This window comes from Ornithorhynchus anatinus, chromosome 4 (genome assembly GCF_004115215.2).
Source record: "Ornithorhynchus anatinus isolate Pmale09 chromosome 4, mOrnAna1.pri.v4, whole genome shotgun sequence".
Taxonomy (NCBI): Eukaryota; Metazoa; Chordata; class Mammalia; order Monotremata; family Ornithorhynchidae; genus Ornithorhynchus; species Ornithorhynchus anatinus.
Window position 1 is genome coordinate 24,188,356 of NC_041731.1, and position 228,741 is coordinate 24,417,096.

At 56.6% G+C, this 228,741-nt stretch overlaps 7 protein-coding genes and 1 non-coding gene across 18 annotated transcripts; 6 read left to right on the plus strand and 2 right to left on the minus strand.

The window, feature by feature from the left end:
- The first annotated feature begins 14,713 nt into the window (after positions 1-14,713).
- LOC103168963 (epiplakin) lies at positions 14,714-26,404 on the plus strand. The gene has a single exon (XM_029063742.2). The coding sequence runs from the start codon at positions 14,776-14,778 to the stop codon at positions 26,167-26,169; it is 11,394 nt and encodes a 3,797-aa protein (XP_028919575.1). The 5' UTR covers positions 14,714-14,775; the 3' UTR covers positions 26,170-26,404.
- A 32,017-nt stretch (positions 26,405-58,421) lies between these two features.
- On the plus strand, positions 58,422-75,270 carry NRBP2 (nuclear receptor binding protein 2). 2 transcript variants are annotated; one of them, XM_029063443.2, is made up of 18 exons: positions 58,422-58,559; positions 65,538-65,660; positions 67,185-67,286; positions 67,489-67,578; positions 69,259-69,299; positions 69,972-70,066; positions 70,266-70,289; positions 70,398-70,481; positions 71,177-71,232; positions 71,344-71,439; positions 71,801-71,933; positions 72,241-72,343; positions 72,608-72,658; positions 72,917-73,052; positions 73,739-73,792; positions 73,900-73,963; positions 74,226-74,281; positions 74,461-75,270. In XM_029063443.2, the coding sequence occupies exons 1-18, from the start codon at positions 58,446-58,448 to the stop codon at positions 74,527-74,529; spliced, it is 1,491 nt and encodes a 496-aa protein (XP_028919276.1). In that variant the 5' UTR covers positions 58,422-58,445; the 3' UTR covers positions 74,530-75,270. The 2 variants fall into 2 exon arrangements, with proteins under 2 accessions (XP_028919276.1, XP_028919277.1); XM_029063444.1 differs by lacking the exon at positions 58,422-58,559 and adding an exon at positions 60,675-60,749.
- Positions 75,271-79,266: 3,996 nt separating this feature from the next.
- PUF60 (poly(U) binding splicing factor 60) lies at positions 79,267-104,335 on the plus strand. Its single transcript, XM_029063891.1, is given in 21 exon segments — positions 79,267-79,351; positions 93,463-93,558; positions 94,066-94,155; positions 95,496-95,543; positions 98,633-98,671; positions 98,674-98,804; positions 99,547-99,595; positions 99,598-99,642; positions 100,847-100,939; positions 100,941-100,984; positions 100,986-101,059; positions 101,368-101,558; positions 101,866-101,907; positions 101,909-101,945; positions 101,948-102,001; positions 103,343-103,402; positions 103,405-103,565; positions 103,567-103,584; positions 103,867-103,995; positions 103,997-104,027; positions 104,030-104,335. Coding segments are annotated over 21 exon segments (1,593 nt in total). The 5' UTR covers positions 79,267-79,327; the 3' UTR covers positions 104,167-104,335.
- Positions 104,336-110,415: 6,080 nt separating this feature from the next.
- Positions 110,416-153,351, plus strand: SCRIB (scribble planar cell polarity protein). The gene is given in 60 exon segments (XM_039911967.1): positions 110,416-110,587; positions 111,998-112,007; positions 112,010-112,114; positions 112,328-112,347; positions 112,349-112,406; positions 112,562-112,652; positions 112,886-112,901; positions 112,903-112,946; positions 113,623-113,692; positions 113,822-113,844; positions 113,846-113,882; positions 113,884-113,895; positions 114,218-114,238; positions 114,240-114,363; positions 114,466-114,591; positions 114,863-114,909; positions 114,911-115,015; positions 115,017-115,057; positions 115,354-115,445; positions 115,448-115,474; positions 115,477-115,541; positions 115,674-115,771; positions 115,867-115,998; positions 116,765-116,921; positions 116,924-117,013; positions 117,751-118,181; positions 118,184-118,217; positions 123,101-123,163; positions 130,537-130,626; positions 131,018-131,095; positions 131,450-131,764; positions 132,407-132,487; positions 132,861-133,051; positions 134,409-134,458; positions 134,461-134,516; positions 134,518-134,585; positions 134,685-134,728; positions 134,731-134,771; positions 134,773-134,802; positions 134,933-134,983; positions 134,985-135,002; positions 135,004-135,128; positions 135,392-135,430; positions 135,432-135,503; positions 135,592-135,643; positions 136,334-136,390; positions 138,991-139,074; positions 144,898-145,402; positions 145,657-145,710; positions 146,926-147,062; positions 147,641-147,682; positions 148,195-148,314; positions 148,656-148,815; positions 148,917-149,088; positions 149,356-149,538; positions 150,917-151,056; positions 151,201-151,238; positions 152,231-152,305; positions 152,700-152,751; positions 152,949-153,351. Coding segments are annotated over 60 exon segments (5,655 nt in total). The 5' UTR covers positions 110,416-110,422; the 3' UTR covers positions 153,080-153,351.
- A 720-nt stretch (positions 153,352-154,071) lies between these two features.
- IQANK1 (IQ motif and ankyrin repeat containing 1) lies at positions 154,072-178,123 on the minus strand. 7 transcript variants are annotated; one of them, XM_039911737.1, is made up of 13 exons: positions 177,848-178,122; positions 162,676-162,794; positions 160,010-160,174; positions 159,667-159,843; positions 158,828-158,953; positions 158,558-158,697; positions 158,311-158,365; positions 157,975-158,046; positions 157,717-157,864; positions 157,180-157,276; positions 155,043-155,177; positions 154,700-154,828; positions 154,072-154,576 (listed from the first exon to the last, which is right to left on the minus strand). In XM_039911737.1, the coding sequence occupies exons 1-13, from the start codon at positions 178,071-178,073 to the stop codon at positions 154,384-154,386; spliced, it is 1,782 nt and encodes a 593-aa protein (XP_039767671.1). In that variant the 5' UTR covers positions 178,074-178,122; the 3' UTR covers positions 154,072-154,383. The 7 variants fall into 7 exon arrangements, with proteins under 7 accessions (XP_039767671.1, XP_039767669.1, XP_039767668.1 ...); XM_039911735.1 differs by having other exon boundaries at positions 157,180-157,273; positions 157,975-158,100; XM_039911734.1 differs by having other exon boundaries at positions 157,975-158,100.
- Positions 172,661-172,797, plus strand: LOC114811660. Its single transcript, XR_003759356.1, has one exon. It is a non-coding gene; the product is annotated as a small nucleolar RNA SNORA7 (small nucleolar RNA).
- Positions 178,124-178,210: 87 nt separating the features above from the next.
- On the plus strand, positions 178,211-189,252 carry FAM83H (family with sequence similarity 83 member H). 2 transcript variants are annotated; one of them, XM_029063463.1, is made up of 5 exons: positions 178,211-178,249; positions 184,360-184,839; positions 184,946-185,110; positions 185,296-185,420; positions 185,674-189,252. In XM_029063463.1, exons 2-5 carry the CDS (start codon positions 184,378-184,380, stop codon positions 188,339-188,341), a joined length of 3,420 nt encoding a protein of 1,139 aa, XP_028919296.1. In that variant the 5' UTR covers positions 178,211-178,249; positions 184,360-184,377; the 3' UTR covers positions 188,342-189,252. The 2 variants fall into 2 exon arrangements, with proteins under 2 accessions (XP_028919296.1, XP_028919295.1); XM_029063462.1 differs by lacking the exon at positions 178,211-178,249 and adding an exon at positions 179,192-179,426.
- Positions 189,253-192,590: 3,338 nt separating this feature from the next.
- MAPK15 (mitogen-activated protein kinase 15) lies at positions 192,591-213,727 on the minus strand. Of its 3 annotated transcripts, XM_029064196.2 has the most exons (15): positions 213,589-213,727; positions 212,135-212,233; positions 210,544-210,573; positions 209,713-209,803; positions 208,519-208,649; positions 206,945-207,108; positions 205,466-205,605; positions 198,859-198,916; positions 198,398-198,535; positions 198,173-198,278; positions 197,728-198,019; positions 196,448-196,614; positions 195,404-195,422; positions 193,615-193,767; positions 193,264-193,380 (listed from the first exon to the last, which is right to left on the minus strand). In XM_029064196.2, exons 1-15 carry the CDS (start codon positions 213,655-213,657, stop codon positions 193,355-193,357), a joined length of 1,683 nt encoding a protein of 560 aa, XP_028920029.1. In that variant the 5' UTR covers positions 213,658-213,727; the 3' UTR covers positions 193,264-193,354. The 3 variants fall into 3 exon arrangements, with proteins under 3 accessions (XP_028920027.1, XP_028920028.1, XP_028920029.1); XM_029064194.2 differs by lacking the exon at positions 195,404-195,422 and having other exon boundaries at positions 192,591-193,380; positions 213,589-213,726; XM_029064195.2 differs by lacking the exons at positions 195,404-195,422; positions 198,398-198,535 and having other exon boundaries at positions 192,591-193,380; positions 213,589-213,726.
- Between the last annotated feature and the right edge of the window lie 15,014 nt (positions 213,728-228,741).

The following is a 228,741-nucleotide window of genomic DNA, read 5'->3' on the forward strand; positions in this document are numbered from 1 at the left end:
ACATTATTATTATTTATTGAGCGCTTACTCTGGGCAGAGCACTGTACTGAGCGCTTGGGGGAGAGGACAGTACAACGGGGTGAGCCGACACCTACCCTGCCCAAGTAGTAAAAACATTCGTTCAAGCTCTTGTGGGCAGGGAATGTGTCTGGTATATTGGTTTATTGTACTCTCCCTGGCTCTTAGTTTGATGCTCTGCATAGCATAAGTGCTCAATAAATACGATTGAATGATTGATTATTCAGCCCCTACTGTGGGTGCTAAGCACTGGGAAAATCCTCACAGGAGAGAATTAGACCAGGTCCTTAGCCCTCCATGGGGAGCCGCAGACTAAAAATAAGGGCTAGGAGTGGATTGGTGACATACAAAAGGAAAGATGAAACGACTCCTTCTGGGAGGCAGAAAGACCTCGGTTCTAATCTTGGCTCTGCCACTTGTCTGCTGTGTGACCTTGGGCAAGTCACCACATTTCTCTGTGCCTCGTTATCTCATCTGTAAAATGGGGATTAAAACTGTGAACTCCCTGTGAAACATGAACTGGCTCCAAACTGATAAGCTTGTATCTGCAGAGAAGCAGAGGAAAGAGCATGCTTCTGGGAGTCAGAGACCCTGGGTTCTAATCCTGGCTCTGCCACATGTCCATTTTGTGACCTTGGGTGAGTCACTTAACTTCCTTATGCCTCAGTTACCCCATCTGTAAAATGAGGATTAAATCCTACTCCTTTTTACTGAGATTGTGAGCCCCCAGTGGGACAGGGGTTGTCTGACCTGATTAACTTGTATCGCCCCCAGTGCTTAGAAGAGTGCTTGGCATATAGTTCAAGCGCTTAACAGGTACCATAATTATTGTTACTATTATCTACCCCAGTGCTTAGTTCAGTGCCTGGCATACAGTCAGTGCTCAACAAGTACCATTAAAAAAAAAACAACCAACCACCACCACCCCTCCCACTGCCCTCCGAAAAACAAGATTAAATACCAGGGGCCACGGAGAAGTCCCATGAGAAGAAGTGCGCCCCGGGTCTGGGGGAGCAGGTGTCATCGGGCTCCTTGCAGTTTGAAGTCCCCCAGGTCTGGTGATGGGGGGCCAGGTGTGCGGCAGGGGGTTCTTGTGGCACCACCATCAGACGAGTCCAAAGTCCAGCCACCCCCTGCAAGCCTTCCTAAATGAGCAACATCCTAAAATGAGCAGAGGCTCCTCCCACTGCCTCCGCCCGAGTCCCCCATGGCCCCCTGGCACCAGGTTGGTCAGGACCTGGGACTCGGGCTGGGTGGCACTCCCTGGTGGAGGGCGCGGGGTCCCCTCTGATCTCACCCTGGGGGTCCGGTTGGGGGAGAAGGCCGCAGGAACGTTGCTGCGGCCTGAATCTCTCACCTCCTAATGGCAGGGCTGCCCGGCGGTGTCAAGGGGCTGCAGCTCACGGGTAGTTTGCAACCGGGGGTGGAAGTTTTACCCTGAAACCGGGGCACTCTTGAAAGCTGGGTCCAGGAAATCAGTCCCTGCCCTGCCAGGCATCCGGGGGGCGTCGGCTAGTCAATCCGTCCATCCTATTGATTGAGCGCCTACTGTGTGCCAGACACTGTACTAAGCACTGGGGTAGATACAAGGTATAATCAAGTTGGTCACAGTCCATGTCCCACATGGGGCTCAGGGTCTCAATCCCCATTGTACAGTGGAGGGAACCTAGGCCCAGAGAAGCAAAGTGACTTGTTTAAGGTCACACCGCAGACAAGTGGTGTGGTGGAGCCAGGATTAGAACCCAGGTCCTTTTGACTCCCAGGCCCGTGCTCTTTCTACTAGGCCACGCTGCTTGACAAACTGTAAGTGCCTCACCTTTAAAGCACTCAGTCACCTTGCCGCCTCTTACTCTGTCTCCCTGTTTTTCTATTACAAGCCAGCCCACCCACTTGACTACTCTAAAATCAACCTACTCATTGGGCCTCGATCTCTTCTACCTTGCTACCGACCTTTCTCCCATGTCCTACCTCTCCTGGAATGCCCTCCCTCTTCATATCTGACAGACGATCACTCTCCCCACCCTCAAAGCTCATTCCCGTCAAAAGGCCTTCCCAATCTAAGCGCTCATTTCCTCTTCTCCCTCGCCCTCCTGCCCATGTCCTTGCACTTGGATCTGCACCCTTTATTCACTCTTCCCTCAGCCCCAAAGCACTTCTGTCCATATCTGTGACTGACTTCATTTTTCTGGGCCCCAGCAACCTCATCTGGAAATGGGGGATGAGGACTGTGAGCCCCATGTGAGACATGGACCATGTCCAACCTCATTATCTTGGACCTACCCCAGGGCTCAGTACAACCCCTGGAACATAGTAAGCACTTAAATACCATGAAAAACAAAAGCAAAAAACGGATAATCAATCGTGTTTATTGAGTAATTACTGTGCGCAGAGCATGGTACTAAACGTTTGGTACTGTACAGTGTAACAGCCCACAACGGGCTTACAGTCTAGAGTGAGTTGGAAGGCACATTCCCTGCCCACAAGGAGTTTACATCTAGTGGACGAGACAAACATAAAGGTAGGAGAAATGGTAGAATATAAGGATGGGTACTTAAGTGCTATGGGGCTAAGAGCTGGGTGAGTATCAAAGGGTTTAAAGGGAAAAGACTCAAGTGCATAGGCAATGGCAGAAAGGATGGCAGACAGAGTGGAGAAATGAGAAGTAGGTCCGGGAAGGCCTCGAAGAGGAGACGTGATTTTAGGAGGGCTTCGAAGATGGGGAGAGCGGCGGTCTGTCGGTTTCGGAGGGAAAGGGTGTTGCGGGTCAGAGTGTGGACGTGAGGGGAGGGGATCAATAGAGAGAGAGATGAGATCGAGGTAGGGTGAGGAGGTTGGCATTAAAACTCAGTGGAAAGAGCATGGGCTTTGGAGTCAGAGGTCATGGGTTCAAATCCCAGCTCTGCCACTTGTCAGCTGTGTGACTGTGGGCAAGTCACTCAACTTCTCTGTGCCTCAGTTACCTCATCTGTAAAATGGGGATTAAGACTGTGAGCCCTATGTGGGACAACCTGATTCCCCTGTGTCTACCCCAGCGCTTAGAACAGTGCTCTGCACATAGTAAGCACTTAACAAATACCAACATTATTATTAAAAGAGCAAAATGTGCAGGCCGAGTCGTAGCGGGATGGGAGCAAGATTAGGTGGCCGGAGGAGAACTGAAACCAAATTGAGTTGCAGGGCTGGGGCTCAGAATTGGGTCAGCAGCTGGAAGAGGAGAGGGGTGTAGATACTGGGGTGTGGTTTTGAGGTATAAGAGTGCGCCCATGTTGATCTTTTACTGGGTGTTGATGTGAGAGTGTTAGAATGCGTGAAATGATGTGCTTGTATTAGTGTGTATCAGTGTGTAGCCCCGGGTGAATCACTGCTTGTGCATGTTAGAGCGTGTGTCTGAATGTGCAAGTGTACATTGATGTACCAATGAATGTGTGAAATAGTACGAGAATGTGTTAAATGTCAATATCAGTGTGCCAGTATAGATGTAAATAAGTGTCAGTGGACCCATATGTGTGTCAGTGTTCTTGTTTGCCGGCCACTGTGTGCATGCTTGTGGCTGTGGGGTGTGTATGTGTGTGGGTGTGGGTGTGTGTGTTCATCCCTGACTGGGCAAGTGTTCCTCAACTCTGGGCTCAGTCTCCCACAGCTCAGCCATGAGGACAGGAATGTCCAGGGCTGCACAACCTAGACTTTTTTTTTAAAGCCATTTGTTAATAAGCACTTACTATGTGCCAGGCACTGTACTAAGCGCTGGGGAGGATACAAGCAAATTGGGTTGGACACAGTCCCTGTCCCATATGGGGCTCACAGACTTAATCCCCATTTTACAGATGAGGGAACTGAGGCACAGAGAAGTGGAGTGACTTGCCTAACTTTGCCTAGTGGGCAAGTGGCAGAGCCGGGATTAGAGCCCAGGTTTTCTGACTCCCAGGCCTGGGGTTCTTTCCACTAGGCCACTTTGATTTTCACTAGAGGGGAGAGGGGGTTAACTTGATTGGGGGGTGGTGGAGGAGGGGACAAGGGCTTTCTCCATTCTCCACCCTGCTCCCCACTTCCAGGAAGCTCAGAGACCTTCTTCAGGGAAGGGGGGCAAGTCCTGCACCCCAGCCATCACCCAGGACTTTTGGCATCCAGTTTGCAAGGGAAATGAGGGCAGAGCTCGTTTGACTCCCGTAGTCCATGAAAGCTTCCCTTAGTTACTCAGGATTCTGCCCTCCCCTCCGCGCCTCCTCCCCCCTCCCGCCCCAATCCCGGCACTACCCGCAAACATGCAACATTTATAAACATGGACAGATGAACACACATTCCTTTCCAGGCCGTGCCCCACGCCACCCAGGGATTGACTGTAGCCTGGGGCCAGGGCTGGGGGAACAGGGGTCAGCAAGATGGGATATCGTTTGGTAGAGGGGGAGGGGGGGAGCGGGAGGGGGTGTTCCAGCTGTGGGATCAGTGGAGGGGTGTGTGAGTAGGGGGAGAGAGAGGAGGGGGGAGAAGAAAGAGAAAGGAGGAAGAAAGAGAAAGGAGAAAGAGAGGGAAAAAGAAACAGAAAGGTGAAGAAGGAAGGAGAAAGAAAAAGGAGAAAGAGGCAAAAGTAAAGCGAAAGGTGAAAGAATGAGAAAGAGAAATAGGGAGAGCTTGGAGGGCGCCAGTGGGTGGGTGTAGGGTTCCAGCTCTACGGGCAGGCGGCCCCCGACGTGCTGGGTTCCCTCTCCCTGCCTTCCCGGCCCCCTCCCTCCCTCCCTCCCGCCGGCCTCCTACCTGTCCGGCCTTGTCTCTCCCCATCCCCGGCTGCAGGGCAGGGCAGGGGCAGGGGGCAGGGGCAGGGCAGGGAGGGGGCGGGGGGCAGAGGCAGGGTCCGGGTCCGGGTCCGCAGGGGCACGGGGCTCGTCCCTCCGGGAAGCCGGGGCCGGGCGGGGCCGGGCCGGGTCGGGCTGCCGGCGCGGGGGGGACGGGAGCAGGAGGAGCAGGAGGAGGAGCAGCGAGGGGCGGGGGCCGGGGCCAGGTTTAAAGGTGAGCAGCCCGGGAGTCCGGGACATCGATCCCTGCTGCCGCTGCCGCTGGTGCTCCGCCTCATCGTCCTGCTCCTGCCCCTACTGCTGGTCTTCCGCCTGCCCCTGCCCCTGCTGGTCCTCGTCCTGTCCCTGCTGGACCTGCCCCTGCCCCAGCTGCTGGTCCTGCCCCTGCCCCAGCTGCTGGTCCTGCCCCTGCCCCAGCTGCTGGTCCTGCCCCTGCCCCAGCTGCTGGTCCTGCCCCTGCCCCAGCTGCTGGTCCTGCCCCTGCCCCAGCTGCTGGTCCTGCCCCTGCCCCAGCTGCTGGTCCTGCCCCTGCCCCAGCTGCTGGTCCTGCCCTTGCCCCAGCTGCTGGTCCTCCTGCTGCTGGCCCTGCCCCTGCTGGCCATTCCCCTGCTGGCCTTCCTCCTGCCCCTGCTGCTGGTCCTGTCGCCGGCTCCCAGGACAGGCAGGTGAGCAGCGCGAGGTGGCGGGGGCCGGGGGACCGGGGGACCGGAGGGGAGGGGAGAGGGACGCGCCTCTGCCTCTCCAGACATGCTCCACTTGTCCCCGGGACCGACCCCGTGGACTGACAGACAGGCGACACACAGTCGGCCGGCCGGGACCCTACCCGGACTGTGTCCCGCCCTGGGCCGGGTCCCGGGGGTTAAAGCGGGAGGAGGGGACGGAAACTCCGAGGAGGCTGGGGCGATGGGACCCCCGCAGCCCCCCGCAGTCCCCCGCAGCCCCCGGCCGGGCCCGCCGCACGATCCCCTTCTCTGCCGGGAGCCTGGGGGGACGGAGGGGCCCAGGGCTCTCGTCTGCTCCGTGACCTTGGGCAACTCACTTCACTTCTCCGGGCCTCAGTTTCCTCATCTGTCAAATGGGGAGAGGGACTGTGTCTGCCCCCATTTAGTTGGACCCACCCTAGCGCCTACTACAGTGCCCGGGGCAGAGGAAGCGCTTAACGAAGGACACGGTGATTATTAAGATTCTCCTAGGACGAACCCCCCGACCCCCGCTCTAAACCCCCGCTGGCCAAACAACCTCATCCGCCCCCAACACACACACACACACATACATACACACATATATACATACAGACACACACAGACAGACGCACATATACAAATACACACATACAGGCAGACACACACATACATACACACACACACAAATACAGAGACACCCACAGACATATACAGGCTTCTACAGACAGAGACAGAGTCACCGAGACACCGAGACAGGCCTGGTTGGGCGGGCGGCTGCCTCCAGCTTCCCGCTCCCGCCGGGGCAGGGAGAAGGGATCAGAGAGACGGGCCGGGCCCCGTGCTAAGCGCCGGGGTGGCTAGAAGCCAATCGGGTTGGACCCAATCCCCGTCCCTGTCCCTGTGCCTGTCGCCCATGTGGGGGTCCCCCTAGAAGGACGAGGGGAGCCGAGGCCCAGAGAAGTGAAGCCAGGGGGCCAGGGGATGGCCCTGAGCCCGCCCACCCCCCGGAGAGCCCGACCCCGACCCCCTCCGTCCTGACCGTCCCCCTCCCCCCTGGCCGGCCGACCCCACCCGGCCCCCGGCCCCTGACCCCTGACCCCCGACCTCCGGCCCCGAGCCGCTCACCCCCGAACGGAGGAGCCTTCGGGGCAGGGGCCGGGGTCGGGGGTCCAGTCCCGGGGATCTGGGCAGCCAGGGGTCCCGCCAGGGGTCCGGCCTGGAGCCCCGCAGTCCCCCGCGGGCCTATCTGCCCGTGGATCTCTGCTCGCCCCGCCCCGCGCTAATTGCCCTGGCAAGGGCCCAGCCCGCCTCCCCCTCCCCCACTCCAGCTCCAGCTCCCCACCCCCGGACCCCGACCCGGTCCCCTCCCTCCCACCTCCCTCTGTCCCTCTGTCCCCCGTCCGTCCCTCCATCGGTCGGTCCGTCCGTCCCTCCAGAAGAGGGAATGGGAAGGGCGGCCCGCAGCGGGGCCCCTGCCCGAGGCTTCCCAGAAACCTGCGGCTCTCCGGGAGGGGAGAGGGTGTGCCTCCGCGGGACACCCCTCCTCACCCCCACCCCCCAGCCCAACCCATGCCAGCCGGGCCCGGCCCATCCCAGCCAGGCCCATCCCGGGCCGGCCCAGCCCAACCCGGCCCATCCCGGCCCAGCCTGGCCCATCCCAGCCCGGCCCAGCCCCACCCGGCCCGACCCGGCCCAGCCGGCTGCACACTGCGGGGATTTCCCAGGGCCACAGAGATTCGTGCCATCCGACGGGCCACGACCAACACACTGAAGGACAGATGGACCGACAGATGGGTGGGAGGGGGTCCTGCGGCCACGGACACACGGCGTGGGGGGTGGGGGCCGCGCGGACATCATCGGCCACCGGTTTCCTTTCCCTGAACGAATCTACCCAACCTTGGCTTCACGGACTCTGTCCTCTCCTGATTCTCTTCTGATCCCTCTGGCCGCTCATTCTCAGTCTCTTTCGAGGGGCTCCTCCTCTGCCTCCCACCCCCTAACTGTCCCTCAAGGCCCAGTTTCGGGTCCCCTTCTATTCTCCATCTACACCCCCTCCCTCGGAGAACTCTTTCACTCTCGTGACTTCGACAACCACTTTTATGCAGATGATACCCAAATCTACATCTCCAGACCTGATCTCTCCCTCTCCTTCTCTCCAGTCTCACATCTCCTATCTTCAAGACATCTCTACTTGGATGTCCTCTCCTCACCTCAAACTTGCCATGTCTAAAACAGAACTTCTCATCTTCCCACTCAGAGCCTTTCCCATCATCTTGGATGGCATCACCATCCTTCCTGTCTCACAAGACCATCACCTTGACTTTACCCTTGACTCCTCTCTCTCATTCAACTCACATATTCAATCCGTCACCAAACCCTGTCAGTCCCACCTTCACAACATCACTAAAATCCACACTTTCCTCTCCATCCATACCGCTAGCCTGTTAATACAATCACTTGTTATTACAATCATTTATCTTCTCCCACCTGGAATACTGCATCAGCCTCGTTGCTGACCTCCTAGCCTCCTGTCTCTCCCCACTCCAGTCCATACTTCACTCTGCCGCCTGGATCATCTTTCTACAAAAACATTCAGGTCATCCCACTCCTCAAAAAACTCCAGTGGTTGCACATCCACCCCCGTATCACACAAACACTCCTCTCCATTGGCTTTAAAACGCTCCATCACCTTGGCCCCTCCTACCTCACCTCGCTGCTCTCCTACAATCCAGCCCGCCCACTTGGCTCCTCTGGTGCTAACCTCACTGGGCCTCGATCTCGCCTGTCTCACTGCCAAACCCAAGCCCACGTCCTGCCTCTGGCCTGGAAAGTGTTCCCCTCCTAAACCGACAGACAACGCCTCTCCCCCCCTTCAAAGCCTTCTCCAAGAAGACTTCCCAGACTATCTCCCACTTTTCCTCATCTCCCACTACCTTCTGCGTCACTCTGATTTGCTCCCTTTTCTCTTCCCCCACATCCCAGTCCCAAAGCATTTATATACAGATATGTAACTTTACTTCTATTGATGTCTGTCTCCCTCCCTCTAGACTGTGAGCTCACTGTGGAAAGGGAATGCCATTTTTTATTGTTGTGTTGTACTTTTCCAAGAGCTTAGTACAGTGCTCTGCACACAGTAAGCACTTGACAAATTAGATTGAATGAATCAATGAATCAATCAATCCATCAATGGTATTTATTGAGCATTTACTGGGTGCAGAGCACTGGACAATATTCACTTGGGAAAGGACAACACAGAGTTGGTAGACCCGTTCTCTGCCCACACAAGCTTACAGTCTAGAGAGGGGGAAAGACATTAATATAATAAACAATGGTGTATAATAGATCTATAGATTATGTTCATGTGTAAATACATTTATGACATAATTTTTTATTTATGATTTATTATCAATAAATAAATGTCTTTCTGAGAGTCAGAAAAGCCCAGATTCTAACCCCGGCTCCGCCACTTGTCTACTGTTTGACTTTGGGCAAGTCACTTAATTTCTCTATGCCCCAGTTATCTCCTCTGTAAAATAGGGATTAATACTGTGAGCTCCATGTGAGAGCACTTAGAACATAGTAAGCACTTAAATACCATCATTATTATTATTATTATAGGGACTGGGTCCTTCTCTCCTTCTCTCTGCCCACTCTGATCCTGGGAGACTTCAACATCCATATGGATGTACCTGATGACTCCTCTGCCGCCCGCCTGCTATCCCTCCTCGACTCTGCCGACCTCCTCCTCCACCATACCGCGCCCACTCACCGACTCGGTCACACCCTCGATCTCATCATCTCCTACCGCTGCACTATCTCCTCCCTCACCGACTCTGAAATCCCTCTCTCTGACCATAACCTTCTCACCTGCCTCATCTCTCACACTCCCTCCCCCTGCAAATCTTCGCTACTGCCCCACAGAGACCTCCGCTCTCTCGATCCCATCCGTCTTTCCAAAATCATCTCTCCTCACCTTGCCGCCCTGTCCTCACTTCCCACTCTCGATGATCAGGTCTCCGCTCTCATCTCCACCCTCTCTACTCATCTCGACTCTCTCGCCCCCCTTTCCCTCCACCGCTCTCGCTCCACTAACCCACAGCCCTGGATCACCTCCTCTGTCCGCCTCCTACACTCCTATGCTTGAGCTGCCGAGCGCTGCTGGCGGAAGTCCAAGCACCAAGCCTACCTCACACACTTCAAATTTATCCTTTCCTGCCTTAACTCTGCCCTCTCCTCCGCCAGGCAAAACTTCTTCTCCTCCCTCATCGACACCCATGCCCGTCACCCCCGCCGATTGTTCCGGACCTTTAACTCTCTCCTTAGGCCCCCTGTTCCTCCCCCTCCCCCATCTCTCACCCCCAATGATCTGGCCACCTATTTCCTCACGAAAATCAACACGATCAGGTCTGAGCTCCCCAAAGTCACCCCTCCGCCTCTCCCCTCCCCCCCACCAACCCTCTCCCCTACTTTCCCATCCTTCCCTGCAGTATCCTCAGAGGAGATCTCCTCCCTCCTCGCAAGTGCCACCCCCTCCACCTGCGCCTCGGACCCCATTCCCTCTCACCTTATTAAAACCATCGCCCCTGCCCTCCTCCCTTCCTTAACTTCTATTTTTAACCACTCAATCTCCAATGGCTCCTTCCCCTCTGCCTTCAAACATACCCACGTCTCCCCCATCCTAAAAAAACCCACTCTTGACCCCACTTCCCCCTCCAGTTATCGCCCTATCTCCCTACTACCCTTCCTTTCCAAAATCCTAGAATGAGTCGTCTACAATCGATGCTTAGAATTCCTTAACTCCCATTCTCTCCTAGACCCCCTCCAATCTGGCTTCCGTCCCCTCCACTCTACCGAGACTGCTCTCTCTAAGGTCACCCATGACCTCCTTCTTGCCAAATCCAATGGCTCCTACTCCATTCTAATCCTCCTTGACCTCTCTGCTGCCTTTGACACTGTCGACCATCCCCTCCTCCTCCATACCTTATCTCACCTTGGCTTCACGGACTCTGTCCTCTCCTGGTTCTCCTCTTACCTCTCTGGCCGATCATTCTCGGTCTTCTTCGCTGGAGCCTCCTCCCCCTCCCATCCTTTAACTGTTGGAGTTCCTCAAGGGTCAGTTCTTGGCCCTCTTCTGTTCTCCATTTACACTCACTCCCTCGGTGAACTTATTCGCTCTCACGGCTTTGACTACCATCTCTATGCAGATGGCATGCAGATCTACATCTCCGTCCCTGTCCTCTCCCCCTCCCTTCAGGCTCGCATCTCCTCCTGTCTCCAGGATGTCTCCACCTGGATGTCGGCCCGCCACCTAAAACTCAACATGAGCAAGACTGAGCTCCTCATCTTCCCTCCCAAACCCAGTCCTCTCCCAGACTTCTCTATCACCGTGGATGGCACGACCATCCTTCCCGTCTCTCAGGCCCGCAATCTCGGTGACATCCTTGACTCGTCTCTCTCGTTCACCCCACACATCCTATCTGTTACCAAGACCTGCCGGTTTCACCTTTACAATATCGCCAAGATCCGCCCTTTCCTCTCCACCCAAACGGCTACTTTACTGCTACGGGCTCTCGTTATATCCCGGCTAGACTACTGTGTCAGCCTTCTCTCTGATCTCCCTTCCTCCTCGCTCGCCCTGCTCCAGTCTATTCTTCACTCCGCTGCCCGGCTCATCTTTCTGCAGAAACGATCTGGGCGTGTCACTCCCCTTCTTAAACAACTCCAGTGGTTGCCTATCAACCTCCGCTCCAAACAAAAACTCCTCACTCTAGGCTTCAAGGCTCTCCATCACCTTGCCCCTTCCTACCTCTCCTCCCTTCTCTCTTTCTACCGCCCACCCCGCACACTCCGCTCCTCTGCCGCCCACCTCCTCACCGTCCCTCGGTCTCGCCTATCCCGCCATCGACCCCTGGGCCACGTCCTCCCGCGGTCCCGGATCGCCCTCCCTCCTCACCTCCGCCAAACTGATTCTCTTCCCCTCTTCAAAACCCTACTTAAAACTCACCTCCTCCAAGAGGCCTTCCCAAACTGAGCTCCTCTTCTCCCTCTACTCCCTCTACCACCCCCCCTTCACCTCTCCGCAGCTTAACCCTCTTTTCCCCCATTTCCCTCCGCTCCTCCCCCTCTCCCTTCCCATCCCCTCAGCATTGTACTCGTCTGCTCAACTGTATATATTTATTACCCTATTTATTTTGTTAATGAAATGTACATCGCCTTGATTCTATTTAGTTGCCATTGTTTTTACGAGATGTTCTTCCCCTTGACTCTATTTATTGCCATTGTTCTTGTCTGTCCGTCTCCCCCGATTAGACTGTAAGCCCGTCAAATGGCAGGGACTGTCTCTATCTGTTGCCGACTTGTTCATTCCAAGTGCTTAGTACAGTGCTCTGCACATAGTAAGCGCTCAATAAATACTATTGAATGAATGAATTAATTAATTAATTAGCTTTTATCTGCCTCAGTGCTTAGTACAGTGCCTGGCACATGGTAAGTGCTTAACAAATAAAAATAAAACATATAAAAATAAAATAATGTATAATGTGTAATTAACATTTAACATGTTATCTATGCTAATATTTAACATAATATAATGTTTACCATAAATAATATTGAAATAAGTGCTGGGGGCTGAGGGTGAGACAAATACCAAATACTCACAGGTTGCCAAGTGCATCAACGGTGTAGGGTTGATGCCCAGACCCACGCCCAAGCAGCAGTTTCAAGGGTCTCGGGTTGGAAGTTGCTTGGAAACTCAGGATCCTTTTTCAATCAATCCGTCCATCGATAGAATTTATTGAGCGCTTACTGCGTGTGCAGAACACTGGATTGAGCGCTTGGGAGAAGGCAGTACAACACAGAGACTGAGGGGCCAAAACTGGAAAGAGAAGTGTTTGCGTCTTGGCCTGGAAGGCAAAGGTTTGGGGGCCAAAAGTGGAACTAGAAGGGTCCATGACCATGCCTGGAAGGCAAAGGCTGGGGGGCCAAAACTGGAACGAGAATGGTTCAGGGCCAGCCCTGGAAGGCACAAGCTGGGTGGCCAGGCCTGGAAGGCAAAGGCTGGGGGTGGTCAAAACTGGAATGAGAAGGGTTCACGGCCAGGCCTGGAAGGCAAAGGCTGGGGGTGGTCAAAACTGGAATGAGAAGGGTTCACGGCCAGGCCTGGAAGGCAAAGGCTGGGGAACAGGCCTGGAAGGCAAAGGATGGGGGGCCAGAGCTGGAATGAGAGGGTTAGGTGCCAGGCCTGGAACCCAAAGGCTGGGGTGCCAGGCCTGGAACGAGAATGGGCAGACCTGTTCCCTGCCCACGGTGATCTTATAATCTCGAGGAGGAGGGGACCACTTCCTCCCCCTTTCCAGATTACACATTGCAGATTGCTGAGCTTTTTGGTAGCCTCGTGCCTGTCGGGCCACTCCGGGCCACTACTAGAGGGGCTGTGGGGACCAGTGTACTCTTCCTCTGAAGGCTGATGTATAACCTTAGGCACTGTTTTTTAAAAATCATATTTGTTAAGTGCTGACTCTGTGCCGGGCACTGTACTAGGCCCTGGGGTAGATACAAGCTAATCAGGTTGGACACAGTCCATGACCCCAAGGGGGTCACAGTCTTCATCCCCATTTTACAGATGAGGGAACTGAGGCCCAGAGAGTGAAGCAACTTGCCCAAGACTACACAGGAGGCAAGTGGTAGAGCTGGGATTAGAACCCAGGTTATTCTGACTCCCTGGGACCGTGTTCTACCAATTTAGGCCATTGACACTTGTCACCTGGGGATGGACCCAGGTTCACCTTGGCACAGCCATGCTGCTTCAACTGTGTTTACTTGGAAGGGCACAGAGCAGAAGACACAGTTCTTCCCCTTAAGGAGTTTACAGTCCAATGGCAGTGACAGGTGCAAAATAATGTACCAATAGCTGGGAAGTAAATGGAAAGATAGGAAAGAAGAAGAGTAAGCGTTTAAACAGTAGATGACGTAAATTGATATTTATAAATATGCTACGGGTAATGGTTAAGGGCAAAATGCTGAGGTGACAGTTGAAGGATGTGATCTCAGGAGAAGAGACTCTGGGAGAAGATGAGATTTCAGAAGGCCTTCAGAGCTGCTGATTGAAAGGAGAGGGGAGTTCCAGATGAATCAGTCGATGGTATGTGTTGATCGCTTACTAGGTGCCAAGCACTGTTCTAAGCGCTGGGATAGATACAAGGTAATCAGGTTGTCCCTCGTGGGGCTCACAGTCTTAATCCCCATCTTACAGATGAGGGAATTGAGACACAGAGAAGTTAAGTGACGTGTCCAAGGTCACACTGCAGACAGGTGGGATAAGAGCTGGGATTAGAACCCACATCCTCTGACTCCCAAACCCGTGTTCTTCCCACTAAGCCATGCTGCTTCTCTGCGTGCAGGGCACTGTACTTTGGGAGAGTAAAATACAATAGAGTCGGTTGACAAAGATTCCCGCCCACAAGAAGGTTAAAGTTTTGTGGGATAGGAGGAAGGGCATAAGGAAGAGTTTGGAGGTGGTGGAGTGATTTAAAGCCAATTCTGAGGAGTTTTTGTTTGATGCGGAGATGTACGGGCAATCACTAGAGTTTCTTGAGTAGTGGGGAAACATGTCCTGCACGTCTTTGTGGAAAAATGATCTGGGCAGCAGAGTCAAGTATGGACTGGAGTGAGCAGAGGTGGGAGACTGGAAGGTCAGCAAAGGGTGAGAGGTGGAGTGGTGCGGCTGGGTGATGAAATCGAACTACCTGGTGGGCTCACCTGTCCAATGGGGCCAACAGGAAGACAATTCACCACTGAGGCCTAGAGGGTGAAGTGTAAGTTGGATCAGCAGACATTCCGCTGTCACCCAGGTCTCCTGCTCTATGACATTTCCAAGGTTCTGGCTGGGACCTGCAGGGTGGGATGAAGACGTAGGACCTGAGGTCATCGATCGATCAATCAATCAGTAGTATTAATTTAATCAGTGGTATTCATTGAGTGCTTCCCGTGTACAGAGCACTATACTAAAAGTTTGGGCGGGTTGCTCATCTCCCACAAGATGACTGACTTTCACCCCGTGACTGTGTGACCACCTGCAGGAGGGGTTGCCCGAGGGAGGCCCCAATCCTTCCCTGCAACTAAGGGATGAGGAAAAGGGCAGGGAACACACCGGTCTGGGGCTCAGCAGGATGGGGGATGATGTGCAATTGAAATGCTTCACATTCTTCCCTGAAAAATAGGATAGAACCCAGTGAGGAGCCAGATAAGAAAGGAGAGAACTGTGGGTCCACATACGGCACTGCAAAATGAATGGCATTGTGAAAGCGGCAGTGAATGGCACGAGAATTGATGGAGATGCTGACAGTCCAGTCAACGACACAGTGGAGAACAAAACACTGAAGGTGGAAATGCAGAAGTCCCTACGGGCTGCCACCATGGAGGTTGCCGTGGGCCACTTGAAAGGGCAGCGGGTCTCGGTGTGGGATGTCCTCTCCTCCAGCTACCTGGTCGAGGCCAGGCGGCGGGAGCTTCTAGAGCAGTTTGGCTCAGGAGCTCTGACACTGTCGGCCCTGGTGGCCGCCCTGTCGGCCGCCGTCGAGGACACGGAGCAGAAGGCCGGCAGGGTCTCCTTCCGGGGCCTCCGGCGGCAGGTGTCGGCCTCGCAGCTGTGCAGTTCTAAGATCATCAGCATCGAGACCCTGCGGGACCTGGCCAAGGGAACCAAGACCATGAAGCAGGTCACTGAGATGGACTCGGTCAAGAGGTACCTGGAGGGGACCAGCTGCATCGCCGGGGTCCTGGTGCCCTCCCGGGAGGACCCGACCAAGCAGGAGAAGATGACCATCTACCAGGCCATGTGGAAGGGCATCCTGAGGCCCGGCACGGCCCTGGTGCTCCTGGAGGCCCAGGCGGCCACGGGCTTCGTCATCGACCCTCTGGGGAACCGGCGGCTCTCCGTGGAGGAGGCCGTGGCCGCGGACGTGGTGGGCGGGGAGCTCCGCGAGAAGCTGCTGTCGGCCGAGCGGGCCGTGACCGGCTACACGGACCCCTACACCGGCGAGCCCCTCTCCCTCTTCCAGGCCATGAAGAGGGACCTGATCGTCAAGGACCACGGCATCCGGCTGCTGGAGGCCCAGATCGCCACGGGCGGCGTGGTCGACCCCGTGCACAGCCACCGCGTCCCCGTGGAGGTGGCCTACCAGCGCGGCTACTTCGACGAAGAGATGAACCGGATCCTGTCCGACCCCTCGGACGACACCAAGGGCTTCTTCGACCCCAACACCCACGAGAACCTGACCTACCTGCAGCTGCTGCGCCGCTGCGTGCGCGACCCGGACACCGGGCTCTCCATGCTGCAGCTGGCCGCCCCGGGCTCCCCCGTCTTTCAGCTGAGCGAGCAGATGCGTGTGGCCCTGCAGAGCGCCCCGGCCGCCGGCAGCGCGGCCCTCTTCCAGGGCCAGACCGTCTCCGTGTGGGAGTTCCTCTTCTCCAGCTATGTGACAGAGGCCCGGCGGCAGGAGCTGCTGGGGGGCTACCGGGCGAGGACCCTGGGCCTGGAGGAGCTGGGTGCGACCCTCTCCGTCCTGGTGGCAGAGGCCACGGCCCGCCACGGACAGCGGGAGTGTGTGGGGGCCGGCGTCCCAGCTCGCCCAACGCCGGAGGAGGTCCTGGGAGCCGCCACCATGGAAGTCAGGCTCGGTCCCCTCCGGGGGCCAGAGGTCAGCGTATGGCGGGTCCTCAGCTCCGAGTATCTGAGGGAGAGTCAGAGGCAGGAGCTCCTGGACCAGTTTGGGTCCGGCACCCTGGCCCTGCCGGCCCTGACCCGCCGACTGTCCATTATCATCGAGGAGACCGAGCAGGGGCGGGCCGGCCTGGGACCCGACGTGGAGGCCGCCTTGCGAGCCGCCACCATGGAGGTTGCCGTGGGCCAGTTTAATGGGCAGCGGGTCTCGGTGTGGGACGTCCTCTCCTCCAGCTACCTGGTCGAGGCCAGGCGGCGGGATCTCCTGGAGAGATTTGGCTCGGGGGCCCTAACCATGACGGCCCTGGTGGACATCCTGACGTCCGCAGTCGAGGACACGGAACGGAAGGCCGGCAAGGTCTCCTTCCGGGGCCTCCGGCGGCAGGTGTCGGCCTCGCAGCTGTGCAGTTCTAAGATCATCAGCATCGAGACCCTGCGGGACCTGGCCGAGGGAACCAAGACCATGAAGCAGGTCACTGAGATGGACTCGGTCAAGAGGTACCTGGAGGGGACCAGCTGCATCGCCGGGGTCCTGGTGCCCTCCCGGGAGGACCCGACCAAGCAGGAGAAGATGACCATCTACCAGGCCATGTGGAAGGGCATCCTGAGGCCCGGCACGGCCCTGGTGCTCCTGGAGGCCCAGGCGGCCACGGGCTTCGTCATCGACCCTCTGGGGAACCGGCGGCTCTCCGTGGAGGAGGCCGTGGCCGCGGACGTGGTGGGTGGGGAGCTCCGCGAGAAGCTGCTGTCGGCCGAGCGGGCCGTGACCGGCTACACGGACCCCTACACCGGCGAGCCCCTCTCCCTCTTCCAGGCCATGAAGAGGGACCTGATCGTCAAGGACCACGGCATCCGGCTGCTGGAGGCCCAGATCGCCACGGGCGGCGTGGTCGACCCCGTGCACAGCCACCGCGTCCCCGTGGAGGTGGCCTACCAGCGCGGCTACTTCGACGAAGAGATGAACCGGATCCTGTCCGACCCCTCGGACGACACCAAGGGCTTCTTCGACCCCAACACCCACGAGAACCTGACCTACCTGCAGCTGCTGCGCCGCTGCGTGCGCGACCCGGACACCGGGCTCTCCATGCTGCAGCTGGCCGCCCCGGGATCCCCCGTCTTTCAGCTGAGCGAGCAGATGCGCGTGGCCCTGCAGAGCGCCCCGGCCGCCGGCAGCGCGGCCCTCTTCCAGGGCCAGACCGTCTCCGTGTGGGAGTTCCTCTTCTCCAGCTATGTGACAGAGGCCCGGCGGCAGGAGCTGCTGGGGGGCTACCGGGCGAGGACCCTGGGCCTGGAGGAGCTGGGTGCGACCCTCTCCGTCCTGGTGGCAGAGGCCACGGCCCGCCACGGACAGCGGGAGTGTGTGGGGGCCGGCGTCCCAGCTCGCCCAACGCCGGAGGAGGTCCTGGGAGCCGCCACCATGGAAGTCAGGCTCGGTCCCCTCCGGGGGCCGTCGGTCAGCGTATGGCGGGTCCTCAGCTCCGAGTATCTGAGGGAGAATCAGAGGCAGGAGCTCCTGGACCAGTTTGGGTCCGGCACCCTGGCCCTGCCGGCCCTGACCCGCCGACTGGCCGTTATCATCGAGGAGACCGAGCAGGGGCAGGCAGGCCCGGGACCCGACGTGGAAGCTGCCTTACGGGCTGCCACCATGAAAGTCACCATGGGCCAGTTTAACGGGCAGCCTGTCTCGGTGTGGGACGTCCTCTTCTCCAGCTACCTGGATGAAGCCGGTAGGCAGGATCTCCTGGAGAGATTTGGCTCGGGGGCCCTAACCATGAAGGCCCTGGTGGACATCCTGACGTCCGCAGTCGAGGACACGGAACGGAAGGCCGGCAAGGTCTCCTTCCGGGGCCTCCGGCGGCAGGTGTCGGCCTTGCAGCTTTGTGACTCTAAGATCATCAGCATCGAGACCCTGCGGCACCTTGCCGAGGGAACCAAGACCATTAAGCAAGTCACTGAGATGGACTCGGTCAAGAGGTACCTGGAGGGGACCAGCTGCATCGCCGGGGTCCTGGTGCCCTCCCGGGAGGACCCGACCAAACAGGAGAAGATGACCATCTACCAGGCCATGTGGAAGGGCATCCTGAGGCCCGGCACGGCCCTGGTGCTCCTGGAGGCCCAGGCGGCCACGGGCTTCGTCATCGACCCTCTGGGGAACCGGCGGCTCTCCGTGGAGGAGGCCGTGGCCGCGGGCGTGGTGGGCGGGGAGCTCCGCGAGAAGCTGCTGTCGGCCGAGCGGGCCGTGACCGGCTACACGGACCCCTACACCGGCGAGCCCCTCTCCCTCTTCCAGGCCATGAAGAGGGACCTGATCGTCAAGGACCACGGCATCCGGCTGCTGGAGGCCCAGATCGCCACGGGCGGCGTGGTCGACCCCGTGCACAGCCACCGCGTCCCCGTGGAGGTGGCCTACCAGCGCGGCTACTTCGACGAAGAGATGAACCGGATCCTGTCCGACCCCTCGGACGACACCAAGGGCTTCTTCGACCCCAACACCCACGAGAACCTGACCTACCTGCAGCTGCTGCGCCGCTGCGTGCGCGACCCGGACACCGGGCTCTCCATGCTGCAGCTGGCCGCCCCGGGCTCCCCCGTCTTTCAGCTGAGCGAGCAGATGCGTGTGGCCCTGCAGAGCGCCCCGGCCGCCGGCAGCGCGGCCCTCTTCCAGGGCCAGACCGTCTCCGTGTGGGAGTTCCTCTTCTCCAGCTATGTGACAGAGGCCCGGCGGCAGGAGCTGCTGGGGGGCTACCGGGCGAGGACCCTGGGCCTGGAGGAGCTGGGTGCGACCCTCTCCGTCCTGGTGGCAGAGGCCACGGCCCGCCACGGACAGCGGGAGTGTGTGGGGGCCGGCGTCCCAGCTCGCCCAACGCCGGAGGAGGTCCTGGGAGCCGCCACCATGGAAGTCAGGCTCGGTCCCCTCCGGGGGCCGGAGGTCAGCGTATGGCGGGTCCTCAGCTCCGAGTATCTGAGGGAGAGTCAGAGGCAGGAGCTCCTGGACCAGTTTGGGTCCGGCACCCTGGCCCTGCCGGCCCTGACCCGCCGACTGTCCATTATCATCGAGGAGACCGAGCAGGGGCGGGCCGGCCTGGGACCCGACGTGGAGGCCGCCTTGCGAGCCGCCACCATGGAGGTTGCCGTGGGCCAGTTTAATGGGCAGCGGGTCTCGGTGTGGGACGTCCTCTCCTCCAGCTACCTGGTCGAGGCCAGGCGGCGGGATCTCCTGGAGAGATTTGGCTCGGGGGCCCTAACCATGACGGCCCTGGTGGACATCCTGACGTCCGCAGTCGAGGACACGGAACGGAAGGCCGGCAAGGTCTCCTTCCGGGGCCTCCGGCGGCAGGTGTCGGCCTCGCAGCTGTGCAGTTCTAAGATCATCAGCATCGAGACCCTGCGGGACCTGGCCGAGGGAACCAAGACCATGAAGCAGGTCACTGAGATGGACTCGGTCAAGAGGTACCTGGAGGGGACCAGCTGCATCGCCGGGGTCCTGGTGCCCTCCCGGGAGGACCCGACCAAGCAGGAGAAGATGACCATCTACCAGGCCATGTGGAAGGGCATCCTGAGGCCCGGCACGGCCCTGGTGCTCCTGGAGGCCCAGGCGGCCACGGGCTTCGTCATCGACCCTCTGGGGAACCGGCGGCTCTCCGTGGAGGAGGCCGTGGCCGCGGGCGTGGTGGGCGGGGAGCTCCGCGAGAAGCTGCTGTCGGCCGAGCGGGCCGTGACCGGCTACACGGACCCCTACACCGGCGAGCCCCTCTCCCTCTTCCAGGCCATGAAGAGGGACCTGATCGTCAAGGACCACGGCATCCGGCTGCTGGAGGCCCAGATCGCCACGGGCGGCGTGGTCGACCCCGTGCACAGCCACCGCGTCCCCGTGGAGGTGGCCTACCAGCGCGGCTACTTCGACGAAGAGATGAACCGGATCCTGTCCGACCCCTCGGACGACACCAAGGGCTTCTTCGACCCCAACACCCACGAGAACCTGACCTACCTGCAGCTGCTGCGCCGCTGCGTGCGCGACCCGGACACCGGGCTCTCCATGCTGCAGCTGGCCGCCCCGGGATCCCCCGTCTTTCAGCTGAGCGAGCAGATGCGCGTGGCCCTGCAGAGCGCCCCGGCCGCCGGCAGCGCGGCCCTCTTCCAGGGCCAGACCGTCTCCGTGTGGGAGTTCCTCTTCTCCAGCTATGTGACAGAGGCCCGGCGGCAGGAGCTGCTGGGGGGCTACCGGGCGAGGACCCTGGGCCTGGAGGAGCTGGGTGCGACCCTCTCCGTCCTGGTGGCAGAGGCCAGGGCCCGCCACGGACAGCGGGAGGGAGTGGGACTCGGTGCCGCAGCTCGCCCTACGCTGCAGGAGGTCCTGGGAGCTGCCACCATGGAAGTCAGGTTCGGTCCCCTCCGGGGGCCGTCGGTCAGCGTATGGCGTGTCCTCAGCTCCGAGTACCTGAGGGAGAGTCAGAGGCAGGAGCTCCTGGACCAGTTTGGGTCCGGCACCCTGGCCCTGCCGGCCCTGACCCGCCGACTGGCCGTTATCATCGAGGAGACCGAGCAGGGGCAGGCAGGCCCGGGACCCGACGTGGAAGCTGCCTTACGGGCTGCCACCATGAAAGTCACCATGGGCCAGTTTAACGGGCAGCCTGTCTCGGTGTGGGACGTCCTCTTCTCCAGCTACCTGGATGAAGCCGGTAGGCAGGATCTCCTGGAGAGATTTGGCTCGGGGGCCCTAACCATGAAGGCCCTGGTGGACATCCTGACGTCCGCAGTCGAGGACACGGAACGGAAGGCCGGCAAGGTCTCCTTCCGGGGCCTCCGGCGGCAGGTGTCGGCCTTGCAGCTTTGTGACTCTAAGATCATCAGCATCGAGACCCTGCGGCACCTTGCCGAGGGAACCAAGACCATTAAGCAAGTCACTGAGATGGACTCGGTCAAGAGGTACCTGGAGGGGACCAGCTGCATCGCCGGGGTCCTGGTGCCCTCCCGGGAGGACCCGACCAAACAGGAGAAGATGACCATCTACCAGGCCATGTGGAAGGGCATCCTGAGGCCCGGCACGGCCCTGGTGCTCCTGGAGGCCCAGGCGGCCACGGGCTTCGTCATCGACCCTCTGGGGAACCGGCGGCTCTCCGTGGAGGAGGCCGTGGCCGCGGGCGTGGTGGGCGGGGAGCTCCGCGAGAAGCTGCTGTCGGCCGAGCGGGCCGTGACCGGCTACACGGACCCCTACACCGGCGAGCCCCTCTCCCTCTTCCAGGCCATGAAGAGGGACCTGATCGTCAAGGACCACGGCATCCGGCTGCTGGAGGCCCAGATCGCCACGGGCGGCGTGGTCGACCCCGTGCACAGCCACCGCGTCCCCGTGGAGGTGGCCTACCAGCGCGGCTACTTCGACGAAGAGATGAACCGGATCCTGTCCGACCCCTCGGACGACACCAAGGGCTTCTTCGACCCCAACACCCACGAGAACCTGACCTACCTGCAGCTGCTGCGCCGCTGCGTGCGCGACCCGGACACCGGGCTCTCCATGCTGCAGCTGGCCGCCCCGGGCTCCCCCGTCTTTCAGCTGAGCGAGCAGATGCGTGTGGCCCTGCAGAGCGCCCCGGCCGCCGGCAGCGCGGCCCTCTTCCAGGGCCAGACCGTCTCCGTGTGGGAGTTCCTCTTCTCCAGCTATGTGACAGAGGCCCGGCGGCAGGAGCTGCTGGGGGGCTACCGGGCGAGGACCCTGGGCCTGGAGGAGCTGGGTGCGACCCTCTCCGTCCTGGTGGCAGAGGCCACGGCCCGCCACGGACAGCGGGAGTGTGTGGGGGCCGGCGTCCCAGCTCGCCCAACGCCGGAGGAGGTCCTGGGAGCCGCCACCATGGAAGTCAGGCTCGGTCCCCTCCGGGGGCCAGAGGTCAGCGTATGGCGGGTCCTCAGCTCCGAGTATCTGAGGGAGAGTCAGAGGCAGGAGCTCCTGGACCAGTTTGGGTCCGGCACCCTGGCCCTGCCGGCCCTGACCCGCCGACTGTCCATTATCATCGAGGAGACCGAGCAGGGGCGGGCCGGCCCGGGACCCGACGTGGAGGCCGCCTTGCGAGCCGCCACCATGGAGGTTGCCGTGGGCCAGTTTAATGGGCAGCGGGTCTCGGTGTGGGACGTCCTCTCCTCCAGCTACCTGGTCGAGGCCAGGCGGCGGGATCTCCTGGAGAGATTTGGCTCGGGGGCCCTAACCATGACGGCCCTGGTGGACATCCTGACGTCCGCAGTCGAGGACACGGAACGGAAGGCCGGCAAGGTCTCCTTCCGGGGCCTCCGGCGGCAGGTGTCGGCCTCGCAGCTGTGCAGTTCTAAGATCATCAGCATCGAGACCCTGCGGGACCTGGCCGAGGGAACCAAGACCATGAAGCAGGTCACTGAGATGGACTCGGTCAAGAGGTACCTGGAGGGGACCAGCTGCATCGCCGGGGTCCTGGTGCCCTCCCGGGAGGACCCGACCAAGCAGGAGAAGATGACCATCTACCAGGCCATGTGGAAGGGCATCCTGAGGCCCGGCACGGCCCTGGTGCTCCTGGAGGCCCAGGCGGCCACGGGCTTCGTCATCGACCCTCTGGGGAACCGGCGGCTCTCCGTGGAGGAGGCCGTGGCCGCGGGCGTGGTGGGCGGGGAGCTCCGCGAGAAGCTGCTGTCGGCCGAGCGGGCCGTGACCGGCTACACGGACCCCTACACCGGCGAGCCCCTCTCCCTCTTCCAGGCCATGAAGAGGGACCTGATCGTCAAGGACCACGGCATCCGGCTGCTGGAGGCCCAGATCGCCACGGGCGGCGTGGTCGACCCCGTGCACAGCCACCGCGTCCCCGTGGAGGTGGCCTACCAGCGCGGCTACTTCGACGAAGAGATGAACCGGATCCTGTCCGACCCCTCGGATGACACCAAGGGCTTCTTCGACCCCAACACCCACGAGAACCTGACCTACCTGCAGCGGCTGCGCCGCTGCGTGCGCGACCCGGACACCGGGCTCTCCATGCTGCAGCTGGCCGCCCCGGGATCCCCCGTCTTTCAGCTGAGCGAGCAGATGCGCGTGGCCCTGCAGAGCGCCCCGGCCGCCGGCAGCGCGGCCCTCTTCCAGGGCCAGACCGTCTCCGTGTGGGAGTTCCTCTTCTCCAGCTATGTGACAGAGGCCCGGCGGCAGGAGCTGCTGGGGGGCTACCGGGCGAGGACCCTGGGCCTGGAGGAGCTGGGTGCGACCCTCTCCGTCCTGGTGGCAGAAGCCACGGCCCGCCACGGACAGCGGGAGTGTGTGGGGGCCGGCGTCCCAGCTCGCCCAACGCTGCAGGAGGTCCTGGGAGCCGCCACCATGGAAGTCAGGCTCGGTCCCCTCCGGGGGCCGGAGGTCAGCGTATGGCGGGTCCTCAGCTCCGAGTATCTGAGGGAGAGTCAGAGGCAGGAGCTCCTGGACCAGTTTGGGTCCGGCACCCTGGCCCTGCCGGCCCTGACCCGCCGACTGTCCATTATCATCGAGGAGACCGAGCAGGGGCGGGCCGGCCTGGGACCCGACGTGGAGGCCGCCTTGCGAGCCGCCACCATGGAGGTTGCCGTGGGCCAGTTTAATGGGCAGCGGGTCTCGGTGTGGGACGTCCTCTCCTCCAGCTACCTGGTCGAGGCCAGGCGGCGGGATCTCCTGGAGAGATTTGGCTCGGGGGCCCTAACCATGACGGCCCTGGTGGACATCCTGACGTCCGCAGTCGAGGACACGGAACGGAAGGCCGGCAAGGTCTCCTTCCGGGGCCTCCGGCGGCAGGTGTCGGCCTCGCAGCTGTGCAGTTCTAAGATCATCAGCATCGAGACCCTGCGGGACCTGGCCGAGGGAACCAAGACCATGAAGCAGGTCACTGAGATGGACTCGGTCAAGAGGTACCTGGAGGGGACCAGCTGCATCGCCGGGGTCCTGGTGCCCTCCCGGGAGGACCCGACCAAGCAGGAGAAGATGACCATCTACCAGGCCATGTGGAAGGGCATCCTGAGGCCCGGCACGGCCCTGGTGCTCCTGGAGGCCCAGGCGGCCACGGGCTTCGTCATCGACCCTCTGGGGAACCGGCGGCTCTCCGTGGAGGAGGCCGTGGCCGCGGACGTGGTGGGCGGGGAGCTCCGCGAGAAGCTGCTGTCGGCCGAGCGGGCCGTGACCGGCTACACGGACCCCTACACCGGCGAGCCCCTCTCCCTCTTCCAGGCCATGAAGAGGGACCTGATCGTCAAGGACCACGGCATCCGGCTGCTGGAGGCCCAGATCGCCACGGGCGGCGTGGTCGACCCCGTGCACAGCCACCGCGTCCCCGTGGAGGTGGCCTACCAGCGCGGCTACTTCGACGAAGAGATGAACCGGATCCTGTCCGACCCCTCGGACGACACCAAGGGCTTCTTCGACCCCAACACCCACGAGAACCTGACCTACCTGCAGCTGCTGCGCCGCTGCGTGCGCGACCCGGACACCGGGCTCTCCATGCTGCAGCTGGCCGCCCCGGGCTCCCCCGTCTTTCAGCTGAGCGAGCAGATGCGCGTGGCCCTGCAGAGCGCCCCGGCCGCCGGCAGCGCGGCCCTCTTCCAGGGCCAGACCGTCTCCGTGTGGGAGTTCCTCTTCTCCAGCTATGTGACAGAGGCCCGGCGGCAGGAGCTGCTGGGGGGCTACCGGGCGAGGACCCTGGGCCTGGAGGAGCTGGGTGCGACCCTCTCCGTCCTGGTGGCAGAGGCCACGGCCCGCCACGGACAGCGGGAGGGAGTGGGACTCGGTGTCGCAGCTCGCCCTACGCTGCAGGAGGTCCTGGGAGCCGCCACCATGAAAGTCAGGTTCGGTCCCCTCCGGGGGCCGTCGGTCAGCGTATGGCGTGTCCTCAGCTCCGAGTACCTGAGGGAGAGTCAGAGGCAGGAGCTCCTGGACCAGTTTGGGTCCGGCACCCTGGCCCTGCCGGCCCTGACCCGCCGACTGGCCGTTATCATCGAGGAGACCGAGCAGGGGCAGGCAGGCCCGGGACCCGACGTGGAAGCTGCCTTACGGGCTGCCACCATGAAAGTCACCATGGGCCAGTTTAACGGGCAGCCTGTCTCGGTGTGGGACGTCCTCTTCTCCAGCTACCTGGATGAAGCCGGTAGGCAGGATCTCCTGGAGAGATTTGGCTCGGGGGCCCTAACCATGAAGGCCCTGGTGGACATCCTGACGTCCGCAGTCGAGGACACGGAACGGAAGGCCGGCAAGGTCTCCTTCCAGGGCCTCCGGCGGCAGGTGTCGGCCTTGCAGCTTTGTGACTCTAAGATCATCAGCATCGAGACCCTGCGGCACCTTGCCGAGGGAACCAAGACCATTAAGCAAGTCACTGAGATGGACTCGGTCAAGAGGTACCTGGAGGGGACCAGCTGCATCGCCGGGGTCCTGGTGCCCTCCCGGGAGGACCCGACCAAACAGGAGAAGATGACCATCTACCAGGCCATGTGGAAGGGCATCCTGAGGCCCGGCACGGCCCTGGTGCTCCTGGAGGCCCAGGCGGCCACGGGCTTCGTCATCGACCCTCTGGGGAACCGGCGGCTCTCCGTGGAGGAGGCCGTGGCCGCGGACGTGGTGGGCGGGGAGCTCCGCGAGAAGCTGCTGTCGGCCGAGCGGGCCGTGACCGGCTACACGGACCCCTACACCGGCGAGCCCCTCTCCCTCTTCCAGGCCATGAAGAGGGACCTGATCGTCAAGGACCACGGCATCCGGCTGCTGGAGGCCCAGATCGCCACGGGCGGCGTGGTCGACCCCGTGCACAGCCACCGCGTCCCCGTGGAGGTGGCCTACCAGCGCGGCTACTTCGACGAAGAGATGAACCGGATCCTGTCCGACCCCTCGGATGACACCAAGGGCTTCTTCGACCCCAACACCCACGAGAACCTGACCTACTTGCAGCTTATGCGTCGGTGTGTGTGCCACCCCGACACTGGCCTTCTATTTCTGTCACTGAAGTGAGCAGGTGCGCTCCTCATGGCATCACAGTTTTGTTTACCTTCTTCACTTTTATTTTCGAATCTTTTATCACATTTCTTCCAGTTTTCAGTTGTTGTTTTGTGACCACAATTTTTTTTTCATTATGCCACAGTTAGAACACCTTGCTTTAGAGTCTGTATCTCTGTTTCTACTTTTTTCTTTTTTTACCAATTTTCTGTGTCTTTTCCTTGAATAAACACTCCATCGTTCAGTTGAATTTTCCATTGTATTTTACCATACCTTCCATAGACACTTAATTGCCTTGCCACCCCATCACAGTATTAGTTTCTGAGATGCCCGGTTTCCCGTTTGCATTTTGGATGAAATTTTGAAAGAGTATAAGCTGCACATTACATTACAACATTAGTTCCCCGTAGGCAGGGAAAATTTCTTGTGCTTTTATTGTAGTTCCCAAAAGCATAACTCATTCTGATCAAGGATTACTGCTACCCTCTCTTTTGCCTTTCACTCTCCCTAATGTTTAGTACAGTGCTCTGCACACACAGTAAGTGCTTGATAAATACCACTGATTGAGTCTTACAGTTCATTGCACTCAGTAAATCCCGTTACTTTTGTCTGCTGTGCCTTCTTCTTTAATTTTCCATTTCCTGTAGTGAGCCTGACATTCTATTCTGGGTCTAACCTTCCTTTAAATTCTATGCTCTTACCAACACTGGGCTAGATACAAGTCATCATTCCCACACAGTTTGTGCCCCAAAAGGAAGGGTTCTCAGTCTAAGAGGTAGAGACAGCAGGAAACTTATCCCCATGAAACAAAGTCATGGAGAGAGATGAAATGACATATCCCAGGTCAACCACCAGGCCTGTGTCAGTGCTGGGATTAGTACCTCAGTCCCGTGCTGTTTCCAGTAGACCACTGTGTCTCCCTGTGATAATAATTACAATAATAGTAATAACAAATAATTATGGGATTTATTACGTCTCATTATTTGTCGAGCACTGGGGTAGATGCAAGTTAATCAGATCAGATACAGTCCTTGTCCATATGGGGCTCACAATGTAATTAGAAGGGAGAATAAGTAATGAATCCCCATTTTACAGGACCTGAGGTTAACTGAGGCCCAGAGAAGTGATTTGCACAGGTTCAGCTGGCAGGGAAATGCTAGAGCTGGGATTAGAAGCCGTGTCTTCTGACTCCTTAGCCTATGCTCTTTCCACTAAGCCTGCTGCTTCCCCATCAATCAGTGTTATTTACTGAGTACTTACTGTGTGCCGAGCACCATAGCAAGTGTTTACGATCGAACAGATTTGGTAGAAATGTTACCTCTCCTCGAGGAGCTTACAGTTCTAGGAGCAGAATTACTGGAGAGGGAAGGTCATTTAGCTCCCCTTCCCTCACCCCTGGGCTGGGAAGGCCAACTTGCCCAGGGCCACAACCTTGGGTTTTTGCCTTGGGCAACAACCATGATCCTCCATTTAGATCTGGGTTTTCCTTCCATTTGCGTTTTAGGGTACTGCCTTCTTTCTTCTGCCAAGAAACCTAAATTTCAAACCACAGGGACCAAGATGCAGAATGACAGAGAGTTGGGTATAGAAACTTGGAGGAAATGGGGGAGACAGGCATGGTAGGAGGCAGCTAAATAAGGAGGGAGGAAAAGAGACACAGGGAGACTAGGAGATGGCCCACCTCCTTCTAGACTAAAAACACCTTATGGGCAGGGATTGCATCTAAAAACTCTATTGGATTGGCCGAAGCATTTAGTAGAGTGCATTGCACCCAGGAAATGCTCAATAAAAACCATTGGTAGATGGGGGGCTACAGGCATCTCCCTGGTACCTCTGTCACCTCCCTCCTGATCAATGGGGTCAAAAGCATGATTTCTGCAAGTCCCTCCAACTCCAGCCACCATTCCAGTGACCTGGTGGGAGATGGGAGGCAATCACCTCAATCAGTCATTCAATCAATCAATAAATCATTTGAACCAACACTCTGTTCCTCCAGGAGATGAGAGCCCAGCATCAAGGATGGCTTGTTGGAGGGTGGGGGGCATCCAGGACCATGTACTGTGTATGTGGGTCGCCCCAGGCCATAGTCCTCCCAGCCAATCCCCTTCTGGGAGCCACTTCTGGGAGCCAATCAGGAAGCGTGCTGCCAACAAACTAGACTGTGATAAGCTCCCTTTCTCTACTTCAGGTGTAGAATGTCAGCCTGTGTGTGTCTATTATTTGGGGTGCCTTTGTGATCAGGCCACCCTGTAGTTTACATGATGGTGAGCTTAGAGTGATTAGTCACAGTTCAGGAGAGAAATCTTGAGGCATTGTTGACCGCTCGGAAGGCGATAGAAAACAAAACTGAAAGTGTACTTTGGCCATAATGACAATAATTACAGTGGCATTTGCTAAGCGCTTGTTATGTACCAAGCACTGTACTAAGGCTGGGTTAAATACAACTTAATCAGACTGAACACAGTCCCTGTCCCATAAGGGGCTCACACTCTTCAGGTGGGCGGCAGGAGAGGGGGGAATATTACTATGGTAATTGCTAAGTGCTTACTATGAGACAAGCAGTGATCTAAGCACTGGGGTAGATAAAAGTTATTCAGGCTAGACGAAGTCCCTGTCCCACATGGGGCTCACGGTCTAAGTAAGGAAGGGGAACTTAATCGCCATTATGCAGAAGATGAAACTGATTTACCCAAAGTCACCCAGGAGGTAAGTAGAGGAGCCAGGACTAAAACCCAGGCTTCCTGACCCATAGCCCCATGCTCTTTCCATTAAGTAAGCACTGCAGGTGTTCGCATATGCTTCCACACTTCGGGGAAATTCCTCCAACTCAACAAACTGTGAGTATCATCCAAAATCCTAGACAGTCATTCAAGAATGCACATACCAACACCCTAGAGGCATACGCCCAAGAAGGTAGGCATGTAAGAAACTGCGTGGTCTAGTAGATAAAGAATAGGTCCAGTAGTCAGAAGGACCTGAGTTCTAATCCAGGCTCCAACACCTGTCTGCTGTATGATGTTGGGCAAAACACTTCACTTCTGTGTGCCTCAGTTCTGTTTCCATGAAACTTCTGTTTGAAAAGAATCCTCCTCTGCAGAGAGCCAGGCTGATGCATTCAGGGCAGGTGACTTCTCTATAAAATGGGGATTAAGAATGGGAGCCCCATGAGAGACAGGTACTTTGTCTAGCCTGATTAGCCTGTATCTACCTCAGTGCTTAGATCGGTGCCTGGCTCGAAAAAAGCACTTAACAAATACCATTAAAAACAGATTGTAAACTGCTTCCCCGAATCAGCCAGGCATTACAGTAATTTTATAAAAATCCTATAAGAATTCTATTAAAATAATTCCATTAAAATAATATGTCATAATTCTATAAATTATTTTACAATTCTATAACAATAGAATTCTAATTTTATAAAAGTAAAATTATAAGATAGTTCTATAAAATAATTGCATAGATTATTTTATGGTTCTAAAAATAATTCTATAAATAATTAATTTTCTATAAAATTATATTCTACAGTATAATTATATAATGTTAATTCTATAAAAAACAGAGGTGATGTATCTGCCCGAACCAGGGAAGCCACACGTACAACCAAAGTTTATACTGGCAACAAAGAGCTAAACACAGTCACCTGTTGCTTCACTGCTTATTATGCTGTCAAGATAACAGAATTTGGGGCCAAAGTCAAAAAATGGACTAGACTAAAGGTTTACAGAGCTGTTGCTCCATCCAGCATTCTTTATGACTGGTAGACTTGGACCCCTGCACAAGCTCTACCTTCAACTCCTTGAGCTCATTGAACTCATTGGTGTCAGTTAGGAGCCACAATCTACATCGAATGCCCAGGGAGGAGCTTCAGGGAGTTCTGAAGCAAAGCCTGCATCCTGCCACTGAGGTGATACTCACCTCAACAAGCGGCACTGGGTGGGGCACGTGAGGAGAAGAAACAACTGCAGGATACACCAAGGACTGCTGATCCATGAGCTGAAATTGGGAAACCTAAAGCAAGAAGGACTCGAGGAAACATTTTCAGGCTAAGCCTTTGATAATGCTGCATCGCAACTGAAAACTAGAAGTCAGCTGCCATGAATGCACCAGCTTGGCTCTCTGCAGAGGAGAGCTCTTTTAGAACAGAAGTTTCATAAGGATTGAGAGACAGTGATGCTGAAGTGAAGGATTAAGACTGTGGGCCCTACATGGGACATTCTGATTACCTTCTATCTACCCCAGTGCTTAAAACAACGCTTGGCACCATAATTATTATCATTTCTAAAGTGAAAACTCTTCCATCCACTGTAAACACCAAAAATGCCAGTGGAACGAGGGATAGCCTCTCTGTGTGTACAATGCAGCCAGCACCTTGGGCCTTCTTATTCCCCCTGGCCTTATTCACAAATGCCCTCATAGGTTAATTTCATCATCAGCGATTTCTTCTTTAGGAGCAAAAGACAATTAAATAAAAATAAATAAATTGTGGTGTTTGTTAAGCCCTTACTATGTGCAAAGCACTGTTCTAAACGCTAAGGGATACAAGGTGATCAGGTTGTACCACGTGGGGCTCACAGTTTTAATCCCCATTTGACAGATGAGGTAACTGAGGCACTGAGAAGTTGTGACTTGCCCAAGGTCACACAGCTGACTAGCAGCAGAGCTGAGATTAGAACCCGTGACCTCTGACTCCCAAGCCCACGCTTTTTCCACTGAGCCACGCTGCTTCTGCCAACTCTCTCACTTACCTGCCTCTTGAAGGTGGGCATGTCACTCGATTTCTCTGGGTCTCAGCTTCCCCATCTATACAGCGGGTTTTCATTACCTGTCCTCCCTCCCACTGAGAGTGTGAGCCCCATGTGGGACAGGGACAGTATCCAACCTCATTAAGTTGTATCTAACCCAGTTTTAGTACAGTGCTCGGTACTTAACAAGCACTTAACAAATGCCACTGTAATTGGTATTATTATTATTGTTATTATTATTATACAACTAGATAACTGAGTAGATCCATGGGGCCAGGTGTGGATAGCTGATTGGCATCTCGGCCAGTGGTTCGGTGGACAGAACACTACCTTGTGCAGGGAACGTGTCTAACAACTCTGTTGTCCTCTCCCAAGTACAGTGCTCTGCAAACAGTAAGCGCTCAGTAAACACAACTGATTGATTGACTAGGAACCCTCTTCTGTGTTGCCTGTGTACTGGATTTGTACCCTTTGGGCATTTGTGCACCCTCAGCCCCACAGCACTTATGTGCTTATTTACAATTTCTTTCTATTAACATCTGTCTCCCCTTCTCGACTGTAAGTTCGTTTTGGGCAGGGAATGTGTCTACTGTCTCTGCTGTACTGTGCTCTCCCAAGTGCTTACTACGGTGCTCTGCACACAGTAAGTGCTCATAAATAGCACTGACTGATTGATCTGGGAAGGAGGAGACCTGGGTTCTCACTCCGGTACCACATGTAGCTAGCTAATATGGGTAGCGGTTGCATCTGCATTTCACAGTGTGACACCTCCCCGCCCGCCTATTCCCTTGCAGCACTCTGTGCCCCTGCAGGTACCCAGCTGGCAGAGATGAGAGGGAGTGTGCGTGGGACTGCTTCACTCCCCAGCATTGCACTCAGGTCCCCTGGCCAAGTTCTTGGTCCTGAAGTCTCAGAGGCTTAAGTGCCTAGTACAGTGCTCTGCACACAAATAAGCACTCGAAAATACCATTGGGGAAGCAGCATGGCCTAGTGGATAGAACCTGGGCCCGGGAATCAGAAGGACCTGGGTTTTAATCCCAGCTCCGCCACTTTTCTACTGTGTGACTTTGGGCAAGTCTCTTCACTTCTCTAGACCTCAGTTCCCTCATCTGGAAAATGGGGATCGAGTCTCTGAGCCCCATGTGGGACAGGGACTGTGTTTAACCAGATTAGCTTGTGTCTACCCTAGCGCTTAGAACAGTGCTCGACACATAGTAAGTGCTTAACAAACACAATTATTTTTATTATTATTATTTGATTGATTGACCATGGCTCATCCACTGTTCCACCCGGAAGCCCCACCTCGGGCCTTCAAAATAGTTGTTCTGCCCTCCCTGCTTGCCGATGGCCCAGCAGCTGCTTAGATAACCAGTTGTCACCCACTGTCCTCCCATCCTACTCAGCCAACATGCGTTGCAATGCGTGTTGCCTCATTGCCGGTGAGCTGATTGTTTTCCAAGATTTTGTTGATGGTAACCCAGTCCTGGTAACTATGTAGTGCTGAATGTGACATTGAGGAAATTGCTTAGAGAAACCAGTTGAGATGTTGTGGATGGTCCGGGCCTCATGGCCCTAGAAAAGGTTGGTCCCAAGACTGCTCTGATAATCTTCAATGTGGTGTGAAGCAGGGCTGGATGGACTGAGAGCCCCATGTGGGATGGGGACTGTATTCCAGCTATCTTATATCCCTTGTTTATTTGGAGGGTTAAAATATGGACAAGGGATATCTCTCCTCTCTGTCCCTCTGTCCTTTCTCCTAGCTCCCCAGGCACCTCCCGTTCTCCTCTGAAACTTTCCCTCTGAAACGTGAATTCTTCCATTAACTCCCCATGAAGAGCAAATATTAACATACCTCAGTTCTGCCACAGAGTGTGTTTTTGCCACACGTTTTGGAGAGTATGCAAAACAGAATCAGTCAATGGTACATACTGCATGCTTATTGTGTGCAGAGCACTGTTTTAAGGACTTGGGAGAGTACAGTACAACAGAGTCGGTAGACATGATTCCAGTCCACAACGAGCTTACAGTCCGGAGGGGGAGTCAAACATCAATCTACCCAGTTACAGGACCACCCACTGTCCCAAGAAACAGTTGGGTATTGTGTTGGGCCCAGAATAAGTACCAAAATACAAGTTCTCCTTAATGCAGAGTTCTGAAAGAATGTAACTCCTGCGTTATTGAAGCCCTGGGTACAGTTGATATTTTATGAATGAAGAGTTTCAAACCACCTTAATTAGGCTTTCCAGGCTCTTTCTCACTCGTTATACTCAACCAATCGATGGTATCTGTTGTGTGTTACTGTATGCAGAGATACGAACTAAGCAATTTACTAATTCCAGGAGTGGAAAATGGAAAGGTGAAGTAATAAGCTGAAGGGAAATGTAATAGTAATAATTGCATTATTTAACTCTCCACTGGGTAAATGCACTGTCCTAAGCGGCTAGGAAGTTCTAAAGAACAAATGAGACATTCCCTGCCCACTGTGAGCTTACACTGTAATGGGGGAGGCAGACAGAATAGTATTAATGGTAACTAAATGTACGACTGAAAAAGCTCATATATGTAAGTGCTGAAGAATAGAGGAAGTACATAACCGAATGAGGGTACATAAAGGTGTCAGTGCCTAAGTGCTAAAGATGACTGTAGTTCATACAGTTCCTATCTCCATATCTCCGAATGGCTTAAAGGAGGGTGGGGGGCTACAGGTCAGTTGTTCTCCTTGTCCTCTGAGGACCGAACAAGAGGAAATGGACTGAGTTTGCACAAGGTGAGATAGTAGTACGACGTTAGCTTTTAAACTGAAGGGCAGGGATTGCATCTTTCATGTGCTCTGCGAGCAGTTAGTCTGCTCTGCTCTCGGTAGACCACGTGGGGGCAGAGCCTCCGGAACTGAAGAGCTGCAAGCCAGAAACAGAACATAGCCTAGAACTGCAGATCTCGGGGGCGGGGGGATCAGGGACCACACCTGGACATACCCTCTGCCCTGCCTAGGCCCACTGGGCAAAGAGTCGCATCCCCCAAGAGCGCTGCGAAGCTGCACACTGCGGCCGGTCGTCGCCGCTGCCCCGAGGACATCAAAATAATAAATAACGCGTTGGCAAGTGGTGTGGTCCGATGGAAAGGCCGCAGGCCTCGGAGTCAGAGGACCTGCTTCTAATCCTATTCCATCTCGTACCTGTGGTGAGACCTCAGGCAAGTCACTTAACTTCCCCGTGTCTCAGTTCTCTCATCTGCAAACTGGGGAATCGATTCATTCAATTCCTACTTAGACTTTGCTTTCCATATGGGCTAGGGACTGTGTCCAACCTGATTAACTTTTATTTACGCTGTGCTTAGGACAGTGTTTGACATGTAGTAAGTGTTTAACAAATAACATGAACAAAAAAACTGAAGAGGAGGAATGTATGAGTCAGAAGTTACTTTGGCCATTCCGCCACAGTAGAACTTCAGTCATCCAGTGGCTATTAAGGAAGGATTTTCTGGTCACCAGGGTGATTTTCCACACAACCTGGAGGTCTGGAGAGATGACAGGGTCTCAGTCTTTGGATATCTTGAAGAAAATCACAGCCACCCTTAGGTCCTGGATGGTTTCATTGATCACTTTCCTAGAGGCCGGGGGCTGGACCAATTGATCTTTCTGTGGTCCCTGCCAGACCTAAGATTCTGGAGTTTGCTCATTCGAGCCATCCAAGATCAACAGTGAGCTCCCCAGCTTGTAACGAGGAAAAGACAGTGACAGATGAATTTAGGTACAGTGGACCAGTTTGCATAGTTAAAAAAGGGGTTACGTTGCAAACCTAAAACTCCCAGTAAGAAATACCAGTGCAGACTAATGTCAAAAAACAAGTCGAAGACAAGGGAGGGGAGCTGCTGGAAAACCAGTCTACAGGCTGGCGCCAGCTCCCTCCATAGTTCAATGTGGCCCGTGGGATAGGTTTTTTTCACTTGTTTAGTAGTATTTGTTAAGGGCTTACAATGTACCACGGCTTAATGGATAGAGCATGGGCTTGGGAGTCAGAAGGCCCTGGTTCTAAACCCAGCTCTAGCACTTGTCCACTGTGTGACCTTGGGCAAGTCATTAACTTCTCTGTGCTTTAGTTCCCTCATCTGTAAAATGGGCATTAAGACTGTGAGCTCCAAGTAGGACATAAATTATGTCCAAACTGATTGGCTTGAATCTACCCCAGAGCTTAGTACAGTACAGTGGGTTCTAATCCCAGCTCTGCCACTTGTCAGCTGTGTGAATCTGGCTTCAGTTTTTCTGTGCCTCAGTTACCTCATCTGTAAAATGGGGATTAAGACTGTGAGCCCCATGTGGGATAACCTGATGACCTTGTATCTTCCCCAGCGCTTAGAACAGTGCTTGGAACATAGTAAGCACTTAATAAATACCATTATTATTATTATTATTATTATTATTACAGTGCCTGGCACACAGTAAGTGCTTAACAAATACCATAAAAGAATTTTTAAAAAAGCAGCTGGGACTCTCTATGCCCTACCTGGCTCCTGCTGCAGGCTGAAGGAGAGGATGGCTGCGGCTGTCCAAGCTTCCCCTTGTTCCCAGGATTCCAAGGGTCGCTCTGTCTGTCAACACTGCCTGTACCAGGAAAACCCGGAAGATCAATTAATCAATCGGTGCTATTTATTGAGCGCTTTCAGGGTGCAGAGCACTGTCCTAAACGTTCGGGAAAGTACAATATGATAGAGATGGTAGATGTGATCCCTGTCTACTGGAAGCTTGCATTCCTACAGGAAGAGAGAAACAGTCATCACCTTCAACCAAAGCATGGGGCTGAGCTGCTCCCCTGCACACATGCAGAAGGAGCTTTCTCCTGGCCTCTGACACCTCTCCCGGATACCACGCAAGGAGACGTAAGTAGCATCCCAAGCATTATACTGGGCATCTCGAGTAGCACAACAAAAAGAGAAGCAGCCGAGCCTCGTGGAAAGAGCATGGGCCTGGGATTCAGAGGACCTGGGTTCTAATCCCAGATCCGACGCATACCTTCTGTGTGACCTTGGGCAGGTCGCTTCACTTGTCTTTGTGCAAAATGGCGATCCCATACCTGTTCTCCCTTCTGCTTAGACTGTGAGCCCCCCCGTGGGACCTGATTCTCTTGTATTTACCCTGCACTTAATACAGTGCTCTGCAACAGTAAGTGCTCAATAAATATGATTGTTTGATTGATTTGGCATATTGTAAGCACTTAACAAATACCACAGCTACCATCAGTAGTGGTAGTAGTATTAATAACATCATAGATGTGTGGGTCGGAGATGACTCGACAGCATAAGACAAGACAAAATCACATGCTATTTTGCTAAGTACACCGAGGCCACCCTAGCCTAGAGCATTTCTCCGGGGCTTCTCTGGGACCCTCCCCAGTGGCTCTAGGGTCTTTTACCTTCCCCTTCCAGACCCCCCTCCCCACCCCCCAGCTTCCTCCCACTAACACAGATGCCACTTCCAGGCTGTGCTACTCGACAGAAGAGCTGAGGTGGGAGAGAGACTGGGCACTAAAAAGTAAAATATCGAAAATAAAGGTGTCTGGTGTTGAGGGGCAAATCAGTAGAAAAAAACAACTCTCCAGTTTAGAACCAGGCAATTGTCCCCCAGAACCGCTGTTTCTACTAGAGTGGCTTTGCTGAAGGGAAAATCACTTGGGGTGTGTGTGTGTGTGTGTGTGTGTGTGTGTATTGGGGAGCAAATTGTCTTTCATATGTGTCTCCCTCTATGCCCCTGCTTCTCTTGGTCTGTCTTTCCCTGTTTTGCTGCGCTCTTCTTTTCATGCCTTTTCCACGTACTTTTGTCTTTCTACTAGTACTCCAATCGAAACAAAATAAGAGAGATAGTCTCATTTTGTAACTGTTTGCTCTACTTAATAATAATGGGTGAAGTGATAAGTAACTGTACAAGGAAATGATTAATAATTTGATTTCTTTAAATCCAACTGCCGTCTGAATGCAGCGTGGCTCAGTGGAAAGAGCATGGGCTGGGGAGTCAGAGATCATGGGTTCAAATCCCGGCTCTGCCACTTGTCAGCTGTGTGACTTTGGGCAAGTCACTTGACTTCTCTGGGCCTCAGTTACCTCATCTATAAAATGGGGTTTAAGACTGTAAGCCCCACGTGGGATAACCTGCTCACTTTGTATCCTCCCCAGCGCTTAGAACAGTGCTTTGCACATAGTAAATGCTTAACAAATACCAACATTATTATTATTATTATAATCCAGAAGCGGCCCATTTGTAGGAACAAGTTCAATGCACCTGCTGGGCGAGGAGGGCTGGGTCAAGCCCCCATTGTCATCAGTTTCTTCATCTGAAAAATGGGGATTAAAAACCTGTTCTCCTGCCATCTTACCCATCAATCGATCAATAAGCTTGTTGTGGGCAGGAAACATGCCTACCGACTCTGTATTCTCCCAAGTGCTTAGTACAATGCTCTGCGCACAGTAAGCGCTCAATCAACATGATTGATGGAGCACTTAACTACCACCATGATTATCCTAATAATCATTATATGATTATAATAATAACTGTGGTATTTGTTAAGCACTTCGTGCCAGGCACTGTACTAAGTGCTGGGGTGGATTCAAGCAAATCGGGTTGAACACCGTCCCTGTCTGACATGGGATTCACAATCTTAACCCCGTATTTTACAGATGAGGTAGGTAACTGTGGCCCAGAGAAGTGAAGTGACTTGTCCAAGGTCATACAGCAGACAAGTGACAGAGCCGGGATCAGAACTCACGACCTTCTGACTCCCAGGCCAGTGCTCTATCCACTATCATGAATTCGGATGGGTGACAGGTGATGCCTCCGGGGTGAGGGGCCGGCATGGGAGTTGATTCAAGTCCTCAGGGGCTGGATCCCCTGGTCAAGTCATGTTCATGGCTCCCCCAGTGTTCTTCTGGGCTAGGCCCATCAAGGATCCCAGATCCTCCCATCAGCCCCTGCCCTTGGGATGCTATCATCTAAGGCCTGCCTTTGTTTGGAAAATCTGACATGGAAAATATATAGGGAGAGTTGTTTGAAATGCCTCGGAGACTGGAGAAGGTGATGGGGAGGTGGGCAGAGGGAAGGAGGGAGGAAAGAAGCCGAAGGCCAGCAGCATGACTCTGTGGGGAAAGTTGGACCCAATATTGGTAAATATTGGCTGCTGGGGCCTGCCCTTTGGCCCAGGGAAAGGCCCCTCCCCGTTCTGAGCCTTAGCTCATCTCTGAAGGAGATCACGTGGTAGATTCCTACCTCCAGAGGATCGAACCATAGGGGAAGAGCATCTAGCAGAGATTTACATGGGAGATTTAAACCAGGCTGTGTTGATTCAGAGCTGGGTTCCTGACAGCTGAGCTGTTCTTACCTGCCCGGTCTGGCTCCCTCCTCCTCTATTTCTCATTCTTGGGTGTCTCCTTTTCCATGAACTGGCTCTGCCTGGCCTTGGGGCAGCTGCTTCCCGAGGAGTGGGTGGGCTGGGCGAGGGTGCCCTGGTCTCCCTGGCCAAGGGCCGGGGACAATGTCGGGTGGGTGACGGCCCCTTTCTTGGTCTCAGTCTGAGCACTGTGTTGAGGGGATGCGGATCCTGGGCTTAAAACCCATTCCTTCAGTGCCAGCGGTATTGTCTGGGCTGATTTCTGATCTGAGTCCCAATGGGGAAGGCCAGAAAGGAGCAAGAGAAGGTGTTATGGCTTCCAGACCAAATCGAACACTGGGCAAGGGAGGGGAAGGGTCAATCAATCAGGTGCACTTATTGAGCACTTATACATTCAACTGTACTCATTGAGTGCTTATTCTGTGCAGTGCACTGTACTGAGCGCTTGGGAGAATACAATACAACAATAAGCAAACACATTCCCTGCCCAACAAGCTTATGATCTAGAGTGGAGGAGAGAGTACAGAGCACTGTACTAAGTGCTTGGGAGAGTACAACACAAAAGTTGGTAGGCGCGTTTCCCGCCCACAAGGAGCTTTTGGTCTTGAGCAGTGAAGCCTGAGGAAGATGGGTTGGAGTGGGGTAAGGGAGTAGGCAGACTCCTTAGCTCCTCTGACTGGAAGCCTTGGGATGAGGAAATGAGAGAAATGGAGGTAGCTGGTGGAGGGGCCGGTGGGTTGAAGACAGCCCTCAAATCTAGGAATGGGACCATTGGACCGCACTACACCGAAGGCTGGGCTGGGCAGGATGGCTTTAATGGCAGCAAGAGGGATTCATGTCCCACAGTTTTCTGACCATGAAAGGCTCAAGACAAAAATAGACATAAGCAAAGATGGTTGTGTTTTTCCGCTCTCTGGACATCTTCCACAACAAGGCGCTGGCAGAGTCCGGAGACCTGCCTGGGCTGGGAGAGGGCCACGGGCCAGGCGGCAGTGGTGGGAAGGAACCGCAGCCCAAGGAGGGCAGACCTGGAGGGATAAACAGCAGAATTGATATGGAGGGAGTTCTCCGAGTTGGGGGAGTAGAATAATTCCAGCCTACCCTACTTCCTCTGAGTTTCTGATTTTCCTTTCTTCCTTCCCCTTCCTCTTCCTCTCAAGATTCTATCCCCAAATCTCCCTCTTGAAGGGTGCATTCAAGGTTAAAAACAGGCCTCTGGCCTTGTCTCTCCACCTGCATTTAGGCCCACAGGACCCCGCTAGGGCATTGCGTGAGGATGGGTCAGTCAGGAATAGAGGGGAATGGGCCCAACTCTTATACCTGGAGCCGGGCTCCAGGGAGATCAACTCGATGACACGAGCCCACCCTCCCCAGCCGCTCTCCACCGCCCTGTCCTGCTCCACCCTGAGGGGCACTGCCTGCGCACGCCTTCTAACTCTGCCCAGTCACCAAGGAGACAGCTGGCCCTGTGAAAGGGCGACCAGTCCCACCCCTCTGCAGTCAGCGCCATCAGGCCTTGCCCCTGCCCCCCTCGACCCTCTCAGCCCCTTCAGCCTATACCGTCTGTTGCCATGACGACTGGGCTCCCTAAACTCCCTTATTGTATTTGCTGGGCCGTGTGCAACTGGATTCCCTCTGAAAGGAGAAGCTGGCAGTCTATGGGGATGGAGTGGGTCAGTGGTGGGGGTGGGTCTGAGGAAGGTGATGGGGGGTATATATGTGGGTATACATATATATATATGGGGCCTGTGTGTCCCAAGTAACATCTTCTGTGTCACCCTTGGAAGTGCCCTTTTTATTCAGCTCACCTTAGGCCCCAAAGCACTTGTGTACCTATCCACAATATATTAGCATGGGCTGGTGGAAACAGCACAGGTTTGGGAGTGAGAAAGACCTGGGTTCTAATCAAGGCTCCACCATTTGACTGCTGTGTCACTTCACTTCTCTGTCCCTGTGTAAAATGGGGATAAAGACTGTGAACCCTACGTGGGACAGGGACTGTGTCCAAGCCAATTATCTTGTATCTACCCCAGCGCTTAGAACTGTGCCTGACACATAGTAAGCACTTAACAAATACTGCAGTTATCCTGAGAAGCAGCGTGGTGGAGTGGATAGATCACAGGCCTATAGAGCTCAAGCACTAGGGTAGATACCAAGATAATCAGGTCAGACAGAGACCCTGTCCTACATGGGTCACACAGCCTAAGTAAAAGACAGAATAAGTATTGAATCCCCATTTTACACATAAGGAAACTGAGGCACAGAAAAGTTAAGTCACTTGCCCTAGGTCACACAGCAGACAAGTGGTGGAATCAAGGATAGAACTTACGTCTTCTGACTTCCAGGCTTGTGCTTTTTCCAATACTTCATGCTGCTTTTCTGAGTTATAACAGTAATAATTGTGGTTTTTGTTACACACTTACTATATGCCAAGTACTGTGCTAAGTGCAGGTGTAGAGACAGTCAGATTAGGTACGGTCCCTGAGGCTCTAAATCTAGAGGAGTGGGAAAAGAGTTATTCCCCATTTTAGAGTCAGTCAATAAATCAATCGTGTGTCTTGAGCCCTTTCTGTGTGCAGAGCACTGAACTAAATGCTTGGGAGAGTACAGTTTAACAGAGTTGGTAGACACATTCCCTGCCTACAATGAGCTTATGGTCCAGATGGGGTGACATTCATTAATAGAAATAAACAAATTACCCATAGGTACATAAGTGCTGTGGGACAGAGGGAGGAGTGAAAAAGGGGAGCAAATGCAAGTTCAGTTTATAGATGAGTGAACTGAGGCACAGACTAAACTCGGCGAATAGGGGTGTCCAGTGTTCTGGGAGAGTCATCAGTGAACACCCTAAGAGTTTCACTGGATGGTTCTATGGCTGAACCATCCATTCCCCTAGAAAATACCAGGTCATCTAGCACTGCATCTGCCCTGCAGGGTTTGGGTTGGTGTCCTCTGGATCCAACAGAGGGCTGGATCAAATGACCTTCTCGGGTCCCCTCTGGCCCGGACCATGATGATTTAATGATTAATGATTTAATTGACCATTTCAGCTGGCCAGGAGAGGGAAGCATCTGAGCAGGAGACAAATGAAGGGTGGAGAGCACAGTGAGGGGGTGGAGAAGGAGGAGGGCAGCAGCTGCCTCCGCTCCTCCTCCCCCCACACCAGTCCCCACATGACCTGTTTGCTCAGGAGGCAAAAGAGGAGGGAGCCAGCTGAAAGGGGAACAGACTGACCAATTTTATATGGAATAAGTTTGGGGAGCCCCAGCCCCCTCTAGATGATAAGCTCATTGTGGGCAGGGAACGTGTTTACCAAGTCTGTTGTATTATACTCGCCCAAGTGCTTAGTATTCATTCAATTGTATTTACTGAGTGCTTACTGTGCAGATCACTGTAGTAAGCACTTGGGAGAGTAAAATATAACAATAAACAGACCCATTTCCTGTCCACAGTGAGCTTGCAGTCTAGAGGCCTGTGCTCTGAACACAGTAAGTGCTCAGAAAATACCATTGATTGGTTGACTGATTAATTAATCGGAGACCTCAACCCTTTCTTACACTTCTGTACACCTGTGGCAGCCCCCAGGGTCCTGGCATTTGAAAACGTAGGCAGTCTTCTTGGGAGAGATGGGGGAACCCTGGAATGCTGGAAGTCCAGGGAGAAGATGGCAGGGAGAGGGTATCCTCAACTTTACCCTCTGGCACAGGGCAGAGATGGGGCTTATGGAGCTGAACTATACAAGGCTGAGCCCAGCCCCCTCGCCTGTCTACCCTCTTTCCATTTCATTTCCCAATCCCTCAACCTTCTCCCTTTCTGGAAATCAGACTGAGACTGAGCTTCCCCTTTTCCCCCTGTTCCCTCTGCTGCCTCTCTGCCCCCCCTTCACCTCCCCTCAGTAAGCCCCCTTTCCCTCTGCTCCTCCCCCTCTCCCTTCCCCTCCCCTCAGCACTGTGCTTATTTGCTCATTTGAATATATTTTTATTACCCTATTTATTTTGTTAATGAACTGTACATCCCTGGATTCTATTTATTGCTACTGTTTTTGTCTGTCTCCCCCGATTAGACTATAAGCCCGTCAGTGGGCAGGGACTGTCTCTATCTGTTGCTGAATTGTACATTCCAAGCGCTTAGTACAGTGCTCTGCACATAGTAAGCGCTCAATAAATACTATTGAATGAATGAATTAACCTTCATTCTCTTGCCTCTCCCCACTCATTTTTGGAATGGGGGATGAGGGCTTGCAGAACACTTAACCATGTACCAGGCATGAACTAAGCGCTGAGTGTGATGTAAGATAATCAGGTTAGATAGAGACCCTTTCCCACATGGGGCTCAAAGTTAAAGTCACACTCCTCTTTAAAGTCACACTCCTCTTTCCTGAACCCTGATTCTTCATCCCCTCCTCCCCACCCCATCTTCTTTTCCCTTTACCTTTGTCTTAGTCATCCCTTCTTCACTACACCCATCTTTGTCCCCCTTTAAGGTCACATCCTCCTCCAAGAGGCCTTCCCCTTCATTGGAAAATTTCCCTCTTTTCCCTGACTTCCTCTCCCTTCTGCATCATCTATGCACTTAAATCCATGACCTTCGGGCACTTGGGCCCCAAAGCACTTATGTACATATCTCTAACTTATTTATTTGCATTATTGTCTGTCTCTCCCTCTAGACTGTAAGCTCTTGTGACCAGGAAACACATCTACCAACTCTGCTGACTTGTACTCTCCTAAGCATTTAGTACAGTGCTCTGCACATGGTAAGTGCTCAATAATTGATTAATTGATTGATTCAGCCTGTTCTCCCTCTTCACCCTACCCCGACTCTCTTAATAATGATGGTATTTATTAAGTGCGTACTACGTGCCAAGCCCTGTTCTAAGCACTGGGGTAGATACAGGTGATCAGGTTGTCCTATGTGGGGCTCCCAGTCTTAATCCTCATTTTATAGATGAGGTAACTGAGGCCCAGAGAAGTGAAGTGACTTCCCCAAGGTCACACAGCAGACAAGTGGTGGAGCCAGGGTTAGAACCCATGCCCTCTGACTCCCAAGCCCGAGCTCTTTCCACTAAGCCATGCTGTTTCTCAACTAAGCCACACTTCTACTGCTCATTCTTGTCGCCATCCACTTCTTTCCCCAAAGCACTTTCCCTTTAATCCTCTCTTCCTCCCCATCCTTTATCAATCAATCAATCAATTAATCTTACTTACTGAGTGCTTACTGTGTACAGAGCCCTGTACTGAACACTTAGGAAAGTGCAATATAACAATACAACAGAGTGGGTAGACATGTTCCCTGTCACAAAGAACTTACAGTCTAGAGGGAGAGACAGAAAAGAATATAAGTAAATAAATTATGGCTATGTACATAAGTGCTGTGGGGCTGAGGGAGGCATGAAAAAGGGAGCAAACCAGGAAGACTAGCAGAAGGGAGTGGAAAAAGAGGAAATGAGGGCTTAGTGGGGGAAGGCCACTTGGAGGAGATGTGCCTTCAATAAGGTTTTGAAGTTAGGGAGAATGAGCATTCGTTGGATATGAAGAGGGAGGGTGTTCCAGGCCAGAGGCAGGACGTGGGTGAGGGGGTCGGCGGCCCACTAGAGGAGATGGTGGTTAAAAAAGTGCTTTTCTGTCTCCACTCCTCCCTCTGCTCCCCCTCCTTCCCCCTCTCTCCTCTCTTCCCAGCCTTTGAGTCCTGAGACCTGAAGCTGCAGCCAGAAAGGTATCGATCCATCAGGAGCCCTGCAAGCGGGAAACTGGCCTAGTTAATCTGCTGCCTCAGCTACTGCTGCAGGGAAAATCTTAGGGGTGGGGTGGGGAAGGAAGGGGGGTGGGGGAGGGACAAAGAGAGGAAGACCCCAGGGAGGCCTGCTCGACTCCCCCTCCTGCTTCCAGCATCTAGCTTCCAGAGACCCCTCTCCTCTCTACAGAGTCAACTGTGTGGTCCGTACCCCAACCCATCCACCTGGTGAGGGAGGCTCCTGTAGAAAAAACAGAGAAGTAGCATAGCACCGGGATCTTGTGGATACAGTACAGTCCTGGGAGTCAGAGGACCTGGGTTCTAATGCCACCTCTGTCACTTGTCTGCTGCATGATCTGGGGCGAGTCCATAACTTCTCTGTGCCTCAGTTACCTCAACTGAAAGATGGGGATCAAACTATGAGTCAGTCAGTCAATTGTATTTATTGAGAGCTTACTATGTGCAGAGCACTGTACTAAGTGCTTGGGAGAGTACATACAACAATAAACAGACACATTCCCTGCTCACAGTGAGCTGTTTGCAACCTGATTAGCTTATATCTACCACATTGCTTGATACATAGTAAGCACTAAATATGTACCATTATTATTATTACTATTACTACTATCATTATCATTACTATTATTATAAAAGACCAACCAGCCTCAATCCTGACACAGAATTCAAGACTTCCAACCCTCTTGAAAGAATCGATTGTAGTGGTAATGGTGTGTATAGCACCACTCTCACCCTTGCCAACGGGGTCCCCGCCGAGGCGGTGGGGTGGGACAAGCACGGAGGAGGAGGAGGGCAGGGGTGCGGCCCCCTGAGGAAGTGTGGGCAAAAGGAGTCTACGTCCAAAACCCGCAATCTCTGCCCTTATTCCCCAGTCTCATCACCAGGGGCCTGAACCCCCAGACCACAGCTCCAGGAGAGACAGGGACTAAAGGGGCATGAGGGATAATTGCTTAATTATCAGTCAGTCCAAGTATAAATTCATTCATTCGATCTTACATATTGAGTACTTACTGTGTGCAGAGTACTGTACTAAGCACTTGGGAGGGTACAATACAACAATAGACACATTGCCTGCCCACAACAAATTTACAGTCTAGAGGGCCAGAGACAGACATGAATACAAATAAATAAAATTACAGATGTACATAAGTGCTGTGGGGCTGGGGGAGGGGGCAAGAGCAAAGGAACAAATCAGGGCCACGCAGTAGGGAGTGGGAGATGAAGAAAGGTGGGGCTTAGTCTGGGAGGGCCTCTTGGAGGAGATGTGTCTTCAATAAGGCTTTGAAGACTGGGAGAGTAATTGTCTGCTGGATTTGAGGAGGGAGGGTGTGCCAGACCAGAGGCAGGATATGGGCTAGGGGTCGGCGGTGAGATAAATGAGAATGAGGTACAGTGAGAAGGTTAGCACTAGAGAGCAAAGTTTGCGGGCTGGGTTGTAGAAGGGGAGAAGCAAGGTGACGTAGGAGAGGGCAAGGTGGTGGAGAGCTTTAAAGCCACTGGTGAGGAGTTTCTGTTTGATACGGAGGTGGCGGGGCATTGGGCGCTTACTGCGTGCAGATCACTGTACTAAGTGCTTGGGAGAGGACAATACAACACAGAGAAACAGGGTGTTCTAGTGGATAGTGCACAGGCCTGGGAGTCAGAAGGACTGGGATTCTAATTCCAACTCCGCCATTTGTCTACTGTGTGACCTTGGGTAAGTCACTTCACTTCTCTGGGCCTCAGTCCCCTCATCTGTAAAATGATGATTAAGACTCTGAGCCCCATGTGGGACAGGGACTGTGTACAACTTAATTACACTGTAACTTCTCCAGCACTTAGAACTGTGCCTGACACAGAGTAAGTGCTTAACAAATACCATAAAAACAACAACAACAACAACAAAAACCCAACACAATTAATAGACATGATCCCCGCCCACAGGGAGCTTAATTCCCACCTGGATATTCTCTCCCAGCATTTAGTACAGTGCTATCCTCTCAGGAAGGGTTGAAAAAATACAATTGCAACTACTAACACAGCCCCCGGCACTGTGATCTCAGGCTGACATTCCTACTCTCTCAGGGCTGCCTTGGTCAGACTCCAATGCCCGCCATAGTCTCGTGGCCTCCTGTGGAACTTCATTACCAATTCATCCCACAGTCGCCTTGCCCCCCCCCTTCACCTCGCTACTCTCCCACTACAACCCAGACCACACACTTCGCTCCTTTAATGCCAATCTTCTCACTCTACCTCGATCTCGTCTGTCTCGACGCTGACCTCTGGCCCACATCCCGCCTCTGGCCTGGAATGCCCTCCCTCCTCATATCAGACAATGACTCTCCCCCTCTTCAAAGCCTCACTGAAGGCACATCCCCTCCAAGAGGCCTTCCCTGACTAAGCCCACCTTTCCTCTTCTCCCGCTCCCTCTGAGTCCCTCTGACTTGCTCAGTCCCTCTGACTTGCTCCCTTTATTCATTCCCCCTCCCAGCCCCATAGCACTTATGTCCATATCTGTCATTTATTTATTTCTATTAATGTCTGTCTCCCCCTCTAGCCTGCAAGCTCGCTGTAGGCTGGGAATGTGTCTGTTTGTTGTTATATTGTACTCTCCCGAGCTCTTAGTATAGTGCTCTGCACGCAGTAAGTGCACCGTAAATGCAGTTGACTGACTGACTGACCGACAGTTACCCAGACTACTGGGTCCGGTCCAGGCCTCCTCGTGTCTGTAACTACCCTCTCCCCCCATCTCCGGGGAGTAAGGCAGGCCCCAGCAGGGCTGGATGCAAAACCAAATCCAATAGGAGGAGCAGCCACTGAATTCTTCCGTTTGGGCCTGTTGGGGGCTGGCTCCCTGCCCCTGGCCTGGACAGACCTCAAGCCACCTCCTTAAGCAAATACAAAATACAAGACAAACAAGGCTCTCTTGCCTGTCCTTCCTGGAGCCTGGGGGAAAGGCATACCAGGAGGTCTGTTCCCATAATTCTCTCCGCTTGATCAATCAATCAGTGGTGTTTATTGAGCGGCAGAGCACGGGGCTAAGTGCTTGGGAGAGCACAATACCCCAGATGGTATTCCCTGCCCACAAGGAGCTTGTGGTCTAGAGGGAGGAGTTTGCAGCCTAGAAGACCTTAAGAACTAGGGGCTCCGTACTTATCCCTTAGGTCCCCACAGCAGATCCTTAACCCTTAACCATACAGTCCTCTTCTCCCACTTCCTCTGCCTCACCCTGACTTGCTACCATGGTTCATCGCCCCCTCCCAGCCCCATAGTACTTATCTACATATCTGTAATTCGTTTATTTATATTAATGTCTGCCTCCCCTTTAAGACTGTAAGCTCGTGAGTTCTGGAGCTCTGTTTATTGTTATATAGCACTTTCCCAAGCGCTTAGTACAGTGCTTTGCACACAGTAAGCACTCAAAAAATATGATTGAATGAGTGAATGAACCCCTCCGTTCCCCACCTGGTTGATGCCTCCCCCATCTTTTCCCCTTCTGCAGTCCTCAACTGCTGCCCCAGTTCCCCTTTACACTGCAAGTTCATTGTGGACAGGGAATGTGTCTACCAACTCTGTTATTTTGTACCCTTCCAAGTGCTTGTGTCTACCAACTCTGTTATTTTGTACCCTTCCAAGTGCTTAGTACAGTGCTCTGTACTGAGTGCTGTATAGTGCAGCGCTCAATAAATACGATTGATTGATTGATTGAGTCTGGCACCTGGCTTTCTGGAGGCCCTCACTTCTATCTCTGCCAGATCCTGTGAGACAAGAAAAGCCCAGTGGGTAGAGCTGTCTTCGCTGTAGCTACCTGGGCCAATGCCCAAGCTCATGGAACAGTTGTCATCCAGGAAACACACACACACACACACACACACACACACACACACAGCCCATCCCAGAAGAGACTGTCTACCTAACTCCTCCCTTGCTCATCAGCAAAGACCTGGGAGTCAGAAGACCTGGGTTCCAATCCTGATTCCACCACTTCCCTGCTGTGTGACCTTGGGCTAGTCATGACATCTCCATGCCTCAGTTTCCTCCTCTGTAAAACCTCTTCTCACTCCTAGTTTTACTGTGATGCCTGTGTGGAACAGGGACTGTGTCCAACCTGATTATCCTGTATCTACCCCAGTACTTAGTGTAGAGCTTGGCAAATAGTACAATGGTTGACAAAAAAAAATAGCTTTTAATTATTACATCACTTGGGGAGTCCCATTTTGTCCCACCAAAATGAGCCAGGAAGGAGAAATGGCATTTATAATGTTGGGAAGGTTGTATCGGGAGTGTCTGTTAAACTCTGACCTACCCTACCAGAGCAATAAAAAACAAGTTGGTCTTTGTTGGTCTTGTACTTTAGTTTTAATCGTTTTTACTAGTGTTCTAGTTATCTTATTGTGTTTGCCATTTTTATTGTTTCAGCCTTTCCTTGTGTGTTCCTCCTTCACTCTTACTCTGTTTGAGTTATCCTTGTAGGCCTCCAGTACTTAGTACACTGCTCTGCACCCAGTAAGTGCTCAAAATTACTATGGACTAAATGAATGAATGAATGAATCCATAGACTTCATTTTTTAGTGGTATTTGTTAGGTTTTTACTATGTGCCAGGTACTGCACTAAGCACTGGGGTAGGTACAAGGTTGTCAGATTGGACACAGTCCCAGGGCACATGGGGCTCACAGTCTTAACCCCCCATTTTGCAGAAGAGATAACTAAGGCCTAGAGAAGTGAAGTCAGTTGCTCAAGGCCGCACGGCCTTGAACTCAGGTCCTTCTGTCTCCCAGGCTCGGGCTTTTTCCACTAGGCCATGCAGCTGCCCCTTCATGTGCAGGAATCAATCAATCAGTAATTACATACAAACAATTGATTCATGGCTTAACCCATGTACAGCCCCAGTGACCGCAGCACAATGCTGCTGCTGGGCAGACGCACCATAATACAGCAGGCGGTCACTTTAGTAGCCGCTGTGGCTACTGCTGCCCACAGTGGCCAGCTATTCTCAGGATTCCTTCTAGTTCTGTCCTCCTTGCAGAAGGCCCTGGTGTTCCTCAGTCAGAAACCTTCACCACAGGATGGCATAGCCCCATCAGGTAGAACTGGATCAGAACTCTGATTCCTGGTTCTCAGACCAGTGCTCTTCCTTCTGGAACTGCCCCCCCCCACCTTCTCCCCACCCCAACCCCACCCACCACCAAAGCAGGGCCTCAGCAACAGAAGTGGAGGAATAGAATCCAAGACCTAAATGCGCAATTATGGACAGGATGGTATTGGCCGGAGACAAATGGAGATAACGATACAGAGATCCGCAGCCAGAAATACAAGAAAACAGAGATACTGAGACACGGAAACACAGTTATGATCTGGAAATCACAAAAATATGGACCCAGAGATTCAGAGATAGGGATCCCGAAAGGGAAAAAGATACAGATGCTTAAACCCAGAGATATAGATGAGATACATACCTAGAGATGCAGATTCAGACACAGAGGTATAAAGATACTGAGAGCTCACCTCCTCCAAGAGCCTTCCCAGACTGAGCCCCCCCTTTCCCTCTGCCCCCCCCCACTCTTCCCCCTTCCCCTCCTCACAGCACTGTGCATATTTGTATATATCATTTATTACTCTATTCATTTTGTTAATGAGGTGTATATATCTGATTCTATTTATCTTGGTGATATCTATGCCAGACTACTTGTTTTGTTTTGTTCTGTTTTGCTTTGCTGTCTATCTCCCCCATTTAGACTGTGAGCCTGTTATTGGGCAGGGATTGTGCCTATCTGTTGCCAAATTGTACATTCCAAGCGCTTAGTACAGTGCTTTGCACCTAGTTAGCGCTCAGTAAATACTACTGAATGAATGAAGATAGAGACCCAGCTTTGAAAAAATCAATCAATCAGTGGTATTTATTGAGCGCTTACTGTGTGCATTACTAAGCGCTTGGGAGATTACAACGCAACAAAGTTGGTAGACACGTTCCCTGTCCACAGTGAGCTTCCAGTCTAGAGGAGCATTTTTAATCAATAAATCAATCAAAGAAGTAGGTGCTACTTGGGTGCAGCCCGGGGGACCCTCTAGGGACTGGACAGGGGGTCACTCTCTGGAGCTTCCGGGCCATATGACCGGTGGTCCACGGGGTGGCTTCTCAGCCAGGACCTGCTGGTGGCAGTGGTGGCTGCGGCCTTGTGGGAGCCCCCCGCCCCCATGATGGTGACCTCAGATCCTGACGTGAAAGGCCAGAGCGCCAGGTTGGCCTTGCGGGGGCTGGCTGCCTTAGGCTGCCGGGATCCTGGAGCGCTGACTTTCACCCGACGGACACCTAGAAAATTCCCCGAGCTGCCTGGGCAGATCCGGTGGGGGCCAGGGAGGGTGAACGGCTCTTCAATTAATCAATCAATGGTAAGTATTGAGCACTTACTGTGTACAGATCACTGGACTAAATGCTTGGGAGGGGACAATGCGACAGAGTTGGCAGACATTTTCCCATTTTACAGGGTTTTTTAAAATGGTATTTGTTAAGCGCTTACTATGTGCCAGGTACTGTACTAAGCGCTGGGGTGGATATAAGCAAATCGGATTGGAGACCGTCCCTTGTCCCACGTGGGGCTCACAGTCTCAATTCCCATTTTACAAATGAGGGAACTGAGGCACCGAGAAGTTATGTACTAAGCGCTGGGGTGGATACAAGCAAATCGGATTAGAGACATTCCCTTGACCCACACGGGGCTCACGGTCTCAATTTCCATTTTACAGATGAGGGAACTGAGGCACACAGAAGTTAAGTGACTTGGTCAAAGTCACACAACAGATAAGTAGGGGAGTCGGAATTAGAACCTGTGACCTTCTGACTCCCAGGCCCATGCTCTAGCCACTATACCATGCTGCTTCTCTATGCCACGATGTTTCCCCTATCCTAAAAAACCCTCTTGACCTCATGGCTTCTTCCAGTTATCTCTCCATCTCCCTCCTTCCATTCTTCTCGGACCTCCTTGAGCGAGTTGTCTACACTTACTGTTTCAAGTTCCTCTCCTCCAATTCTCTCCTGGACCCGCTCCAATCTGGCTTCCATCCTCTTCATTCCACAGAAACCGTTGGTCTCTTTCTTGCCTAATCCAATGGCCTCTACTTCATCCTCATCCTCTTTGACCTCTCATCTGCCTTCGATACCATCAACCACCCCTTCCTCCTGGAAACTTTATCCAAACTCGACTTCTCTGTCACCGTCCTCTCTTGGTTCTCCTCCTATCTCTCTGGCCTCTCATTCTCGGTCCCTTTCATGGGCTTCTTCTCTGCCTCCCACCCCCTATCTGTGGGGGACCCTCAAGGTTCATTTCTGGGTCCCCTTCTATTTTCCGTCTATATCCACTCCCTTGGAGAACTCATTCTCTCCCATGGCTTCAACTACCACCTCTATGTGCCCAAATCTACATCTCCAGCCCTGATCTCTCTCCCTCTCTGCAGTCTCGCGTTTCCTCCTGCCTTCAAGACATCTCTTGATGTCCTCCTGTCACCTCAAAGTTAATATGTGTAAAACAGAACTTCTTATCTTCCCACCCAAACCCTGTCCCCCCAACCTCCGACTTTGCCATCACTGTAGACAGCACCACCATTCTTCCTGTCTCACAAACCCATCACCTTGGCATTATCCTCCCACATATTGAATTCACCACTAAATCCTATCTGGTTGACCTTCACAACATGGCTAAAATTCATTCAGTCGTATTTATTGAGCACTTAGTGTGCAGAGCACTTTCCTCTCCATCCAACTGCTGCCACATCAATCCAGTCACTATCCCACCTTTAATACTGTATCAGTCTCCTTGCTGACCTCCCTGCCTCCTGTCTCGCCCCACTCCAGTCCTTCCCTCACTCTTCTACCTGAATCATTTTTCTTCAACTGATCAGGCCATGTTCCGCCTCTTCTCAAGAACATCCAGTGGTTGCCCATTCAGCTTCGCATCAAACAGAAACTCCTCACCCTCCACTTTAAAGCACTCAATCACTTTGCCCCCTCCTACCTCACCTCACTACCCTCTTACTACAACCCAGCCCACAGACTTCCTTCTTCTAATGCCAACCTTCTCAATGTAACTTGATCTTATCTATCTCACTGCTGACCTTTCACCCACGTCCTGCCTCTGGCCTGAAATGCTCTCCCTCCTTATATCTGACAGATAATTACTCTCCTCGCCTTCAAAGCCTTATTGAAGGCACATCTCCTCCAAGAGGCCCTCCCTGACTTCCTTTCCTCTCCTCCCTCTCCCTTCTGCATCACCCTGGCTTGCTCCCTTTATTCATCCACCCTCCCAGCCCCACTGCACTTATGTACCTATCTGTAATTTATTTATTTATATTAATGTCTATCTCCCCCTGTAGACTGTAAGCTCGTTGGGGGCAGGGAATGTGTCTGGTTATTGTTATATCTCTCAAGCTCTTAGTATAGTGTTCTGCACACAGTAAGTGCTCAATAAATACGATTGACTGACTGACTTAATCTCCATTTTATGGATGAGGGAACCGAGGCAAAGAGAAATGAAGTGACTTGTCCAAGATCACACAACAGCAAGTGGCCGAGCTGGAATTAGAACCCAGGTCCTTCTGACTCCCAGGCCCGTGCTCTATCCATTAGGCCATGTTGCTTCTTGTGGGAGATCTCCCTCCCAGAGCTTCAGGGCAGGGAGCCCTAGTGTCCAGTAAGGGTCAGAAAGGGAGTAATAAAGAGTAATAGAGTAATACCCTGTAAGCTCATTGTGGACTTTTTGGAAGCCAACTGTCTACCAACTCTGATAGTCTGTACTCTCCGAAGCGTTCCCAAGCACACGATAAGCGTTCAATAAATACAATTGACTGATTAGAGTCCTTTCCCTCCTCTTCCTCCTCCTCCTCTTCGTCTTCCTCCTCTTTCCTTTCCCGCTCCTCCTCCTGCCGTCCTACTCCTTCCCTTGCTGTTAGGGCACAAATAGATGTGCCACCATCTTGACGCTCCTTTCCTCCTCCAAAAAGCTACCAGCTTCCAGAACCATGGGAGCGAGAGCTCCCGTGACCCTCCCCATAGAGTCAGAGCCTATGTATACATGCACACACACACACACACACACACACACACACACACACACACACACCCCAAGACCAGTGAGGTGGACACACCCAGAGACGTGTTGGGCTGGACAGGTGACATATCCACACACCCTGAGGTGGGGAAGGGGAAACATAGGAAATGCAGCCACGGCTAAGCGGCGAGCTCATCTGTCACTTGGAGCTGAGGACTTGGTGGGGTCTAGTGGATAGAGCCCAGGACTGGCAGTCAAAGGGCCTGGGTTCTAATCCCTACTCCACTACTTGTCTGCTTTGTGGCCTTGAGCAAGTCATTTAACTTCTCTTGCCTCCGATTTTTCATATGTAAAATGGGGACAAAGAATGTGAACCCTATGTGGGACATGAACTGTGTCCACCCTGATTAACTTGTATCTACCCCAGGGCTTAGTACTGTGCCTTGCACATAATAATAATAATAATATTTATGGTATTTGCTAAGTGGTTACTATGTGCCGAGCAGCGTTCCAAGCGCTGGGGTAGATACGGGGTAATCAGGTTGTCCCACAGGCGGCTCACAGTTTTAATCCCCATTTTACAGATGAGGTAACTGAGGCACAGAGAAGTTAAGCGGCTTGCCCGTAGTCACACAGCAGACAAGTGGCAGAGCCGGGGTTAGAACCCGTGTCCTCTGACTCCCAAGCCCATGCTTTTTCCACTAAGCCATGCTGCTTCCCATAATAAGCACTTAACAAATACCACATTTTTTTTTTAAAGGAGATGTGTTTGTCAGCAGACAAAATCTCATGGTGGTCCTGGGCCTCAGAGATGCATTTTCACTTTCATTGAGATTCATTCATTCATTCAATTGTATTTATTGAGTGCTTACTGTGTGCACAGCACTGTACTAAGTGCTTGGGAGAGTAACAATATAACAGTAAGCAGACACATTCCCTGCCCTTAATGACTTTACAGTCTAAAGGGGAAGACAGACATTAATATAAATAAATAAATTACAGATATGTACATACGTACTGAGAGCTGGGAGAGGAGATGAATAAAGGGAACAAGTCAGAGTGACCTAGAGGGAATGGGAGAAGAGGAAATGAGGATCTAGTCAAGGAAGGCCTCTTCGAGGGGATGTGCCTTCAAAAGGCTTTGACGGCGGGTGGGGGAGAGTAATTGTAGGATTCGAGGAGGAAGGGTGTTCTAAGCCAGAGACAGGATGTGAACGAGGGGTCGGCAGCGAGATAGACAAAATGGAGAAACCCTGAGAATCCATTTCATGGAGATGCCTGTTGTCAACAGACATACCTGCACAGTGAGAGTGATTCGGGGACACTAAGGCACCCAGATGCGCTGACTGGACAGGCTGTTGGACAGGCACACATTGGCGGGTGCCCCTCGTCTTTACAACCACTGTCTCGGGGGTTCACACTCGCACTCAACGATTTGCAAGCAGAGTCCCCTGGCACGCAGGTGAGAGGGCAATAAATACCACTGTTGGATCGATTGATGGGCACGGGCACAGGGACACATGTGGGCAGATATGTATACACATGGGCAGGCACTTGGACACACATGTGGGCAGATACATACATGCACATTAGTACGTGATCACTTACAGGCAGGTGCCAGTCACAAGGTGGCACACACACAGGTTCGTAGTTACATAGGGCATCCACATACATTCTCCAAACCTGAGCGCCCCTGAACCCTTCCTGCCCATTCCCTCTCCCATCATGGGCAGGACAGGGTGGGGCCAAACATTTCATTAATTCATTCATTCAATCGTATTTATTAAACGCTTACTGTGTGCAGAGCGCCGGACTAAGCGCTTGGGAAATTACAATACAACAGTAAAAAGTGACATTCGCTGCCCACAACGAGCTCACAGTCTGGGGGGGTAGTGGTGGGGGACAAGGGGGAGAGACAGGCATTATTAAAAATAGACATCAATATAAATAAAATTATAGATATATACATAAGTGCTGTGGGGTGGCAAGAGGGGGGAAGAGCAAAGGGAACTAGTCAGGGTGACGCAGAAGGGAGTGGGAGATGAGGAAAAGCAGAGCATAGTCTGGGAAGGCTTCTTGGAGGAGATGGGCCTTCAGTAAGCCTTTGCAGGGGAGCAAGTAATTTTCTGGCGGATCAGAGGAGGAAGGGCATTCCAGGCCAGAGGGAAGATGTGGGCCAGGGGTCTGCGGTGAGACAGGTGAGATGGAGGCCCAGTGAGAAGGTGAGCACCAGAGGAGCGCAGTGTGTGGGCTGGGCTGTGAAAGGAGACGAGTCAGATGAGGTAGGAGGGGGCGAAGTCAGTTATATTTATTGCAGGGCAGGGATCTGCCGGGCTGGCACTAGCCCTGGCACTAGCCCCGGCACAAGCGGCAGGGGCCGGAGAACGAGTCATCTACGCTCACTGCCTTGAATTCCTCAACTCCAACTCTCTCCTGCACCCCCTCCAATCTGACTTCTGTACCCTCCACTCCACCGAAACTGCCCTCTCAAAGGTCACCAATGACCTTCTTGCCAAATCCAATGGCTCCTACTCTATCCTAATCCTCCTCGACCTCTCTGCTGCCTTTGAAACTGTCGACCATCCCCTTCTCCTCCACACTTTATCTAATCTTGGTTTCAGGATTCTGTCCTCTCCTGGTTCTCCTCATCTCTCTGGCTGTTCATTTTAGGTCTCCTTCGCCGGTTCCTCCTCCCCCTCCCATCCCCTAAATGTAGGGTTTCCTTAAGGGTCAGTTCTTGGTCCCCTTCTCTTCTCCATCTATATCCACTCCCTTGGTGAACTCATTCACTCCCACGGCTTCAACTATCATCTCTCCGCAGAAGACACCCAAATCGACATCTCCTCCCCTGTTCTCTCTCCCTCTCTCCAGACTCATCTCTCTCCTGCCTTCAGGACGTCTCCACCTGGATGTCCACCTGCCACCTAAAACTCAGCATGTCCAAGACCGAGCTCCTTATCTTCCCTCCCAAACCCTGTCCTCTCCATGACTTTCCCGTCACTGTGGACGGCGCTACCATCCTTCCCATCTCACAAACCCACAACCTTGGTGTCATCCTTGACCCTGCTCTCTCATTCACCTCACACATCCAATCCGTCACCAACACCTGCCGGTCTCACCTTCACAACAACGCCAAGATCCGCCCCTTTCTCTCCTTCCAAACTGCTACCTTGCTGGTACAAGCTCTCATAATATCTCGACTCGATTATTGCATCAGCCTCCTCTCTGATCTCCCATCCTCCTGCCTCTCCCAGCTTCAGTCTATACTTCACTCTGCTGCCCAGATTATTTTTCTACAGAAACGCTGTGGGCATGTCACTCCCCTCCTCAAAAGCCTCCAGTGGTTGCCTACCAACCTTCGCACAAAACAAAAACTCCTCACTCTTGGCTTCAAAGCTCTCCATCCTCTGGCCCCCTCCTACCTCACCTCCCTCTCTCCTTCTCCGGCCCACCCTGTACACTCCGCTCCTCTGCCGCTGCTAACCGCCTCACAGTGCCTCGCTCTCGCCTGTCCTGCCATTGATCCTTGGCCCACATCCTTCCACTGACCCAGAATAATAATAATAATAATAATAATAATAATGTTGGTATTTGTTAAGCTCTTACTATGTGCAGATCACTGTTCTAAACACTGGGGTAGATACAGGATAATCAGGTTGTCCCACGTGAGGCTCACAGTTAATCCCCATTTTACAGATGAGGTAACTGAGGCACAGAGAAGTTAAGTAACTTGCCCACAGTCACCCAGCTGACAAGTGGCAGAGCCGGAATTCGAACCCATGACCTCTGACTCCCAAGTCCGGTACCTTTCCACTGAGCCACGCTGCTTCCCTCCTGGAATGCCCTCCCTCCTCACCCCCGCCAAACTAACTCTCTTCCCCTCTTCAAAGCCCTAAGAGCTCACCTCCTCCAGGAGGCCTTCCCAGACTGAGCCCCCCCTTTTCCTCTGCTCCCCATCCCCCCTACTCCCTCCCTCTGCTCTAACCCCTTGCCCTCGCCACAGCACTTGTGGATATTTGTATATATTTATTACTCTATTTTATTAATGATGTGTTTAGAGAGAAGCAGCGTGGCTCAGTGGAAAGAGCACGGGCTTTGGAATCAGAGGTCATGGGTTCAAATCCCGGCTCGGCTGTTTGTCAGCTGTGTGGCTTTGGGCAAGTCACTTGACTTCTCTTGTGCCTCAGTTCCCTCATCTGTAAAATGGGGATTAAGACTGTGAGCCCCACGTGGGACAACCTGATTCCCCTGTGTCTACCCCAGCGCTTAGAACAGTGCTCTGCACATAGTAAGCGTTTAACAAATACCAACATTATTATAATTCTATTTATCTATTTTGATGGTATTGATGCGTGTCTACTTGTTACGTTTTGCTGTCTCCCCCTTCTAGACTGTAAGCCCGTCGTTGGCCAAGGATTATCGCTATCTGTTAGCCGAATTGTACATTCCACGCGCTTAGTACAGTGCTCTGCACGGAATAAGCGCTCAATAAATACGATTGAATGAATGAATGCATGCATGCATGCATGAATGAATGAATGAATGTGAACCCCCTCGGGACTGGCCCTGGGCCGGGGTCTTGTTCCTGGGAGTGACGTGTCGGGCGGCGGCAGGATGCACGGGACTGCACGGGGGCAAGGAACGGGGGCGGGGCATTTCAGGGGGCGGGGCTTGTTCGGGGACGGAGCCAATCCAAGGGGCGGAGCCTATTTAGGGGGCGGAGCCAATCCAATGGGGCGGAGCCTGTTCGGGGTCGGAGCCAATCCAAGGGGCGGAGCCTGTTAGGGGCCGGAGCCACCCTAGGGAGCCGAGTCTAATTCAAGGGGCGGAGCCTGGCCTGGGGGCGGGGCTTGTAATGTCGGAGCCAATCGAATGAGCGGAGCCTGATGGGGGGCGGAGTCGAATCCAAGGGGCGGAGCCTGGTCTGGGGGCGGGGCTTGTAGGGGCGGGGCCAACCAAAGGGGCGGAGCTTGTTCTGGGGCGGAGCCAATCTAGGGGGCGGGACTTGTAGGGGCGGAGCCAATCGAAGGGAAGGATCTCGTTCTGGGGGCGGAGCCAATCCAGGGGGCGGGGCCTGAACGGGGGCGGAGTCGAGTCCAGGGGGCGGAGTCTGGTCCGGGGGCGGGGCTTGTATGGGCGGAGCTTGTTCTGGGGGCGGAGCCAATGCGGGGGGCGGGGCGTGTCGGGGGCCGCTCCGTCCTCCCTCCTGCCCTCCCCTGCCTTCCCCTCCCCTCCCCTCCCCTCCCCTGCCTTCCCTTCCCTCCCCTGCCTTCCCCTCCCCTCCCCTCCCCTCCCCTCCCCTCCTCCGGTCCCGAGCGTCCGGAGCGCGGCGCGGCGCCGACCCCAGCTCAGCCTCCCGCCGCCGGCCCCGACCCCCGGCCCCCGGGCCCCGAGCCCCGGCGCAGCCATGTCCGCCCCCGAGCCGGCGCAGCGGGGCCGGGAGCGGGAGGAGGAGAGCGAGGATGAGAGCGAGATCCTGGAGGAGAGTCCGTGCGGCCGCTGGCAGAAACGCCGGGAGCAGGTACCGGCGCGGGGGCCGACCCCGGGGGCCGCAGCGGGGGAGCGTAGGCGGACCCGGACGACGGACCGATGCCCCCCGACCCCTTCCCCTCCTCTTCCGCCCGCGCTATTTATTGAGCGCCTACGGCGCGCCCGGACACCCTACCAGCCTGCGATCGCCCACAATTCATTCATTCGGTGGCGGTGACTGAGCGCTTACTATGCGCAGAGCGCTGGACTGAGCGCCGGGAATGGACCATCTCCCAGGCCCGGCATTCAAGCCCCAGACCTGTATCATCCGCACCCCCCCCCCCCCCAGCTTTCCCGGTCCCCCCGGCATTCCGTCAGAGGGCAGGGATTGTCTCTATCTTAGTACAGTGGTCCGCACATAATAATAATAATAACGTTGGTGTCTGTTAAGCGCTTACTCTGTGCAGAGCCCTGTTCTAAGCGCCGGGGTAGACAGACACAGGGGAATCAGGTGGTCCCACGTGAGGCTCACAGCTAATCCCCATTTTACAGATGAGGGAACTGAGGCCCGGAGAAGTGAAGTGACTTGCCCACGGTCACACAGCTGATGAGTGGCGGAGCCGGGATTCGAACCCGTAACCTCTGGCTCCCAAGCCCGAGAATTTGCCACTGAGCCACGCTTCCCCACATAGTAAGCGCTCAGTAAATACTACTGAATGAATGAATCCCAGCTTTCCCCTCAAGCCCAAAAGCCTGAAGGTCCCAACCCCAGAGGGACCCCTTCCCTTTCCTTCCCCGTCCTCCCCCCTCCCCCCTTGCACCCTCTCCTTCCTGGTGGACAGTCACCATTTCCCCGTGGGAAAGGCTGGGCCACCATCCGTTGCCCCAGAGGCCCAGCAGGGCGGGCTGAGGCTGCCCCCGAAGGGCCCTCCTGACAACCCCGCCACTCGCTGCTTCCCCTTGGAAGCGGGGCCCCAGCCCCTCCACCCCACCCGACCCTCTGCCCCACGCTGGGGCCGCTCCCGCCCTCACCTTCGTTTGCGGGAGAGGGCAGAGATGGGCATCCCAGAGGCCCGACCGTCCCTGAGGGGTTTGGCCTTCCGTGGCGGGGCTCCCGGCTACTTAAGACCTGCACTCAGTGGGCACTCAGAATAGGCCTCCGCTCACCAAAGGCTCCCAGCTAAACCTTCTGCCCACAGGAGCTGCTCCCCCACCAAGCCCCGGCTAAACCTTCTGCCCGCAGGAGCCGCCACCACCAACCTCCGGCTAAACCTTCTGCCCGCGGGAGCTGCCCTCACCAACCCCCGGCTAAACCTTCTGCCCGCAGGAACTGCCCTCCCAACCCCCGGCTAAACCTTCTGCCTGCGGGAGCTGCCCCACCAACCACCAGCGAAACATTCTGCCCGCAGGAGCTGCCACCACCAACCCCCGGCTAAACCTTCTGCCCGCGGGAGCTGCCCCCACCAACCCCCGGCTAAACCTTCTGCCCGTGGGAACTGCCCTCCCCAACCCCCAGCTAAACCTTCTGCCCTCGGGAGCTGCCCCCACCAACCCCCGGCTAAACCTTCTGCTCTGGGGAGCTGCCCCCACCAACCCCCGGCTAAACCTTCTGCCCGCAGGAGCTGCCCCACCAACCACCAACTAAACCTTCTGCCCACAGGAGCTGCCCCCCCCAGCCCCTGGCTAAACCTTCTGCCCACAGGAGCTGCCCCCCTAAACCCTGGCTAAATCTTCAGCCCACGGAAAGTGCTCACTACGTACTGACGTTGATGGGGCTTTCAGATCGATGGGCGGATCCGCTCGTTCATTCAATAATATTTATTGAGCACTTAGTATGTGCAGAGCACTGTACTAAGCACATGGAGTATACAAAATATAATAATGTGCATATTTGTTAAGCGCGTACTCTGTGCCAAGCACAGTTCTAAGCGCTGGGATAGATACAAGGTAATCAGGTTGTCCCACGTAGGGCTCACAGCCTTCATCCCCATTTGACAGATGAGGTAACTGAGGCCCAGAGAAGTTGAGACTTGCCCATAGTCACACAGCAGACAAGTGTCAGAGCTGGGATTAGAACTCACAACCTCTGACTCCCAAGCCCATGCTCTTTCCACTAAGCCAAGCTGCTTCTCACATGCCGCCACCGTGATCTGGTCCACCTCTCAGGGCCCAGTCCCCCATCATGCTGATTCCCGGCTGGGCGGTGGCGGAGGAAATGGTTCCCAAGCTTGCCCAGTCCCAGGTATCCACACAGAAAAGTCGGACAGCTGAGGAATACTGCACAGACACAGAACCCAAATGAAAATTTAAAGAGTTTTTCTTTTTATAAATGGTATTCGTTAAGCGCTTGCTATATGCTAAGCGCTGGGGTGAGCACTGTGAGCCAGTTGTGGGCAGGGATGGTCTCTATTTGTTGCTGAATTGTACTTCCCGAGCGCTTAGTTCAGTGCTCTGCACACGGTAAGTGCTCAATAAATACGATCGAATGAAGGAATACAAGCAAATCGGGCTGGACGCAGTCCATGTCCCACATGGGCCTCTCAGTCTTCTTACCCTGCATTTTAGAGGTGAGGTAGCTGAGGCCTGGAGAAAGGAAGTGACTTGCCTAAAATCGGCCAGCAGACAAGCAGAAGAAGCGGAATTAGAACCCAGGTCCTTCTGACTCCCGGGCCTGGCTCTATCCACTAGGCCGCGCTGCTTCTTTACAATTTGAAAAGCCCCAGCGTGCGATAGATGGTAGGGAGGACTTGCTGCCCGAGGGGGTCACCCTCTGGGCCGGAGCTGCTCTGGGGCCACAGATCCAAGGCCAGAGATCCGCCGTCTTTCCCCCGTCTCTGCTCCCCGTGTCTTCCCGGCCCCAACCGCTGCCCTCCGAGCAGGGCTGCCCCCGGTCCTGGCACCCCCGGCAGCCCCCTCCAGCCCTGGCTTTGTGTCGGAGGGTGGTGCATCTCCGGGGTTCCTGCTGCCGGCCCAGAGTAGCACGTCCTCCCACACCTACCATCGCCACCGCAACCTGTGCTTTCACCGCAAGTTTTGGCAAGAACGTCATTAGGGAATTAGGGAGCTTTTGACCAACAGCAGGAGCCTGTTTGGAAGTGGGGCAGCATAAGAACAAGTGGTTTGTGTGCTCGTGTGTGGCACTGGAACGGGAGGAGAACCCCTCCAGCACGTTTTCTTTAACGCGAGGTTTTGCAAGAATGATATCCTTGCGTCAAGGGTATCGAGGCTGAGGAGCGGAGTGGAGCAGAGTCGCCCAGGGAGGCCAGGAGAAGCGGCGTGTTCTAGTGGATGGAGCAAGGGCCCGGGAGTCAGAGGAGCTGGTTTCTAATCCTGGTTCCACCCCTTGTCTGCTGGGTGACCTTGGGCAAGTCACCTCGTTACCTCATCTGTAAAATGGGGATTAAGACCATGAGCCCCATGTAGGGCAGAGACTGTGTCCAACCAGATCATCCTGTATCTCCCCCAGGGTTTAGTACAGTGCCTGGCACATAATAAGTGCTTAACGAATACCACTTAAAAAATTAAAAAGAGAAGGTCCTGGAGGAAGAACTGCAGAGGTAGCTTTGGGAGTTGACAGACAGTAACTGCCGTCTCCCCGACAGCTGTGGAATCCAGTTAATCAATCAGTGATATTTACTGAGTGCTATCTATGTGTATTAAGTCCTTGGAAGAGTTCAATATAACAGAGTTGGTAGATTCGGGCAGACGGGGAGAGTAAACGGTTCTGGGTTCCCTCTTAGCAGAGATATCTGGGAATGGACTGAGTCGGAGGGGATCGTGGGACCTACTGACTACCCCGATGCTTAGCACAGAGTTTGGCACCTAGTAGACGCCTCACCAAGGTCACCATTGGCCCGGTGGGATGGGAGGCTGGAAAGTGGGGCTGATGAGGAAGGTGGAGGCCATGGAGGGCTAGTGTCGGGACAGGGTTGCTGGGGGAGCTACCGAGGCTAGGAGGAGAGGGGAGAAATGAGAGTGGAGAGAGGTGAGCGGGAAGCGGTGCTGACCGGGTGGGAGCAGTGAGCGAGCCAGGCAGAGAGGGAGCCGAGGGGTTACCAATCAGTCAGTCAGTCGATCATATTTATTATTTTATTATTGTTGTATTATACTCTTCCAAGCGCTTAGTATTGTGCTCTGCTCACAGTAAGTACTCAATAAATATGTTTGAAAGGGTATTTATTGAGCGCTTACTACGTGCAGAGCACTGTACTAAGGGCTTGGGATAGTACGATACAGAGGAATTAACAGACACATTCCCTGCCCGTAACGAGCTTGAGGGACAGGTGAGGTGGCAGCAAAATCAGTAGACAGGCCACAGTGCCACTCTGGGCCTCAGTCTCCCTGCCCACCTGTCAACCTCCCACTGGGGAAGACTGGAGACTGGGGGGAAAAGGCTTTGGGCCCATAGGGGAATAGTGACCCTTGGGTGGTGTGGTCAGACGGGGGTCTCGCTTGGGCATTCTCTGGTTGCCAGCAGGAAGCCGAGGACAGCCCTAGGGGCTGATGCCACTCCACTGAGCCAGCGCCTGGGGTGGGAAGCCTCAGTGAGGGCAGGGAATGTGTCTGTTTTTTGTTATATTGTACTCTCCCAAGTGCTGAGTACAGTGCTTTGCACACAGTCAGTGCTCAATAAATACAATTGAGTGAGTGAATGAATGGTGCCTCAGTTGAGCACTTTTGTCCAGTCTCCGGGTGGGACTAGTGTCATTGTGGAGGGCTGTGGCCCAGGAAGCCCATTTAGTCAGTTGGTCAGTCGTATTATTGAGCGCTTGCCCCCTTAAATTAGGCCCCTCAGGCTGAAGCTGGCCCCCTCCCAGCCTGCCCAGGGACCTGCCTAGCCAAAGACAGTATGGTGGCGGGGGAGAAGAAAGCATGGGCTTGGTGGCTGGGGTCTGCCTGGGTCGGGGGGGAAACGGGCTTGGACTGCTGTTTGTCTGGTCGTTGGTTGATGTGGCTCTGCCTGGCTATTCGGGCAACTCACAAGTCAGCTGGATCAGTCCTCTGAGTTACTTTGTTTCCAGCATGTTCAGTGTGTTTAGCCCTTTTGCCTGTGTCCGACTGAGTGCGTTCTGAAGAGAGCTGGGCCCCGGCCACCGCGCATCTCGCGGCCCGCCACCGGCTCACTGCCAGCCCTCCTCCTGCTTCCTGCCCAGCCCGGCCAGACCCAGAGCTAAAACAGCCTAGCAGCTCCTCCTCCTTCTCCTCCTCCTCCTGCTCCTCCTCCTCCTCCAGCTGCCTGCTCTGCTCTCCACAGGGGGCCCAGCTCCAGCTCCCAGGCTTTCTGCCAACCTGAGCCGCTGCGGCCATCTCCAGCTCTTCTCTTTCCTGCTTCTTTCTGAGGCAGAGGCTGGGGGAGCCCCAACCGCTCCTCCACCCCCCACTCCAGGGCCTGGGACACTGGCCAGCCTCTCCCCTCCCAGCCCAGAACACCTCATGCTTCCTCGCTGGGCCCCAGGCCTGACTCTGCCTTCAGTCCCCTTCTCCGTGGAGAGCAGCCAGACTGGGGTGTGCTGCACGGGAGCACCAGAGGAGGAGGGAGAGGTAGAGCCGAGCAGAGCCTGCTCTGCCCGGCCGGGCTGTGAAGGGCCGTTGTGGGGGAGGAGGGGGAGAGTTGCAGCTTATCAGGCCTGTGGAGCTGGGGCTCCTTTCTTCTTATCTTGGCTGAGGGAATGCCACTCGAGGATTAGGTGGGTTGGCAATGGAGGGTGGAGCCCTTGGCTTCTGCCCAACTCCAGTTGCCACCCCTCCCAGTGGTACAAGGCCAGCTCTCTGCCCCCTTTCCTCCCGTCTCCCAGCACCCCTGTTCCTTCCAGGCACTCTTCCTGCCCTCTGCAGCCACCTCTGCTCCCTGGACAACTTTCCCACCTCCCCCTACCCCATCCCACCTCCTTCAGTCCCCTTCAGAGTCCACCCCCTGACCCTTCACTGACCCAACCCCAGGCTTCCTCCGGGCTCTCTTTCACCCATCCCTGGCTCCCAGTTCCTTTCCAGGCTGGTCCTCCCCCCGAGCCTGTTCTCGAGCTGGCCAGGGCATCAGATGGGTCTTTGTGTGAGAGGGACATGCAGGTGGGGGGAGGGAGGGCAGCACAGAACGTGGCCAGAACAATCCTGCAGTGTCTCCTGGCCTGGCCGGCTGGCCTCCCTGCCTTTGAGGCTCCTTGGGGAGCGAGGAGAGGGAGAGGGGAGCCCCGGGGTCGGAGGAGCAGAGAGGAGCAGAGCGGTCCTGCCCGCAGGGCAGGGTGTCTCGATCTCTGGGAGAGCGGATTGCCGCAGAGGGGAGGGGGGCATCCTGACCCTGTGCATAAGGGTAAGCTCACTTGCCTGGGACCTGAGGCAGGAGTCTGGCAACAGAAGAAGGGGAGCTGGGAGCCAGAGGCTGAGGCTTAGCTGGATTCGATGGGCTGGGGGCCAGAGGCTGGAGACAGGGAAGTGGGGGCTGAGGCTGAGGCTGGGGAGCTGGGCATGGCAGGCCGCGGGCCAAAGTCTGGAGACAGGGAGAGGAGGCTGAGGCTAGAGACTGAGGCTGGGAAACCAGATTCTCTGGGCCGGGGGCCAGAGACTGGAGACAAGGAGAAGGGGCTGAGGCCAGAGGCTGGGGAGCCAGACTCAGTGGGCTGGAGGCCAGAGGCTGGGGCCAAAGTCAGGGGCTGCGAGTGGGAAAGGGCAGGGACAGACTAGACTAGTCCTCTAGGCTGTAAGTTGTTTTTTGTTATATTGTACTCTCCCAAGCACTTAATACAGTGCTGTGCACACGGTAAGCACTCAATAAATACAACTAACCAAATGACTGACTGACCGGTCCCAGGGTCAGTGGGTCACTGGCCTGGTTGGGGCCAGCCATTTCTAGCTTCTTTGGGTCAGCAGGGTGCCCTTCGTCCCCCAAATTCCCTTCTTGTCATGGTTTTCCTCCAGACTGGGAAGCCCAGTCAGTGGTGCCTCATCCCCAGCGTCAGCCACTTCCATCCGGGACAGCCCAGCAGTGGGAACGTGTCTGATGGGCGTGGCCGGTGACCATGTGCTTCCCCGACAGGTGAACCAAGGAAACATGCCCGGGATCCAGAGCACGTTCTTGGCCATGGACACCGAAGAGGGTGTGGAGGTCGTCTGGAATGAGCTGCACTTCACCGACAGGAAGGCTTTCAAGGCTCATGAGGTTTTCCTTCCCCACTCCTCTCCACTCTCCCTGCCTAGAAACCCTCATAACTCCTCCCCACTCTCTCTGCCAGGAAACCCTGGGATTTCCTCCTTGTTCTCCCCACCAGGGCATCCTGGGATTTCCTCCTTGCTCTCCCCACCAGGACATCCTGGGACCGCCTTCCCGCTCTCACTGCCAGCACACCCTAGGATCTTCTATCTGCTCTCCCCGGCATGACACCCTGGGCTGTCCTTCCCACTCTCCTCAGCCAGGACATCCTGGGATCTCCTCCTCATACACCCCAGAAGGACATCCTGGGATCTCCTCCTCACTCTCCCTTCCAGCATACCCTGGGATCTCCTCCCTCCTCTTCCCAGCAAGACACCCTGGGATCTCCTTCCCACTCCCCCTGGCAGAACACCCTGGGATCTCTTCCCTCCTCTCCCTACCAGGACATCCTGAGATCTCCTCACTGCTTTCCCCACCAGCACACCCTGGGATCTCTTCCCTACTTTCCCCCTCAGCACATCCTGGCATTTCCTCCCCGCTCTTCCTGGCAAGACATCCTGGGATCTCTTCCCTGCTCTCCCTAGCCAGGACACCCTGGGATCTCCTCCCAGCTCTCCCCAGCCAAGACACCATAACATCTCCGCCCTGCTCTCTCTGCTAGGACATCCTGGGATCTCCAGCCAGGCCCTCCCACTAGGTTCCCCATGGACTTCCCTCCTCATCCCTGAGATCCCTTAGTCAGTGCTGTTCTCCCTCCTGTTCATTTCCTAAACCTGTCCCCCTTCTCTCTCCAGGCTCTTCCTAGCCAGGCCCTTCCTCAGGGCTGGGCTGGGTATGCTCAGTGTGGCTCTGAGCTGCTGGGAGTTGTATTTGAGGCAGGTACACACCCGCCTCCTCTTCTGTGAAAGTGACAACCAACTATTCCAGCTTGAGTCTGTCCTGATCTTGGCTGGGGTCCAGACCTGGATCTTGGTGTGGACCGGGGTCTTGATCTGGGCCCAGTCCTGGATCCAGACAAGTCTCCACCAAGGCCCCTAGAGTCTCTCCTGAGGCAGAAATGCCAGGTCAGTCCCGGCCTCAGTCTGTGCCACCCTGTACCACAGGCCAGAAATTAAGTCTGGCCTAGCTAGCCCTAGATTCTGTGGCTTCCTGTGGGTTTCCTCGAACCTGCTCAGGTTGACTTGTCAAGTCCAAGTTCAAACCTGCACCAAACAGAAAGAGCTCCTGGTTCACATTCTGGGAGCAGGAGCTGCCCTGTGTTCGTGGTTGGGCCAGAGACTGTTGGGAATTATAGTCCTAGCAGCCCAAGGACAACTATTCCTTTGCGGCCCCGTGCATTCAGGAGCGTCTGTGGCCTGCTGCCCTGCAGGGAGCTGCAGAGGCAAAGGAGGACCTGCCTGGGCCTGGCCCAGGTGTGACAGGAGGGGCTGCCCAGGCCTGGCTCAGGTCTGGTAGAAGGGGCTGTCTGGACCCGGCCCAGGTCTGGCTCATCAGTCCTCTGCCAGGCCCCAAACCCCTCCCTGTACTTCCCAGGAGAAGATCCAGACGATGTTTGAGCAGCTGGTGGTGGTGGATCACCCCAATATCGTCAAACTACACAAGTACTGGCTGGACACGCCTGAGAGCAAAGCCCGGGTGAGGGATGACCCTTGCTCCCACCTTCCTTGTCGCCCATCCCCTAAGAACAGGCCTGGATCAGAGCTGCCCCCAGCCCTGGAGAAGGGATCCTCCCAGATGGAGAACCTTCGCTTCCCTCACTAGACCCTCTGTGGGGTGGAGGGCCCGGGTAGACCTGCATTCCACTGCCGGTCCCCCTAAGTGTTTACTCCTTCTGCAGGTGATCTTCATTACCGAATATGTATCCTCAGGCAGCCTCAAGCAGTTCCTGAAGAAAACAAAAAAAAACCACAAGGCCATGAATGCCCGGGTACTGGGGGACTTAGTGGGAGGGATAACTGGGAACTGGGACAGCGTTGCATGATGAAGAGGGATATTTGAGAATGGGGGTTGTGGGGGAGAGCATGCATGGTGAGGAGGGATATGTGGGAATGGGGGCTGCTGGGAAGGACATCTGGGAATAGCGGTTTCTAGGAAGGACACCTAGGAATGAGGGAATTTGCTGGGAAGGACACCTGGAAATGGGGATTGCTGGGAAGGACACCTGGAAATGGGGATTGCTGGGAAGGACACCTGGGAATGGTGATTTGCTGATTAGGTTAGGGGAGAGAGCACTGGTTCCTGGGGATTGGGTCTGTGGGGCGAGCTTCTGAGGTTTCTGCTGCCCTCTCCTCTCTTTCTCTCTCTTATTCCTCTTATTTCCTTCTCTGTCCTTCCTCCCTCTTGTGGCAGTTGGAACTTTTCCTCCAAGCTTTCCTTCTGTCAACCCCTCCCAGGGCTCTCTGGGTGGAGCCAAGACTGCAGCAGAAAGTACATTCCCAACCCAAGTGGTGGGGATTTGTTGTAATCTCAGGGTTCCCCTCCCGCAACCCTCCCTGCTTCGGCCTCCCATGCTCCTGTGGGAATGTTTCCCAGCTGGAGCCCCTGAGATCAAACAGGCCAGTTACCCCATGAACCGTGACCTACAGTGGCAGCCCCCCAAGCTAGCGCAGAAGTTATCCCATAGGGGTTTCCCGGTTCCCAGCCCTTCCCTCACCACTGTGGGCCCCTTGTGACTAGGGGACTGCCCCAGGATACAAGACACACAGATTTGGCTGGGGATGTGGTAAGACATATTTTACTTAAGTGATTGGTAGTCTGAATATCCGGTTAAAAAAAAAATCCTAAAACAGCAGCAGCTGATACTGAACAAGTTTACAACAGACATTATTATAATTGTTATTATTATTACTACTACTAATAATAATAATAACTGTGGCAGGTTTGTACAGTAAAGAGTCCAGAGAACCCAAGTAAATCCAGCCCCCCAACCCAGCCTCCCCCAGTTCTGGCCTCCTCCCTGAGCCAGAATCCAGGGTCATGGCCCTTCCTGGAACTGAAAGCAAGCCAAAGCCCTAGCCGGGTCTCCTTCCTTGACCACTTGTCTTCCTTTCCTCGTGACTTCCTCTCAGCTCCTCAGCCGCTCAAGTGGACCTTGTTGGCTAAAGCCCTTCCTGGCCTGGGTCCTCCCTTCCGGCTCCCAAGACTTCTCTGGCCTCCCTGGTCTCCAGGCCCCCTCTCCATTTCCTTCCCTCGCTCCCCCCACCAACCCGACTCCACCTCAGCACCAGAGCTGGTCCGATTCCTGGTGCCGTAGCTGCCTCCCAAGGGTCCCGGCCTCTTGCCCCAGTGTGGGCGTCTTACCTTTCACTGGGGTCCTGGCCCCATCCCTTGATCTGTTGCCTGGAGCCCCAGGCCCCTAGAATTTGCTCAAGCCCGACCCTTGCCAGCCTGCAGATCATTGTCTCCTGGAGGATGCCAGCTGGTGTGCCAGCCTTGTCCCCATCTTCAGCTCACAGAATCGAAGGATATGGACAGGCAGATGGCACCTGGGCGGAAAGTCAGGCAGATAAGCGGGCAGACAGGCAGACGAACAAACTGGCAGATAGGTGGGCAGACGGGCCAGCCCGCCCGTTCCTTACCTCCCGCCGCCCCATTCCGTCCCTTCCAGGCATGGAAACGCTGGTGCACACAGATCCTCTCAGCTCTCAGGTGAGGGGCCCTCCCCAAGATCCCCGGCTGGCTCCCCGTCTTGTGTTTACCCTCCATGGCTCTTCTCCTGACCCCCTTTCTCCCCTCCTTTTTTTTTTATGGTATTTGTTAAACGGTCACTAGGTGCCAGACACTGTACTAAATTCTGCAGTTGATCCAAACTAGTCAGGTTGGATATAGTCCCTGTCCCCTGTGGAGCTTACAGTCCTATTCACTCGGGGCAGGGAACTTGTCTACCAACTCTGTTATATTGTACTCGCCCAAGCAACTGATTGATCCCCATTGTCATTCATTCATTCATTCAGTGGTATTTATTGAGCACTGTACTAAGCACTTGGGAGATCAACAGACACATTCCCTGCCCACAGATGAGGTAACTGAGGCATAGAGAAGTTAAGTGACTTGCCTAAGGTCACACAGCAGACATGTGGCCGAGCCAGGATTAGAACCCAGGTCCTGCTGACTCCAGACCCGGGCTCTCTCCACTAGGTCACGCTGCTTCCCGCCCTCCCTCTGGTTTCCCCTACCCCCCATATCCCCACCGTGCTCTCATGGTCCCTTCCCCATGCCCTCTTTGATTCCTCCTCTCTGTCCAGTCTATGTGGGGTGACTGCCCGCCCCAAACGGGGGTCAGTGCTCCCCACCACCTCCTCTATCCCATCCTCCCCGCAGCTTCCTGCACTCGTGTGATCCCCCAATCATCCACGGCAACCTGACCAGCGACACCATCTTCATCCAGCACAACGGCCTCATTAAGATCGGCTCTGGTGAGGGGCAGGGGCGGTCTCGGGGGCGAAGAGCAGGAGGCTCAAGGGAGGGGGGCCGGAGGAGGGTGATCTCCCATGAGGATCAAGGGCCAGGCCTGAGGAGGCCCTGATAGGGACCGACAGGGAGGTCGGGCAGTAGCGCCTGTTTCCAAGGGCCGGGTCCGTGGCTAACGCCAACTCTTCCTCCCCAACCTCACAGTGTGGCACCGAGTCTTCTCCAATGGTGAGTGCATGGAGAAGGAGGGCAGGGGGAGGGGAGCCGAAGTCTCGGGGGCTGGCGGTGTCGGATGTAGAGGTGGAATGGGGCTTCAGCCTTCTCACTCCCCCACAGCCATCCCGGACGATCTCCGCAGCCCCATCCGGATTGAGCGAGAGGAACAGAGAAATCTGCACTTCTTTCCCCCGGAGTACGGCCGTGAGTAGAGGCTCAAAGGCCATTCCCCCTGGCCCTGACACCCTCCCCTAAGAGTGAATCAGCGAAACCTGGGGGAAGAGCATGAGCCTGGACGTCAGAGGACCTGGGTTCTAGTCCTGCCTCTGCCACTTCCCCAAGGTGGGACATTGGCCAAGTCACTTATCTTCTCTGTGCCTCAGTTACCTTACCTGTAAAATGGGGATTAAATACCTGTTCTCGCTTCCACTTAGACGGTGAGCTCCATGAGGGACAGGGACTGTGTCTGACCTGAATTATCTTGTATTTATCTTGTATTTAGTAAAGTGCTTGGCACGGAGTAAGTGCTTAACGAATATCATCATTATTATCATCATTATTATTGCTACTATTTTTCATTAATATTATTATTATGAGCTGTCACCTCCTCCTCCTTCCTTTCCTCTGGCCCTTTCCTAGAACTCCTCTATGGACTAGGGCCTGCCCAGCCGGTTGCTCAACCAATGGGTTGGACCATTCCCAAGCCTATTCTGGCTCGGCCTGGCTCATATTCCCCCACGTCCCTGTGCCGCTTCTGGGGTTCCCCGGGGCAGGGCCGGCTGAGGCGAGCTCAGGCATCGTGCCCGGTTCAGCTTGGACCACCCAGGCCGGGGCCGGAAGCAAAGGCAGAGCCCGTCGGGGCTCTGCTCCCACATCCTTTTCCTTCCCCTCTGCTGCAGATGTGGCTGACGGCACAGCCGTGGATATCTTCTCATTCGGGATGTGCGCTCTGGAGGTATCTGTCTCCCCTGGGCCCCCTTCCCCAGTCCCAACCGCTCCCCCGCCCCGGGGGGCCCTTCATCCCCCTCTTCTGCCCCTAACCCCTGCGATGCCCCTCCTGCCGCAGATGGCTGTGCTGGAGATCCAGGCCAATGGAGACACCCGCGTCACGGAGGAGGCCATCGCCCGGGCCGGGCATTCCCTGGATGACGACAACATGCGGGTGCGATGCTCCAAGCACCTGACTTCCCGGGACCCGATTCTGGGTGGCCCATTCCAACCCAGTCCAATCCCTTAGGGCCCATGCTGAATGGGGATACGGTCCTAGGCAAGCCGGGCAGCCCACCAAGCTTGCACTGACCTCCGGGCCCCATTTCCCAGCTGGCCTTTGGCTGTGGAGGGTGGGGGGATGCCCCCTGAGGAGGGAGGAGGGAAATTTCCTGTCCAAGTGTGGGGGCTTCGGGCTTGGCATGACCTACTCTTTCCCATCCCCCCAAGGAGGGTAACTGACTGTTCTCCAAACCCCTCTGGCCCCTCCTCCGTCCTCTGCCCTCTGCCCCGTCTGAAACCTCCCACCCTCCCAGGAGTTCATCCTGTCCTGCTTGCTCCTGAACCCTGCCCGCCGCCCCTCTGCCCACAACCTGCTCTTCCATCGGGTGCTCTTTGAGGTCCATTCTCTCAAGCTCCTCGCTGCCCACTGCTTCATCCAGCATCAGTGTGAGCGGGGCCCTGGGCAAGGGGTGGGGACCACTGGGAGACAGATCCGGGGCCCCTGAGGGAGATGTGGGGCTATCGACGCAGGAGCAAGGGGATGGCCACTAAGGTCACTGTTTCCCAACCTCCGGCTCGGGCTCCCCGTCACCTCCGTCACCACCACACCAACCTGCCCCCGCCCGTTGTCCCCCAACTCCAGCCCTCCCCCCTCTCCCCTTCTTGTTCTCCTCACCCGCTCATGGCACCCCTTCCCTGGCCCTAAACTTCCCTCCCTCTTTCTCTCCTAATTTGCCCATCTCCTTCCCCCTAGACCTGATGCCAGAAAACGTGGTGGAGGAGAAGACCAAGATGATTGACCTCAACATGGTGATGGCGGAGATTCGCAGGACCGGCCGACCCGGGGTCCAGTGGAGGTGATGCCCACCCCCTGTACCTGTTGTCTCAGAGACTCCCACGCCCCGTCCTGCACCTTGTCCCCCAACCTCCCTCCCCACTCCACCCCTTGGCCCGGGAGTCCCTGTGGCTTGTTTTTGTCTGTCTGTCTCCCCTGACTAGGCTTGTAGGCCTAGGGCGGAACCCCACCCGACCCTTTTCCTGAGATGGTGGGCGGCAAGCAGAGATCAGTGCGGCTGAGGTTTCCTCTCCCTCCCCTGCCACTGCCCCTGCTCCCACCCCAGGTACTCAGAGGTCTCGTTCCTGGAGCTGGACAAGTTTCTGGAGGATGTCAGGTGAGGAGGCGGTTGGCCAGAAGGGCGGGCATGGAGCAGAGGGTTACGAGAAACCCTTGCAGTAGCCCGGCTCCCCTTTTCTCACTCCGCCGGCCTTGGGCAGCGGCTTCCCGGCAACCCCAGCTGTGCCGAGCTGAAGTCTGGGGCAGGAACAATCATGATTCCTTGCCGAGGCTGCTCCGGGGAGAGCCCCCGACCCCCCGACTCCACCTTACCCTACGCACTCCGTCACTGTCCTGCTCTCTGCCCCGCTGCCAGGAATGGGATCTACCCACTGATGAACTTCGCTGCGTCACGGCCCCTGGGACTACCCCGGGCTCTGACCCAACCCCCCGAGGATGCCCAGAAAGCCAAGACCCCCACCCCAGAGCCTTTTGACGTGGAGACCAGGAAGGTGAGGGGGCCAGAAAGGACCAGGGTGGGGAGGGGCAGCAGGCCACTGTCTGGACTGGAGCTGGTGGCCAATGAGCAATCCCTGCCCCCCACAGCGGAGGGCCACCTACCCAGCCCTGCCAGCAATCTGACCATGGGCCCCCCTCCCCTCATGGACCCCCCCAGGCTCCTGCGTGCCTGCTGGACTGCTGATGGGCAGAGGTCCCTGCAGTGGCAGGGGGGCGGCCCCCTGGTGCCCCATCCTGCCCTCATCCCCCTGAAGCAGAACGGGACTGGCAAGAAGTCGGAGGGCCGGTGGGGGGGGGGGGGCAGCGTGGGAGCGGCTATGGGGTGGGCATTAGTTACTGGGTTCCACAGTGGGGACCGATCCTGATCCCACTCTGACTCCATCCAAGCTGACTCGGTTGAGTCTGACCCCAGTTTTTCTGGGGGTCCCCACGGGTTGGGTTGGGTGATCGTGGGTGGATTCATTCAGTTCATTCAATAGTATTTATTGAGCGCTTACTATGTGCAGAGCACTGTACTAAGCACTTGGAATATACAAATCAGCAACAGATAGAGACAGTCCCTGCCCACTGACGGGCTGACAGTCTAATCGGAGGAGACAGACAGACAAAAACAAGATGCCTAGCCCCTCTGTTCCCCTCTTCCTCCTCCGCCGCCGTCTGCCTCCCCAACTCCCTGCAGGTGGTGCAAATGCAGTGTAACATGGAGATGAATGAAGACAAAGCACAGTGGCATGTAAGTCCGTTCTGCCCTGGGCCTGGCCCCAGGTCTGGGTCTCCCTGAGTCTCCCTGGCTTCTATGTCACGGGGTCTCTGACTGTCCGTATCCATCTCTGTCCCCAGCTCACTCTGCTGCTCACACTGGAGGACAGGCTTCACCGACAGCTCAGCTACGACCTGCTGCCGAGTAGGGGTCTCTGCCCTCCCCTCCCCCAAGATCTCTGCTCCCCACCAATTCTCCCAGGGGGTCTCTGCCCCTCTCTTTTTAAGATCTCTGCCCCCCTCTCTCTCTGAGATCTCTGTCCCCACCAGTTCTCCCCTGGGGTCTCTGTCTCCCTTCCTCCCTGGGGTCTCTGGCCCCCTCCCTTCCTTGAAGTTTCCACTTCCTTGGCCTCCCAGAGATCTGTGCCCCATTTCCCCCACTGACTGCTCGTTACCCTCCCCTGCAGCCGACAGCTCCCGGGACCTGGCCATGGAACTGGTTCATTATGGCTTCATCCATGAGGTGAGGTCTCGGGGAGAGAGAGGGGCTGGGCACAGTTGGAAGTAGGTGGGGTGGCCTACGCCCCTCGCTTCTGCCTTTTTCTTCCACACTGCCCCACCATCCTTACTCTCTCTCTCTGTCTCTGCCTTTCTCTCTCTGTCTCTCTCTCTCTCCCCTCCCCCTATTCCAATCCGGCCCAGGATGACTTTGAGAAGCTTGCTGCATTCCTGGAAAGCACCTTCCACAAGTACCGCTCAGGCCCTCCCTGACTCCTCCCGCCCCCTCCAGCCACACCCCAGCACACCAGTGGGGACTTGGGCCCAGCGAACCCCTGGCCGAAAATCATTCCCCACGATGGCCCTGGGCCCCTGGCCCCCAGTGGGATGGCTGGAGCTCTCCAGCCCGCTGTGGGTGGGGGAACATCCCTGGACCCGCCCGGGGCCCCACAGGACTGACTGATAGAGGCCAGGAGGGAGGGAAGGAGGAGGGAACGCGAGAGGAGCTGAGTAGGTGCGGGGCTTAGCTTGCTCCGCCAGCCGGACCAGCCCCCTGTGCCCCAGCACGCCGCCCCTGGGGTGGGGGACCTATAGTCACCTGCAACATGGGCATCTGCACCGTGAGCTTTAGGGCCCAGAACAGGCAGAGGCAGTTCCCTGGGGGGAGCTGGGGTCCTGGATGGCGGTAAGGAGAGCCCAGCCCTAGAATCCTAGGGTGAGGGAGTACTGGTGGGCCTCCCCTGGCTAGGCCAGTGCCTTATCATCCATGCCGCCCTGGGGGGAAAGGGGATGGGGGCTGAGAACTTGCTCCCCCTTTCCCCTGCCCCCACCCCACCTTCTTGGGTCCAGATAGATCTTTTTTCAAGCCCCTCTCCTCAGGCCTGGTGAGTCATCGGGGGGGACTTGCCCGAATCCCCCTCCCCTCACCCCCACACCCGAAGAAGCACACTGCCGCGGCTCTCGGTATGTTTTGTAATTTCCAGGAGAATGAATAAACCAAACTCCAAATGGGCACAGCCGCCTGGAGCTTCTGTGCGAGAGGGGATGGGGAGGGTAGGGGCACGGGCAAGTCGGGGACAGAGGCACAGGCAGGAATGGGGGCAGGGGCGGTGAGGATGAATGCCACCATCAGATTCTCTGCTTTACCTCCTCTTCTGGCTCTATGGCTGGGACCTGGAGGGTCTTGGGCACCAGTGGGAGGAGGAAACAGGTAAAACCTGGACCCCTTTTCCCCTCCCATCAAAAAGGCACAGTTGCCAACATTTCACATCCTCTATCATTCAATATCCAGCCTGTCACCAAATTCTCTCGGTTCATCCTTCACAACATGGCCGAAATTGTGTGCTTACTGTGTGCAGAGCACTATACCAAACACTTGGGAGAGTACAATACAACAGAGTAGGTAGATAAAACCTCTGCCCACAAAGAGCTTATGTTATATTATAGAGGTGATGCGGATTCATCCATCCACCCATTAATCAATCAGTCGTATTTATTGAACACTTACTTTGTGCAAAGCAGTTACCAAATGCTTGGAAGAGTACAATATGAAGAGTTGGTAGAAATGTTCCCTGCCCACAAGGACCTTACAGTCTAGAGGGGAGACATAAATTAGAGATATGTACAATAGTGCTGTGGGGCTGAGGGTGAGGTGAATCAAGCGTGCCAATCCAAGTGCAAGGGTAATGCAGAAGGGAGGGGAGAAGAGGGAATGAGGGCCTAGTCAGGGAAGGCCTCTTGGAGATGTGTTTTTAGTAGGGTTTTGAAGGTAGGGACAGTAAAGGTCTGTCGGCTACGAAGAGAGAGGATGTTTGGGCCAGAGGCAGGATAAGGGTGAGGGGTCAGTGTTGAGATAGACGAGATTGAGGTAGAGGCTCTTTTAGTAGCGGGGACATTAAGCAAGTTCAAAGGGACTGGAGAAGGAGCCCGAGGAGAGTGAGAGTTTGAGGCTAGCCATAAGAGGGGAGGAGAGAAGCAGCAGGGCCTAGTAGATAGAACACAGGCCTGGGAGTCAGAAGGACCCGGATTCTAATCCTGACTCAGTCACTTGTCATTCATTTATTCATTCAATCATATTTATTGAGCACTGACTGTGTGCAGAGCACTGTACTAAGCACTTGGAAAGTACAATTTGGCAACAGATAGGGACAATCCCTACCCAATGATGGGCTCACAGTCTAGAAGGGGGAGACACACAACAAAGCAAGTTGATAGCCATCAATACCATCAAAATAGATAAATAGAATCAATGATATATACACATCATTAATAAAATACTGTAATAAATATGTACAAATATACACAAGTGCTGTGGGGAGGGGAAGAAGGTAGAGCAGAGGGAGGGAGGAGGGGTGATGGAGAGGGGACAAGGAGCAGAGGGAAAGGGAGGGCTCAATCTGGAAAGGGGATGAGAGGGGAAGAGAGTTAATTTGGCAGATGTGAGGAGGGAGGGCATTCCAGGTCAGCGGCAGGACAGGCGAGAATGAGGCTCAGTGAGGAGGTAAGCGGTGGCAGAGGAGCGGAGTGTAGGGGTGGCCTGGAGAAGGAGAGAAGGGAGGTGAGGTAGGAAGGGGCCAGGGGATGGAGGGCTTTGAAGCCAAGAGTGAGGAGTTTTTGCTTCATGCGAAGGTGGATAGGCAACTACTGGAGATTTCTGAGGAGGGGTGACATGCCCCGAGTGTTTCTGTAGAAGGATAATCCAGGCAGCGGAGTGAAGTATAGACTGAAGCGGGGAGAGACTGAAGTGGGGTCTGTTGTGAGACCTTGGACAAGTCACTTCACTTCTCTGGGCCTCAGTTACCTCATCTGTAAAATGGAGATTAAGACTGTGAGCCCCTTGTGGGACAGGAACTGTGTCCAAGCTGATTAGCTGGTTATCTACTCCAGGACTTGGTACAGTGCTTGACACACAGTAAGCATTTAACAAATATACTGTAAAAAAAAAAAAGAAGTAAGTGATTTTGAGAGGATAAAGGGGGTGAGCTTGCAGCACAATGAAGGGGGGGAAACAAGTGGTATTTATGGGACCCATCCGCCTTCTCGGACACTGGAGTGATGATGTTTAATTAGTTTCTACTGAGTGAAGACCACTGATGCAAGAAGGATGAATGAGTGGATGTGGGGTAAAAGGGGAGGAAGTGAGGGGACATAGTTGAGATGGCAAGTTGGGAGCATCCGATTTGAAAGTGGGAATTCAGAGTTTTTTAATGGTATTTGTTAAGCGCTTACTGTGTCAGGCACTTTCCTAAGCACCAGGGTAGATACACGATAAGTTGGACACAGCCCATCTTCCCCATGCCCATCGGAGTCTTAACTTGACCCCCACTCCATCCATCCGAAAATCCCGACAGTCCTGGCCCCACCCCTATTTTACAGGTGAGGTAACTGAGGCCCAGAGAAGTGAAGTGACGAGAAGTGAAGTGACTTACCCAAGGTCATGCAGCACGACAAGAGGTTGCACATGGCATATTTATTTATATTAATATCTGTCTCCCCTTCTAGACTGTGAGCTCATTGTGGGCAGAAATGTGTCTGTTGTACTCTCCCAAGCACTTAGTACAGTGCTTTGCACACAGTAAGTGCTCAATAAATATCATTGAATTGAATGAATGAATGAATGATGTGTCTGAGTGGCATTAGAACTCAGATCCTCTGACTCCCAGGCCTATGCTCTAGCCACTAGGCCACTAGTGAGTAGATAGAGCATTATTGGATAGTGGATTGTTGGGTGGGGAAGGGAGTTGGGCCAGCATCCAGGAGAATGGGAATGATGATGATGATGACGATATTGCATTCAATTCATTCAATAGGATTTACTGAGCACTTACTGTGCACAGAGCACTGTACTAAGCGCTTGGGAAGGCACACTATAACTGTAAACAGACACCTTCCCGGCCCACCACGAGTTTACAGTCTGGCGTTTACTATGTGCCAAGCACTGCCCTAGATGCTGGGGTAGATGAGGATGGTATTTGTTAAACTCTTACAATAGGCCAAGGACTGTTCTAAGGTCATCAGGTTAGACACCGTCCCTGCCCCACATGGGCTCACAATCTTCACCCCCATTTTACAGATGAAGGAAATGAGGCTCAGAGAAGTGAAGTGACTTGCCAAAGTGACAGCAAGCACGTGGCAGAGGCAGGATTAGAACCTTTTGACTCTCGGTCCTGGGTTCTAGCCATTAGGCCACTCTTGGGGGCGAGGCGGGGGTGGGAGGGTCATGGCAGGCTGTGGGGATTGAACTTGGGGAAGGCCCGTGATGGCTCTCCCGCTACGGAAGGCCCACGGAAGGGACATGAGAAGCATTGCGCTTAGTGGAAGGAGCCTGGACTTGGGAGTCAGAGGTCGTGGGTTCTAATCCCACCTCTGTCACTCATCACTTCTCTGTACCCTCAGTTCCCTCCTCTGTCAAATGGGGATGAACGCTGCGAGCCCCACGTGGGACCACCTGACCTTGTATCTCCCCCGGCGCTTAAAACAGTTCGCTCAATTGTATATATTTTCATTTCCCTATTTATTTTGTTAATGAGATGTACATCACCTTGATTCTGTTTACTGCTCTTGTTTCAATGAGGTGTACATCCCCTTGATTCTATTTATTGCTCTTGTTTTTGTCTGTCTCCCCCGATTAGACTGTGAGCCCATCAATGGGCAGGGACTGTCCCTATCTGTTGCCGATCTGTCCATTCCAAGCGCTTAGTAGAGTGCTGTGCCCATAGTAAGCGCTCAATAAATACTATCGAATGAATGAATAAATGGTTGGCACGTAGTGAGCGCTTAGCAAACGTCCTCCCCCCGCGACGGCCTCAGGCCTAACTGTTGCTCGGCCCCATCGGCCCGAAACCCCCGACCTTCCTTGGCCCCGCCCCTTTCCTCAAATCACACCGCGCCTGCGCAGAGCCCCAGGGAGGCGGGCACGGCCTCTCCCCGCCCCCTCGGCCCCCACCGCCAACTCTCGCGAGAGTTTCCCCCGCGGTGCGGGGGGGAGCCCCTCCCATCTCTCGCCGGACATTACGCGAGAGCGGGCGAGGCGGGAGAGTGCGGCGCGCGCGGCGGCCGCGGCGAACGCAAGATGGCGGCAGCGACTATCGCTCTCGTAAGTGAGGCCCTCCCCCCCCCCCAAAAAACCCAACCACAGTCCCCCATAGCTCGGTGCGCGGCGTGGAAGGATGGACGCGTCTGTTGCGCGTCTCCAGGCGGTTCGTCCCCTTGCCCGCAGCTGCAGCGGGCAGGGTTGGCGGGCCGCCTCACGCCGGAGGGCCCCGGCGGGACTCCATCTCCCGGCAGGCTCGTGGGCGGCGCCCCAGTCTTCGGGGCGGTGTTTTTTCGCGGTGCATGCCGGGCTTTGTAGTTCTGGTGGCCTCGGGCGTCGCGGTGCACGCTGGGCCTCGGGGAGGAGGGAGGAAGGAGGGGGGAGGGGGGATTGTCCGCCCCCATGGCGGCCCGCCGGGAGGCCCGTCGGGGCTGCGGCTCGGGCTGAGGGAGGCCCGGTTGCTTCTCCGTGCCTCAGTTACCTCATCGCATTTACCTCATCACAATGGCAATTAAGTCTGTGAGCCTCACGTGGGACGACCTCATTACCTTTTTATCCACCCCTCAGCGCTCAGAACAGTGCTCGGCACATAGTAAGCGCTTGACCAATACCAACATTATGGAGGGCTAGCCTCCTCCAAGAAGCCTTCCCAGATTGAGCCCCCCCTTTCATTCGTTAAGTAGTATTTATGGAGCGCTTACTATGTGCAGAGCGCTGTACTAAGCGCTTGGAATGTGCAATTGGGCAACAGATAGAGACAGTCCCTGCCCAACGACGGGCTCACAGTCTAATCGGGGGAGACAGACGGGCAAAAACAAGACAATATAGTCACGATAAATCGAATCGAGGGGATGGACACCTCATTAAGCAGCGTGGCTCAGTGGAAAGAGCACGGGCTTGAGAGGCAGGGGTCATGGGTTCGAATCCCTGCTCTGCCACTTGTCAGCTGGGTGACTGGGGGCAAGTCACTTCACTTCTCTTGGCCTCAGTTCCCTCATCTGTAAAATGGGGATTAACTGTGAGCCTCAGGTGGGACCACCTGATGACCCTGTATCTCCCCCAGCGCTTAGAACAGTGCTCTGCACATAGTAAGCGCTTAAAAAATACCAACATCATTATTATTAACAAAATAAATAGGGTAATAAACATATACCCAAAGGAGCACAGTGCTGATGGGAGGGGAAGGGAGAGGGGGAGGAGCAGAGGGAAAGGGGGCTTAGCTGAGGGGAGGAGGAGGGGGCAGAGGGGAAGCTCAGTCTTGGAAGGCCTCTTGGAGGAGGTGAGCTCTCAGTAGGCCTTTGAAGAGGGGAAGAGACCTTTCCCTCTGCTCCCCTTTCCCCTTCCCCTCAACACTGTGCTCATTTGTATATGTTATTTATTACCCTATTTATTTTGTTAATGAGTTGTATATCTCCTAGATTTTATTTATCTCGATAACGTTATCTTGTTTTTGTTCTGTTCTGTTTTTGCTTTGCTGTCTGTCTCCCCCGTTTAGACTGTGAGCCCGTCATTGGGCAGAGATTGTCTCTATCTGTTGCTGAATTGTACATTCCAAGCGCTTAGTACGGTGCTCTGCACATAGTAAGCGCTTAATAAATACTATTGAATGAATGAAAGTACAATTCGGCCGCAGATGGAGACAATCCCTGCCCACAGCCGGCCCCCAGTCCGTTCTCCCACCTGCTTAGACTGTGAGCCTTGTGTAGGATCCGGATTGTGTCCCACGCGATGGACTCGGGTTTGTTGGTTTTTTTTTTTTTTTAACAAATGGTGTTTGTTAAGCACTTACTATGTGCCAGGCACTGTGCTAAGCGCTGGGGTGGATACAAGCTAAGTCAGGTTGGACACAGTCCGTGTCCCACATGGGGCTCAGTCTTATCCTCATTTTACAGATGAGGTGACGGGGGCGCCATGAAGTGACAGACCGACAGTCACAGCAGACAAGTGGCGGAATTGGGGTTAGAACCCAGGTCCTTCTGACTCTCTGGCCCTGGGCGCTATCTATTATTATTATTCTCTCTCTCCCTAAGTCACACAGTTTTTCAATTTTGTGTTTACCCCGATGCTTAGAACAGAGCTTGACACACAGTAAGGGCTTAAGAAATATAACAATATTTAAATATATTTAGATAAATATATTAATGTGCTATACTATAAAGTGGCTCCTTCAGAAATTGAGGCAGATGAAGGCTGATAGTTGTTTGAGGTCAGAGTGACATTTCCTGGGAATTCACCCTGGCAAGGGATGCGGTCCTGGGGAAACTGGGACTGGAGAGGGAGAAATCCCTCCAGTATTTCCAGCAGGTCTCATTCAGCCAGAATTCGCCCCGAGGATGGAGAAGGAGGCTCAGCTGGAGGCCCAGCCTGATGACCATCCAGGCTCTCCTTCTCCCCCTTCTCCCGAAGGCGGGGGTGGCATCAGGCTAGACCCGTCTCCTGTAAAGCCCTGCCACCAGTGCCCTCTTACGTGGGAATCACCCAGGTGGCATCTGACTCTGAAAAGAGTCAGTCATGTTTATTGAGAGATTACTTTGTGCAGAGCACTGTACTAAGGGCTTGGAAGAGTACAATATAACAATATAAAAGAGGAAGAGGGTGGCTGTTAACCTGGGCATTACCAGGCTCCCCTCTTGGCCTGCTCCCCCCCCCCCCCAGGCCACAAGCATCCTGAGAAAGCCCGGCGGGCTTGGAGTTGGGGGTGGGGGGTCTCTCAGCGAAGGCTCTTCAGCCCACCTGTGGATCCAGGATGGGGTTTCTTAAAACAAGGCTAGAGAGGGCATGGGCCATATTTCCTAGGCGGCGGGGCCTAGTACAGGGCAGGCCGGGGAGTCGGGTGGGCTGGGTTTTGATTCCGGCTGTGCCGCTTCCTACTGGTTGGCCTTGGGCAAGTCACTGCACTTCTGGGCCTCAGTTTTCTTGTCTGTAAAATGGGAATTAACAGTGCTCCCTCCTATTTAGACTGTGAGCCCTGTGGGCAGCGAACAGGCCTGCCACTCTGGTGTATTTTCCTCTCCCAAAGGCATAGTACAGTGCTCTGCTCAATCGATGCCAGAAGCAGCGGGCTTAGTGGCAAGAGCAGGGCCTAGGGAGTCTGAGGTCGTGAATTCTGATTCTGACCCAGCCACGTGTCAGTGTGAGACTCTGGGCAAGTCACTGAGCTTTTCTGTGCCTCAGTTACCTCATCTGTAAAATGGGGATTAAGGCTGTGAGCCCCTCGTGGGACAATCTGATTACCTTATATCTACCCCAGTGCTTAGAACAGTGCTTGGCCCATAGTAAGTGCTTAACAAATACCATTATTATTATTATTGATTGAGAAGTATGGAAGTGCCTCATGCTTAGTTAAGGACCTGACACTTGGTAAGCATTTATGGGCAGGGATTGTGTGTACAGGCCCTACTGCACTGCCCTCTCCCGAACATCTCCTGCAGTGGTCTGCATTCATTAAGCGCTCAATAAATACTATTGAATGAAATCGTTATCGTCCAGGCATACTTGCGCCCCCAGCATCGTTTCCGAAGCAAAGCAGTTTTATCCATTTTCACTTTACCCCTTCTCAGTGCCTTTCATGAGGAGGCAAGGTTGGCCAAAGTGGACGAATCCAAATGATAGCGAAGTGTCTTGGCCTAGTAGATAGAACCCAGGCCCGGGAATCAGAGCGACCTGGGTTCTAATTCTGGCCCCGCTGCTTGTGTGCTTTAACCTTGGACAAATCACTTCCCTTCTCTGTGCCTCACTTACCTTATCTGTAAAATGGGGATGAAGACCGTGCGCCCCATGTGGGACACGGCCTGTGTCCAGCCTGATTTCCCACCTCTACCCCGGGGCTTAGTACAGTGCTTGGCACATCGTAAGCACTTAACAAATAGAGAGCACAGCATCTCTGTCTCAGGGTGAAAGACTGAAACCGAGAGTGTTTTTTGGTCCCTGCCTTGGGTGAATGGGTAGCTCCAGGCAGGCGTTTTCTGAACCCTTTGCCCATCTGTTCCCCCTCTGGCTCGTAAAGGGGCCGGAGCCCAAGATGAGAAGCTGTGTGGCCAGGTGGAGAGAGCCTGGGCCTGGGAGACAGAGGACCCAGCTCTTCCACTTGTCTTATTCATAGTAATGTCTCTCTCCCCCTCTAGACTGTAAGCTCCTTATGGACAGAGAACGTGTATGTCAATTCCATTGTACTGTACCAAGTGCAATGGGAGACCAAGTGCTTAGTGCAGTGCTTTTCACATATTAAGTGATCACTGAGTACAAGTGATTGGTTGTCTGCTGTTGTGGTCTTCCCTGGGCCTCAGTGACCTCACCGGTAAAATGGATATTAAGACTGCGAGCCCTATGTGGGACAGGGACCGTGTCCAGCCTGATGAGTTTCTTATATCTCCTCAGCGCTTCATACAGTACTTGGCACATAGAAAGCTCTTAAATACCACAGTTATTATTATTAATATGACTGAAGAGTGTGAAGGTTGAGAATATAGCATCCCGGTGAGTCTGGCTCTCAGAGGGGGGCTTGCAGGATCCCGGGACGGCGGTCGGATTCACTCAGCCCAGCCAGTCCCCAGAGCTAGTCCAGGGGGCGGTGGGAGACACTGTAGTGACGCTTAGAAAGATCCTGGAGCCTGTTTGAGTCGGGGAGGGCTCCAGAGGGGCCCATCTCAGTGAAATAACTTGACTTCTCTAGGCCTCAGTTCTTTCATCTGTAAAGTGAGGATTGAGATTTTGAGCTCCCTGTGGTACAGGGACTGTGTCCAACCTGATTAGCTTGTATTTACTCCAGCGCTTAGTACGGTGCCTGGCACAGAGTAAATGTGTACATAATACCAATAAACATAAAAATAAAGCCTAGTTGTGAAGGGGCTCCCGGAGACTTTCTCAGCGGCCACCCCCTGCTCCCCCCGTGTTTCCTGAGGAGGGGAAGTGGAGCCTCGTAGTGGAAGATCACCCCTGCTCCCCCCGCTGCCTCTGAGTGGGCTTTATCAAGGTGCCCCCATACCCCTCTCCCGCTGATTCTTGTGCAGCTGGAAGAGGCCGTGTGCACCAGTAACATTGCGTGCAGTCGGAGGCTGCCCCTGGGGGGAAGAGCCTTGGTCTCTCCTAGCGACTGGCCTCCTCCGTTGGGCCTCTTGGCCCCGTGGGTCCCCCCCCCCCCCGCCGACCCCAGGCTCTGAGGTGCTGGTGACGCCCTTTGTATCAGGGCTCTGGCTGATTCCGAGGCCGTGAGCCGATGCCACGGGGTGGACCTGTTCGGGTGGCCCACGGCAAAGGTGAGCTGGAGGGGCATGTCGGGGCAGGGTGGGCCGGGGAACTGACGCCTGAAAGTCCTCCGGGCCGGGGGACGATTGAAGAGGTCCCCCCGGCCGTCGGGCTCGAGATCCACCAGAACGCTGAGCTAGCTCCCGCTGGATGGAAATGTTCTGGATTCCTGGGGATCCTGGGAATTGGACCGGCGAGCCTCACTTCTGCCCACCTAAGAGCAACCTGTGACTGACCATGGGGGAGATCAGGCCTCGCTAATCCTTTGGGGGTTTTTTGAGGACAATTAGCAGATGGATATGGAGGGGAAACAGTGGGCGTGATCATGGATTTAGACTTTTGAAAGGCCTTTGACGAGGCTTCATACCAAAGACTTTAAAAAAATGGATAATGAAACAAGAACGAGTGTTCTGGCATGGCATAGTGACTAGAGCACAGGCCTTGGAGTTAGCAGGACATGGGTTCTAATCCCTGCCACTACTCTTGTCTGCTGTGTGACCTTGGGCAAGTCACTTCACTTCTCTGGGCCTCGGTTATCTCATTTGTAAAATGGGGATTGAGACTGTGAGCCCCACATGGGACTGGGTCCGACCCGATTTCCCTGTATCCACCCCAGCACTTAGTACACTGCCTGGTGCACACAGTAAGCGCTTAACAAATATCACAATTATTATTCCGGCCCAGTCGGGCAGCCTCTACTCTTATCCTAATCCCTCTCGACCTCTCAGCTGCCTTCGACCCTGTCGACCATCCCCTTCTCCTGGAAACTCTGTCCAACCTTGGCTTCGCTGACACTGTCCTCTCTTGGCTCTCCTCTTTTCTCTCTGGTTGCTCCTTCTCAGTCTCTTTGATGAGCTTCTCCTCTGCCTCCCACCCTCTGACACTGGGGGTCCTCCAAGGCTCAGTTCTAGGTCCCCTTCTGTTCTTCACCTGCACCCACTCCTTTGGAGGACTTATTCTCCCCCACCTCTTTAACTACCACCTCTATGCAGGTGATTCCCAAATCTACATCTCCAGCCCTGATCTGTGTTCTACTCCGCAGTCTCGCGTTTTCTCCTGCCTTTTGGACGTCTCTATCTGGATGTTCCACCAACACCCCAGACTTAACATGTCCAAAACAGAACTCTGTCTTCCCACCCAAACCTGCCTTCCCTTGTCTTTCACAACACTGTAGGCAATACCACTACCCTCCATATCTCACAAGCCCGTCACCTTGGTGTTGTCCTCAACTCATCTCTCGTTCAACCCACATTCAGTCTGTCACCAAATCCTGTCGGTTCTATCTTCATCGCATTGCTAAAATCCTCCCTTCCCTCTGCATCCAAACTGCTACCGAGCTGATCCCAGCACTTAATCTTATCCCACCGTAACTACTGCATCAGCCTCCTAGCTGACCTCCTACCCTGTCTCTCCCCACTCCAGTCCGTACTTCACTCTGCTGTACGGATCATTTCTTGGAAGGAAAAAAAAGGTTCAGTCCGTGTCTTCCCACTCAAGAACCCCCAGTGATTGCCTACCAAGCTCTGCATCAAACAGAAACTCCTTACCTTCAGCTTTAAAGCCCTCAGTCAGCTCACCCTCTCCTACCTCACCTCACTGATATCCTACTACTGCCCAGCCCACCCGCTTTGCTCATCTAGCGCCAGCTTGCTCACTCTACTCTGATCTCCTCTATATCGCTGCCGACTCTTTTCCCACATCCCCTGCTAGCCTGAAACTCTCTCTCTCCCGCTCCATGTACACCAGACCACCACTCTTTCCACCTTTAAAGCCATATTAAGGTCACATCTTTTCCAAGAGGCCTTCCCCGATTAAACCCTCTTTTCCCCGGCTCCCTCTCCCTTATGTAAAATGTGTGCACTTGGATTTGTGACCTTTTAGCATTTGATATTTGCCCCACCCTCAACCCCTTAGCACTTATGTACATATATTTAAATTACTTACTATCAATTATTTACTAAGATCTGTCCCCCCCGCCCCCAGGCTGTAAACTTGTGGGCAACCACTTGTCTGCCAACTCTGTTGTATTGTACTCTCCAAAGCTCTTAGTACAGCGCTCTGTATGTAGTGACTGCTCAATAAATACCACTGATGATGATTTTGGTGAATGTCTGGTATCAGAGGTGTTAAACAGAGAAACCGCATAGCCTAGAGGAAAGAACATGAGCCCAGGAGTCAGAGGACCTGGGTTCTAATCCTGACTGTGCCAATTACTTGATGTGTGACCCTGGATAAGTCACTACACTGCTCTGTGCCTCAGTTTCCTCAAATGTAAAATGAGAGTAAATTCCTGTTCTCCCTTCTACTTAGACTCTGTGCTGCATGCAGGGCAGAGACTGTATTCAACCTGACTAACTTGTACCTACCCTAACGCTTAGAACAGTGTTTGACACATAGTAAGCACATAATGAAGACCATAAAAAAAAGTAAGCTATAGGTTTCCCCAAAGACGGGGTGGCGTTTCCACATGGATGAAACATGTTGGAGGTTTTTTCATGTTGCGTCCCAGCCTGTCTTTGATGGTCTACCACCTACCTTCACTAGCCTTGGGAGAAGTAGTGTGGTCTAGTGGCAAGACCCTGGGCCGAGTCAGAAGGACCTGAGCCCAGTGGTTTAGGAAAAGGCGCGGGGGCTGGGTTCGGTTCCGGGCTTGGAGCCGGTCCAGTGGTGTCCGAGGCCAAAGGGAGCTATGAGGCCTGAGGTTTCTGAGGGCGAGGATGGGGGGAGAGGTTGGGGAAGGGCTGGACCTGTGGCGGAGAGCATTTTTGGCAGCCTTGGGACCAGGGAAAGAAAACATCCAACGTGTTCCTCTCAAGAGTCGTTCTCCAGGCCATTGTGCACCGTCCCCGGGTCTGAGAGCGGGGAGACCCGTCTGGACAGACTCCAGTGGAGCCGTGGCGAGCTGGCCCGGGTCCGCGGGGGGCAGTGGGAAGGATGCTTTGGATGACCAGGTGACTTCCTGAGGCTGAGGGGGGCATCCGCTCCCCGGGGCTTCCTCCCCGCTGGCCTGTGGGAGCATTTCCGGTTGGGGAGCGGCAGGAGGTCGGCGTGGCCACAGGGCCGACGGAGGGCAGTGACCTCAGAGTGGGGACGGGGCTGGCGGAAGCTGGCGGCTGCTCTCAGACGGGCCGGCGGGAGGGCGGCGCCACGGGCCTCCCGACCATTTCCGAAAATCGAGATTGGTCTTCCGGGGCCGGGACGTTGACGGGCCATGCTGTCCCTTTGGCACCTTTGCAGGGAGAAGGGCCTCTTTGGGGCGTTTCTGGTTGCACAAGGAAGGCACCAGGCCCGTTTCCCCATCAGCTAATCATTTAGAACATTGTGCCCAGGGTGGGCAGGGTGAGGGTGGACCACTGACCATCCTAGGTTTCTTGTCTGGGCCCTCCGGCTGTAGATCCAGCCAGCAGGTCAGCAGGCCCAAACTTGGGGTTCTGAAAGATGACTGCTCCTCGTTTGTTGGCCAACACATGCGGTTAATACTACTACTACTACTACTACTACTAATTGTAGCATTTGTTAAGAGCTTACTGTGTGCCAAGCACTGTACCAAGCACCATGGCGGGTACAAGCAAATTGGGATGGACACAGTCCCCGTCCCACATGGAGCTCACAGTATTAGCCCCCATTTTACAGATGAGGTAACTGAGGCCCAGTGAAGTGACCTGCCCAAAGTCATAAGTACAGAAATGGCAGAGCTGGGATTAGAACCCAGGTCCTACTGACTCCCAGGTCGTGCTCTCTCCACTAGGCCAAGGTGGTTCTTCCTTACTGCGTACTTTGGCTCCGTGTTTTGGCCAGCATAAGTCATCCTTCCGAGTCCGTGCGCCTTGAGCCAGGAGCCGTAGGGAGGAATGGTTGGGATCACGGAGGCGGCGTCGGTCCAGGGCCGTGCTCTGGAATGGAAGTGTTCCTCGACGCGGGGTTTATTGAGAACGTGAAGACACAGGGTTTATCAAGAATGTGACGTCCCCAGTATCAAATGGAGATTCCCGGTGAGCCCTACATGGGACGGGGACTTTGTCCGATCCTGTTGTATCACATCGACTGAGAAGATTGACTGATAGGCAGTGTGGCAAAGTAGATAGAGCATGGGCCTGGGAGTCAGAAGGACCTGGGTTCTAATCCGGCTCTGCCACTTGTCTGCTGTGTGACCTCCGTGCTTCAGTTACCTCATCTGTAAAATGGGGATCGAGACCGAGAGCGCCACGTGGGACAGGGATTATGTCCAACCCGATTTGCTTGCATCCACCCCAGCCCTTACTACAGTACCCACCACATAGTAGGCACGTAAATACCTTTGGTATTATTGTGATTAGGGAAACTGAATGTTCTCACTGCTCAGATCTTCATAAGCACTCAGTAAATACGATTGATCGATTGATTGGTATGGCAGAGTTGGGAGGCCCACCGGGGCAAGCGATTGACCAAGCTCTCAAGAAACACGCATCTAATTTCCTACCGGGGTATGGGTTCTCTGCCTTGGATGCTTCTTGTGCCCCAGGCAGGGTTATGAGGGGATTTTGTGGTTGCAGGGAGGTGGTGAAAGAGGATGGGAAAATTTCCACCCTTGCATTCAGGGAGGGTTTTCTAGTCCTGTCCTAGGTAGGCCCTAGGTTTGAAGGAAGAGAACCAGGGTCCCTGATGATTTGGAGGGCAGTAATGAGGGAGGTGGGATGCTGTATTCCGTGGTCCAGACCGTCTTTGCAAATTAAGGAAGGAATGCTCAGCACCCCATTGTCGGCATTCCCATCAACGCCCTACCCCACCAAACTGAGCCGGGCTTCAGGCCCTGGAGATTTCCTGGGAGGGGAACACTGGGCCTCCTGCCGGCTAGTCTTCTACTGCTTCGGCCACTGCGGCCTCGGTGCCGGTCCCCGGGGGGACACGGGAGTAACCTCGGGTGAGGACCCACTTGTCCAACAGACCCTTTTGACCTCTAACTGTGCATTCGTCCTTCCATCCATCCAGTCATTCCCTCACTGCTGCTCTATCCCAGATAGTGCTCTCATTAGACTCCATGAAAATAGCATTTGAAGTAAGAGTACCTAATGAAGTAGAGTTCCCCACAGGAAAAAAAATGTCAAATGATAGAAGTTTGTTTTTTTAAAAAGTGATTTTTAAAAAGTACGATTAATATCACGGCACTGTCACCACTGAAAACGGGTTCCCCGATGAATTATTTTGCATTAATTTTTATATAGGTATGTACATTTAATAGCACATTTTCCAATCCTGGGCAACAAAAAGGTACCTTATGCTAGTAGACTGTAGATCTGCCAGTAGGCTGTGCTAAATAGATGTCATTGTCTAAAGCTAAATGGAAATGGGCTCTAATCTCAGTATTGGAGTCAGTGGGTGGGGAAGGGAAGTGTTTATGCCAAGGTAAACTTGGCAGGGAAGCGAGAGCCTGTAAGTAGTAGTGGCTTTAAAGTTCCTTAGCGGTATGACAAAAGAGCTCTAAAAGAAGCCTAAGGAGAGCTGGCTGTCCTATTTGAGTCCCTGCTGGCTACAGCGCTCTCTCTGCTAAGCACCGAGGAGAGCATCGGGCAGATAAAAGTCCCTGGGCCCTGCTCTTGAGGAGCTTACGGTCTAATGGGAGAGGCAGTCAGTCTGTCGATCAGTCAGTCATATTTCTTGAGTGCTCACTGTGTGCAGAGCGCTGTAGTCAGCATTTGAGAGACTACACTATACCAGACTCATGCCCTGCCCACAGCCAGCTAACAGTCTAGATTGGGAGGCAGACATTAAATAAGTAAAGTTATAGGCACAAATTGGATACGTGGAGTGGGAGCAGAAGGAAAAGTGTGTGTATCTGTGTGTACACGTCTCACACACAGCTGGAAAAGTGAAAGCCGCTGTGAAACCTGTGTGGTCCTGGTGGCTGTTGAGGTGACATGGGTCACGCTGGGAAGTAGCTCTTGGAGGAACTGGCTATTCCGGAGGGAGGAGTGTGAAAGGGGTCTTGTGTGGGCAACCCCTAGCTCACCTGAAACATCCCATTCAGAACAGGCCCCCCGCCCTTACAGAGGGTGCATCGAGGAGAGCTGCCATCCCCCTGCCTAGGAGGTCTTTGAGCTCTTTCCAGGAGAAGCCCCGAGTAGCCCAGACCGGTGGGCAGCGCCAGTGGAGCTCGGGGGAGGGAACGGCTGGGAAAATGTTGGCCTAGCATCTGGGGAGGAGGGGGACGTGAGGTGCACGTGGCCGCTGCCTCCTGAATGGAGAGGGAGGGAGGGAGGGAAGACCGCTGCTTACCCATTGGTGGGCTGGTATGGCCTTTGAGCCGGGAGGGGCTGAAGCCGAGGGGCTCCAGGGCCGAGAACCCGGATGGTGGACATTCAGGAAGTCCTTGAGGATCGGCTGTCCTGTGCTTTCACCAAGGCGTTCCCGGGAGGCTTGGCCTGGCCCCGTCCAGCCTGGTCCCATGGTTTGCCCTGGGCCCTTTCTCGGCTCAGGAAAAAGCCAGAAAGGACCTAGCGTACAGAGACAGACTCCGCCCCCCGAACCCCCTCAAGGGGCTGAGGCTATGGATGGAGATGGACGTGTGCTGCTTACTCTCACTGAGACCCCTCAGGACACGGGTTCTCGGGTGAAGCTCCTGGAGCCCCACATTGGTCACAGAAGGAACGGGTCTGTTCCTTGTAACTACCGTCAACTGCCAGACTAATGTCCCTCATTGGTAGGGTGGAAGCGGGGGGGCCCGCAGGGAGTGAAGGGGGAATCTGGTGTTCCCCGCCCTTTCCACCCCAGGGGTCTGGGCAGAAGGTATTCAATCTCTGAGGCCCCTTGTTGAAAAGGAAAGTGAGGTTTCTAATCCTCACAGCCGCATGAGGTCTGGGCAGTGGTTACCGTGGAGATGACTGAATGTCCTGCCCTCCCTCCCTCCCTCCCTCCCTCCCCACTTCCCTCCTCCCCATGCCTCTCCTGCAGGAGGGAACTCATGTTCCCGCCTGAAATGTTGAGCAGCCAGGGCTGAGGGGGCTCCGCCATCTTGCAGTCTGTTTGGAGCTTGGGCAGCCTAGGACGGGCTGCTCAAACTGATCCCGACCTCCGGTCATGGGGCCAAGGTCACGGTCGGATCATTCCCCAAGTGGAGAAATTTGTAGGGCTCTGTTGTGAGGCGTCTGGCTGCCGACAGCGGTCTGGGGAGGAAAGTGGGATGCAACCCCCCCACCCCCTTTAGGAAACCCCCACTCCGTAGGGCTGTCACTCACTGCCACCGAATGCCTGAGTGGCCACGGGCCTTGGTTTCGTAAGATGCTGTTGAATACACTCCCTCCCTGGGGACCTAAGTGCTGGCTCAGCCTCCCGCTTGTTTGGGAGAATGCAGGGACTGGAGGGGCTGCGGGGCCGGTCCAGACCGGGGCCAGCTGGGTCCATGTGTTTGAAAACTGAATTTCTGCCCCCCTGGATTTTCCCCAGGAGCCCAAATGACTTCTGCCCAGCGGCCCCAAACCGCCCAACCCTGTTTATCGCAACCTCTCCGCTGCTCATTTCCTCGAGAGGTCATGCTCTGCACTGAATAACATTAAGGCAAGCCAGCGGCGGCGGCTGCCGTTGCTATTCTATAAACCTTTTCCTGGACCTTGCTAATGCCAGTCTCCTGACCCAAAGCAGGTCTGCACCAGCTGAGCTCCCCTCGGGGAGCCCTGCCTCTGCCCGAGGACAGGCTCCCTGTGCCTTCTCCCAGAAGGATCTGCAGCCGCAGGCCTTTCTTCTGATGCCATTTAGTGATTGTGGAGGGGACTCCTGGCTTTCCCATCTCTCTGTTCTGGTCTTCCAATCCCTTCCACTGGCCAGCTCGCCCTGGCTCTGCGTGGGCCTGCCTTCCCTTTCCTCCTCTCTTCTCCCTTCCCCTCTCCTCTCCTCCCTTTCCTTTTCTCCCCACTCAGCCCCTGCGCTGAGACCTCTCTTTGTCCCAGAGTCATCAGAGGCGGGCCTCTCCTACTTGAAGCAAATGAACTGGCAGCTGGTTGCCATAGCTCGGGGAAGTCTTTGTGCGACTGAATGGTCTTGTTGAGGCCTCCGTGTCTTTCCTTGCCCTCGGCCTCCGGGCCTCCCCAGCTCTGAGGGCCGAGGGGGAGGGGAGGGCCGGGCTCCTGGAGCGGGTCTCGGCCTCGGCTCACAAGCCGGGTTGACTATGGTAGAGTTCTGGGGTAGTTCCTAAGTCTTGGGTGGGGGTAGACCCTAAGTTCCCAGGTGGGCCAGAGTTCCTGCCTCAGGGCATCCCCAGTGCCCTCCGCTCAGGAGAAGTCTCCTGCTTGCTTTCTTTCAAGAGGAGCATCTATCTCTCCAGGCCTCGTGGCCTCCGTATGCTCCTGAAACTGTAGAGTCCCCCGCCCTCTAGACCTCGCTCAGGCCCTGTGAGGGAATCTGCTTGGTCTGGAGGGCGCTTGGCTGGTATAGTCCTTCCCCGAGGAAGGGCTGGTCAGGCTTTCCAGGTCTGAGCCGTCCAGCCCTACTTAAGCACAGGTCCCCCTCTCCCCCTCCTGCAGGGAGCAGGTCGCCCGGCGGCAGCGGGGTGGATGCTCTCTGACTGACGCTGGCTTCCCCGTGCTGCCTCGTGGCACCTTAACCCTCCCAGCCCCCAGAAGGTCCTTAACACATCCCCCACTGCTGAGGATGAACCGTCCATCCGGTCGCGCGAGGTGGGGGTTCGGGGTCCGGAGGAGTGCAGTGACCTGACCCCCGGGCCCAGAGATTGACTGGGAAGGTGGGGCACAGGCCATGAGGGGCATGAGCCTCGGCTTCCAGGTGTTGGTTGCAGATGGCCGTTCCCGTTATGGGCGCCGGCCGGGGAGAAGAGGTCGCGGGGTCCCCAGTCCCAGGCGGCCTCCCGCTCTGTGGATGCCAAAGGTTCCGGGGACTGGAGCGCTGGCACCCTGGGAGAAGGGTTTGGGGCGGGCTGATCACGGCTACTGTTTGTCTTCTAGGGCACTGACTCCATAAAGATGGAAAATGGTCAGAGCACAGCTGCTAAACTGGGGCTCCCCCCACTCACCCCCGAGCAGCAGGAGGCCCTGCAGAAGGTGAGTTCTTCCCAGGCTGGGTCCCCCAGAGCGGGGCTTCTCACCTCCTCCGCGAGGTTGGCCAAGTCCCCACTCTTGCTCCCTTCGCCCCCATCCTGGAGGGTACCCAGGGCCCGGAGGAGGGGCAGGGGCTCACTCTGATTGGTCTCCCCTTCCTCCTGTCCCCTCTTCGTCTTCTTCAGGAGAGTGAGGACTGCGGCCATCTTTTGCCCTGCGGGAGTGGGATGTCGAGGGGGTGGGGCAACTGTGCTCCGCAGCTCTCCACGGATGGATGGGCTGGCAGGCACCCACTCTGTGTCTTCCTTCCCCCCTTTGAAGTCCTGGGACTGGCTCAGGGCCTCTTACCTTCCCAGTCTCCCCTAGCCCCCAGGGAGCTTTGGACTCCACTCATCCATCCTCGCTCAGCCCAGTTGGCCACGGGGCCGAATTTGCAGGCCACCCCGCTTCAGCCTTCGGCCCCCTACCCCTGCCCTGACCGCTCCCCCACCCCACCCCTTCTTCCCGCAGGCCAAGAAGTACGCCATGGAGCAAAGCATCAAGAGTGTGCTGGTGAAGCAACCATCGCCCCACCAGCAGCAGCAGCTCACCAACCTCCAGGTGAGTCCCCGGCACCCCCTTCCCCTGGCTCTGCCTCCCCTCAGAGGAGGAAGGGACCCTTTAGGCCGTTAGTGGCAGAGCCTGCCTGGTGGCAGGCCTGGAGCCTTGGATCTGTCAGTTTCTGTGGATTTCCCCAGGGAAACGGAAGTCTCCATACTCATCCCGGGACCCTCGAGCTGGGGAAGCGCAGCCTCCTTTTCCTCCTCCTCCTTCTCCTTCCCCTTTTCCTCTTCCTCCTCCTCTTTCTCCTTTTTCCTCTTCTTCCTCCTCCTCCTCCTCCAACTCCTCTCAGGCAAGAGGTTTTACCAAAAATAAAAAAATCTCTAGTCAGTCCAAAATGTCTGTTCTGTCACTGCCTTACCCCTCAAAGGAGGCTCCTGGGGCTAGGAGCAGTGTTGCTTAACCCCTCATTCTATCCCTGTGAGAAGTGGGGGTCGGGGATGAGGGGTGTCTCTTCCCCCCTCCAGTCACTAGCCCCTCTCCCACTTCCATATCGCTGCTTTGCATTCGCTGCCATCCCCCTCTTTCTTGCGGCCCAGCAATCCTCTCGTTGTCAGGCTGCCTTTCTCCTCGTCTGTGGGCCCGCTCCTCGCCCTCCCACCCCCCAACCTCCGTCTCTCTCTGCCTGCTGCTCCCGTCCACCTGTCAGTCGCCCCTCCGATGTGCGTCTGCATGGCTGGCAGTTCGGCAGACGCCTCCCCTGCCCACCCCCAACGTCCGCACAGTCGCCACACGGCTCGTGGAGCTTCCTCGGGTGTGGGGTGGCCTGGGCTCCAGCTAGCGCAGGAGGGTTCCGGGCTCCGGGCTGGACCTCCCAGCCGTAGTTTGTGCTTTTGATCGGTGGACCTGCTGTTACAGAGGGGCTGTGCTGGGTACCAGCCTCAGCAGTTCAGAGCTGCGGTCTGTGCCTCTTCGTCCGTGGCTGCTGGGGAGACCGAGGGTGGCGGGGGGCTCCCTGTCACGCCAGGTTGCAGCCCAACAGCTGTGGTGACAGAGGGTGCTGCCGCCTTGAGCCCCCCCCTTACCCTGCCCCTCGTGCCCGGTGTCCCAGCCCCTCCCCGGAGAGCACCCCAAAGGGGCGGCACCCGGGGCGGCAGCTCCCGCTCCCTTCCCGCCGTGTCGGAGAGAGGCCAAGGGAGGGCTGGGTTCTCAGGGTCCCCGCCGATCCCAGACCTGTCTGGACTCTGCCCTAGGGGCCCCCGTCCGAGGGGCGTTTTGACTGTGAGGGGACAGGGTCCCTCTCCTCCAGGCTCTCCGCGCCGCTGTCTGCTTGAGTTTTGAACAATGGCCGCAGTATGCTCAGCTCCAACAGTCTGAACTCTGTCTTTACTGTCTTTCAGATGGCAGCAGTGACAATGGGCTTTGGAGATCCTCTCTCACCTTTGGCAATCGGTCAATAGAAATGTTCACTTCTTCTGGGGCACTTTTCTCAGGCAGGGCCTAGCGGGGGGCAGGCCAGGCGGGGGAGGTGGGGAGGGGCGGGGCGGGGGAGGGCCCTGCGTTTAGACCCAGCTCCCTCAGACCCACCTGCTCTGGACACACCCTGCAAAGAGCCCGGGAGGCGCTGGCTCCCAGACGGGGGGCCGAGGTCGGGGCCGGGGCCTCCGTGACCGACCGCCGGCTGGGAAGCGGCCGGCCCGGAGAGTGAGTTTAGGGCCCGCTGTTTGCCAATACGCCCGCCCCGGGACCTGGTGGGGCGGCTGCCTTCCTAGGGATGCGACAGTTCTGAGGGCCCGGCTTTAAAATACCCGCCAAGGTAATGCCACAGTGGGCGCCAGTTTGACAGGGTGCCCCCCTGACCCCCCACCCAAACCCCCGACTGCCAGGCAGAGCCTCGGGCCTGAAGAAGGACCCACAGGGTCCAGGCCTCTGTTTCTTCTCCCCGCTCCCCCCCCCACCCCCCACAACCTCCCACTCCCCAGCTCTGCTCTAGCCCAGTCTGATGCCCGCTGGGCCTAGCCCTAGACCCCAGGCAAAAGTGAGGTGTCCCAGGGACAGCTGTCAGTCTTCCCCTCTCTTCAGCTCCCTAGCAGGGTTGGGGGGCTGTGCTCGGGCACATGGGCACAAGGCATGGAAGCCAGTCCGCTGGAGAGCAGCAGGGGCTTGGTGGGGTGGCCCAGTCCTTGGTAGGTGTCCATTTGAGGGCTTGGGGAAGGGGCACCATAGGGAGAGCGGCAGGCGGCATTCATGGGGTGGAAGGGGGAGTCTGCGGAACAGCAAGCAGCCACTCTCATGGAGCCCAGAGGCCCAGGCAGCCTTCCCCCAGTGGGCTCTTGCTTGGGAGTAGGACAGAATTTAGTCTCGGAGGCCAGGTGTGAAGAGTTCCCAGTCCCACCCCACCCCCCTCCCGAGCTGGGCAAGGACCTTGGAGCCAAGAGAGCCCAAAGCACAAAAGGTTTCATCAGTGTCGCGTTGGGCAGAGCGGCCCCATTTCGGCTGGCCTCGTGGCCTGCCAGCCTGCGTTGGCAGACTCCAGGGTGGGCTCAACTGGAGGGTTGGCAGAGCAGATAAGACCTAGAGTCTTGCCGGGCAGGACTAGGTGTCCCCACGTGCCTGCTCCCTCCACCCTCCGCCCCTTTTCTCCAGCCCTGATCACGAGGCGAGGGGGTGCTGAGGAAGTTTAGTTGAGTGGGCCAGGCCGGGACCGTCACCCTTCGTCCCCGCTTCCTCCTCCTTGGCTCCCCCAGGAGTTCTGAGGGTGGCCCTCCGATCCAGGAGCTGAAGAGAGTCCTGCTCCTCCTGGGAAGCCCGCCTGGCTGGGGGTGGCTGGCAGAATGCAGGACCCGCCCCTCATCCCCAGAGGGCCCGTCCCGCTCCAGATGAGGCACACTCCTCCTTTTCCTTACTGGCTGAATTCCCGCCTGGCCGCGCCCCGCTGAAGGAGGGAGGGAGAGAGGAGTTCCAGGCCCGAGAGGGGTCGCAGCTACGTCGCCCTCAGACCGTTCCCCGCCAGGGGCAAGGCTCCCCTCCCAGGAGGGTCCGTCCGGACCCTCCGGAAACGTCTTGGCCTCCAGGCCGGCTGGGAGGATCTGGCCCCCGGCCTGTCTGAGGCTCCGGGAGGGGTAGGGGAAGCCAAAACTTCCCCGTGGAAGCTGAGCTAGGGGCAGACGCAGACAGGGGCATCTGGCCTGGAATGTGGGAGTCTGGGTGAGAGGAGGTTGGATGTGTGTATGTGTGTGTGCGTGCATGCACTGGCGCGCCTCCGTGCTCGTGGGGAAAGGGAAGCTTGATCCGCCCACCTCCCCTCAGTCGGGCCCTTCCGGCCAGACCCTGCTAGAAAGTGTAGCATCCCTAGTGTGGACTGCCACTCCCGAAGCCTGGGAGCTCTGTCCCACCCTCCGAGCAGCAGCTGGGGACCTAGGGAGAGAGGGACGCTGGGGAGCCGCTGTGGGTGCTGCTTCTCTTGCCCCGTTAACTGCAGTCCTGTCTTCCTGTCTGCCCGCTCACCCTCCTCAGCCTGGGGTCTCTCTCCCCATTCCCCCACCCCTTGACAGCTTTGTGTTTGACCCTGCCAAGCTGACAGACAGAGAGACAGAGCTGGAGCAAGAGCCAGGGGAGGCAGGCGGAAGGAGTGCAGGACCCCGAGGGAAGGAGGGGGGCGGCGGCAAGGAACGGGGGTGGGAGAGGGGGGCGGAGGGAGGCGGGGGACCACTCGGCCTCAGGAGATCGGCCTCGACTCCATTGTCCACACCCACAACCCCCATGGCTGGACTAGGCCCCGTTTTTCCCAGCAAGAGACCCATGGGGGCAGCTTTGTCTTTTGGGTTGGGGCTAAAGGTCACAGGCTCCCCGGACCTCCCCGGCTCACCCGAGGCCAGGAACCAACGGATTCCCCGGGGGCCCGGCCCCTCCTGAGGGTCTCCTGTGGTCAGCGAGGGGCCTAGCCGGCCCTCCCCACCTAAAGCCGGATCTTTGAGTAAGGCCAGGGCATCGTCTGACTGGCCAGCCCCGTCCCCGGCTTACAGATCTTCCCCTCCGCCCCTGCTTCTCTCAGCTGCCCGGAGAAGGCCAGGGTTGGGAGGCGGGAGCCGGTTTCCATTTTCATTGACATTGCTTACTACCCACAGCCCGATTCCGTTCGGCCTGGTCTAATTTCCTTCGAGCCCCTGTCCCCTGCGTGGCTGTGGTGGGGGTTCCTAGTTGGGGTGAGCTGTGGAGGGGTCCCCGAGGTGGAGCGGGCCTTGCCTGGGATGGGTGGTCTCTCTAGTGCTCTGGCCAGGGTCCGGCTGCCTGGGAAGACCACTGGGCCTCCCAGAGGCTATCTGCCCTGCCCGCCCTCCCCTCCACAGGGCGGAGAGTCTGGGCAAGCGGGCAAACTGTGCTGTTGCCCCAGGCCCGGCCTTGGGGTGGGAAGGCTGGGGGAAGGAGAGAGAGCTGTCCCAGTGCCTTGCCCCCCTCCTCCCATCCATCCTGTCCATCCCTCCTCCCTCCCCTCCCCCCCCCCCAAGCTGACCAGGTTAGCTCTTCTCTCCCGTACAGATGGGCCGCACAGAGGCAGCGGGCTCTGGCGATCATGGGTGCCGAGTGTACGTGGGCTCCATCTACTACGAGCTGGGGGAGGACACCATCCGCCAGGCCTTTGCCCCCTTCGGCCCCATCAAGAGCATCGACATGTCCTGGGACTCGGTGACCATGAAGCACAAGGTGGGGCCCGAGCCCTGTGGCGGGAGCAGGGGGCGGGGCAGCGGGCCTCAGCCTGGGGGCGGGGAGAAACCCCAGCTCCCATAGCACCTGCACGGGTGGGCAGCAGGACGGTGCCCCAGTGTGATGGGCACGGCCCTTCCCTAGAGCCCAGCCTGGGGCCGGAGGCCCCCGATGGAGGGGGGAGCTGCTCTCCGCTCAGTCCTGCTTCCAGGCAACTAGCAGGGGCCGGGGCCTCCCCTGGCCGAGGGGAAGCTCACGGAGTTAGAGCACTGGGGCCGAGGGAGCGGGATCGGCGCCAACAGGACCGTGGAGGAGTTGGCCCTTCGGTCGTGGAGTTGTCGCTCCCCAAGCCCCACCGAAGCAGAGTGATGGAACGCATCTCTGCCCGGCGCTGGGCGAGCAAGCGCGTTCTGATCGGTGTCCCGCCAGAAATGCCAGCCCGCTTCCGGGGCGTTTAGATAGAACCCGGGCAAGCGGTCCAGGCTGGGTCTCTGGAGGGAGAGTCGGGGACAGAGAGGGGACAGTTAAGGATGTTGAATGATCCGTCCAAGCCCTCAGAGGGGCTGTCTAGGGGAGAGAGCCCCCCCCCGCACTTCTCCAAAGTGTCCCGGTGTCCCCCGCCGAGATGGTCCCGGCCTGGATGGACCGTGATGGGACCGGGCCAGGATGATGATTTTTGCCCCTCTCCCCTCCTCCTGGGCTGAGGAGGAGGAGGGAGGCAGGGTAACCCAGTCTCTCCACCCCCAGGGCTTTGGCTTTTGTGGAATATGAGGTGCCGGAGGCAGCCCAGGCTGGCCCTGGAACAGATGGAACTCGGTAATGCTTGGAGGAAGGAACATCAAGGTGAGTGTGAGCCCTCACCTGCTGGGGTGTTCCCTGGGGGAGGATCGAGGCAGGGTAGGTAAGGTGTACCACACTTCCCCCCACGTACACGTATACGCACGTGCACCCCTCCGAGGAGGTGTGGAAAAGTGTTTAGAGAGGGTGGGGGGTGACAGTCACCATGGGAAGAAGGGGGTCAGGGCATCGGGCAAGTGGCGTTTACCGAGCATGTCCGGTGGCACCCGATTGGGCTGGCGACGTTCTTCAAACTGGCTGGGCATCTGCCCCCTCAGTGTGAGCTGGACTGCAGCTGGGGGAAAGAGGAGAAGAGGGCTTCATTGTTCTAGTCCAACCCTGGGCCGAGTCCCTCCCAGGACTGGGCCGGTCGCCCTGCCCTGGGTCCCGGGGGAGATGAGATGCCCGGATCGACCAGAGCGTGCGGAGGCGCGGGCACAGAGGCGCACGTGTCGGAGAGCAGAAGCGGGCACCCGAGGAGACACGGGGCGGGAGGGGCGGGGGAGGTGCCTACACCAGGAGAGCCGAGCATTCGAGTGCCGCGACCCCCGCCCGGACATGCCTGCGGTTGTCCTCCCCGCAGTCCTGCAGTGCGGTCACAGGGAAGACTGCTGGCGCCTGAGTCCTTTCCACTTAGTATCCCCAAAATACGCGTGGTCTTCCCTGCTGCTCCTCTCCAGCACGGCACAGACATCACTCCCCTCCACTCCGCGGCCCTAAATGGTATTTGTGCCATCTTACTACATGCCAAGCCGCTGTACTAAGCGGAGGGGTAGATACAGAATGATCAGTTAGGACACGTTTCCCCGTCCCAAATGGGGCTCCCAGGTTTAATCCCCATATTACAGATGAGGTAACTGAGGCACAGAGAAGTGAAGTAAGTTGCCTAAGTCACACAGCAGACCAGTGGTGGAGGGGCATTGGAAGCCAACCTCTTTCAACCTCTTCCGACCCCTCACTCTTGCTGGGGCTCCAAGTTGAGCTGCTGCCTTTCGGGGGGTGGGGGTGGCCCGACCCGGGGGAGGCCCGCGAGGTCAGAGATGCTTCCTGGAGGCAGTCTGTGGAACCGTCAGGAAAGAGGAGGAGGAGGAGGAGCTGGATGGGTTCCGGGATGGCGGGGTGGAGCCTAACCCCACCACCTGGGGAACCGTAAGCCCCAGGCGGCGGGGAGGCGAGGGGATGACCGCCCCACTCCCTCCGCACCGCGCAGGTGGGTCGGCCCAGCAACATCGGACAGGCTCAGCCCATCATCGATCAGCTGGCCGAAGAGGCCCGCGCCTTCAACCGCATCTACGTGGCGTCCCGTGCACCAGGACCTGTCGGACGACGACATCAAGAGCGTCTTCGAGCTTTCGGGAGATCAAGTCGTGCACGCTGGCCCGGGACCCTACCACGGGCAAACACAAGGGCTACGGATTCATCGGTGAGCCGGCCGGTCCCCCGGCCGGAGCGGAGGTCACGGCTCGGGCGCCCCCCGGGGCCGCGGGGGGGGTGGATTCGAGGCCCGTGCTGGGGGGCAGCCTCCGTACGGTATGATAGGACGAGGGTAGCTCCTTCCCCCCTCCCGCCCAGAAGGGCTTCCTATGGGCCCCGAGGGGCCGGTCGGGGGCCCCTCTGTCGGACGGGGTGGGTCTGCCCGGACCCTCGTGGCCACGGGCCCACAGGTGGCCGAGGCAGCAGGAAGGACGGAGCTCATCCCGCCCCGCCCCGCCCTGCCTGTTGCTGTTGCAGAGTACGAGAAGGCCCAGTCTTCCCAGGACGCCGTCTCCTCCATGAACCTCTTTGACCTGGGGGGGCAGTATCTCCGGGTCGGCAAGGCCGTCACCCCCCCCATGCCTCTCCTCACTCCCGCCACCCCCGGAGGCCTGCCCCCTGCGGCCGCCGTAGCAGCAGCTGCAGCCACCGCCAAAATCACAGCTCAGGTGAGGGGGCCCCCCCCCGGGCACCAGTTGGGGATGGCGACGCGGTGATTGATGCCGGGGAAGGATGCGGACTGGGAGGTAATGAATGTGACCTGAGGGCGGGGAACGGGGCTGTGGGGGGAGGAGGCAGTCGGGGGCAAGGGGGCGCAGGTGGTCGGCCAGGCGGGGAGCGGAGCGAGCCAGGCCTCCGGCGGGGGTGCCGCAGACGGGGGCCCGGTGGGTCCCCGGGGCTGGGCGAGCGGGGACCCCGCGGCGGTGGGGCTGGGTGGGCGAGGCCAGGGGGAGGGTGACTGGGCTCTCGTTGCAGGAAGCTGTGGCTGGAGCGGCGGTGCTGGGCACCCTAGCCACCACCCGGGCTGGTGTCACCAGCACTGACACTCGCCCAGCCCTGGGGGCCTTGCCGCAGGCCGTCATGGCTGCCCAAGCGCCGGGAGTCATCACAGGTGAGTGCCGTCCAGCTGCGTCCCCGCCCCGCGCCCCCACTCCCCGGTCCCTCCGCCGTGTCCCGTCCCATTCTCCCCCCCACCACCCCGCCGCCCCCCACCCACCGACCCGCACCACGCCACCCCCGGCCGCCCCCCGCGTCCCCGGCCGGACCGGTCCCGTGAGGCGATAGAGGCTCTCGGGGCAGCGCGACAGGCCTGGTCTCCGCCAGGCTGCGCTGAGCGAGAGGGCCTGGCCCCTGCCCCCCTGCCCCTGCCAAGTCACACATTCGCGCCCCTCCCCCCCCCCAAACCCCGTGCCCCTCGCGCCCCACTCCCCCCCCTTGCTGAGGTCCCTGGCCCCGCTTCCCTGCCCCCCAAGTCTGGCCCTCCGCCCCAGCGGGCCCTAGAGTTGCTCTTCTCTGATTTCCCACCAGGCTGGTCCGTCGGTTGTGAGGCAGCGAGGCCCAGTGGGTAGAAGGCCGGCCTGCTGGGGTGCCGGGGCCGGGCTCTGGGGTGCTGGGTCCTGGCTGCTGGGGGCTGGGCTCCGGGAGGCTGGGGGCTCGGGGCTGGGGGCCGGGGGCCGGGAGGCGGGGGCCGGGAGGCGCGGGAGCTGGGGGCTGGGGCCTGGCCTGTGCTCGGAAACTTTTGCCTGAGGCTGCCCCAGCTGTGTGTGTGCCCGCCTCCGCTTGCCTGTCCTCCCCTCCTCCTTCCGCCCCCCGCCCCAACCACCCCTTCCCCCGCCCCGTCCAGCCCCCACCTCTGCCCGGCCCTACCCCACCCCGGTCCCCAGGGAGCGGAGCCCAGGCTGGGGCCGAGGACGCTGGCCAGAATCCTCACCCGTCGACGTCCTCTTCTGATGAGCCCTTTCCTGAGCCCCCTTGTGTTGGAGCGCCCGGCTGAGCCCCACCCATCTGCTACCCCGGCTCTTGCCCTCCCGGCTCCCGCCCCCTTCCTCCCTGGCAGCGAGGACCCACCTTGGCTCTGCCCTCCGAGCCGTCCTCCTTGGTCCCAGCTGGTCCCTTGGCTCCCTCGTCTTCCTCCTCTCCCCTCCCCACTCCCTGCTCCCCCTTCTCCCTAGCCCTTCCCGAGATTGCCCCCTCCATTTCCCTTCCCCTTCCTGTCTGGGCCGCTCTGGGCATTTTGGAAAGAGCAGTGTTCGGGGACCAGGACAGTCTAATTGTTGGGGGGGGTGGCTGGACTACTCCTTTCCCGGACCCCTCCCCCCCCTCACCCCACCCCTCACCCCCTGCTAGGGCTGGATTGGGCTGGGCTGGGCCGGGCCGGGTTGGGCCGGGGAGGCGGAGGCCAGGCCTCGGCCTGCTCTTTACCCCTTTTTGAAGCCCTTTTGCTCCGCTGCAGGTGTGACTCCTGCCCGCCCCCCTCTCCCCGTGGCCATTCCTCAGGTGGGGGTCGTGAACCCATCCTGGCCAGCCCTCCCACGCTGGGCCTGCTGGAGCCTAGGAAGGACAAGGAGAAGGAGGAGGAGGAGACGTTCCAGGAGGCCGAGAGGCCGGAGATGCTGAGCGAACAGGAGCACATGAGCATCTCCGGCAGCAGCGCCGCCACATGGTCATTGCAGAAGCTTGCTCCGGAAGCAGGAGGTGAGGGGTCTTTGGCCCCGGTCCCCCCCCGCCCCCCGACCCCGCCTAAGCCCTGACCGACTCCCCACTGCCCCCCTTGGCCCGCCCTGTCCTCGACAGCGACCGACCACCCCGTTGTTCGGGTGGTGGGGGGAGGGATTACGGGACGACCCCCGCTTTCCCGATCCGGGCCCGGCCCTGCGCCTGGACTGACAGCGGCCAGACTACCCCCCCGGGCCGGGCCCTGGCCGGCCGGCGCCCCACTGGGTTCCGGGCCCGCGGTCACTCTGTCCACCCCCCCAGTCGACGGTTATGGTCCTGCGCAACATGGTGGACCCCAAGGACATCGATGACGACTTGGAGGGCGAAGTGACGGAAGAGTGCGGCAAGTTTGGGGCCGTGAACCGCGTCATCATCTACCAGGAGAAGCAGGGGCGAGGAGGAGGACGCCGAGATCATCGTCAAGATTTCGTGGAGTTCTCCATGGCCTCGGAGACGCACAAGGCCATCCAGGCTCTGAACGGCCGCTGGTTCGCCGGACGCAAGGTGGTGGCCGAGGTATACGATCAGGAGCGGTTTGACAACAGCGACCTCTCGGCCTGAACTCTGCCACCCACGGACTCGGGCTATGGCCCATCCCTCCCCTTCCCTTTTTTTGTAGAAACACGAGGTGGGGTCGGGTTGGGGGTGGGGTGTCCTTTCCCATCCTTCCTCGCCTCCTCCCCGCCCCCCGCTGTGTGGGGGTTCGCTTGGATAAAGTATGGAGCCGGTATGGGTGTCTGCGTGGGTGTGCGCCAGTTGAGTGGTGGCGGGGTCGGGGGGTGGGGCTGTGGACCATCTCCCCTCTGCGCCCCTTCCTTGCCGCCCCCTCAGCTGGGGTGGCTGTGGGACCCTGGGCTAGGAGGGGCGGCACCTGCGCCTGCCGAGCGACGGGGTGTCGGGCTCCTTGGTTATCTCCGTGGGCTCTGATTACCCTGACCGCCCTGGCCCTGCCGGGCTCGGCCTACGTGGGCGGGGCGGTAGCCGCAGCTTCCCCCCGCCGGGCCCCGAGGGAGACGGGCTGAACCCCGCCGACGCTCTCGACACGAGCTGCCTGCTGCACCCCTCGCCGGTGCAACGGACAGAGACCCCGCTCGCCACCCTTCTGGCACAGAAGGGAGTTGGGCGGAGGGTGAGGGAGGCGGGTCCAGGAGGGCCCGGCAGCTGTCGTCACGTGAAGGCCTGGCTGGGGTCGGGCAGAGAGGAGCCGGAGGGCGACCGGGCTGCTGACAGAGACAGGGTCCAGAGGGAGAAAGGACAGACCGGAGCCCTCCGCGGGGCTGGACGGAGGGAGGGGGACGGGGCCGAAGGCCGAGAGGGAAAGCCGGAGGCGGCTCGTGGGGCGGGGCGGGGTCCGGACCTTGTCTGCCGGCGAGAAGGAGACCCAGTCCCCCTCCCCTTGGGTGTGCGCCCGGTATGGGGAGGAGAGGGGTCCGCTCTGTGTGGGTTGCAGTTGGTGGACCCTTAATGCAGCTGAAATTCGGGACGAGCCCCTCTGGGCCGGCATGGCGGGGTGAGCCCTGCCCCCATCAACCAACCCTGAATCTGAGATCTGGGTGGGGGAGGGGGGCCCAAGATGTTGAGGGACAGCTGTTGGTTTGCTCAGATCCCTGGCAGGGTTCAACTTGCGTATGGAGATCGGTCTTCCCTTTCCCAGCCCTCCCCCAGACTGTGACACAGGCCGGGGCTCCTACAGAACCTCGACCCCTGGCGTCACAGAGCGTAGGGAAACGGCGTGGCTTTAGTGGATAGGGCAGGGGCCTGAGAGTCAGAAGGACCTGGGTTCTAATTCCAGATCCACCCCGGGTCTGTTGTGTGACCTTGGGCCAGTCACTTATCTTCTGTGCCTCGGATACCTCACCTGTAAAATCGGGATGTCTGTGAGCCCCGTGTGGTATAGGGACCGTGTCCAACCCGATGAGCTTGTATCTACCCCAGTGCTTAGAACGATGCTTGGCACATAATGCTTAACCAGTATCGTGCGTGTTCTTTTCACTGGCCTAGCGGCGTGGAATCCTGGGCCGGGGAGTCACAAGGACCTGAGTTCTAATTCCAGCCCCGCCACTCTTGTCTACTGGGTGACCTTGGGGAAGTCGCCCCACTTCGCTGTGCCTCAGTTACCCCTCAACTGTAACAGGGGGATTAAGACCGAGCCCCACGTGGGACGGGAACTGTGTCCTAAGGCGATGTGCTTCCGCTGCCCCGGCGCTCAGAATAGTGCCCGCCACCTGGGTCAGCGCTTAGCAGACGCCACAATTATTATGGCTGCCTGTTGTCATCTCTGGGGAACCTTGACCTCGGAACCCTGTCGGGACGTGCCCCGGGCCGGCCGGTCAGTCCTGCCTCCCCCTTGAGCTGCAGCGAATAGGCAGTGTTCTCTGGAAGAACGGTGGTAGCTGGGGGCTCGGGGCAGTGCGGGTTCCGGCCTGTTAGGGCCGGGCAGAGGGAGGATGGGGGAGGAGGTAGACCTGGCTCCCTTGGGCATAACCCCTCTGCCCTCCCTGCTTCTCACACAGTCCTTCCCCACCCCGACCCTGCAAACCCTGACTCCCCTTCCCTGCTCTTGCCTCTGACCCTCCGTCCGTCCCCCCACCTCTTTTCTTCCTCCAGCATTTCCCGACTGTGCCATTCTGCCTGCTTCTCATTCTCGGATTCCTGACCCACAGAGGCGTGGGGTAGACCCTGGCCTTCCCGAGGGGTAGGGTGGGGATTCCTGGCCTTTGCCCGCGTTTCCCTCCTCTCCCTTTTCCCCTTCAGTCACTAGGACGGTGGCATGCTCCGTCCCCGGTATGAGATAGGGAGCACTTAAAGACACTCAAGAATTCTAGCAGACACGCACAGGATGGGACACAACAGGTGAAATCATCATTTGGTATAAACCAGAATTAAATGGGGCTTCGTATTATGGAGGTGTTTACTGTCGTATGGTACTTTTCCAAGCGCTTAGTACAGCCCTCTGCACACAGGAAGAGCTCGGTAAATATGAGGGAAGGCATAAAGGCCGAACTTAGCACCTTGCGGGGCTGGGAGAGAGACGGGGAGAAGACAAGGGTCTACTCCGGATCTCTGACGGTCCGACGGGCGACGCATGGCGTTGAGGTGCTGTGACAGAAGGCGTGGCCCTGGCCTCATGAGGGCGGCGGCCTGAAGGGTTACACCAACCTGCACGCACACTACCGGGTCTGTCTTATGCTGTCGAGTCGCTTCCGACCCATAGCAACTCCATGGACGCATCTCTCCCGGGAATGCCCCACCCCCATCCGCGAACGTCCCGGTAACGTATCCGTAGAGTTTCTTGGTAAAAAATACGAAAGCGGGTTTTACCGGGCCCTCCTTCAGCTCAGTAAATTTGAGTCCCCGCCCTCGACTCTCTCCCATGCTGCCACTGCCCAGCGTAGGTGAGTTTTGTCCTGTAGCAGATTGCCTTCCACTCACTAGCCACTGCCCAAGGTAGGAATGGAATGGAATATGCTTCTGCTTGACGTTCGTCGAGGGCTGATAGAGGACTGGAAACTCTCCAGGCGCGATCCTGAGAGGGGGGCATTAGTGGTTTGTTTTGTTGGTTTTTTTACGGTATGTGCCCGGCACTGTACCGAGCACTGGAGTAAATTCAAGGTAATCGCGTTGGACGCAGTCTTTGACCCGTATGGGGCTCAAGGTCTTAATCCCCATTTTACAGGTGAGGGAGTTGAGGGCCAGAGAAGTGAAGTGACTTGTCTGAGGTCATCCAGCAGAGAAGCGGCAGCGCGGGGATTAGAACCAGGTCGTCGTGGGGAATTTGGTTGGCAGGGGGCAGGCATGGAGTCAGTCACTGACCTCAAAGAAATGAACAGTTTAATGGGAGAAGACCGGAGTGAGGGCTACAGTAGGATCCCCAAATGTCAGGGTGGGTGGGCAGGGACCTTGCTGGAAACCTTCAGAACTGGGGGCTCTTTCAGTGGGAACGTAGGCTTGTCGGGGAGAGCAGGTGGGATTGAATTTAGGAAGGCTTCCTAGAGGCCAGGGTGGTTGTCAGGGGAGCTGGAGTGGCCAAGGCCATGGCGGGGGGGAAAATAATATTCATTCATTCAGTTGTATTTATTGAGCGCTTTCTGTGTGTAGAGCAGTGTCCTAAGCGATGGGCGAGTACAATACAACAGTAAACAGAGGCATTCCCTGTCCACAGAGTTTACAATCTATCGTGGTATTGGTTAAGGGCTATGTGCCAAGCACCGGAGTAGATATAAGATCATCTGATCCCACATGGGGCTCCCAGTAGGAGTAGGAGGGAGAACGGTGAATTCCCTTTTGCAGAGGAGGGAGCTGAGGCACAGAGAGGGGTGGCGATTTGCCCAAGGTCACCCTGGGGGGTAATTGGTGGAGGTGGAATTAGAACCCAGATCTTCTGGCTCCCAGGCTGGTGCCCTTTACACTGGGCCACGCCTAACGGGACTGTCTGTGTGGCTAATGGAAGGAGCACGGGCTGGGGAGTCAGAGGTGGTGGGTTCTAATCCCCGCTCCGCCACTTAGCAGCAGTGTGACTTGGGGCAAGCCGCTTCACTTCATTCGTTCAGTCATATTTATTGAGTGTCTACTGTGTGCAGAGCACTGTACTAAGCGCTTGGAAAGACCAGTTGGGCAACAGAGGGAGAGAATCCCTTCCCAACGGCGGGCTCGCGGTCTAGAAGGGGGAGGCGGGCGACAAAACAAGGCTGTGAGCCCCACGCGGGGCAACCTGCAGCCCTTGTATCTACCCCAGTGCTCCAGAACAGTACTGGGCCCATCCTAAGCGCTTAAGAAAAAGCATCAACCAGAAAGAGCCCGGGCTTGGGAGTCAGAGGTCATGGGTGCGAATGCTGCCTCTGCCGCTTGTCAGCTGTGTGACTGCGGGCAAGTCACTTCCCTTCTCTGGGCCTCAGTGACCTCATCTGGAAAATGGGGATGAAGACGGTGAGCCTCACGTGGGACCACCTGATGACCGCGTATCTCCCCCAGCGCTCGGAGCAGTGCTCTGCACAGAGTAAGCGCTTAAATACCAATAATTTTGTTATCATCTACCCCCAGCGCTAAAGAACAGTGGCTCTGCCCACAGTAAGGGGCTTAAACCAATACCAACATTATCGTTATCATCACCTATCCCCAGCGCTTAGAACAGTGTTCTGCGCATAGTCATGGGTTTGAAATCCCGGCTCTGGCCACGTGGCAGCTGTGTGACTGGGCAAGTCACTTCTCTAGGCCTCAGTTCCGTCATCTGTCAAATGGGATTAACTGTGAGCCTCACGTGGGACAACCTGATTACCCTGTATCTACCCCAGCGGCGTAGAACAGTGCTCTGCCACGTAGTAAGCGCTTAAATACCCACATTATTATTATAGTAAGCGCTTAACCAATACCAACATGATCGGTTATCATTATCATCTCCCCCAGCGCTTTAGAACAGTGTTCTGCACGTAGGCGCTTAACCAATAACCAACATGATCGTTATCACTGTCATCTCCCCGCAGCGCTTAGAACAGTGCTCTGCCCATAGTAAAGCGGCTTAACCAATGCCAACGTTATCGTTAATAATAATAACGTTGGTATTGGTTAAGCGCTTACTATGGGCCGAGCACTGTTCTAAAGCGCTTCGGGTAGACACAGGGGAATCCGGTTGTCCCACGTGGGCTCACAGTCTTAATCCTCATTTTACAGATGAGGTAACTGAGGCACCGAGAAGTTAAGTGACTTGCCCAAAGTCACACAGCTGACAAGTGGCTGAGCCGGGATTCGAACCCATGCCCTCTGACTCCAAAGCCCGTGCTCTTTCCATTGAGCCATGCTGCTTCTCTGTAGGCTTGCTATGGGCAGGGAACAGGTCTACCAATTCTTTTCTGTTGGACTCTCGCAAGTGCTCTTTCCACTGAGCCACGCTGCTTCTCATTATCATCTCCCCGCAGCGCTTAGAACAGTGTTCTGCACCTAGTAAAGCGCTTAACCAATACCAACATGATGCGTTACCATTATCATCTCCCCCGCAGCGGCTCAGAACAGTGCTCTGCACCTAGTAAAGCGGCTTAACCAATGCCAACATGACCGTTATCATTATCATCTCCCCCCAGCGCTCAGACCAGTGCTCTGCGCCTAGTAAAGCGCTTAACCCATATCGACGTTATTGTTGATCATATGCCATTACCGCCCCAGCGCTCAGAAAGCGCTCTGCGCCTACTAAGCGCTCGACCCCTCCCAACATCGCGGTCACCACGACCATTTTGATGGCGCCAGGTCGGGGGGGGGGAGCGGGCCTTCCGGGCGGCTTCCGGGGACTACATCTCCCGGCGTGCCGCGCGGGGGCCCGGGGACGTACAGCTCCGGCGGGCCGCCGCGCCCTACGGGTCCCGGGAGGTCGGGCCCTGCTCCCTCCGCGGGACTGCCGGGAGTCGGAGTTGAGGGGTCGGGGGCTCGGGCCGAGGCTCGGGCGGCCCAGGGACTCGCTTTCCCGCGGGCAGCGCGGCGGGCGGGGGGGGGGGGAGGAGTCAGAGGGAGGAGAGGTGTGTGGTGTGTGTGTGGTGTGTGTGTGTGTGTGTGAGAGTGTGGTCGGGGGGAGGGGGGGATCCGGCGCCGGTGCTCGCTCCTTCTTCCCCGCTCGGACGGCCGGAGCCGGAGGCCGGAGCCCATGTCCCCGGGCACGCCCCCCTGCCCCTGCCCCTGGTCCCTGGCCCTGCCCGCGGGGCCGCCCGCCGCCGCCGCCCGCCGTGGTGACCGAGCGGGCGGGCGGGCGGGCGGGCGAGGCGAGCGAGCGAGCGGGCGGGGGAGCGGACGGGACGCCCGGCCCGGCGGGCGGGGCGGCGGCGGCGGCGGCGCCATGCTCCGCTGCATGCCCCTGTGGGCGGCTGCAACCGGCAGGTGGAGGCGGTGGCACCGGCGGCACAGCTCGCTGCAGGCCGTGCCCGAGGGAGGTCTAGCCGCTACAGCCGCAGCCTGGCAGGAGCTGCTGCTCGACGCCAACCAGCTCCGGGAGCTGCCCAAGGTGGAGCCCGGGGGCGCCCCTCCCGCCCGCCCCGCCCCCGCGGGCCTGCCTCCTCCCTGCGCGCCCCTCCGTCCCCGTTAGAAGCCCCGGACTGCCCGGCTCCCTGGCGGGGAAGGGGGGCCCGCGCCGTCGCTCCTCTCCTTGCTTCTGTGTGCATCGAGCGGGCCGGCCCCAGCCCCTCTCCCTCCCTCCTCCCTTCCCTCCCTCCCTCCTTCCCCTCCCTCCCTCCCTCCCTCCCTCCCTCCTTTCCTCCCTCCCTCCCTCCCTCCCTCCTCCGCCTGCGGCCCTCGGCAGGCCCCGGAGCCCCCGCCGCCCCCCGTTAGGGGCAACCCCGAGCGGACCCGGCTCGTCTGCGGGCCCCGGGCCCGGCAGCCTCAACCTGCCTCCTCCCGACGAGGCGAGACGAGACGTCGGCGGAGTTGGCGCTCCCCGGGCGCTGAGCGCTGGGGTGGGACCCAGCCGCATCCCGGAGGACCGGCCCCCCATTCGGCAACGGAGGAATCCGGAGGGCTCAAGCGGCTTTGGCCCCAAGTCCGGGATCGGGCCGGCCCACCCGGGCCCGGGCGCACTTGGGTCCCCGGTGGTCTCGGCCGCCCGGCGTGCGGACGCGGGCCTCTCTGCCCGCCCGACCCTCCCCGGGGCCGCGACGGCTGGATGCCGGACCACAGCTCGCCCGGGCCGGCGTCCCCTCCTTCGGATGCCGGAATGCGGATTTCCGGACCCCACGGGCCGGGCTGGGGCCGTGGCCCAGATGTCGGCGCCTTCCCCCCGCTCCGGTGACCTCGCCGCCCTCGTTCCTCTAGGCTCGGTCAACCCATGCCTTCGCGGGAATGGACACGGCCACTCCCCCGCCCCGAACCCCCAATTGGGGATGGGGTCCTGGCGTGGGTCTGGCCGGATGAGAGGCAAGGGACACGGGCCCCTAGGGGGTCCCGCTTGGCTTGGGCTCCGGCCCCAGGGCCAGCGCCTGCCCATACGCTCGGGTGCCCCGGGGTCCCCGGCCCTGCCTCCCCCCGGGAGTCGCTGACCGAGGCTCCCCGACCCCCGAAGGCTTTGAGGTTTGGGGGGGAGGGGGAAGAGGAGGTGTGGCAGCGTGGGAGAACCTGTTGGGTGGCTGGCAGGGCAGGGGCAAGGACGCAGGTTCAGAACGCGGTTTCTCCAGGGAGCGCGTCGGGGAGCCGTCCCGGCGGCCCGGAGTCCCGCGGGCGGGGGCTGGGAGAGGACTTCGGGGTGGTGGGGGTTCCCTGTCAGCTGGGAAAGTGACAACCGCCCCCACCCCCAGCCCCGGCGTCCTCGGGTCCGACCCGCAATCCGTACTCTGTCCCGAGCCCCCCCAGACTCTTCCCCACCTCTTTTCCCCCCCTCCGCCTCCTACTTCACCTCTGACCGCGCTTCTCTCTTGTGCCCCAGCCCTTTTTCCGCCTCTGAACCTGCGCAAGCTGGGTCTGAGTGACAATGAGATCCAGCGGCTTCCGCCCGAGGTGGCCAACTTCATGCAGCTGGTGGAGCTGGACATTTCCCGCAACGGTGAGGGGACCGGGGGATCCCGTGACCCCATCCCACACCCTAGATGGGCTTGGTCGGGAGACGGGGTTGCCGTGCCCGCCTGGGGTGGGCTCTCGTTCTTTCCCCAGCCCCGGGCCGGACCCTGGCAGGGAGTGGTCAGGGGCGGGGGGTCCAAGTTGGAGGCTAATGGACTTGTACGCTCCCGTCTCCTCTTCCTCCTTCATCCCCACGCAGACATCCCAGAAATCCCAGAGAGGCATCAAAGTTCTGCAAGTCCTGGAGATCGCAGACTTCAGCGGGAACCCTCTGTCCCCGGTCAGAAGGCTGGGGACGCGCTGGGGTGCGGGGAGGGGTGCGGGGACGACGCTCTGCGCGTGGGGGCACTCGGGGGCTAGGAGAGAGGCGGAGGGCTACTCTGAGGGCTCCGCCGCGTGTCTCTTCCCCCCCTCCTCCACCCCACCCACCCAGGCTCGCCCGACGGCTTCACCCAACTGCGCAGCCTGGCCCATCTGGCACTGAATGATGTGTCATTACAGACCCTGCCGGGGGATGTGGGCAAGTGAGTGACCGGGACCCTGGAGGGGTGCGGGGCCCTCCGCCTCCGAGGCGGGGTTCAGTTTCCGGTCTGCACCGGGTTGACGCGCAGCGTCGACCCGGATTGACCCTGGCCCTGGCCCGGCCTGGACAGGATGGAGGAGCGGCGGGGACACCGGAGGGGAGGTCATCTCCCAGGACGTGGGAGCGTTGGGTCCCGAACCTCCGGGCCTGAACTCCAGCCTGTTTCTGTTTAAGTTTGGCCAACCTGGTGAACTCTGGAGCTGAGGGAGAACTTGCTCAAGACCTGCCCACGTGAGTGGATCGGTGGCGGTCCGTCTCGGGTCCGCTCTGCTCCCGGGATCATCTTCACTGCCTGTCCTCCACTACCCCCCACAGTCATTCTCATCCCGTCTAGGAGCCGGAGTCTCCGTCAGTGTGAACCGCCACCGGTCCCCGGCTGAAAGGGTCATTGAGAGGTCATCAGGGAAAGCCGCCCTGCTTTAGGCCAACCTGCCCTACCATCCCACCTTGCCCCAGCAGCTCCAGGGATGTCGTATTCATCTTTGATGGGGAGGCGGTGACGGATGCATTCCCTCTCCCGTTTGATCTCCCGAGGGCACTGGCCTTCACTTCCCAACCTCCCACTGGCCGTCCTCCCTCCCACTTACCGGCCGCACACGCCTCCTGTCTACGGGCCGCCCTGCCTCCCCCCGGTCCCACCGGTCCCGCCGCTAGCTGTTGGGAAAGGGGGATGCGACCCGGCGTAGGGGGCGCCTGCCAGCGGGCTGGGGGAAAGGGACCCCGCATGGAACGCGCACCCGTCAAGCGAGACCTGGCCTGCTTCCCGCGCCACATGGCTGCACCTGTCATCCTCAGGCCGCTCAGACCACTTGATCTAGGAGAGAGCTGGGGGTCCCGGCCTATGGATCCCCGGGGCCTCCTCGAGCACAGCGTGGTCTTGTGGCTCTAGTGTCCTGCTCTCCCCCCCGCAGCTCCCTCTCCTTCCTCGTCAAGCTGGAGCAGCTCGATCTGGGGGGCTTAAAAGACCTTGGAAGTGCCCTGGTGAGAAGTGGCTCGGGAAGTCCTACGGGGGTGAGGCGGCACGAAGTGGGTGAAGTGAGCAGGCAGCCGGGGGACTCCCGTGGGTGGGCCGGGTGGCGGGAATCAGGACCCGGTCTCTCCCTGGCACAGCCGGACACCTTGGTGCACTGCCCAACTGCGGGAGCTGTGGCTCGACAGGAACCAGCTGTCCCACTCTGCCCCCGGTGAGCGGGGTGGGGTGGGGAAGAGGCTGCGGTGGGGAGCTCGGGGGACGCGGGGGCCAGATGGGGTCACGGGGACTGCGCTGGGGCCAGGGGTCACGGGAGCTGCGCTGGGCCAGGGGTCACGGGGGCTGTGTTGGGCCAGGGGTCACGGGGGATGGGTTGGGGCCCAGGGGTCACCGGGGGCCGGGTCGGATCTGGGTCGTGGGGGCCGGGTTCAGGCCCGGGTCTAGTTGTCCTGCCCCCAAGGATTGAACTGTGGTGGCCTCTGCCCGGGTTGCGTCCGTCCGGGATCCGGGTCCCTCGGGCCGGTCTGCCCGCGCAGGAGCTGGGGAACCTGCGGCGGCCTGGTCTGCTTGGACGTGTCCGAGAACAAGCTGGAGCGCCTACCGGCGGAGGTCAGCGGCCTGGCCGTGCTCACGGACCTGCTGCTCTCCCAGAACCTGCTGGAGCGCATCCCCGACGGCATCGGTCAGTGGGGGCCCAGTCCGGGACGTGGCGGGGGGGCGGTGAGCAGCGGCGCCCCCCCCCCCCCCCGGAGCCCCACCACTTTGTTCCTCCTCCCCCCCGCAGGGCAGCTGAAGCAGCTGTCCATCTTGAAGGTGGACCAGAATCGCCTGGCGGAGGTGACCGAGGCCATCGGGGACTGTGAGAACCTGTCGGAGCTGATCCTCACCGAGAACCTACTCACGGTACGCCGCTGCCCCACCCCCCGCCCACCCCCACCTCCTCCACCTGGTCAGAGGCTACCTCGTGTGGGCTCCCGGGGGCATCTCGGGCATAGGCTGTCTTGACAGCTGGCAGAGTGGGAGGAAGCCCTGCCTCTGGGGGGTGGTCTTGGGGTACTGGCCCTGAGGGGCGGTTTTGGGGTGTAGTCCTGAGGGAGAGGGGCTGACCTCGGGGGCTGGCCTTGGTGGGGGGAGGTGGCCGCCGGAAGGTCGGCGAGCCTGTCTTCGTCCCCCAGGCACTGCCCGCTCCCTGGGGAAGCTGCACAAACTGACCAACCTGAACGTGGACGCGGAACCGGCTGGTGGCGCTGCCTGCCGAGGTGGGCGGCTGTGCCAGCCTGAACGTCCTGTCCCTGCGCGACAACCGGCTGACCGCCCTGCCCTCCGAGCTGGCCACAAGCGCCGGAGCTGCACGTGCTGGATGTGGCGGGAAACCGGTGAGGGGCAGTGGTCCTTCTTGCCTTGTTCGGGGATTGAGGGGGCGGGGGGGGTGGCGCGGCCGGGGGAAAGGCAAGACTTAGGAGGCGCTAGCCTGGGGAGGCTCCCTGCCCACTTCTCCCCCCCATGGCCCTCCATTCAGCTCTCCTCACCTCTCCCCAGGCCCAGCTTCCCCGGCCCCCCTCTGGCCCGCTCCCATTCCAGTTCCCCGAGTTCAGATGCTCGCCCCCGGCTCGGCTCTCCCCGGCCCAGTTTCCTCCCCACCCCCTGGCGTCCGGCCCAGCTTCCCCCGCAGCTCAACCCCGTGCTCCGCAGCCCTGCAGAACCTGCCCCTGGCATGACGACGCTGAACCTGAACAGCCCTGTGGCTGGCGGAGAACCAGTCGCAGCGATGCTCAAGTTCCAGACGGAAGAGGACGAGCCACGGGCCAGAAAGTGCTCACCTGCTACCTGCTGCCCCAGCAGCCCCTCGGCCAGCCTCGGGTGAGCCGGGGGGTCCCATGGGCCTGACCCCCAACGGGCGTCGCCCTGGCCCAGGCTGAGCTGATGACCCTCCCTCCCTCCGATATCCTTCCTCCTTTCTCTCTCTCTCCAGAAAACCTTCTTTCAGAGCAGCGTGATGACAGCTGGACAGACGCCAACCTCAATCGGGTCAGCGTAATCCAGTTCTTGAGGAACCTCAACGCGGCCGAGGACGAGGAGGGGGCCGAACGGCGGGTGAGGCCCTGGCCCGGCGGCCTGGGAGAGGGGGCGTTTGGGCCGGGGCTCCCGGAGCGGACTGACCCCCACCTCTACCCTTGCCCGGCAGGGCTTGCAAACGCAGATGCCACCCCTCACCCAGTGAACTGAAGGTCATTAAGAAAGTGATCGAGGTGCGGCGCCACGAGGCCTTCCCGCGCCCTCGTCCCCCGCGGACCCGCCGGACTCTCCCGCCGCACAGGTGAGGACCGCCCAATGGCCGGGAGCGTTTGCGGCCACATCCCGCCGTGTTTCCCCTCACCCCTGCTCCCCCTGCACGGGCCTTCTCCATGCCTGCGAACCTGCCGGACTCTTCCGCCGCCACACAGGTGAGGCCCGCCCTCCGCCTGGCAGCCTGGGGCCGCAGCCTCACCTACGGGCTTCCCCGTGTTCCCCCACTCTCCTCGCCCTGGCCCCCCCCCACAGCGAGGAGCCTTTCTTCTCTGAGCCTTTCCCCAGGCCTCCTCTCCCCCTCCCTCCCTTCCCGTTGTCCTCTCGGCTCTCTTCCTTCCCTAACTCCCCCTGTTCTCTTCCTCCCTTCCTTCCCAGCGCTTCCCTCGCCATCTTCCTCATTTCTCTCTTCCCTCCACGCTTTTGTTCTTTCTCTTTTCTTCCTCTCTCTCTCTCTCTCTCTCTCTATTTCTCTCTGTTTCCTTGTTTTCCTCTTTCCTTCTACTCTCTCTACCCCGCCTTTCCCCCGACTCCTCTCTTTCTCTTTCCTCGTTGCTCTCCCTGTCCCACTTTCCCGGTTGGAAGGGGCCAGGCGTGTCTCTCTAAAGATTCCCTGGGCGCTGTCATTTTCCCTCCAGGATCCCCCTTGGGGATGAGAGCAGACTTTCCTCCCCCACCCTGCTGCTGTGACTTGGCCAGCCCCCAGATTTGACGGGTGGTGGCCCCGCTTCCTCTCTGGTGGCCTGGACCACGCTGTCCCGGGGCGTCCCCCCGTGACTCCCACCCCTTTACCGCAGGGCAAGAGACTCAGTGCCGGCTCCCAGCCGAGCCAGGATTCCCCAGGGCTCTAGCACCAGCAACCGTCTCTGCGGGTGGCCCCGGGGAGCCCGAGGAGCAGAGGACGCAGGAAGCGGGGCCTCAACGGGAGCCCCACGCCAGCCGACAGCGCACAGCCGGAGGAGGCGAGCCCCGGCGCCCAGCGCGGAGCTGGACGAGGGTGCTGGCCGCCGGAGGAAGAGGAGGAGCAGGAGATGGAATACGACGAGGTGGGGCTGCTGGGGGCGAGGCCAGTGGAGGCCGTCAGTCTCTGGGTTCCCTAGCGGAGGCCCGGCCTCGCCTCGTGCTCAGGGTGGCCGGGGCCGGGACGGAGAGAGGGAGTGGAGGATGTATGCCACTGTGCTGTGCCCCCGCGGCTGCTACCGTTGGGACGTGGCAGCGTGGAGGTCGGACGGACCCGCCTCCCTACCCCACCCCCCGGCGTGAGGGTTCCCGCCGTCCCGGGAACCACCGGGGCCAGAGGATATCTGTCCGGGGTCCGGAGCCCCAGGGAGGGCTGCGGGGGCCGAGGTGGGGGCCGGGTCTCCCAGCCGCAGGCCGGTAGTGGAGCCCACAGCTTAGCCCCTTTCTGGCCCGGAGGGTAGGAGCGGCCTGGCTCCCGGCTGCCCCCGTCTCCCTCCCAGAATGCTGTGGGGGCCAGGCTAAGGTCTCGTCCTCCTCGGGCCCGTCCCGTGGGAACAAGGGCCTTCCCTCGTACCCCGGGGGAGGTCAGGGGAGATGCTCCCGTTTGTCCGTCGTTGGCCGCGGGAGACGGGGAGGGGAGGAATGCAGCTGCTCCGTTGGGTCCGGGGAACGAGGGGGACCTGCCGTGGGAAGCCTCACCGGACGAAGGGATCCGGAACGAGTCCCTGCCCCGGCTCCCCGCCCGTGCCCCTCTCCCGCCCCGCCTGCCGTCGGCAGCACGGGCTTGGGAAGAACGGCGCCCTCCGGCCCTGTCCCCTCCCAGCCCACAGTGCACTTTGCCGAGGACACACTGCTGCCCAGCGCCGAACCGGCGGGCGTGGCCGGAGAGCGGGAGCCGCACGAGCAAGAGGGAGGAGGGGGCGGAGCGCTGCTGGAGGCCGGCCAACGCCAGAGGCTCTTCCGCAAGGACACCCCGCACTACAAGAAGCATTTCCGGATCACCAAGCTGCCCAGGCCCGAGGCTGTGGCGCCCTGCTGCAGGGGCTGCGCCCCGACGGGACCCCCCAGGAGGGGGCCTTTCCCGTCGCCGGCGGGGGCCTGTGTAGCAACGGCCCCGCCCCCAGGACCAGCCGCCGGCCCCTGGGGCCTGCAGGGGGCCGAGGAGGAGGAGGAGCAAGAAGAGGAGGACCGGGATGAGGAGGACCGGGAGGAAGAGGAGGAGGAGATGGAAGAAGATGACGACGAAGACGAGGGGAGGAACGGGGCTCAGGCTGCCCAGCCACCACCAAGGTAAGGTCCGTTCGGTGGGGTCGGGGTAGTGGGAGCAGGGCGTCGCCTTGGCCACGGACCCTGGCCCTCTGCGGTCACCCCCTGGGTGGATTGGGTGAGGCCTGACCTGACGCGCCCCAAACCACGCCCCCTCCCCCACCTTCCTTACAGACTGCAGCCTCTGGAAGGGTGGTGGAGAGGGGCCTGGCTGGGCTCCTCCGCCCCCACGTTGGCAAGCAGCAGGAGGGGAAGGGTCAGCCTTGGTCCGTCCTGCACTCCCTCTGGCTCCAGGCTGACCGCTCTCACGAGGGGCATTCGGGAGAGAACCAGTGCTGTTGTTCCAGCACCAGGGTCACCGCCCCTTGCCCTCCGCCGGCTGTTGTTCTCCTCCTGGTCCGCCGGCCCTCTGCTCGGGTGCATTCCTCAGCTCCCAGGCTCTGGGCCCTGCCGGGTGCCATTAGCGGTCGTCCCCATCCATCCCTCCTCACCTCCCGATTACTCCTGCCTTCGCAGGTGGGACCGGGAGCCGGCGGGGAGGCTCCAGGTAGACCTGGGTACCGCCATGAAGCTTCCCGAGCAGGAGGCTAGGTTCTGTCCTGGCCTGGACCGGAGCAAGATCCCGCAGATCAACCACCTCCCCTCCTTGCTTGGGACTAGGGGAAGGAGGGCACTGCCCTACTGCCCCCTGGCTAGGGTCTGCCATGGCACAGCCACCACGTCAGTCGTGCTCAGACTGGGTGCCGCACGGTAGAGAGGGGAGGCCAGGTTGCGGGGGAGAGGGGAAGGTCGGACTGGGCACTTGGGCCCCGTCAGCCGTCACGGACTGGAGTGTCCGCTGCCCGGCAGACAGAGGGCCTCAAGGGGTTCGGCTCTGGGGGATGAGGATCCTCTCCATCCGGGTCGGGGCACCCGTCACTGCCCACGGGATCGCACTTCGGCTCTCTTCGGCAGCCATAGCTGGCCTTGTCCAGGTTTGGCGGGCCACAGTTCCTCCCCCAGGTTTCCTCCGCCCCGCTGGGCTCCGGCCGGCCTGGAAGCTCCTCTGCTCCCCGGGCCACCTGGACAACCCAGGCAGGTGCAGGGGTGGGGTGGGTGTCGAAGGATGGGGAGCCCCTCACGACACGGCAATCGGTATTCCTGCGCACAGCAGAGCCGGTTTTGCTTGGCTCCCGGCCACTGTGTCCCGTGTCCACTGCCTCCTTGGGCCGAGCTGTGGCATCAGCCGGCTCCCTCCAGCCGGGATGTAGCTCAGCCGGCTCTCCCTGGCCGGAGAAGGGCCTTTGCCGCTTGGCCGGTGCAGGGCGCCGGGAGCCAGCGTGCCACTGTCCACAGTCCTCACTCGTCTGGCCCTCTGCCTCCTCACCCTCCTGCCTCATCCTGGCCCCACTTCCTCAGGGCCCCAGCGAGGAGCCGCGGCTCCACCTGCACCGGGGGCTCTGGCCCTGCTTTGGGGAGATGCCTCGTGGCTCCAAGCGGGAGACCCCCCGGAGACCCGCCGGCCCCACTCCACATCGTGGCATTTCCTCTTTCCCAGCAGCCCCTGGGAGGATCTGACCTTTTCGGGTAATAGTCAAAATGAATTCTCCATTGTTCCAAAGCTGATCAGTCATCTGTGAGCATCCCCTGAAGGTGGGCGGAGGGAGCAGCATTGTGGCTAGTGGAAAGAGCCTGGCCCTGGGAGTCAAGAGGACCTGGGTTCTAAGTATGGTCTGCAAGCTACTTAACTTCTGTGCTTCAGTTACCCCATCTGTGAAACGGGGGATACAGCACCTGTTCTCCTTCCTACTTAAACTGAGACCCCATGTGGAACGTGATGATCTTCTGTCTATCTCAGTACAGTGCTTGGTGCAAAGTAAGCGCTTAACAGTGCTTAACAAGTAACATTAATTTTTTTAGTATTATAATTTATTAATTATTAATTATAAGTTAATTATAAATTATAAAAATTAATTAACATTAATTTTATAGACAAGCAGTGTGGCTCAGGGGAAAGAATACGGGCTTGGGAGTCAGAGGTCGTGGGTTCTAATCCGGCTCCGCTACTTGTCAGCTGTGTGACTGTGGCAAGTCACTTAACTTCTCTGTCCCTCAGTTCCCTCATCTGTAAAATGGGGATTAAGACTGTGAGCCTCAAGTGGGACACCTGATTTCCCTGTATCTCCCCAGCGCTTAGAACAGTGCTCTGCCACATAGTAAGCGCTTAACAAATACCAACATTATTATTAGTAGTAGTAATAAAATGGGGATCCAACACCTATTTTCCCTCCTCTAGACTGTGGGCTCCCTGTGGCCAGCGACCCTGTTTACCAATTCTGATCTATCATACTCTCCCAAGCACTTAATTACAGTGATCTCCACACCCTAAACGCTCCAGTAAATGCCACTGATTACTTGAACTGTGACCCCCTAGTGGGACAGGGACTGTGTCCGACTTGATTATCTTTTGTCTATCTCAGTGAATGGTACAGTGCTGGGACACATACTGGTGCTTAACAAACACTAGTGCTGTTATTAATAGGGGACTTCTGGCGCTCAGAAGCCATCCCCCCATGGACACCTTCCCTGTGATGCCCTTTTGCCCTCTGGGCTGGCTGTATGCCCTCTCCTCCCTCCCAACCAGCCAAGGGTGGGGGGGCTGCAGCATCGATTCTGCACCTAGAGCAGCTCCTAGGCTAACCTCCAACCTCCAGCCGGGGTCCGGGGCCCCCTCTGCCCTTTGAGGGAACCCATCGGAATTACTGCATCCTCTTGAGGCTCTCCTCTCTGGTCACTGTTGACCTTGCCATTGACCTCTCCTCTTCCCCGATCTGTCTGGCCATGCAGACACCCACCCCCCCAGGGTCCTCCGTCTCAGACACCTGGCTCCATGTGCCTCAACCCCCAGGGCCCTGTGTCCCAGGAGTCCCCTAGGTGGCTGTCTTGGTCCTGGATGTTTGTGCAGCCGTGGTGCTGGGTTGCTCTGGGCACTGGATGAAGGAGGAGACACAGGCTGGTTGGAGACTGGGAGCTCGGGGGTGGAATGCAGCACTCTTGGTCCCTCCGTGCCTTCTCCTCCCTGCCCCCACCCCTGGAAATCCTTCAAGGGATCAGAGTCACCGAGGCCAAATGTCCAGCCTTCTCTTGCCTGTCGAACCCGTTCCGTCTCTGGGCCGCCATTTCTGCCGCCCGTCAAAGGCAGGGACCCGTCTCCCCGATGGCCTGCGGTTCAGCTGGACTCACGGCCCGGCCCCCACCGCTTCCAGCCAAGACCGGCCGCTTGTGTCCGTGGAGGTTCCTGCTCCTCCGAGCCGGTTCTTCACTTCCCCTCCGCACAGCCCTCATGCTCTTCATCTCCCCAGAATAGCTCCAGGGGCATTTGGTTGGAAAGGAAGGAGGAGGAGAGGCACACTGGGCCAGCAGCACCAAACCAAACAAGCCAGGATTGCCAAGACCAAACCGTGGGCCAGTTTAGTGGGGCACACTGGATCCAAAATGGCAAGTCAGTACCCTCCCCTACCCCGGCCCATTCCTCCCGTGCCTCCTTAGCACGTTCTTCACTCCCTCACCCTTGCCCCTTCCTTTCCTTGTCCCTCTGTCTCCCCCATCCATTTCCCTTCCCCCTGCAGCTGGAAGTCCTCATCTATACCTGTCCCACACCCATCCTCTGCTCCCTGTTCCCCACCCGCTTTAACAACTTTCCGGGATGATGGTGAGGGTTTGTGTTCTGTCCCTTTCCTCTTCCGAGGCTGAGGGCTCCCTTCAAGCCTCCTCAGTTGGGTCCTCTTGAGGTCCGTCCCTGCCCCCTCCAGGCTGAGGCCTCCCTCAGGACCCCCACCAGTCAGCCTTCTTGACCCAGCTGCTGGCCTATTCCACCTTGGAAGGCTGGCCGGGGCCTCCTCAACTCCTTTATCTGTCCCGCTGGCGGCTCACGGCCGGGATCCTGAGCAACCCGTTTTGCGGCCCATTACCCAGAGACTTGTGACCTTCTGGGCCCCGCGCAGAACTGTCTACTCTGCTTTAGTCTGGGACGGGCCTCTGCTGGGAGGTCTCCTGAGTCCCCTTCTCATCCAGTGAAGTTCCCTAAAGTGGGAAACCTCTCTGGTGACTGATGTTGGGGACCCCCAGCTGGGGTCTGGCTGGGACACTTGTGGTTTCTAGCTAAGCACTGTTATGTGCCAAGCACTGAACTGAGCACTGGTGTGACTGCAAGCTAATCAGGTCACATACAGTCTCTGTCCCATATGGAGCTTGCAGTCCAAGTAGAGGGGAGAACAGGAATTTAAAGCCATTTTTACAGACGAGGAAACCCCGAGACCCAGAAAAGTGAAGTGACTTGCCCAGGGTCCCACAGAGACACGTGGCAGAGCTGGGCTTAGGACTCTTGTGGTCCTCTGACTTGTGGCCCGGGCTCTTACTCCTTCCACTAGGCCTCGGAGCTTCCTCTAGGCCTGGCAATGGCGGGGCTTCCTCACCCATTTCCTGCAGCTGCCAGAGGGCCCAGCTGGGCTCCGTGGGGTGAGCGACAGTCCTCGTCCCCACTGGCGGGTAGCGCCGGTGGCTGCAGAGCTGGATCCGGGGGCTCTGCGGGAACTGGTGCCGCTCACTGGGGCTCCGGGCCTCCCGCTCTCACCTGCTTCCCTCGCCTTCTCCGTCCGTCCGCCCCATCTCTCCCGGGGGAACGGGCGACGCGGCAGCCCCTTTGGCCGGGCTCGGCGCCGAGCGGGGCCGGCCCCCGGCGGGAGCCCGGGGCGGGCCCGCCCTCCCGACCCCCCGCGTCTCTCTCAAGGTGACCGGCGAGGACAGCGTCTGCGGCCCGGCGCCGACTCCAGACGTGGCAACTTGCGCGGCTGCGGGCTGGGCTGGTGGCGGTGGTGGCGGTCTGGCTCCACTAACCTGCATGCCTCTGCCGGTTCCTGTCCTAACAGGGGGTGTCGTTTGATCAAGCCAATAACCTGCTGATTGAACCTGCTCGAATTGAGGAGGAAGAGGTGTGTACGGGGTCCCTGTCGCCGTCTTTTCTCTGCACGCTTCCCTGCTGCCGCTTGCCGTCTCCACCCACCCCTCCTCCCCCAGCCCCCCGGCCTGCCCTCCCCTCTCTGCTCCATGCCCTCCCTTTGTCCGAAGCCAGTGGAGCTGAGGCCAGCGGCAGAGTTCGAGGGGGAGGGGAGACGGAGCCATATCTATGGAGCGAGGAGAAGGGTAGGGAGAGAGAGAGAGGGAGAGGGAGTGGAGAGTGGCGTTTGGTTGGGAAAACAGCTGCATCACCGTTCAGGGCTGGCCTTTGCTGGCCTGGGGCTGCCATGACTGGCTCAGGCCTAGGCCCCAGTACTAGCCTGAGGCTGCTGAGACTGTGGCTCACAGCGGTACCCTGGCACTGGTCTGGAACTGTTGTGGTGTGGGTCAGGGCTGGGCCCCCGCACTGACCTGGAATTTTTACGGCTGAAGTTCAGGGCTGGACCCTGGCATTGGTCTGAGACTGTTGTGGCTGTGGCTTAGGACTGGGTCTTGGCACTGACCTGGTACTTTTGTGATTCATGGCTGGGCCCTGGCCTGGAACTTCTGTGGCTGTGGTTCGTGGCTGGACCCTGGCACTGGCCTGGCATTTCTGAGGCTGTGGTTTGTGGCTGGGCCCTGGCACTGGCCTGCGACTGCGGTGGCTCGTGGCTGGGCCCTGGCGCTGGCCTGGAACTTCTGTGACTGTTGTTCATGGCCAGGTCCTGGCTCTGGCCTGGGTTTGTTGGCACTGTGCTTCATGGCTGGGCCCTGACACCGGCCTGGGTCTGTTGTGTCTTTGGCTCGGGGCTGGGCCCTGGCACTGGCCTGGGGCTGTGGTAGCTGTGTCTCAGGGCTGACCCCTGGCACTGGCCTGAATCTTCTGTGGCCGCGGTTCGTGGCTGGGGCCTGACACTGGTGAGGGACTGTCGTGGCTGTAGCTCCTGCCTGGGCCCCGGCACTGGCCTGGAACTATTTTGGATGTGGCTCAGGGCTGAAGCCCGGCTCTGGCCTAGGACTGCCAGAACTGAAGCTCAGGGCAAGACTTCAGTGTTTGGCTTGTGCTGAGAAGAACTTCTGCAGCAGATACTGTTAGGGGTGATCTCTGGGGAGGTGTGAGCATTGGAGCCTGGAGACTCGGGGGTCTTTGGGGAGAACCTCGAGAGCTGTCCTGCCGCCTGTGACCCCTCTGGACGTACCCAAAGGGAAGCCAAGATGCAGGAGGTCAGTTTAGGGCTTGTCCGTCCACCCGCCTGGACCCAACTGTCCCACCTTTGGTCCCCCCCTACGTCCACCCACGCTTCTGTGGGAGAGGGTGACCGTGGAGACCTGGCTGGGAGGGGGAAGAGGAAGGGGCTGCTTCTGGGCAGATAAGAGGGAGGGGAACCTGGGTCAGCCCAGTTGGGGGTGAAGGAATGGTAGGTCAGGAAATCTTGGAGGAAGGCAGTAATATTTTTATTGTCATTATTATTATATCGCTTAGGCGCTTACTCTGTGTCAAGCACCTTTCTAAGCGCTGGGGTAGATAGCAGTTAATCAGATCGGAAACAGTCCCCATCCCACCTGGGGCTCACAGTCCAAGTAGTCCCTTGCCCAAATCCCATCCAGTGTTGAATGGCACCGAGTGGAGGTTAGTCTGATCTGGATGGAACCAGGGAACGTGCTTACCAACTCTTTTGTATCACTGGGAAGCAGCATGGCCTATGGCCTACTGGAAAGAGCATGAGCCTGGGAGTCAAAGGACCTGGGTTCTATTCCCGCTCTGCCACTTGTCTGCTGTCTGACTTTGGACAAGTCACTTCACTTTTCTGTCCCTCAATTTCCTCATCTGTAAAATGGTGGCAATTAAGACTGTGAGCCCCCTGAGGGACAGGGACTGTGCCTAACCTGATTAGCTTGAATCTACCCCAGCACTTAAGTGCCTGGCACATAATAAGCACTTAACAAATACCACAATTATTACTCTCCCAAGTGCTTAGAACAGTGGTCTGCACACAATAAACCCTCAACAGTATACCACTAATAGATAAAAAAAGATACAATTAATTGACCAGCTCAGTGTTTGTTCCAGAGTGAACCAGTGTTCCTAGCGGATAGAGCACAGGCCTCCTGGTCCTAAGGACCTACCTTCTAATCCTGAATGTGCCACTTGTCTACTGTGAGACCTTGAACAAATCACTTAACTTTTCTGTCCCTCCGTTCCCTCAACTGTAAAATGGAGATTAAGACTGTGAGCCTTTTGTGGGACAGGGACTGTGTCCAACCTGATTATTTTGCAACTACCCCAGCACTTAGAACTTTGTGCCTGGCACATAGTAAGCGATTGACAAATACCACAATATATTATTATTATTATTAGTATTGTTAATTACCAGTTAGGCATGGACGGGGACTGGTCAGCTTATCGGAGTGGGGACAGCTCGGGCTCTCAGCAGGGTTTGGGAATGGAATCCCAAGAGTTTGGCAGCAGTCCACCACCCAGAAACCTGTAAGATTGTCTGCAAACCTGCAGGGTTTCCCTACATGCCCCCTCAATTTAGGTCGGATGCCCCCGGCCCCACCTCCCCTGCTGCCTTCCTGCAACTTTGATGGGAGTGTGGCTGGGGAGGGGACAGATGACCCCTGAGTGACAGAAGGAAATACCCAGATGAAGAGGGTCCACCCTCTCGGTGAGTCAATTAATGGTGTGTAATGAGCGCTTACCGTGTGCGGAGCACTGAACTGAGCACCCGAGAGAGTCCAATATAACAGCGTCAGTAGACACGTTCCCTGCCCACAATGAGCTTACAGTCTAGAGCTCAGAGCTGGATGGCTCTAGGTCAGTTGATCTAGGCCTGATGAGCAAACTGACTCTCCTTGAATCAGGGCCCCTCTCTCCTCCACCTCCTGGCCTGCCCCTACTTCCGGCTGGGTCGGTAGAACTGTCCACTGGGAGCAGGGGGACGACCTGGCCGAACCCCTACTCGGCCCGATCCCAGACAGTGACACTCCTCTCAGCGTCTGGGATGGGCTTCAGCTGGGCAGTCCAGAGGGGTCAGTCAAGCCCGGCCCATCAGACCCCCAAGCCCCGGAAGGTGAGTAGGTCAATGAAAAATGCCCTGCCAGTCAAAGCAGGATCTCCGCCCTCGGCCCCCCCTGCTCTGATTGACAGTGTGTGCTGAGACATCCTCCGACCCCACAACCGATGGGAGAGCCACTCCCATGGTGCCCCTCCCAGATCGGCTAGGTAACGTAGGAGACCCAGAGCTCTTCGTCGGGGAGCACGGCCTGACACGGGGCGAGATGCCCGCCCACGGAGATGGTCTCTCCCAGCTGAATGGCTATGTTGAAAATGGCAGAGGAGCCCCCCGGGGGAGCGAACGTGAGGTCGTGTTTGGTGGAACGGCGACCCCAATCACACCACCCGGTTGGCGGACTCGGAGCCGGGAGTCCCAGCTGAGGCGAGGCCTCGCAGTTGTCCCTCCCACCCGGGCTCCATCCGGAAGGGAAAACAAGGCTCAGAGTTGCCCTGGTGGAGAGTCAAGGGTAGGCCCAGACCTGGGACTCTGGGGGCGGTTGTGGCCACTGGGCCTCAGGAACGATGCAGCGGAGCTGGAGGCGGCTCAGGGAAGGACCACGGTGAGGGCCAGGGGGATGGACAGAGGATCATCTGAGGAGAAGCTGAAAAGATCAGCCCTCTGCAGCCTGGGGAAAGGATGGAGGGAGGGAGACCTACGCAACCGTGAAGGGTGTGGACGGGCGAATGCAAAATTGTTCCCCAAGATAAGGGGACCCTTACAGAGCCTTGAAGGTGACAGGTTCAAGTTAACTGATGGTCAGAAGCAGTTATCTCCAGACCCAGAATGTTAAAAGGAATGACCAAAACGAAGAAAGTGCCTAAAGCATGGGTCGAGGACGCTAGGGATGCTACATGCTAGAGCAGCCGTGTGGTTTAGTGGAAAGAACATGGGCTTGGGGGTCAGAGGTTGTGGGTTCTAATCCGGGATCCGCCACTTGTCAGCTGTGTGACTTTGGGCTAGTCAGTTAACTTCTCTGTGCCTCAGTTACCTCATCTGTAAAATGGGGATTAAGACTGTGAACCCCCACCTGGAACAACCTGATCGCCCTGTATCTACCCCAGCTCCTAGTACAGTGCTTGGCCCACAGTAAACGCTTAAATACTATCTATTATTATTATTATTATTATCATTAGATCTTTTTCCAGTACGAGGCAGAGATTGGTGTAGAGATGTCCAGATCCTTGGTTTCCAGAACGTTCCACAGTTTTCCAAGCAGCATAGGATGGTTAACAGGATAGAATCCACTTCTACAGGAAACTGGGCAGGAAAATAATGCCAGCAGATTAAAGAGGGGTTCAGATAGGGTTGTGCTCAAATGGTCCAAGGGGTTACAGGAGAGAGAGAGTGAGAGGTGTTGGATGATCCATCCATCCCTAGTCACCTGACCAGGGCCCAGGAGGGGCCGCTGCCCCTCTAGGCTAAGTAGCCCAGAGGCCAGAGAGGGAATATTAGGCCAGAGGGCATCGTTTAATGTTCTCTCCACGGTCCCATTGACCTTTTGATTTCCCCCACCACCACCAGCAGGCCTGAAGGCAAGGTAGTCTAACAAATGGGTGGGAATGGACAGTCATTCAGTTGTATTTCTTGAGTGCTTACTGTGTGCAGAACACTATAATAATAATAATGGTACATGTTAAAGTGCCTACTATGTGCCAGGCACTGTATTAAGTGCTGGGGTGGATACAAGCTGATCAGGTCGGACACAGTCCCTGTCCCATGTGGGGCTCACAGTCTCAATCCCCTTTTACGGGTGAGGTAACTGAGGCACAGAGAAGTGAAATGACTTGCCCAAGGTCACACAGAAGATAAGTGGCGGGGCCGGGATTGGAGCCCGTGACCTCTGACTCCTGGGAAAGTGCTCTATCCACCTCGCCACGCTTGGGAGAGTCCAATATAACAGGGTTGGTAGACGTATTCTCTGCCCACAAGCGTGCAGTCTAGAATGGACGTTAGGAAAGGGAACACTGAGCCAGGCTAGTCAGTGAGATGGAAGCTCCAAGCAGGGGTATTGGAGGACAGGTTGCACCACGACCCGAGCTCGGGATTCCTTAGGGATTAGGAAAGTGATGGTGGAAGTCATCATCATCCAGGTTGGGATTTGGTGAACACCTACTGAGAGCAGAGGGCTCTCCTAGGTAGGTGGAGGCAAACCCAGCACTTTGTACTGTGCCTGGCACATGGTAAGCGCTCAACAAATGCCCTAAAAAAAAAGGTCTGCGATACCGCCCCCACCCTCAAGGAGTGGGGAGACAGATACAAATTGCACAGTGGGAACAAGAGGGAAAACAAACAATGGGTAATACGAAAGTCAGCGAAAAAAAAAAAAGAGCACATACTTGGAATACATGAATGAGGTAGGACGCTAAGGATGAGAACAAAGAACAAGAGCAAGCTTGTGGGAATAACATCAGGAAAGCTCCCCCGTCACTTGCTGGAGAGGAAGGCCAGTCGAAGCTCCTTAATATTCTGCCACCCAAAGAGGGAGGGAAGGGCCCCGTTATCCTTTACTGATCATTCGGTTCATTAAGTTGTATTTATTGAGCGCTTAGGTGTGCAAAGCACGGTACTAAAGGCTTGGGACAGTACAATACAACAATAAACAGACACATTCCCTGCCCAGAATGAGCTCACAGTCTGGGGGGGAGACATATTAGCATACATATATACACAAATAAATAAGTAACATATACATTAGTGTTGTGGGGCTGGAAGAGGAGATGAATGAAGGGAGCAAGTCGGATTGATGCAGAAGGGAGTGGGAGAAGAAAAGAGGAGGGCTTAGGGAAGGCTTCTTGGAGGAGATGTGCCTTCAATAAGGCTTTAATGTGGGGAAGAGCAATTGTCTGTCTGAGATGAGGAGGGGGGGGCATTCCAGGCCAGAGGCAGGATGTGGGCGAGAGGTCGGCTGTGATGCGAGATAGACAAGATCAAGGTACGGGGAGGTTAGCTGTAGAGAAACGAAGAGTGTGGTCTGGGTTCTAAAAGGAGAGTAGCAGGTGAGGTAGAAGGGGCCAAGGTGATTGAGTGCTTTAAAGCCCATGGTGAGGAGTTTTTGTAAACAGCACCTCTCAGCAAGCCCTGAAATTATTAGATAGGCAAGGGAACAGTCATGGAGAAGTCCACCTTTGCGGTTTGTTTTTATAAATAGGGTTTTATGGGGAAAAAGTCCCCAACCGTCCAAAGCCTATGGCATGGCAAGATGCGTGAGTGGGAACCCTGTGCTAAGACCACAGCTTCCGGAATGGTCCAGTGCCTCCACTCTAGGTCAAGACTCCCCCTGCCAAGCCCCTGGGGTAGTTCTGTGTTTCCAGAGCTGCCCCGGGTCTTGGGGAATCTCAGCCCTGCCCCACAGGATGGTAATGAGGGACTCAGTCGCGCAGGGTGAAGCTAGGGAAAGACAGAGAGTTAGGTGGGCAAGTGGGAATTGGAGCTCATGCCACTTGGGGAAGCCCTGGGGTTGGGTCATGTGGTGAAGTGGAAGGGGAACAGGGCCAACTGGCCCTGGGAGGACTTGGGAGCCTGGAGAGGGGAGCCCACCCTTGTCCCCTGGGTCTGTGAGATGGGCCCGTCCTCCCTCCCCATACCTCAGAGGTAGGCCTGCCCCGCCCCCGATGGTTTGGAGGTGGGCCCACACCTGCCCCCGGGTCTTGAGATGGACCTGCTCCCCCGCCACCCTCGGTCTGGAGGTGGGCCTACTTCCATCTTCCTGGTCTGGAGGTGGGTCTGCACCCCATCCCCATGGTGTGGGAGGAATAGGAACAGTTTTTAACCACTGCAGCGGCCTCCAAGCCAGGCCCTCAGGGTCCTCTCACTTGCCCTGTGTTGCCTGCCATTGCTTTGCTTTGCCCTGTGCTGCCCTGTCCCAGCCCTCTTCTCCATGCCCCCACTCCTCTTCGTCTCTCTCTCCTCCCCGGCCCTGGGCCCAGGAGCCACCCACTGCACTCACCAAGAGGGATCAGTCTCTATAAACAGCCCCCGTGGGAGTTCTGGGCCAGCTGCCCAGCCCTCCCACCAAAGTGGCCAAAGAATTCCCGCATGCTGCTCCAGGGCGGGGGCCGGGGTTGGGGGCTGAGGGGAGGAGGGGCTGCGCCGGAGCCGTGGCGGGGGTCCCGCGGCTGTGTCCTCGCCCTGGCTGTCCGTCGCTGCCCGATCCCAAGGTGTCCGGAGGTTCCAGGTTGGGGAGGAGAAGGGGACCGGAGGACGCTTTCAACTCTGTGCATCCCGGGGGCTGGGCTGCGGAAGGGTGGTCCCGCCGTGCGTCCCACCCTTGCCTCGAGCCCCTGTGTAACCTGTTTCCGTTCTGCTTCCAGCTCACACTAACCATCCTGAGGCAGACAGGGGGTCTGGGCATCAGCATCGCAGGGGGGAAGGGGTCCACGCCCTACAAGGGAGATGATGAGGTAAGGGGTGGGTGGACCCTGCCTCCCTTCCCTCCCCTCCTTCCCTTCATGCCCCCATCCCCTCCCCAGGCAGGGCGTAGCCAGGCTCCGTAGGGAGGCAGTGAGGGGCTGTCGGGCCGGACTTGATAGGTCCGTGGTCACTGCCCAGTTCCCCTTGCTTGGGGGCCCGTGCCAGCCAGGCTGGGGCAGGAGGCTCAGGGCTCTGGACCGAACCAAAAGGGCTGCCTTGGCCTCACGCTATTGGGGGTGGGATCAGGGGGTGAAAACTAGGCCTGCTCCACTCCCACCCTCCCTCCCCTCCTCGCTCTTCCCACTGCCCCTGTCGCCATCCTCGTCCCCCTCTCCCCACAACATCCCTGGGTGCCTTCACCCTTCATCTCTCCTCCCCCAGGGCATATTCATCTCTCGAGTGTCCGAGGAAGGTCCCGCGGCCCGCGCTGGGGTCCGTGTGGGAGACAAGCTACTGGAGGTGAGAGCCCAGACGGGGAAGGGGTCTCTCAGCTCTGCTCTTGCCCTACCCCTGGCCCTGGCTGCTCAGCCACTGGAGGGGTAAAGGAGATGCATTTTTTTCCCACCTCAGTCTGGGAAGGCAGGGCCCCTGCCCATACGGGAAGACACACACGCACACAACCGCACTGTGCTGGGGAAGGAGAAGAGGGAGGAGGAAGCACAGAACTCCATCCTGGTTCTTGGCTGGGCCTGGGGTGGAGGCAACTGGGGGTCCAGGTTGGGCAGGGAGCTCTTCCAGAGGTCCAGTTTGGGAGCCACCTCTGCCCCCGTCCCCACACCATACACACACCCCCCACCCCCTCGGTGCCCCCAGGTCAATGGCGTAGCCCTGCGGGGCGCAGAGCACCAGCAGGCCGTGGAGGCACTGCGTGGGTCCGGCCCCGCGGTGGCCATGACTGTCCTGCGGGAGCGGATGGTGGAGCCGGAGAACGCCATCACCGTCACCCCGCTGCGACCCGAGGACGACTACAGCCCCCGAGGGGCCCGAGGCGGGCTACGCTTCCCCCTGCCTGCCTCGCCCGGCCCCGGCCGCCAGCGCTACACCGCCTGCCTCGTGCGCGACGAGAAGGGCTTGGGGTTCAGCATCGCCGGAGGAAAAGGCTCCACGCCCTACCGGGCCGGCGATGGGGTGAGAAGGAGCCCGTGCTGCCGGGGGATGGGACTCGGCCCACTGTATGTCCGGAGGCCGGGGCTGAGGCCGTGACCATCTGGAAGGGTCATTTGGAGGCCCCTAGGATGTTGGGGAAGTGGGGGCGGGCTGGGGACCGGAAACAAGGGAGAGATGGCCCGGCCAGGCGGACATCGGTGCCAACTGAGACGGTGGGTAGAGGAGTGGGCCTGGGGGTCTCCAGCTGAGTCTGAGCACTCCAAGACCTGTCCATCCGTCCTTCTCCTATCGGCCCAGCTGGCCGACCTGCTTGGGAGCCGGGAGGAAAGGCGTGTCGTTCCCTGAGCCGATGCCCCCGCCAGGCAGTGCACGCAGGCGGTGCCCGGAATAGTCAGACTTAAGGATATTGGATCCGGGCCCTCCCCCAGCCTGGCCCCTCGGGAGCATTTTGGCCTGGAGTCTGATTGGCCTCTTCAGAGGCCCAGGAGGGGGTCCGGGAGGGAAGTGCTGTGGTGGGGGAGGGTGGGCCAGGCCCGGCTGAGAAGCCTGGAGGGGTCCTTCTGGGCGAGGCAACTCTTGGGGAGGTGTTGGTCTCGCAGTGGGATGCCCACCGAGGCCTGAGGATTGGAGCCGGGGGCCTGACTCGCTGCCCAACTCCCCTAGGGCATCTTCATCTCCAGAATCGCAGAGGGCGGTGCTGCCCATCGGGCAGGGACGCTGCAGGTCGGGGACCGGGTCATCTCGGTGAGTGGCGCCCTTCTCGACTTTAAGCTTGGGTTTCGGGGGAGCTGGCTGTTTTGGGGTGAGGGGCTCGGAGGATGGGCTCCTGGGGGCCTTTAGGGGCCTTGTCCCACCGCTGACAGGGCTGGGCCCGGGGCAGGCAGTCCTGGGCTCCCCCCAGCGATAGTCTCTCCTTTTATGGGATCTGCCTCAGTAGGAGCCAGGGTGGGCCAAGGGGGACTTGGGATCCCCAAGCAAGTGTCCCTGCCTTGGGATGAGCCCTCTGCAAGATCTTGCGAGTGGGGTGGGGTGGGCTTGGGGGTAGTTTGCCCGAGGAGGGCGCCTAAGCCTAACTGACCAGTCCATGTGGTGGTTTGGGTCGTGGGTGTCATTCCAGATCAGCGGCGTGGATATGACAGAGGCCAGACACGATCAGGCAGTGTCCCTGCTGACCTCCTCGACGGCCACCGTGGCCCTGCTGCTGGAGCGGGAAGCTGATGGGGAGCCAGGGGCCCCCATCCGCCCCCGCTCCCCCTCCCCCTCCCGCTGGCTCCCCTCTGGTTGGGGAGGCGGGGGCACTGGGAGCTAGTCCGGTGCCCCGGAGCCACGACCCCCTGGCCCTGGAGGATGAGTACCCCATCGAGGTGAGCCCTTCCCACCAACGTGCGTGACAAATCGGCCCATCGGCTCATATGCCTGAAGCCGGGGCATGTCGGGACCGGTTTCTCAGCCCAGCGGCTGCGTGTCCTAGAGCAGTGAAAGGCTTGTCCCTGCCGACCCCCACTGGCTGTGTACTGGAGAAGTCCCCGGGACCAGGGTCCTTGTGCCCACTGACCCAGGGCCCAGCGGGGCCCTAAAGGGGAGGCTGAGGGAGGAGGGACTGGACCCCAAGGCATGAGAGAGGGATGCAGCTGGGAGGAACAGGGCCCTGCGAGTGACACAGGATAAAGATCCCCAGAAACCTCCGGAGAAGGAAGGGTTGTCAGCTGGCTCTCCCATGCCAGAGGATTGGGGAACAGATGTGGGGCGGCCACCCAGTGCAAGGATGGGGGATGTACTCCATCCCTGTCTCCCGTCCCCTGGCCCGGCCATTTCCAAGGTAGTAGCCCAGGTGGTCCCACGAGCCTAAGGCGTAACCCAGCCCCCAGGGGTTCCTTGGGCCAGGGAAGGGTTGAGCAGGGCGACCAGCTGCAGTCGGGGAGTGTAGGGTCCAGTGATTCTGGGGTTCCTTGGGCCGGGGGAGGGGTTGAGCAGGGAGCCCCAGTAGGGCAGGGGCAAGCAGGGTTCCCGTTGGTTTCCTGGCCGGGGCTCAGAAACTTCTGCCTCACCCCCCGTCATGCTCCTGAGCCTGCTCCTCCCATTCCAGACTGAGATCTTGGCAACCCCCCCCCCAACACACACACACAAATGTACGTACGCACACATGTGTGCATGCTTCAGTGGCCAGAGGAGAGACTTGAGTTAGGGATGAGCAGGGAGGTTCCCCGGGCATTTGGAGTGCCCTCCTTCAGCCCTGGTGCCGGGCCTCCAAAGGAGATCTGCCTGGTGAAGGCTGGAGGCCCCCTGGCCTCGAGCATCGTTTGGGCGCGGCTACCGGACCCACTCCAGCCACCCGTTGGCATCGAACGAGCCGGGTGTCTTCATTTTCCAAGGTAGCTGCCCGTGGTGAGGTCAGGGACTGTGAGGGCCAGAGGGTCCTCTCGCTGGGTTCAGCCATGACCCTGGGCCCCGAAGTCCACCCTGACACACACCCACCGCCCCGCCTCTCATACACACACATACACCAACACATGTGCACGCGTACCTGCGGGTCAGTACGGCAGAGTGTCTGATGGGGAGGGAGGAGACTGCCCATGGGCGGGGAGGGAGGGGGCCGAACCCCAGTTGGGACATTTCCCTCTGGGGTCCCTGGTATGATTGTGCCTGGGGCCCCACTCTCCACCAGTGCTTGCCGCGGGGGCCTGGCGCTGCGCAGCGGCCTGAGGGTTGGCGACCGCATCTGGCAGCCAACGGCACAGACCTGTGCCACGCCACGCACCAGGAGGCCGTCAGCGGCCCTGCTCGCCCCCACCCCTGAGCTGCGCCTGCTGGTCCGCCGGGATCCCCCGCCGCCGGCATGCAGGTAGGAACCGGGGAAGGTGTTGGTCAAGGGGGAGGACCACCATGGGGCCGGGCCTGACCCCGCTATCTGGGGACCCGTGCCCCGCCTCCCTCGGCCTCCAGGGCTCTCCATCGAGAAGGCCCCGGGCGAGAAGCTGGGCATCAGCATCGCGGAGGTGCCAAGGGCCATGCGGGAAACCCCCTCGACCCCCACTGACGAAGGCATCTTCATCTCCAAGGTGAGCGAGTCCCCTGCGTCCCCCTCCCCCTCCGGCCCCACGCCCCCGCCGGGAAGGGTCGGCCCCGTCTCCCTCCTGAGTTCCTTCCTGATCCAGCCCCTGGCCGATCCCCACCCTTTTCCCGCCCCAGGTCAGCACGACGGGTGCGCGGGGCCGGGACGGGCGCCTGCGGTGGGGGCTGGCGCCTGCTGGAGGTGAACGGGCCAGAGCCTGCTGGGACTGACACACCCGGAGGCCGTGCAGCTGCTCCGAGCCGTGGGAGACAGCGCTCTCACCGTACTCGTGTGTGACGGCTTTGACCCGCGCACCGCCGCTGTCGAGGTCAGGCCTGCCGGCTCGCCTCCACGAGGGTTAGGTCTGACCTGCTCCAGCCCCAGGCTCCGTGGGGCTGGATGAAGAAGATTGGACACCCTCTCACCCCCTTCCTCTTGCCAGGCACCCTGTGCCTCCCACCATGGCACAGCCTCCTCCGACACTCTCTAGAACCTCCCCAGATAGTTCCCACCCTCCCCGGCCCCCTGATTTATCCCCCACCCAGGCATTCTCCAGTCCTGAGAATCCTTTCTACCCCCACCCCCACCCAAGCTGTCCCCGGCGTCATCGCTAACCATGTGCTGTCGGGCTCGGGCGAGGGACAGCCTGGAGAGCGTCTCATCCATCGACCGGGACCTCAGCCCCGAGGGAGTTGACACGCTGCAAAAGTCAGCACACTGCCACTCCCTCTCCTTCCTGTTCCCCTCCTCCTTACCTTCACACCCCTCCTCATACCTTTTCTGCTCCTGATCTCAGTGTCCGGCCCCAGCCTGTGCCCTCCCTAAAACCATCCATCGCAGGCCGAGCGGTCAGGGCTGCCGAGGCCGAGTGCCTAGGCCTTCTCCTTCCATCGAGCTGGTCCTGGTCCCCGTTCCACCATTCCTGCTGACCGTCGGCAGGGCCACGTCGCCCCTGGCAGCTGGGGGCTCAGCTGTGCTTGCGGCCCGCTCCTGGCCCCTTCTCGCTCATCCTGCTGCTTGTGTCCATAGAGATTCCTGCTCTTCAGAGCCGGGCCTGGACCTGTACTGGGGCGTAACCCAGACCCCAACCTTTCTCCCCCTCCACCCAGCCCACACACTCTGGTTTCCCCAAAATCACTCCAGGGCATTTGACTGGAAAGATGACAGTCGGACCGCTGGACCGATCGGCTACCAGCGTTGACCGGCCCAGCCTATGATCCTATTTACCAGAGCACGCCAGATCCAAAATGGCAACCATTCCTGCCCCGGCCCCCACCACGGCCCATTCTTCCTGGGCTTCAGCAACTCACTCCCTTGCCCTCCACACCTCCCCGCTTCCCACTGGCCGCGTCCCCTGTGGCCCTTAGGACAGGGACTTCCCCGCCCGGTCCAGTACACCAGTGCTTTGGGACAGGAGTCCCACCTAGCTCAGGGACCCCTTCCCCCGGGCTCTGGCCCCGTCTGGTGACAGGAGACCTGTCACTGGTGGGGTTTAGAGTGCTCCCCAAGCCACACTGATTTGCCTCCCCAACCACCAGGAGTTGGATTTGAAGAAAGAGACGACCCAGTGGGAGAGGGAAGACAGGAACCAAGTGGTGAGTGGCTCTGAGTGGGGCTGCCCCTCTTCTCCCCGCCTGACCCACACCACTGCCCCCTTAATCCTGGAGTATGGCTGGCTTATTCTGAGCCTTCCCTGAGACCATAGCCTGGTCCAGGGCTATCATTCAATCCATCAATGGTATTTGAGCATTTACTATAGGTAGAGCACTGTACTAAGCACTTGGGAAAATACAGTGTAATGGAGCTGGTAGAGCCCCATTCCTGCACAAAAGGAACTTGCACCCTGCAGGGAAGGACAGGCCAACAAAATATATACCGAGGAGCAGCATGACCTAGTGGAAAGAGCATAGGTGTTGGAGTCAGAGTCCTGGGTTCTAATCCCAGCTCTGCCACCTACCTGCTGTGTGACCTTGGGCAAGTCACTTCACTTCACTAGGCTTTAGTTTCCTTATCAGTAAAATGTGGGTTCAATACCTATTCTCCATCGTGCTTAGATTGTGAACCTCATGTAGGATGGGGACCCTGTCCAATCTGATTGACTTGTAGTCTACCCTAGCACTTAGTACAGTGAATGGCCCATAGTAAGTGCTTAACCCAGTGCAATAATACTGATGAAAAAAGGGAAGAATGGAGGAGTACGGTGGATATGGACATAAGTACTGTAGACCTGGGGTGGGCCCTGCTTGCTGCACCGCTTGGATGGATCCCACCCCACTATTCATTCTTTCAGTCAGTCATTCAATTCATATTTATTGGGCGCTTATCGACCCTCCACCCTTCTAGCCCTGCTGACCCCCCTTTTTAAATGGCAGTATTAGAGTTCATATTCTCCCCACTCCTCCTCCTCCTCCCCCCACAAAACTGACCGCCTTGATCCCCTCCCAGCCCTGGTCCTGGTGCCCCGAGGGTTGTGGAGGAGAAGGAAGGTCAAGGAGCCTGGTGTTGTCCACCCAGTCCATAGCTGCTAATGCCTCTGTTCTTGCCCCACCCCTCGTCCTGACCGCTGGTCGGTGTCACGGGGAAGGGCAAGCAGCAGTTTCTGGAGAACTGACTCAGGGCCTTTGGCCAAGACTGCAGTCTAGGGTTCCATGGTCATCTTCCCTGACAGGACTGCCAAGGAGCAGCAGCACCGAGGGGGTGGGGAGACCCCAGTGCCCAGAGGAGCACTAGAAAAGATCGGAACCGGGTGGGACTTAAGGGATGGGGTAGCTTGAAGCACCAGACTGCCCCCCACTGAAGGTTGAACATAGGGACTCTGATTGTTAACAGAGAGAATGTGGGCAGCTGGAAGCACCAGTAAGCCCTAGGGGGTTGGACAGAACTGGGGTGAGCAGTTCCATGCTAGGGCCACAGGAGGGACAGTATGGGATGGAGAGGGGAGTCAGGGGTGTGGGGTGGCCCTTCCTGGTCACAGAGGGAGACTCAGGGATGGAGTGGGGAGAGTTGGGGGTGTGCGCTTGTCCATGCTGATCTCAGAGGAGGGAGTTGGGAGTGTGGGCTGGTCCATGCTAATCACCGAGGGGAGAGTTGGGGGTCTGTGCTGGGTCACTGGAGGGAGCCAGGGATGGAGAGGAGAGAGTTGGGGGTGTGGAATGGTCTGTGCTGGGTCACTAGATGGAGAGTCAGGGCTGGAGAGGGGCAATTCCGGGCTATGGGATGATCCATGCTGGTCATAGAGGGGAGAGTCAGGGATGGAGTACGGAGAATTGGGAGTGTGGAATGGTCTGTGCTGATCACAGAGGTGAAAGTTGAGGATGGAGAGGGGAGAGTCAGGGGTGTGGGATGGTCCGTGCTGGGTCACTGGAGGGAGAATCAGGGATGGAGAGGGGAGAATCAGGTGTGAGATGGTCCAACCCTAGTCTTGAGGGTGAGAGGGCAGCTCACACATGGTTCCTCCACATGTTTCTGTGCCCCTGTTGGTTCAGAGTCCCAGACTGGACAGGGCCTGGACCAGGGTGGAGCCGGGCTGAGCTGGGGCTCTATGTTCAGAGATTGCTGGGCTCTTGCCGCCTGTGCCACCCACCTCCACTGACCCTCTGGCCCCCCTAATTACCTGGGCCGGCCTGATTCTCCGGGGAAGGGAGTACGGAGTTAGCTGAGTCAGTTGTCAGCTGACCACGCCCGGGAGTGGGGGAACATCATCAGTAGCCCCATCTCCTCCTTCTCCCCAGAACACACTAGCAGTTTTATTCACCCCATCCATGGTCCCACAGCACTTAGGTATATATCCATAATTTATATTTAATGCCCGTCTCCCTCTCTAAAGTGTGGGCTCCTTATTGACAGAGACTTCATCTATCAACTCTGTTGTCTTGTACTCTTCCAAGCACTTATTCACACCATTCATTCATTCATTCAATAGTATTTATTGGGCGCTTACTGGGCGCAGAGCACTTTACTGAGCTCTTGGGAGAGTACAATATAACTATATAACAGGCACATTATCTGCCCACAACAAGCTCTGCACACAGTAGCACTCAATAAATACAATCGATGGATTGAGGGGGCTCTGGGTTGATTCAAGAGTCACGCCCTCACCCATTCATGCCACGGGGGTCCGGCCAGGCCGGTTGTCCTCATTCTGGGCCGGGCAACGGAGCCCCCTGCCATACGCTGACAGTCGGTTCCTTTCCAGCCCCCGCCCTCGGAGCCCCTGAAGCTGGATTACCGCACTCTGGCGGCCCTGCCAAGCACCAGCATCCAGCGGGTCAGCCCCCGGGTAAGCCTTCTCCCCCTTCTCTCCCCCACCAAACCCCTGGACCTGTCGTCACCATCTCCACCATCCTCCTTGGCCCGGCTGGAGCTCACCGGGCCCCAGAGTCAAAGCGGAGGTCCTGATGGCCGAGTCGTTGTGGGCTCGGGTGGTCTGGGGATCCCCTCGGGGGGACTGGACCAAGACAGTGGGTACCGGGATGGCAGAGGTGACTGTGGGGTGGTCCCTGGCTCCCCCAGGCTTGGCAGGGGTCTGGGAGATCCTGAGCCTTGGGGGGGTGGGGGAAGCAGCTGGCAATTGGGGAGAATTGGTGTCTCCTGCCCCCCTTCACTGTTTTCTTCCTCCACCCCCTATTCCCATGCCCCTTTACCTACCTGAGGTTGCAGAAATCTTGCTGGAGAAGTGGAACATGTAGGCAGTTTTGTGGGAGGAGGTGCTTTCTGTGGGTTTCTTAGTGAGTGACGCGTCCTGGGGTTCAGGGGTAGCCAGGTGTGAGTCTGGGGTGGGTTCAGGGAACTACTGGCCATCTCTGTGTCTGGATGTGTGTGTCGAGTGGGCTAAATCGGCTCAGTTGGTGGGGAGTAAAAGGTTAAATAGTTTTCCTATTAATATGCTCCTTGAGATCTGACCCCAAAGTGGATTTTTTTCTATGGTATTTGTTAAATGGTTACTATGTTCCAAATGTTGTTTTCAGCACTGGGATAGATAGATAGACATGAATTAGATTGGACACAGCCCCTGCCCTACATGGGATTCACAGTTGGTGTAGGAGGAACAACAGGAGGACTGAAGCACAGACAAGTTAAGTGACTTGCCCAAGGTCACACAGCAAGCATTTGGCAGAGCCAGGATTAGAACCCAAGACTCTTGCTCTCTCCACTAGGCCGTGCTGCTCTGTGACCTAATTCTAACTGATCTGTGGGCAGGGAGCACACCAAGCAGCGTGGCGCTTGGTGCTTGGCGCTTAGAGAAGCAGCGTGGCGCAGTGGAAAGAGCATGGGCTTTGGAGTCAGGGCTCATGAGTTCGAATCCCAGCTCTGCCACTTGTCAGCTGTGTGACTGTGGGCAAGTCACTAAACTTCTCTGTGCCTCAGTTCCCTCATCTGTAAAATGGGGATGAAGACTGTGAGCCCCACGTGGGACAACCTGATTCCCCTGTGTTTACCCCAGCGCTTAGAACAGTGCTCTGCACATAGTAAGCGCTTAACAAATACCAACATTATTATTATTATTATTACCAAACTGAGACTATAAAATCTCATTAATTCAAATCCCCCACCTGAATTTGGGTTTAGAGATCCTTTCCATGCTAAGATCTCCGTCAGTTTGCTCCCTTCCCCTCTCTCTCATTGCCTAAGCCTAAATGGGCAAGGTTTAGGATAAGTAACGAAGGCGGCGTTGATCTGTCTTGGGGAGTTTCCAAACCTCCCTTACCCAGGAGTAGGAGTAGGGGGAGGGGCTCTCTCAGTGGGGTGAAAACAGAGCACTTTTGTCAACCTGGCCACTCAAAGATAGATTGAAAATGTCAGCCCAAGACCCCAGGAAGATAAGGCATAGAGAGAGAGACACACACATCCGCTCACCCATCCTCCAAAGTACTGTAGTCCAAGGGTATTCAAACAGAGAACATACGCCATACCATTATTTTATTTTACCTTTTAATTGCATTTGTTATGTGCTTACTATGTACCAGGCACTCTACAAAGTCTTCTGACAGATTAAAGACAATCAGGTTGTCCCCCGTGGGGCTCACAATCATATGTGGAGGGAGGAAGATTTAATCCCTGTTTTCCAGATGAGGTAATTGAAGCACAAAAAAGTCAAGTGACTTGCCCAAGGTCCCACAGCAGGCAGGTGGCGGGGTCAGGATTAGAACCCAGGACCTGACTCCCCAGACCCGTCCTCTTTCCACTAGGCCACGCTGCTTCCCATTCCTAGGGCCGGTCTGTGATCCACCAGCCCGATATTCAGTTTCTGCCAGCAGGGACTGTTGGAGGATCTGCATGGTGGTCAATCCCTGGGACAGCCATTGGGGAGTGTTTTGGGGGTTCACCTGTTGAGTCACCTCCCAAAGCCAACCCTTAGTGCCACAAAACAAGCCACTCTGTCAGGATTTAGGAAGCAAGAAATCACTCCCCCGTTATGCACAGTCAATGAATGGTATTTATTGAACACTTACTGTGTGCAGAGCTGTGTACTGTGTACTGTGGGAAAGTACAACACCGTAGGTAGACACATTCCCTGCCTCCAACGAGCTTAGAGTCTAGAGCAGGAGACAGACGGTAATATAAAGAAGTAACTGAGGGATGCTGGGCAAAATCACTGACTCAGCCCTCATTCTCCTGGATTGCTCCAGTCCATCGATAACTGGGTTTTAGTAAGTTCCAACGGGGTGCAGAGCCCTGTACTGAGCACCCGAAAGTGGAGCCTCCCTCTGAGACCAACCGGTGAGGCTCGGGACTGAGACTCCGGAACTGAGAGCCCCCAGGGTGAAGGAATCGATGGTGGTGCCAGGGGTCCGCGGGCACTATTCTTGCCCTCCTGCCCCTGTCTGCCATGGCCCACTGGGGCAATGGGTGCCACGAGTGAGAAGGTGGGCAGGGCTGTGGTAGTTGGCGAAGCACCCAGAGGAGGTCTTTTTGCTGGCGTAGTTTGAGAGAGACGACAGTGACAGGCTCCCTGCATCCTCAAGAATCCTCAAGGGGTGGTGCAGGTGGGGAGAACAGATGGAAAGCTGGGTACGGTTAGAGGAGGAAGAGAACAGAAGTGTGAATGGGTCAATTAAGAGCATGGTGTATGACTGGATGGAGTGCCCGGGTGTTGAGGAAGGCTGAAGATGAGATGATAAATCGGGATCAGTCAGTGGTATTTATTGAGCCCATACTCTGTGCAGAGCACTGTACTAAGAACTTGGGAGAGTATAATGTAACAGAGTTGGTAGACCCATTCTCTGCCCGCAGAGAGTTTACAGTTAGGAGTGAGAGGATGTGATCTGAGAAGCAGAGCATTCATTAGGGAGGGTTTCCTGGAGATAATCCCAGCTCCACCACATGTCTGCAGTGTGACCTTGAGCAAGTCACTTCACTTCAGCGCTTAGAACAGTGCTTGGCACATAGTAAGCGCTTAATGAATACCATCATTATTATTTTCTGTACCTCAGTTAACTCATCTGGGGAGTTAAAATGGGGATTGAGACTGTGATGCCCATGTGTGACAGAAACTGTGTCCAACCCGATTTGCTTGTATCCGCCCCGGCGCTTAGTACAGTGCTTGACACGTAGTAAATGCTAATCAAATACTATTGTTGTCATTAGAAGTAGTCATATTAATGTGATGTCAGAAGGGCTTTGAAGATGAGAGATCTGAGGTCTGACAGATTTGAAGCAGGGAGATGAAGCCCCCCATCTGAATGAGGGTTAAAAGATAGTAAGAAATCCAAGAGGACACCAAGGTGGCAAGTTTCCGGAGCAGGGAGTATTGAGGGTGTTAGCGACAGAAAAGGGGAAAGTTAGGGGGTGGGCAGGGAGAGGAGATGTTCTGTTCCAGACATGCCAAGTTTAACGGGACGGAGGATCATCTAGGCGGAGATATCGAGGAGGCCAGAGAAAGTGATTGGGAGGAGAGAAGTTGGGGCTGGTGAGGTAGATTTGGGTCACCACAGGGAATTAGGAGCTGAAACCACCGAGTGAATGAGGGCAAAGCAGGAATCGATTGTTTGATCTATCATATTTATTGAGTGCTTACTGTGTGCGGAGCATTCATACATCCATTCAATCATAGTTATTGAGCGCTTACTGTCTCCAGAGCACTATACCAAGTGCTTGGGAGAGTGAAATATAAGGCTATAACAGATACATTCCCTGCCCACAGTGAGCTTAGAATCTAGAGAAGAGAAAGGGCCTCCGAACCGAGCCTTGTGAGACACCCCCTCCTCCCCCCACCCTGGCTTGGGGGGGTGAGGGGTAGAAGAGGAGCAAGAGGGAGAAGGTGAGAGATGACTCCTTCAGCCCAGACAAGGTTTCATTGTCATTGGTCTGGGCTCTGCAGACCAGTGGGAACTTTGACCACTGGAAGAGGTTGGGGGTAGAGGGAGAGTGGGGAGGATCCCTGCATGGCGTCGCTGGGGCACATTTGCCGGGGGGCAGGGGCATCCAGGGCGGTGCCTGTATGTCTTTCCCAGGGAAGGAAATAGGGAGGGGGTTGGGAGGTTTCTTGCTGCTGGTTTGGAATGTGAAGAAGCCCTGGGTGGGGAGGGTTGGCCATGGCTGCCCCCTCTGCCCCCACTCCCCCCATCTGCCCCTCCGTGCATCAGCTGCCTGGTGAGAGGTGACCAACAGCCTGGAGCCCCCTCTGAGATCTGCTGCTCCAGGTTATGGTCCTCATTGTCCCCAACTGCGTCCAGGAGCTTGCTTTTTTTTTTTTTAAATGACATTTGGTTAGCACTTATTATGTGCCAAGCACTGTTCTAAGCACTAGAGCAGATCCAAGTTAATGAGGTTAGACACAGTCCCTGTCCCACTTGGGACTCATAGTCCAAAGTGGAGGGAGAACTGTTTTGGATCCCCTTTTTCAGATGAGGGAATTGAGTCAGAAAGAAGTGAAGTGATTTGCCCAAGGTCACACAGCAGGCAGTTGGCTGAGCCAGGATTAGAACCCAGGTCCTCTTACTCCCAGACCTGTGCTCTTTCTACTAGGCCATGCTGCTTCTTAGATGGGGGCCCGCACATGGGGTGTGGTGGTGTAGTGGGGACTCTGACCGGGTCCAATTACATGATTGCCAGGGGTGGGGAGCTGAGGCAGACTCTCTCCCTCCCTCCAACCCCTAGGGCTTCTCTGACTCTCATCCCCTTCCCCTTTAGTCTCTTTTCCCTCTCTTCTTCCCATTCTTCCTCTCCCCCTCTTCTTCCCTGTCCATTCCCCTCCTCTTCCCCTCCCAGCCCCCACCGCCTTGGTCCCAGCCCCCAACGGGGATGCCTCTCCTGCCTGGTTCCCTGGAAGCCCAGCCCAGGGAGGGGGAGGGTCTGGAGGGGCCAGGCACATTGTTGCCGAGGGTTGTGTGGGTCCTCAGCTGCTGGGGCTGCCGCACACTCCTGCGGATGGGGCTATTTTTAGGGGCAGGCTGGGGGTGGGGTGGGGCCAAGCTCTGGGGAGCCAGTCAGGGCAGAACTCGAGCTGGTTTCTGAGCGGAGGAGGTAAGGCGTCCAGGGGTCTCTCCTGGCAGATTGGAGGTGGCAAGATTGTGGGGTTGACCGTGACACAGCTGCGAGAGGACTTGATCGTTTGTTGTGTGTGTGTCTGGTTGTGTGCGGTGTGTGGCTGAGTGAGGTGGCACAGATGTCGATGGGTTGTGTAGTCAGGACCTGGGGATGTGGGGAGGCACGAGCCCATGCTCACATGCTTGGTTCTGAGCTGGGAGAGACGTTGGTAGCCGGGAAGGGCCAGGTGGGAGATGGACGGAGAGAGGAGGAATGCCGTGTGTGTGGTGGGGACGGGGAGGAGACCAGGTGGGTGGGGTGCAGGATGAGGGTGAGAGACAGGTGGGTGGTCGGGGGGCACCAGGGAGAGGAGTTATTGGGAGCCCAGTGAGTATTGGAGGGTTGTGGAGTTGGGGGTGAATTGGGGAAGACTTCCTATAGGAGGCGGTCCTTTTAGCCCCTGGCTTTTCCTTTCTTCCCTCCTCCCTCCCAACTCTCCTCGCCATCCCCACTGCCTCTGCCTCCTCCTCCTCACCCCTCATTCAATTCTCTTTGTCTCTCTCTGTCTCTGTCTGTCTCTGTCTGGGCCCTGATGTTCTCCTTTCTCGGTCTCCCTCCCGGTCCGTGGGAAAAGGGAGGGATGGATAGGTCATGGGAGGTGCTAGGGGACCGTGACTCCAGTGTGGACCAGGCAACAGCCCCTAGCCCTGGCCCCGAGACCCCCTCCAGCCATGAGGCCGAATCAGCCCGTCCGGCCCCTGGACCACCGAAGACCCCGACCCCCGCCACGGAGGCGGAAGTGGAGGAGCGGCTGGTGGTGTCTGAGCCGATCCCGTTCGACGAAAACCCCTTCGTGCTGGCCAACCGGCGGGGGGTGGGGTGGGGCCCTGGGCGAGGCGGAGCGCGGTTGGGGGGGCCTCCGCTCGGCTACGGCCAGGGAGGGGTCCTGAAGACCCAGCTGGGTGTTCCTCAGGCAAGCCCACCCCCCCACCCCAGCCCAGGCCACATGGAATCTGCATGCAGTCACCCCACGGGGGCCTGGTGGGAGAAGGGCTGGTGGCACCCCGACCCTGGGTGGAGTTGCCGTGACCTTCCGAGTGATATGACCTCTAACCTTCTGAGTGACTTTGCCGTGCCGTGTGATCTCTAACGGTTTTATAAATTTTCCCCGCTCCTTCCTTCCTTTCCCGCTCCCCCAGCCCTCGCCTCTAATGCTGCCCGAACCTTTTTCCCCTCTCTGTCTTGTGTGTGCCTGTGGTTGTGCACACGATCTAGTTAGTGTGTGCGACCGTGTCTCTCTGGGTGGGGGAATGGGGGTGGCGCTCCGTGTGTCTCCCGCACTACCCACTCCTCTCCACCTCACTTTTGGTTTGCTCTTTGCTATTTCTTCCAGGCTGCTCCAGGGGGAGGCTTGCCCGGAGCTCGGCTCTCTCCCAGGGGCCAACAGGTAAGGGCTGTGGGGGGGTGAGGGAGAGGGGCGGGCTGGGCCAGTCTCGTGGGCTCCGTGTCCCGGAAACCCGGAGATCCCTAGACCCCAGACCGGGACCAGTGCCGTCCCGGGTCAGTCCCTCCCTGAGCGGCCCCATTTCTCAGGCGACTGTTCTGCACTCCTCCCCCTTTCCCTCCCCCCCTCACTGGGGGCAGAGTCCGGTTGGGCTGAGGTGTGAGGTTGGGGGATGAGGTGGACCAGGCAGCAGGAGACCATGAGCCACCAGCACTCTGGGCGATCCCCGGGGTCCATCCGGCCCAGGACTCTGGCCCCGACAGCAGGGCCCGGCGTTTGGGGAAGAGCTGTGGGTGGATTGCCCTCCTGGACGCCTGCCCTCTTGGCTGTGGAGTGGCCATCTGACCCACTCTCTCTACATCCCTGACTTCCCCTAGTGAGCCCCAGTATAACCTGCATGATCCACTGGTAATGGGGACGCAAGACCCCTGGGAATCAGCGTCGTCTAGTGGGTAGAGCCCGGGCCTGGGAGTTGGAAGGATCTGGATTCTAATCCCAGCTCTGCCACATGTCTGCTGTGGGACCTTGGGCAAGTCACTTCACTTCTGTCCCTCAGTGTTTCCTCATCTGTAAAATGGAGATTAAGACTGTGAGCCCTATGTGGGTCATGGACTATGTCCAACCTGATTAGCTTGTATCTACCCCAGTGCTTAGTACAGTGCTTGGCACATGGTATAAACACTTAACAAATATAATTTTAAAAAAGGCCCCCTCCTGTTCTGCATCCCCCACCACCACCACCCCAGGGAAAGTGCAGATGATACCTAGAGACTTGAGGGTGGGGGTGATCAGTCAAGAAAGGTGCCCTAGGGGAAGAGGCTTTGACTAGGGAGCTGGAGGAGCAGAGGGCTCCCGATTGGTAGGAGAGGGGAGGCAGCGGAATGACCCCCACCCATCTGGGCTGGGATGGAGGCAGGTAGTTAGGAGAAGTCTATGTGCCTGCCCACCGACCCCATCTCCCTTTTCTGTGCTGGAGTGAATTTAGGGTGACTGAAAACCCTCTCTCCTTCCTGCTTTCCCTCTCTGCCCTCTCCACCCCATTTGGCTTTAGCCCTGTCTCTCCTTGTCAACATTCTCTCCACTCCCCCGCCCCCGCCCCTGCCACACACACACTCCCACCCACCCATCTTCTCGGGAGTCAGCTAGTAGCGAGGGTCTGAGGCCTCGAGTGGCTACTGTGTTCTCTGATGTGTTCCTGTCTGCCACTATCCCTGTCCCTGTCTGTCTGTCCCCTGTGCCCACAGCCGGCTGCATCTCCCCGGCCCAGCCACCTGGCGGGTAGAGAGACTCGCTTTGTGAGTGTCTGTTGGTGTGGGGAAGAGGGCGCGTGAGGGCTGCTGCCCCTGCGTGGGCTTTTCCGCAAAGCCCTGGCATGGCACGGCCCGCTCCCACCCCTCCCTACCCTTCTCTAGTCATTTCCTCCCACTCCCTCTCAGTCTCACCCCTCCCTATTCACTCCCACCCCTCTCTTCCTCCCCCCTACCCAATCCTACTCATTCCCACCCACTTCTCCCTGTTTCCTTTTCCCACCTCTCCTGCCTCTGTCTGTCTCAGTATCTCTTTTCTGTCCTTTTCCTGCTCTGAGCCTCTGGATGTCTGTCTCGGACTCCGGGGTGATGAGGAGCCCCTTAGAATTTGGTGGATGTCTCCGCCCCCAGTTGTGGTGTGAGCGCTTGTGGGACGGGGCTGCTCCTTGCTCTGGGCAGTTTGGTTCATCAGCTCTGCTGACTACTGACTCCTGGCTATTGAAGGGGGGAGGCTCGGTGAGGGGGGAGGGGCAGGGTGTCGCTAGGGTTAGGGGGCACAGCCCTTCGAGTCCCCTGGCCTCCTTCCCATCACCCACTTCCCCCTCTGATTTTCTCCTCTCTTCCAGGCCTCCATCGGTTTCTTGCCCTGCCAGGAGCTTCCCAAATCTGTGAGTACATTCTCCCCTCTCCCTGCCCCTGCCCCCCTCATCTCTTCAGGAGGAGCAGAGCATCCATCTGGCTTCCGGGCATGGGGGTCTCGCCCAATTCCTGTTTCCTCTCTGCCGTTCCACGCACCCTCTCAGTGTGTGGGTGTCACAGGCGAGGTCGAGGGGAAGTAGTGCAGGGGAGAGGGGCTCTTTCTGAAGAGGAGCTGTGCCTCTTGCTCACAGCCCCCAGAATAGGGACGTCCCTCCCTACCCCCCCATCAATCAGTCCACCAATCAACCAACAAGTCAGGGGTATTTACTGAACACCTGCTGAGTGCAGAGCACTTAAGTGCTTGGAAGAGTGCAGTGGAGGTAGCGTGCACGGACTCACCCTTCACCACCCCCACAGTTCAGCCGCATCTCTGTTCCTCCTCCCCTCCCCAAGCTCAGCCCCTTGTTCCTGGTTTGAATTTCCCCGCTAACACCTCTCTCCCCAGGCACCCTCTCACCATCTCTGACTCCTCTTCCTCCAGGGAGGCCCCCCAGTTTTCTCCAACTCCTCGCTGCCCTCCCACGAGGTCCCAGGCAGCATCAAGCAGGTGGATAAAGAATCGGCTGCTGGGCCGGTGCCCCCTCCGCTGAGCAATCCAGAGGTAATGGCGTGGAGGGTCACGGGATTCAGCCACGGGGCAAAGCCATGTCCTGCCCCTAGGAGGCCCAGACTGCGTGTTCGTCTGTCCGTCTGCCCATCTGCCTGTCTGTCTGTCTGTCTCTCTTTGCTTCCTGAGGCCAGAGGAGGGGTGATCTCAGTGGCAACCCCTCATCCCTACTCAGGTGCTGCTCTCTGCTCACCTTATTCCGTTCCCCCAGGCTGCCTGGAGGGGCTTTGGCCCAGGGTGGGGTAGGAGGAAAAGAAGCCACAAGAACTCTGGTTTGGGGACGCAGGGAGCCCAGTGGCCCTGAGATTGCCTGACCTCCCTCCCCCCCCACCAAGGCGGGGTCTGCGGCTGCGCCCCCCGGCCCTGAGCGACTGTCGTTCCGTGAGCGGCAGAAATACTTTGAGATGGAGGGGAAGGCGCCAGCCACTGGAGGCCCCCCAAAGCGGGTGAACCTGGTAGGAGAGGATGACCTGAGGAAGATGAAGGAAGAAGAAGGTAGGGCTGGGGTTTGGTCTGGGAGTGGGGCCTAGGCGGGGCCATGCATGGGTCAGTCTCCAGCACAGTCCCCTCCCTCACCTACCCAACCACCCCCCAAGCCCGGAAGCTCCAACAGAAACGGGAGCAACTGCTGGAGGAGGAAGAGGAAGAGGAGGAAGAGGAGGCGGCCGAGAGGACCGATGGGCCCAGCCTGGGTAGCACAGCAATCGAGGGAATGGAGTTCCAGTTGGAGCCACTGGATGACCGGGAGCCCTCCGCCCAGGGCTCTGGGTGAGTAGGCTAGGAGGAGCCTCATGAGGGCCTCAGTCGGGGACGGCTCTATCCGTGAGCCTCAACGCCCCCCAGGACCCTCCAGCTGCCCAAGGGCCAGGACACAGCCAAGGGCAGACACAGCCAAGGGCAGACACACTCAGGCAGGAACCCCTGGAGGTTGGAGTCCAGGGGAGAAGGGTGGTCGGGCACGGAGGGATCCAGTCAGGTGGGCAAGCAGGCAGGTGGGCGTGGGCTGAGCAGGCCCCCTCGCTCTTGCCCCCGCAGGCTGAGCCCCGTGTCTCCAGCGGGCGCCCCAGTGAGGACGGCCAAGGCTGAGCGGCGGGCGCAGGAGCGTCTGCGGGTGCAGAGTCCGGAGCTGGTAGGGGCTGGGGCTGGGAACAAGGAGCTGTCTCCAGCCGAGCGCCGCGCTCTGGAAGCTGAGAAACGGGCGCTGTGGAGAGCGGCAAGGTGAGGCCAGGACAGACCGCCCCCGCCCTGGCCCCGGGGCATAACAGCCGGGTGTGGGGGTGGTGCAGTAGGAGAGCCCTGGCCTGTTTCCCTGGGCCCCGAGCTCGACCCCCAGCTGGCCAGGGGGTGGGCCGGCTGACACGGTCCTCGCCTTCACGGAGCTCCCCGGCCAGTTGGGAAACAGACGGCCCAGCGGCCACGGGAACCATCTGGCCCAGGATGGCCTCCCGATGTTTCTGCCGGAATTGTCCTGGGCTAGGGAGCCGCTCGTGGCTGGGCCTCATCTGACAGGCAGAGACCTGGCTAGGGCAAGGTCCAGAAAGGAGGAAGCAGCGAAGATGCCACGGAGGTGGTGGCGGTGGCCTTGACTTGCCATTTACATTTGGGGGCTGGTGGGGGCGGAGCAGTCTGTCAGCCCCAGGAGTCCTGGGGAGCCGAGCCAGGGGCTGGAGGGGAAATGAGGGAGGGGGCAGTACCCTGGCCATCCAGCTGCCACGTGGCGGCTGGGGCCAACTGGTAGGACAGTGCTCTGCACACAGTAAGTGCTCAATAAATACCATCGAATGAATGAGTATATGAATGAATGAGTGATGAGTGGGGAGGGGCTGTGGGGTGGTCTTGCTTGATTTTTCTGTGCTGGGTCCCTCTCCTCCCCCTCCCCACCCCACACCTCTCCCATCCTAACCGCATGTCTCCCTTTCCCACTCCCTTAAATCCTCACTCTGTTTCTCTCTCCCACCCCCTCGATTCCACTGTGGGACTGGTGACTGGGTCTTCTGTCTCCCCTCCCCACCCCTCTCCATTTCCTGTCCCCCTTCCCCCTAAACCATGCCCCTCCACCCCCCGCCCCCGCCGCAGACCCTCTGTCCTGGAGACCGGTGTTAAACTGGACAAGCAGGATCTGTCCAGAAAGCTGTACCGCTTCCGGCAGGGGCCAGTGTCCAGCCCCGGGGGACTGTCAGGGGCAGGAGGCCCCCCCAGGTGGGCCTGGCTCCTGTTCCGGCTCCGGCTCCCGGCTGCATGTCCCGGCTCCGGCCACTGGGGCGGGAGGGGGGTGGACAGGCAAGGGACCCGGGGGCAGCCCCAAGACCCCCCCCCCGGCCCGGCCGCTCGTGCAGCCCCCACAGCCTGGATCTGAGCCGGCCCCCACCCCTCCGAGATGTGCGATCCGTCCTGCGCCCCTGTCTGTCTGGCCTGCCGGAGGCGGGGCGGGAGGTGTCAGATGGGGGCTGATTTGTCTCTTCTTCCCTCGGCCAGAGCCAGGCCCCAGCCAGAGCAGTGGGTGCTGGATGGGGGCGGGGGCGGCCCCCAAGGGACCGGTCTCTGGGGCCAGGGAGGAGCTCGGCTGAACCCGGGGCCCCCTCTCTTTCCCCTCTAGAATGAAATCTCTGGAGCAGGACGCCCTCAAGGCCCAGATGGTCATCGCCAAATCCAAGGAAGGGAGGAAGCGAAGTCCCCTGGGCCAGCTGGCCGAGGCACCGTCTCCTGCCCCCACCCCTTCTCCAACACCTCTGGAAGGTGAGGGGAGCTTAGAGTGGCCGTGAGGAGGGGCTGGGGGGGGCGGAGAGGGAGGGGGAAAAGGGGGTGACCCCAGTCAGGGCAGCAGGGCCCAGCATCTCTCTGGTGGTTGATCCCTCTGCCTACCTCTGTCTCCCCTCCCAGATTTCAGCCCCAGGACAGTGACCTCGCCCGGCCGGCTGGTAAGTTGGGGGCTGTGGGCCTGCCCCACCTCAGCACCCCCAGTCCTCCTCAGCACCCTGCTCCTTCTGTTGCTTTGAGCTTCTCTTTCTCCCTTGGCCAGTCTGCCTGTCCCAGCTCCGGGCCCTTCCCGGTCACCAGAAACATGGCTCCGGGAGCCTTACGGAAGATGGCAGTAAACAGCTGCCTGGCCCTGGGTGGGGCCCGCGGGAATGTTGACTGACCGACTGACAGACTTAATCACATTCCCCCCAAGCCCTCCTTACGATGGTCCCTTCTCTCTAACACTCATCACACGCCCAGGCTCCACCTCCGTGTCTTCTCCAGCTGTCTCCTCAGGTCCCAAGACTCCTACCCACCCCGGGCAAGCTTACCCCACTTGACCCAGCTTAGAGACCACCTTGCACCTCCCCCCAGGTTCTGATCCCACACACACCATGGCCTCCAGCCTCCTGTTGTGCTCACGTGTGATTCTTCTCCCAGCCCATTCTTCCCTGAGCTGCTATGTCTTCTTGGCCCGCACTCTTCCCAGCTTGAAACCCTGGGCCCTCCTTCCTGGGCTTGGGCCTGTTCACCTGATCCTCACTATGGCCTTTTCTCCCCCCGACCCCAACCCCCGCCTCCTGGCTTGAAGACCCACCCCTGAGCTCTCCCCGATATCTCCAGTCCAACATCAGGCCCCATCCTTTTATTTCCCAGAAGACCCTGGGGCTGGGGCTAGCAGGGTCAAGCTGGGGCCCAGGTAATGAATCAGTCTGTCCTCCCCTGAGGCTCCCCCTTTCACTCCATCCAGGGGTCCTCCGCTCCCCGCTGCAGGCTGGTCCCCGTCCAGACTCCAAGCTGTGCTCTCTGCTCACTCTCTCTCTCTCTCTCTCTCCCCCCCACTCCCATCTCTCCTGTCACCTCCTGTCCTGTCCCTTCCTCCCCTGGTCTCCCCTCCACTCCCGCCCGCTGCTCCCACCCCTGGCTCTGACCCCCCTCGCCGCACCACCAGTCCCTGTCTGAGAAGAAGTTTGACTACAGAGCGTTTGCGGCTCTTCCCTCCTCCAAGCCCGTGTATGGGATCCAGGTACCGCCCCGCTCGGCCCTCCGGCCGGGTCCCCTGAGCCGGGCCTCTAGGGGGGTGTGGAGCCAGGGACCGGACGGGGACGGGGGCGGTTGGCCGCTCAGTGTGTCTATCCCGCTCCTCATTTCTGCCCGCTCATCTTCTTTCCGACCCTCAGGGTGGCAGGTGTCTTCGTTGCTGTGGCTGGAAATGGCCTAATGCACTATGAGGCCCCGCCCCCTGCCCGTCTGCCGTGGCGACTGCTGGCCCCGAAAGGGAAGGGCAGGGGGCAGGGCCTCTGCTCTGCCCACTTGACCAGTTCCAGGCCTCGCTGCCTCTCCCTCCGTTACTCCTCCCCACCCACCCCACTATCCCTCTGGGGAGGAGGTCGTCTCTGACAGTCTCTGTCTCCCCTCAGTCCCCAGACCTAGCTGAGCAGCTGCCTTTCCTGGACGACCCCGCCGGCTCTAGTGAGTTCCTCTGGGCTGGGGCCGAGGGTGGACTTGGATTGTGCTGTTCTGCTCCCTGATGGACCAGCCTTGAGTACCCCGGGTGGCTGAGCCCACTCCTCTCCCTCAGTCCCACCCAGCGCGGAGCACGGCGCGTGGTCAAGGCCTTTGGGCCGGCCACTTGCCGATCACCTCCCACTTGCGCCTCCCCCTCGCAGGCCGTCAGGAAGACGGGGAGGTGGAGCAGGTGTTGGGGGTGCAGGAGGCCACCCTCCCCAGACGGCCGACCCTGGAGGAGTCGGGCATGTACAGCCACCAGCACACACTGGACACCGCTGTCCCCACATAGGGCCACACAGCCCGGGACGCCACCACAACCCCCAGCCGGCCACCGCCCGCTCCGGGGCCACCCCACGGACCACGAGCAGCTGTGGCCCGCTCCCCTGGGCCCCGGCCTGGCTGGGCCGTGCCAGCCCCAGCCCCAGTCCCTCTCTGGAGCTCTGGCCGGTGGGGAGCTGAGGGAGAGGGCAGGGGGCCAGACCCGGCCCTCGCGTCGGTGCTGAGTGACTGGGTTCCCGGCCCCCCGAGGCCTGGGACGGGGAGGGGAGGGGCGAGCAGGTGTTGGGCGGGTGGGGGGGAGGGAAGTGGGGGAGGGAGGGAGGGAGGAAAGGGGCGGATGGGGAGGGGCAGAGGGAACGACGGAGCCCGAGAGGAGCAGCTGGACGGTGCAGACGAGCTGGGCGGTAGAGAGTCAGGGGGCCGGGGAAAGTGTCCTGGCTGGCAGGGCCCCGCCGTCGTCCAAGATCACAGAAGAGCGCAGCCCCGGGGCCGTAAGGACGGTTGGACGGATGGATGGACAGGCGGATGGGTGGATGGGCAGGCAGGCCCAAGGCTTCCTTCCTGATCGCTGGGTCTTTGTGAATGGATCAGTGTATTTGCTCTTACTTTTCTAGGATAGGAGGGCTGGAGGCTGGGACACCCCGCCTCCGCCTCTACCCCTGCCCTTTTTTAACCCGGTTTTAGTGTTTTGCCTTTTAACAGGAGTTTGGGGAGATGGTTCAGTCCTGGTAACTAACTGTGCGTGCGTGCGTGTGTGTTGTGTGTGTGTGTGTGTGCGTGCACGCTCGTGCATATGTACACTTGTGTGAGTGTGTTTGCATGGGAGTGTGTATGTGCATACCTGAGTGTGTGCATGGAAGAGTGTGGATGCACATGTGAGAGCATATATGTCTGTGTGTTTCCGAGAAGCTCTGTCTGACCCTCTGTCCCGCCTCACTAGACTCTGGGGGAAATTAGCATCAAGACTGTAACTAGTGAAATTTGTACAACCAAAGAAATCTATTTTGTGTTCAAGGAAAATAAAATTTACTTTACATTTTATCCTTCCTTTTGTCAGTCTCCCCCCACCCCGGAGCCTGGCTGCTCTCCCCCTGCCCCCCCAATGGGGGAGGTGGGGAGGGGCCTGCAGGAAGCAGAGTTGCCATCACACCAGATGAGGAGCTCCACGGGGATGGAGGTGAGGGGTTGGTAGGTGCCAGGGAGAGTCTGACTGGCGGGGCTTTGGTGCTGTGGGAGAGGGGGAATCGTTCCCCTCGCCTTCCCCCCTTCCCCCACCAGAATCCCCGGGTGGCGGCCGGTGGTCCGGTGGGCCGTTTACTGGCACTGTGGGGTGCTCCCGCGGGCCCCGGGGGGCAGGACCCACAGGGGCAGCAGGGCCCGCAGCTGCTCGTCTGGGGGCTGCCAAACCTGGGTCAAGAAGAACAGCTTGAAGCCACAGATCAGGGCAGCTTGGAACTTGGGGGGCTCATACTCCGGCCCGTCCTCCGGCCGCACCAGTGACAGGAACCTGCTGGGGAGGGACCATGGGAGAGAGGGGCCAAGGGAGGGGCGGAGCGGGGACCCCCGGCCTGGTGACTTGCCAGGAAGGGGGGGTTTCCCCCGCAGCGGCCCCTTCGAGCCGGGCCCCCACCTGTCCTGCTCCAGCAGGGCTTTGGTCAGCAGGGCATCAGCCAGGCCTGGCTCCACGGCCTCCAGCTGCCGCTTCACGGCCCCAAACATGTCCACTCGATGCATGTCCAGCACCAGGGGCTTTCCATACCTGCGGCCAGAGGAGGCTCAGGCTTGGGCTCTCCCCGCTCCCCCTGTTAGGGCCCTGCCCCGACCCAAGTTTCCCAAGAAGACCCCCCCCACCCCCCACAAGGGCTCCTGGCAGACTCCACTTCCGCCCGAGAGCTCACAGTAGGCCCCATGCCCACCTGAGGGCTTCCGGCAGGTCCCTCCCCTATGTGAGGCCCAGCAGGCCCTGCCCTCACCTGAGGGCCCCCAGCAGGCCCAGTCGCAGCGGCTCCAGCCCCAGTTGTGCAGGGTTCAGTGTGTCCAGGTAGTTTGTGTCTTGGTAGCGCAGAAAGATGGCAGCCTGGCCTGAGGGGTCGATGACCAGTGGCCACCTGAGAAGAAAGAGTGGCACTCTCACCAGTCAGCCTGGATCTCCTCACCAGGGTCTGTGGGAGCAGAGGGAGACCTGGAGGCAGGGAGATGAATCATTCAGTCAATGGTATTTATTGAACACTTACTGTGTGCAGAGCACTGGACTGAGCACTTGAGAAAGTAATAATTATGGTACTTGTTAAAAGCTTACTATGTGCCAAGCAATGTTTTAAGCGCTGGTGTAGATACAAATTCATCAGGTTGGACACAGTCCCTATCCCATGTGGCGCTTACATTCTTAATCCCCATTTTCAGATGAGGCAACTGAGACCCAGAGAAGTGAAGTGACTTGCCCAAGATCACACAGCAGATGTGTTGCTGAGCAGGGAAACTAATGTCCAAAACTGAACTCCTCATAGTAAAGACACCCAAACCCTGCCTTCCCTGTGTCTTCCCCATCACTTTAGATAATGCTATTGTCCTCCCTATCTCACAACCCTGTAACCTTGGCATTTTCCTAGACTCGCTCCTTTCATTCCACCCACATATCCAGTCTATCACCAAATTCCATTGGTTCTACCTTCATAACCATCACTGAAATGGAGTAATAGAGAAACAGCATGGCTTAGTGGAAAGAGCATGGGCTTGGGAGTCAGAGGTTGTGGGTTCTAATTCCTGCTCTGCCACTTAGCTGTGTGACTTCAGGCAAATCACCTAACTTTGCTGTGCCTCAGTTACCTCATCTTTCAAATGGGGATTAAGACTGTGAGCCCCACATGGGGCAACCTGATTACCTTGTATCTACCCCAGCTCTTAGTACAGTGCCTGGCACATAGCAAGTACTTAACAAATGCCATAATTATCATTATTATTATTAAAATTTACCCTTTCCTCTCCATCCAAACTGCTACTATGCTGATATGAGCACTTATCCCATCTTGACTAGTGCAGTGACCTTGCTGACCTCCCTGCCTCCTGTCTCTTCCCCCTCCAGTCCATATTTCACTCTGCTGCATGGATCATTTTTCAACAAAAACGGTCAGCCCATGCCTCCCCTCGCCTCAGGAACTTCCAGTGATTGCCCATCCACCTCCTCATCCAACAGAAATTCCTCACCATCAGCTCCCTCCTACCTCACCTCACTCACCTACTACAGCCTAGCTTGCATAGTCCGCTCATCTAGCACCAGCTCACTTACTGTGCCCTGATCTCATCTATCTCATTGCCGACCCCTTTCCCACATCCTCCCCCTAGCCTGAAACTCCCTCCCCCTCCATATACTCCAGACCACCACTCTCCCTACCTTCAAAGCCTTATTTAAATTACATCTCAAAAAGGCCTTTCCCAAATAAGCACTGTCCCTAGTCCCTGTCCCACGCCCCCTTTGGCTCCCTCTTCCTTCTACACTGTCTTTGCGCTTGGATCTGTGACCTTTGGACATCTGATATTCACCCCACTCCCAGCCCCACAGCACTTATGTACAATCTTTAAATTATGTTTTATCAATTATTTATATCGATTTTCTCCTTCTCTAGACTGTAAACTCATTATGGGCAGGGAACGTGTCCGCTAATTCTGTACTCTCCCAATCTCTTAGTACAGTGCTTGCACATAGCACTCAAATATTGATTGATTGATTGGTTAAATAAATTAGAGATATGGACATAGGTGCTGTGGGCTGAAGGTGGGGCGAATTTCAAGTGCTGAAAGGGTACGACAACCAAGTGTGTAGCGCCGCAGAAGGGGGAGGAAACCAGGGAAAAAAGGGCTTAATTGGAGAAGCTGTGGGAGAAGGGGTTGTGGGAACAGGGGGAGCACTGGCAGCAGGGAGAGTACTGGGAGCTGGGGAGCAATTAATGGTATTTATTGAGTGCTTACTGTGTGGAGAGTGCTGTACTGTGTTTGGGAGAGTCAAACACAACGGAGTTGTTAGATACGTTCCCAGCTCACAAGGAGCTTATAATCTAGAGGGGTGGTTGTACGGGATGGAGGGGCGGTTAGGGGAGAGCAGGGGCTGCTCACCGCCCCTCAGCCTGGATCCGGCCCCCCACGTCACGCAGCAGCACATCGTTCAGCTCCCGCACGGAGCAGTACAGTCGTGGTGGTTCACTACTCCCTGCTGAGAACAGAGACCCTCATGTCACGGAGACCCTGACCCCTGCCCGCCCCTCTTTATCGTCGTTATCATCATCACTATTATCGTTATTATTACTATATTTGTTAATTGCTTACCATGCTTACAAGCACTCTTCTAAGTACTGGGGTAGATACAAGTGAATCACATTGGATACAGTCCCTGTCCCACATGGGGCTCACGGTCTAAGCAGGAGGGAGTGTGTCTTAATTCCCATTTTACAGTTGGGGAAACTGAAGCCCAGATAAGTCAAGAGACTTGCCCAAGGTGCCACAGCAAGCAATTGGCAGAGCTGGGATTGGAACCCAGATCCTCTGACTCCCAGGCCTGGGCTCTGAATCCACTAGGCCATGCTGCTTCTCCTAGCTGAATTTGAAGACTGCTGGTCCCTGCCCCCACTCTCTTCCCTCCTCACTGCTGCTCACCGTCCTGCCCGTGCTCCTGCCCTTGCTCCTCCTGCCGGTGCTCCTGCCCCTGCTCCTCCAGCTGCCGCTGGGCCAGGCTCAGGTTTTCCTTCGTCTCGGCTGCCTCTAGGCACAGTCTGTCCAGTTGTTCTTCCACCTCTCTGACAGCCTGGGGACGGCAGCACACCCAGCCCGCACTGCTCACGGCAGGGACCCCCGCCACCCCATCCCCAGCGGTCAGCAGATGGGGGGCAGGGTGCTGGGGGTGCTGAAGCCCACCTGCAGGGTCACCTTCCCCATGGCTGTCGACTTCTGCTCTGCCGTGCTATGGGCTGCCATCCTCTGGTTCAGCTGTCGGTAAGCCTGCTGCAGCTGGAGGGGGCTGGGACTGTGGAGGCCCTGGGGCTGCGCTGGGGGGGAAGGTGAGGGGGCAGGGGGGCACGAGGGAGGGTGGGGGCACTGAGGGCTCACTGGATTAGGAGGTTCCCCTTCACCTGCCCCTCCACTGCCCCTTGGCCCCTCAGCCTATCTATGTCCTGTCCAGCCACTGGGCAGAGCTTAGCCCTGACTGGGCAGGGTTGAGAGGAGGAAAGGAGAGGGGAGGCGTCTGCTGACCTCCTGGTGGCAGCGTCTCTGTTCATCTTCCAGCTGCTGGACGGTCTCCCGCAACCTGCAGGAGGAAGAGACAGATGGATGGGATGAGGGGAGGGCGGTGCGGGAGCCAGGCTTCCTGGCTTGAGCTGAGGGATGAGGGCGGGGCCAGGATGACCACAGGAGGTTATAGGGGGATGGGAGAGGGGGATAGGAGGGCCTGGGTACTCGGGATCCGACCCCACCCCCCAAACCCTGGCCAGCCCCTCACTGCCGTATGTTGGCTTCTCTATGGCGTTGGTCCTCCTGGGCCTGGCGCTGGTGTTCCGCCTCTATCTTGGCCAACATGGCCTCTGTGAAGCTGATGTCCCAAGCCTGTAGCACGTCCACCATGCCGGCTGCACTGGCCACCTGAGTCAGACCCGCTCAGCAGGGTGGGGCCCGGGGGGAGGTGGGGTGCGGCGACCGGGGTGACCCGGGCCTTCCACCACCCCTGGACCGTCCCATCCAAGTCTCCCTTCCGCAAGTCCACCCACCTCACCTGCACCGGGGTGCTGCCGTCGGCAGCGAATAGCCGAGGGTCGGCCCCGAGCTGCAGCAAGGTCTCCATGGCGGCCAGGTGCCCCGCAAACGCGGCTCGGTACAGGGGCGTCCGCCCAAAAGCACCCTGGTCCCACAGCAGACTTCAGCTCCCACCCTAGGGTCGTCCCCATCCTCCCTCCCCGCTCCCCCCCAACACTGGTCCAACCCTACCCTGCGCCCCGCCACCCTCTGCCGCCAGCTGGGCAGAAGGGTTTGAGGGGAGACGGCCCCAGGATATTGGAGCCAGGGCTGGGGCCCAGCCCTAGGGCCACCTGCATTTCTGATAGTTTGGGGTGCTGGACGGCTGGACGGAGGGCCTGCCTGGCTCCTTTCCCAGCCCTTTCTCTTCCAGGATGAAGCCCATGTTTCCAGCTGGGCCAGGCTCACAGCTGGGAGGAGGGCTGGTGAGTGGAGGTGGGGTGTGTGGGGACAGGATGGGGGCATGAGGTAATCTGGGACCACCACAGGTTACATCAGCCCCCCCCCCAAGACCCTGCCCCTCCCCAGCTCACACAGGCTTCCTTTTCCCAGCCTCTCTTCCCCTGACCTCTCCCATGCCCTTCCCCTCCCCAACTCACACGGGATCCCTCTTTCCCTGCCCTTCTCCCCCAAACCCCTCCCATGCCCCTGCCCCTCCTTGACTCACAGGAGCTCCTCCTCTCCCCGGCCCCTCTCAGCCGCCCCCTTCCCATCTTTGGTCGTTTTCCCCCAGCCCGGCTCCTCCAGTCCGCCCTCCCTGCTGGGACCACGGGTCCACACCCCGGCTCCCGGTGATCACAGCCGCACGTAGTCCCTCACCCTGCAGTTGGGGTCGGCCCCTTGCTCGACGAGCAGGCGGATGGCGGGGGCGTGGCCGCCGCTCGCCGCCTCGGACAAGGGCGTGTTCCCGTGGATGTCGGTGCAGTTGACCAGGGCCAGGTGGTGCTGCAGGCCCCCGGCCGTCCCCACCCCGGCCCGCAGGTCCAGCTCCGCTACCTGGGTGGTCCGGAAGCCAAGGGGCAGATGGGAAGGCCGGCAGGGGGTCCCGGTTCCGCAGGGGCTGAGGTCCAGGGACAGGGCCGCAGCTCCAGCCTTCCCCAGCCCAGCCACTGTCCTGTGACCCCCGGCCCTCTGGGCTCTCCCGGACCCCTGGACTCCTCACCTCTCTCAGCACAGCTGTGATCTCGCTCACGTCTCCGTCAAATGCCGCCTCCAGTATCCGCTCTTTTCGTAACTGCTCCTCTCGCTGCTTTCTTTGCTTTTCTTCTTCCTCTTCCTGCGCCCGCCTGGCTTTCTGCCGTTCCCTCTTTACCACAGCAAGGAAGGCCTGGAGGGGCAGAAGGCAAATGGGTCAAAGGTCAGAAGCCCCTGCCGCCCTCCCCAACTTGGTGGCAAGATTACTCTTCCCCCAGAGGGGATTTCGTGGTGAATCAAGCATAATAGATGGGATCCTTTTTTTGTGGTATTTGTTAAGCGATAACTCTGTTTCGGGCACTGTACTAAGCACTGGGATAGATACAAGCTAATCAGGTTGAACACAGTCCCTGTCTCACATGGGACTCATAGTCTTAATCCTCCTTTTACAGATGAGACAAATGAGGCTCAGAGAAGTGAAGGCACTGGCCCAAGGTCACTCTGCAGACAAGTGGCGGACCCGGAATTAGACCCAGGTCCTTCTGACTCCCAGGCCTATGTTCTCTCCACTAGGCCATGCTGTGCCTACCGACCCGTGGTTAGGCATCGATCAGTCTGTCGGTGGTATTTATTGAACATTTTTTGTGTACTGAGCAGGGTGCTAAGTGCTTAGAAGAGGACACTAGAGTTGGTAGGCACGATCCCTGCCCTCAGGTGGCTTCCTGTGTAAATGGCATGATGTTACTTGTTGTTGTTATCTTATGCTGTCAAGTCTTATCCAACCCACAGCGGTGCCATGAACACATCTCTCCCAGAACACCCCACTTCCATCTGCAATCGTTCTGGTACTGTGTCTGTAGAGTTTTCTTGGTAAAAATACAGAAGTGGGTTTACCATTGCCTCCTCCCGTGCAGTAAACAAGTCTCTGCTCTCGACTATCTCCCATGCTGCTGCTGCTGCCCAGCACAGGTGAGTTTTGACTTGTAGCAGATTGCCTTCCACTCGCTAGCCGCTGCCCAAGCTAGGAATGGATTGGTAATGCCTCTGCTTGACTCTCCTTCCTGTAGTCGAGACTGGTAGAGGACTGGAAACTCACCAGGTGTGACCCCCAAGAGGGCTTGATGTTAGTAGGATACCAAAAGGGTTTCTCGGCAAATGCAAGAGGAGTATGACCAAGAGAAAATGGGTCTATGTTTTAGTAAATGACCATGGGACTCTGGATTCTACATTGACCTTTACACTCTCTCGCTCTCTTTCTCTCTCTCATACATACACGCATGCTCGCAACACACACACACACTCTCTCTCTCTCTCTCTCTGATGGGGAATCCTGCCGTTCATGGTTTAAGTCAAATATACATTTGCTACTATTCAAACTTTAAACACATGGATAAAGTGAGTGGCACTATTCCATTCAAATTGTACAGTTTGGTTAAACATAGTATTCCATCTGAGATTATGGTAGACAACAGGACACAATTTAGTGCTGAATTCAAGAAATGTTCTTTGGAATACAACTTGCTGTAGGTCTGGGCTACCCTCAGTTCATAGGGTGAGCGAAAACAAGGTTAAAATGGTCAAAGGATTATTTTCCACAGCAGTAGATTCCAACTGGGCCCCAACTTGGGGTCACTATATTATCACTCTGACACCCCCTCCCCAGCCCCCCCGCCTTTGGACTGGCTAACTCGGCAGAGCCCCGATTCTGGAAGCAAGTCCGAACGAGGCATCCAAATACACTGGGACAGAGACTGGACGGGAGGGCAGTGGTAGAGCAGGGTTACGGGAAAGCGTGGAGAAGACGCGGGTTGTGCCAGACACCGTCCTCCTCCTGGGTTGCCTGGATTACAGAAGGCGGAAACGGTGAGGAGGGAGGGGGGTGGCTGCAGAGAGGGGGTGGGGGGTGGGGGAGTTGGGCTGGAAGAGGCCTCAAGGCCTGTGGAGGTCAAGGACAGCCGGGGGTGGGGGGACCTACAGGGAGGGAGAGGAGTAAGGGCTCCAACTGAGACAGTGGTGGTGGAAAGACACTGTTTTGGAGAACGGGGCTGGGGATGAGATTGCCATTAACGCCTCCGGTGAACAGCCCCTGGGATTTGGGATTTGAGGAGTGGGGATGCTGGCCCAGGACTCCTGAATCTCTTCCTCCTGCCCTCTCTTGCGCTCACTTTTTTTTTTAGAAATGGCATTTGTTTTGGCTTAGTGGATAAAACATGGGCCTGGAAGTCAGAAATTCATGGTTCTAATTCCGACTCCACCCTTTGTCTGCTGTGTGATCTTGGGCAAATCATTTCGCTTCTCTGTGCCTCAGTTCTCTCATCTGCAAAATGGGGATAGAGTCTGTGAGCCCCATGTGGTGCAAGGGACTGTGTCCAATTTGCTTGTATCCACCCCAGTGCTAAGTACAATGCCTGGCACATAGTAAGTGCTTAACAAGTACCATAATTATTATAATTATTATTAAGCGCTTACTATGTGCCAGACACTGCACTAAGATACAAGTTAATCAGGTCAGACACAGTCCCTGTCCCACGTGGGGCTCACAGTCTTAATCCCCATTTTACAGATGAGATGACTGAGGCACAGAGAAGCAGAGTGACTTGTCCAAGGTGACACAAGTGGTGGAGGTGGGATTAGATTTGGGTTCTTCTAACTCCCAGGCCAGGGCTGTATGCACTAGGCCACACTGCTTCTCACCTCCTTCTGTAACTGGTCCATTGCCGCTCTGCAAGCTGCTTGCTCCTGCTCCTTCCGGGCCAGCGCCCTGCGGAAGGCACGCTGGAGAGTAAGGGCAGCCTGCTCTTCCCGGCTCCGTTCTATGGGGGGTAGAGGGGGAGATGGGGTCCGGAGAAAAAGAAAATGTGATTAGGTAGGACCAGGACTGCAAAGAACCTGCATGGCCTAGTGGATAGAGTACCAGCCTGAGAGTCCTTCTGACCTGGGTCCTAATCTCGGCTCTGCCACTTGTCTGCTGTGTGACCTGGGGGAAGTCACTTCACTTCCCTGTGCCTCAGTTCCCTCCTCTGTAAAATGAGGGTTAAGACTGTGAACTCCATTGTAGGACCAGGACTGTGTCTGACCCAATTTGCTTGTAACCATCCCAATGCTTAGTACAGTGCCTGGCACGTAATAAGCACTTCATAAATGCCACAATTATTATTAGAGAGACCCTCTCCCCTGACCTAGTGGGACCTGGCCCATAGAGGCCTGTCTAGCTGGAAGAGGGATCTCTCAGAAAGAGAGAGAGAGAGAGCGAGCGTCCTGTCTCCCGCACCAGATTCTGGTGGGATAGGTTCCTGGAGGGATAGGGATCATGCCTTCTTGGTTAAAATTAATATTGTTCTAGAATCTCTCTTGGGTATAAATGTTTTTGGGTTTTTTTTAGCTTACATGAACAGTTGAGATATCACGGGGAAGCAGGATGGTCTAGTGGAAAGAGCACGGGCCTAGGAGTCAGAGGACCTAGGTTCTAATTCCGACTCTGCCACTTATCTGCTCTGTGACCTCAGATACGTCACTCAGATTCTTTGAGCCTCAGTTCCCTCGTCTGTAAAGCGGGGATTAAATCCTATTCGTTCCTAGTTAGACTGTGAGTCCCGTGTAGGACAGGGACTCTGTCTGAACTGATTATTTTGTATTTACCTCAGTGCTTAGTGCAGTGCCTGGCATGTGGTAAGCACTTAACTAGGATCATAATAATAATTACCTATTAGGACTCAGGTCTAAACCCAGCTCCTCTGCATACCTGCTGTGTGACCTTGGGGAAGTCATTTAGCTTTTCTGTGCCTCAGTTCTCTCATCTGCAAAATGGGGATTCAATACCTGTTCTCCCTCATACTTAGACTGTGAGCCCCATCTAGGACCTGATTATCTTGTATCTCCTTCAGTGCTTAGTACAATGTTTGGCACGTAGTAAGCAGTTAACAAGTATCATAATAATAATTATTATCTATTAAGACCTGGGTTCTAATCCCTGCTCTGTCACGTACCTGCTGGATGACCTTGGGCAAGTCACTTAACTTCTCTGTGCCTCAATTCCCTCATCTGCAAAATGAGGACTCAGTCCCTGTTCTCCCTCCTCCTTAGACTGCAAGTCCCATGTGGGACTCGATTATCCCCTATCTACCGCAGTTCTCAGAAGAGTGTTTGGCACATGGTAAGTGCTTAATAAATACTATTTGCATTATTATCTAGGAGCTTTTTCCAGGGGTTAAGGCTAATTTCCAGACAAAGGGCTTGCCCAATCTGAAAGATGATTTGTGATTTCAAAGCCTATCCCCCTAAGAATTCTGCTCTTCTGACTTTTCCCCCACACCCCTCCAGGTCTGATCAATTAATCAATTATATTTATTGAGCACTTTCTATGTGCAGAGCATGTACTAAACACTTGCAAGAGTACAATATAACTGCTGGTAGGCACATTCCCTGCCCACATTGAGTCTTACAGTCAAGAGGGGAGGTTGGAGACATTAATGTAAATAAATTAATTATGGATATGTATGTATGTGCTGTGAGCTGAGGGAGGATGTGAATAAAGGATATGAATCCAAGTATAAGAGCGATACAGAAGGGAGAAGAGGAAATGAGGCCTTAATCACACAGTAAGCACTCACTAAATACACTGATTGATTGATTGTCAGGGAAGATCTTTAAGAAAAGGAAAGGAGGGGCTAGTCAGAGAAGGTCTCTAAGAAGAGGAAAGGAGGACCTAGACAGGGAAGACTTCTAAGAAGAGGAATTGAGGGCCTGGTTTGGGGAGGCCTCGAAGAGGAAATGAGGGCCTAGTCAGAGAAGACCGAATCCCCAGGAAGAGACATGCAGACTTGGGGATGCATTCAAGCACGTACAATGGAGGGTCCCAGGCCCCTACAATCCCACCTAGAAACACAGCCATGGTGGGAGACTTGGGTTCCCGCTGATCTACTGGGTGGGGCCGGGGAAGGGGCCGGAGCCCAGGGCCCGCTGAGCTCCCAGCTCTCCTTGGGCGCCCCTGCCACCGCTCCCATCCCGGAAACCCCAATGCCTGTCTCAGCCCAGCCGGCTGCTTCTTGCCCCCAGGGTGGATCTTGAGGCCAGTAGGGGTTCTGGGAGTGGGTCTAGTTCCTGGCTAGAGTGTGGAACGGCAAGGATGCTGATCTGCTCCTCTCTGCGGTTCTGAGCGTTCCAAGCTTCACGAGTGCTCCGAAGCTTCTGGCCAGGAGCGACGGGGCTGGGAGCGGGAGCAGTGGGGTCTCCCATTTCTCCGATAGAGGGCCAGTCCCCCTTCCCCCTGTCTTGGGGCAAGGGGTGGGGGCTCACTTCTTCTGAATCCAGTTTAACCAGTTCCTGCTGCCACCCACTGGCTGGACTGTGGATGGCTCCCTTAGCCCCCTCGCCACTTAGAGGAGAGGGTAGAACTCCAAGTGGAACTGCCCTGAGGGGGAGGAAGGTATTTGATAAGCGCTTACTATGTGCCAGGCACTGTACTAAGCGCTGGGGTGGATAGAAGCAAATTGGGTTGGACACAATCCCTGTCCCACTTGGGGCTCGCGGTCTCAATCCCCATTTTGAGACCCAGAGAAGGAAGTGACTTGCCCAAGTTCACCCAGCAGACAAGTGGCGGAGTTGGGATTAGAACCCATGACCTTGTGACTGCCAGGCCCGTGCTCTATCCACTACGTCATGCTGCATGAAGGGAGGGAGAGAAGCACAGTGATGGGGGGTGTAACTTGGAGCCAGGGCCTCCAGAATGCCAGAGTTCCAGGGCCTGCTGTCCCCTCCTCTCTGCCCAGCACCGCTCCGGAAGGCCCCAGTGGTTGGGCATTCCGACAGAGCATGCATGCTCGCCTGTCCCTCTAATTATCTGTTCCCAGGGATTTACAAGTGGACACAGCTACACGTTCTGACCTACCCTGCCCTGTTTGGGAGAAGGGTGGGCAGGAGCTGGAGGCCACAGGTGGCGGAGTGGGGAGCACAGGTCTGGGAATCAGAAGGTCATGAGTCTAATCCCGCCTTGGCCACTTATCTGCTGTGTGACCTTGGGCAAGTCACTTTATTTTGCTGCACCTCAGTTACCTCATCTGGAAAATGGGGGTTTAGTCCATGTCCCACATGGGGCTCACAGTCTGTGTCCAACCTAATTTTCTTGTATCCACCCCAGTGCTTAGTACAGTGCTTACTAGCACATAGCGCTTAACAAATACCACAGTTATTATTAGAGGGGCATCTGAGCTGTGCACAGACAGCTGAGAGGGGTTGGCGGCGGGCAGGGGGCTCTACGGGTCTGGGGACCTGATTTGGTGGACTTTCGCTCCATAGGTGGTGACCAGATGACTCTGGATCGGTCGATATCCTGAAGTGCCCACCCTCCCTTTCTTGACTGTGGAGGTAGGGGGAGAATCAGCCACAGTGCCTGGTGGGGGCGAGGGGGGGGATCAGCCATTCAGTGCCCTATCTTTTTCCAAGATGTGAAACACCTTTACGGGGTGAGGAAGCCTCTGGCAGGCCAGCACAGTGGAGCCTCACCAACAGAGCCCCTACCCAGATCCCACCTACCCCCCCGGGGGTTCCCTCCAACCCTGCTGGGACTTGCCTTCTCCTGGGGAGTCCCCCCCAAGCTCCCCCGGGGGACTACCATTTACTGGCTCGGTTTTATCCCTGAAGGCAGGGCCTATCTACCAGAGGTTCTCCCCACCGTCACCCCACCTTCAGCCGGCCAGGTTCAGGTCGAGGGCCAGGTTCCCTCCCCTCGGCCTGGAGTCAGGAAGCAGATGAGCGTAACAAGCCGGGGCAGCGGGGAAGCCGGCCGCGCTCTGCCGCCAAACCGGCTCGGCAGGAATCCCGACCGTCAGCCGTGTTTCTGGAGTCTCCATGACTCAGCGCTAGCCGGGGGGGGGGGGGGGGGGGGAGGGGGCTTGGGGGGGGTGCTTGGGGCAGGGGATACCCTCCTCTCCAGCTTTTCTGGTGGTCTGGGCTCCAGGGCCAGCTGAACACCACCACCAGGCAGACCGGCCCACCAGACTGCCGGATCTGCCTTGCCTGGCTGGGGGTCTTGGGGCCCCAAACCGCCCAGCCCAAGTTTAGCTAGGAGAAGACAATCTACAGAGGGATGGAAAAGCCGGCTTGGGCTGGGTGGGGGGAATGACGTCCTCCTCGTTGAGGGCCCAGGGGGGCACAGGGGTTGGAAGGACCAGGAAGAAGGACAAGCCAGGACCCATCCCCCCTCCCTCTTTCACTCCTTCCCATCCTGCCCATTCCCGCCCAGGCAGACAAGGCCTGTGAGGTTCCTGCCCGGCTAGCTGGGGCCACCAGACCTCACGGGCAGTCAGCACAACTCCCTCTGCCTGGCAGGCCAGCGGCCCCAGGACAGGACTCAGGGACCGGCGGGCCGTGGAGGGAGCAGCCCCCCACCCGGCGGGCTCGGTGGGCGGCCTGCCTGGGGACAGGTCCAGACACGTTGCCGTCGACAGTGAGAACCCGGCTTTGAGGGTTCCCTCCCCACCTCGCTCTCCCGGTCTAGGAGACGGAGCCACGGGCCCATAAAGTCCCCGCCGTGCCTGCTCGTTAGTCACCGGCCAGGGGCTGGGGCTCCCGCCGCCGGGCTGGCTTCCCATAAACCATCCGGCCCAATCCCCGGGCCGGCCCAGGGAGAGCCCGCCCGCCGGCCTCCGCCACTACAGGGTCAGGGGAGCGGCTGGAGGCTGCTCGGGGCAGAGGGAGGTGTGGGGCTCTCCCAATCGGCGTGTCCCTAGGAGGCGAGGCCGACCTCTGAGCCTCTCCCCGGCTGCCTCTCTTGGCGCTCTGGGGCCAGGCCGGGAGCTGCGCCTACTGTCTGGAAACTCCCGGGCCGGGCCTGGGCCTCTCCCCTCCGCTGCCGCCGGGTCTCTCAGGCCGGGCCTCAGGGAGCTCCCGCTGGCCTAGACCATTCCCGCTCTAGGAGGGACTTCCTCAGCAATCCCAAACCCCGGACCGGCGGATCGCCAGTCGCTCCCCGTCTCCATCCCGGGCATGAGCGGGGCCCACGGGGCCGGGGACAGCGGAGTCGAGTCCGTGCTGGGAGGCCGGCGGGCCAAGCACCAGGTTGGTCGGCGGGATCTGAGGGGCCGTTAGCAGACGGGTCAACAGGAAGCCATGTCCGGGAAGCGGGGCCGACCGCGCAAGTCCCACGCGAGGAAGCGCGGGGAGAGGACTGCCAGGGCCAAGGGGCCGAGCGAGGCCCAGAGAGAGGAGCCGGCGGCCAGCCGGAGCCGGGGCCGCGCCCAGGCCCCTCAGTCAGAAGGTGTCCCCGACCGGATGGAGGTCGAGGCCCCAGCCCGGGCCCAGGGCGGGCAGGAACGTGGGCCTGGGGATGGGGCCGACGGGAGAGACCATGTGACCCGGGAGATTACACCCTTGCTGGACCATCCCGGGGAGTCGGAGCCAGAGGTGGCGGGAGCAGGAGGCGGCGGAGCGCAGGAGTTGGTCCCAATGGCCACTGGAGCCCCCGAGGGACACAGCCAGGGGCCGCCTGGCTGCTTCGCGGGGCCCGAGCTGGAACAAGAGATGCTGAGGCTCCAGGAGGTGCAGCTGTGCTTGGAGCGGGAGCGGATCCTGCTGGAGGAGCGGAAGCAGCAGATCCAGATCCAGATCCAACTGGAGGAGATGCTCTGGCCAGGGCAACTGGCTCCAGTGGCTGAGGAGCAGTGGCTGCAGCAGCTGCATCAGCAGCAGGAGTGGATCCAGCTGGAAGGGTTGGAGCTGGCCCTGGAGCTGGAGCAGCTGAGGGGATATGACTTCGTGGAGGAGGTAACTGGCCGGCGGCGAGGGGCTGGGGGAGCGGGGAGGCAACAGGTGGTCGTCCGGCCCCGGGTCTCCCCAGTTTTGCTCAGCAGCAAGGCCGGCGATCCCTGGGGGAGGATGAGCATCATTCGGAGGCACACACTGGGCTGCCTGAGACACAGGGAACCCCTCTGGGGGAGGCTGCGGACACTTGGTCCCCAGAGGACTCACGGGGATGACTAGATGCCATTTGCCATGGGGAGCTCAGCTGTTCCCTTGGTTGGAGATAGGGCACTGGACCAGTTGACTTGCGTGCCCTTCTGGATCTAAATTCTACACACACACACACACACATGCTTAAATGGAGACACCCCCCCCCCCAAAAGGATGCCCACAGACCCCTCTGAGACAGAGCTAGGTCCTGTGAAGAGTGTCCAGATCACAGGTGGGTGGGTCAGGCCTAAGTGCCATCTTTGCAGATGAGGTGGGCACCTTCAAGGGGAAAAAGCCTGGAAGGGAAACTGGCCTTGAAAACTTATGCCAGAAAGCTGCCGTTCTGAGTCTTTTCAGCCCTGACTGGAAACACTCATATCCGGTCAGAGGCCGTGAGGCTCAGTGTCGGGATCAACAAGCCATGGACACCATGATCCCTGACCCTAGTGGAGTAAGGGATGGCCAGCTGAAGGACAGGGCCACTCGCCCCAACTGTCAGCCCACTCTGGAGAAGGCGGGGAGAGCCAGCTCAGGAGAAGCTGGGGGCTCTGCATGTGCTTGTGTGTGTGCTTGAGAGTGCATGCATGCTCAGGGGTCTTGAGTCCACATTGTTTACCTCAGTCTGTTGTTCTGCCACTCTCTCTGCCAGTGGTAGTCCCAGGAGCAGACCTGGATATGGGGAACAAGCCGGAGCCCTGGCTCCCTCTGACTGGCCCCCTCTGACCAACCCAGTAACGGCAGATTGTCCCCCGCCAAAGAGAGAACATTGCGGAGAGTTGAGGGCCAGGACCAGGAATTGCTCAGTTAGTGGTTGGAAGCTTAGAGCTTCACCCTAAGCCAAAGGATGGGGTTTGAGGGGTGACGGGGGACTCTGTGGCTCCTATATGGAGGAGGTGGGGCTAAGGACTCAGCTGAGGGGTCTGCAATCCCCCTGTGGGTTTGAGGAGATGGTGGTCGGGGGGTGGGGGGGGCGGTGTTCTCCCAGGCCCAGGGGGCATGACTCAGAGTCCAAACAGAAACAGTTTCTCGTTAAAATGTGGAAATGACAAGGAGAAAATGACCAGTCTCTTCTTCCGGCATCTTCTGGGGCCTCTTCCTGTAGGCCCTGAGCCTTGTTTACACTCCCCATATCTACCCTGGAGAAAGCACTGCCAGGTGAGTCCCAAAAGGGGCTGCTCAACAGTATCTACACTAGCCGGTATGGCCATAGCCACGGTCACGTCTACTCAGGCCGGAGCAAATTGGGTAGATAGCCAGAGACCCTGCTGACAGCCTGCCTCTCCAGCCCGGGTAGGCACTTCCTCTGGGTCCCATGGCCAGGTATCCCAGGCTTCCCCCCTCTCCTTGCTGGTGGTGAGAATCGGTCATGGGGTCTTAGATTCAGAGATGGAGACAGGAAGGGTGTCCAGAGGAGAAATTGACCCTTGACCTTTCCAGAGGCGTACCGTTTAAGCTAACCACTTCTTTTAAGTGGAAAGCCCCAGATATTCTTGGAATCTTCCAGATAGTAATGATAATAATGATGGCATTTGTTAAGCGCTTACTATGTGCCAAGTACTGTTCTAAGCACTAGGGTAGACACAAGGTAATGAGGTTGTCCCATGTGAGGTTCACAGTCTTAATCCCCATTTGGCAGATGAGGTAACTGAGGGCACAGAGCAGTCAAGTGACTTGCCCAAAGTCACACAGCTGATCAGTGGCGGAGTCAGGATTAGAACCCATGATGTCTGCCTCCCAAGCCTGTGTGGTATTTCCACTAAATCACACTGCTTCTCTGGGCATACCTCACACTTTCCACCTACTTGGAGGAGAGGCTAGGTTTGCCTGAAACCCTAACCTACTGACCCTTGCCTAAGGGAATCCAGTAGCATTTTGAGATGGGGGAGGATTGTGGCCTAGAGGAAAGAGCGTGGGCCTGGGAGTCAAGTGGGGGACCTTGGTCAAGGCACTTCTCTGTGCCTCAGTCCTCTCATCTGTAAAATGGGGATAAGATACCTACGCCAGTGAGCCCCATGTGGGACTGGGACTGTGTTTATCCATTGCCATTGCATCCCCCACAGTGCTGGGCACATAGTAAGCGCTAAGCCATGGTTGTTGTTCTTAGGTGAAGGAAGAGGGAGATGGAAATCAGAAACCCACCATCCTGTGCCCAGGCAGCTCAGATCCATCTGTCTCTGCACCAGCTTCCTCATGTGAGCAGGCAGTCCCCACCTCCCGGGCGTGGCCCGGCTAATTGAGATTGTGCGGCGGCGCTTGGAGATCTCTGAGGCACGCGGGCCTGTGCTCATTATCCTCATTATCATGGAGGCTCTGCTTCAGCTGTTTGTTTGGGTGACATTGGCTCTGCCCTTTAACCCATAGCCGCAAACTCTCCACACCCCACCTGCCCCACCCTGTCCCGTAGCCCCTGGCTACATCCTAGCCCCCCGTCCCGGAGAGGTGGGAGTCACAACCGTACCCCCTTTCACCTTTCAGCTTGGTCGGGGGGGGGCAGGAGGCGGGGGAGCACAGGGCAAATGAAGCCTCTACAGGTCACCTGAAGGAGGAATTCCAGAGCTTGGGGGGTAGTAGCCGAGATGAAGGTATTTATTGATCGCCGCTGAAGTCAATGCACTGTTTGTTCTAAGTGGAGGGGGAAGTAGCATGGCCCAGTGGAAAGAGCACAGGCCTGGGAATCAGGAGACCTGAATTCTAATCCTGGTTCTGCCAAATCCCGACTCTGCGGCTTGTCTGCTGGGTGACCTAGGGCAAGTCATGTAACACCTCTGTGCCTTGGTTCTTCATCAGTACCAGTTCTCTCCTTCCCTTAGAGTTTGAGCCCCATGTGGAGCGAGGATTGTGTCTGATTTAATTATCTAGTACTATCCCAGTGCTTAGTACAGTGCTTGGCACAGAGTAAGGGTTTAACAAATACCACAATTACTACTATTACTACAACAGAAGCATAAAACACATTCCCTGTCCATAAGGAGCTTACACTCTATCAATCAATCATATTTATTGAGCACTTATTTGTTTGCAGAACACTGTGTTAAGTGCTTGGGAGATAACAAGAAAATAACAAGAAAATAACAACGTAACAGAGAAATTCTTTGCTCACAACGAGCTTACCGTCTAGAGGGGGAAACAGACTTGTATATAAATAAATAAAGGATATGTACATGAGTGCTGTGGGATTGGGAGGGGGGATGAATAAAGGGAGCAAGTCAGGGTAATGCAGAAGGGAGTGGAAGAAAAGGAAAAGAGGGCTTAGTCAGGGAAGGCCTCTTGGAAGAGATTTGCCTTCAATAAGGCTTTGAAGAGCAGGAGAGTAATTGTCTGTAGGATATGAAGATGGAGGGCATCCCAGGTCAGAGGCGGGATGTGGCTGAGAGGTTAGTGGGGAGATAGATGAGATCGAGGTATGGAAAGAAGGCTGGCATTAGAGAAGCAAAGTGTGAGGGCTTAATAGTAATAGGAAGGCAAGGAGGGGATAAGGTGATTGAGTGCTTTAAAGCCGATGGTAAGGAGTTTTTGTTTGATGTGGAGATGGATGGGCAACCACCAGAGGTTCTTGAGGAGTGGGGATACATGGCCTGAACAGTTCTGTAGGAAAATGATGTGGGCAACAGAGTGAAGTGGACTGGAGTGGGGAGAGATCGGCGGCTGGGAGGTCAACAAGGAGGCTGATACAGTAATCAAGGTCGAATATGAAAAGAGCTTGGATTAAAGTGGTAGCTTTAATGAGAGATGGCTCCTCTCAGGGTGGCACTGGAGAGTTTCCAGTACTCTACCAGTCTTGGCTATGGGAAGAAGAGTCAAGCAGAGGCATATCCATTCCATTCCTAGCTTGGTCAGTGGCTAGCGAATGGAAGGCAATCTGCTACAAGTCAAAACTCACCCGTGCTGGGCAACAGTGGCATGGGAGAGAGTTGAGGGTGGAGACTCAGGTTTACTGCGCTGAGGGAGGCAATGGTAAACAGCTTCCGTATTTTTACCAAGAAAACTGTACGGATACACTTTCGGAACGATTGCAGATGGAGAGTGGGACGTTCTGGGGTAGATGTTTCTGTGGTGTCGCTATAGGTCGGAAATGACTCGACGGCATAAGACAAGCCAAGGTAAGTTTGGATGGAGAGGAAAGGACGGATTTTAGCAATGTTGTGAGGGTTGAACCGACAGGATTTAGTGATAGATTGAAAATAGGGGTTGAATGAGAGAGGAGTCGAGGATAAAGCCAAGGTTATGGGTTTGTGAGCAGGAAAGAATGGTGGTGCTGTCTACTGTGATGGGAAAGTCAGGGTTTGGGTGGGACAATAAGGAGTTCTGTTTTCAAAATGTTAAGTTTGAGGTGATGGCAGGACATCCAAGGAGAGATGTCTTGAAGGCAGGAAGAAATGTGAGAGATCAGGACTGGAGATGTAGATTTGGGAATCATCTGCCTAGAGGTGGTAATTGAAGCCATGGGAACGAATGAGTTCTCCAAGGAAGTGCATGTAGATGGAGAATAGAAGGGGATCCAGAACTGAACCTCGAGGGACACCCACAGTTTGGGGGTGGGAGGCAGAGGAGGAACAGACCAAAGAGACTGAGAATGAGCAGCGGGAGAGATAGGAGGAGAATCAGGAGAGGCTAGTGTCAGTGAGGCCGAGATTGGATAAGGTTTCCAGGAGAAGGGGGTAGTTGACAGTGTCAAAGGCAGCTGAGAGGTTGAGGAGGATTAGGATGGAGTAGAGGCTGTTGAATTTGGCAAGAGGGAGATCACTGGTGACTTTTGAGAGGGCACTTTCTGTGGAGTGAAGGGGTAGAAAGCCAGATTGGAGGGGGGTTGAGGAGAGAATTAGGGGTGTGGAACTTGAGATAACGGGTGTAGACAACTCGCTCAAGGAGTTTGGAAAGGAATGGTAAAAGGAAAATGAGGTGACAACTGGAAGGATCCATGGGGTTAAGGGAGGGTTATTTTAGGTTGGAGAGATGGGCACGTTTGAAAGCAGTGGGGAAGAAGCCATTGGAGAGCAAACATTTGCTGTTGGCGGTCAGGGAGGGAAGAAGAAAGGGGGCAAGTGTTTTGGTAAGGTGCAAAGGGATGGGGCTGGATGCGCAGGTGGAAGGGGTGGATTTTGAGAGAAGGCAGGAGATCTCCTCTTATGACAATGCTGGGAAAGATGGGGGATTTGGAGAAGGGGTGGGAGGAAAGAGGGACTGGGGAGGGGCAGGGAAGATTTGAGGGAGATCACACCTGATAGTTTCAATTTTCTCAATAAAGTAGGTGGCCAGGTCAATGGGGGCAAGAGATGGGGGTGGTGGGAGGGACAGTGAGTTTGAGGAGGGAGTTAGATGGGTGCAACAACTGACCAAGGCAATGGGCAGGGGTGTCTAAGGATGGAGAACCACTTTTGCTGGGCAGAGTTAAAGCACGCAAGGATAAACTTCAAGTGGATGAGGTCGGCCTAGATTTCCGCCAGCAGCATTCTGCGGCTTGTGCTCAGGAGCGAAGGAAGAAGACTGTGGAGGTGATCCAGGGCTGTGGGTTAGTGGCACAAGACTGACGAAAGGAGAGGGGAGGGCATATTCCCAACCCCCTTAGCTTTCCTCTAGGTTGAAACCTTGGAAATTTGGGAGTTTCTGGGAGAAAAGGGGAGTAGAGAGAGGCCACCCTCTACCCCTCTATCTGTAGAATCACTGTCCTGGAGCCCAACTCCGGAAGCCCACTCCTATCCCTGGGTCTCTGAGGCTGTATCCCACCAGATCCACAGAGATTGGTATTCCTCTGCTTCAGTAGTTGGGCCAGGCCTTACCCAGGGTAGACACGGGCTGTGGGCTGACCATGGAGGCTCAGCCCTGATGTGGGAGACAGCTAAAGCCCTGTTGTGTGTGAGAGGACAGATCCAGACCCCGGGGTGAAGATGTATGTGGACATGTGAGCCCAGAGGATGGGAGGAAGGGACAGACATGAGCATGATATGGGTCACAAAGACCTTGGATGACCTCCCTACTACAACCTTGGCAGGGCCATGCTGAGGGCTGTCTTCTTGGGGAGAAAGAGGAGGGAATGACACCATGTGGCCTGACCCTGGATGGCACGGATGGGGCTCGTGGGCCCAGCCAGAGCAGTGGGCTGACACGGATCGGGAGAGAAGGGGGCCGGCTGGAACAGTGGACTGTCATAGACTGGGCTGAAAGGGGCCAGGGCAGTGTGCTGACCCAGATGGGAGACAAGGAGACCAGCCAGAGCAGTGGAATGACACCGACGGGGGTGAAGGGGCCCGACCAGAGCAGAGGACTGGCCCGGACCAGGGTGAAAGGGGCTAGATGTAAGCAGAGGACTGACACAAATGGGGGTGGAGGGGGCCAGCTGGTGCAGCCGGCTGACTGAATGGGGGCTAGGGGGCTGACATGGATGGGGGTGAAGGAGGCTGGCTGGAGCAAAGGACTGACCTGGACTGGGGTAAAGGGGGCCGGAGCAGCAGACTGACACAGATGGAGTTAAGGGGGCTGGAGAATTGGACTGATGAGAATGGAGGTGGGGGGGCCAGAGCAGTGGGCTGACATGGATGGAGGTGTGGGGGACCGGCTGGAGCAGTGGGCTGACCCCGAGGGGGACGGAGGGGGCCGGTCAGAGCAGTGAGCTGACATAGATGGGGGAGAAAGGGGCCAGAACACCAGACTGACACACACAGAGAAGGGGGCTGGGCGGAGCAGAGGAGTGACACAGGCTGGGGTGGAGGGGGCCAGCCGGAGCAGTGGGTCGACAGGATGGGGTGAAGGGGGCCACACAGAGCAGTGGGCTAGTACAGAAGGGGGTGGAAGGGGCCAGAGCAATGGGCTGACACCGATGGGGTGAAGGAGGCTGGCTGGAGCAGTGGGCTGACACAGACGGGGGTGAATGGGGGTTGGTGGAGGAGAGGTTTGACATGGATCGGGGCGGAAGGGGCCAACCAGAACAGAGGACCGATCTGGATTGGGGAGAAGGGGGTCAGAGCAGCGGCCTGACATGGACGGGGTGAACGGGACTAGGTGAGAGCAGAGGACTGACAAAGACGGGAGTGGAGGTGGCCGGCCGGAGCAGCGGGCTGACAGAATGGGGGCAACGCGGCCTAAGTAGTGTGGGCTGACACGGATGGGGGTGAAGGGGCACAGCCGGAATAGAGGACCGACCTGGAGGGGAGTGAAGGGGGCTGGAGCAGCGGGCTGGCAAGGACAGGGCCGACAGGGCTGACCAGAGCAGTGGGCCGGTGATTTGGAGAACAGCATCAGGTTGTGATGTAAGCCAACCCCGAGGAAGTGTGTTAGAAAGGCAGAGGGGCAAGGGACGAGGGAAAATAAGCATTCATTCATTCAATAGTATTTATTGAGCGCTTACTATGTGCAGAGCACTATACTAAGTGCTTGGAATGTACAATTCGGCAAAAGATAGAGACAATCCCTACCCATTGACGGGCTTACAGTCTAACTGGGGGACAATAGCAATAAATAGAATCAAGGGGATGTACATCTCATTAACAAAATAAATAGGTAATAAAAATATATACAAATGAGCAGACAAGCACAGTGCTGAGGGGAAGGGAAGGCAGAGGGGGAGGAGCAGAAGGAAAAGGGGGGAAAAGGGGGCTTAGCTGAGGGGAGGTGAAGGGGGGGCAGAGGGAGCAGAGGGAAAGGGGAAGCTCAGTCTGGGAAGGCCTCCTGGAGGAGGTGAGCTCTCAGTAGGGCTTTGAAGAAGGGAAGACAGTTTGGCGGAGGTGAGGAGGGAGGGCATTCCAGGACAGCAGGAGGACGTGTCCCAGGGGTCGACGGCAGGATAGGCGAGAACAGGGGACGGTGAGGAGGTGGGCGGCAGAGGAGTGGAGCCTATGGGGTGGGCAGTAGAAAGAGAGAAGGGAGGAGAGGTAGGAGGGGGCAAGGGGTTGGAGAGCCTTGAAGCCTAGAGTGAGAAGTTTTAGTTTCGTGCGGAGGTTGATAGGCAACCACTGGAGGTTTTTAAGAAGGGGAGTGACATGCCCAGAGCGTTTCTGCAGGAAGATGAGCCGGGCAGCGGAATGAAGAATAGACTGGAGCGGGGAGAGACAGGAGGAAGGGAGATCAGAGAGAAGGCTGACAATAATCCAGCCAGGAAATTATGACAGCAAAGCGGACCTCGGGCACCGGTCCTTATTGCCCCTTGCCGAATCTATGTTATGCCTGCAGCCCATGTCTCGGGCCAGCGTGATCACGGTCGGTCTCATCCACCCTGCCTCGGGCTGGGTCACCCTGTCCACACTGCCACGGCCAGGCCTCGATGAGGCCTAACTCCCTCCAGACGAGGCCGTCCCATCCATGCTATCCTCCTGGATCATCCTGTCCACCCTGCCCTATTTAGATAGATCCATCTTTTCCAATCCCTGGACCTCACCCATCGAGCACAGGCTAGGTCCATCCTATACACAAAGCCCTGTCCACACCGCCCTGTCCGCCTCACCTCAGGCTAGGTGGGCCATCTTCTCCATACCTCAGTCCAGGCCCACCCTGTATACACCACTTCACCTCCAGCGGGGTACAACCCTGTCCACACAATCTCGTCCACCTCACCTCAGGCCAGACCTGCCTTGTCCACACCACCCCATCCACCTCCCCTCAAGCCAGACCGCCCGTCCACATCACCCCGACCACATCATCTCTGGTCAGGCCCACCCTGTCCACACCACCCTACCCACCTCGCCTAGGGCCAGGTCCGCCCTATCCACACTGACCCCAGATGGATCCATCCCCTGTGGATTCGAACCCCCGGCCCGGTCCACCCTGCAATCACCATCCGTCTACGCTGCCCTGGGTGGGGGTCCTAGGGGCTGGAGGTAGGGGTGGCGGGAGGCTGGACATCCCACAGAGGGTCCCTGGCAGCCAGGGGCGGGGAGTTTAGGGGTCGTGGGGGCTAAGGGTCAGGGTAGCCGCTGGCTGGACATCTCACCGGGGGTCCCGGGTGGGCGAGAGCGGGGACGGGGAGGCACAGCGGCTCTCGGGACTCCTTTCCTGCAGTCGCTCATCGTGCCCGGGGCCGGCCGGGCACCAGGTAGACGCCGGAGGGGACACCCACCTGGCCACAACGCCCCGCCCCGTCCGTTACCTAGCAACCGTGGCCCTCCCGGAAACGGCCAGAGCCACGGGGGGGGAGGCGGGGGCACCCCGGAAAGCATTGCCCTGCGCCCGCCCTGGCCCGGGCAGGGGAAGAGAAAGGGAAAGGGAGAGGAGAGGGAGAAAGGGGAGGGGAGACGAAAGACTAACTTCGTTGTGGGCAGGAATGTGGCCGTTTACTGTTATATTGAACTCTCCCAAGCGCTGAGTACGGTGCTCGGCAATCAGTGAGCGCTCAGTAAGTACGATTGAATGAACGAATGAACGGGAGAGAAAGGAGGGAAAAGGAAGGGGTGGGGGAGTCTCCCTGCCCCAACGTCGACACCCCCCCCCCCCAACCACACTCTCCCCGGCCGCGGCCAGGCCGGGGAGGGCAGCGGTGACGCCGGTCCCATGATCCGCGGACACTTCCAGAGCTCCCTCCCCCACCCCGTCCTACCTGCAAAGACACCCCCCCCCCCCGCCCAACCCCCGCCAGACCCTCAGTCCCATCTCACTCCCCCCGCACACAGCCCTGAACGCACGAACACATTCCCACGTGCCACAACTCCCCCGTCCCGTCCCTTCCCCCCCGCCCCCACATTCCCACATGCAACAATCCCCCCCGCCGCACACACACATTCCCACATTACAACACTTCCCCTCCACCGCACACACACATTCCCACATACAACAATCTCCCACTACGGCACACGCACATTCTCACAGGCCACAGGACGGGGAGACAGAGTCACACCCGGCACCCACAGACCGACAGACGGAGACAGACACTCTGCCTCCTGGCCGGCCTTCTCCTCCCCGGCAGGCCCCGGCAGTCAGGGCCAGGCCAGGCCAGGCCGGGCCAGAGTTCATCCCGCCCAGCTCCCTTGCCCCCGCCTCGGTGACAACTCCCAGTGCCCCCGCTGGGGTCGGGGGTCAGGGGTCAGGAGCCTGGGTCCCCAGGGGCGGGAGAAGAGGGCGGGTGGACGCCGTCCTCTCTGCGGGGAGAGGGGCGTCTGGGTCAGGGGTGAGGCCAGGGGCACCCCCCTGCCCCCGGGCCCGGTGGGAGCCCGAGGAAAAGTGTCCGGGCTTTCCGGCCGTGGTTGGTCGGTCCGTCCGTCCGTCCCCTCGGTCCGGTCCGGTGGGGTCCGGCCCCGTCCTCCCTGCCTGGCTCCCCTCCCCTGCGTCCCCTCCCCCGCCGCTGCGGGGCCTCGGTTACTCACCTCCCCGGGGTGGGGCCTGCCCAGGTGCGGCCGTGAATCAGGGCTCCGGCGGAGGGAGGAGCAGGACCAGGCGCAGCAGCAGGAGGAGGAGGAAGAGGAGGGAGGCAGGCAGCGGCCCGGCCGCGCCCAGGGACACAGCGGAGCCCCCGGGACCCCTCCCCCGGGACCCTCCCCCGGGACCCTCCCCGGGACTCCGCGGGCCTCCCCGGCACGGTAAGGGGGACCCTGGGGCCGGGCGGAAGGCCAGCGGACGGACGGACAGAGGCGGCCCGGGGCCCGTCCCGGCCTCCCTCCGCCGCCCCACGAAGGCCGGCCGGCCCAGGACCCTCAACGTCCGGGCGGGAGGTCCGGAGGCCGGCCGGAGGGGCCGGCCGGGGCCAAGGCAGCGTGGGAGGCCGGGCGAACCGGCCGGCGGTCGAATGGTCCAACGTGGGGGGCCCCCGGGCTTCGGCCGCCCCGTCCGTCCCGGGGCCGGGGGGTGATGCGGGGGCCGGCGGGGACCGGCCGGGGAGCGGGGCCTCCTCCGGGTCCCTGCCCGGGAGCCTCCGTGCACCCGCGCCGTCGGCCCTTGGGGCGAGGGCCAAGGGCCCAGGGCCCCGGCCGGGAAAGAGGGGGGAACGACGGGGCGGGGGGCGCTGATTCCGCCGCTGCGAGCCCCCTCCCTCCCCTCCGCCCCGGTAGGCCTTGCTGGGGAAGCCCATGTTTCCTCAGGTGGGGGAGGGCAAGGCAGCCCGTCCAGTTATCCCGGGCCTAGTTGCCGCCTCCACCCAGGCCAGCTCCTCTCCTGGCAGTGCCCCAGGCCCGGGCCCAACCCCGACGCCGGTCGGCCGCCTCGGCTCAGCTCGGCTCTGCTCGCAGGCCCGGGAGAGGGGCTCCACGGTTTGGCTGCGTCTGTAGCTCCGGGGTAAAGGTGGGCCGGGACAGGGCGAGGGCCGAAGGCCTGAATCCCTAAACCGTGGGGACCCCCCGCCAAGCCCAGCCTGGCCCCAGGACCTCAGCTGGACTGAGGACACAGGGCGTGGGAGCTGCAGTCATTCGTATTTACTGAGCACTCTCTGTGAGCGGAGCACTGTACCCAACTTTCGGGAAAGTACAGTATAACCATAAGCAGACACGTTCCCGGCCCGCAAGGAGTTTACAGTGTAGGCAGTCTAGAGCAGTGATCCCGGAAATCGGGGGGGGGGGGGGGGGGGCGAGAGAGAGAGAGAGTGTGTGTGTGTGTGTGTGTGTGTGTGTGTGTGTGTGTGGTAGGGGGCATGCAAGGAGCAGCTTGGGATGATAAGATTTCTCGGCTCAGAAAGGCCAGAGATCACCACTGCCCTGCCCTCTGCTACTCCATTCCCTGACTCCTAATTCTTCTCCTGCCCTGCCTGCCCCCTCCTCGGTGCCAGACGGGCAGCGTCAGGGAAAGTGGAAGTGTGGACGTGGACAGTGGCAACGGGGTGGGGGGCCGTTCCCTATCTTTGCTTCCCGGAGGTTTTGCTTTTTCAATGGAGGGGGATGTCCCCAGGAGAAAGGGCTGGCCGAAGGGTTGCGGGGTCAGAAGTCGGATGCCATGAGGCCACGTAACAGGAGCCAAGGGGCTTTAGGTCACCTGATGGGGCTCAGAAAGTGATCCTCTTGTCATACCAGTAGTGGTGTTTATTGCTCACTTATTGTGTGTGTGTGTGTGTGTGGCACACTGTGCCAAATCCTTGGTGGTAAAAGACACCCTGCCCTGTCCTTGAGGAATTTTAAATCCGGGTTTGGCCGGGCGGTGGGGGGCGGGGAGGGAGCAGAGCAGGCCCTATAATCCATTTCAGATTGGGGGAAGATTTAGGGAGCAGATGGGTTCCCATATTTGATAAGGTCCTGGACTACGGACCTATCCATCCCTGTTCCCACCTGTCTCCTCCTCCCCTGCCAGGGGTGGGAATGGGAAGGGGACAGGGTAGGAAGTACTTGGGAAGTTGTGCTCCTCTCCGTGTGGGTCAGTTTACCTGCAGGAAGCAGTAAACTGGACCACACCCGGAGGTCAAACTTCAGGGGTTCCCTCCCTGGTGGAGATAGTGGATAGGTCAGTCTCTCCTAGACTTTAAACCCGGTATGAGCAGGGAATATATCTGCACAGTAAGCGCTCAAATACCATGGATTGGATGGCGGCTGACCCCTAGGGTGTGTACATGACAAGGAGCGAGATTGGGTGGGGGGATCCCTCCCCCGTGCCTCAAACTCAGGACAGATAGTGGGAGGTCTGAGGGCCCCCATGTAGCTGAGCCCTGCCAGCTAAGCCCTTCCTAAGGAGGCTGTGGGAGCAGGGCTAACGGATGGGTGGTGGGAGGGGGCCCACTCCTGGGGGTGGAGATAGAGGATCTGAGGGGAGGGCTTGGGAAGGAGGTAGGGCAGCAGCCTTCATTCATTCACTGGCATTTATTAAGCGCTTACTCTGTGCAAAGAACTGTACTAAGCGTAAGTCTCATCACTCCTGTGCCTCGGTTTCCTCCTCCGTGAGCCCCTTGTGGGATAGGTACTGTGTCCAACCTGAGAAACTCCTATCTGTCCCACCGCATACCCCAGGGCCTGGCACGTGGTACGTGCTGAACAAGTACCCTAATAATAGTAAGAAAAAAGAAAAGTAGGAGAGACAGAGAAGGCAGAGGTTGGGGTGAAGGGGAGCGGGTTGGGAATGGGAGGAGAAAGAGAGTGTCTTGAGCAGCTTTCCCTGGGGGCAGGGCTGGTTTGCATGTGTGCGTGAGTGTTTTCCCAGGGAGCGCCTGCGTTCTGTGTGCTGCGTTAGCGCCCTGTCCGCTTCGAGGGCAGCCAGCCAGGGTCGGAGGGAGGGAAGGAGGGAGGGAGGGAGGGAAGGCTGGCCGGAGGAGGCAGGCTCTCTCCCGGGCGGGCCTGTCGGGGGTGGGCCCGGCGGCAGTTACTCTGGGCTGGGTGCCCTCTCTTTAACTTCCCGCGGACCTCCACCTTGCACGAACTTATTTCTCATTCATTCATTCATTCATTCATTCATTCAAGCGTACTTATTGAGCGCTTACTCTGTGCAGAGCACTGTGCCAAGCGCTTGGGAGGGTACACTGTAATCGAAATATCCCTGCCCCCGGGGCGGGGTCCGCCGTGGCGGGGGTGTGTATGTGAGGGGGACTCTGAAAGGCAGTCCTCTCCTGGGCTCCCAGGCTGTGCTCCGCGCTGGGAATCCGCTCCCGCTTTTGGCGAGTCCCCGAGGCCGGGCCCCCCCAGGTGAACGTGACCTGCGGCGGCGCCCCAGGCCCCGCCCCCTCGGCCCACTGCGGCCCCGCCCCCCCCCCAGCCGCGGGGGGAGAGGGAGCGGGGAGGGGGCGGGCCCTGGGCTTGTCCCAGTCAGGACCTACCCGGCGACACTCCTCATTCACATTCGTTCATTCATTCGTATTATTGAGCGCTTACTGTGTGCGGAGCACTGGACTCAGCGCTTGGAAAGTAGAATTCGACAATAGGAATTCATCCGTGGTATTTAGTGAGCGCTTGCTGTGTGCAGAGCACTGTACTGAGCACTTGGAAAGTACAATTCAGCAACAAATAGACACGATCTCTACCCAACAACGGGCTCACGTTATTAGAATAATAATGATGGTATTTGTTAAGCGCTTACTATGTGCCAAGCACTGTTCTAAGCGCTGGGGTAGGTACAAAGTAATCAGGTTGTCCCACGTGGGGCTCACAGTCCTAATCCCCATTTTACAGATGAGGTAACTGAGGCACAGAGAAGTGAAGTGACTTCCCCAAAATCACACAGCTAAGTGGCAGAGTTGGGATTGGAACCCATGACCTCTGACTCCCAAGCCCACGCTGGTTCCATTAAGCCACAAGCTCACAGTCTAGAAGGGGGTAGTCGTCACCCCATCTAGGTGATAGGGGTGTGAGGGTGGCTGGGGTTCTCCGGGCCTGTGCCCTTATGCCATAGGGGGCTGGGGTGGCCTGGGGCCCTGGTCCATGGGTGCTGGGTCTGGGCATCCTAGTTTGGATGAGCAGGAATTGGGCATCTGGCATGGAGGTCCGTGTTCAGGCGTGCTGGGTCTGGGCATCCAGGTTTGGGTGGGCAGAGATTGGGCATCTGGCATGGGGGACCTGGCTCAGACGTGCTGGGTATAGGTGTCCTAGATTGGGTGAGTATTCATTCATTCGTTCGTTTGTATTTATTGAGCGCATGCTGTGTGTGGAGTGGTGAACTAAGTGCTTGGGAGAGGATGATATAACAATACCAGACACATTCACTGCCCACAACGAGTTTAGAGTCTCGAAGGGGAGACAGACATCAATAGAAATAAGTACTTACAGATACGGATGTAAGTGCTGTGGGGCTGGGAAGGGGGGGATGAATAAAGGGAGCAAGTCAGGGTGACACAGAAGAGAGTGGGAATAGAGAAATGGAGGGCTTAGGGAAGGCCTCTTGGAGGAGATGTGCCTTCAATAAGGTTTTGAAATGAGGGAGTCGTTGGTATGAGGAGGGATTGAGCATCTGTCAGGGGGCCCCGGTTCAGGTGTGCTGGGTCTGGGGGTTCTGGTTTAGGTGAGCAGGGATTGGGCATCTGGCAGCGGCAAGCTGTCCCTGGGGGCCCTGGTCTAATTTTGCAGGGTCTGGGACTCTGGGTGGGAGGGGCGGAGTGGAGTGGTCCAGGTCTGAGTGAGGTCTGGAGACTGGGCCGGATCTGGGGATATGGATGTATGGGGGGTCTAGACCCCATTGGGTGAGGCTGGGGTGGGGGGCCTGGTGGGTGGGGTCTGGTGGCCCTGATGGGCAAGGACTGAGGGTGGATGGAGTCTGGGGGCCCAGGTGGGTGGAGCCCAGAAGTCTGAGCCCAGTTGTGCCTGGGGAGCGGTTCCTGGTCCAAGCTTGCTAGGACTGAGGACGTGGGGGGTTGGGATCCCCAGACATGAGGGATCTGTGGGGAGGGTGGTCCACGTGGGACCTGGGGAGAAGAGACAGGATCTGGGTGCGTGGGGCCTGGGGGTCTGGCCGTACAAAGCCTGGGGTGGAAACGTCCAGTCCCCGGAACGGGAACCGATCAGGGTCCGATGTCCCCGGGCTACGCGGGCGTTTTCGAGCGGTTGAACCTGCCGGGGCTCGGAGCAGCCCTGGCTGGCGCTGGGCACCGTAGCCACACTGTGCCCCCCTGTCTAGTCCCCAGGCCACGTCACCATGGCCCGCCGCTCCCAGAGTTCCTCCCAGGGAGACAACCCGCTGCACCCCGACTACCTGCCGCCCCACTACAAGGAATACTACCGCCTGGCGCTGGACGCCCTGGCCGAGGGTGGGGCCGAAGCCTATCGTCGCTTCCTGGCGGAGGAGGGGGTGCCGGGCTTCCTGAGCAACTCCGAGATGGAACACATCACCCGGCACCTGAAGCAGCCACAGTACGCCAACCGCGAGCCCAGCCCTCCCGACGCCGCACGGCCCCCGCCCGTCGACGTGGATATGGACGGCTCCTCGGGCACCTACTGGCCCATGAACTCTGACCTGGCCGTGCCCGAGCTCGACCTGGGCTGGCCCATGACCTACGGCTTCCAGGGCACGGAGGTCACCACGTTGGTGCAGCCGCCCCCGCCGGACAACCCCAGCATCAAAGAGCAGGCCCGGAGGATGATCCGGTCGGCCCAGCAGGTAGGGGAGGGGTGGCCGTGAGGTGGTGGACGGGGGACGGGAAAGACGATTTGGGGTGGCCAGCGTAGGGAGGCCTCTGCGTGACCCTCCTGCCCCTTTCCCCTAGGTGGTGGCCATTGTGATGGACGTGTTCACGGATGTGGACCTACTGAGCGAGGTGCTGGATGCCGCCTCCCGCCGGGTGCCGGTCTACATCCTGCTGGACGAGATGAATGCCCAGGAGTTCCTGGACACTGCCGAAAAGTGCCGCGTCAACCTCAACTACGTGGACGTAAGCGGGCCGGGGGCTGGGGGCTGGGGACTGGGAGAAGAGGCCGCATGAGCTGAGCTGGCCCGGGGGGTGCGGAATGGGCACCGAGCCACCTTCCCCCAGCAGGACCCCCCTGCACCCACCCCTCCGGTGGCAGGCCACTCTTTCTGCTCAGCAGAGTGACTTCTGATCCTTGTCCACCCCAGTTCCTCCGGGTCCGCACGGTGGCCGGGCCCACCTACTACTGCCGTACGGGCAAGTCCTTCAAGGGCCATGTGAAGGAGAAGTTCCTGCTGGTGGACTGCATGATGGTGCTGAGCGGCAGCTACAGGTAAGCCACCCACCCGACCCACCCTCCCTCTGCCCCATCCCGGCCCACCCTCCCTCCTCCCCTACCCGCCCCCGTCCCCTCCAGGTCCCAGCCCCGGCCCCACTCTCTGTCTTCCCTGACCCTGTGAGTCCTTCCACCCTGTCCCCGGGCCCGAGGGGGCAGAGGTCAGCCTGGCCACCCTGCCCCCTGCCCTGGAGGGTGACCGGTCTCTCCATGTCCTGTTCTCTCCTCCCTACTCCCCGCCCCCCGCCAGCTTCATGTGGTCCTTTGAGAAGATCCACCGCAGCATCGCGCACATCTTCCAAGGAGAGCTGGTGTCCAGCTTCGATGAGGAGTTCCGCATCCTCTTCGCCCAGTCGGAGCCACTTGTGCCTGCGGCCGGGGTGCTGCTCAGGTCGGACACAGCCTACGCCCTGGCGCCCTACGGTGGAGCGGGCCCCCTGATGGGTCCCCTGATGGGTCCCCTGGGAGGCACGGGAGGCTTCTACCCCAAACGACCTCACCTGCTGTTCCCGCCCCGCGAAGAGGGGCTGGGCTTCCCGCCCTTCATGGATCGTGTCGACCACGACCGCCACTTCCTCTCGCCCTTCCACCGGGACGAACTGGGGCGGCCCATGGGGGAGGGCCAGGGCCTGCGCCTGTTCTCCCGGAAGCAGACGGAGCTGGAGGCCGGGCACGCTGGGGACCCCGGCCGTGCCTTCCTGCGGGCCAAGCAGCTGGAGCTCGACGCTTTCAAGCGGCACAGCTTCGCCGAGGGGACGGTGGAGAACTTCGCGTCGACCAAGCAGTTCTCCCGCCAGTTGTTCCTCAACCACGGGGCAGGCGCCGATGACTTCCGCTTCCAGACCAGCCACTTCCAGAAGGATCACTTCTACCAGTACCAGTTTGAGCCACCGGCGGGCCCGAGTCGGCCACACGGGCTCTTCGAGAAGATCCGGGCTGGGCGGCCGGGGTTCGGCGACCCGGAGGACTTTGGGGACGGGCTGCGGCCTGCGGCTCTGGAGGCAGGCTTCGGGCGGGACGGCTCGCCACCCCTGCAGCGCCTCGAATTCGTGCCATCCAGCTCATCCCGGGAAGTGCGACGGGGCTCTGACCGGGCCAGCGGCCAAGGGGCCGGGCCGCTGGCCGCGGGCCCCCCCCGGCGGCCGAACCTGGGCCAGAAGTTCCTGTGCCAGAAGTCGCCGACGCCGAGGCCAGGCCCGGAGCAGCAGCTGTTCTTCCAGGAGCCTGAGCCAGAGCCGGAACCAGACCGGAGGAGCCTGGAGAACCGGGCTGGGCTGCGTAGCTGGCGCATCAACTCCTATTTGAGTGGCTGTCAGTCGGACTCGGGGGGCGAGGGGCTCCCGGAGCCCATGGAGTCGGAGGGGTACGACGACGTGCTGGGGGGGCCCCCCGGAGAGCTTCTCCCATCCCTCCGGGCCCCGGGCCCCTTCGGGCCCAAGCCCCCTGGAGCCGAGGGGCCGGAGGGCAACCTGGCCAAGCAGGACTCGTTCCGCTCCCGCCCGAACCCGGTGGTCCAGAGGAGCTCCCGTCTACGCTCCTCGCTCATCTTCAGCTCGTCCAACCTGGAGGGGCCGGGGGCTGGAGCTGGGGGAGCCGAGAAGGTCCAGCTGGTCCAGAAGGAGCAGACGGTCAGCGAGACAGTAGGCGACGGGGAGGCCGTGCGCACGGCCACCTCCTCCAAGGTGGCCGAGCTGCTGGAGAAGTACAAGAGCACCAGCCGTGGGGCTGGGGGCGGGGCTGCCGTCGTCCACGGCCAGGCCACGTCTCGGCTGAGGCTGGAGGAGAGGACGCAGGCTGACGGGCAGAAGAAGAGCGTGGAGGCCACGGAGTGCCAGAGCCTGGAGAGCCGGCTGCTGGAGCTGCGTGACTCCTTCGCCTACAAGCTGCATGAGGAGGTGGAACGGGCCCAGGCTCAGGGCCAAGCCCAGGCTCAGGGAACCGCTACGCTGACCGCCACCCAGCTTCTCGACTCCTTCAGCAAGGACAGCCCGGCGAGCGCCGCCAGGGGAGGGGGTGACGCGGGAGCGGCCTCGCACTTCCTCAGCGGGGACCACAGACCCCGCCCGCCCCTGCCCCTGCCTCCGCCTGAGCGCCGGGGCAGCCCCACCTTCTCGGGGGAGCCGCCTGGCCGCCCCCGGCCCTGCTCCCCCGGGCTGGAGGGCGGGGCCCGGATGCCCAGCCCTGAGGGCCGCGGCTCCCCCAGGCCCGAAGAGGGGAGCCCGGTGCAGAGCCCCAGGGAGTTCTTGCGGAGGGGGTCGCTGCGGCTGAAGCAGCTGCTCACCCCTAAGTCAGAGCGGCAGGCGGAGCCTGAGCCCGGCTCCCAGGGGCCCCAGGAGAATGGGCGGCCCGAGGGTCCGGGGGCGAGGAAGCCATCCCGCGGGGACAGCCTGGAGGGGGGCGACGAGGACCGGGCCCCTGGCAAGGCCCACCTGGCCGCCCAGGCCCGGCCCGCCAACGCCCTGTACAGCAGCAACCTGCGGGACGACACCAAGGTCATCCTCGAGCAGATCTCTGCCCACGGCCAGAAGAACCGGCCCGAGCTGGCCCGGCTGGCCCCCGCTTCCGCCTCGGCCAGCAGCCCCGAGCTGTCTGCCCTGACCCCCGGCGGCCTAGACGCGGGACGGGCCCAGGGCATGTCGGACAAAGACAAGTGCTCGGCCATCTTCCGCTCGGACAGCTTCGGGGCCCCGAGCCGCTTCAGCCGGACGCTGCCGGCCAGCCTGGAGGACCGCGACACGCTGTTGCGTAAGATGGAAAGCATGCGCAAGGAGAAGCGCGTCTACAGCCGCTTTGAGGTGTTCTGCAAGAAGGAGGAGCAGGCGGGGCCCGGTGACGGGGAGGACGAAGCCGATGTCAAGGACAAAAAAGTGGGCAAGTTCATGCCCAAGATCCTGGGCACCTTCAAGGCCAAAAAATGAGCCGGGGCCCCAACGGATAGGGACAGCACCCTTCCCCGGGCACTCCCCTCTATTCCGTCCCCCTTCCTGCCACCCCGGGGACGTGGTAGTGACCATTGTGCTGATTCCGGGAAGGGGAGGGGGCCCCTGCTCTCCACCGTGGCTCCGTCCACGGTTCACCCCCGCCCCAGGGCTCTCTGGACATGAAGCCAAAGTTCTGCCAGGCCCATGCTGCCCTCCCCGCAGCTGCTCTCCCCACCCCTGTCCAGTGCATCCTGGTCCGGCCTGTGTCCTTTTCCCCGTCCCTCCCTCTGCCAGCCCCCAGCCCTCCCTGGCCCTCGTTACCGGCTCTTTCAAAGCTTCTCCAGGGACGTGGGTTTGCAGTGGGGGGATGGGGTCCGGGGGGAGCACGGAGCGACTCTACCTGAGGGAGAGGGCCTGCCCAGCCAGTTAGGGGGCCTAACCTGGTTCCCCGTAGTGGTGGTGGTGGTGGTGGAGCCAGAGGGTCCGGGGTCAGGGGGCACCTTACGCTTGGATCCGAGAGGCGGCCGGATGGAGGCCCCTACTGCCTTCCGAGGAGGAGTTTCCCTGCTTCCATCTCAGGGCCACCCCAGCTTCTGGCTAGACGTGTCTCCCCCAAACCTACCTCTTGCCCCCAGCTAGGCCCCCTAGTCTCCTCCCTGCTCCCAACTCCCTCTCTGCCCCAGGCCAAAGTCAAGGACGATCTTTGCTCTGATTCTTGGGGACCTCCCACCTCCTGAGGCTCCCTAGGGGTGGGGTTAGGAGGCTACAGCTGCAATGTCGGGAAGGGTGGCCTCGCCCCACTGACACCCCCCCCCCCACACACACACAAAAGGAGGCCCTCAGCTCTAGGATGGCTTAGGACCAGCTCAGAACCTGTGGAATTCATCCCTTCTCACTCCCGCCCTGCCCCCCCCCCCCCCCACGGGGCTAGCGGCTGCCCCCCGCCCCCACCAATCCTGCCTTCGGGAGCACCAACAGTCGCTCCAAACAGCCCCCATGACACTAATGAATAAATGATGTGTGTTTCTCAGATTGGCCAATTGGTCTCAGAGTTTCTTTTCTATGAGCTCTCCTGGGCACAAGAATGTGTCTACGTGAAGGCACTCATTGCGACTGTAGTACATGTGCACTGTGTTTCGATATTCAAGAACACACAGGGACCCATGCACACTGAGTTGGTGGGTATGCCTGGCAGTGGACATTGTTCACATATGGAGGGGCCACACCCACAATCACAATCACACAGACCCCCCAGAGAGGCACATGTGCCTGAACACATATGCTCTTCCTTCTTCCCCCCCGCCCACCCCTACCCCGACAACCCTTACCGCCTCTGCAGGGAGACAGGATGTAGGCAGGCAGAGCAGGACTAAAGGAGCCTAGCTGGGTCGTGATAGTGGCTCTCTTGAGATTGGGGCAGAGGGAGAAAAGGGGAGGGCGCCAATCAATGAGTGGTATTTATTGAGCGCTCACCAAGTGCAGCACTATACTAAGTGCTTGGGAGCATCCAGTGCAGTCGAATTAGTGGACAAGTTCCCTGCCCTTAATGAGCTTCCAGTGACTGGCTGGAGGCTGGAGGCCACGGTGTGTGAGGTCCAAGCCTGCCGGGGGTGGGGGGTGTCAGGTGGTCCCTCCCTGAGCTGGGTTCAGAGGAGAAAGTTCACTGTGGGGTGCTCTGGGACCCAGGGAGACCACTGAGAGGACAGTGGGGAAGGCTGGAGGAAGTCGGGGGTGGGGGTGGGTGGGCGTGTGATGTATGTTGTGGGGGAGATGCATTGGACTGAGGGGTTGGGCGGAATTTGACATGTCAGTGGGTCCACGTTCCCATGTGCACTGCCAGACCCGGTCCCGATGCCACCAAAAAACTGAAGTACAGTCCTCTGTCTTTAGGAGGTACTCAACAAATATGACCAATCAAGGGGCTTGACCTTGTGTGAGCCTGCAGCTGGCAGCATCCTGAACCAAGAGTACCGTTTCCTGGGCCAGAGGTAGGGGAGGTGGGGAGCGGGGGCGGGGGGCATTGGGGGGCATGTCATCCTTTGTCCATACTCTCCTTGCCCTGGCATCTATTCCTTCCTCACCCGCCATCAAGAGATCCCCACGGGTTGTGTAGCTGGCTCCTGGCTTCTCATATATTTGAGTCTTTTTTTTTAATTTCTTAGCTTTGTCAGGCCCCAAAAAGTGATTTTTTTATGCTCCGAAATTTCCCATTTGCACTTTTTTTAATGGTATTTGTTAACTGCTTACTCTGGGACAGGTACTGTACTAAGCACTTGGAAGATACAAGATAATCAGGTTAGACACAGTCTCTGTCCCACACAGGAATCACCATGTTAATCTCCGTTTTATATGCAAGGGAACTGAGGCACAGAGGAAGGAAGAAAGTTGCCCAAGTTCACATGGCAGACAAGTGGCCAGAGCAGGATTAGAACCGTGGTCCTTTTGACACCCAGGCCAGTGCTCTTTCCACTAAGCCTTGTTACTCCTTCCTTGGGGAGGGGCTTTTCATCTTGTAATATTAAGACCCCTTTCCCTCTGATGGCCTCTCCTGGTTCACCTTGATTTGCTCTGCCACTTCTCTTTGGTCACTTGTCTGTCCTGTTTCAAAGCAACCTGTAACATTAGGACGTGGTGATAAGAGCGGTCAGCCGAGAAAGGAGAGCACCCTGTGTTTTCCACATCAGCAGCCTCACCGCCACAATGAGCCATGATGAAGAGGGAAGTTTTTACCAGTAGAGAAGCAGCATGGTGTAGTGGAAAGAGCCCGGGGCTCAGAGGCAGAAAGACCTGAATTCTAATCCCAGCTCTGCCACTTGTCTGCTGGGTGATCTTGGGCAAGTAATTTCATTTTTCTGGGCCTCAGTTACCTCACCTGTAAAATGGGGATTAAGATTGTGAGGGCCCATGTGGAACATGGACAGTTTTCCACCCTGTATCTGCCTAGCATTCAGTATAGTGCTTGGCACCTAATAAGTGCTTAACAAATACCAAAAAAAACACTTCTCTGTGCCTCAGTTCCTTCATCTGGAAAATGGGGATTAAGATTGGGAGCCCCATATGGGACATGGACTGTGTTCAACCTGATGAGCTTGTATCTACCCCAGCACTTAATCCAGTGCCTGCCACGTAATAAGCAAAATAAGTCACTTCATTTCTTTATGTCTCACTTAAGCCCTTAGTAATAGCAATAACGTGATATTTGTTAAGCACTTACTATGTGCCAGGCACTGTACTAAGTGCTGGGGTGGATACAAGATAATCGGGATAGACAGACCCTGTCCCACGTAGGGCTCACAGTCTCAATCTCCATTTTACAAATGAGGTAACTGAGGCAGAGAGAAGTTAAGTCACTTGCCCAAGGTCACACAGCAGACAAGTGGCAGAGTCGGAATTAGAACCCAGGTCCTTCTGACTCCGAGGTCCGTGCTCTAGCCACTAGGCCAAGTGCCTGACACAAATTAAGCTCTTAACTAATATCACTAAAAAAATTTGCTTTCTCTCACTGGCAAGATCCAAGCCAGAGTCTTTTTAGGAAAGCACAGGACAGGATGGATTCACTTTCTCTCTCTCTGTTTCTTGCACTCAGTGTCTGTTTCTCTGTCTGTCTCTCTTTCTCCCTCCCAGGACTAAGTTCAGTTCCCGAATAAATCCTCCAGGGCCAGAGCTGTCAGAAGAGCCAGACTCCTCAGCACCCTTGGGGCCCTTCAGCTCCATTCCAGGGGCTTTTCCTGGAATCTGGCAAGGCCAGAGAAAAGTTAACATCCTGATCTGAATTGGTAGATGCAATACTTGAGTTCTGTTCAGCCCAGAGTCTTCCAAACAGACTGGGAAAGGCCGTTTGAGGTTTTCCAGTCCTAGAAGGGAGCCAAGGGATCAGGATAAAGACCGTTGGCAGCCCAGGGAGTAGTGGAGGGGCAAAGGTCCTCTGGTGACATTGGGCCTTCTGGCTCACCAGAGAGAGCTTGGTGGGCTTGAGAGAAGACTAGGGAGTCTCTTGCCCTCCTAACAGTTGAGGCTGGGAGATGGTTAGGGTGCAGATTAGGTCTGAGAGGAGGCTTGGGAAGTCGGGGCCCCATTCCTCTTTCCTGGAAAGCACGTGCAGAGGACCCGTGGCTTCCGGGTCTGAGGCTCGGGAAGGGGCTTTCTCTGGCGACAGCCCCCTAGCACTGCCGAGAGGAACCGGCAGGTAGGGTGGGGAGGGGAGGGGCCAGAGCGGGAGGCGGGGGGGGCGGGGGGCAGGCAGGGCTGAGAAGAGAGAAAACCTTTATTGTCTGGCAGGTCCAGAACAGGGTGGGAATGGGCCGATGGGCTGGAACGGGAGACTCTGGGGGAGACAGGGCTGAGAAGAGAGAAAGCTTTTACTGAGGGGCTTCTGACAGACCAGAACTGAGTGGCAATGAGGTGAAGCCCACAGGAGGCACAGACTAGTGTGGGAGATGCCAACCAAGGGAGAAGCCTCCAGCCCGGAGCCTGGGGCAGAACAAGTCTGGGAAAGCTGTTTCCTCCGGGCCCCCGACCCTGACCACGAGGCCCGGGGAGGGGCACATCCCCTCTTCCGGCTGGCCTCCGTGAGCGTGGACGGGGCTGATGGGTGGGTGGACACGGGTGAAAAGATGTTATATAGGAGGAGTGTGTGTTTGGGGGGGCGGGGGAAGTTGTGCATGTGGGGACAAGTGTGGAGGTGTGAGGCAGTGTGTGTGAGCAGACTTTGGGAACATAGTGGAGGGGGAGTGGGCGGATGTGGGCACGCAGCCGGGAGGGAACGAGGGGATGCGCATGTGTGGGGTAACCCGTGCACGTGTTGGGGCTCAGGGTTGCGCGGTGCCCACGGCCACGGCCGACGGGGCGAGAGTGGGACTAAGAGGAAGGCCCTGAAGAGCGGATTGGCAGATGGTGCCGTAGGCCTGGGAGTAGCTGCCCAGGGTGGCTTTGGGGTCTCCACTCGCCCCCCGATGGACCGTGGCCTGAAACATTTTCCTACTGGGCTTGGGGCCGGGCTGGGTGTCTCTGTCAGGATCCGCGGGCTGTCGAGGGTTCTGGGGAAGAAAACCAAGATCCGTCAGAGGAGGGATGGGGTGGACCAGTGCAGGGTGTGGGCACTGGGTGTCCTTGGGGCGATGAGGGGAGGGAAAGCCTGAGGAGGGGCCAGGATGGTGGGATTTGGGGGATTAGGTTCTTGAGGAAAACAGCTAACGCTGCCAGCCAGTTGTGGGCAGCGCCACCTGGGAAGGCTGGGAAAGTGGCTCCTGACCAGGATCTCGGACACTGACCAGGTGGGCGGTTGTTGCCATCACTGGGCCCAGCAGGGGTGGATCCTTCCGGGTCAGGGGCTGGTTGATGATGGCGGCCTGGGCCTGGGTAGACAGGGATTGGTGGGCAGGGCTGGGGGCCGACAACCCCCACATCTCTGCTCCTCTCGATGCCTGGGGAGGAGGAAGGGGGAGTCAGTCCAGCCAGGGTTGTTCCCAGGTGCCCCACCACCCTCAGTCTGAGAGAGCGGTGACTCCTGGAACAACAAGCCCGGCTAAATCCGTGACCGTTGGGTTGAGGTCTGTCGCGAACATTTCCAGAGGGCACTTGCGGAGAGCGTGAGCTGAGCTGCGCTGGCCCTGAGATTGGTTGGTAAATTACCCCTGGCACCTGGGGGAGGGAGGGATGGCGGTCCAGGCACCAGGCAAGCTTGGCACAGGTTCAGGTGAGAGGATAATTAATAATAATTAATATGTGCCAAGCACTGTACTGTGCACTGGAGTAGATACCAGATTATCAGGTCGGACACAGTCCCTGTTCCTCACGGAGCTCGCAGTTTAAGCAGGAGTGAGGAGAGGTACTGAATCCCCATTTTACAGATGAAGAGACTGAGGAATCCTGACAATCCTGGTCATCTGATTTCCAGGCCCATGCTCTTTCCACTAGGATGGGGGCATTGGTTTAGAACACCGCCCCCGCACCTCAGGTACAGCCTGACCCTCCCAGGTCCCCCATTCTTTCCTTCCTCCCCCATGGCGGTGGCAGGGCCTGAGAACCCTCAGATGTCGGGGTTGGGCGGGGCTGGGACTTCTCCAGCTGGAAGGGTGAGGGGGAAGGGGAGAGCCTGTGCCCCAAGGGTAGAACTGGCAGGGACTCCTTCTCTTTAGGGGGATCAGGGAAGAGGCTGGGGTTCAGAGCCTGTCACAGGGGATAGCAGCAGCATGGACCCTAGGCCCTGGGCCTCTCCTCACGAGCTCGTGCCCCTCTCTCTCCGCCAGCCAGGTTTTCCGACCCCTGGCTCTGGACACTTGGGCTCAGCCACCCAGCCTCACCCACTCCCAGGCCACTTTTGTCCTTGTTGATGCTCTTGCCCACAAAAGTCTTCTCAGCTGGTCTCCCTCTTCTGAACTCCACCTCCCACAAGGGCCAGAGAGAAAGTGGGGGGGGGGGCATCCCAGGAGAGAGGTTGTGGCAATAGACAAGGATGGAGCTGGGCAGCAGGCCCAGGGGAGGGGTGCAGCGGGGCCCCCACCCCTCCCCAGAGTGAGGCAGGCCCATTCTCACACCCCAGGAGGAGGAAGGAGGCAGGACCGGAGCCACATGTACTGTGTTCTAGGCCCCAGGTGAGAAGGAAGTTAACATTATAGTAATTTCCTCCCTCCTTCTGCACCTTCTCCTGCTCCTCTTCTTCCTTCCCCCTCTCCCTCCACCCCACCCCCACCCCGCCCCCATCCCCGGGCCCTGGTCTCCGCCCATCACCCTGAAACTGGGCTGGCGGGGATGGGCGTTGTTCTGCAAGATGGGTGGGTGTGGGTGGATTCCAGGCCGGACCCCTGCTCGGCAGGCAGGCTCTGTGCCAGCCCGGCACGCTGAGACAAACCGCCCTGCCCTCTCACCAGCCTGCAGAGTCAGCGGCAGGGCGGTGGGAGGAGGTGCCAAGCTTGTGGTGGTGGGAGGGGGGGTGGGGGGTGGCGGGAGAGGGAGCTGGGAGCTGAGGAAGATCCTGCCTCGCCTGCCCTGGGATGGGTTCTGACACGTCCCGAGGCCCCCGTGGAGCCACTGCCCAAGCCGCTTCACAGCCTGACGCACCCAGGGGAGGCTCCAGGGGCTGAGGGGCGAGAGAGACAGAGACAGAGACACACAGAGAGAGACAAGCATCGGACTGGGCCCTAGCCCAAGTGTGCTTTCCGCCACTTGGGGAGGGAAAGAGGGCAGTGGGCGGGGAGGGTCCCAGGGGATGAGAGAGAGGGGAAGAAGGTACTGCAAACAGACGGGAAGGGAGTGGGCTGCTGGAGCCCCAAGATGGGTAGGCTGGGTTCATTGCTGGGCTGGGGACCGGCTGCCATTTTAGATATCTGGTGTGCCCTGGTAAACGGGACCACAGTCTGGGTCAATGCAGGCAGCTGGTTGGTGCTGCTGCCCCAGTCTAGCATTCTCTCCGTCCGTCCGTCTGTCTGTCCAAATAGTCAGATACCCCGGAGCCATTTCGGGTGCCCCAGTCTAACTCTCCATCTGCTCGTTGATCCGTCTATCCAGTCAGGTGCCCCAGAGCGATTTCGGGTGAAGGAGAGCATGTGTGGGCTGGGCAGCGGTGGAGGAAGGAGGAGGAAGGAATGGGGCGGACTGACGGTGCCGACGTGATTGGCGCATGGGAGCGGCAGCCAAATGGCAAGGAAAGGCTGGGAGAGGCTGGCTTTTCCCAACAGGGTCTGGGCTTCGCCTCTGACAGTGCTCACCCAAGGGGCTAGTTTTTTGGGCAACTCTATGCCCTCCCCGAGAAAGAGGCCTGGAGGTGCTGAGGAAGTGACTCTGGAGCTTGATTGCAGGAAACTTTTGGCTTAATCAGGCTCAGGAGTTCTCTAACCATGTGTTGAATATGTGTTAGGTTAAAAATGGCTCCATTCAGTTTCAGAATGGGCATTTTCTAAAGTCGATTATGGTCTGGTGAAATGAGGGGACACCTGCCCACCCAGATCCCATTCATCTCTGCCCTACCAGCCCTGTCTCCCCACCCCCAGGAAAGACTGAAAGAGGGAAATGCCAATCGAATGACTCTGAGGGACAGGGAGGTCAGCTCCCCCGGAGGTTGGCATGGGGCTGGGAGGTGGGCAGCCGCAGCATGGGCACACTCACCCAGGTCGGGGCATCGTGGCTGGGGGCGGGATGGCTGGTGGCCGAGTTCTTGTTGGCAGGTGGCCTGCCCCCTCTCCCGGTGGCAGATGTGCCTCTCTGCTGCCCGGGCACAGGGGCCGCTGAGTTGTGCCTGGTCCTGAGGCCCCTTATGCCCCTGCCAGCGGTGTCTAATAGAGGAAAGGGCAGAGGTGAAGGGTAGGGAGGGGACTCCTGTGAGCCAGGGGTGATGAGGGTAAACCAGTTTTGGCCTGCCCTGGAAGAGAGCCAAATGTGGACTGGCTTGACCTTAACTCTCCAGGGGATCTCAGGCTTGGGATCACCTAGCGCTAGGCCTAACATTCAGATACACACACACAGGCAGACAGAAAGAGGCTCAGACAAAGAAATGGAGACACAGGGACAGAGAGAGATACACAGAGACCCAGACAGAGGAGCAAAAAGAGACACAGGCATCAAGAGACTGACGTGCGTGCCTGCGCGCATGCGCGCGCACGCGCACACACACACACACACAGAGACACAGGGACAGAGAGAGGAAGACACACAGAGACAGACAGAGGAACTGAAAGAGATACAAGGATCAAGACCTACACAAACAGACACAGGGGTAGAGACACACGCCCAGGGACTGTGGCAGAAAGAGACACACAAAGGAATGGAGACAGACACAGGGACAGAGATATACAGAGAGACCAAGGGCTGGAGGGAAACAGGGTAGAGAAAGATATAGCCTCAAAGGAGCCAGAGTTGAGAATATAGGAGCTCCAGTCCCAGTAAGGAAAGGTGTGAGGGTTGGGGGTGCTGAAGAGTCTCTGGTCCCCTTGCAGCTTAGGAGGGACGGGAGTCCCTGGAGGAGATCACAGCTCACGGCTGGTCCTTCCATCCCTGACCCCCCGACTTGGGGACACCCTCGGATCCAAACCGTAAGGGAGAGAGTTGGACTGACCTCCCTGACATTGAGGCCTTGGGAAGACCCTCTACCTTCTATTCCAACTTGCTGGAATCAGTCTATCAATCAAGGGTATTTATTGAGTGCTTACGGAGTGCAGAGCACTGGACTAAGCGTTTTAGAAAAGACAATACAATACAGTTGGCAGACTCATTCCATAGCCATGGGAGCTTAGGATGAGACCGGAGCCCCGACAAGAGCTGACTTGGCACGGGCCGCTCTTCTTAGGGGCACAGCCTCATGCCCAGCAGGTCTGATGTCTCCTCTTCCTCCCCTGCTCCCTCAAGCCCTGTGCCACCCACTGCCCACCCACGCCCATTCCCACCCATACCCTGGGTGCTGGGATGGGTGAAAGGCTTAGCTGCTGCCAGGTGGGTACTGGACGGCTGTTCCCGGGGTGTGGCCGCCGTCTCTCTCCGGTCGAGGGGAGCCCCGGCAGCGGGCGGGGAAGCGGCCCTCAGAAGGTGGGCCTGAGCCTCCCGCTGGTCCCCACGAGGGGCTCCAGGGCCCACTGGGGCCTTGGGGCCGGGCGATCTGGGCTCTGCCGGGCCCGCGTCAGGGAGGCTTCCGTGCTGGGCCTCCTGCTTCTGCGTCCGCTGCACCCCTTTCCTCTCCAGGATCATCTGCGAGGAGGAAGTTGCTGGGGTGGGAACTGCCGCTTGGGCCTAAGTTAGCCCCTCACCCCGTGCCCTGACTGTACCGCTCTGTCCCCGGGGGGAGGGAGGGGAAGAAGTTGGGGGAGAAGGGAGACAGGGGAGGATGGGAGGAGATGGCACCTCATAGAGCTTGTTCCGATACTCGGCAACAGACAGCTGTACGTCGTCGTCCACGGGGAGCATCACATCAGAGTCTAGGACGGGCTCCTTGGCCGGGCGGTGGAACCTATCGAGGGGATCCGGGGGCCTGGGGTTGGAGCGGGCGCCAGGTGGACGGGGGAGAGGGAAACCGGTGGCCCCCGGGGGCTCCCGCGCCCACCAGCATCCCTCCTGGGGGTTCCCCACCGTTTCACGTAGGGGTGCTGCAGGGCCTCGCCCGCCGTCAGCCGCTTGTCTGGATTAAACACCAGCAGCCGCTTCAGCAGGTCCAGGGCCTCCGGGGGCGTGGAGGGAGGCAGGATGGCGTCCAAGGACGTGCGCTGCCTGCGGAGGGTGGATGGGGGAAGCGGGGCAGCAGTGCCCGGCTTATAGTTAGTGCCCCACGAGTGCCTGCAGCCAGTGGGGGAAGCAACCATGCTGTCGCAAAGAGGTACAGGGGAAATGCTGGGCTTTAAACCACAAGGGAGGGGGAAGGTGAGGTGGCATAAGGGGAAGGAGAGAGAGGGATGGGGCATGTTAGGAGGGAACAGCGTTGGCATTGTAGGAGGGTGCAGGGGTGGCATGTGGTAGGGGGGTGGCATGGCGGATGGAAGTTGAGGTGACACAGTGGGAGGGAGCCCCATGCCCTTGCCCCCAGCACTACTCACTTTGGGCACATGCGGTTGATGACCGAAGCGCTGAAATTGGATTGGATCGCCAGGAGGTCTGTGGATGGAGGTGGGGTGAGAAATGAACTGAGCTAGGGGGTGGCAGACCAGAGACCTTCCTAGATCCCAGGAGACCCAAATCCTACATCCTCAAAAACCCCAGGCACCCGCTTCCCTCTTCTCCCACGGGGCTCTGACCCGCCCCTAATCCCCTTAGTAGCAGTCAGGCCGGGCACCACCCGGGGAAATTGCTGAAACAATTTCGCTGCCCTGAGAAATTCACCAAGTTCCTGAGGCTGCTCCACCATGGAATGGTGTATGAGCTTGGGCAGGTCACTTGATTTCTCTGTGCCTCTGTTCCCTCATCTCTAAACCCGGTGTGGGCAGGGATTGTCTCTCTCTGTTGCTGAATTGTAATTTCCAAGTGCTCAGTACAGTGCTCTGCACACCGTAAGTGCTCAATAAATATGATTGAATGAATGAATGAATGAATAAAATGGACATTAAGACTGTGAGCCCCATGTGGGACAGGTACTGATCACCTTGTATCTACCTCAGAGCTTAGCAGTGTCCGGCTCATAGTAAGCACTTAGGGGAGTACAGTAGATTGGTATGATCCCTGCTCCAAAGGAGATTAAATTGTGGCAGTTGTTAAATTCCTACTATGTGCCACCCATTGAACTAAGCACTGGGATGGATACAATCCACAGGTAGATCGGACGTAACATGGGGCTCACAGTCTAAGTAGGAGGGGGAACAGGGTATTGAATCCTCATTTTGCAGAGGAGATGGCCCAAGGGTGGACTGGATAAGGCCAGAGGCAGGGAGACGAGTGAGGAGGCTGATCTGGGAATCTAGTTGGATTATGATGAGGACCAGGGCCAGAGTGGTGGCCTTTTGGATGAAGAGGAAGGGGGTGGATCTGGGAAAGGCGGTGGAGGAAATACCAGCAGGATTTTACAGCAGTCAGAGTTGCAAGCTTCTGGGCGGTCCTGTACGATTGAATGAATGGATGAATGAATGGATGCTGTGCCCACAACAAGCGCTCAATAAATACCATGGATTGACTGGATTCTATTTCTCTAAAAGACCATGCAACGCATATCTCCCCACTCTTCAAAAACTCCCAATTGTTATGCATCAGTCATTCATCATGCAGTGTGATCTTGGGCAAGTTACTTAACTTCTTTGTCCTTCAGTTCCCTCACCTGCAAAATGGGGATGCAATACCTGTTCTCTTTCCTATTTGGACTGTTTGTCCATGTGGGACCTGATTATCTTGTATCTACCCTCGTGCTTAGTATAGTGCTGGGTACATAGTAAGCACTTAACGAATACCGCAAGTATTATTTATTATTCTTAATAAGAGAAGCAGCGTGGCTCAGTGGAAAGAGCCCGGGCTTGGGAGTCAGAGGTTATGGGTTCGAATCTTGGCTCTGCCACTTGTCAGCTCTGTGACTGTGGGCAAGTCACTTCACTTCTCTGTGCCTCAGTGACCTCATCTGAAAAATGGGGATTAACTGTGAGCCTCAAGTGGGACAACCTGATTACCCTGTATCTATCCCAGCGCTTAGAACAGTGCTCTGCACATAGTAAGCGCTTAACAAATACCAACCTTATTATTCTTCTTCTTGACCTTTGGTTTTAAGGTACGCCATCTGATCTCACTTTTTTTCCAGCTCTTCTCTCACTACATCCTAGTTTGCATTCTTTGATTCTCCAAAGCTAACCTTTTCACTGTGCCTTAGTCTCAACTCCCCCACCTCTAACCTTTCCTCCTGCCTTGAACTCGTCTTCTCCTTCAAATCCACTAGACCATAGCTCTCCCCCTCTTCCAAGCCCCCTTCACCAGTCTGATGACCTTCCCAGCAGCTAACAGTTACATTTATTCACCTACCCTTAGTACTTTTTTTAATGGTATTTTTTCAGCACTTAGTATGTAAAATGGGGATTCAGTACCTGTTCTCCTTCCTGCTTAGACTTTGAGCCCCATGTGGGATAGGGACTCTCTCCAACCTGATTAGCTTGTATCTACCCCAGTGCTTAGAACAGTGTTTGACACCTAGTAAGTTTTTAATAAATACTACAATTATTACTACCATTACGTGAAAGGCACTGTACTAAGCACTGGAGAAGATACAAGTTAATCAGATTGGACACAGTCCATGTCCCACAAGGGGTTCACAGTCTTAATCCCCATTTTACAGATGAGGTAACTGAGGCACAGAAATGTCAAGTGACTTGCCCAAGGTCACACAGCAGATAAGTAACAGGGCCAGAATTAGAAGCTAGGTCCTCTGTCTCCCACGCCCAGGCTCTTTCCACTAGGCCATGTTGCTTCTCTTATGCAGATTCCCAATTCATATTCATTTACACTGATTCATTATTGATTCTTCTGCTGTAGTTTTGTTTCTTTCTCCTCCAACTGTTTGTGAATGGTTTGTCTGTCTGTCTCCCCCATTAGGCTGTAAGATCCTGGAGGGCAAGAATCATATTTTGACTTCTATTGTACTCTCCCATGTATTTTGTGCAGTGTTCTGCCTAGAGTAGGTGCATGATACAGTGCTCAGCACCCAGTTCAGTATCCCGCACAGCAGTAGATGCCCAGAATGTAGTTGGCGTAAGTAGGTGCTGTAGTTCCTATTTGTTGATTGGCTTCTGGCTCCTTGTTGCTTAGCATACTCATGGGCTTGTGGAAGAGTCAGCCATGTGCTATTATGAGAAAACTCTCTTAGAACTTTGTCTATTTACAGAACTTTGTTTATAGAGATAATAAGAGTTTGAGGATTTGCAGAAGTTTGTGGACTTGGGGGTGTGAGTCACTGCAATGTGATTTAGGTGGAATTTTAAAAATGGTATTTGTTAAGTGCTTACAATGTGCCAGGCACTGTACTAAGCGCTGGGGTAGATCCAAGCTAATCAGGTTGGACACAGTCTCTGTCCCATGTGAGGCTCACAGACTTAATCCCTGTTTTATAGATGAGGGAACTGAGGCCCAACGAAGTGGTTTGGTTTTTTTTTAATGGCATTTGTTAAGCACTTACTATGTGCCAGGCACTGTACTTAGCGCTGGGGTAGATCCAAGCTGCTCAAGTTGGGCACAGTTCATGTCCCACATGGAGGTCACAATCTTAATCCCCATTTTACAGATGGGGTACCTGAGGCCCAGAGAAGTGAAGTGAGTTGCCCAAGGTCACACAGCAGACAAATGGCAGAGCCAGGATTAGACCCCAGGTCCTTCTGACTCTCAGGCCCAGGGTCTCTCCACTCGGCCATGCTGCTTCTCTTCCTGGATGTTAAATGGAACTTCCCCTGGGTCTCAGTTTGGAATACTTGGGCCTATCTACTGGCCCCCTGACTGGCTTTTGGGGCCAGGACCTGGCACATCAGCGATCACTGAATGTCCAGTGGATAACTGATGCTATCCCATGGCTAGGAAGAGCAATCCGAGACTTCTTAGAGCTCCTCCGTGTCTATAGCAGTTAACTTGTTTGTGTTGTTACTTTGCCTCCTCCAACTTCCTCCCTTCCTTCACCCTTCCACCCTCACTCGCCCCATCCTATCCCACCCCATCCAAGGCTTCCAAACTGAATCTTTTCCCCTGCAACCTGCCTCCGCCTCAAGCCCCAACCTTGGCGTTATGCTTCTTTCCCTCTCTCCTCTCTCCCTCTCTTTCTCTCTCTCCCTCCCTCTCTCTTTCAACCCCCTTAGTCAGTCAGTCATCAAATCCTGTCTACCCTCTTCTGCCCCTTTCTCTCTGTCCCAACTGCCACTATGCATGCCCAAGCACTCCTCATATCCCTACAACTCCTTCATCAGCCTCCTTGCTGACCTCCCAGCCTCCAATTTCTCCCCTCTCCAGTCCATACTTCACCCTGCTGCCTGGATCAAAGGACCTGGGTTCTAATCCCAACTCTGCCACTTGTCTGCTATGTGACCTTGGGCAAGTCACTTAACTTCTCTTTGCCTCAGTTACCTCATCTGTAAAATGGGGATTAAGACTGATCCCTATATGGAACCTGATTATCTTGTATCTACCCAAACGCTTAACATTGTGCTTGGCACCTGGTAAGCTGTTTCAAAACTATTATTTAATCATTATTATTATTATGAGTCAGAGGACCTGGGTTCTATCCTGACTCTTCCACTTCTCTGTTGGGTGACCTTGCGCAGGTCACTTCCTTCTCTGTGCCTCAGTTCCCTCACTGTAAATGGGCATTAAATCCTAGTCCCTCCTACTTTCTGTGCGCCTCATGTGGAACAGGAACTGTGTCCAACCTGGTTATCTTGCATCTACCCCAGTGCTTAGTACAGTGCCTGGCACATCCATCAATCGTATTTACTGAGCGCTTACAGTGTGCAGAGCACTGTACTAAGAGCTTGGGAGAGTACCAGTAACTGAGTTGGTAGACAGTCTCTGCACAGAGGAACATAGGCACAGAGTAAGCATTTAACCAATTTAACCAACATCATTTTAAAAATAAGAGAATGGGTTTGGGTGAATGTGGGGGTGATGGTGTTTGGACTGTGGGGATGACTAATCCCCAAACCTTGACTGCGGAAGGGATGGGGCAAGTGAAACATCTGCCTTGTTGCTGCCTGTGGACTGTGCTAGGAGATTTCTGGGAGTGGCAGCGACACCGAGTGGGTGCCCAGGGGAACGCCAAGGTGAAGGCATCTGGGCCAGAGGGGTAGAGAAGTCCGGAGGAGCGACATGCCCACGGCGGGCAGTCAATCAATGGTATTTGTGGAGCACTTTCTATGTCCTGAGCACTGCACTAAGCACTTGGGAGAGGTCAGCACAATACAGCTAGCAAGAGGGAGAGGCCCTGGAACTCGATCCCTTGACTGCCAGGGGAACGCCTCAAATCTAGAGGGCAGAGATCTCATCGCAGGAGAAGCCTGGGAAAAGAAAAGGAGGCATTCTGGGCCTGGATTTCATCTTGTGTTCTTATGACCAACCCAGGACAGTTGGGGCCTTCCTATCTTCTCCGGTCCAGTTCTCTCTCTTCCCAGCTTTTACAGTAAACAGCTTTTTAATCTCTTGTCTTCCGCACAGTGAAATACAGTCAGTCCTGTGATAACACAGTGGCGGGGCAGGGAGGGAGAGGCGAGGGGGGTTGCGTTCCGGAAGAACGCCGTGTAAGAGAAATCTGTCTTGTAGCCCGCCATGGCTGACAGCACATGCGCTCACACACATCACAGACACACAGACACACAGACACACAGACACACACACACACACACACCTGTTTCTTCCACTGCTACATAGCTCTGTATCCCCTGGGGTCGGGAGACCATTTTCCATTTCCCTGGCAGGGCCTTATCCAAAACGTATGTGAAAACCTGCGTCCCAGCAGACCTGAGCACCTCTGTGCACTTTGCATCCCCACTGTAATCTCCCGGCCAAGGAAGGGTCCCGCCCACCCCCCGGCCCCTGGGGGCAGCTGTCTTTCCAGACCCTCGGCTCGACTACAGGGTGAGTCCAGACTTCTTGCAGGGCTGGTCCACGGAGTCAAGTCATGGTAGGTGTGGGAACGGGGAGTCTGATCAAGTAATACTGGGGTGGTCCACCTGAGAATCTGAATGGAAAGGTGAAGACCCCTGCCTGGTTCTGCTCGGGGGGAAGTCTGGGTTGGCCTAATAAATATAATAATAATAAAAATAATGATAGTAATAACTGGGGTATTTGTTAAGGATTTACTGTGCTAAACGCGGGAGTAGAACAAGATAATCCGATCGGACTGTCTGAGGTTGGGGGAGAACAGGCATTTCATATCCGTTTTACAGATGATAAAACTGAGGCCCAGAGAAGTGACTTGCCCAATGTCACATAGCAGGAAAGTGGAATCAGAATCTGCATCTTCTGATTCCCAGCCCTGAGCTCCTGCCACTAGGTACCCTGCACAGGCTCAGGGGTTCTTTGGGGTGTTTCATTACAGAAACCCCCAGAACTATCACTCCTTCCACTCTGCCCAGGGATCAGTTCTTCCCCTGCTCCCAGACCAGCCAATCAGTCACTGGTATTTATTGAGTGCTTACTGTGTGCAGATCATTGTACTAAGCCAATGGGAGAGTACAACAGAGTTGGTAGACACGTTCCCGGCCCATAAGGAACGGACAGCCTAAATTTTTTTTATAGTATTTGTTAAGCACTTACTATGTGTCAGACACTGTACTAAGTGTTGGTATAAATCCAAGCTAATCAGGTTGGACACAGCCCCCAGCCCACATGGGGTTCATGGTCTCCACCCCCATTTTACAGATGTGGGAACTGAGACCCAGAGAAGTGACTTGCCCGAAATCACAAAATTGACATGTGGCAGAGCCAGAAGTAGAACCTAAGTCCTTCCGATCCCCAGGGCTAAGCTCTAGCCACCAGCCCATGCTGCATAGATCCCTCAGGACTCAGTCCACCTCAGATCCCGCCCCCTATTTCTGCCCGGGGCTTGGCCTGGACAACCCAAGGGATGCTTCCGCTTTCCTCAGCCCAGTTTCCTGCTTGCCTGCACTGAGCCAGACTTCCTTCTCCTCCCTGCTGCGGAGTCCTCCTAGGCAACCCGCTCCCTGTCTCTCCGTCCCCTGTGCCCTCCCCCAATCTACTCACCCTGGTGGGAAGGGACCGGGATGACCCTGAGGATGTGTTCCAGCTGGTTGATGGTGGACGTCCCGGGGAACAGCGGTTTCCCCAGCAGCATCTCCCCCAGGATACAGCCAATGCTCCACATGTCCACGCCCGGCGTGTACCTGTGGGGGCCGGGGACTGCGGCTAACAACCCAGCAGCTTTCCCCCCTTCCTGTCCCCACCCCTCCCACCTACTGGTGGCTGTGAGAGGCTCCTCTACCCCGATTTTCCTACCGGAACACTCAGAGCCAACCTCCATGTCTGGCTTGCATAGGAGTGTGGGAATTCCCAAGTGGCTGAGGGGGAAAGGACATGAGTCAGGTGTCCTGTGCTTCCCAAGATGCAGGTGGGCTCGCCCCTCTTCTAGGGAGGTCAGGGTAGGACAGCGTAGGCCCAATTTTTAGACCCAGGCCAGAGACAGGGAGAGCTTCCCTGTCCCTGGGAATAGGCAAGGGGAGAGGAGGGTGATGATAATAATCACTGTGGTATTTGTTAAATGCTTACTATCTGCCAGGCACTGTACTAAGTGCTGGGGAGGATACATACAGTCTCTGTCCCACATGGGGCTCACAGTCTCAATCCCCATTTTCCAGATGAGGGAACAGAGGTCCAGAGAAGTGAAGTGACTTGCCCAAGGTCACCCAGCAGACAAGTGGTGGAGCTGGGATTAGAACCCAGGTCCTTCCGACTCCCAGGCCTGTGCTCCAATCATTAGGTCACATTGCTTCTCAGTGTGAGTCTCTGCCCCGTGAGAGAGCGAGAGAGACTTCCTCTGAGAGATCTCTTCCGGGGAGAGCAGGAGGCAGGAGATGGAAAGGATGACCTCTTAAGGGTTCGGCCAGCTGCAGGAGCTTGGGTTAGAGAGTAGACTGTGCTGAGATTGAAGGACTGGGGTAGCGCCAAGAGCAGAGAGCTGACTTCTGCCCCCGGGAACCTGTTGTTAACCCAAGACCAGAAGGTTCTGCCTTGCATCCTTAGGCCGGACATTTCAACCCCAGGCCCCAGGCTGGGCTTGGGGGACCATATGCCTGACTTCTGGGGATTTCTGTCTCCCTCTCCCCTCCCCTGGTGACTCCAGCCCGGGAGCCAGCCCGTTCCTTAGCCTCCTCCGGGGTCCGGGCAGCTGGCCCAGGACCCTGCCTTTGCTGATGGCCACACAAAGCTGGGATGACTATCGGGGGGACAGTGGACCCCTCCTTCTCCCCCCTCACAGAGGCCACCACATTTCCCTCTTTCCCACAGCCCAACCCGAGTTGCCAGGGACCGCTCAGGTAACATGCTCTCTGTTCTGCACTGTGGTGGAGGCGACCCCTGCCACCTCCATCTGCCAGAAGCTTCAGCCTCGGAAAGTTGGGGCTCCCAGATCCTGATCCCGGTCCATTCCCCACCCCACGCCCGTGGCCCGCCGTGACCACCTGACCTTCCCGCCTCCTCCCGAGCACGCCCCGGACACGGGCTCACCGAGGGGATGACAGGAGGATCTCGGGGGCCCGGTACCAGCGGGTGGCCACGTACTCGGTCAGGGCCGGGCTGCCCGGCTCCCGGTGCAGTTGGCGCAGCGAGCGGGCCAGGCCGAAGTCACAGAGCTTCACGGAGCAGGCCGCATCCAGGAGCACGTTGGAGGGCTGCCGGGAGGAGGCGGGGCCGTCATCTGACCTTCCTCCAGGATCCTCTGTCCGGGAGGGGAGACCCCCTCTGACAGACCAGGCTGGCACCAGCCTGCTGGAGGATTCCGGGGAGGAGCCAGAGGAGCCAACCGCACGTTCAACAGGTGACAACATATCTGGCTTTCTTTTTTCTTTAGTGGTACTTGTTAAGTGTTTACTAGGGGTTGGGGGCTGTACTAAGCACTGGGGTAGATAGAAGCTAATCAGGTTGGATACAGGCTAAATCTCATGGGGGGCTCACAGTCTTCATCCCCATTTTACAGAAGAGGGAACTGAGGCACAGACGAGTGAAGTGACTTGCCTGAAGCCATCCAGCAGACAAGTGGCAGAGCTGGGATTAGAACCCAGGTCCTCTGACTCCTAGGCCTGTGTTTTGTCCACTAGGCCATGCATCTTCTCCCAAAGAGGACTTCAGGGACCAATAATGATCACTGTGCTAATCACTGGAGGAGATAGAGGATAATCAGGTTGGATCTAGTCCCTGCCCCACACAGGGCTCACAGTCTAAGCAGGGGAGAATGAAAAGCAGTGTGGCCCAGTGAAAGGAGCCCGGGATCGAGAGTCAGAGGACCTGGCTTCTCATCCCAGCTCCACCACATATGAGCAAGTCACTTCACTCCTCTAGACTGGGCAGGGAATGTGTCTGGTAATTGTGTTGCAGTGCGCTTTACCGAGCACTTAATATAGTGCTCAGTGAATACCATCGATCGATTGAGTCTCTGTGCCTCAGTTATCTTGCCTGTGTAATGGGGACAAGTCTTTAGTGCTACCAGTGGCTACTCAATTGCACATCGCCCAGTTTGGTGAGACAGCTGGGTGTTTGAGGGCGCACCATACTGTGGTCAAGAGCAGGGTCTCTATCTGGCACCTGCTCTAGACCGGAAGCTCGTTATGGGCAGGAAAGGGGTCTGCTAATTCTGTTGTGTTGTATCAGACATATGTACTGAGCGTTTCCTGTGAATATTAGCAGAATATTAGTGCTTGGGAGAGTTCAATATAACAGACACATTCCCTGCCCACATGAGTTGTCTTCTATCAAGTGCTTAGTTGCCTGACTGACTGAATAAAATGGAGATTGAGGAAGGTTCTAATCCTGCCTCTGCCACTTGTCTGCTGTGAGACTTTGGACAAGTCACTTCACTTTTCTGTACCTCAGTTGCCTCATCGGAAAATGGGGACTAAGACTGTGAGCTCCATTTGGGACAGGGCCTGTGTCCAACCTGATTAGCTTGTATCTACGCTAGCGCTTAATACAGTGCCTGGCACATAGTAAGTGCTTAGTAAACTTACTAAGCTTAGTGCTTAGACAAAAGCCAGTCTGCCAGCCTCAGGGGCGGGGTGAGGGTGGGGGGCAGGACTCTGGCTTACCTTCTGGTCCCGGTGAATGACATTGCCCGAGTGGAGGAACTTGGAGGCTTTCAGCAGCTGGTACAGGATGTAAGACTTATGGATGTCTTTCAGCAAGGTCCCCTTCTTGATCACGGCATGCAGGTCTGTTTCTGCCAGGCACAGAGCAGCCGGGGGGCCAGGGTGGCGGGGTGTTCAGGTCCCGCCGTCTTCCAGCTCAGCGGCTTACTGGGCCTCAGCTGGGATGCCCTCAATAACCCTGCCACCACACTGTGTGAATTCAGGGTCCCTTCCCGCCAGTTCTTAGAATCTCAGGGCGGGAAGGGACCTCCAGAAGTCATGTGTCCCGCCTGCTTTCAGCACCTAAGTGCTCCAAGAAAAATGGAATCTCTCCTGTTACAATAATAAAGATAATTGGGGTAGGCATTGAACACTTACTATATGCTGAGCACTGTGCTCAGCTTTGGGGTAGAGACAAGCCAGTCGGATCTGACAAAAACCCTATGCCACACGGGGCTCACAGTCTAGCAGGTAGGAAGAACATGTATTGAATCCCCATTTTACAGAAGAAGGAACTGAGGCCCAGACAAGTGAAGTGACTTGGCCAAGGTCAGACATCAGGCGAGTGGCAGAGCTGGGATTAAAACCCAGGTCCCCCCACTCTCCTGTAGGGCACCTTGCTTCTCCCAAGCCTCAGAGAAGTAGAGACTCCCCCATTCCAGGGTCCCCCCCATAACCCCAGCTTCTTTCTTCCTCGCTTGCCCCAAGACAGGACCAGAAGTAGCCCCAGACAGAGTGAGCCCATGCCCTCTGACCCTTTTCTCTGCCCAGGGGTGTTACGCCATTCAAAAGCCTGTTTCCCATCCATCCCTTCCACTCAAGAAGTAGTGTGGCATAGCGGAAAGAGCCCGGGCCTAGGAGTCAAAGGACCTGCCTCTTCCACTTGTCTGATGTGGTACTTTGGGCAAGTCTCTTTAGTCCTCTGGGCCTCAGAAGAATATCTGTTCTTCTGACCTGTTGGACTGTGAGCCCCATGTGGGACAGACACTGTTTCCAGCCTGATACACTTGTATCTACCCCAGCGCTTAGAATAGTGCTTGGCACATAGCATTTAACAAAGACTATAACACTAGTAATATAAGCCCAGAGCCAGGAGACAACCCCCTGCCCTCGCCCCCTAGAACACAAGGAGATGGTTGGGGGTTTAGGCCTTACCCATAGTCTCAAAGACAAGGTAGATGTCCTTGTCGTTCTCTGCCCGGATGACATCTAAGAGCTTGATGATATTGGGGTGGTCTGCAAACTCCTGTGGGGACAGACAGGGTCCTCACAGGTCAGGGGGCAGAGGTTAGAGGTCAGGAGGCTAGAGGAGCAGCGTGGACTAATGGAAAGAATCCGGGCCTGGGAGTCAGAGGACCTGAGTTCTAATTCCATTTCTGCCACTGCCTGTTGTCTGACCTTGGGCAAGTCACTTAACTTCTCTGTACCTCAGTTACCTCATCTGTAAAATAGGGTTTAAAGCTGTGAGCCCCATGTGGGACACAGCCTTCTACTCTGCCATTTCTCCGATCTGTGATTTAATTGTGTCTTCCCCTGTAGATGTAAGATCGTTGTGTGCTGGGAATCTGTCTGCCAACTCGGTTGTACTTTTCCCTCCCAAGCATCTAGTACAGTGCTCTGCACACAGTAAGCGTTCAACAAATACCATTGATGGACTGACTGACTAGGCTGTGCCTGTAGACTGTAAGCTCACTGGGGGCAGGGAACTTGACTCCTAACCCTGTTGTGTTGTATTCTCCCAAGCGCTTAGTACAGTGTTCGACACAGAGTGCTCAATAAATACCACTAATTGGTTGATTGACTATAGACCATCCCTTTAGACTGTAAGCTGGTTCTGGGCAGGGAATGTGTATGCCACCTTTCTTGTATTTTCTTGTCCCAAGTGCTCTGCACACAGTAAGTGCTCAATAAATACCCCTGATTGATGAGTCAGGGCAGATGGTGGGAACAGGAGATCCCTGGAGGACTCTCCCAGCAGCAGCTTACCTGCAGGAACATGATTTCCCGGAAGGTTCTCTGGAAAAAAATGAAATGAGTCAGACCTAGTGGCAGACGTCATCTTCCGAGAGCCACAGTTCTCACCTCTCTGAGGCTCTCTCTTTTTTCTTTTTCAAATGATACTTGTTAGCACTTTCTACATGCCAGGTACAAGCTAATCAGGTTGGACACAGTCCATATCCCACATGGGACTCACAATGTTAAATCCCCATTTTCAGATGAGGCAACTAAGGTGTAGAAAAGTGAGGTGACTTGCCCAAGGTCACACAGCAGATGAGTGACAAAATCAGAATTAGAACATGGGTCCTTCTGACTCCCAGGCTCAGGCTTTAACCATTAAGCCATACTGCTTCTAAAAGGTTCTCGCCCTAGGACTCCTTGGATGGGAGATTTCCTTGGAATTCCAACGCACCCAGGAACACAGCCTGAACAGCTGTGGGAAGCAGCATAGCCTAGTGGATAGAGCCCAGGCCTGGGAGCCAAAAGGACCTGGATTCTTATCCCGGCTCCGCCGACTGTCTATGTGACCTTAGGACAAGTCACTTTACTTCTCTAGGCCTCAGTTTCCTCATCTGCAAAAGGGGGACTGTGAGCCCCATGTGGGACAGGGACTGTGTCCAACCTGATTAGTTTGTGTTTACCCCAGTAAAGTGTCTGGCACATAGAAAGCATGTAATGAATAGCATTAAAATGAATAATAATAACAATAAAAAGGTTAACTAGAAGACCCTGCCCAGCAGCGAGGAGGGGATGGTTCAGTGTATGGGCCTCTCAGGGCTCCTTGCCCACAGAGACAGAGAGCAGCTGTGTGTGCTCTGCAGACCTGGCCTTCTGGGCTAGAGTTGCTCAGGAAGGTGGAGCTGGGATCACTGAGGAGATTGAGAGGAAAATCACAGTCTGGAAATATACAGGCTGAGGTGAAACTGTGTTGAAGTTTAGAGAACCATGAAGGGCGTGGGCAGGGAGAACGTGGAGGTGCTTGGCACACAGTAAGCACTTAAATAGCATAATTATTATTATTATTGTCATTCACCAAATTCTACACCGGAATACACAAACATCCTCCTCTAGAATGTAAGCTCATTTTTGGGGGGTTGTTGTTGTTGTTGTTTTTAGGGTGTTTGTTAAGCACTTATTATGTGCCAGGCACTCTATTAAGTGCTGGGTAGATACAAGATAATAATAATAATGGTATTTGTTAAGTGCCTACTATGTGCCAAACACTGTTCTCATCTTGTTGGACACAGTCCCTGTCCCACATAGGGCATCACAGTCTTAATCCTCATTTTACAGATGAGGTAACTGAGGCACTGAGAAGTGAAATGACTTGCCCAAGGTCACACAGAAGATGGGCAGGGAACATTTCTACCAACTCTTTTATAGTGTACTCTCCCAAGTGCTATGTACAGTGCTCTGTGCTCAGTGAGCACTCAAATACCACTGACTGATTACTTGATCCATCTACTGACTCCCAGGCGCTTAGTACAGTGCTCTGCATATCATACCCTCTATCTTCCAGCCCCACTCACGGACAGCACTACCCCATCCAGAAAAGCTCAGTTATAAAAGGACCCCTAACCTGGGCATCCGTTCTGTTTCTGAAAGCATCATAGATCTTTTTGATGGCCACAGTCTCTCCCGTTCTGCGGTCCACGGCTTTCCAAACGATGCCATATGCCTGGAGGGACAAGAGGAGGGCATCACGGTGGGTAGGAAATGTGTCCGTTTACTGTTGTATTGTGCTCTCCCAAGTGCTTAATGCAGTGCTTTGCACACAGTAAGCGCTCAATAAATATGACTGAATTGAATTGCTTCAGAGTGGGCAGGGAATGCTTCTTTTTATTGTTATAGTGCAGGCTCCCAAGTGCTCAGTACGGTGCTCCGCACACAGTAAGTGCTCAAAAAATACGACTGAATGAATGGATGGATGGATGAGTGACACGGGAAAGGCTAGAGGGGCTAGGGACAGGATGGGGTGCTCAGGGAGATGGATGATGGGCAGGGCAGAGGAAGGGGGGCAGTGGGGACGGACTGTTTGTTAGAGGACACGAGGGGGCATCGGGCGGGGAGGGTAGGGGGTGGTGCAGGATCATGGTGGGCAGGCTTAGGTTGGGTGGAGCCCCCCAAACCCTGTCCCTACAAAACTCCTTACTCTTGGCTTTAAAGCCCTCCATCACCTGGCCCCCTCCTATCTCACCTCCCTTCTCTCCTTCTCCAGCCCACGCCCTCACTTCGCTCCTCTGCCGCCACTCACCTCCTCACTGGGCCTCGTACTCCCCTGTCCCGCCGTCGACCCCTGGCCCTCGTCCTACCACTGAGCTGGAATGCCCTCCCTCCTCACATCGGCCAAACTAGCTCTCCCCCCTCCTTCAAAGCCCTACTAAGCGCTCACCTCCTCCAAGAGGCCTTCCCGGACTGAGCCCTCCCTTCCCCTCTGCTCCTCCTCCCGCCCTCCCCATCCACCCCCGCTCCCCCCCTCTGCTCTGCCCCCCTCCCCGCAGCACTTTCGGGGTATATGTGTACATATTTAGAAATCTATTCATTTTTTATGAATGATGTGAATATGCCTATAATTCTATTCATTTGTAGCGATGCTATCGATGCTTCTTTACTTGTTTTGATGCCTGTCTCCCCCCTTCTAGACGGCGAGCCCGCGGTGGGCAGGCAGCGTCTCTCTTTGTTGAACTGGACTTTCCAAGCGCTCAGAGTAGTGCTCCGCACACAGCCAGCGCTCGATAAACACAAATGGGTGGGTGGATGGATGGATGGATGGATGGATGGATGGATGGATGGATGGATGGATGGATGGATGGATGGATGGATGAATGAGGTCTGTGACCACACCCCTTCTCCCCTCCCTCCCCCTTGGTCCTCATCATCGATCCCACCCTCCCACCCCCTTACACCTTCTTCCCCTCACACCCCTGAGCCAGCTCACAGACTGAGCACCTCCTCCCAACTGCCCCTCCCTTCTTTTCGAGCTGCCCCTTCTCTCCACCCCCCCACCCCCAGCCCGGCTTGCCCACTACTGACCCCCTTCCCCAGCCGCCGGCGGATCCGGTATCGCTGGGCGATGTGCCCTTCCACCTCGGCCACGCTCATCGTGCCTCTGGGCCGGGCCGGGCCGGGCCGGGCCGGGTCGGGTCGGGTCCGGTCCTGCCCTGCCCCGCTGGGGCCGGCCGGTTTGTTGACGGCCGTTGCTATGGAGCCCGGAGGCCGCTCTGCGCCTGCGCGCGGCCCTTCCTCCCTCGGAGAGCCCAGCCTCCCGAGGAGAGCCCAGCTGCGCAGGCGCAGTGAAGCCTTTGCGGCACCCTGACAGCTGCAGGTCCTTAGACCCCTCCCCTTCTAGGCTCTGCGCACCCTAAGCGCCCAATAAATACGACCCATTGAAGGAGGGAGGGTTCCCAGTTTTAATCCCCCTTTTAGCGAGGCGGTGAGGCAGACAGCAGTGAAGTGGTTTGCCCGAGGTCCCACAACAGGCCTGTGGCGGAGTGGGGATCAGGACTCAGGTCCTTCTGACTCCCAGGCTCCGGCTGTCTCCATGGGGCCTCCTTTCATTCATTCATTCAATAGTATTTATTGAGCGCTTACTATGTGCAGAGCACTGTACTAAGCGCTTGGAATGAACAAGTCGGCAACAGATAGAGACAGTCCTTGCCGTTTGACGGGTTTACAGTCTAATCGGGGGAGACAGACAAGAGCAATGGCAATAATCCCTCTCACCCTTCCCGCAGGATTTCTGGCGACGCGGGGAAACCGATGCGGATCCTCTCAACGGCTTCTGAGGAGGGATGTTGGCTCCCTGGTTTTCCTCACTCCTTGGGGCTGGAAGCCCCTGGATCCCAACATGCCATCTTCTTCTTCAGTGTCCTAACCCACGGATGGCTCAGGCTCAGCCAACTGAAAATGGTAATATGTCTCCTCCACTTGCCCAGCCTGCGCAGATTTGTGAAGCATTACATAGTTTTCCCTCCTCATATCCGACAGTCACTCTCCCCCGCTTCAAAGCCTTAGTGAAGGCCCATCGCCTCCAAGAAGCCTTCCCTGACTAAGCCCTCATTTCCTCTTCTCCCATTCCCTTCTGCATTGGCCTGACTTGCTCCCTTTATTCATTCAATAGTATTTATTGAGCGCTTACTATGTGCAGAGTACTGTACTAAGCGCATGGAATGTACAAATCGGCAATGGATAGAGACAATCCTTGCCCATTATTGGATAGTGGTGGCTTTTGTTAAGCGCTTACTATGTGTGAAGCACTGTTCTAAGCGCTGGGGGGATACAAGGTGATCAGCTTGTCCCACATGGGGCTCTCAGTCTTACTCCCGATTTTACAGATGAGGTAACTGAGGCACAGAGAAGTTAAGTGACTTCCTAAAGTCACACAGCTGACAAGCGGCAGAGCCAGGAATAGAACCCATGACCTCTGACTATATATATATATGTGGGTATTTGTTAAGTGCTTACTATGGGCCGAGCACTGTTCTAAGCGCTGGGGGAGACAGAGGGGAATCAGGTTGTCCCACATGGGGCTCACAGTCTTCATCTCCATTTTACAGATAAGGTAACTGAGGCACCGAGAAGTGACGTGACTTGCCCAAAGTCACACAGCTGACAAGTGGCCGATCTGGGATTCGAACCCATGACCTCTGACTCCAAAGCCCGTGCTCTTTCCACTGAGCCATGCTGCACCCGCCCCCTCGCAGCCCCACCACACATATGTATGTATCCATGATTTATTTATCTACATTGATGTCTGTCTTCCCCTCTAGCCTGTAAGCTGTTTACGGGCAGGGAATGTCTATGTTACAGTATTATAGTGTTTTGTTATTAAGAAGAAGAATAATCCCATTGAGCAGTTAGTGTGTGCAAAGAACTGTACTAAGCCCTTGGGAGAGTACAGTATAACATCGGACATATTCCCTGCCCATAATGCACTCACAGTCTAGTGGGTTCTGTATTGAACTGTACTCTATTGTTCTGCACACAGTAAGCATTCAGTAAATAGGATTGATTGACTGGCTGACTGCCCCTCACTGCCCTGGCCCCTGCCTCTCAGTACTCCAGTCCCTGTTTTTTAAGTGGCTTGCCCAAAAGTCACACAACAGAGAAGTGGCAGAGCTAGGATTAGAATCCAGGTCCTCTGACTCCCAGGACCATGCTCTTAATCATTTTTTTTCATTATTGCTGTTGACTTTGGTATCTACCCTAGCACTTAGAATGGTGCCTGGCACATAAGCAAGTGCTTAACAAATACCATTAAAACAAAATGGAGAGAAGGAGAGCAGAACCAGTTGAAAGAGAAGAGCCTCTCTGCCCCTAAAATGGCTTCTCTTATCAACGCTCTCCTTATCAGCAGCAGAGAATGTAGACTCGGTATCCTGTGGGAAGAGAGGGTGGGCCCCTGGTGGGCTGTGCAGGGGGGAGCCTCCTGAGCCAGCTGAGGGGTGCTGGGACAAAGAAGACCCTGCCAAAATGGGTAGGGGTTGTGCTGGGACCATCTCTTAGAAGCAGTGTGACTTGTAGTGTATAGAACGTGGGCTGGGGGATCAGAAGGACATGGGTTCCAATCCCATGCCACCCCTTGTCTGCTGTGTGACCTTGGTCAAGGTACTTCACTTCTTTGTGCTTTAGTTACCTCATCTGTAAAATGGGGGTTAAAAAAAATTATGGTATTTGTTAAGCGCGTACTATGTGCCATGCACTGTTCTAAGTACTGGGGTAGATAGAAAGTAATCAGGTTGTACCATGTGGGGCTTACAGTCTTTATTGCCATTTTACAGATGAGGTAACTGAGGCACAGAGAAGTTAAATGGCTTGCCCAAGGTCACACAGCAGACAAGTAGCAGAGCTGGGACTAGAATCCACATCCTCTGACTCCCAAGCCTATGCTGTTTTCACTAAGCCACGCTAAGCGCCATGTGGGATAGGGACTGTGTCCAAACTGATTAGCTTGTATCTACCCTAGCGGTTAGCACAGTGCCTGGCACATAGTGAGTGCTTAACAAATACCATAATAAAAAAAAAGAGCAGCCCCGGTAATAATAATTATGGTATTTGTTAAGCGCTTACTATGTGCTGAGATTGTTTTAAGTGCTGGGGTAGATACAGGGTAATCAGATTGTCCCACGTGGGGCTCACATTTTTTAACCCCCATTTTTACAGAGAAGTGAAATGACTCACCCAAAGTCACACAGCAGACAAGTGGCGGAGCCAGGATTCAATGAGAAACCTCCACCTTATCAGGTTGGTCCTAGGGATCTGGACGGTCTCTTGACCAACCAGTGCCTGGAAAGTGTATGAGCACAGGCAAATGTTTATCTCATCACAACCTGATCAGTTCTCTCTGATTGGTCACCTGTGTCAGTTATCATGTGTGCTTGCTCTGTATCCTGTCACCCACCCTCTCCCACATCCTCCCTCAGGCCTGGAACTCCCTCCCCCTACGTTTCCAACAGTCCACCACTCTTCCCACCTTCCAATCACATCTCCTGCAATAGACCCTGACTAAGCCCTCATTTCCCCTGTCCATCCTCCCCTCTGAGTCGCGATGATAAGCGGCATGGCCTAGTGGAAGGAGCATGGGCCTGGGAGTCAGAGGACCTGAGTTCTAATCCTGGCTCTTCCACTTGCTTGCTGTGTGACCTAGAGCAAGTCACTTTATTTCTCTGTGTCACAGTTCCCTCATCTGTAAAATGGGGAATAAGACTGTGAGTGCCAGGTAGGACAGGGACTGTGTCCAACCTATTTCCTCTCTCTGGACTTTATTTTCGTGTCTGTCTCCCCCTGTAGAATGTAAGCTCCTTGTGAGCAGGGATCATGTCCGACAACTCTATTAGGTTGCATTTTCTCAAGCGCTTAATGCAGTGTTCTCTACACAGTAAATGCTCAAGAAATACCATTGATTCCTCCTTCTAGATCCTTCACTCCTATGAAAGAGTAAGACCTGAAAACGGTTAAGAACATTCCCTGCCCTCAAGGAGCTGCTGATTCAATAGGGACTGCATCACTGAAGCGGAGCTGGGAGTGACACAAAAGTTGTTTACAGACACTGAAGGCAGGAGGAAGCATTTGACAGGAAATCCAAAAATTCCAGGCTGGAAGAGTGGCTGGCCTGAGATGGGGAAAACAGGTTTTTTTAAAAATGGTATTTTTTAAGCACTTATTATGTGCCAGGCACTGTCTAAATGTTGGTTTAGATATAAACGAATCAGGTTTTACATAGTCCTTGTTTCACATGAGACTCACAGGCTTAATTCCCATTTTATAGATGAGGTATAGAGAAGTGAAGTGACTCACCTAAGGCTACACAGTAGACATGTGGTGGAGCTAGATTAGAATCCAGCTCTTTCTGACGCCCAGGCTGGTGTTCAGTCCACTAGCTAGCACTGCTTCTGACTGCATCATTTGCTCCTTGCAGGGCGTGTTATCCCCTCTCCTCTGCCTTCCTCTTTCCTGCCCAAGATCTAAAGCCTCTGTCAATGAGGGCTTTGTGTAAAAGTTTCTAACCAAGAGCACGGAACAGACAAGCCTGAAGAAGCCCAGCTTTCACTTTGATCTGTTATTTTTGTTCATTGCTTGAAAGATGACAGGAAGGAATAACAAGGGAAACGAGTAGGATATAGTTAGATTGCAAGACCCTTGTAGATAGTCTTTTATCTTTTTAGTACTCGCCTAAAGATGAAGCAGTGTGGCTTATTACAAAGAGCACAAGCTTGGGAGTCAGAGGACCTGGGTTCTAATCCTGCTGTGCCACTTGTCTGCTAGGTGACCTTGGGCAAGTCACTTCCCTTCTCTGCATCTCAGCTCCCTCGAATGATTCCCCATTTTCCCATTTGTCCAAGGTCACAGCAGACAAGGGGCAGAGCCAGGATTAGAACTCAGGTCCTCTGGCTCCCAGGTTCGTGCTTTATCTCCTAGGTTATGTTGCTGGACTAAGCATTGGGGAAAATACAAGCTAATCACGTTGGATTCAGTCCATGCCCCCCATGGGGCTCGCAGTCGTAATCCCTGTTTGACAGATGAGGGAATTGAGGTGCAGAGAGATTGAATTGGAGATTGAATTCCTGTTCTCCCTCCTGCTTAGAGTGTGAGCCCCACTTGGGACCTGCTTATCTTTATATCTACCCCAGCACTTAGTACAGTGTTTGGCATATAGTAAGCACTTAAATACCACAATTATTATTGTTATTATTATTATAAAGGCCAAATTCATGGGTCTGCACACAGCTGACAGTCAATTCTGTTGACTGAACAAAAGTAGTGGCCACCAAGGGTATTGAATGAGAGCCCTGATGTTATGGAAAAAGTCTTCAGGGTGGGGTTCCTCAGGAAGGTATTTTGGAATGGAGTGAAGGGATTTTCCCAGATTATTTGCCCAGTGGTCTGCACGTGGAAACTGCTGAATAAATATTCATTCATTCATTCAACAGTATTTATTGAGCGCTTACTATGTGCAGAGCACTGTACTAAGTGCTTGGAATGAACAAGTTGGCAACAGATGGAGACAGTCCCTGCCGTTTGACGGGCTTACAGTCTAATCGGGGGAGACGGACAGACAAGAACAATGGCAATAAATAGAGTCGAGGGGAAGAACATCCCCTAAAAACAATGGCAACTAAATAGAATCAAGGCGATGTACATTTCATTAACAAAATAAATAGGGTAATGAAAATATATACAGTTGAGCGGACGAGTACAGTGCTGAGGGGATGGGAAAGGAGAGGGGGAGGAGCAGAGGGAAATGGGGGGAAAAGAGGGTTAAGCTGTGGAGAGGTGAAGAGGGGGTGGTAGAGGGAGTAGAGGGAGAAGAGGAGCTCAGTCTGGGAAGGCCTCTTGGAGGAGGTGAGTTTTAAGTAGGGTTTTGAAGAGGGGAAGAGAATCAGTTTGGCGGAGGTGAGGAGGGAGGGTGTTCCAGGACCGCGGGAGGACGTGGCCCAGGGGTCACGTATAAATCAAATACCATTGATTGATTGCTGCATGAGAAACGGCTAATTTTTTTACACTCAATTTTCCATTTGGCTTGGCTGAGAGATAAGACTCAAGAACTCCTGGGTTTTAATTCTGGCTCCGCCACTTGTCTGCTGTGAGACCTTGGCCAAATTACCTAACTTCTCTCTGTGCCTTGCTTCCCTCATCTGTAAAATGGGGATTAAGACTGCGAGCCCCATATGGGGCATGGACTGAATCTAACCTAATTTGCATCTTCCCTAGTGCTTAGTCCAGCGGCATGGCCTAGTAGATGGAGCATGAACCTGGGAGCCAGAGGATCAAAGTTCTAATCCCGGCTCTGCCTCTTGTCTACTGTGTGACCTTGAACAAGTCATTTCACTTTTCTGTGCCTCAGTTGCCTCATCTGTAAAATGGGGATAAAGACCGTGAGCCCCACGTGGGACTTGGACTATGTCCAACCAGATCATCTTGAGTCCACCCCAGTGCTTAGTACAGTGCCTGGCATATAGTAATCATTTAACAAATATCATAAAAAACAACAACCTTCTGTGTTCTAATTCCGGCTCCACCACTTGTCTGCTGTGTGACCTTGGCCAAATCGCTTAACTTCTCTCTTCCCTCTACTTCAGTTTCCTCGTTTGTAAAATGGGGATTCAGTCTGTGAGCCCCAAGTGGGAAAAATACCATTAAAAAAAAAAAGCGACCCATGTCCAGTCAGCAAAAGGAACCACGAGGGTAACAAGGATGTGGCTTCCTTGGTTTCCCTGCCAGGGCTTTAGTGACAGCAGCTCCCCAGGCCTTGGCCATGGGGAGTTTACAGTCTCCCAATGGAAAGTTGAGTTCCCAAGCTGGGCTCCGGGAGGTTTACTGTGAGTGGAAGGTTTTGGATCTTGTAAATTTCAGATTTTATTGTGAATGAGGTAGAGCTCTCTGCGGGTGTTTTCGCCAATCTGGCCAGATTCAGCTTGCCCCATTCTTCCAGACCACGTGTTTTCCCTCTGCGTGTTTTGACTAGAACTCTCCTGTGGAAATTAGGGTACGTCGGTTCGACGGGACAAGGCCGCGGGGATAGAGTGTCCCGCAGAGTTGGAAGGAGTGGTTATATTCATGTCCCACTTCCCCTCCAGACTCCCTCTCTACCAACTCAGCTATATTGGACTCTTCCAAGCGCTTAGTATAAAGCTCTGCACACAAAACAACGCTCAATAAATACAAATGGTTTAGCATCAGACTCTGTCAACACCACAACCTGAATTATCCCTAATGCAGAATCTGCAAGAAAACAACCCCCTTGTTGTAGAAGAATGGGGGTACGCCTCAAGTCCTGCCTCGGGGCTGGGAGGCAGGGACCGTGTCTAATTCCCATCTATATCTTTTCTCCCAGGTACAGTGAGGGCTCTCTGCCCAGCAGGGGTATCCCTCTAGGCTGCAAGCTGGCTATGTCTGCTAATTCTGCAGTATTGTACTCACCCAAGGACTTAGTTCAGGGCTCCTCACGGAGTCAACGGTCGATCGACACCATTGATTGTTTGACTGATTGATTAATACCATTATTACTGAAGGTGGCTTGCAAAGGTACCGGGTGCCACCTAGCGACTAACCCTAATCCACCTTGAATTTGTACACTGGGCAAATACTGGCTAGCAAACAGTGCAACCTAGTGGTTCAAACCTGGGCCTGGAAGTCCCAGGCAGTCAGTTATGGAGCACATACTGTGTGCAGAGCACTGTACTAAGCCCTTGGGAGAGTAGAAAAAATAACCAGGCGCATTCCCTGCCCAAGATGAGCTTACAGTTTGGAGGGGGAGGATTAGGTCAGAGGACCTAGATTCTAGTCCCAGCTCCTTCACCTGTCTGCTGTGACCTTGGGCAAGTCATTTTACTTCTCTGGGCCCGAGTTCCCTCATCTGAAAAATGGGGATTCAGTACTTGTTCTTCCTCCTACAGCACTTATGTACATATCCATAATTGATTCGTAGGAGTGTCTGTCTCCCCCTCTAGACTGTAAACTCACTCTGTGCAGAGAATGTGTCTGGAATACTTTTGTGTTGTACTCTCCCACTGCTCATTTCAGTGCCCTGCGCATGGTAAGTGCTTAATAAACAGGATTGAGTGACTGACTTAAACTGTAAGCCCAGGTGCTACCTTATTAGTTTGTACCTGCTTGGCATATAGAAAGCGCTAATTACTATTATTAATAATAATAAATAATAAATTATCTGTACTTCATTTCTCTTCAGCTCCCTCCTAGTAGACTGTGAGCCCCACGGGGGATGGGGATTATGTCCAACTTGATTAACTTCTATCTACCCTTCTCAACTTTCTGGACCCTTTCAATCAAACAGCCAATGCTATTGATTGAGCACTTACTGTGTGCAGAGCACTGGACTGAGTGCTTGGAAAGTACTGTAAAACAGATTTGGTAGATGTGATTCCTGCCCATAAGAAGCTTACCGCCTAGAGGGACAGTTTATACTCAATAATATTTTTTCATTCATTCATTTATTCGTATTTATTGAGGGCTTACTATGTGCAGAGCACTGTACTAAACGCTTGGATTGTACAGTTCAGCAGGGTTGGTATACACAGTCCTTGCCCATCAGGAGTTTACAGTCTAGAGAGAAAGTCTTTAGTCAATCAACCAATCGGGTATTTATTGAATGCTTACTGTGTTCGGAGCACTGTTTTAAGTACTTGGGAGAGTGCAGGTCAATGGAGTCGGTAGACAATTCCCTGCCCACAGAAAGCTTACAGTCTAGAGGGATAGTCAATTGAGAAGCAGCATGATGTAGTAGATAGAGCATGGGCCCAGAAGTCAGAAGATCATGTATTCTAATCTCCGCTCTGCCACTTGTCTGCCATGTGACCTTGGGCAAGTCACTTAACTTCTTTGTGCCTCAGTTACCTCATCTGTAAAATGGGGCTTGAGATGGTGAGCCTCACATGAGACAGGGACTGTGTCCAACCTGATTTACTTGTATCCACCTCAGCACTTAATACAGTGCCTGACACATAGTAAGTGCTTAACAAATACCACAATTATCATTATTATTAATCAATCAATGGTATTTATTGAGTGCTTACTGTGTACAGTGCACTATACTAAACCCTTGGGGAGTGCAATACAAGAGAGTTGGTAGATATGATCCCTGCCCAAAAGGAGCTTATAGAGGGACTGTTGGCCAGGTTTGCCATGCCTTCCTCCTGAAATTGCTCTCAGTCCTTAGCTCTGCCAATGTAGTATTCACCCAATTCTGCTCCTCCCTGTCTTGTACCCAGTCTTGACTGCTCACCTCATCTTCAAAGCCACATTTCCTCCAGGATATTTCCAAACGGATGTCCTGCTCGCACCACCAGCTCGACCTGTCCATAACTGAACCTCTTATCTTCCCATTCCTCCTCCCTACTTTCCCATCTTTGTTGATAATACCACCATCTTTCCCGTCTGAGAATTCCACTCTCTTTGGTGTCATCCGTAACTCCTTGCTGTTCTCAATGGATTGGAAATCTTGCTGTATTTTTTAGTGGAATTTAAGTGCTCACTCAGTTCTAAGTGCTGGGATAGATACAAGCTAATTAAGTTGGACACAGTCCATGTCTCACATGGGGCTCACAGTCTTAAGCCCCACATTACAGATGAGGTATCTGAGGCACAAAGAAGCGAAGTGACTTGCCCAAAGTCACCTAGCAACATGTGGTGAAGCCAGAATTAGAACCTAGGTCCTCTGACTCCCAGGCCAGTGCTCTTTCCACTAGGCAACACGGCTTCTACGTATTTGACGAAGCAACGACATCAAGGAAAACCAGACAAAAAGCTATGAGAGAGGAAAGCAGAATTCAAGGGTCTGGCTTCTGGCTCAGCATTCTAATAACCATTCTATGGCTCTTTTAAATCTAGGTTTTCTGTTCTGAAGAGCCAGGTTTTACAAATTATTGTAAAGCAATCTTGTAGCAAATCTGTGAAAAGAGGGACAAAGCCTTGCCTCAAATTAAAACTATAAAAACATAGACATGAAGAGCTTTATTAAAAAATAATAATAATAATGATCTGCTTCATCTGGGAAACGGTATAGCCTTTGCATCCTGGGTCTTCGAGGGAAATTCTTGGGAAATTTTCCATATGTGGGCCAGGCACATTTCCCAGATCTGCTCCTTCCCACTCCATCCAAACAGCCACGACCCCTGGCTTACCTGTCCTAGCATGGTTAAGCCTCCTCACTATTCTCCCTGTCTCCAGCCTCTCCCTGCTCTCGTCCATACTCTGTCCTGCTTCATGGTTCATCTTTGGGAAATATTGCTAGGCAAACATCTCTCTGATCTCTGAAAACCTCCAATGATTTCCCCGTCTCCCTTCTCTTCAAGTAAAAACTCTCACTTGGCCCTCTATCCTTTCTCCCATTGTTACATGTTGGCTCTCTTCACTTTTTGCGCCCTAGATTTTTTTTATGGTATTTGTTAAGAACTTACCGTGGGGCAGACACTGTACTAAGCACTGGAATAGATACAAGGTAATCGGGTTGGACGCACGAGCTTGGGAGTCAAAGGATTTAGGTTCTAATCCTGGCTCCGCCTCTTGTCTGCTGTATGATCTAGTGCAAGCCACTTAAATTCTCTGTGCCTCAGTTACCTCATCTGTAAAATGGGGATGAAGACTTTGAGCCCCACGTGGGACAAACTGATGACCTTGTATCTACCCAGGTGCTTAGAACAGTGCTTGGCATATAGTAAGTGCTTAAATACCGTAATTATTATTATTATCATTATTATTACCATGATATTCAGGCTAGATGTCCCCTGTGGAACAGTAGCCGACTGCACACACCGCAGGGGGCCCAAAGGAGATTTCGCTGCCAGTGAGCCCAGGGGTCAATTCAGCTCAAAGAATATCACCGCCTTTTCTCCTTCATGGAAAGGAGCAGTCTTTGCCCAAGTTGCATAAGGGATGGCTTTTAAGTACCTCTTTCCAGTTTAAGGGATTAAAAAACTTACTCCAAGGAAGTCGTCTTTCTCCTACCCCGTCCAAAACTCAAAGAGCAGCAGTTGAGTGGTTTGGAGGAGTCCCAGCTGCTCAGTTTCCCTCTTGGAAAGAACGGGCACTTGGTGAAGCCTTGTGGCCAGCAGGAGGAGTGAATTGGCTTCCAACATTCATTCTTCCAGCATTCTGGGGGGGAAGAGTTTGGGCATTAGAGCACTCAATCCCCTTGCCCTCTCCTACCTCACCTCACTGCTGTCCTACTCCAACACTGCCCACACACTGTGCTTCTCTAATGCCAGCCTACTCACTCTACCTCCATCTCATCTATCTTGGCAGCGATCCCTTGCCCACATCCTGCCTCTGGCCTGGAAAGCTGCCGCTCTTCAAATCCGACAGATGACCGCTCTCCGTACCTTCAGAGCCTATTGAAGACACATCTCCTCCAAGAGGCCTTCCCTGATCAAACTCTTATTTCCTCTTCTCCCACTCCCTTCTGCATCGCCCTGGCATTTGGATTTGCACCCTTTACTCACCCCAGTACTAACATACATGTCCTCTCCCAAGCCTTTAGGATGGTGCTCTACACACAGTAAGCACTCAATAAATGGCATTGATTGATGGATGTATTGACTCGCCAACATGTGAGGAGAGGCGCAGCTGTGCAGGGTGACTGCAGGAAGCAGTGGGAGAACCAAAGGTCCAGGTGAGCGGCAGGGCGTCGGCATTGACAAAGTTCGTGGTCAGAAAAAGGCAAGTTTCTCAGTTTTATCATTTATTTTCATGTGATGTTCTGTACGTATCTTTAAATTGTCTGCTGTGTGACCTTGGGCAAGTTACTTCTCCACACCTCAGTGACCTCACCTGTAAAATGGGGATTAAGACTGTGACCCCCAAGTGGGACAGGAACTGTGTCAAACCTGATTAGCTTGTATCCACCCTAGCACTTAGTACAGTGCCTGGCACATAGTAAGCACTTAACAAATAAAATTGTCATTATTATATTATGCATTATTTATTTATGTTAATGTCTCTTTTCCCCTCTAGACTGTAAGCTTGTTGAGGGCAGGGAGTGTGTCTGCCAACTCTGTTGCACTGTACTCTCCCAAGCGCTTAGTACAGTATTCTTGCACACAGGAAGGCTCAATAAATACCACTCACAATAAGGATGACGGTGATGATAATGACGATGATCGAGTAGAAGGAATTAGCACATGAGGGAACCAAACTCTTGGCCTCCCTGAGCACCTTCCCAACGTCACGGTTGATTTCTTTAGGTCTTCCTTTCTGGAGTTGTATTCATTTATTCCTTCATTCATTCATATTTATTGAGCGCTTACTTTGTGCAGAGCACTGTACTAAGCGCTTCAAAAGTTCAATTCGGCAACAGAGACAATCCCTACCCAACAACGGGCTCACTCTTCCAGGCTATGGGCAATCAATCCATCAGTGGTATTTATTGAGTGTTTCCTCTGTGCAGAGTACTGTTTTAAGCATTTGGGAGAGAACAGTAAATAGAGTAGGTAGATGCGATCTCTGCCCACAGGGAGCTGACAGTATCCAGGGGCAGACAGGCATTAAAATAAATTCCAGGGAAGGGAAATAGTAGATTATAAAGCAGTCACTTTTCCCCTAGACGATATCATCATTCTTCTTACCCACCTCTATTGTTCTCTGCATAATTGCTCCCGGAAAAGCCAGGTGCAGGTTTTTCTGGCTAACCTCAGGCACTTGGTTCCCAGAAGTATCTGTGGTTGGAAGACCAAAGATTTGTGGAATAAGGTCCAGAGAAGTCAAGAGAGGGTCATTTTTCCTCTGCATTGGGTGATATTTCATAAGGTGAAGACCAACTTGGCCTAGTGGAAAGAGCCTGAGCCTGGGAGTTGGAGGACCTGGGTTCTAATCCTGGCTCCACCATGTTTCTGCTCTGCATTGGGCACCTCATCTTAATCAATTAATAGTATTTATTGAGCACTTGCTCTGTGCAGAGCAGAATACTAAGAGTTTGATTTAAGAGAGTTGGTAAACACGTTCCCTGCCCACAATGAACTTACAACTACAGGGGACCACTTAGAGCTTCTCTGTGCCTCAGTTACCTCTTCTGTAAAATGGGGATTCAATGCCTGTTCCCCCTCCTACTTAGATTGTGAACCCTATGTGGAAGAGGGACTGAGTTTAGCCTGATTAACTTGTATCTACCCCAGGGCTTAGAACCGTGCCTGAAACATGGTAAATGCTTAACAAATATAATAATAATAATGCTGTTATTCATCCATTCAATAGCATTTATTGAGCACTGACTATGTGCAGAGCACTGTACTAAGCGCTTGGAATGTACAATTTGGCAACAGATAGAGACAATCCCTGCCCGAAGACAGGCTCACAGTCTAAACAGGGGAGACAGCAAAGCAAAACAGAACAAAACAAAAATAAGACAATATCATCAAGATAAATGGAATCAAGGAGATAGACTCCTTATTAACAAAATAAATAGGATAATATAATATAAGGATAATGAGAATATATATAGCCAAAAAAAATTTTAAATCCCTTTTTGCTTCAAGCTAGCTGTGCTCTCGGCTTGATTACATTGTGTTCCTACAATTCTGAATGAGTTCATTAGCATTACCTGGGAGAATGATGGGTGGTAGTTGTTTATTACCTCCCCTTCTCCGGGGGTGACCCCAGACTCCACTGGCTTCAAAAAAATAGTTACTCTTTTCCACAGCCCAGAAAAACCAAGCTTACTCAGATCTCTTTCCGGTGGCAGCTAAAATGGTCTACTGAATATTGTCCATTTTCTGACCTGAATCTTTTCTGTTTGAAGTCTCAGCAATTACAAAGAAGCCATTTGAAACCTCCTTCTATTCCTCAACTGTCCCTTCACCCCTTCTGCATCAACTAAACACAAGTTCTCACAAGCCTTGTAGTACTTTTGTGCATACCTTATGGACACTTACGTACAGATGCTACAGACTTTATCATTTATTTGCTTTAGTGTCTGTCTCCCTGATAGATTGTAAGCTCATGGAGGGCAGGGATTGTGTTTTCTAACTGTACTGCACTCTCTCAAGCACTTAGAACAGTGCTCTGCACACAGTAAGCACTCAATACTTTTGGTTGACCAATTCCCCTGTGGACCTTGAGAAAACTGAGTTATGGTGCATAAAGGTTAGGTAGTCTGAGTAAGGTTAGGCAAATGATCAGTGGTGAAGGTAACAACCTCACACAAGCAAGAAACAATTGTGCAAAAAATCTGAGAACATTTTTAGAGAAAGCTCTGCCTTAATGCAGGTTTTCACCATGATATTTGGGTAAATCCCAGTTTGGGATGATTCTTTCGACAGCACAGGCCTGTCTGGGCTTGGGCTGCCAAGTTCTCCAGGAAAGTTTTTATGTGCATGTGTATATATGTATGACATCAATGGGTGTCTTCCCTTTTCCATGAAGTAGGACCGTAGGTCATGTGTTAAGCAATAAGCTTAGCAATAAGGTGGAGAATTCTAGTTTGTCTTGTTTCTACTCAGCTACACCATTCATTCATTCAATCATATTTCAGGGAAGTAAAGGAGAGTGGTGAGGATTTTTTTTTCTGTATAGCCTTTTATTCCCAAAGGGCTGCTCTCATTTCTGACCACACTAAGAACCCAGTGAGGTATGTAGAAAGGTAGGTATTATTCCCCCCATTTTACTGATGGGGCAACTGGGATAGAGAGGTTAAATGACTGTGGTGTTCAAGATGCAGGAGAGGGATTGGAGGGAGAGGAGCAAGTTGCTTGTTTAGGTTGCTTCACAAGTACTGCCTGTTAATGCATAGTAGTCCACGTGTGAGCCTGTGGACCTGTTCGGTTGGCTGGTTGCATCCCTGTCACTCTGTCTTACTGTTCTGCATAGAGGCCTAGAGGGGCCTCATTTCAGCAGGCCTTTCTGCTATCATGCTGGTGCTTTTTTTTTTTTAATGCCATTTGTTTAAGCAATTATGTGCCAAGCACTGTACCAAGCGTACACGTTGAACGCAGTCCATGTTCCCCTTGGGACTCACAATCTTAAATCCCCATTCACAGATGAGGGAACCGAGGCCCAGAGAAGTCAAGCAACTTGGCCAAGGTCACATAGCAGAGAAGTGGTGGAGTGGAGATTAGAACCCAAGTCCTTCTGACTCCTAGGCCTGATCTCTATCCATTAGGCCATGCTGCTTCTGGGCCACTGTCAGACTCTGGTCCAAGGCAAGATTAGCTACATCTCCTAGGGAAATCTGAGAGGGGA

Excerpts from the sequence above, each read along its gene's own strand:
- LOC103168963 (XM_029063742.2), top strand. The coding sequence starts at position 14,776 with ATGAATGGCATTGTGAAAGCGGCAGTGAATGGCACGAGAATTGATGGA.
- NRBP2 (XM_029063443.2), top strand. The coding sequence starts at position 58,446 with ATGTCCGCCCCCGAGCCGGCGCAGCGGGGCCGGGAGCGGGAGGAGGAG. Across the intron at positions 67,579-69,258 it reads ACAAGGCCATGAATGCCCGG|GCATGGAAACGCTGGTGCAC; the intron begins GTACTGGGGGAC and ends CGTCCCTTCCAG. Across the intron at positions 70,067-70,265 it reads CCTCATTAAGATCGGCTCTG|TGTGGCACCGAGTCTTCTCC; the intron begins GTGAGGGGCAGG and ends CCAACCTCACAG.
- IQANK1 (XM_039911734.1), bottom strand. The coding sequence starts at position 178,073 with ATGCTTTCCGGGGTGCCCCCGCCTCCCCCCCCGTGGCTCTGGCCGTTT. Across the intron at positions 158,101-158,310 it reads AGAGACGCTGCCACCAGGAG|CCCCAGGGCCTCCACAGTCC; the intron begins GTCAGCAGACGC and ends CCCCCAGCGCAG. Across the intron at positions 154,577-154,699 it reads GCCCTGCTGGAGCAGGACAG|GTTCCTGTCACTGGTGCGGC; the intron begins GTGGGGGCCCGG and ends CCTCCCCAGCAG.
- FAM83H (XM_029063463.1), top strand. The coding sequence starts at position 184,378 with ATGGCCCGCCGCTCCCAGAGTTCCTCCCAGGGAGACAACCCGCTGCAC. Across the intron at positions 184,840-184,945 it reads TGATCCGGTCGGCCCAGCAG|GTGGTGGCCATTGTGATGGA; the intron begins GTAGGGGAGGGG and ends CCTTTCCCCTAG. Across the intron at positions 185,111-185,295 it reads TCAACCTCAACTACGTGGAC|TTCCTCCGGGTCCGCACGGT; the intron begins GTAAGCGGGCCG and ends TGTCCACCCCAG.
- MAPK15 (XM_029064194.2), bottom strand. The coding sequence starts at position 213,657 with ATGAGCGTGGCCGAGGTGGAAGGGCACATCGCCCAGCGATACCGGATC. Across the intron at positions 212,234-213,588 it reads GCCGGCGGCTGGGGAAGGGG|GCATATGGCATCGTTTGGAA; the intron begins GTCAGTAGTGGG and ends TTGTCCCTCCAG. Across the intron at positions 198,279-198,397 it reads CAGCACCCCTACGTGAAACG|GTTCCACCGCCCGGCCAAGG; the intron begins GTGGGGAACCCC and ends TCCCCTCGATAG.